This window comes from Canis lupus, chromosome 1 (genome assembly GCF_048164855.1).
Source record: "Canis lupus baileyi chromosome 1, mCanLup2.hap1, whole genome shotgun sequence".
Lineage (NCBI taxonomy): Eukaryota > Metazoa > Chordata > Mammalia > Carnivora > Canidae > Canis > Canis lupus.
In genome coordinates this window covers 114,597,230-114,833,850 of record NC_132838.1, presented here as the reverse complement: position 1 = coordinate 114,833,850, position 236,621 = coordinate 114,597,230, and the positions used below count along the sequence as shown (strand labels likewise).

Below are 236,621 nucleotides of genomic sequence, written 5' to 3'. Positions count from 1 at the left end.
CCACTCCCAGTTATGCATGTACTAGAGAAATGCGCGGGGTCGCCTGGGTGGCTCAGTCAGTTAAACATCTGACTCATGATTTCTGCTTGGGTCCTGAGTTCGTGTGATCGAGCTTTATGTTGGGCTCCTTGCTCAGTGGGGAATCTGCTTGGGATTCTCTCCCCCCCTCCCTCTCACTCACACTCACCCCCCACTCACACTCTCTCTCAAATAAAAAAATCAATCTTTTTTCTAAAATAAACCTTTAGGGCAGCCCCGGTGGCGCAGCGGTTTAGCACCGCCTGCAGCCCGGGGTGTGATCCTGGAGACCCGGGATCGAGTCCCACATCGGGCTCGCTGCATGGAGCCTGCTTCTCCCTCTGCCTGTATCTCTGCCTCTCTCTCTCTGTGTCTCTATGAATAAATAAAATCTTAAAAAAATAAATAAAAATAAAATAAAATAAAATAAATCTTTAAAAAAAAAGAGAGAGGAAGAAATGTGTGTATACATGTCCCAGGAGATGCCTGCAGAGATGTTCATAGCAGCATGGTTTGTAATAGAAGAAAAAAAAAAAAGAACAAAACAAAAATAACTCAAATATCCATTGTCTTGTCAACAAAATAAGAAAATTGTGCTATATTCATACAGGGGAAGACTACACAGAAGCGAAAATTGGATGAATTGCAGTTACAGCACAGGTAAATCTTGGAAACATAGCACTGAATGAAAAAGCAAGCCTCAGAAGAATACCCGCAGTGCAATATTATTCTCTAAAAAGGTACTTTTTGCTCCAGAAAATTGAAAGCATCAACAAAAGTAGACAGGATGGTATGAGGAATCCCACATCCCCATCACCCAGCCTCAAAAATTATTAACTCTGGAAATGCAGCCTCACTTATACCCCACCACTACCACCTCCCTCCCCTCCCACTACCCTTCCCTCATATATTATCTCAGTAAATATTTCTTTTTTTTTTTTCAGTAAATATTTCTTAAAAAAAAAAGATTATTTAGGAGAGACAAAGAATGGGAGGAAGGGGCAGAGGGAGAAGCAGACTTCTCACTGAGCAAGGAGCCTGACATGGGCTCAATCCCAGGACCCTGGAATCATGACCTGAGCTGAAGGCAGACACTTAACCAACTGAGCCACCCAGGCATCCGCCCCTCAGTAAATATTTTAATACATTGCTCTAAAAGGTAAAACTCTTCTTTAAAAAAAAAAGATTTTTATTTATTTATTCATGAGAGACACACAGAGAGAGGCAGAGACACAGGCAGAGGGAGAAGCAGGCTCCTTGCAGGGAGCCTGACACAGGACTCGATCCCGGGACCCCAGGATAACCACCTGAGCTGAAGGCAAATACTCAATCACTGATCCACCCAGGTGCCCCAAAAGGTAAAAACTCTCAAAGAGCACCATAACTAATCCAAATACCATTGCCACAGAAAGAAAATTAACAAAAAATTCCTTAATATCACCAAATACCCAGTCAGTATGCACATTTCTGCCTCTTAATGTCATAAAATTGTTAGCAATTTATTGGAATCAGGACTCAAATAAGATGGATTTACTGCAGTTGATTGACATGTCTCTTAAATCTCTCTTAATCTACAAGTTTCTTCTTTCAGCTCTTTTTTTTTTCTTATAATTTTTGGCTGAACACCTCAATTATCCTGGAGACTTTGCCAAGGTCCGGGTGAGGCTGATGCACCGCCCCCCTAGTGGCATTTCACATGTGCCTCTGTCTCCTGTAATCCCTGTAATTGGGCATGAAATCTAGACACTTATCCATTGCGGGCTCCGTTTTTCAGCAAATGACACCCCAGGAGGTGTTTGGCTTTTCCATCTGGCTGTCTCTGCATTCGTGATGCTAAGCAGCAGGTGCTCACTGCCTACAAGTGCTGATGCCAGATGGGGACTGCAAAATGGTGACATTGTGCTTCTGTCATTTCATCTTCCTGTAGTAGCTGGAATATTATACAAAGGGAAACCTCCTTATTTGCTGTTTATTGGCCCTAAGGTACAGTCATAAAAGAGAGACAGGGGCTGCCTGGATGATTCAGCCTTAATAGACTGCCTTCCGCTCAGGTCAGGGTCCCGGGGTCCTGGGATCAAGTCCCAGATTGATGTCGGGCTCCCTGCAAAGACTGCTTCGCCCTCGCCCTCTACCCTTCCCTGCCCCTCCCACCCCTGCACTCACGCTCACTCTCTCTTGTGCTGTCTCTCTCTCAAATCAACAAATAAAAATCTTTGAGGGATCCCTGGGTTGCTCAGTGGTTTGCGCCTGCTTTTAACCCAGGGCACGATCCTGGAATCCTGGGATCGAGTCCCGCGTCGGGCTCCTGGCATGGAGCCTGCTTCTCCCTCCTCCTGTGTCTCTGCCTCTCTCTCTCACTCTGTCTATCATAAATAATAAATAAATATTTTTAAAAATAAAAATAAAAATCTTTGAAAAAATACATAAAAGAGAGATAGGATACTTCTTTGATTCTTTCCTTTTATTTACCAGTTTTCGGAGCATGGCTTGTGTGTGTGTGTGTTTAAGATTTTATTTATTTATTTATTTATTTATTTATTTATTTATTTATCTATCTATTCATGAATGAGTGAGTGAGTGAGTAACTCAGAAAGAGGGGCAGAGACATAGGCAGAGGGAGAGGCAGGCTTCTCATGGGGAGCCCAATGTGGGACCTGGGGATTAGGCCCTGAGCTGAAGGCAGACGCTCAATGGCTAAGCCACGTCCCTGTTTTTGTTTTGTTTTTTAAGATTTATTTATTTATTTATGATAGACATAGAGAGTGAGAGAGGCAGAGACACAGGAGGAGGGAGAAGCAGGCTCCATGCCGGGAGCCTGACGTGGGACTCGATCCTGGGACTCGATCCTGGGACTCGATCCTGGGACTCGATCCTGGGACTCCAGGATCATGCCCTGGGCCAAAGGCAGGCGCTAAACCGCTGAGCCACCCAGGGATCCCCCTTGTTTTTGTTTTTTAAATGTTCTTACATTTGCTTGAATTCCTTTTGAGAGGTTTTAACAGATTACTGAGTAGTGAGGTTGTGTGAAGGGAAAGCCCTGCCTCCAATTCTTGGCAGCCACTGATACCTCTCCCTAAAGCACTGGTATCGGAGCATGATGCATTGGCTTGAACATGATGCATTGGCTTACGTCAATTCGCATCAAGAGGCGGGTGTGCTGGAGAACCAAGCCCACGCCAAGGGAAGCAGAGCTGAGACTTGCTTAGACTCGCTGAGACTCAGCCTAGACTCGCCAGAGACAAAGCAGTGGCTGATGACAACTCATAGCACCAACAAGAATGGCCTCCCAACCTGTCCTGTAGGTTTGACAAAGTCCCAGGAAGCTGTCTCTTTCGAGGTGCTCTGAACTCACCCTTCATGAAAGGCTCACTTGAGGTGCACCTGACCACATCCTTGAGGACCACATTCAATTAGCCTTGTGAGCTGGTGTCAGGCAACCGCAGCCCTTCTGGAGTCACTGACCCATCAGGGGATCATTGAGAACTCATGCTTTGGGCACCATACCCCCAAGTGAGCAGTGAAGGTTCACTAGATTCTTATCACTGTTCAAACAAGGGTGGGAAGTATCGGAAATCTTTTAGCCAACGCTGCTTGTTACCAATTTCACCAATAGCAGCCCATTTTTAACACACATTATGCTAATTTTTTAAAAAGATCTATTGAGGGAACCCTGGGTGGCACAGCGGTTTGGCGCCTGCCTTTGGCCCAGGGCGCGATCCTGGAGACAAGGGATCGAATCCCATGTCGGGCTCCTGGTGCATGGAGCCTGCTTCTCCCTCTGCCTGTGTCTCTGCCTCTCTCTCTCTCTCTCTCTGTGTGTGACTATCATAAATAAATACAAATTTTTAAAAAATAAATAAATAAATAAATAAAAAGATCTATTGGGACCCCTGGGTGTCTCAGGGCGTGATCCTGGAGTCCCAGGATCGAGTCCCACATCGAGCTTCCTGCATGGAGCCTGCTTCTCCCTCTGCCTGTGTCTCTGCCTCTCTCTGTGTGTCTCTCATGAATAAATAAAATCTTTTTTTTTTTTAATAAATAAAATCTTAAAAAAAAAGATCTATTAATTTTAGAGAGAGAGAGAGCACATGCGCTTTGGCAGGGGGAGTAGAGGGAAAGTAAAAAAGAATCCCCAGAGAGTCCCTGCTGAGCACAGGGCCCCACACAGAGCCAATCTCACAACCCTGAGGTCATGCCCTGAGCCGAAACCAAGACTCAGATGCTTAACTAACTGAGCCACCCAGGCACCCCAATAATTTTTTAAGTAAACTCTATGTCCAACATGAGGCTTGAACTCACAATCCTGAGACCAAGAGTCCTATGCACTATCAACTGAACCAGCCATATTCATTAGCTAAGCTAATTATTAATAAGCCACTCGATATATAAATGAAAACCCATTGCTTTTTTTTTTTTTCCCTAAGTAGTCTCCACACCCAGCATGGAGCCCAACACAGGGCTTGAACTCATGACCCTGAGATCAAGACCTGAGCTGAGATCGAGAGTTGGTTGCTTAACTGTCTGAGCCACCCCCAAAACCCATTTCTGACATTCATTGTGCTAATTTTTTTAAAAAAGATTTTATTTATTTAAGAGAGAGCATAAAGAGGGAGGGGCAGAGAGAGAGGGAGAAGCAGGCTCCCCACTGAGCAGGGGCTCAATCCCAGGACCCCAAGATCATGACCTGAGCTGAAGGCAGGCCCTGAACGGACTGAGCCACCCATGCGCCTGCATCATGCTAATTAATGAAGCTTCTTGTGTTTCTCAAAGGTAAATACTTGAAGCTCTTGTAGTAATTGCCTGTTTGGCTTTTCATCAGGTGCTGGCTGACTATTCTGGAAGTGAGTCTTCCAGCTAAGGCCACCTGAGGGCCCCTGGAGTGTACCTAATGCCACATATATTTATATCATCCTGTGTCTTAGGTTGAGTTCCTTAGAAATGGAACCAGAGGGGATCCCTGGGTGGCTCAGGAGTTTAGAGTCTGCCTTTGACCCAGGGTGTGATCCTGGAGACCCAGGATCGAGTCCCACATCAGGCTCCCTGCATAGAGCCTGCTGCTCCCTCTGCCTGTCTCTGCCTCTCTCTCTCACTGTGTCTCTCATGAATAAATAAATAAAATCTTAAAAAAAAAAAAAGAAAAGAAAAGAAAAGAAAAAGAAATGGAACCAGAGACAAAGGGCTGCATGCAGAAGGGCTATTGTGGGGTGGCCTCAGGTGACACTCTCAAAAGGAAAGGGGGACAGGATTGGACGGAGGGAAGATTTGACACACAACCTGGTTGAGATAAGCCCAGACAATGCTATGAGGAGATCTGGAGCTGGGGTGGCCGCTCAGAGTTGTTCCCAGTGGAAACAAAGGGGCCAGGGCTTTGTAGCCCAGTAACCATCTGGTCACTGGCATGGGCCACTCCCTGGGAAGGACATGACATTTGGTGAGGCTGTTCTCTGTGACAGAGGGCACGTCCTTTGAGGGACACAGTCGTGAGATGCAGCGGCCCAAAGCCCAGCATTTCCCAGCTCTGCCCACCTAGAGTGTCTCTATGAGGGAACTTCTCCATAGGTTTGTGATTATTTCAAAATCAGAACAAATAGTAGCTAATGACTGCATTGGCTATAGATCGGGCTGGCCTTTGTCCTCTCCTTGCTGTTTTGGTGGCCTCATGGAAACCAAACACTGGGAAAAGAGAGGCAAAGAATAATAAGAAAGCCCTAAAGTATATCAACAAAAACCAGAATAAGTTACCGGGAAGAAGGATTAATTATATCATCTCCCTTGTATTACCTGGGGAGAATTAACAGATCACATTTAATTCTTGACATTGTTAATTAAGAAACCACAGGTTCAAGTATAAGCTGAAAAACATTTACATGGAGGGACGCCTTGCTGGCTGAGTTGGTAGACAGAGCGACTCTTGATCTTGGGGTTGTGGGTTTGAGCCCCACGTTGGGTATAGAGATTATTTAAAACTAAAATCTTAAAAAAAAAGAAAAAGAAAAAGAAAATCTGTAACCATTAGTGGAATAAGAATAGGATATATAACTTTCAAATTAGTAGAGCAGTTTATTTTTTATTTTTTTTTAAAGATTTTATTTATTCATGAGAGACACACAGAGAAGCAGAGACACAGGCAGAGGGAGAAGCATGCTCCCTCTGGGAGCCTGATGTAGGACTTGATCCCAGACCCTGGGATCACTCCCTGAACCAAGGCAGACACTCAACCTCTGAGCCACCCAGATGTCCCATAGAACAGTTTAAAACGAAAAAAAGGGGCAGCCCCAGTCGCCTAGTGGTTTAGCACCACCTTCAGCCCAGGGCATGATCCTGGAGACCCCGGATCGAGTCCCAGGTCAGGCTCCCTGCATGGAGCCTGCTTCTCCCTCTGCCTGTGTCTCTGCCTCTCTCTGTGTGTGTCTCTCATGAATAAATTTAAAAATAAAATCATAAAAAAAATACAATCAATTGGCAAAGGTCAAAAAACAGGAAAATGTGGAGATCATACAAAATAAAAACAGAAAAGATGAGACAGTGATCAAAGTAAAGCTAAGTTGTGCAAATGTGTAAAACTTAGGAGAGCAGGTAAACAAACAAAATCAACTGTACTTACATCAAAACACTCTCCAAAAAACCAATCTGATTTAAAACTGGGCAGAGGACCTGAATAGACATTTTCCAAAGAAGAGATACAGATGGCCAACAGACACATGAAGAGATGCTCAACATCACTCATCATCAGAGCGATGCAAATTAAAACCATAATGAAATATCAGCTCCCACCTGTCAGAATGGCTAAAATCAACAACACAAGAAACATCAGGTGTTGGCAAGATGTGGAGGAAAAGAAACCCTCGCGCGCTGTTGGTGGGCACGTAGACTGATGCCGCCGTCGTGGAAAACCGTATGGAGCTTCCTCCAAAAATTAAAAACAGAATTATCATAGGATCTAGCAATTCCATCTCTGGGTATTTTTCCAAAGAAAATGAAAACACTAACTGGAAAAGATATCTGCCCCTCCCCCTTGTTCACTGCAGCTTATTTACAATAGTCAAGATATGGAAATAATCTAAGTGTCCATCAATAGGTGAATGGATAAAGAAAACGTGGTACATATACACAATGGAATATGATTTACCATAAAAAGGAATGAAATCTTGCCATTTGTAACAACACAGAGAAACCCACGGGCGTTATGCTAAGGGAAATAAGTCAAACAGAGAAAGACAAATACCATATGATCTCCCTTTAATGTGGAATATAAAACAAACAAACAAAAAACTCAACCTCATAGAGAACAGATCAGTGGTGGCCTGAGGTCCGGGGGATGAGGGTGGGCAAAATGGGGGAAGGGGGTCACAAGGTACAAACTTCCAGTTGTAAAATAAGTAAGTCCTGGGAGTGTAATGTACAGCGTGGGGACTGCAGTTAATGATTCTTTGTGGCAATTAGTACGTTTTTTTTTTTAAGATTTTATTTATTTATTTGACAGAGCAAGAGAGCACTGGCAGGGGGAGCAGCAGAGGAGAGGGAGAAGCTGGCTCTGCTGAGCAGAGAGCCAGATGCAGGGCTCCATCCCAGGACCCTCAGACCATGACCTAAGCCAAAGGCAGACACTCAACCGACAGCCACCCAGGCTACCCTATAAGTTCTTAGGGCCGCCTGGGTGGCTCAGTCGGGTAAGCAATGACTCTTGCTTTCCCCTCAGGTCACGATCTCATGAGTCGTAGGATCAAGTCCTGCATTGGGCTCTGCACTCAGCGAGGAGTCGACTTGAGATTCTCTATCTCTCTCTTTCTCTTCCACCTCTCTCTGTCTCTCAAATAAATAAATAAGACTTAAAAAAAAAAACAAAAACGAAAGTACATCTTAAAAGTTCTCATTAAAAGAAAAAAAATTCCATGACTCCGTATGGTGATGGCTGTTTAACTAGACTTATTGTGATGATCATTTCACAATGCACACAAATATCAAATCACTGAAACACTTGAAACTAATATATTGTTTTCTGTCAAGTAGACCACAATTTTAAAAAACAGGACCTAAGACCAGTCTTATCTAGTTCTGGTCCCCAAAAGAAATAAAATCTTGAACAATATAATTTTAAAACAATCAATCAGGGGATCCCTGGGTGGCTCAGCGGTTTGGCACCTGCCTTCGATCCAGGCATGATCCTGGAGTCCCAGGATCGAGTCCCACATCAGGCTCCCTGCATGGAGCCTGCTTCTCCCTCTGCCTGTGCCTCTGCCTCTGTCTGTCTCTCTCTCTCTCTCTCTCTCTCTGTCTCTCATGAATAAATAAATAAAATTCTTTAAAAAAATTGTTGAATCATTGTATTTAAAAAAATGACTTAATAGGGGAGCCTGGGTGGCTCAGTTGGTTAGGCCTCCAGCTCTTGGTTTTAGCTCAGGTCATGATCTCAGGGTCCTGGGATTGAACCTGCATGGGGCTCCCTGCTCAGCGTGGAGTCTGCTTCTCCCTCTGCCCCTCCCCTGCTCATGCTCTCTTTCTCTCTCTCCAATAAATAAATAAAATATTTTTAAAAATGACTTTATTAAAAAATGACTTTATTGTTTCATAACTTTATTGACTTTTGCAATGCTGGTATCTAAAGGTAATGTCATAGAGGCACCTGGCTGGCTCAGTTGGTGGAGCTAGAGATTCTTTTTTTTTTTTTTTTTTAATTTCATCTATTTATTCATGAGAGACACACACACACACACAGAGGCAGAGACACAGGCAGAGGGAGAAGCAGGCTCCATGCAGGGAACCCGACGTGGGACTCGATCCCACGTCTCCAGGATCACACCCTGGGATGAAGGCAGGTGCTAAACCACTGAGCCACCCAGGGACCCCCATGGAGCTAGAGATTCTTGGTCTCCATGTCATGACTCTACATGTTGAGTGTAGAGATTACTTAAATAAATAAAATTTTAAAAAAATAAAGATATGACACAATTTTTGAGGTTAAAACACCTATGTGAGATGACTATTTTTTTTCCCCAGTGGACAGAGTAACTCTAAACTTGGTAATCCTGGGTTTGCTTTCTTTTAAATGCGTGTTGTATATTTTATTTGGCAAGTCAGTTCTTTTTTTTTTTTTTTAATTTATGATACAGAGAGAGAGAGGCAGAGATACAGGCAGAGGGAGAGGGAGAAGCAGGCTCCATGCACCGGGAGCCCGACGTGGGATTCGATCCCAGGTCTCCAGGATCTCGCCCTGGGCCAAAGGCAGGCGCCAAACTGCTGTGCCACCCAGGGATCCCATGGCAAGTCAGTTCTTATAAAACCCAAAATCCCTTGCAATTCATCTTTGCAAGCAAAATGTTTTTCTTTTTCTTTGCTGAAAAAAACTTTTGAGTAATATGATTAGTAAGGTTAATTTAATAACTATATATATATGTTTTAAGCATCTATCAAACATTTACAAAAACTCTATTTTTAAAAGATTTTATTTATTTATTCATGAGAGACATAGAGAGAGAGGCAGAGACACAGGCAGAGGGAGAAGCAGGCTTCCTGCAGGGAGCCTGATGCAGGACTCAATCCCAGGACCCTGGGATCACAACCTAGGCCAAAGGCATTCGCTCAACCACTTGAGCCACCCAGGTGCCCCCAAAACTCAATTAAAAATAACAAGCCATGCAGGCGTCCCAAACAATTGTGTTTTAATTATATGCATTATTTTATAGACAGTCTCTTCACCTATGTAAGTTATGTTTTTAAATTTCTGCTTTTTGTCAGATTTTTGCTTTTCTAATTTTTGCTAATTTCCAATTCTATTGTAATCACTATACCTGTTATGTCTTGTTTATATCTTATCACAATATCTAATATTTCCAGAGTATTGAATGGTAGTGATAGCAGTCAAATTGTCTTTTCCTGATTGTAATTGGAATTTATCTATTGTTTTACAAATCCCTATACAATTCTTGTTCTTTTTTTCTTTTTCTCTTTTAAAGTAATCTGGGGATCCCTGGGTGGCGCAGCGGTTTGGTGCCTGCCTTTGGCCCAGGGTGCGATCCTGGAGACCAGGGATCGAATCCCACGTCGGGCTCCCAGTGCATGGAGCCTGCTTCTCCCTCTGCCTGTGTCTCTGCCTCTCTCTCTGTGTGTGTGTGACTATCATAAATAAATAAAAATTAACAAAAATAAAGTAATCTGTACACCAGACTTGGGGCTTGAAGTCGTGACCCCAAGGTCAAGAATCACATGTTCCACTGATTGAGCCAGGCAGGCACCCCTGATTACTATTTTTAAAAATATTTTTATTTATTTGAGAGAGAGAGAATGCATGCACAGGTGACAGGGAGAGGGGCAGAGGGAATGAATCTTGAGCAGACACCCTGCTGAGCACTGAGCCTGGAGCCCTGACATGGGGCTCAATCTAACAACCCTGAGATCTTGACCCAAGTAGAAACCAAGAGTCAGCAGCTTAGTCAACTAAGCCACCCAGGTGCCCCTGCTTGTTATTTTTAAAATTGAGTTTTGGGGGCACCTGGGTGGCTCAAGTGGTTGAGCGGCTGCCTTCGGCTCAGGGTGTGATCCTGGAGTCCCGGGATCAAGTTCTACATTGGGCTCCCTGCACGGAGCCTGCTTCTCCCTCTGCCTATGTCTCTGCCTCTCTCTCTGTGTCTCTCATGAATAAATAAATAAAATCTTTTTTTTTTTAAATAAATAAAATCTTAAAAAAAAATAAAGCACAATTGTTAGAATAAATTATAATCAGGAATATGTTAGTAGACTTAAATTATTTTGTTATTAAATAAGAAAGCATGGTGTTCTGGGTGGCTCAGTCGATTAAGCGTCTGCCTTCAGCTCAGGTCCTGATCCCAGGGTGAGGCTTGTACTGGGCTCACTGCTCAGCAGGCAGTCTGCTTCTACCTCTGTCTATGGCTCCTCCTGCTTGTGCTCTTTCTTACTCTCTGTCAAATAAATAAACAAAATCTTTTTAAAAATAAGTAAGAAATCATGGAGCAGTAAACTAAATATAGGTAAGTTTTTATTTATTTTTTTAAGGTTTTATTTATTTATTCATAGAGACAGAGAGAGAGGCGCAGAGACACAGGCAGAGGGAGAACAGGCTCCATGAAGGGAGCCCGACGTGGGACTCGATCCAGGGTCTCCAGGATCACGCCCTGGGCTGCAGGCAGTGCCAAACGGCTAGCACCACCGGGGCTGCCCTAGGTAAGTTTTTAAATAAAATAAAATAGGTGGAAAAAGTAAACACAAAAGTAAATATAAAGAATTAGATAATCAGAGAAGCAATATAATGGATACAGGCACTGTTGTACACAGTTACAATTTGTTGTTACAAAATATTGTTGGAAGAAATTAGAGAAGATCTCAGTAAATGGGAAGATAGCCCATGTTCATGGATTCAAAGACCTTTTTTTTTTTTTTTTAAGATTTTATTTATTTATTCATGAGACAGAGAGAGAGAGCGAGACAGAGACAGGCAGAAGGAGATGCAGGTCCATGCAGGGAGCCCGACGTGGGACTCAATCCCCGATCTCCAGGATCACGCCCTGGGCTGAAGATGGCGCCAAACCGCTGAGCCACCGGGGTTGCCCTCAAAGACCTTTAATATTATTAAGATGGCAATCCTCCTCAAATTGATCAGCCTGTTTCAGTACAATACCTATCAAAATCACCGCTGATTTTTTTCTTTGAGAAACTGACAAAGTGATTCTAAAGTTTATTTGGAAAAGCTAAGGACTCAAACTAAACAAAGCATTTTGAAAAAAAAGTTGGAGGCGTCAAAGTTTCCAATTTCAAAATCACAGCAATCAAGATGGTGATATTGGGATAAGGATGGACATGTTGTAGATAGTAAACGGAATAGAATTGAAGGTCCAGAAATAAACACAAACATCTATGATTAATTAAATATTGATGAGTGTGTCAAGACAATGCAATGAGGAAAGAACAGTGTTTTCTTTTTTTAAAGATTTTTTAATTTTATTATTTATTCATAGAGAGAGAGAGGCAGAGACACAGGCAGAGGGAGAAGCAGGCTCCATGTCGGGAGCCCGATGCGGGACTCGATCCCGGGACTCCAGGATCGCGCCCTGGGCCAAAGGCAGGCGCTAAACCGCGGATCCACCCAGGGATCCCCAAGAACAGTGTTTTCAATTGGAAATCCATGCACAAAAAAACCAAAGTTGAGCCCTTACTTCACAACATAGGAAAAAATTAACTCAAATGGTCTCCCTCTATATGTATGAAATGACAAAGTTTTAAGTACAGCTCAAACTTTAATAATTTTGATTGAAAAAAAAATTTTTTTGATTGAGCCGCTTAGGAGTAACTTGCCAACTTTCTGCCTCTTACTTTCAAATACCTTCTTAATATGTAGTAATGTTTCGTGTGAACATGAACATTCTCCACTATATATGATCACTTATATATATGATCACTTATATATGATAAGACAGAAATGAAAAATCAGGAAATGAACACAGATGAATCTACCATCCAACCTAGTTTACCAGCTCTGCCAACGGTGTCTTACCTTCCGCTGTTCTTTTCCAAATCTGTAACCTATGGGTAGGTACAACTTTAAAAAAAAAAAAAATTGCTCGGAAACTACATGACACAGATGAATAAAATAAAAATTAAGTCATTTAACGAAGAGCCCTGGTGGACCAACCGATGTGAGATTTCTCAGGTCTCCCACTGGGAGAGGAGGACCCCTCACGACACAGCCCACCCGAAATATACAAAGAAGGGCCCAGAATGAAGAGCGGCTGCACCCTGCAGGAGCTCGGAAGGTGCAGAAAAAGTTGTCCTGGAAGGATTCGAATTCGCCGAGATTTGGAGGTCGTACACATTCTTTTGCATCTTCAGACGAAACCAAGGAATCTGCCCACGCTCCTTCACCGACTGCCGAAGCTGCAGCATCCGCAGGGGCCACGGGGAGGCGACGTGCCCACGCCGGGAACCGGGCACATCCCTCCAGGCGCCTGACTCCCCGACCCGACCCAAACCCAAACCCCAGGCCGTCCCTATATCCATCTCACGGTTAGGACCACGGCCACGGGGGAGGACCCTTCCTGACACCTCCGGCTCAGAGCCGCGACCTGCCTGCATCCAAGCCAAGAAGTCACGAGCAGCCGCCGCCTCCGATCGGAGCCGCCGCCTGCCGGGGGTGACGGCGTCTGCGCGGGGCCCCCACCCGCCCCCGAGGGCGCTCGGGCAGAGCCAGGGCCCGGCCGCCCAGGCGCCCAGAAGGAAGGAGGGTGCGAAGGGGCGGGGACCGCGGCGGGGCCCGGGGCCTGATGCCGTGTCTCCTCGGCTCGGCGGGGAGAGGCGGCTCCGTGCGCGTCTGCCCCGCGGCGCCCCCGCGGCCCCCACCCCGCGCCAGCCGCCGGCCGGCACCCGAGGGGCAGCGGGCGCACAGCTGGCGGGGAGGCAGGCGCCGGGGTCCGTCGGGGCGCAGCACCCGTCTCCGTCCGCTGGGGTCGCGGGGGCCCGGCGAGCGGGCATCGTGCCCCGTTGGGCCGGCCTGAGCGCGCTCCAGCCCCCGGGGCGGCCCCCGCACTCCCGCCCGGGAAGACGCGCCCCACACGCCCGCCCGGATCGCGACTCCCGACGCCTCCCGGCCCCGCCGTCGGCCCAGAGCGGGGCTCGCGTGGCGCCTCGGCCGCGGAGCCAGCGGTGACCCGGCGGCCTTCGCCCCTCGAGCCCGCTGTCCGCGTGGACGCGCAGGGGACACACACGCAGACCAGGCGCACACGCGCGGAGGCTTTATTTGCGCTGCGGGGCGCCCGGCGCCGGCCGCGGGCTCAGAAGACGCTCACGGACTCGAGCTGCAGGTCCCCGCCCACCTCCAGGAGGCGCACGCGCGCCGGCGGGATCCGGTAGCGGAAGTGGTGGTACTCGGAGTCGCCGACCACCGCCTGCGGGGCGAGGGGCCGCGCTGCAGGGCCGCGCCGTGACCCGCCCCCCGCCGGGCTCCTCGGGCTCGTCGCCCCCCGCCCTGCGCCCTGCCCCGCTGGGGGACCCCCGCCCTGGGCACCGGGCCTCGCTCGCGGCTCCGTGCCCTGCCACGCCCCTGCCCTCTGACACCAGTGCGGATGCGCTGGGGGAGGGGAGGGGAGAGGGGAGGGGAGGGGGAAGGGGAGGGGAGAGGGGAGGGGAGAGGGGAGGGGAAGGGAGGGGAGGGGAGCGGAGGGGAGGGGGGCCCACCCCCACCCCCACCCCGCCCTGCTGGCTGCGCTCCCACCTCCGCCGGCAGCCGCCCCGGCTTCCCTGCGGGCGGGGCCTGGGTCTCGGGGTGGGGGGGCCGCCTGGGGGAGCAGGGACCCACCTTGAAGCCTTCGTCCGTGGCGATGAGGAGCACGTCGAAGGGCTGCCCGCGCTGGAAGGGGATGCCCGTGCCTCGCTCCTCGCGGCCCCAGGCGCCCTGCTCCAGGGTGTTGAAGACCACGGTGGACTCATCCAGGCGGGGATTGAAATGCAGCGCAGCCTCGCTCCCCGGGGCCTCGCCGCACAGCAGGTTCACGTAGAACCTGGTGGGTGGTGGGGGGAAGGGGGTGCGGAAGGACCTCAGGGGCCTCGGGCCTGGCTCCCCTTTACCAGAGCACGGACCAATATAGAGACCGGGAACGGCGCACACCACAGGGAGGGCTGTAGACTGCGGCCAGGAACCCAGATTCCGGGGGACCCAGAAACTTCTAGGTGGACACATCCACCACACGAGGGTCACCGTGCAATGGCCTGGGTCCCCCTCGATTTCCAAAGCCTCTGAGAGTTGCCGTGAGTCATGGTGCCAATGGCCAGGGTGCTCCCCATTCCTACACTATCCCCTTTCCTACAAGGCTGGGAACAATACCATGGACCCCATCATTCCTGGTTTCCCCAAACTCCTACTGTAGCCGACCCCGATGTCTCAGGGCTGACTGCGTGGGTTTCCCAGATGCCCCAGGCACCCCCCCCCCCCATCACAGGACATATTTGCAGAGTTCCTGGGGATTCCGGCTGGGAGGCGGAGGACTACAGGCAGGAACCCTGAGATTGCCCTGGAGCCCCAGTTTCCTAGGGACACACGGGCACCCCAGCCTGTACACAGCCATGGGACACAGAGTGAAGACCTGAGATTCCAGAAAGTCAGCCAAGGTCTGGGGATTCCAAGCCCCTGGGGGACAAAGGTGGCCCTGGCATCCTCGGGTCTGGGCTGGAAGTGTTGGGGTGAGCTGAGCCTGGACAACTCCCACCCCGACTGCTGGGCCCCTGCTGGGCCCCGGCTCTCACCTGCCAGCCTTGTTCGGGACCACACCCCGAATCCTCATCACAGTGCCGACTCGGATGCCCTCGGGCAGCGAGGTCTTGTGGGGCACGTTCTGCAGGAGCAGCGGCGGGGAGTCCGAGGGGAGCAGGGGTGCAGGGGAGAGATGCACAGGGGTCACCCCAGGGAGCAAGCGACCAGGACCCCGATCAGCACAATCAGGGAGAAGAAAGGCCCCAGAGAGAAAGGGGAGAGGCAGAGGCAGCGGCAGAGGTGGAGAGAGACACGGATCAGTGGAGACAGGGAGACCCCGAGGGAGCCTCCAGGGGCACTAGGAGCCCTGGGACGGGCTGGGTCAACCCAAGAGCCACAGCCCAGGCTCTTCAAGCACCCCTGGCACCCGCTTTCTCCTTCCCAACAGGCCACCTCAGGCGGGCCCAGCCCCTGCCCTAGTCCGGTGGGCCTTGGGTCCAAGCCCCCCCAGCCCCCCAAGCCCCCGGCCCCGGGGCACTCACAGAGCTCCCTGCCATGGCTGGGCTGCGGGGGCAGGCAGTGGCGCTGCTGGGGATGGCTGCTGGGACCTCATATGAGGCGGGGTGTGGCAGGCCTGGCTGACTCATCCCCCCCCTTTCCACGCCCACCACCCACACCTGGCACAGACCCTGGCCCTGGGGCCACCTGGCCCAGCACCCCATCTCTGGGGACCAGGATTCCCCTCACTCCCTGCTCCTTTGAGCTAATGGTCCTAATGACAGATCCCAGGGAACCACCAGGGCCAGAGGGGACCCGGGGAGCCCCCGTCCAGGCAGCCCCCTTCCTGCAGCTTGGCAGCCAGAAGAGAGTATTTTGCCCATTTTATCTGGGGAGACTTGGCCCGAGGGGCCGCGCCGGGGGCTGGAAGCGCGGGCCCCCTCCCAGGCTGGACCTCCCGCCCAGGGCTGGGCTGCACCCCGACAGGCCGCCTCAGCCCCCCCCAATCCTGACCCCGCACCGACAGCCACAGGACAGGGGCTCCCAGGGGCCGGGGCTTCGCCTGAGGGGCGCCTGGGGCCCGGGGGCCCAGAGCAGAGGCCCGCACCCAGGAAGTGCTCCCGGAACGTGGTCCAAAGAAGGAGTCACTCAGACTTGCCAACTGGGGCCACTGCCCAGCGTCGGGGCGCGCCTGCGCACTCGGGACCCCTGCGCTCAGCCCGGCCTTAGGGGCATCGGCGCCCCCATTCCGCACACAAGGAGCCGGGCTCAGAGGGGGAGGCTGATGCCCAGAGGCCCTGGCCCGGCCTCCGCAGTCCCTGTGGCCCTGCCTTCCCTCGGCCCGGGCAGTGTCTGTCTTGTGCCTCAGTCCCCAAGGGTGCGCTGGGCCCCAGCCCCGGCCGTGCCTCTGGCTCCCACTGCCTCCCCCAGGTGTCCCTGTCTGTCCCTCCCTCCAGACTCCCGAGCTCTGTCCTGTTCCACCTCCCAGGGCTGCCCGCACCCTCCCAGCCAGCCAGCTCCCAGGGGCAGGGACGGCAGGGGACGGCTGTCCTAGGCCGCCCACACCCAGACCCAGGAGGATGACAGCAGCCTGGGACCCTCCACCCCAGCCCACTGCCAGCCCCACAGCCCGGGCCCCACAGGAGCGCTCCAGGATAGGAAGGGTGGGGTCAGAGGGAGGAGCTGGCAGATGGGTCTGGAAGGCAGGGAAGAGGCAGGTGGGGCAGCTGAGCAGAAACCCCTCCTAGCAGCCAGCAGCCCTCCTCCCCACCTGCGCCACCTGCTCCCCGCTCCCACTCCTGCCCCACCCCGCAGAGGCAGGAGGCCTGGGGCAGGGAACACAGTGGAAACTCTGGGTGGTGACAGCAGACCCAGAACCTGATCCACCGCCTCACTGTCCCCCAGGCCTCCCAGACTCTCCATCCTCCCACCACGCGAGGCACCCAGGTGGGGCACAGCTTGGGAGCCAGGGCCTCGGAGAGGGAGGCCGAGTACTTGTGTTTGGGGGGGCCCACAAGCACCCCCAGTTTACAGGGGAGCACACTGAGGCCCAGAGAGGGGCAGCCTCTCAGCCTACGCCACAGGGCAGGGAAGCGCCCAGCGCTGGGTGGGGCCGGCATGGGCCAGGCCAGGCCATGGGGACTCCCAACCCAGGGCCCAGGGGCCCGAGATGTCCCAGGGTGATGGGCCCACCCCCCACATCAGGGTGTCCACTCTCTGGGCCCCGCCTCTGGGGCGGGGATGGCAGCCCCTGGTCCTTCCCTGGGCTCCTCTTCGCGCCTGGAGATTTCTCCCCGCGTGGCCGCCCTGCAAGTCCCAGCTTGACTTGGGTGCTTGGCCCAGCGTTTGCCCGTGATCCCTTATGGCGCTGGTCGCTGGCCCATGTCTCAGCTGGGCTCAGAGCTGCGCGCCCTGCTGCGTCCTTGTTCTCCTCTGTTCATCATCCTCCCATCAGTTCCGGAATGATATTTGCGGGAGCAGTTTTTTCATTTCCAAGGAAGTAGTGAATGTGTTTGTTTCTCAATACTCTCACTCCTCCCCCCCCCCCCCGCCCCCGCCCCACCAGCTGTACTTCCCAGGGGAAACGTGCTCAATGCGCAGGGTGTTGCAGATTGTCGACCAGGGTTCTGGGCTTTGTTTTTCGTTTTTGTTGGTTTGTTTGTTTGTTTGTTTGTTTGAGATTTAATTATTTGAGTGAGTACAGAATGAGAAACACACAGAGAGAGAGCAGGATCGGGTGGGGGTGCACAGCAGGCTCCCCACTGAGCAGGGAGCCCAATGTGGGTTCCATCCCAGGGCCCCGGGATCCTGACTTGAGTTGAGGCCAGACGCCTACTCGCCTGAGCCACCAGGCGCCCCTGATGGGGAGATCTGCCGAGTGTGCAGACGTGAGCCACCGCCACCCCCATGGAGACTCCTGGCCCCCCCAGACGAGCCAGCCCCCTCCGCTGCTTAGGAAGCCACCGCCACCCCTTGGCAGTTCATGGCCACAGGGTTCACTTGCCATGACCCTCAAGAGGAGGGGTGAGCAGACTGAGCGGCCCGCCCCCGGCCTCCTTCGGGAAGCTACTGGGGTCAATGCAAAGGAACTCACTGTACCCCCGTCCCTGTCCCAGTGTCCAGTGTCGTGGGCACTGAAGATCCCAGGCTCTGCCAGCGGCAGCTTGTTGGGGGCTCCGGCTTGTTTGTGGTTCCCGGGGAAGACCATGCAGGGGCTGCGTGGTTTTGTACAGGGCCATTCAAATGCGGGAAGGACACCTCTCTAGCCTATTTCTGTTTTTCTTTTCTTTTTGTTTTTTTTTGTTTTGTTTTGTTTTGTATTGTTTTGTTTTTGTTGTTTTTTCTTTTTGAAAGAAAATTTGTTTATTCCTGAGAGACACAGAGAGAGGCAGAGACACAGGCAGAGGGAGAAGCAGGCTCCATGCAGGGAGCCCGATGCGGGACTCGATCCCAGGACCCCGGGATCACGCCCTGAGCCCAAGGCAGCCGCTCAACCACTGAGCCCCCCGGGGGTCCAGGCTGACTAGGTCTTAGGCCAGAATCCAGTGCAAGCCTCTCAGCTATTTATAGACAGTGCATTTCCCCCGGCGGGTCCCTGCAGATGGGAGGCAGTTTCTGTCGCCTTTGTCCCATTGATAAACTGAGCTCAGGGAACTCTCTTCCATATTCGAAGCTGCACCTGGGAGTTTACCATGGATTCAGGTCTAAGTGTTTCCACTTGTTCCAGCACATTCTTCCAAGTCACAGGAATAACGTATCCGTGCCTGAGCTGGAGATACCCTGACTTCTTCTTTCTCCTCATCTTTCCATCTTTCCTCTTTCCTTCCTTCCTCCCCCCTTGCCTCCCTCCTGACTCCTTCCTGCTTCCCCACCTCCCTCCCTTCCTTCCTTCTCACCACCCCTGAGGGACTGGGTCCTACAGCCATCAGGTGGGCTGCTCACGTGGTGCCCCGGTGGGGGAGGGTTCTGGGGCGACAGTAGTGGGCTGAGGGCTGCTGTCCCACTGTGGCATCAGAGCTGGTGACAAGGGTGCTCAGAAGAGGGTGGTCCTCTGCACCTGGGTGGGAGTGGGTGAGAAATTCAGAACCTGGTGTTGATGTTGGAGTCAGGCCTCTGTTACCTTCAGCGTGGAATGACTCCCTAGTCTTCCTTTGTCTTGAAGACCAGGACACCTGGGAAGATTGGAGGTCGAGGTATCCCCATCACTAGAGTCAGGTTACAAGCTTTGGGCAGAGGACCCACAGAAGGGACACCGTGTGCATCCCATCAAGGTGCCCACCACCTCCTCGTATCCTGTGGTGGGTGGATTAACTTAGATCACGTCACTAGTGGTACTTCCCAGCCTGGCCCACCATGAAATCACCCATTTGTTCTTTGTCATTAGTCAGCGTTTTGTGGGAAGTGCTGGGAAATGATGCAAATGTCACAATCTTCACTAAACTTTATCATTTCATCATTCACATCTGCTATAGACTGTGTCCCCCCAGATTCCTAGGGTGAAGCCTCATCCCCAGTGGGATGGTATATGGAGGTGGGGCCTTCAGAGGTGATGAGGTCATGAAGGCCCAGCCCCCATGAGTGGGGCTGGTGCTCTTATACCAGGACCCCAGGGAGCTCTTTTGCCCCTTTGATGGAGGAACAAAGGACTAGCTGAGGACAAAGCATGAGCCCAGGGTGGCACATTGACAAGTCCTTGAAACAGGCAAAGGAACATTCCTCCGCGGACTCAACTGCCTCTATCTTCATACTTTGCTAAGGGCAAAAAGCAACCTAAGCCCGACCCCCAGGATCCTGTGAGTCTACTTTCACATATACAAATTCCTTTAGAAATTTCCTTTATCTCTAAATCCCCAAGATATATGTTGGCAATCGTCCCCCAAGCACATGGCCCACCAACATACATCTGAAGGGTCTGATGACTCAGGCTTTATTAGACGGTAATAAGTGCCCTTTTCCCAACAATAGCTACCCCCTCAAGGTGCTGGAGACCTTGCTCCCGAAATTCCTGAGAGTGCACTATCCTCAAACCCTTCCCGACTCCCCGGTACATAATCAGCCACCCCTCCCAGGCCCCGGGCAGCAGCTCTTCCTGCCCACGGGTCCTGTCCCCCGGGATTTAATAAAACCACCATTTTGCACCAAAATGTCTCAAGAATTCTTTCTTGGTCGTTGGCTCCGGACCTCACCCCACTAAACCTCACCCATATTCCAAAACTTCATCCCCTTCAGCCATGTGAGGACACAGGACAAGAAGGCCATCTATGGGGGATCCCTGGGTGGCTCAGCAGTTTAGCGCCGCCTTCAGCACAGGGCATGACCCTGGAGTCCCGGGATCGAGTCCCAGGTCGGGCTCCCTGTATGGAGCCTGCTTCTCCCTCTGTCTGTGTCTCTGCCTCTCTCTCTCTCTCTCTCTCTCTCTCTCTCTCTGTCTCTCATGAATAAATAAATAAAAATCTTTTTTTTAAATAAAAATCTTTAAAATAAAAAAAAGGCCATCTATGAACCAGGAATCGGGTTCTCACTGGACACCGCATATGCCGGTGTTGACTGCAGGCTTCCAGAAGCATGAGAAATAAATTTGTGGTTTTTCTAAGCCCTCCGGTTGGTGGTACTTTGGTCATAGCATCCCCGACAGGGTAAGATGACAGATCAGTAGGGACGGAGGGCTTCGGGATTACTCACGGTGTCATTCCGCATGACGCTCCCTGTCCCCCATCAGCCTGTGGGAGTCCGTGCCAGCTGGTGGGGCTGTCCCACCCCAGCACTGTGAACGCTTCCTTCTCCTCTGACACAGGAAGCTCTCCCTGGCACATCTTTTGCCTTGGCACATCCCCTGGGAGCTCGCAAACAGCCATCCCTAGGAGTTTCTGTTGTAGGGAAAGGCACAAGCCTTAGGAACCAAGACTGGGGCAGAGTCCCCTGGGGTGCCTCCTCAGGGGACCCGGGGGGGGGGGGGGGAGGGATGTGGGAATCCTGACATGGGTCTGCACCTGGAGGGGAGCCCGACCCTGTGCCTCTGCCCTCCCAGGGTTTCTCAGCAGCGCCCAAGAAGCGAACTGATGTATCCAGCAGGTCGACAGGAGAAAGGCACCTGCACTTATGTCACCGGCCACCTGAGGCCTCCTCAGGAAACAAAGCCTCTAAGAAATCGCTAAACCCTCATGCTTTTTTATTTTTAAATATTTGATTTATTTATTCATGAGAGACACAGAGAGGGGCAGAGACACAGGCAGAGGGAGAAGCAGGCTCCCTGCGGGGACCCCGATGTGGAACTTGACCACAGGACCCTGGGATCATGACCTGAACTCAATCACTGAGCCACCCAGGTGACCCTAAAGTCTTGTGCTTTTATATTAAGCTAACAACAGGGGTAATTGCGGAGAAGTCCCTAATTTGTGGGGTGGGTAAAGGCAGAGAGGAATTACTTTTACAAGGCCTATTTGTATAGAATTCTCTAGGTCTCAACTGGGGTGGAGAATGTGACTCTCCTACTGGCCCAGGGTTAGTGTCTGGCACAGGGGACATTTTCTCCCCTGTTCTCAGGAAGCAAATAGGACTTTAAGTGGCCTTCTTGCCTCTTTTATTTTGCAAGTGCTATTAGTTCAAAATAATCCTTACACTAACGGGGCATATTTTGGGGTGGCACATGGGGCACCCTTCAACATACACGCATGTATTTACACCTGTATTTCTTTAACTTTTGTGTGTATAATAATACTCGTCTGTCACAGAAAGGCAAACAGTGTGACTGCATTCCTACCTGGTCCCTGGGGTAGTAAATTCATAGAGACAGGGGTGCCCGGGTGGCTCAGCCAGTTAAGCTTCCAAACATCAGCAGGGGTCCTGGCTCAGCGGGGAGCCTGCTTCTCCCTCTGACCCTCCCCCTGCTCATACTCTCCCTCAATCTCTCTCTCTCTCAAATAAATAACTAAATCTTTTTAAAAATTCATGGAGATAGGGAATCCCTGGGTGGCTCAGCGGTTTAGCGCCTGCCTTTGGCCCAGGGCGACATCCTGGAGACCCGGGATCGAGTCCCGCGTTGGGCTCCTGGCGTGGAGCCTGCTTCGCCCTCTGCCTAAGTCTCTCTCTCTATGTCTATCATGAATAAATAAATAAATAAATCTTTTAAAAAAATTGATAGAGACAGAGAGTAAAGGCTGGGGGCCAGGGGCTGTGGGAGTGAGGAATCAGTGGCCGCACAACGACGTGAATGTACTTGTGTCACTCAACTGTACACTTAAAAAACAAGTAACACGGGGCAGCTCAGCCGGTTAAGTGTCTGACTTCAGCTCAGGTCATGATCTCAGGGCCCCGGGATGGAGCCCCGCTCAGCAGGGAGTCACCTTGTCCCCCTCTTTCTCCCTAGCCCTCTCCCTCTACCCCGTCCCCTGCTTCTGCTCTGGCTCCATCTCTCTCAAACAAATACAGTCTTTTTTAAAAAAAGAAACACACAATTAACATGGTAATTTTATATTTGTATGCTTTAACATAATAAAAAAGATTTAAAAAATAAAATAAAAAAGATTTTTAAAAGATTTTACTGAGGCGCCAGGGTGGCTCAGTCGGTGGTGGCCTTTGGCTCAGGTCATGATCCCTGCATCCTGGGATTGATCCCCCATGGGGTTCCCTGCTCAGAAGGGATATTTATTTATTTATTTTAAAAACGTCTTTACAGTTTGAGAGGGAAGAGGCAGAGGGAGGAAGACTCTCAAGCAGTCTGAGGGAAAGGGAGATAGAGAGGGAGAGGGAGGAAAGAAAGGAAAGATGGAAAGAGATGAGGAGAAAGAGAAAGTCAGGGTGTCTCCAGCTCAGGCACGGATACGTTATTCCTGTGACTTGGAAGAATGTGCTGGAACAAGTGGAAACACTTAGACCTGAATCCATGGTAAACTCCCAGGTGCAGCTTCGAATATGGAAGAGAGTTCCCTGAGCTCAGTTTATCAATGGGACAAAGGCGACAGAAACTGCCTCCCATCTGCAGGGACCCGCCGGGGGAAATGCACTGTCTATAAATAGCTGAGAGGCTTGCACTGGATTCTGGCCTAAGACCTAGTCAGCCTGGACCCCCGGGGGGCTCAGTGGTTGAGCGGCTGCCTTGGGCTCAGGGCGTGATCCCGGGGTCCTGGGATCGAGTCCCGCATCGGGCTCCCTGCATGGAGCCTGCTTCTCCCTCTGCCTGTGTCTCTGCCTCTCTCTGTGTCTCTCAGGAATAAACAAATTTTCTTTCAAAAAGAAAAAACAACAAAAACAAAACAATACAAAACAAAACAAAACAAAAAAAAACAAAAAGAAAAGAAAAACAGAAATAGGCTAGAGAGGTGTCCTTCCCGCATTTGAATGGCCCTGTACAAAACCACGCAGCCCCTGCATGGTCTTCCCCGGGAACCACAAACAAGCCGGAGCCCCCAACAAGCTGCCGCTGGCAGAGCCTGGGATCTTCAGTGCCCACGACACTGGACACTGGGACAGGGACGGGGGTACAGTGAGTTCCTTTGCATTGACCCCAGTAGCTTCCCGAAGGAGGCCGGGGGCGGGCCGCTCAGTCTGCTCACCCCTCCTCTTGAGGGTCATGGCAAGTGAACCCTGTGGCCATGAACTGCCAAGGGGTGGCGGTGGCTTCCTAAGCAGCGGAGGGGGCTGGCTCGTCTGGGGGGGCCAGGAGTCTCCATGGGGGTGGCGGTGGCTCACGTCTGCACACTCGGCAGATCGCCCCATCAGGGGCGCCTGGTGGCTCAGGCGAGTAGGCGTCTGGCCTCAACTCAAGTCAGGATCCCGGGGCCCTGGGATGGAACCCACATTGGGCTCCCTGCTCAGTGGGGAGCCTGCTGTGCACCCCCACCCGATCCTGCTCTCTCTCTGTGTGTTTCTCATTCTGTACTCACTCAAATAATTAAATCTCAAACAAACAAACAAACAAACAAACCAACAAAAACGAAAAACAAAGCCCAGAACCCTGGTCGACAATCTGCAACACCCTGCGCATTGAGCACGTTTCCCCTGGGAAGTACAGCTGGTGGGGCGGGGGCGGGGGGGGGGGGAGGAGTGAGAGTATTGAGAAACAAACACATTCACTACTTCCTTGGAAATGAAAAAACTGCTCCCGCAAATATCATTCCGGAACTGATGGGAGGATGATGAACAGAGGAGAACAAGGACGCAGCAGGGCGCGCAGCTCTGAGCCCAGCTGAGACATGGGCCAGCGACCAGCGCCATAAGGGATCACGGGCAAACGCTGGGCCAAGCACCCAAGTCAAGCTGGGACTTGCAGGGCGGCCACGCGGGGAGAAATCTCCAGGCGCGAAGAGGAGCCCAGGGAAGGACCAGGGGCTGCCATCCCCGCCCCAGAGGCGGGGCCCAGAGAGTGGACACCCTGATGTGGGGGGTGGGCCCATCACCCTGGGACATCTCGGGCCCCTGGGCCCTGGGTTGGGAGTCCCCATGGCCTGGCCTGGCCCATGCCGGCCCCACCCAGCGCTGGGCGCTTCCCTGCCCTGTGGCGTAGGCTGAGAGGCTGCCCCTCTCTGGGCCTCAGTGTGCTCCCCTGTAAACTGGGGGTGCTTGTGGGCCCCCCCAAACACAAGTACTCGGCCTCCCTCTCCGAGGCCCTGGCTCCCAAGCTGTGCCCCACCTGGGTGCCTCGCGTGGTGGGAGGATGGAGAGTCTGGGAGGCCTGGGGGACAGTGAGGCGGTGGATCAGGTTCTGGGTCTGCTGTCACCACCCAGAGTTTCCACTGTGTTCCCTGCCCCAGGCCTCCTGCCTCTGCGGGGTGGGGCAGGAGTGGGAGCGGGGAGCAGGTGGCGCAGGTGGGGAGGAGGGCTGCTGGCTGCTAGGAGGGGTTTCTGCTCAGCTGCCCCACCTGCCTCTTCCCTGCCTTCCAGACCCATCTGCCAGCTCCTCCCTCTGACCCCACCCTTCCTATCCTGGAGCGCTCCTGTGGGGCCCGGGCTGTGGGGCTGGCAGTGGGCTGGGGTGGAGGGTCCCAGGCTGCTGTCATCCTCCTGGGTCTGGGTGTGGGCGGCCTAGGACAGCCGTCCCCTGCCGTCCCTGCCCCTGGGAGCTGGCTGGCTGGGAGGGTGCGGGCAGCCCTGGGAGGTGGAACAGGACAGAGCTCGGGAGTCTGGAGGGAGGGACAGACAGGGACACCTGGGGGAGGCAGTGGGAGCCAGAGGCACGGCCGGGGCTGGGGCCCAGCGCACCCTTGGGGACTGAGGCACAAGACAGACACTGCCCGGGCCGAGGGAAGGCAGGGCCACAGGGACTGCGGAGGCCGGGCCAGGGCCTCTGGGCATCAGCCTCCCCCTCTGAGCCCGGCTCCTTGTGTGCGGAATGGGGGCGCCGATGCCCCTAAGGCCGGGCTGAGCGCAGGGGTCCCGAGTGCGCAGGCGCGCCCCGACGCTGGGCAGTGGCCCCAGTTGGCAAGTCTGAGTGACTCCTTCTTTGGACCACGTTCCGGGAGCACTTCCTGGGTGCGGGCCTCTGCTCTGGGCCCCCGGGCCCCAGGCGCCCCTCAGGCGAAGCCCCGGCCCCTGGGAGCCCCTGTCCTGTGGCTGTCGGTGCGGGGTCAGGATTGGGGGGGGCTGAGGCGGCCTGTCGGGGTGCAGCCCAGCCCTGGGCGGGAGGTCCAGCCTGGGAGGGGGCCCGCGCTTCCAGCCCCCGGCGCGGCCCCTCGGGCCAAGTCTCCCCAGATAAAATGGGCAAAATACTCTCTTCTGGCTGCCAAGCTGCAGGAAGGGGGCTGCCTGGACGGGGGCTCCCCGGGTCCCCTCTGGCCCTGGTGGTTCCCTGGGATCTGTCATTAGGACCATTAGCTCAAAGGAGCAGGGAGTGAGGGGAATCCTGGTCCCCAGAGATGGGGTGCTGGGCCAGGTGGCCCCAGGGCCAGGGTCTGTGCCAGGTGTGGGTGGTGGGCGTGGAAAGGGGGGGGATGAGTCAGCCAGGCCTGCCACACCCCGCCTCATATGAGGTCCCAGCAGCCATCCCCAGCAGCGCCACTGCCTGCCCCCGCAGCCCAGCCATGGCAGGGAGCTCTGTGAGTGCCCCGGGGCCGGGGGCTTGGGGGGCTGGGGGGGCTTGGACCCAAGGCCCACCGGACTAGGGCAGGGGCTGGGCCCGCCTGAGGTGGCCTGTTGGGAAGGAGAAAGCGGGTGCCAGGGGTGCTTGAAGAGCCTGGGCTGTGGCTCTTGGGTTGACCCAGCCCGTCCCAGGGCTCCTAGTGCCCCTGGAGGCTCCCTCGGGGTCTCCCTGTCTCCACTGATCCGTGTCTCTCTCCACCTCTGCCGCTGCCTCTGCCTCTCCCCTTTCTCTCTGGGGCCTTTCTTCTCCCTGATTGTGCTGATCGGGGTCCTGGTCGCTTGCTCCCTGGGGTGACCCCTGTGCATCTCTCCCCTGCACCCCTGCTCCCCTCGGACTCCCCGCCGCTGCTCCTGCAGAACGTGCCCCACAAGACCTCGCTGCCCGAGGGCATCCGAGTCGGCACTGTGATGAGGATTCGGGGTGTGGTCCCGAACAAGGCTGGCAGGTGAGAGCCGGGGCCCAGCAGGGGCCCAGCAGTCGGGGTGGGAGTTGTCCAGGCTCAGCTCACCCCAACACTTCCAGCCCAGACCCGAGGATGCCAGGGCCACCTTTGTCCCCCAGGGGCTTGGAATCCCCAGACCTTGGCTGACTTTCTGGAATCTCAGGTCTTCACTCTGTGTCCCATGGCTGTGTACAGGCTGGGGTGCCCGTGTGTCCCTAGGAAACTGGGGCTCCAGGGCAATCTCAGGGTTCCTGCCTGTAGTCCTCCGCCTCCCAGCCGGAATCCCCAGGAACTCTGCAAATATGTCCTGTGATGGGGGGGGGGGGGTGCCTGGGGCATCTGGGAAACCCACGCAGTCAGCCCTGAGACATCGGGGTCGGCTACAGTAGGAGTTTGGGGAAACCAGGAATGATGGGGTCCATGGTATTGTTCCCAGCCTTGTAGGAAAGGGGATAGTGTAGGAATGGGGAGCACCCTGGCCATTGGCACCATGACTCACGGCAACTCTCAGAGGCTTTGGAAATCGAGGGGGACCCAGGCCATTGCACGGTGACCCTCGTGTGGTGGATGTGTCCACCTAGAAGTTTCTGGGTCCCCCGGAATCTGGGTTCCTGGCCGCAGTCTACAGCCCTCCCTGTGGTGTGCGCCGTTCCCGGTCTCTATATTGGTCCGTGCTCTGGTAAAGGGGAGCCAGGCCCGAGGCCCCTGAGGTCCTTCCGCACCCCCTTCCCCCCACCACCCACCAGGTTCTACGTGAACCTGCTGTGCGGCGAGGCCCCGGGGAGCGAGGCTGCGCTGCATTTCAATCCCCGCCTGGATGAGTCCACCGTGGTCTTCAACACCCTGGAGCAGGGCGCCTGGGGCCGCGAGGAGCGAGGCACGGGCATCCCCTTCCAGCGCGGGCAGCCCTTCGACGTGCTCCTCATCGCCACGGACGAAGGCTTCAAGGTGGGTCCCTGCTCCCCCAGGCGGCCCCCCCACCCCGAGACCCAGGCCCCGCCCGCAGGGAAGCCGGGGCGGCTGCCGGCGGAGGTGGGAGCGCAGCCAGCAGGGCGGGGTGGGGGTGGGGGTGGGCCCCCCTCCCCTCCGCTCCCCTCCCCTCCCCTCCCCTCCCTTCCCCTCCCCTCTCCCCTCCCCTTCCCCCTCCCCTCCCCTCTCCCCTCCCCTCCCCCAGCGCATCCGCACTGGTGTCAGAGGGCAGGGGCGTGGCAGGGCACGGAGCCGCGAGCGAGGCCCGGTGCCCAGGGCGGGGGTCCCCCAGCGGGGCAGGGCGCAGGGCGGGGGGCGACGAGCCCGAGGAGCCCGGCGGGGGGCGGGTCACGGCGCGGCCCTGCAGCGCGGCCCCTCGCCCCGCAGGCGGTGGTCGGCGACTCCGAGTACCACCACTTCCGCTACCGGATCCCGCCGGCGCGCGTGCGCCTCCTGGAGGTGGGCGGGGACCTGCAGCTCGAGTCCGTGAGCGTCTTCTGAGCCCGCGGCCGGCGCCGGGCGCCCCGCAGCGCAAATAAAGCCTCCGCGCGTGTGCGCCTGGTCTGCGTGTGTGTCCCCTGCGCGTCCACGCGGACAGCGGGCTCGAGGGGCGAAGGCCGCCGGGTCACCGCTGGCTCCGCGGCCGAGGCGCCACGCGAGCCCCGCTCTGGGCCGACGGCGGGGCCGGGAGGCGTCGGGAGTCGCGATCCGGGCGGGCGTGTGGGGCGCGTCTTCCCGGGCGGGAGTGCGGGGGCCGCCCCGGGGGCTGGAGCGCGCTCAGGCCGGCCCAACGGGGCACGATGCCCGCTCGCCGGGCCCCCGCGACCCCAGCGGACGGAGACGGGTGCTGCGCCCCGACGGGCCCCGGCGCCTGCCTCCCCGCCAGCTGTGCGCCCGCTGCCCCTCGGGTGCCGGCCGGCGGCTGGCGCGGGGTGGGGGCCGCGGGGGCGCCGCGGGGCAGACGCGCACGGAGCCGCCTCTCCCCGCCGAGCCGAGGAGACACGGCATCAGGCCCCGGGCCCCGCCGCGGTCCCCGCCCCTTCGCACCCTCCTTCCTTCTGGGCGCCTGGGCGGCCGGGCCCTGGCTCTGCCCGAGCGCCCTCGGGGGCGGGTGGGGGCCCCGCGCAGACGCCGTCACCCCCGGCAGGCGGCGGCTCCGATCGGAGGCGGCGGCTGGGTCCCCGCCCGCACTGGCCGCGTGCCCCGCTGTGGATGGAGCCAACCCGGGTGCGGGCGGCGCTGGTGCCTTCCCTCTCAGGGCGGTGGCCTGGGGTCCGCGCGGGCCCGTCGGGAGCCACGTCCCGGAAGACGCTCTGGCCCGGAGCCCGCCCGGCAGCCGGACCTCCCATCCCCGGGCCGCCCGGGCGGAGCCGTCTGCAACCACCGGCGCCCTAGGTCCTGACCGCGCCCGACCTCACATGAAGCGGAGCGAGCGTAGGATCGGAGTCTTTTCAGGATCCCGCTTCTGCCCCTGGAGATCCTTTAGGGAAAAGCACCCCTTCCCGGAGCCCTTGAGACAGTGTCTCTGGGTGGGCCCTGTAAGGAAGGGATCCCTCTCGCCGGGTGGACCAGAGAAAGTCTGAATTCCCTCATGGAACTAGGGAGGTCATTGTTGAATGACTTAGTGTTTATTTTTATTTGCCCGTTCAAGTACTTGTAATCAACTACAAATTTTATAGATATGACACATTCCTAGGGAACAAATTTCAGAAGTAATTGATGGAAAGGAAGAGCATTTATTGGCACAACTGGTAAAGGTAGTTGGGGTTTTTAGATTAGACCGTAGTGATCCATCCCAGCTAATTTTATCTATCTATCCTCTATCTATCAAATATTTTATTTATTTATTTATTTATTTATTTATTTATTTATTTATTTGAGAGAGAGAGCAAGCAACCATGAGAGGTGGGGGGAGGGACAGAGGGAGAGGGAGAGGCAGGGTCCTAGCTGAGCGGAGCCGAGCTCACCACTTGATCCCAGGACCCTGAGATCATGACTTGAGCCGAAGGCAGATGCTTAAGGGCCTGAGCCACCCAGGCGCTCCCCTGTTAATTTTTATTATCATTATTTTTTATTTTATGAAACTTCAACATTTTAAGTAGGCTCCACGCCCAGTTTGGAGCCCGATGCTGGGTTGAACTGAGAAACCTGAGGTCAAGGCCTGAAACTCAGATCCAAAATCAGATGCTTAACCAACTGAGCCACCCAGGCACCCCTGTTAATTTCTTGATTTTCTTTTTTTTTTTTTTTAAAGCTTTTATTTATTTTTTCATGAGACACAGAGAGAGAGAGGCAGAGACAGAAGCAGGCTCCCTGCAGGGAGCCCAACGTGGACCTTCCGGGGTCTCCAGGATCAGGCCCCAGCCAAAGGCGGCGCTAAACCGCTGAGCCACCCGGGCTGCCCAGTTTCTTGATTTTCACCTTTGTCTTGCAGCAGACAAGCAGAATGGTTTTTTTTTGGTTTTTTTTTTTTTTTTTTTTTTTTTTTAAGATTTACTTATTTATTTATTTATGACAGACATAGAGAGAGAGAGAGAGGCAGAGGGAGAGGCGGGCTCCATGCCGGGAGCCCGACGCGTGACCCGATCCCAGGACTCCAGGATCATGCCCAGGGCCAAAGGCAGGCGCCAAACCGCTGAGCCACCCAGGGATCCCCAGAATGTTTTTGTTTGTATAAAATACACAATCAGGTATTTGAAGGTGATAAGGAAGCATGTTATCAACTCATTCTCCAATGCGTGTAGGAAGAAAAATTACTTTACAACGGTTCGCATAACAAAAAAAAGTATTTTTATACAAAATTTTAGAGCAGGTGAAACTACGTTGTAATGAGAATAGAGAGCCGATCACTGGCTTCCAGGTGCCAAGGGTGTGCTTGGGAAAGAGGATGAGGGACACATTCTGTGCCTTGACTGTATGACCAAGGGGTCATGCAACTATATGTTTTGCCAAAATTCATGGACTGTACACCTACAGAGGCTGAATTTTATTATTGTGTGTATTATAAAGAAAATTGAGGGATCCCTGGGTGGCGCAGCGGTTTAGAGCCTGCCTTTGGCCCAGGGTGTGATCCTGGAGACCTGGGATCGAATCCCACATCGGGCTCCCGGTGCATGGAGCCTGCTTCTCCCTCTGCCTGTGTCTCTGCCTCTCTCTCTCTCTCTCTCTCTCTGTGTGACATCATAAATAAATAAAAATTTTAAAAAAACATTTAAAAAAAGAAAATTGATATTAAAAACAACCTTAATAAGATTAATTAAAAAAACAGGGGGCACCTGGGTGGCTCCGTGGTTGAGCTCCTGCCTTTGGCTCAGGAAGTGATCCTGGAGTCCTGGGATCAAGTCCCATATCGGGCTCCCCGCTGCGAGGCTGCTTCTCCCTCTGCCTCTCTCTCTGTGTCTCTCATGAATAAGTAAATAAAATATATTTTTTTAAATGGGGTGCCTGGGTGGCTCCATCAGTTAAGTGCCTAACTCTTGGTCTTGGCTCACGTCTGGATCTCAGGGTGATGAGTTCAAGCCCTGAGTTGGGCTCCATGCTGGGTGTGGAGCATACTTGAGAAGACAAAATGAAGCCTGATTTCCCAGTGGTTTATTTTTTTTATTAAAGATTTTAAAAATTTATTCAAGAGAGACACAGAGAGAGAGGGGCAGAGATATAGGCAGAGGGAGAAGCAGGCTCCCTGCAGTGAGCCTGATGTGGGACTTGATCTCAGGACCTGGGGATCACGACCTGAGCCAAAGGCAGATGCGCAACCACTGAGCCACCCAGGTGTCCCTTGGGATCTGTTAGTATACATTTTTACTTGATACATATATTTGATATATTTATTATATGTGTGTATATATGTATTTATTGTCCATTTCATCACTATGAAATGTCCCTCTTTGTCTCTGGTACAATTTCGTTCTTTCTTTTTTTTAAAATAGGCTCCATGCCTGTTATGGAGCTTGAACTCATGACCCTGAGATCAAGAGTCACGTACTCTACTTACTGAGCCTGCCAGACACTGCAATTTATTATTTTTGTTTTTTAAAATATTTTATGTCTATCATAAAAAAAAAAAAAAAGGGATCCCTGGGTGGCGCAGCGGTTTGGCGCCTGCCTTTGGCCCAGGGCGCGATCCTGGAGACCCGGGATCGAATCCCACGTCGGGCTCCCGGTGCATGGAGCCTGCTTCTCCCTCTGCCTGTGTCTCTGCCTCTTTCTCTCTCTCTGTGTGACTATCATAAAAAAATAAAATAAAATATTTTATTTATTTATATATTTGAGAGAGAGAGAGAAAGAGAGAGAGCAAGTCCATGGGAAAGCCAGGATAGAGGCAACGGGGGAGGGAGAGGGAGAGAAAATCTGAAGCAGACTCTGTGCTGAGCATAAGCCTGACTCTGGATGGATCCCTCCACTATGACATCATGACCTGAATCGATGCTCAGAATCGGATGCTCGATCCCAGGACCCCGGCATGATGACCTGAGCCAAACACACACACTCAACCACCAAGCCACCCAGGTGCCCATCCCCATTTTAAAGATTTTATTTATTTATTCGTGAGAGATACATCTTTTAACATCTATTGTGTCTGATAGTAATTTTGTCCTTCTTCCTCTCTTATGGTTATTGTTGGTATGGTATATCTCCTTTTAAGTTTTTTTTTTTTTTTTTTTTAAGTAATGCCTACACCTGACATGGGGCTCAGACTCATGACCCCAAGATCAAGAGTCCCACACCTCTCAGACTAAGCCAGCCAGGTGCCTCCATGATTTATCTTTTCTCATCCTTTTACTTTCAGCTTATTGGTGTCTAAGATCTAAAGTGTGTTTTTATGGACAGCATTCACTTGAATCTTGCTTTCTAATCCAGTCTGATGATATGTTACTAATGGATTGCTTCATAATCAATTACCCAATAACTTAGCACCATAAAATTTTTACGATTTTACACAGTTTCTGAAGTTAGGATCCAGGAGGGGCTCACCAAGGTGGTTGTGGCTCTGATTTTTCCACGGAGTTACATTCAAGCTGTCTGTGGAGTTGCAGTCATCTGAAAGAGGCTTTCAAAAACTCTGGCTGTGGCCAAACCCACTAGTTGCCTGATTGGGTATGGCTCACAGGCTAATAGGTCGTACATTTTTAAATAGCTGAAAACAATAAAAAGAATATTTCATAATACTAAAATTTATATGAAATTCAAATCTCAGTGTCCATAACTCAGGTTTTATGGGAACACAGCCAGGCTCTTGCATTTCCGTACTGCCTAGTGGCGGCTTTTGGGCCTCTTCAGTGGAGTTCAGTGGCTGTGGTGGAGGCTAGATCCCTAGATCACCATGGTGGCCCTTACAGAAAAGGTTTGCAATCTCTGCGCAGAAGGCTTGACTCAGACTAGTGGAGCATCCTCAGGGGAGGCTCACACACATGGCTGTTGGCAGCAGTTTTCAGCTACTTGTCACATAAGCTATTACACACGACTGTTCCAGAAGTGAGACTCCTCCAAGAGGAGCGATCCAGGAGTGAGAGAAGCGGAAGTGTCTCTTACAATCTAACTTTCTGCCGTATTGTTAGTTAAACACATCAAGCCAGGTACAGCTTAGGAGGGGAGTTCTCAGGGGTGTGAGCACCCTTGGAGGCCACCTTGGTTGCTGACTATGGCAAGTCTCTGCCTTTTGATTGGAATGTTTATTTCATTTACATTTGATGTAATCGTTGATATAATTGGCTTCCTGGTTACCTTTTTTGCTATTCGTTTTTACTCTGTTAATCCTTCACTAACAGGAGCCTGAGTGGCTCAGTAGTTGAGCATCAGCCTTTGGCTCAGGACATGATCCTGGGGTCCTGGGATTGAGTTCCGCATCAGGCTTCCTGCAGGGAGCCTGCTTCTCCCTCTGCCTATGTCTCTGACTCTCTCTCTGTGTCTCTCATGAATGGATGCATAAAATCTTAAAAAAAAAAACATCCTTCACTATCTTCTTTGGTGTTAAACAATTTTCAGTGAACAATTCAAATTCCTCTACTGATTTTTTTTAGCAGTATTTTTTTGAAAGCTGGTTTTTAAGTGGTCATCCAGGGGTTACAAAACACATCTGAACTTATCACAGTCAACTGTATTTATTTATTTATTTATTTATTTACTTACTTACTTACTTATTTTTAAATGTTTTCTTTTTAAAAATACAGATTTTATTTAAAAAATAAAGATTTCAAAAAAAATTTTTTAAAATAAAAAATAAAGATTTCATTTTTAAGTAATCTTTGCACCCAGCGTGGGGCTCAAACTCACATCCCCAAGATCAAGTTGCATGTTTTACTGACTGAGCCAGCCAGGCGTCCCACTTACCACAGTCAAATTTAAGTTAATACTGCCTTAATTCCAGTGGAATATAGGACCTTTGCTCCATATATCTCTATTTCCCACCCCACTGTATGCTATTATTTTCAAATATATCACATACAGATATGTGATATACTCTACAACATAGTGTATTATAGTCTTAATTTTATACAATAATTTTTAAAAGAAATCAGAAGAGGAGCACCTGGCTGCCTCAGTCAGAAGAACATGCATGCAACTCTTGATATTGGGGTCATGAGTTGGAGCCCCACATTGGATGTAGAGATTACTAAGAAAAATAAACCAAAAACTATAAAGAAATAAAAAATAAGTAAACAGAAAAATATATTTATTGACTTAAAAAATATTTATCTGCATACTTGTACTTCCTGAGGCTCTTCGTTTCTTCCTGTGGATTTAAGTTTTTGCTTGAGGTCAGTTTCTTTTGGTGTGAACGACTTCCTAGAGAGCAGTTCTACTAGCAATGAATTCGGAGCTTTTGTTCACCTGAGAATGTCTTTATTTTGCTTTCATTTTGAAATACATTTTGTTGAATATAGAATTTTTTGTTAACAGTTTTATTTTTCTTAGCAGCACTTTGTTTTTTTTTTTTTTAAGATTTTATTTATTTATTCATAGAGACACAGATTGAGAGAGAGAGGCAGAGGGAGAAGCAGGCTCCAGGCAGAGAGCCCGACATGGGACCCGATCCAGGGTCTCCAGGATCACGCCCTGGGCTGCAGGCGGCGCTAAACCGCTGCGCCACCGGGGCTGCCCTCTTAGCAGCACTTTGAATCATTCAATTACTTTCTGACCTTCACTGTTTCTACAAAAGTTAGCTGTTAATTGTACTGCTGTTCCCCTCTATGTGATGAGCTGTTTTTCACTTCCTGCTTTCAAGATTTTCTGTGTCTTTTATTTTATTCCAGCAGTTTTGTCTATGATGGATCTAGGTGTGGATCTCTTTGTGTCTATCCTACTTGTAGTTCATTGAGCTTCTTGGATCTATAAATTAATGCCTTTCATGAGTTTTTGGTAAGTTTGCAGCCATTATTTCTTCAAACATGTTGCAGCAGTGATAGAAAACTACACATGACCCCTCCAGCTTTTCTGGGAGGAGCTCCAGGCTGGCCCCTCCAGGCTCTGCTACTGATTTGTCTCTCCACTGCCATCCCAGGGGCAAAAGAGAGTAGTCTCCCCTCCCGTGTGGCCAAGAAGGAGGAAAAGAACATCTCAGACTGGAGGCTGCCCAGGTCAGCCCTCATCCTTTCCCAATCTCCTCAGCATCCATTCCAGGTCTGAGGGCCTACAGTACATCCTTGACCAGTGTTTGCCAAAGAGGCAGAATCATCTGTAGAGTTTAAGAAAAATATTGATCCCTAGGACCCACTACTGAATTACTAGGCTAGAACATATGAAATTAGTGACTTTTAGTCTACAAAAAAATGGCATATTTATATGGCTTAACTTAATAATGGTCTGGGTTGGGGTCAGGTATCAATATTTTTTAAAAGCTCCCCAGATGACATCCAAGTTTGAGAATTAGATTAGAAGAATAAATGAGAAATTAAACTGAATGAATGAAGGAAGGAAGGAATAGACACCGAGAAATGCCTGAATAATGGCTATGTGAATAAGTGAGTGAGTGAGTGAATGAATAAAGAAATGAATGAATGGGTGAATTAAAGTGTAAATAAATCAACACATGATTAAATCAACAAGAATGACTATGGGAGGCCTGGGTCACCCAGTGGTCGAGCGTCTGCCTTTGGCTCAGGGCCTGATCCCGGAGTCTGGGGATCAAGTCCCATATTGGGTTCCCTGCATGGAGCCTGCTTCTCCCTCTGCCTGTGTCTCTGCCTTTCTCTCTCTTTCTGTCTGTATTTCATGAATAAATAAATAAGATCTTAAAAAGAATGACATTGTAAGAAGATAATTGAATGGATGGCAGATGGTTATGGAAGGAGGGAGAGATGAAATGAGAGATAAATGCACAGACAGTTGGAAATGGATGGAAGTGTAGTTCCTAAAGAGATGGATGGATGACAGGATAGAGAATAAGGAAATGGATGGCTGAACAGAGGGATGAATGGGCATATGGAGGAGGGATGGATAGATGTGATGGAAGACAGAGATTTGCATGGACAAACGGAAGAATGAAGAGATGAATACGTGAATGAGAGCTGGATGTAAGGACAGCTGAATGGAAAGACAGATGGATGAGTAAATACATGAATGGTTAGATATTTGTTGTTATTGTTGTTTTTAAGATTTTATTTATTCATTCATGAGAGAGAGAGGCAGAGACACAGGCAGAGGGAGAAGTAGGCTCCCTGCAGGAAGCCCAATGTCCAGGATCCCTGGACTCCAGGATCATGCCCTGAGCCAAAGGCAGATGCTCAACTACTGAGCCACCTAGGCTTCTCATGGTTAGATATTTGAATGGATGGATGGCCAGATGAATGGTTGAAGGGTTGGAGAGCAAACGAATGGACAAATAGCTGGATAGGTGGAGAGCTAGATACACAGGTGAATGGATGGACAGTGGATATTTTAAAAAAGATTTTATTTATTTATTCATGAGGAACACAGAGAGAAGCAGAGACATAGGCAGAGAGAGCAGCAGGCTCCTCACAGAGAGCCCGATGTGGGACTCGATCCCTGGATAGGGATCATGCCCTGAGCCGAGGCAGATGCACAACTGCTGAGCCACCCAGGAGTCCCTTTTATTTTTTTTTATGTTTTAGGTTTAAAAAAATTAATCTCTACACTCAAGGGTTGCACGCTCCACCAACCAAGCTAGCCAGGTGCCCCTGGTTGGATGTTTAGATGGATGGATGAACATATGCTTAGATGGATGTTTGGAGACTTTGATGGGCTTTGAAATGGATGAATGGAGAGCTGGGTGCATGTATGGATGGGAAAATGGGCTGTAGAACAATTAAGTAAGTGTGGAGCCAGACCACCTTGATTTGAATCCTCATTTTGCCACTGGTGGGTGATTTGCCTTATTTTAATTTGCCTGTTTCCTCATCTTTTCCAGAGGGATGATAATAATAGTTCCTTTCTCCTGGTGTTTTTGTGAGGACTGAATGAGCTGATACACATAAAACCCAAGATCTGTGTCTCAGATATTCCTAGATTTATTGTGATGGGAGGATGGATGCACAGATGATTGGATGGCTGAATGGACAGTGTATGACCAAATCAAGGAAGGAAGGAACAGTGAGGGAGGTGAATGGAGTCATGGACATTCATGAGACACCCACAGGCATTTTATTAGGGCCTTAGGAAGGAGTCCTATGGAATCTTTCCCTCTGTGTTCCCAAGGGTTATGGCCCTGGGAATAGGTTAGACTTGGATATAGGACAAGGTGACATCACCGCTAATCTCCAGCATGTCCACGTTCTGGAGGGCCAAAAGGCGATGGGAAAAGTCGAAGAGATGCTGGCCGTTGGCGTAAACCTTGAAACGATCCATGCCACAGCGAATGGACAGCTGCAGGGAGAGGGCAGGCTTGAGGCCAGGGCCGGGACAGAGGCTCTGGAGAGAAGAGGAGTGGGAAGGAGACCCCAGACTCACATCAAAGAATTGCCCAGGAATAAATGGGTTGTAGGAAAGCTTCCTGTCCTCAGATCCCCATGAACCGTTCAGACAGCTGTTCCGAACCACAAGACCCTCGGTCAGACGAGGGTTAATGTGCAGAGCCAGGTCCCCGGAGGATTCCACCATGAAGTTGATGACAAAGCTGAAGGCAGAGAGTAAAGGAGGTGGGAGTCAGATGGGGGGTCAGCACTGGTTCTCCCAGGGAGGTGATGGGGGCCCAGACTCCTGGGTCTGAGGGAGGAAGGGGGCCGAGGACTCCCACCTTGGTCTAGATTGGGTACCTTTTGCTTGTGAAGGGTACGAAGCCCTTGATTATGACTGTTCTTCGGACTGTAAGCCCTCCTTGCAATCTCTTCCTAAATGGCACAGGCTGGGGGAAGAGAACATGAGGTCCTGTCATCCTCAGGTCACCAGAAGCCAGGCAGGGACACATTTTCAGAGATGGGTGCCCACTCCTAAGAAATGTCCCCAATCTCCATCCCCTCCCCGCTCTGGCCACCAACTCCACCCTCTCGCTACCTCCCAACCCCCCCCATTGGTTCCCACTTCCCCACAAACTACCCACCACAGATCCCTAAGCCCCATAGAACACTTTACCGGGTTGAAGACTGGGGGTCCCTCCATGGTCTGTGAAGTGAGGAAGGAGAGAGATTACTCTGTAACATTCGACACATATTTACGCCACACCAACAACATGCAGGCATATCTCTGGGTGCTGGACTGGTACGACTGGGGCCCAACCTCCTTGACTCCGTCCCACTTCTCACCACCCCCTCCCCCACCAGGTGGTCCCACAACCTTCCCACTTACAGGCAGGCTACTTGGCTGCTGCTGGGTGTGTCCAGGACCCTACACAGACGGATGGAAGGCACGAATGATGAGGAAGTCTGGGGGTCCTTCGGCTGCCCCAAGACCTCCTCACACCACCAAACCCCTGCCACAAGGAGAAACCCCTCAGCCATCAGTAGGGACTTCCTGGGTAAGCCAGAATTCCCATGTGTGTCTGTAGACACAAAGGCAATGTATGAAGGCAGGCAGGCAATGAGGGAGACCCCAAAACTAGGCCCTGGAAGGTGTCAAGGATGCCTGCCCAGGGTAGCCCCACCACCACCATCTAAGGGAACTCTGAGGTCAAAGAGCGGCACTAGGTGGCTTATTAATGGAGCTGAACTTGCCATATTTAGAGAACTCCAGTGCACAGTGACACTCACTCCACCCCTTTGGGGCAAGCCTGGCAAATGCTATTCTTGTACTCTCCCTTATCCTGCTTCCTCCTGCCAGGGAGCCCCTCATCGCCCATCTCCCTGCTGCCCCTCCACCTGGAAGCTTCTATAAAGCCTGTGCTCCTAAGAACATCTCCCCAGCCCACACCACAGGCAGCCCTGCTCAGCACCCTGGGTGCTCGCCGCTGGGGCTCTGGGGAGCCCTGTCTCTCCCCCATCAGCCTGAGGCTCTCAGCCTGCGTGGGGCGCTGATCCTGGGCCTCAGGCTCCGTCTCCCTGTCTGTCTCTGGGTCTCTCTTGTCGGTGCCTCCACGCAGGCGCAGCAGGAAGGCCCAGCCCTACATCACTGAGAGCCGCCTTTCTGCCTTGACTTCTATTTTCAGCCTGCTGTTCTGAAGGCCCTTCAAAAATAGCCTTATTGTGGGATCCCTGGGTGGCTCAGCGGTTGAGCATCTGCCTTTGGCTCAGGTCATGATCCTGGAGCCCCGGGATCGATTCCCCCGTCGGGCTCCTGCATGGAGCCTGCTTCTCCCTCTGCCTGTGTCTCTGCCCCTCTCTCTCTCTGTGTCTCTCATAAAAAAAAAAAAAAAAGCCTTATTGTCCTTTCTCTCGTTCAAATGCTGGATGAGGGGGATCCCTGGGTGGCTCAGCGGTTCAGCGCCTGCCTTTGGCCCAGGGCGCGATCCAGGAGTCCCGGGATTGAGTCCCGTGTTGGGTTCCCGGCATGGAGCCTGCTTCTCCCTCTGCCTGTGTCTCTCTCTCTATGTCTATCATGAATAAATAAATAAATCTTAAAACAAAAACAAAAACAAATGCTGGGTGAGGATGAGTGTCGATAGTACAGGTGAGCACTCGTAGGCCTGGGGCCTCCTGTTGGATGAAGACATTCCTGCTGTTCCTTCATCTGGGAGGCAGAGGGGCCCCGCTGAGCGCACACACACACCCTGCTTGTGTGTGATCTGTGGCTCTGCCACCTGCCAGCTCTGTGACCTGTGGCAAGTTATTTAAACTCGGTTCCCAAATCTATAAACCGGGGCGCCTAGGGTCACCAGAGGGCTCCCCTGTCCATGGAGGTGGGGGCCTTACAGGTTGGGGGGTGTAGAGCCCTCAGCTGAAGGACAGGGTGGGAGTCCAGGGTTTGGGCGTCTCTAAGTGCTCCCGGGGCTGTTCTGGTGGCTGGCTGTCCACTGAGGGCCTGGGATTGGGGTTCCTAGGTGGCCGGGTGCATGTCTGCCCAGTGGTCACAGAGGCCGCCCGGTCATTTCCAGGGGCGGGGGGCTGGCCCCCAGCCTCGCCAGCAGTGGGTATCATGTGCCTTTCTGCCCGTGGGTGTGGAGCGGGAGCTCATTGCGAATTGAAGTGGGTTTCTCCGTGATTAGGCGAGGCAACTTCTCGTGAACTCATCTGCTATCCCTGTGGCTTTCGAGCCTTCTGATCTATGCCTCCTGACTCAGCTTCCCGCCTTCCTCCTCCTCCAGGAAGCCCTCCCTTTAGACTCCCCAAACCTGCCCTAACCGCTTGCACCCAACACCATCCAGTGGAATGTCTGCCTTCCGAGTGGACTGTTGGTTGCCTTGGGGTCTGTGGCCCAGCTAGCAAAGGGGCTGCCCCTGAGCAGGTGCCCCGGAAATAGACGAAGGTGGGAATGAATGACGGAGGGGAGAGGGCACACAGGGAGGGAGATACCACACACCTGACCCAGGGGCTGGGTGCCGCCAATGAAATTGATCGATTGAAGCTCCACGTCCCCTTCCACTTGCAGGTGGGTGACCAGCTGTAGGGGCAGCCGGTGCCCGAACTCATAGAAGGGATTTCCATTTACGACCACCTGGAGGGCAGAGGAAAGGGCAGAATCAGCACCCGTGACCTTGGGAAGGCAGAAACAGGAAGTAGGGAGCAGTGATCATTTTAACTTGGGAGTCCAGTCTTGGAGGTGATGGATGGCCACAGTCAGGAATCTTGGAGTCTGGGGCACCTGGGTGGCTCAGTGGTTGAGCCTTTGGCTCAGGTGGTGATCCCAGGGTCCTGAGATCAAGTCCCAGATCGGGCTCCTCACAGGGAGCCTGCTTCTCCCTCTGCCCGTGTCTCTGCCTCTCTCTCTCTGTGTCTCTCATGAATAAATAAATAAAATCTTAAAAAAAAAAAAAAAGCTCACAGATTGGAGGACGGAAGAGAATGGAGATATTACTCAGGATAGCAGTAAGGAAAGAATCAAGTCTGAGTCCTGGTTTGGGCACCAAATAGGTCAGGGCTGAGTCTGGCTCTGACGTGTTGGTTGTCTGACCGACCACACAGAAGATAAGTTACTTCAGCTCCCTGAGCCTCTGTTTCCCCGTCTGTAGAATGGAGGCTGGCTCTGGTCTGGGCTTATTGGGAACATTAAACCCCCCCAGATAGGCATGTCAAAGGCGTTCTGGAAATCCTGTGTAGAGTCTTGCCTTGTTATCATATCTAAGTGTCTTTCGTGTCATTACAGCTCTACTTAGAGTGCTAAGCAGCGGGCATGGGGCTGACAGCAGCTCCGAAGGACTGGGTGCTTCTCACACACTAAACACTGCGTGGTGATAGCAACCTGGTGATTCTCTCTTTAGCCCCATAAGGTGGGACAGGGGATTGTCCCCATTGTTCAAGAAAGCAGAGTCTCAAAAAAAAAAAAAAAAAAAAAGAAAGCAGAGTCTCCAGGTGGTAGAGTGATCAGCCCAAGGTCACACACTGGGAAGTGGCAAAGCCCAGACCTGAGTCCTTGCCAGTCCTTTGCCACTGCAAACAATGACGTTAACCTCTGCTGCTAAGGCCAGGAATCCGGGTGCCTGTATGAGGGCAAATAAAGTCCAGGTAGGTTCTCTAACCCCATGATCCCCCTCCAGGAGACTCCCTGCATCGTCCCGCAGAAGGGAATGTATACAAGGATGTCGCTGGAGTGTCACTGAGGGGAACCAGAGGCAGGGATGCAGGCAACCCAGAGCAGGGATGCAAGGAGGCCCACACTCTTGTGTACACAGGTCACACATTTTTAAAATGCTGGCATGGTAGGAATCAATCACGTGTGGGACTTATCCAGAGCCTGATTCCAAGTGTAGAAAACAACAAACATCAAGGTATTTATGGGATGACAGGACCGCTGACTAGATGCGGGGGCCCTGAAAAGAATGGCCAATGTTTTGGGTGTGGTAATGGCATCGTGACTGTGCTCCTGAAAATAAAAAATGTATGAATAACATGATAGATTTGGGATTTGCTCTTAAATTGGATGGGAGGGGAAATGTGAGAGAAGGATGACAGCAGAGGGACCTGGAGCTCATGACCACCGAAGTTTCCTTCTCTGTGTGTTCAGAGTTCGCCATAAGAAATAGGAAAATTAGGGGCACCTGGGTGGTTCGGGCGATGGTTAAGTGTCTACCTTGGGCTCAGTCCTGGGACCAGCCTCACCTTGGGCTCCCTGCTGGGTTCTCTCTCTCTCTCTCTGCCCTCGCCCCCAAGCTGGTGCGCTCTCTCTCTCTCTCTCTCTCTCTCTTTTTAAGATTTCATTTAATTATTCATGAGAGACAAAGAAAGAAAGAGGCAGAGACACAGGCAGAGGGAGAAGCAAGCTCCATGCAGGAATCCCGATGAGGAACTGGATCCGGGTACTCCAGGACCATGCCCTGAGCCCTGAGCCGAAGGCAGACGTGCCCAACCGCTGAGCCACCAGGCGTCCCCTTCTCTCTCTCAAATAAATAAATAAAATCTTTAAAAAAAAATAGCAAAAATACACATTTTGCAAGAACACAGAGGAACAAGGTGAGACACATGCAATCTTGGCCGTTCATGGTGGAGGAATAGGAATGAGAAACGAGAGGGGAAATTTTTGTTTTTTTGGAGAAAAATGTTTTCACAGGCAGGAAGGGAGGAAAAGAAAAAAGGGAGGTGGGAAGGGTGGCGGGGGAGGGAAGCAGGGCAGGGGCGGGGCGGGGGCGGGACGAACGGAGGCCCCGCCCCTGAGCTCAGACCTCATAGGGCTCCGCGGGGAGGGGGCGGGGCGGGGCGGGACGAACGGAGGCCCCGCCCCGAGCTCAGACCTTGTAGTGCTCCGCCAGGACCATGAACACCAGCTCGAAGTGGGTGCCCTTGCGGAAGGGCATGCTTCTCTTCTTCTCCTCGCTGCCCCACTTGCCGCCCAGATGCGAGTTGAACACCACCTTGTCCCAGCCATCAAAGCGGGGATTGAAGTGGAAGGCAATGTCGGAGCCCGGGTGCGCCCCCGCCACGAAGTTCACGCAGAACCTGGCCAAGAGACAGGAAGGGCCGTCCCCCTGCAGGATCCCGCCTGCCCAAGCAGAGGACCCTCCTCCGGGAAGCCCTCTCTGACCTACCCTGTTCCAAGGTCCCAGAACAGGTCCCTGAACTGGGCGGGAGGGGGGTAGGGCGCCACGACAAAAAGGGGACAACACATTAGGCACTGTTGACCCAAGAGAGGAGGGGTGGGTAGTGGTCCTGAAGTCCAGGGGCAGATTCCCACCGCAGCGCATTCCCTCACTCTCTTTCCCTACCAGGCCGCCGTGCCCCCAGCCTCTCCCAAGTTTGCAACTGAGACTCCTGCATTTCTGCGTTCACCACGGGTCAGACACTGTCCTAGGAACCCTACATGGGTGGGTTCAGGTCTCTCTGCTCCCTCCCTGCCCCACAGGCCACTCCCCACCTGCAGCCGCGGGGGTGCGCAGTGAACACGTGGGTCAGAGCACTACCCTCATGCCCGCATCCCTGAAGTTATTCCAACTGGGCAAACACACACCCCCGTCAGGGCCTTCGCACTAGCTGTACTCTTTCTATCTACTGGCTCCCTCTCTCCCCTCCTTTGGTTCTTCGCTGAAGTGTTCCCTCCCCAAAGAGGCATTCCTCCTCTATTTAAATTTTTATTTATTTATGATAGTCACACAGAGAGAGAGAGAGAGGCAGAGACACAGGCAGAGGGAGAAGCAGGCTCCATGCACCGGGAGCCCGACGTGGGATTCGATCCAGGGTCCCCAGGATCGGGCCCTGGGCCAAAGGCAGGCGCCAAACCGCTGTGCCACCCAGGGATCCCGTTCCTCCTCTATTTAAAGGGACAATGCCACACCCCGCCCTGCCCCACATCCAGTCCCCATCTCCTTTCCCTATTTGTCTCCATTGTGCTTAGAACAACTGGACCCTGCAAATGTAATTTTTATCTTTCCTCCCTCCTCTCTACTAGGATGTTTGCTCCACGTGGGCAAAGGTCTTTGTCCTGCTGACTGCTCTGCCCCCAGTGCCTAGGCACATAGTGGGCACTTAGTGAGCAAAGAAACAATGAATAAAAAAACAACAGTGCCTTGAGTTCAGTTCAATTGTCATCACCAATTTAAGGCCACAAAAAAATGCTAAGACTTATTTTAGTCCTTACTTTCCAGTACTACATGTTTCACACATTGAATCCTCAAAACAATCGCATCTTACAGATGGGAAAGTAAAGCACGGAGAGGGACAGGAGCTTTCCCAGTCGGCGGGAAAGCTGTCAGTGACAGAGCTGGCCCGGCTCTGAGCCTGTGGGCTGAATTCATGCTGTCACACCCGTCCAATCCAACATCCAACTCCTGGGCTGCTCCCTGACCTCTTCCAGGCCCCCATGCACCCTGCTCCTGGTCACCAAGCCCCGGACATCCCAGGCTAGAGCAGGTCTTTGGCCATCGGGTACAGTGGCCCAGAGCCCCTTTCCCGAGCAGGGTGAGGAAGAGAAGGGCTCCTGCATTAGAGTGGAAGCCCCTCTCTGCAGCCCCCTCCTAGCCTGGTGTGGGGGAATGTCTTACCTCCTCATGTGCTCACTGGTAATTCCTTGGATGTACACAGACATCCCCACACTGAGACCTCCGGGGATGGGCTTGTTGTAGGGCAGAGTCTGTGGAAGGGAACTGGTGAGGCTTTACCCCTCATGGAGAAGTCCCCCCACTCTCATTAGCAAGGGAGAGGACATCATGGGTGAGGGATCAGCAGGAAGGTGGAGAGAGCCAAGAGTCAGGGATAGACATAAATAGCCTGAATGTCAGGGTGGGAGTTAAGTCAAGCTTCAGAGTCAGAATTGGCTACATCAGATTTGAGGGTGGGGTGGGTGCCTCCGAGGATCAGGGGGAGAGTAACTGGTGTGTGGGGGTCAGGGTGGAGCTAAGCCAGAACCTGCAGTTAGATCCTGGGTCACTGTCTCACCGGATTGTAGGTGGGCTGGTAGCCGGGTGCAGGGACATAGGCCATCTTGAGAGGCTGGGCTGGTGGCTCGTCCAGCGAGAAGAGATGCAGGAGCAGGGAATGGTGGTAGATGGCAGGTAGTGGGTGGCTCTTATACCTGAGGAAAAGGGAGTGGCTGGCAGGGCAGGATCCACGGGTCCCTCTTCTGGGTATCCCAGGCTCACATCTTTTTCTAGGGTACCCTCTGTGTCCCTTCTCTTGCTAGCCTCACTGGTAACCAGCCAGAACCTGGATTGTCTGGGCCGGGCTGGGGGGACTCAGGTCAGAGACCCCTCCTTTAGGCCTTTCTACAAAGAGGAAGTGCTAGTGAACTTTGGTCCTGCCAGAGCCTTATCAGAGCCCATAAAAGCCTACCCAGACCTTTGTTAGCAGAGGGAGGGTGAGATCAGGATGGTTGGGCAGGGCAAGACTGCAGGAGTGGCCCATGACAGATGGGCAATGTTAGGAAGTGAAAGGAGGGAGGAACTGGGTGCTCTGGACACCCCTAGGAACTACAAAAGCACCTACATTTATTGCACGCCCAACCCATGTACATTAGACTATCTATAGTGGCTTAAAAGATGATTTCTGGAGCCAGATCTTAGGGGTTCAGATCTTTCCTGGGCCACTTCCTGACTGTTTAGTCTTGGGTCAGTGCCTCAACCTCAATTTCCTCATTTGCCCATCTGTAAAATAGGATTTTAATAGTATCAACCTCCTAGAAGCCTTGAAAGGAATAACTAAGCTAATAATTGCTCAGAACAGGACTACTTGAGTATAGAAGGCACTAAAGTGATCATTGGCTTCTTGCACTCATTTCAAACATAAACCCAGGAGGTTGGGATTATATAGGGACATGAAAACCGTAAGTTTTTTTTTTTTTTTGGAAACCTTAAGTTTAAAGAAATGAGGCAGGGACATCTGGCTGACTCCGTTGGTAGAGCATGGGACCCCCTTACTGTCAGGGTGGTGAGTTCAAGCCCCACCTCATGCGTGGGGCCTACTTAAAATAAAAAATAGGGATCCCTGGGTGGCGCAGCGGTTTAGCGCCTGCCTTTGGCCCAGGGCGCGATCCTGGAGATCCTGGATCGAATCCCACGTCGGGCTCCCGGTGCATGGAGCCTGCTTCTCCCTCTGCCTGTGTCTCTGCCTCTCTCTCTCTCACTGTGTGCCTATCATAAATAAATAAAAATTAAAAAAAAAAAATAAAAGAAAAAATAAAAGAAAAATGAGGCAGTTGGCCAAGATTGGGTAGCAATGGAACTCTAGCCAGATGCCAGCGTCAGATCCAGCAGGCTGTGCAGTGAGTGGGTGCCAGGCAGGGCGCACACCGCCCTCGAGTCTGGAGCAGCAGGGAGGCCATCTGGAGCCTTCCAGCCCAGAGGCAGCCATGTGACTTTTGCTTGCTCGTGCCCGCCAGGCGTTCTGCCGGGCCTGGCCTGCCCGCTGCCAGCTCTGAATGGGCATCGCCTTCCCATTCCCATTGGTCAAATCTCCATCTGGAGCTTGGAGCCCGCAGGGCCATCCTGGCTCCTTTCGGCTTCCCCTCTCTTTCCAATACAGACACCAAGTTCATTAAGTTGCTTTATTGTTCGGGTGATGGTAAGTCAGTCCCTGGGCATAAGGATCGGTGTCATAATGTCAGAAACAGGGAGACCAAGGGAGAAGGCACTGGTGACCATCTTCACTAATCCTCCTTCTCTGCCCATGAGGAAATGGGCGGGAGGTAAGAGAAGTCCAGGCCCCAGGCCAGGCCCCGGGCCGCAGCGGCTCTCAGAGCTTAGAGAAGGTGATGCTCTTCAGTTCCTTCTTCTCCATGGCAGCCTGGACCGACTTAATGATGTCCTGGGTTTGCAGCATGCTCATGTTCCAGGTCGCCTGGATGAAGAGGGTAGGGGAAGGCTGGAGTCGGACCAATGAAAAGCAGGGAGGAGGCAGCAGCGCACCAAGCAGAGGACAAGGCCTGCAGAGGGCTGCTGGGACCTGACTGGTTGCTATGGGATCAGAGGAGGGCTGTGATTGGTTGGACGCAGAGCCTTACCATGTAGTTGAGGCCCTCGGTCACCGGATGGTTGCGCGAGTAGATGAGGTTGATCTTGGTGCTCTGCACTGCCACGGGGCTCTTGGTGGAAATCTCGGCCGCCAGGGTGAAGGCTGCATCAAGCATGCCCTCCTTGTCTGGGAACACCCGGCTGCCGATGAGGGGAACCCGTAAGTGGGGCAGAGGGGGAGAAGCGGCCAGCCGCAAAGGGCTGTTTCTCTTAAGATTTTTTCAAAGATTTTTATTTGAGAGAGAGAGGGAGCATGAGCAGGGGGGAGCGGCAGAGAGAGAGGGAGAAGCAGACTGCCTGCTGAGCAGGGAGCCCCACCGGGGACTCGATCCCAGGATCCTAGTAGGATCATGACCCCAGCGGAAGGCAGTCGGTCAGGGACTGAGCCACCCAGGCGCCCGAAGGGCTTTCTCCCATGGATGCATAAGTGGCCAATCACAGTAGAAGGCAGAAAATCCGCCGTGAAATGAAACAATCAGAGCAGCCGCTGGAGCGCAGACTGAAGAACTGACCACGCTGAGAGAGGAAGCCCCGGGAATCTGCGAGGATGCACACCCGCCGGGAAGCGCCCGGCCCCGGTTGCCCCTGAGCTGTCAACCAGCGCAGGCCGTGGCTCCTACCTGACCAGCCCACTGGCCAGGGCCTCATCAGCCATCATTGTGCGGCAAGTGAAGGCCAGCTCGTTGACCAGACTGCAAGAGGACAGGGTGTATCAGGGGGACGGCAGTCATCTTGGGCCCAGGACACGCCCTGCGGTCCCCTCCCTGGCTCCTCCACCCACCTCTGGTTTCCGATGATTTTGGGTAGTCGCTGCAGCGTTCCCACATCTGCCGCCAGACCTATGTCCACTTCCTGGGGGGAGGCGGGGGGGCATCATGTCAGTCCTTGGTCTGTGGCTTTACTGCCCCCCACCATGCAACCTCAGTGGCAGCAAAATTCTGCATATATGGCAGAGGTCCCACTCCACACCCACCTCAGAAACTGCCCCCACAACACCCCATTTCATTGCCATCCACCTGCTTTTGCCCATGTAGTTTCCTTCAGCCTAGAACCCAGCCCACCTCCCAGTTCCTCTGCCCTCCCAGCTCCTCTGGGTCGGCCACATCTATCTCCAGATGGAAGCCCTCAAACCCTGTCCATCTGACCCCCTTCCTGCCTCTATGGGCTCCATCGTGGCTCGGGTCCTCTCCAGCACTGATCCCAGCAGCAACCCCAGCCTCACCCCCACCCCCATACCTTTACTTACTCCAAACCCCATGTGGACAGCATGGCCTACCCTTGACTTCCTTCATGGCCAAAGTGTGACTTTTTTTTTTTTTTTTTTTAAGATTTACTTATTTATTTGAGAGAGAGAGCAGGGGAAAAGGCAAAGGGAGGGGAGACTCCCAAGCACACTCCCCACTGAACATGGAGCCCAATGCATGGGGCTCGATCTCACCACCCTGAAATCATGACCTGAGCTGACATCAAGAGTCAGATGCTTAACCCACTGAGCCACCCAGGCGCCCCCAAGGTGTTACTTCTTAAGGTTCAATTCTGTTTAACTCTTCCACGAAGCCCTCCCTTCTCACCCTCACTCTCACTCCCACCCTCTTAACCTGCTCTGTGGCTGCTTGGCTCCTGCCCTGCCAATCATCGCCCACCTCTGAGCAGGATTCCAGGAACCGGAAGCTCAGGAAGGCTCACCTTCACCTGGAAGAAAGCATCCTGGGCACAGTAGCGGATGTCACAGGCAGTGATGAGGTCCACACCTGCAAGGTGGAGGCCAGGGGGGTTAAACAACCGCAAGCACCGACCCCTCCTCCCAGGTGGTGCGTTGTGCCTCTGGGCATCGTTTAACTAGAGATTGATCTGAGGCTGGAGGTCACTGGCTGAGGCGGAGAGGCAGCAGCCAACAGGCACCCCGCCAGGGCGAGGGCCCGGATGGGTGGTGGGTGGCTGACTCACCCGCACCGATGCAGGCCCCATGGATGGCAGCGATCACTGGCTTCGGACACTGCAAGGGAACAGAAAGGGTGGTGTCAGGGCTGGTCCAGAGGAGATGGACAGGGTTGGGGAGGGGTACCCCGCCAGCCCCCCAGAGAACCTTCTCGATGACACTGAAGGTCTCTTGGTATCTGGTGATGAGGTTACGGAGGTTCCAGCTGGTGCGGGCCACATCATCTCCTTGGGGCTGAAGGATTTCTGAAGCCATGTCCATAAGGTCGATACCTGGTGGGGAGGCGTGAGGAGGACCCTGGAACCTCCCAGGCACCACCCTTCCCACTTGCCCCACCCCAGCATTACCCCCACTAGAGGTCAGAACTTAGCTTTAGCAGATTCGAACCCCCAAACCACCATGGGAGAAAGCCACTTGACACAGGACCTAGCAAGGGACTGCATCTTAGGTGTGAAATAAATAAAAGCTAGCATTTATAGGGTCATGATTCACTTTATTCTCACAACAACCCTATGAAGTGGGTCCTATTACTATCTCCATTTTACTGGGGGGAGGGTAAACTAAGGTACATGGAGTTTAAGCCACTTGCCCAAGGTCACACTGGCTTGTGAGTAGTGGCACGGGGTAAGCCCAGAACCATGCACTGGTTCCAGAGGTCACGCTTTTCACCATCGTGTCAGGTGGCTTAGGAGACAAGGGTTTTTGGCATGAGTCAACGGTGATGACTTTCCTCAGGAAGATTCAAGAGATGGAGCAATTTTTGTGGCTCCAACTGCAAGACGATCCCAAATCTGACCTTTCCTCCACTAATCATTCTCCAGGACCCCTGCTCTGCCGAAAATTGTTTCCCCTGGTCTCCCCACTCCCACCCCTGCCCTGACTTTTCCCCACAGCAGCCAAGCGAACTTGTGAGCACATCAGGGTCTTCTCTTCTTCCCACCCATCGCACTTACTTGGAAGAAAATACAAGGTATGTGCCAAAACCTTACCAGCCCTCATGGACATCGTTTCCAGCCTGTTCCTTTGGGCACAGAGGCCTCCGACAGCTGTTTCAACAACATCACATAGTCCCTTCCCGGGACTTTTGTTTTCCTACCTACAGGTCTCTGCCTAGGATAGTCCCTCCCTCTGTGGTGGTCAGAAGACTGACTCCAGAGGTGTCTGGGTGGCTCAGTAGTTGAGCATCTGCCTTTGGCTCAGGTCCTGATCCGGGGACCTGGGATTGAGTCCTGCATCGGGCTCCCCGCAGGAAGCCTGCTTCTCCTTCTACCTGTGTCTCTGCCCCTCTCTCTGTGTCTCTTGTGAATAAATAAAAAAAATCTTTTTTTAAAAAAGAAGACTGACCGCATCATTCTGTTCAGGCCACAGCTCCTCAGAGAGGCCTACTCCGCTACCCTGTCTAAGTAGCATTCCTATCACCCTTTACATCCCTGTTATCACATAATTGTGGGCTTCTCGCACTTAGGGCCTGTCTCCCTCTCTAGGATGTGAGCTCCAGGAGGGGAGTTTTGTCTTTCTGCCCACTACTGCATTTGCATGCCTAAACAGAGTCTAGTATACAGCAAGTGCTCAATAAGTGAACTACAGACAGCAATGCCCACCCTCATTGAGCAGGGGTGCACGAGAGGGAGTGGGGGTAGCGTGGAGGAGAGGAGGAGCAGAGGGAGAGAGGGAGAGAGAATCTTAACCAGGCTCTATACTCAGGGCAATGCCTGACACGGGCTCGATCTTACAACTCTTGGGATCATGACCTGAGCCAAAATCACGATGAGTCTGATGCTTAACTGACTGAGCCACCTAGGTGCTCCTGACAATGTGACTGTTGAATAGAGATCTGAAGAAGGAGAGGGAGGGAGCTCTAGGGATATCTGGGATTAGAGCTCCAAATGTCAGGAAGAGCCAGTGCAAAGGCCCTGTGGTAGGAATGCTCCTGATCTGTGTGAACAGCATGGAGGAAGTGGGCAACCAGGTGCGTGGGGCCTCACTGGCCAGGCGGTGGACTTTGACTTACTCTGAGTAAGACTTTGCTATGAGATGGTTCTAAGCAAAATCATCCCTTGCTTTCTTCCTCCTGGGGTTAATCATTCTCATCCTTTTGGCTCTGAACAAAGTTATTTGATAAAACTGAAAAACCGCTCCCATATCTGGCCACACCCCTGACACTTGGCGGTGGGGGGGGGGGTGTTTGTGGCCCCCAGGGCTTGTTTAAATAAGAGGGACCTGGAGCACCTAGGTGACTCAGTCCTTAAGCATCTGCCTTCAGCTCAGGTCGTGATCCCAGAGTCCTGGGATTGAGCCCACATGGGCTCCCTGCTCAATGGAAGTCTGCTTGAGATTCTCTCTCCCTCCCCCTCTGCCCCTTGGCCCCATTTAGACGCTCGCACTTCCTCTCTCAAGTATATAAATAAAATCTCTAAAAATAAAGAAATAAGAGAGACTTGAGGATTTTTGGTTCAGGGTATAGCTGAATTTGTGCAAGGTAAATACAGGTAAGACAGGACTCCCGTGTGACCTCGGCCAGGCCACTTCATTCTCAGGGCCTCAGGCTTCTTCTCCACAAAATGAGGGTAAAACCCTCCCCAGAGGTGATAGAGAGGCCAGGCCTGGAGGAGACAGAGCCCCAGAGGCGCTTCGCCCTGGGCCTGCCCTGTCACAGGGCATCACAGTTACCTCATGTGCCCCACTTCAGCGGAGGCCAGAAGTGCCCGCCGGCATCTCCTGGCTTTCACAGCGGGTCTGTGAAGCCTGTGTGACTCAACAGAACCCACGCTGGCTCCCAGAACAAGCCCAGCCTGGAAACTTGCAACACCTCCTATCCCTGGCTTTTCTGGTTTACCCACACCGCCCGGACCTGCACACCTGGGCTTCTGCAAACGCTTGAAATAAAGGACTAGACCATGGTACGAGGTGTCCTCCTCCCACCTAAGAACTGCTCATTGCAGACAAGCCCCCCATCTGGCTCCCCTGGGAACCTCGAAGTGCTCCAGATCTCATTCATAAACCTTACTCTGCTATTTGTTATTCTAAATAATAACGGCTCCATCAATAAAAGGTCTACACGTTTTAGGGGTGACTTGGTGGCGTTTTAGGGGTGCCTTGGTGATCGGTTTAAGGATCTGACTCTTGATTTCGGCTCAGGGCATGATCTCAGGGTCCGGAGATTAAGCCCCACGTTGGGCTCCCTGCCCAGTCTGCTTAAGGTTCTCTCTCTCCCTCTGCCCACCCCCTCCTGCTCTCACACTTACTCTCTCTCTAAAAAAAACCAAAAAACAAAAAACAAAAAAAATCCTAGCTCTGCCATTTTCCACTGTGAGAACCGGGCAAGTTTCTTCCTCTCTCTGGGCCTCAGTTGCTTCACACATAAAATGGGGGACGATAATTGCACTTATCTGGAAGGGTTCTGGGGAGAATTAATTAATATGTGGACAGGTCCAGACACTCTGCAGATGTTAAATACGTGTGGGCTACTTCCCTCCTTTTATTTATTTATTTATTTATTTATTTATTTATTTATTTATTTAATTAGTGGTTCTATTCTATCATAGGAACTACTAATTACATTGAGTTTCTTCTTTCTGGCCTTGCAAGTCTTGCTGTTGAAAATGAGAGCAGATGGCTTCAGCCAGTTAGGAACTGAGATGATGGCCCCAGGCCTGACACAGCCACTGATGAAGCCTAGTCTTTCGTTTCTCTGGCACGAGCTCCGTGAAGAGGAGGGCTGAGAACCAGGGGCTACCTTCCTGTTTCTAGGTCCAGGGCCCCCAGGAAGGGGCTTGCGCTGTGGTGTCTGTCATCCAAACAGATCAACGAGGGATCCCTGGGTGGCGCAGCGGTTTAGCGCCTGCCTTTGGCCCAGGGTGTGATCCTGGAGACCCGGGATCGAATCCCATGTCGGGCTCCCGGTGCATGGAGCCTGTTTCTCCTTCTGCCTGTGTCTCTGCCTCTCTCTCTCTCTCTGTGACTATCATAAATTTAAAAAAAAAAAAAAAAAAAAAAAAAAAAAGATCAACGAGAGGAGAATGAAGAGAGGGGACACGTAAAGATGTTAAGAGGGGAGACAACGAGAAATAGCCTGTTTACTGTCTGTCTTCCCCACTGAGCTGGCCACTCCGTGATGCCAGGGCCCGGGGCTGCCTCGGTCACCACTGTGTCCCCAGCAGCAGGCTGGGCCCTGTGCAGAGAGCAATGTACCCACCTACTGCTTCACTTCTGGAATGGAAGCTGCCCACATAGGACAACTAGCATGTTTTGGGTCGACAAGATATAAACCACCACCTGATGGCACAGGGTAGATTCTGGAGGAATTTGTCACTTAAAAGAAGGGACTAGCACCGTGAGAATTAGTTGGAGTTCTTTAAAAAAAAATTTTTTTTAAAGATTTATTTATTTGTTTGAGAGAGGGAGAGAGAAAGAACATGAGCGAGAGGGGCAGAGGGAGAGAGAATCTCAAGCTGACTCCACACTGGGTTTGGAGTCTGAGCGGGGCTCAAGTTTGCGGTCCTGATATCAGGACCTGAGCTGAAACCAAGAGTCATACCCTTAATCGACTGTGTCACCTAGGCACCCCGAGAGTTAGCTATTTTTAAAGTTTCTAGACTAAGGGGAGGCTGGAAGTTGTGCCTGAAGAACCAGAAAACAGAGTCCAGGGTAACCGTAGCTGCTGGAAAGTGAGGGGGGATATTCCAGAAAAAAGCGAGCCAGAGAAAGGAGCCCCAAATTCTATGGACCATCTCTGCCCAAATCTCTTGCTGACCCATGAACCATGCATGCAGCCCAGCAAGAGATCTAAAAACTGATTCCAACTAAGCTGCTAGAACAGGAAATTCAAGTCTCCAGAGGTAGAGAATAGGACCCAGAGTTTCCACATCGTCTTTCCATATCCCAATATCCAGGATACAACCCAGAATTTATTCCAAATGCAAACAAACAGGAGAATGAGACTCAGTCTTTCAAGAGAAAAGATAATGAACATAGACTGACCCCAATGTGACCCAGATGTTGGAACCAGGAGACAAGAGTTTTAAAGCAGTGGTTAGAACTAGGAGCAACAGTGCAAAGAACATGCTTGTGATCAACAACAAGCTACAGTAGAGAAACAGCAAATATAAAAAAAGAACCCAGTGAAAATTTGTGAACCAAAAACCACAGTATCTAAAATTTTAAAAATCACTGGATAGGCTTCACAGTAGAATTAGGATGACAAAGGATTCAGGGAATTTGGTCAATGGAAATTATCCAGCCTGAAGAACAGATGCGTGGGACAATTAAAAGTCCTAACAGACATGTAACTGGAAATCAGTGCGTGTGTGTTGAAAGCATGTTATTATAATACACTTTAGTGACATTAAAAAACAAACAAAAACAGACTGATAAGTTAAGGGCCTTGGTCAAGGCCACAAATCAGACTTCAAAGCTCATCATTCAGTCATGTTCTATTGGACTCATTTTGGTATTTGAATGTTTTATTTTTATTTTAAAGATTTTATTTGGGATCCCTGGGTGGCGCAGTGGTTTAACGCCTGCCTTTGGCCCAGGGCGCGATCCTGGAGACCTGGGATCGAATCCCACGTCAGGCTCCCGGTGCATGGAGCCTGCTTCTCCCTCTGCCTATGTCTCTGCCCCGCCACCCCCCCCCCCCGGTGACTATCATAAATAAGTAAAAATTAAAAAAAAAAGATTTATTAAAAAAATAAAATAAAGATTTTATTTATTTATTTATCTATTTATTCATTCATTCATTCATGAAAGACAGAGAGAGGCAGAGACATAGGCAGAGGGAGAAGCAGGTTCCCTGCAGGGAGCCCGATGTGGGACTCGATCCCAGGACCCCGGGTCATGACCTGAGCTGAAGGCAGATGCTCAACCACTGAGCCACCCAGGCCCCCCGTGGTATTTGAATGTTTTAAATTAAAGAAAGAAAAAGATACAAGTGGAAGTTAGAAGCTGGAACCCTAGTTAGGAAGCACTGCTCTAATGCCAGGAGCAGGGGAGACTGGCAGGGGTGAGGGTGGAGAGCAGCTGGTACCTGCAGTGAATACTTTTCCTGCACCAGAGATCACCACAGCCCGACAGTCAGGGTCTTGTGCTATCTTGTTGAAGCACTCCACCATCTCTCTGGGCGGGGCAAGGAGAGAAGGGCTGTGTCTTGGAAGGGTATCCCGTGCCCTCCTGAACTCTGTCCCCCACACCCCACTCCTGCCCACTCCCTCAGCCCCTGCCTCCTCCTGCAGGCAGGCCTCCATGATCCGCAGGCCCTACCTCCAGAAGGCCTTGTTCATGGCATTCCTCTTCTCAGGCCGGTTCAGCTGCACGTGCAGGATGTGCTTCTGGGCAGCTGTCACCCGAAGGGACTCATAGCTGTGGCCTGGTGCTTCTCTGGGGGCTGCTGTGGAGGCCTCATCTTGCGCAGCAGAGCTCAAGGGGCGAAGGCAAAGGCTGAGGCCCTGCGGGGTGGGCGCCACCAGTCCTGGGGAGATAAAGGAAAAGAAGAGGCTTTGAGGTGAGGACCCCAGGTTGGGGACACAGTGCCTTCAAGAGCAGAAGGACCCCATTTCCTTTCAGTGATGTTAGACTGGGGAACACGGGTCCCTAAGAAACCTGTTTAGGAGGATACAAACTTTCAGATTAGGAGGGCACTTATCAGTGGCCTCAGTGAGAGGACTTCTTCAGACCCTTGATCGTGGGGCTGACCCTACATGGGGAACGCGAAGCGACCCAATTGTAAGGCACAGGCTTACAGAATTAGGGCGCTCTTTGGTTGGGAGCATATGCACCCCCTGTGTTTAAGGTGCTCAGCCCGGCACCCGCGACAGGCCTCCCCATCCAATGGCGCTTATGACGGCACGACGGAGCAACGGACTCCAGAGGTCGAGGTGACTCACGCCGCATTAGCAGATCTCGGAGACTGCGAGAAGCCGCCATCGCTGCCGCCATCGCAACCCAGGAGCTAGCGGAACTAGCCCGACAGACAGGAAAAAGCCAAGGGGGCGGGTACGACGCCACCATGTTTGGCGAGGGCACCGATGCCGCAGCCTGATGGCGCTGGCGCCCATACCTCCGCCATCTTTATTAAGGGCAACCGGAAACAGGCGTTTAGTAATGCGCCCTTTGCCCCAGTGGGAACCTGGCGTATTGTTGCTGCTGCACGTTTCAGCCCAGCGCTGTTGCATAATGGTGGGAGACACCGGGGACTGTTGAAATGTTCAAGGACATAATGGCAGAGTAACTGCAGCCTTGCAATTTTGTCATCATGCACTGGGAACTTGTTAACTGGGGAAAAAAAAAGTTATCTAGTACTGAGCTTACCCTTGTAAGAGAATGAAAATATAGAGGAGCCAACATTGCGCGCTTTGCAATCTGTTTGAACTCGCACACCACCAAGAGTTCGCATTATTTTTGATTGTGCCCTGAGGAAATTGGAGCTTGGGGGAGGGAAAGTCACTAGTTGAAGGTATCTGGGCTTCAGGAGTGCCAAAGAGGGCATCTATGCGGCTCTGAAGTTCATGTGCTTAAAATAATTTCTTTAAAAAATAAAACTCCTCAGAAAAAGCCAGTTACCCAAGAACCTCAAAAGTGCCATAAAATTGCTTAAGCATGCTCTTTAGGGAATTGTGCACCAAGACAGAAGCCTCCAGGCAAATGGAATTGTAGGAAATACCTTGCCTTCTTAAATGTGTCATAGACGGGTTAAGCTCTTTTGGCAAACTTCCATCAACAGAGAACTGTTTATGGTTATTGGAAAACTTCCATCAACAGAGAACTGTTTATGGTTATCTATATAATGGGAAGCTCTGAAGCCACTGTGCAGACGCCAGGATAGGAAACAATTTTAAATTTCTTTAGAATTTATTTCTTATGATTTTATTTGAGAGCAAGTGTGTGATAGCACAAACAGGAGAGAGGGAGCAGCAGACTCCCCACTGAGCAGGGAGCCAGATGCTGGATCTCAAGACCCCGGGATCATGACCTGAGCTGAAGATGTTTAACAGACTGAGCCACCTGGGTGGCCCCTCTTTAGGATGTTTTAAAGTAATCTCTATACCCAGCATGGGGTTCAAACTCACAACCTGGAGATAGAGTCATATGCTTGACCAATTGAGCCAGCCAGGCACCCGAATAGAATTAGCATGATTGGTTGGTGTAAAAAAGATGGTTATATATGGCTGTTTGTGCATGGAGTACAATACATACACAGAGGATCTTCAAAACTGACAAGGGATAAAACTGGGTGCTGGGGGATCCCTGGGTGGCTCAGCGGCTTAGCGCCTGCCTTTGGCCCAGGGCGCGATCCTGGAGTCCCGGGATCGAGTCCCGCATCGGGCTCCCGGCATGGAGACTGCTTCTCCCTCTGCCTGTATCTCTGCCTCTCTCTCTCATTGAATAAATAAAATCTTAAAACAAAACAAGACTGGGTGCTGGGAGACAAAACGGGAAAACATTCTTACCCCCATGATTTACTTGAAAACAAATCCTAGAGGACTTAGAAGTTTATGGCTGCAAGGCAACTGTAGTTTCTCCTTTGCAAAGGTTGTTTGAAACCCTGGTGAAGCAGTTTGTTCGTTCCATAAATGCCATGTGACTTCAGATGTTAATAATCAGTTTAAATGACTTCACAACAAATTACCAAAGTGGGTTTTCTTTTCTAAGATTGTTTTTAAGAAATCGAACTCACAAGCCTGAGATCAAGAGTAGCATGCTCCACTGACTGAGCTCACCAGGCGCCAAAGTGAGCTTCCAGGTGCATATGCATCAAAAAGGCACAATGAGCTGACCTTTGCACTTGTTCTCTGCAGACGATTTCTTCCTTCCAGCATGAATCAAGGTCTTTAAAGTAGGTTCCTTCCACCTACAGCCCTCCCTCCCCCACGCCCCACTCCAACCATATACACATGTTCCCATTTACCACAATCTCAAGAGTTCTATCACATTGCAATTGTTAGCTTTCTAAAGTAGACTCTGCATCCAGTGTGGAACCCAACGCCAGGCTTGAACTCATGACCCTTGAAACCAAGACCTGAGATCGGGTCTGATGCTCAACCATCAGACTGAGCCTGAGCCACCCAGGAAGTATCTTTTAAGTCAGCAATTCCAGTGTTAAGAACTTACCTCCAGAGGAGTATGGGGAAGTTGGCTTGAGGTATTTGCATGCATATAGCAATGGTTTACAATAGCAAGAAACTAGATTTTCCCTTTAGGACCAGGGAAATTAGGACACATCCCCATGACACACTGCAGGGGTAAAGATAAGGAGAAAGCTCTGTAGGTGATACAAAACACTGTATAGTATAAAGGGTTTTGTTAAAAGTAAAACTTTGTGGTGGGAAGCACATCAAAAATTGTTAAAGGGGCTGGGAAGCAGAATTTCACTTTTTATTATAAGGTTGGAAAATAAAACCTCATAAAAGTATTTACTTGACAGGATTAAGGCTTTTTTCTTTAATCTCTTGAGGTTTTTAGTATTTTCAGCACCATTTACCTTTTAAGTGACTCTCCAACTAGATTCAGCTTGCTTGGGCAGGGTCCATGAAGACCACCAGACCTCCCAAGATTTTCAAGACTGCTTAATTGCCAGCAGCATTCCCAGGGCTGCGACGGCCTGGCCTGGCCTGGCCCGGCCCGCCGGCTGGGCCTGTATCTCCCAAGGGCCTGCAGCTGTGCTGTGTCCTGGCCTGCCTGCTCCTCCTCAAGAGACCAGGTGGGAGGGAAGCAGACACACCCTAGGATCCCAGTAAGCACGATGTTTATTTTCCAAACAATTTTATTGAAATGTGCTAAGAGTACACGGGCAGCACAAATGTATGAACAGGAAAAAAAAATCACATGTACAATAATTCTTTAAAAAGTGAAGGTTAATCTTGGGAGATATCAGGTCCCCTTCCCCTCCCCCTCCAGACTTCCAGCGTTTCCGTTATGGTTAAGCCCACTAACCTAGCATTTAAAAAAAGGAATACAGGAACTTTTGCAAAGGAAAAAAAAAGAAAAAAACAAAAAACAAAAAAACAAAACAAACAGCATAAAGGAAAAATGTTTTCCTGCTCAGATGGGACTCTTCCTGGGCACCTATTAGGAGGCGTGCTGAGCAGTGGAGAAACACAACTTCAGAGTGTAAGGGTATGGACCATCTGCAAAGGAGAACAAAGAGAGGTTTAGCTGGGCTCCCCTCCATTTCTGCAGTTTGACCACAGGGATCTAACCGGTCCCTGGTCACTGCCCACCATGAACCTCGCAAACAAGCCCAATAGTGAAGGCACTTCCCCTCCCCTTCAACTCCATGGACAATCCCATTCCCAGCTCCTCAGCTGGCCCAGGGCCTAAGTAGGCAGGTGTTCCCTGCTGCCAGAACAGCCCCTTCCTGGGTACTATCTGAGCCAGCCTCTGCGACAGACAGTGTTGAGTGTTTACTGGCAGCTTCTGATGCACAGAATGCCAGTCCCTGGAGGAGGAGTCTCAGTAACCCTCAGGCTGGCAGTGGGTGGTGGCAAGCAGCCAGGCTAGCCCTCCCTCCCATGGGGACCATCAGGCTAATCTCCTGGTGACCAGGTACCGCCTGCCCATGTCAGCAACAGTGAAGAGATCTCTGGGGTCCTATGTTGATAGCAGGAGGACAGCTCTGGCTTGAAGCCAGACCACCATTAGGCCACCAGGGGGATGACTACAGGACACACAGATACTCACTTGGGTTTTTCATCTGGTAATGATTCAGGAAGCCCAAAGTCTCCAGGGCATCGCTCTTGGATTCCCACTCCAGCAGCCCAGAGGAGCTGCGTTCACCTGATCAAAATGCAAAAGTTTTAGGCCAACCTGAGCAGGAAGCAGGGGGCCACCGACCTACAGCCAAGGAACAGGGAAAGGTGGGGACACTTTACTCACTTTTGCCTGAGAATACTTTCACAGAAGATGGCCGTTTCACTCCCAGCTCATCGCAGATCTGCAAGACACAGCAAATGGATTCAGAAACAGGAACATCACATGGCAGGACTCAAGCCGCCCATGACAGAGTACTTACATTTTCCTGGACATTTTTTTTTTTTTAAGATTTTACTTATTCATTGGGGTGGGGGGCAGGCTCCACACAGTGAGCCTGTGGGACTCAATCCCAGGACTCCAGGATCATGCCCTGGGTTGAAGGCATGCGCCAAAACACTGAGCCACCAGGGATCCCCCTTCCTGGACAGTTTTTAACCTCTGATCACACAACATACTCTAAGGTATCCCCATGATTAAAAAAAGGCTTAGAAACACCACTCTTAACTATGTTCTCACTACTGCTAACTACCATCATTACAGTAGAAACTGCTTTCTGAAATTCTCACCTGGTGTACTGGCAGTGTTTGCTGAACTCATGTCCAACACCCCGGGCCAGAGCAAGGTCTGAAGTCCAACCCTGCCAGTCAGCCAACCTCCCCCCTCAGTGTTCCAGTTTCCTCCGATGAGGCCTTAACAAGAGCCTCCCTTCTGATGTTATCTAAGCACGGGAGGGCCTGACTACGTAGACGCTCTGAGACTGGACTCTGATCACCCCTCTATCACCCAGACACGGAGAAACCTTTTTCAGCAAAGATGGAGCCATTCTCGCTTGTCAATAATAAAACAGTACAGCAAACTCCACCATTGCTAGAGGTTTGATGCCCTTCTCAGCCACTCCATCCTGGTCCCTGCTGCAGCCCTGGGATCCAACCCAGGGCCTGGCAGGGCCGGGGCTCAATAGGAACTGGTTGAAAGACAAAAAAAAAAAAAAAAAAAAAAAAAGCCCACCCAGATGGCGGTGGTGAGGGACCACCTCTGCCACACCCACCTCGAAGAAGTTCTCCTCGGTCACCTCCAGAGGTGCATTGAAGAAGTGTAGCACGTTGCTAGGGTGCTGGATGCGATTCTTGGCTGCCTGCTCCGGAGTAGAGAACCGATTGTTCCTGGATTCGCTGAAGTCTTTATAACTGCAGGACCCGTCCTCTAGCCCGTAAGACTGCCCGGGCATGATGGCCGGTTGCTTGGAGACACTGTGCCAGGGGAGGGGAGCTCTGTTAGACCCCAAGCCCTCCACACTGGCCCCGTTCCCATCTGAAACACTGTGCGCCTCAGGGGCATTGCGCGCCACAGCTGAGGCGAGGCCAGCTCTCTCCCCCTGCTTCAGCTGAAGGCTGGGGAGCCTGCCCGCCACACCCAACTCCTGTCTGAACAAGCACCCAGTTGCGCTATGCTCCTGCTGGGCCCTTGCTAGAGTTGCCCCATTCCACTTCCCTTCTTTCCTTGGTCCCTCTCCAACGCTCCCAAGCCTGAGGAAACACAGAACCTACCAGACGTTCAGCTTCTGGCCGAACATGAAGTTGTTGTTGAGGTGAGTGATGGCCCGGTCCACAGCATAGCCATCAGCCATCTCCACCATGGCGGCCCCCGGCTTGCTTTTCATGAATTTCACCTTAAGGAGAGCAACCGTGATCAGCACTGCTGCCCAGCTCTGAGAGACCCTTCTCCCACCACATCTGAACTAGTTAAAAGCAAGGAACTCCTGGCTCTGGAGCGAGGCTTCCATTTCCTCACTTGTGAAAGAGGAACCCGGAGCAGAGAGAAGAGCATCTGGCCCACAGTAAGGGCTCAGCGCAACGGGCAGTGTTGTCACCTCAGGACGTAACCCATGCGTGCACTGCTTAACGGAGACCAACAAAAGCCGGGGGCACAGGGAGAAAACAGAGCAGCTACTTCTGTCGTCTGTTCACAGACGCACACGGTCTACGGAGGGCGGGCCACAATGGGACACACTGCCGTGGGTGACAGTACCGACAACCGTGAGAACCCATGCCAGAGGCGCTAAAGCCAGCTTCTGTAGCCTGAAATCCGGCTTCTACGTAAAGGTCTGTGAACCTGGGCAAGTTATTTACCCTCCGTGCCTCCGCTGCCCTGACTTCTCATCAAGGATTCTAGGACGGGCAAGTTGCTACGCTTCAAGCCCTTTCAATGCCACGAACGTTTGACCTGTGCTAGCTGTCACTGCCGTGAGCCCCGGGCTAAGCCAGGGGCCAGGAGCTCTTTAGACGCTTTCAGGACTCAGCTGGGTTCGAGAAAAGCCACCCGGTCAGAGGTGCACAGCCACCTTTCCTACAGGCACAGCAGGAAGGCCAGCGTTGCCAGATCATCATAAGTTTTCTGAAGAAAATCCTCACACGATGATCTTCGGCCACAATAGTTTTTTAAGTCATAAACATTCGTGTAACGTTAATACTTCCACACGAAGAAGTCCTGGTTAACACCCCCGGTTAAAAAACACAACTCCGATGGTGAGGACAAACCAAATGTCTGCAGCTGGCCGCCTGCTTCAGCGAGCCACCCTCTCTGCATCAGCCTGCTCCCAGCCAGGCTCCTTCCCCCACCGGGACGTCTGAGGTTCAGCCAGCTAGGTCTGTAAGGGAAGCAACGGACCTGACAGAGGCTCACCTTCTCCACATTGCCATACAAGCAGAAGACATTGAAGACCCGATCACAGTTCATCTTAGATTGATCCAAGCCATAGACCATGAGCACAGGGCTGTCGGCGTGGGGGCCATACTCGGGTGGTGGGGGAGGGGGTGGGGGGTGCCCATACTGGGGGCCGTAGCGACTTGGGCCCCGACGGTGACCCCCCACTGGTGGGCCCATCCTTCTCCCTTCGTAGTGAGGTGGGGGGGGCCCGTAGCCCTCATCATGGTAATGGCTGTGGTACCCACCGTGGGGCCCTCCTGGGGGGTGGGAAGGAAAGAGAGGGAGGACGGGTGAGAATTTGCGCGGCGGGCGGCGGGCAGGGGCACATGAGCCACGGGAGTCCACGGAGGGGAACCCCCTGCCCTCACCATATTCTGCGGGGTGATCTCCCAGGAGAGGGGGCTGTCTCTGGCGTTTGTTAGGGTTGCTGCCAGGGTCACCTGTGGACAGAGAAAGCAGTCAGAGACTAACTTGGAACAAAGAGGGTCACCCTCCTGACTAGAGGCTAACCTCAAAGCCCTTCAGTTCCTGCAAGCCTTAAGCAAACCCTCCCTTCCTCACTGGAGCTGCTGGGGCCTCCTTCCTGTGGCCTGACCCAGGGTGGGCATGAAGCCCATTCTCAAGGACGGAGCCCGCTTCTCTTCCCCTGCCCATGCCAAACAGCAGATTTCCTTTCTCTGGGAAGGATGAGGCCAGCTTCTGGGCTTTCTCCTGCCCTGGCCCAAATGGGAAGGCCAGCTCTTGGGCCCTCTGGGGAAACTGCAGATGCTACAGAAGCTGTTATATTATGGAGCCAAGAACAGATTTCTAAAATAACTCCCAATAAAGGGAGAGGAGCTTGAGCAAGAAAACCACCAAGATAAAGCAGGACAGAAAGATAAAATCTGGCTCCCAAAGTTCCAAGGTTCTAGGAGCTCTAGGCCCCACTTTCTAGGCCCTTTCTTTTGTCAACCCTGATACCCCCTCCCACTCCATCCCCTCCCCCACCAAGTTACATCCAACCCGAGGAGAGGGGGACTGTAGGAAAGGACAAGCAGGGCAACAACAGAACCAGTTCAATTGAGCAGTCATGTACAAGGCATCAACATTCTCAGACCCCGACAATGGCGCAGATCCACCCCAGACCCCAGCTGCAATTCATAGTCGCTACATGAATTTAGCGCTTGAGTGGCAGACACTGTTGCTAAGCGCTTTACAGACATCACCGCTTCTGAAATTCCTCACAACAACCCTATGAGGTAGGTACTAGTTTACCCCCGTTTTACAGATAAGGAACCTGAGCACTCAACTTTTAACTGAGTAGTTAAAAGACACTTTGGCCCAAGGTTACAAAGCAAGTTAGTGGCCGAGCCAGGATTTGAACCCAGGTCTGGCTGACTCCAAAACCCAGGGCTCGAGACCACTGCCCTTTCCTGCCACCCGGCCTGGGTTTTGTTTTCAACAATCAGTCATTACAAAGATGGAAAAGGGCTACTTACAGCAGAAGTACAGAGTACAATGTCCATTTGTCACAAAAAACAAATCTGTATTTTCTCTTACCATTGGACGCTTCAACAGTGAGTTAGCACAGTTCTGAAAGATGGCGTCCCATCAAACATACACTGCGACCCTGCATCACATGGTTTTACAGTCATAAATACAAGTTACGGTACACATCCGCTACAATTTTTCTTTTAAGAATTGTTTTTTAAAAGTCAATGTTTTGATTAAATCAAAAATGGCTCACAGATGTTCTGTCCTCAGAAGATACCAGAAAGTGGAAAATAAAGGTGTATGAAGTGGGTAGTGTCCCTCCATGTTGTCACCTCCTCACATTGTGTGCTGCAGTGCGGTGGTGCGGTGCTTCTGGCTGTGTAGCGCTCCGTGTGCGTGTCTCCTGGTTATGAAGTGTGCCAGTGGCCCCACTATGCCCGCGCTTTTGGCCTTGGGAGCGCGCCCGGTTACCCACCAGCAGGTAACTGTGTACCTCTGAGCTGTTTGGCTGTCTGGTTTTAGGTCTGTTTGGTTTTTTTGATTTTTTTTTTTTGTTGTGGTTTAAGTTTTTTTTTTTTTTGTTTTCTGATCTCCAGTTGGTGCAGATTATGTTGGCAGCCGATGACTGCGGAAAAAATAAAAATATCGAAACAGAAAAGAACAAAAAAAAGGCCCTCCCCAAACCAAAGGACTTAAAAAAACCAAAAACCAAAAAACAACCCATATGGCGAGGAATGGAGAGAGGATCCTATTGTCTTGGAGGCCCATGGAATCTACTTCGGTCTATGAAACGTTCTCCGAAAAGAGCGCCGCTGGCTGGCTGGGAGAGCTCTGTTCTCTGTGTTTCCTACTTCTGTGTACATTCTCGGGTTCGAGTTTGCTTGGATTTTGACTTTTTTTTAATGTTTAGTAAAAAAGCAGTGTCTGCTGCCATGTTGCGTCTCTTTCTCTCTTTGTCTCTGTCTGCCTCTGTCTCTGTGCTTGTAGCTGTTCCTTGGAGCGCGGTGTGGTGTTCTTGATGTAGTGAGCTCAAGTCTGCGGCTGTTTCTGGGGACGTGGTGGAGGCTGCGTGTTCTGTTCTCTCCAGGAAGAGCTAGTGGTTTCTACCCTGTGTGTTGGTGAGCAATGTGCAGAGGCAGAGCCGCTGAAGTATGGTTCCCGAGGGGTGGCGAAGCACCGCCCTCACTCCAGGCCACCTCATCAGCTCTCGTTTTTGCCCCCCAGCCTCGGGGCGGCCAGAGCTGAGAGGCATCAAAACCAATGCACAGCCAGCCCCTGCCACTAGCCCCTGCCGGTCTGCACATCTTCTATTATGTTCCTTGGAGAAGAAATGGTTGGTTGCCATGTTTCTGTTAGCGGTCATGTAATGCCATTGCCCGCTCTGGTACATTCACTCGGTCACCAATTTGCCTCTGACCTCTGGAGGGGCAGCCAGGCCCACAGTGCCCACTGTGAGGGTCCTGGGGAAGAATCTAGCCCACCCTGCCCACTGCTTCCCAGCTGTGAGGGCGAGCAAGACAGGCCCACCTAGGAATGGGGGCCTTTGGCCTCCCAGGGCCCGTTGAGAGGTCAGCAACCGGCCTCCTCCCTCAGCCCGTGGCCTAGTCCGACGTATCAGACCAAGATAGACAGAGATGGACGGTCTTGCTGAGGGGGTGCCGCTGTTTCAAAGGCAATCCTCCACCTCTCCCTCCTATCCAAGGCAAACCATTCTTGACAGATTCTAGGAAGGGGGTTGTCCGTTTGGGCCCCCTGTAGAGATGTTGAGTCCCCGCTACAAGGGAGGTGAGGCATGTCCGCCCTGCTCCAATCCAGGGTGTCTCACCTCCACAAAGTCAACTTGCTCAAAGGCTCTCCTCCAAGGGCCCGGGAGCCCTCATTGCCTCCCCCACTCTGCCCCCGCCCTTCCCCCAGCAGACCCTCTCGATAGTGGAGAGCAAGAGAACCATTCCTGGCCCAGTGAGGATGGAGAGTCAGTGACCCTAGGCAGGCTCCTAGAAGGGAAGCAGCAGAATCCATCTGGGAGCTGCTGCTGGTTTATGTAAGCCATTGCCTCGCCCTGTGCTCAACGAGGCCCTGCTCCCCCACCCCGTCCAAGCCTCTGCCCTGGCTCTACACCCTCAGGCACATCAAAGGGCCCCCAGCAGCAGCTAGAACCTAGAGGTCCCCTCATTCAGCCTCTCCCACTAGAGCGTCTTTTCCAAGAGCTGACCACCCCACCGCCCCAGGCCCTCCCATGTCCACAGGGAGCCCAATGGCATTACATAACCCTGAGCCCGGGTCTATGGAGTGCACTAGTCGAGTGAAGGCAAGGCGGGTGTGTTTAGAACAAAGTGGCCATCAGGATTACCTTGTCCACTGAGATTGGGATTTGTGTAGTCCCAAGTATCCTGATCGTTCTTGAACACATTCAAGCGTGTGGGCTGCAGGGACAAGACAAAGCTTGAAATTAGCCAGGCCCCAGTTCACCAGGAAGTTGACAAGGGGCAGTCACTTCCCAGACCTACCTTCGCATATTCAATCTTCAGAGTGCAACAACCCGAGTAAATATCAGCCCCATTGAGCGAGGCCTTGGCCCGCTGGGCACTCTGCACAGAGTCAAATGTGCGTAAAGTTAAGGAAAGCCCCGAGATGGGTGTGCTTTGGGAAGGGCTTCACGGGAGGACGACGAGGGAATCCCCAAAAACCATATACTGCATGTGCACTTAGCTCACTGCCTGGTCACTAGCCGCTTGCAGGAGACGCGCTGAAGTGCTGCCCCAGGTGGGCAGTCACTGTCTGGAGTTCCTGTCATCTACACTCACAACCCAAGACCCACAGGTGACAGCACCTCCCTCTGCCACCATCCCAGGCCAAGCCACTTTTCCTTTGCCCACTCCTCTCTCCTGTGCCATGTGCTTTGACTAAACCTGGACAACACCACCCCCCACCCCCATGGCACCCTAGACTCTGAGCTTTCACACTACATGCCCCATTCTTTAACGATCCCTCCCATCAGACCAGGGGCTCTGTGAAGAAACCAGGCACATGGCAGGCATCAGGAGCTCCATGCTGGTTGAAAGGATGGACTCCTGCCGAGCCTTGAGAGCACCCCCAACTCTGAGAACACCCCCTTTCCCATCGAAGGATATTCCACCATGGCCTGGACTCCATTCTTCCGGAAAATAACAATTCTCTGGACAGGACCACAAGGGTTGCAGATAGTGTAAAGAACATCCTGTAGAAAGCATATAGGCAAGATGAAAAGGCACTGGCAGGTCAATCTGGCTCAGGGGAGAGGAAGGGAAGAAGAGAGGCTCACAAAAGCATCTGTAAGGCGGCTCGTTGGCACATACCGTGGTAATGGAATAGATCGGGTTCAAGATGGTAAAGAGAAGCACGCTGTTGACGCTCCGGGAGTCATCTGAGTCCCCGGGCCGGGAGATCTTCTGGCTGGTAGAGTAATTGACAAAAGCCGGGTGGCCAGCAATGTAGATTTGGTTGTCAGCTGCGTAGTTCACAGCGTTGCAAGCCCCCAGCACGTCTTCAAACTCCACCAACGCTTGTCTCTTTTTAGGCATTACTACCACATAGCTGGCAGAAAGAACACATATATTTCAGCTCTTGCAGGAGAATATGGACAAGAAAGTGGCATTCCAGATATTCCCTGAACAGACTCATCCCTCTGGACTCCTCTGTACCCCCACCATGGTTTCCTGACCTGAACATCCTGCACCCTAAGTGGCACAACATGCAAAGAGACGTAGGCATCACCTCCTCTGGGGAGCCTGCCTTCGAGAATCCTCCTCCCCTGGCTGAGTCAGATGCCTCCCGCAGGCTCCTGGGCTTTCCTCTCACAGTGCTAATCACTCTGGATGGGAAGCTATCTGGAAGGGGCCCCCAAACAGTTTCATTTGCTACTCTATTCCCAGTGCCTAACATGTGACAAAAACGCTTGCTACGTGAGTGAGAGAATGTGGACTAGAAGCTACAAATGGGGGGTGGGAAGACATGGAACTTGCCACCTCACCCAAAGTGTAAGGGCTAAACCCAAGAGTGGAGAAGCCCCAGGACCTAGCCAAAGAACCCTGGGTCAAACTGGTCATGTCACTTCCAACCAAAACCCAAGGACACAAAGGACACCAACTTCTATGTCCAACCCGTGGCCTCTGAATGGAGTACCTGATGGGTCCAAATTCCTGCAAGGCCTCCACAAGGTCAGCTTCCACCACGCCGTCAATCAAGCCCCTGATGTGAACAACCGGGGAGGCAGGGGTTTTGTGTGGGTCATCGTAGTTCTCCTATGAAAGGAAGCAAAATCATAACTTCATTTCCTGCTGTACAAGATGCAGGCCCACTGTCCTCTGTGTTGTTGGGAACCCAATCAGATAAGACACTTAAATGTCAAACAGCACGGACAACAAGGGATGGCAATACAAACCAATCACCTCAAAAGGATTTTAGGCCTGCAGAGCACAGGGCCTGAGTGCGTGACCACTTGCCACTGCCTCTTGCTGTAGCTTCTTCTTCTTTTAAAGATAATTTATTCATTCATGAGATACACAGAGAAAGGGAGAGCGAGGTAGAGACACAGGCAGAGAGAGAAGCAGGCTCCATGCAGGGAGCCCGATGTGGGACTCGATCCCGGAACTCCAGGATCACACCCTGGGCGGAAGGCAGGCGCTAAACCGCTGAGCCACCCAGGGATCCCCTCTTGCTGTAGCTTCTGAGGAAGGCAAAATGTAAGATAAGACATGCCCCATATCTTACATTCCTCCTAGAATTTTTCTCTACCCACTGGTCAAGGAAACGGGGAAACAACTGAGATAGGAAGGGCACAGAACTAGCAGGAAGAACTCAAACAGTTTTCTGCTGCAGTCTGAATGAATCACAACATTCTCTTGGAATGCAACTTTGACCTTTCCCTAGTGGAACAAGCCCAATCAAGCATTACGGTTCCCCACCATTCACCCCCAGGACCAGTCACACAGTAAAACACCCATGCCCCAGAAGCTGTGAAAGCCAGGGCCGACTCAACCACTTCTAGCCTTTAATCACCCACCCAAATCTGTGTTGGAAAATACTGCCTAGGCCAGACTAAGGAAAAACAAGATATGAAAAGTCTTTCAGAAAGAAAAAAAACTCCAACCCACACCACTAAAACTCAAGACAGCTCCCTTGCAAGAACTATCTTTCCACCCACACAGAGGGAGACGCCTCTGGGAATCAGGAAGAAAGTAACTTTCTCCATGTCTCCTGGGCTCTGGGCCCAACCTCCCGTCTAAGAGCCACCAAGCAGAAGCCCATGGAACAGGGGCAGAATTGGATTCTATTTCAGGAATGAACCACACAAACCACAGGAGGCACACCCGCCTGATGGTTACCAGCTCAGCAGTTTAGAGTTCCATAGCCCATAAATTCTAATCCCAGCCCCGCCCCCATAGCTATATGATCTGAACAAACTTCCCTCAGCCCTTGGAGTCCCGAATTGTAATACCACCCTGTAACTCACACAGAAGTGTTAAAGATTTAGCTTAAGTACTTCCAAAATGTGTGCAACAAGGCCTGGGAGAAATTGAAACACTAGAAATCACAGCTACAGGTCACCACCAAACCCTGGAAAATCCTGCAAATGGCTGAACGGGAGAGGACTTCGTGAACTTGGGAGGGAGGAGGGAATGGGCTCCAAGCCAGGAGGAACAAACGGTGGTCCTTCCCAACTAGGAGGCCAAAGACGTCGAAAACCTCCCAAAACGCCCACCCTCATGGAACATTCTGGTTCATCAAACCAAACGCACCCACTTAAGCCCCGGTACTTTTAAGCAAACTTGTGATGGTTCCAAAGCTTAGTTCAATTCCCACACGGCTCAAAAGACCTTTCACAAGCCTTTCTTCTGGTTTTCACAGCCCACAAAAACGGGGACACAGTCTGTTCTCGGGGAACATGCTCAAAGTAGATCAACTTCTGTGTCGACACGAACCATGACGCGATAAAGATTTAATAGCAATCGGGCAAAATTCCCCACTCAAGTGCGGAAAAGGCCACCGCCCACCCGTTCCCGCTCACGCGGTGCTCCCCCCACCCGCCCACGAGGCCCAAGCACAAGTAGTGCGCTTGCGCAGGAGGGCAGTGAATTAAACGATAAAGGAAAAGAAACGGCCCGGCCGCGTGCCCGGCCCCCACACTCCAGCCCGCGGCGCCTGCGCATTGCGCCACCCGCAGCGCGAGCTCCTTCCTCCGCCTCCCACACCCCCCCTCCGCTCTGACTAGCGCGCACGCGCAAGCGCCTGTCCTCGCGCAAACCCCGCCGTTTGCCCAATGCCTGCCCCTCCCCCACCCCGTCACGGCGTGAGGGCCTTGGGCGCGTGCGCAGAGGCGCCCCCCCGCAAATGAATACCCTCAAGGTGGAAATTTTTCCCTCCCTTCACGGCCGTCCCCGGCGCCTAGGGCCCTGGCCTCACCCCGCCGCCGCCGCCCGCCGCCCCGGCTCCTCCACCGCCGCCGCCACCGCCTCCGTGCTGGTCGCCAGCGTTGTCCGTCTTGAGCCGCTTAGGGGCTCGGCCGCCCTCACTGCCGCCGCCGTAGTAGCGGCCACCGCCGCCTCCGCCGCCCGCCGCCGCCATCTTCACCATCGCTCCCGACCGCCTCCGCTGCTCGTCCGGCTGCTGCCTCTGCTCCAGCCGCCGACGCCGCTTCTCCGCCCGGGGCAGCAGCCTCCGCGACATGGCGGCGCAGAACCCGCCTCCCCCCGCCTCTCATTGGGGGAGGGACACGCCCGTCACCCGCCGCCCCCACCCGATAGGGGGAGCCACTGGTCCCGCCAAGGGGGGAGGGGAAGCCTCCGCACGCCTCGCGCGCCTATTGGGTACAGCCCACGCCGTTCTGCAGCCGGGCCCGCCCTCGTTTGTCTGGGACACTCCTTATAGGCGAGTGCTTTCTGCCAGTCATTCGCCCGACCCCGCCGCCTTAAAATAAACTCCAATTTGATAGGTCGGATTTCTGGCACGGCCCGGCCTCCCGTGGAGCCCCTGATAGGAAGAACGCTCCCCATTCGCTTGGGGAGCCCCGCCTTCTTCCCACTTTGATTGGCTCCCTCACTGGTCCATCAAACCGAAAAGCCTTAGTGTTCCAGTCACGACTCCCCCCCTTCCCGCGCCACTCCGCAAGGAGAAAAGGAAAGCCCTCCCTCTGGCCTCTCTCCAGTGGTTACTGCAGATGCCCATCTCCTGCGTCTCTACCCGATTAGTCAATGACGAGGGGGAAGGGTCCCCTCGCTTGGACGCTACGACCACCGGTGGTCTCTGATTGGGTGCAGAAAGGAAGCCCTCCCCAGGCCGACGGGCGTTCTTTGGCGCAGTCTAGGACGGGATCGGGGGCGAGGGCGCGAGCGCCCATAGGCTTCCAGGCGTCTCCGGAGGCGGGGCGACCCTATAAACGAGCCAAGGCCTGGGGTACCCCGAGTATTTATTGACATGCTGTGTGTGGCGCCGAGGGCCAGCCCGAGACGGGGGCAGCTGCCAGTGCAGCGTCCCCACCGCTGTACCTTTTCCCTCCCCACCTCGATCCTTCACGAGACCGGAGGAATTTTAATAACCCAAACTTAACCCTTTCGGGAGAAAACCATTTGCAGCTGCCGACTGTCTTCGGACCCTGTCAAGTTGGCCGGCGTCATCTCACGCATCCGCTCCGCCTCTACATTCAGCCAGAATAGCGCCTTTCAGTTTGCACAAAGGGAGGACCCTTCACGCCCCTTTCGACCTTTGCCCGCGTAGGCCCTTCCAGCTACAAACCCCTCCTGCCGGCAATCACTCGCGCTGTCCGTGCGGCAGTCGCTACTCTGAAAGAGGTCCCTGTCCCTACTCGTCCCCGTGATAACTCCCGACCACCCAGGCCAGTGGCTTTCACGCGCCTGCCCCGGTCCTGATCTCTGTGGCTCGTCACAGGCTGGTGACTGTCCCTTTTCCCGCGCGGAAGTCCTGTGTGGGTAAGGGAGCGGCGGTCCCGGCCCAAGCCGTAGTGACGCTGGCCCCCTAGCAAGCACCAGGCACCGTGCACCAAAGGGGAGTCCCGGTGTTCTAGGTGTCCGGGCCCTCCTTCCTTGGGGACAGGGTAGGGCAACCCTGAAGATTCCCCCTCCCTCCGGCTCCGGGGTCCAACGCCGTTCCCAAGAGCCGGGACCTAGGGGCGGGGTGGGGGGTCGAGCCAGGAGCCCGCGTTAGGGGGCTGTCTCTCGGAGGTGGGACGGGAGATCCTGAGCTTAGAGAGGACAGAATCGTGGGAAATAGGGGCGCCCCCCCAAGGACGCTTCGGAATCTTCCCTCCGGTGAAAGGAAAGGGGGTTCCTAAAATAATAGGAGCCCTCGTGGAAACTAAGTTTGAAATGGGGTCAGTGAGCTACGAGAGTGGGACAGGACCGACGGGCCCGCAGATTTGGGGAGATGAGAAAGTTGGGAGCGGGCTGCCGGCGATCTCAATCAGTTCCCGGTCACACCGGGAAAATCCCAAAAGGCCGGCGGAACACCGAAAAGGGGGGGGGGGGGGGCGGCGCCTCCAACACGTGATCGTGGCGACGGAGGGAGGCGGGGCGGGTCCCACCGAAGGGCGGGGTCGCGAGGTCCCGACGTCAGAGGAATGCGGTGGGGGGAGGGGGGAGGGGGGAGAGGGGCCCCTCCCCTCCCCGCCCCCGCGCCCGGCCCGTACGCCCCTCGCGCCGACGCGCGCTGCCGGGACGCGGCGGAACCGTCCTCGGCGCCGCGCGTTCCGGGTCGCCCGCCCGCTCACACCCTCGGCGGGCGGCCGGGCCGTCGCGTTCCCCGCACCGCCAGGCTCCCGGCCTCCGCCCCTCCCCCACCCCCTGCGCTCCGGCGGCGGGCGGCGCCTCCCCCCCGCCCCCCGCCCCCCGCCCCGACCCCTCGCCCCCAGCCCCTACCAGCTCGGCGGCGAGCCTGGCCGGCCGTCCGGGATCGAAAAGAGCAGACACTGGGAAGTTTTGGGGGAGGGAGGGGCGGGCCTTAAAGGGACCACGACCTCTTTTCAGCCTGGGAAAAAAAACGGGGGGGGGAGATCGAGAGTTGCTCTGCGTTTGAATGGAGGAAACAACGCCAGAAGGGAATGGAAAGACTGGTGCGCCGTCGCGTTAGGGCTCCGCGTCCCTTTTCCCCAAACACCCCAACTCCTCACTCCACCTCCCCCCTCGCCATCTCGGGAAGTCACGCAGAGGCTTGGCGGTCACGCCTCATTCCTCCCAGGCAGCCAAGTGCTGTGTTCGTGGAGGTTAATGTTGGGGTGCACGTTGTACGGATGGGGGAATGGGCTCAGGGGACGCAAGCGGCGAATCGAGGATCCCGCAGCTTGTAAGTGGCCGTAGCGGGATCTGTCTGCGCCCCCGCACTGCAGTCCCGGTTTGTGGTTATGGGGGCTGCAATATGCAGTGCAGGTTAAGGGCGCGGGCTCCGGGCCAGACACCCGGTTCAAGTATGGAGCATGCACTTACTAGCTCTGGGGTCTTGGAAAGTGAGTTAGCCGTTTTTCCCTCATCCAATAGGAAGGAGAAGGGAATAGCATCTGCCTTCTAGGGTGGTCTTGAGAGATGCTGAGAATGTCTGGAAGCGGGGGGACCCCAGGCCTACCCCCATTTCTCAGATAAGGTAAAAGTGAGGCCCAGAGAAGGGAAAAACCAGTTGAAATACGCCAAAAGATGACCCGACTAGGTCTTACCCTCCTTAACAACCGCAAGATGCCATCTGACCCCTGTAGATCCATCCCTGTGTACCCGTTTTCCACCTGTCCTTGACCTGGTACAATGACTTCCTTCTGTTCCATTAAATGCCCAGAGCCCATTCCTGACTGCACCGGCTCCTCCTCCTGCCTAAAATACTCTCCTAGGGCTTTGCTCCTCCTCAGACAGACCATGGCTCAAATGCCACTTCCTGGCCTTGTCAGTCTAGTTACTCCCATATGCTGTTATAATCCTGGCTCCTCATTTCTTCTCCCTTTTTGCACTTATTGCCATGTGAAAACATCTACTTGTTTGTTTAATTAGTCCACTAGTCTGGGCTCTTTTGGGGGTGGAAGTAGGTATGTTTCAGTCATTCTAAGGTTCTACCCTAGGGCGGTTCATTCACTCAATGGGTGCTTATTGAGGCAACACTAGTGGGGACACCTGGGATAAAATGGTGAGGAAGATATGGAAACTTCCCTCCTTCCTGGGGGTTACATTCTAGAGAAATGCTTAAGGAAAACATTGTATCAGATGGTGAGAACTGTTATTCAGAAATTAAAACGGGTGCCTGGGTGGCTAGGCAGGTTAAGTGTCAGCCTTTGGCTCAGGTCATGATCCCAGAGTCCTGGGGTCAAGCACCGCATTGAGTTCCCTGTAGGGAGCCCGCTTCTCCCTCTGCCCAGGTCTCTGCCTCTCTCTGTGTGTCTCTTATGAATAAATAAAATCTTAAAAAGAAGAAGGAGAGGTCAGAGTTTATGCAGGCAGTTTGCTTGAAAGCCTATTCAGAGGAAGTATTGCTGAGAAGGTGACATTGTTGCAAAGACCTGAGGAGGGGCGAGGAAATCATGTGGATACTAGAAGACATCCATTCCAAGCAGAGGGAACAGCCAGTGCAAAGGCCCTGAGGTGAAAATGTGCCTGGTGTGTTGCAGGAACTGGCTTTGTGGCTGGCGTAGGATGAGGGGAATGGTAAATGATAAGCGATGCTGCCAGAGATGGGAGAAGGCCAGTCCAGTTGAGAGGGTACTGAGGGGCCTCACAGGCTTGGGGAGGACTTTCACTTTTACTCTGAGGTGGAGCCCCTGGAGGCTTCCCAGCAGAGGAGGACCACCATCTGGCTCAGGTATTCACAGGAGGACTGGGGCTGCCTGCTGTGGGTGTGGGAAACAGACTGTAGGAGGTGGGGTGGGAGCCAGGAAGACAGTGAGGAGGCTGATTCAGGGGGACAGTCTGGAGAAGAAGGTAGATGGGATCAGGGTGGGTGCCATGGAGGGGTGGAAGTGGGTGAGTTGTGAATCTGTTTGGAAAGTAGAGCCCACAGGACAGGCTGAGGGGCGAAAGTTCCCCATGATTCAAAATCCTAACTGCGAGGCTCATAGTGATGGCCAAGGTCACCAGCTCCTTCTGGTGTTCTATCCACTGTGAGATGCTGCTTTTTTTTTTTTGACATTTGTACCATGTTCATGGGTTATCCAATCAATATTTTTTTCAAGATTTTATTTATTCATGAGACACACACAGAGAGGCAGAGACATAGGCAGAGGGAGAAGCAGGCTCCCTGCAGGGGGCCTGATGCAGGACTTGATCCCAGGACCTGAGCCAAAGGCAAACACTCAACCACTGAACCACCCACGTGCCCCTCAATATATTTTTTTAAGATTTTATATTTTAAAAGGTTTTTACTTATTTGAGTGAGAGAAAAAGCGTGCGCTCACATGCATGAGCTGGGGGGAGAGAGAGAAGTTCTCTCTCTCTCCCTTTGAGGCAGACCTGTCCCATGGGCTCCCAGGACCAGTTATGTACATCAGTGATCTTAGGGGACATGCATAACTGCTCTCAAACCCCTACAGCTGGAGGTTGGGGTTCCCTTGGCTGGTATCCTTTTTCTTTTTTAACATTAATTAATTAATTTATTTATTTATTTATTTGGGGGTGGGGGTGGAGTGCAAGCAGGAGCAGAGGGAGAGGGACAAGCAGACTCTGCTGAGAGCGTGACAGAGGGCTTGATCTCATGACCTGAGCCAAGATCAAGAGTTGGAGTCCAGACGTCCCTAAGATTTCTTTTTATTTTATTTTATTTTATTTATTTATTCATGAGAGACACAGAGAGAGAGAGAGGCAAAGACATAGGTAGAGGGAGAAGGAGGCTCCATGCAGGGAGCCCGACACGGGACTCGATCCCAGGACTCCAGGATCAGGCCCAGGGCTGAAGGCGGCGCTAAACCGGTGAGCCACTCAGGCTGCCCCCATCCCTAAAATTTCTTTAATTAAAAAAAATTAAGGGGCAGGGCGGCTGGGTGGCTCAGTCAGTTAAGGTTTGACTTCAGCTTAGGTCATGACCTCGGGGTCCTGGGATCAAGCCTTGCATTGGCTCCCTGCTCAGCTGGGAGCCTGCTTCTCCCTCTGCCCCTCCCCCTGCTCGTGCTCTCTCTCTCTCTCTCTCTCTCTCTCTCTCTAATAAATAAAATCTTTAAAGAAAATATTAAGGGGTTCAGTTGGTAGATCATTTCAGTGGTTGTGAGTTTGAGCCCCATGTTGGGTGTGGAAATCACTTAAAAATAAAATCAGGGATCCCTGGGTGGCGCAGCAGTTTGGCGCCTGCCTTTGGCCCAGGGCGCGATCCTGGAGACCCGGGATCGAATCCCACATCGGGCTCCCGGTGCATGGAGCCTGCTTCTCCCTCTGCCTGTGTCTCTGCCTCTCTCTCTCTCACTGTGTGCCTATCATAAATAAATAAAAAATAAAATAAAATAAAATAAAATCATAAGGGGTGCTTGGGGGCTGTTGGTTGAGCAGTCTTCCTTCAGCTCAGGTCATGATCCCGGGGTCCTGGGATTAAGCCCCACATTGGGCTCCCTGCTCATCTGGGAGCCTGCTTCTCTCTCTCCCCCCAGCTCATGCATGTGAGCGCACTCTTTTTCTCTCACTCAAATAAGTAAAAACCTTTTAAAATATAAAATCTTAAAAAAATATATTGAGGGGCACGTGGGCGGTTCAGCGGTTGAGTGTCTGCCTTTGGCTCAGGTCCTGGGATCAAGTCCTGCATCAGGCCCCCTGCAGGGAGCCTGCTTCTCCCTCTGCCTATGTCTCTGCCTCTCTCTGTGTCTCTCAGGAGTAAATAAAATCTTGAAAAAAATATTGATTGGATAACCCATGAACATGGTACAAATGTCAAACAGTATAAAGTAATTTGTAGTGGACGTCCTCCCTGCTCATCCACATTCCGTTCCAGAGGGGCAGAGGGAGAGGGAGAGAGAGAACTTTAAACAGGCTCTGAGCTCATTAGGAAGACTGATGAAGGATTCTCTCTCTCTCTCTCTCTCTCTCCCTCTCCCTCTCCCTCTGCCCCTCCTCCTGCTCATGGGCACACACTTTCTCTCAAATAAATACATAAATCTTAACAACAGCAGCCAGGGGCTCCTGGGTGACTCAGTTGGTTAAGCATCTGCCTTCAGCTCAGGTCATGATCCCGGAGTCCTGGGATCGAGTCCAGCTTCGGGCTCCTGCTCAGCCAGAAGCCTGCTTCTCCCCCTCCTTCTGCCTGCCACTCCCCCTACTTGTGTTCTCTCTCCGCATCAAATAAAATCTTAAAAAAAAAAAAAGGAGGGATCCCTGGGTGGCGCAGCGGTTTAGCGCCTGCCTTTGGCCCGGGGCGCGATCCTGGAGACCCGGGATCGAGTCCCACGTCGGGCTCCCAGTGCATGGAGCCTGCTTCTCCCTCTTCCTGTATCTCTGCCTCTCTCGCTCTTGCTCTCTCTCTGTGACTATTATGAATAAATAAAAATTAAAAAAAATTTATTAAAAAAAAAAGGGAACAAAACCTAAGTGTACTCTCTGTCCCCACTGGCAATATTGGAGAGGGTCTGGTTCTTTTTTTTTTTTTTAAAGATTTTATTTATTTATTCATGAGAGACACAGAGAGACACACAGGCAGAGGGAGAAGCAGGCTCCATGCAGGAACCGGATGCGAGACTTGATTCCGGGTCTCCAGGATCATGCCCTGGGCCTGAAGGCAGGCACTAAAGGGCTGAGCCACCCAGGGATCCCTCTTTAGTTATCTTTTTGTTGCTGATTGCTAAAGTAGTTACTAATTGATACATTTTACTTTTTGTAAGATTTCACCAAACTATCCTCTATTAACACTGTAATAATTTGAGTTCCCATCATCACCATGTAAAAATGCCTGTTTGCCCACCATCTCAAAAACACTGCAACATTTTTTTTACATTTGCATTTTTTAAAACAACCTAAGCAATAAAAGCTGGTTCTAATTTACATTTGCTTTCTATTTATCATACTGAAAGTGAGTCTAGGGCACCTGGGTGGCTCAGTTGGTTAAGTGTCTGCCTTTGGCTCAGGTCATGATCTCAGGGTCCTGGGATGGAGTCCCTCATTGTGCTCAGCAGGGAGCCTCTTCTCCCTTTCCCTCTGCCTGCCCCTCTCCCTGCTTGTGCTCTCTCTGTCAAATAAATAAAATCGTAAAAAAAAAAAAATTATAGTGAGTCCATCCCGCACACGTGCATGTGTGTGTTCACATGCCATTGGAATTGCAGAGATAAAAACATTCCAGGCAGAGGGAGCAGCAAATGCAAAAGCCTTCAAGTGAGAAAGGAAGTGTGGCTGAGTAGGACAAGTGGTGGCGTGTGTGAGAGAGGCTCAGAGAGGCAATCAGGGCAGGTTTGCAGCACGCAGTGGAAGATGGTGGGGATGAGGACTTTGGCCTGAAAAAGGAACCATGAGTGAGTATAAATCCCAGAGTGACCAGGGGATGGCACTTTGACTCTGATGTGGCTGGTGCCTTTGGTTCACGTTGGAGGTCACTAGCTCAGAGGACACAGCATGAGCAGCTAGAGGCAGTGGAATCGGTCATGCCAGGGATGGTGTGCATATCGAGCTCCCGTACAGTTTCCTCAGCTGACCACATCCCAGGTGATCTGGGCCACGTTCTTCAGTCCATCTATGTGGTTCTGGATTCTCTGGTGCTTTTGGTAGGACTCCGAGGCCATGCTGGAGCCCTTTTGTATCCAGGTCCTTTCCAATGGATAATCTGCAGAATGAGGAATCCTTCCTGATGATGAAGACTCAACTCTTTCCAAGAGCCAGGTGAGAATTTCAAGAAATTACAAACTTCATATTTGCAGTAAAGTTGTAAATGAAGGGTTACCTGGATAACTCAGTCAGTTAGCATCTAACTCTTGATCACAACTCAGGTCTTGATCCCAGGGCTGTAAGTTCAAGCCCGGAGTTGGGCTCCACACTGGGAATGGAGCCTTCTAAAAACAAAACAAAACAAAACAAATAATGTTGTAAATGAAAGTGTTTTGGTCAAAAATGAAAAAAACTGGGACACCTGGGTGGTTCAGTGATTGAGCATCTCCCTTTGGCTCAGGTCGTGATCCCAGAGTCCTAGAATGGAGTTTCCGCATTGGGCTTCCCACAGGGAAGTGTGCTTCTACCTCTGCCTAGGTCTCTGCCTCTCTCTGTGTCCCTCATGAACAAATAAATAAAATCTTTTAAAAAATGAAAAAAAAAACAAAACCAGAATGACTACACAGATTTAATTTAAAAAGTTTTTTTAAGATTTTATTTATTTATTTGAGGGAGAGAGAAAGTGAGTGCTTCTGTGCTCAAGAGAGAGAGAGAGAGAGCAGGAGCATGAGTGAGGAGGAGGGCAGAGGGAGAGGGAGAAGCAGACACCCCACTGAATAGGGAGACCAACATGGGGCTCAATCTCAGAACCCTGGGATCATGATCTGAGCCAAAGGCAAGTGCTTAGCTGACTGAGCCATCCAGGTGTTCCCAGATTTTTTAAAGTAACAACTTTATTGAGATATATTCATTCCTTTAAAGTATACAACTTACTGGTTTTTATTCACAAGGTTGTGCGATGATCGCCACTGTCTAATTCCAGAACTTTCTCATCACCCCCAAAAGAAACTCCACATCCTTTACCAATCACCTGCCTTCAGCCCCCAACCCTTAACATACTTTCTGTTTATAGATTTGCCTATTCTGGATATTTCATATAAATGGAATCACAAAATAGGTGACCAGCTGTGTTCAAGATTCACCCAGGTTATAGGATGTCCTTCATCCCTTCTTGTGGCCAAATAATATTCCACTGCATGGACATAGAGCATTTGCATTCATCGGTTGATGACCACTACAACTCACTCATCCAGGACTTTAGCTCCTGGCTCATTGTCTCTCATGCTGCCTCTCTCATCGTTCTCAGTGATTTCCATACCCAGGTGGGTGACCCTCGGACCATCCTTGGCCTCTTGGGTTCCTAGATCTCTTCTCCAACAATTTGATCTTCCCCTCAGCCTCTCCCCCCAGTGGTTATGCCTAGACCTTGTCTCAGTAAGCACAGCCTCTTGGAATCTCAGCTTCATGCATCTCACTCACTGCCCACTGTATCTTGTCTTTCTATTCATTCCCTCCAAAACCTTAACTCCAACAATTCACTGACCCTACACCTTTCCTCTACCCCTCAGCGCCCTCATGTCTTCACACAGATCAAACTCCTTGACCAACCATTATGATCACCCCCTCACACATTTACTACACACCTTCCCACTTCACCATACTCATCTGGCAACACCACATTCCTTATTAAATTGAACGTCCCACCTATCGCATGCTTTCATGTGTGCAGCTGAATGTGGGCAGAGGAAAGTACACACCCATGCTAACTGGCCTCGCCTTAAATTCATGCCCACTGATTTGGAGTGGACCCCCTGGCGCTGCTCAGCAAATTCGCCGGAGTCCCTGCTCCCTGGATTGTCCCAGGTGACCTATCAGACCATCTCTTCAAACCTCCAAGAGCTCCTTCCTCATCCTCACTCTCAGCAGTGACCTCCTTCTTGCTTCCTGAGAGAACCACAGTCACCTTCCCACCACGTCCACCCCCTCCTCCTGCCTCGTCACCACCCACTCCGCCTTTTCCCTTGTGTCTGGGGTTGGGGGTAGCTAGCTTATGTTCCCATCTGCTGGGCTTCCTTTTGTTCCCCCTGGATATTCTCAATTTTCTCTTCCCCCATTCAAGAATTTGGTCCCCTGTGGTTCAGGGTCTCAGGAGAGAAATGTGACAGGCTTGAGAGCAGAAATAGGTCAGCTTTCTTTTCTTTTTAAAGCCTCTTCAGGGCTCTAAGCGGAAATAGCTTCACGGTCTATTGAGCTTCAGAATGAAAGTTCAGATGCCCTCGGGGGCCAGTGTGCTAAGCAAGTCCAGTAGAGGAAAACTCTCAGTTGCATTCCACAGCTGGGACACCCCTCCCCCCAGCTCTACTGAAGCACAAGTGACATAAAGAAAGCAAACATATGCACATATTTAAAGTACCTCAGTTGAGGAGTTTCGCTTGCGTAAGCCTAGGAGGCCACCGCTGCAATCAAGATCATGAGACTGAGAATGAACCTATCCATCATTCCTGAATTTCTCCATCCCTGGCCTCTTCATCCCTCGTCTCTCTGCACAACCCCTAATCTGCTTGCTTTCTGCCACCATCAGTTAGTCTGCATTTTCCAGAATGAAATAATATAGTATGGATTCTCATGTCTGGCTTTTTTTCCTTCAACATTGTTGTTTTGCAATTTGTCCATGTTGAATAGGGCCATTGCATGGGACGGTTTATCGAGTCGCCATGATTGGTCTATCAAGTCATCTGTTGGTGGACGTTGGCCTTCTTTCCAGTTTTTGGCAATCACAAGCAGAAGTGCTGTGAATGCTGGTGTCCAAGTCTCTGTGTGAACATATGCATTCATTTCTCTAGCACCACTTCTATGCACCTAGGAATGGAAGGCTTGAATCATATACAGTAGGTATATTTTTAACTTAAAAATTTATTTATTTGAGAGAGAGAGAGAGTATATGGGGAGGGGCAGAGGGAGAGGGAGACAAGCAGACTCCCCACTGAGTGGGAAGCCCAATGCGGGGCTCCATCCCATGACCCTGAGATCATGACCTAAGCCGAAAAGAGTCGGAAGCTTAATCGACTGAGCCACCCAAGTCCCCCTATATTCAAATTTTTAAGAGGCTGCCAAGCTCGGAGCGCCTGGCTGGCTCAGCTGGTAGAGCATGTGACTCTTGATCTCGGGGTTGTGAGTTCGAACCCCATGTTGGGTGTAGAGATCACTTAAAGTTAAAGGGACACCTGGATGGTCCAGTCAGTTGGGTGCCTGACTCTTGGCTTCAGTTCGGGTCATGGTCTCATAGGCTGTGAGACCGAACCCCACATAGGGCTCTGAGCTCAGTGCTCAGCGTGGAGTCTGCTTGGGTTTCTCTCTCCCTCCCTCTGCTCCTCCCCCCACCCCCAAGCTTGCTCACTCTCACTCTCTTTCTGTGAAAAAAAAAAAAAATTAAAAAAAAAAATTAAAAAAAAAAAGAAAAAAATTTTAAAAAAGAATCTGACAAGCTATTTTCCAAAGTGGTTGTACCATATGTCACTTATTTCATAATAATAATAATAGACTGGTTGAAAATTGAGTATTTTAATTTGTCTACTTCTTCATTTAACAAGTATTTTTTTTTAAGATTTTATTTATTTCTTCATGAGACACATGCAGAGGGAGAAGCAGGCTCCCCGTGAGGAGCCTGATGTGGGACTTGATTCCGTGACCCTGGGATGACGCCCTGACCCAAAGGCAGATGCTCAAGCATTGAACCACTCGGGCGTCCCTTGACACGCATTTATTAGGCACTACTCTGTGCCAGGCCCCGTTCTAGGCACTGTGAATTAAGCTGTGAACAAGGCACACAAAACTCCTGTCCTCAGGGAGCTGAGGTTTGACTTCATCCTCTCTCAGTGGGGGTTTAGAGATTGGGATCACACAGGCGCTCAGGAGACAGGAGATAGATGGACTGGGATCCAAATCCCGATTGCCCCATTTCCTAACTGTGTGGCCTCAGGCAGGGCCTCTTTTTTTTTTTTTTTTTTTTAAAGATTTTATCTATTTATGAGAGATACAGAGAGAGAGGCAGAGACAGAAGGAGATGGAGAAGCAGGCTCCACGCAGGGAGCCCGACTGGGGACTCGATCCTGGGTCTCCAGGATCCCACCATGGGCTGAACGGTGCGCTAAACCACTGAGCCACCAGGGCTGCCCCCAGGCAGGGCCTCTTATCTCTGAGTCTCACCCTATAAAAAGGGAATGGGGATCATGCAATCTTTACTGCCCGAGGTTGTGGCATTGCTGGTTTGCAAACTGACCCCTGTACACAGAAGACAAGGAGAGATCGAAGAAAGAGCCAGACCGCTCCAGGTCAGTGGGTGGAAGGTTTAATAAGCAAGGGAGCTTACATACAAGGCTTGTCTTGGGCGCTGCAAGGTGAATGGGTCTCCCCACCCACCCACCAGAATCTTAAAGTGTATATGGAGGCCTTAACTGGGCTCGGTTACCAGCCCGATGGTGACATCATCTTCCTCTGGCGGGGCTATGTCCTTGGAGCAGCCCCCCGTGTGGGAACGGTGGGCAGAAGGACATTCCATGGTCAGGGGACGGAGGGAGGAGCCTCTGATGGCCTGAGTCCAGCTCGTGGGTCAACAGGCAGTCACGTCCTCTGGATGATGTCCCCCAGTACTCCTCCCCCCTGGCCAGCTCTTTCAATCTTACACACCCCCTTGCACAATGCGCCCTGAGCGGCCGGCATGGAGTTCCACTGGCGCAGCGGTGGCTCGTTTGGTGGCTCATCGGAGGCGGGTAGTACAGCAGCAATAGGACATGTGGAAGAGAGAACACAGATGAAGACAATGATTCCTAAAATAACTAACAGTTTTTCTACCAAGAGTCCCATGATCAGGGACGCCTGGGTGGCTCAGCGGTTTAGCGCCTGCCTTCAGCTCGGGGCGTGATCTTGGAGACCCGGGATCGAGTCCCACATCAGGCTCCCTGCGTGGAGCCTGCTTCTGTCTCTGCCTCTTTCTCTCTTTCTCTCTGCGTCTCTCATGAATAAATAAATAATATCTAAGAAAAAAAAAAAAAAAGAGTCCCATGATCTGAGACACTGATGTATTAAGTCCCCGGGGGTAGGGGAGATTGCTCAAAATATTCACTTGTATCCCTGTATCATTTAATAAAGATGATGCATTAGCTGCCTCATCAGGTGGGAGTGCACAACATTGTGTTTGGGTAATGACACGGGTGTCCTTGCCAAGTAGTGATAATGCCCAGAGCTGTGCTATTTTGGGGGGACAGCTTTCTTCATTGGAGGGGTTTTGGTGTAGCGTAAAGGTGGGCTCTGTTGACTATCACTCAGGGCTTCCTGGGCTACTTGAGCAAGGGCTTCTATGTGTGCCATAATGTCCTCCAGGCCAACAGGGGGAACAAAGATAGAGCCAAACCATGGTTCCAGTGAAAAGAATGTGCCCACCTGGCCTCAAGGAGAGGGAGATTGGCAGTTTTAGGAACTTGACCTGGCTGGGGTGGGGAGGGCACGGCAGGCCAGTCAGGTGTGAGGAGATGGACTGGGGATTGGGGGCTGCACATGCCTGACCGGGACCCCCACTTCCTCCCCTCTCTCAGTGAATCGTGTGTGTCCCATTCCAGGTATAATGCATTTCAACAAGTCCCGTTTGCAGCAGGACGATGGGACTCAGTGGAGACTGGGTAATTCCCACTCGCTCAGGGGTGCGGAGTAACTCCCCCATCCTGGGGGGCTGGCTTATTGCAAATTCCAGTAGATAATGCCTGTCTCAGGTGTGACGGGGCTTAGTGTTCTCAGTAGCAAAGCATGTTGATCTGCATTGGGAGTTGGGGCAATGGCTGTTTCCCATGACTTCCATGCCCTGTTGGGTATCTCAGCGGGGATGTCCAGTCTGGCATTTGGGGCAAAAAGTCCTCCTGGGTGATCATTCACTCAAATGCAATGGGGCACCTTGGTGGCCCAGTCAGTTAAGCATCTAACTCTTGATTACAGCTCAGGTCATGATCTCAGGGTCCTGGGATCGAGCCCCATGTCGGGCTCTGTGTTGGGTATGGAGTCTGCTTGAAGTTCTCTCTCCTCAGCTCTTCCTCCCCTGCTCGTGTGCTCACTCTCTCTTTCTCTCAAATAAAAATAAATGAATCTATAAAAAACAAAACAGGGCACCTGGGTGGCTCAGTTGGTTAAGCATCTGCCTTTAGCTCAGGTCATGATCCCAGGGTCCTGGGATCGAGCCCTGTGTCAGGCTCCCTGCTCAGCAGAGAACCTGCTTCTCCTTCTCCCTCTGCCTGCCACTCCCCTTGCTTGTGCTCTCTTTCTCTGTAAAATAAAATAAAATAAAATAAAATAAAATAAAATAAAATAAAAAGTATTAAAGCCTGGGAGGGTACTGCAGTCCATCCAGCCCGGGTGGCTTTACCTGTTAGTAACCTAATCTGCTGCTCTAATATTCCACTTTTCCTTTCCACTAACCCTGCTGCTTGTGGGTTATAAGGGAGAGGGGACCTCCATTCAATGTCCTGCTCTTTTGCTCTATCTTGTATATCATGCTCTTCGAAACGTGACTCCTGATCATTGGTTAGCCTACGAGGGTATCTGTACATGCTACCGAGCTTCTCTAATCTCCCTGTTGGTGGCCCCCTGGTTTGCACAGTGATAAGGGAAAGTTTGGGTTAGGCCAGATGCTGTGTCCACACAAAGGACTTTAGAACCCTCACACAGAGGAAGGAGGTCAATATAATCCGTTGGCCAATCCCTCAGTAGTTGGAAACTCTGGTGGATGACCCCAGACTCCTTTGGCCCTTACTTTGGGCATTATTGAGGACACACAGGACATGGTTTTACAGCATTAAGCGAGTCACTGTCTTTCTTTCTTTCATTTTTTCTTTTTTTTTTTTTTAAGATTTATTTATTCATTCATGAGAGACACAGAGAGAGAGAGAGGCAGAGACACAGGCAGAGGGAGAAGCAGGCTCCTCACAGGGAGCCCAATGTGAGACCCGATCCCAGATCCTGGGATCACGCTCTGAGCCGAAGGCAGAAGCCCAACCGCTGAGCCACCCAGGTGTCCCAAGTCACTGTATTTCAAAGGCAGTCTGGCCCCCCTGGCAATAGGCCCTCCACCTGGGCGCTCCGGTGGTCACTCTTTCTATGCTTCTCGCTTGCCAAGGAGTGTCAGTGTCTTATAAGCCACTGAATGGGAAGACGAGGACACCTCAGGCTCTTACAGGTAACCCCAAATGTCTTTCCGCATATCCTGACCCCACATGACTTATTCATGATCATCTATCCACACCTCGGCTCCCTGTTGTCCGAGCCACAGGGCTCATCCCTTTAGAACGGCCCAGCTGTCAGGGCAAAAGGGGAGCAGCCAAGGCTCAGGAGTGATCATCAGCCAAACCGCTCCGAGTTCAGCCCACTGGCTACCGCTGTTTGTTCGCGTTTCCAGGCACCAGCAGGAGTTTCGCCCACCCCCTCTGTGGGGGCCACCGGCGGGAACAGGCGTGGTGCATTTGCAGGATTTACACACTCTGCAGGCCCTAGTAGCACCTGCCCTTCTAGAGACAGTGGGGCGGCGGACAGCGCGCTTCTCTGCTGCAAATAGGCATGCCACTTAGTCAAAGTGGGAGTCTGAGTTATGACAGAAGTGGGTCGATGAGACATATCCTCAACTTTCCCTTTGATAAGACAGGAAGTTCTTATCAAGACGATACTCCATTCCTTCATGAGAGGCTCTCCTCGGAGGAACGCTGTGTACACTGCTGGGAGCTATTGCTCTGTGGGGCTATATCGGGTTTCCGCCCCCTTCCAGAGCTGGGACCCAAATCCTAAGGGTACTGTCTCCTTCTGTTGTCTTTGCCATAGTGCCCAAGCCATACCTTCTGGAGCCCTGGATCATCTAACACAAACGGTAGCCTTTGGGAGATGCCCAAGCTTTACTCTGCCCCACCAGCATTTTTGACTTCTCGAAGGTGGCCTCCTGCTCTGATCCCGAGCCCCCTTGTGCCCTTTCTTTACCAGGTGGTACAAGGAATGGAGGCATTGTGCCAGGGGGGAATAGATCTCTCGAGAAACCCCAACACCCCACAGAGGCTAGCACCTCTTTCATGTTCTTACCGGTCGGATAGCTGGCATCTCAACAATCACAGCTTGTGCGACAATGTGCATCTTAAAATAACTCCCTGAAATGTTTCAGTGGTGCCTGGGCCTTGAATTTTCTGTGGGTTCACCACCCATCCTCTCCCTTGCAGATGTTCCAGCGAAGTCTACACGGAGTCCTGCAGCAGAGGCAAGTCTTCTCGTGTTAACATTATATCAGTGTAATGGGCCCATTTTCCTGGTGTGAAGGAAAACAGGAACAGATCTCTGGCTACCATCTCATGACATATTTGGGGGCTCTGGAGGTAGCTGAGGTCCATTGTCCCTCCCACATAAAGGCAAATTGATCATACTTATCGGAAACCTGCACTTGCCAGGCAGGGCACCTGTGTGACTCAGTTGGTTAAACATCTGACTCTTGATCGCAGGTCAGGTCTTGAACTCAGGGTTGTGAGTTCACACCCTGTGTTGGGCTCCACGTGGAACCTACTTTAAAAAACAAACAACAGGGACACCTGGGTGGCTCAGTGGTTAAGCATCTGCCTTAGGCTCAGGGCATGATCCTAGGGTCCTGGTATCCAGTTTGAGTCTCGCATCAGGCTCCCCTCGGGGAGCCTGCTTCTCCCTCTGCCTATATCTCTGCCTCTCTCTCTGTGTATCTCATGAATAAATAAATAAAATCTTTAAAAAAAAATTAAAAAACAGGGCAGCCCGGGTGGTGCAGCCGTTTAGTGCTGCCTTCAGCCTAGGAGTCCTGGAGACCCGGGATCAAGTCCCATGTCAGGCTCCCTGCATGGAGCCTGCTTCTCCCTCTGCCTGGGTCTCTGCCTCTCTCTTTCTCTGTGTCTCTCATGAATTTTTTTTTATTTTTTTTTAAAGATTTTATTTATTTATGATAGTCACAGAGAGAGAGAGAGAGAGAGGCAGAGACATAGGCAGAGGGAGAAGCAGGCTCCATGCACCGGGAGCCCGACGTGGGATTCGATCCTGGGTCTCCAGGATCACGCCCTGGGCCAAAGGCAGGCGCCAAACTGCTGCGCCACCCAGGGATCCCTTTAAAAAAATTTAAACCAACCAACCAACCAACAACAACAACATCCCCCTGTACTGGTTAGAGTCTTTCCAAAGAATATCCTTGAAAAAAAAAACAAAAAACAAAAAACAAAGAATATCCTTGAAAACAAAGTATTTTTTCAGGAACACTTTCACCAAAGCATCGGAGCAAAACAGTAACTGTAAATGATAAGAAACCTTAAAAGAAGCACTGGTAAAGATCTGATGAGAGTTATAATGCAATTGACAAAGAAATTTGGTTGTTTCTGTGACCTACATTTTATCTATTTATTTTTTTAAAGATTTTATTTAGTTAGTTATGAGAGACACAGAGAGAGGCAGAGACCCAAGCAGAGGGAGAAGCAGGCTCCATGCAGGGAGCCTAACATGGGACTCGATCCCAGGTCCCCAGGATCACACCCTGGACTGAAGGCGGCGCTAAACCACTGAGCCACCCGGGCTGCCCTGTGACCTACATTTTAAAATAAACTGATAACACTATACTAGGACATATCAGATTTTTAGAAATTTCATAAGAATATAAAAAAGGTTTAGCATCACTTCTTATTTGCATTGTTTCTCATGTAATTTATTTTTATTATTTTTTATTTTTTTTTTAAATTTTTTTTTCATTTATTTATGATAGTCACACAGAGAGAGAGAGAGAGGCAGAGACATAGGCAGAGGGAGAAGCAGGCTCCATGCACCAGGAGCCTGACGTGGGATTCGATCCCGGGTCTCCAGGATCGTGCCCTGGGCCAAAGGCAGGCGCTAAACCGCTGCGCCACCCAGGGATCCCTATTTTTATTATTTTTTAATATTAAAAATTTTTTTAAAGATTTTATTTATTTATTTGACAGAGAGAGAAAGAACACAAGTAGGCAAAGAGGCAGGCAGAGGCAGAGGGAGAAGCAGGCTCCTCATCCAGCAGAGAGCTAGATGCGGGGCTCAATCCTAGGACTCTGGGATCATGCCCTGAGCAAAGGCAGATGCTTAACTGACTGAGTCACCCAGGTGTCTCAAGATTTTAAAATTTTTTTGAAAGAGAGAATGCACACCCAAGAGTTGAGGGAGGGGTCCCTGCTGAGTATGGAGCCCTATGCAGGGCTTGATCCCATGACCCCGAGATCATTACCTGAGCCAAAATCAAGAGTCAGACATTTAACTGACTGAGTCACCCAGGTGCCCCGAAAGATTTTATTTTATTTATTTATTTTAAGATTTTATTTATTTATTAGAGACAGAGAGAGAGAGAGAGAGCTAAAGATTTTATTTTTAAGTAATCTCTATACCAGAACCCCAAGATCAAGAGTCACATGCTCTACTGACAGAGCCAGCCGCGTCCCCCTCCCATGTAATTTAAAACATAAAATAAACCTAATTAGTTTAATAGCTCCCTTTTATAAGGAGAGAGAACACGTCCTTTGATATTTTGTCTGGAAAATCCCAGAGTTAGTTTGAGGTTAACAAGCCTTGCTTTAGATATGATTTGGGGGGAAGTTTGTCAAAAATATCAAAAGGTTTTAAAACACTTGATTAAATAGGATCATAGGTCACTGCGAAACAATCCTTAGTTATTCATTTAACCAGAGAGACAATGAAAGACTTCACAGGCCAATACAGTAAGTCCCATAGTTGTAAAAATACTTAGCTCTTTTAATAGAGAAGAATCAGTTTTCTTAAGCAACCAAAGACCTGATAAAGATGACAGGGAGCATGGGAGGTTGTTTTGATAAAACGGAATCTGTTTTCTAGGCAGATTACCTACGTCTGGAAAAGCCTCTCATAATCTCATCAAGAACAGACCAATGGTCCAAGAAAACTGTCCTTTTAGCAGATGAAAGAAAATCACACTTTACTTTTATGTAAGTACACTGCTAATACTAAAGCGTATTTTTCTTTAAGCCAATTAAATAGAGCTCTTTTACAAATTAATTTTGGCAATACCCCTGGAGGTAGAAAAACATCACATATCCATAACATACATCTACAGATGTGCATAAACATACAGGCAGACGCAGAGACCCCACGCTTTCATTCCAAAGCTTTAGCCCTTGACCTGTAATCTTCTGGAAGTTGTGGACTAAATTTTCTGTGAGGGAACTTCTACAGCAGTCTGTATTTTATTTAATTCTACTTTTTAAATGATTTTATTTATTTATTCATGATAGAGAGAGAGAGAGAGAGAGAGGCAGAGACACAGGCAGAGGGAGAAGCAGGCTCCACGCCAGGAGCCGGATGTGGGACTCGATCCTGGGACTCCAGGATCACGCTCTGGGCCAAAGGCAGGCACTAAACCACTGAGCCACCCAGGGATCCCTTCTATTTTATTTTTTTTAAAGATTATTTATTTATTTATTTATTTGAGAGAGAGAGAGAGAGCAGAGCAGAGCAAGCGAGAACATGAATAGAGGGAAAGGGGCAGAGAGAGAGGGAGAAGCAGACTCCCCGCTGAGCAGGGAGCCTGATGCAGGACTCAATCCCAGGATTCTGGGATCATGACCTGAGCCGAAGGCAGACACTTAACCGACTCAGCCACCCAGACACCCCCATCTGTTTATTTTATTTTATTTTATTTTTTTATTTTATTTTAATTTTATTTTTAAGAAATCTTGACACCCAAGGTAGAGCTTGAACCTATAACCCCAAGATCAAGAGTTTAGCTCCACCAACCCAGCCGGCCAGGCGCCCTCAGCAGTCTATATTCTGAAAACCCTCTTCCCCCCCCCCCCCCCGTTTCCCTCCTCAGTTTCAGGCTATCATGGGCAGTGTTTATATTTCAAAGGCATAAGATTGACATCTTCAAGGGACAGAAAAAATGCTAGTTTTCTCCTAGGAGTTTTGGGACATATTTCTTCATTATCAGCGGTCTAGGGTGATCGCTATTTAAATTTTTCCTTTGGGGCTGCCTGGGTAGCTCAGTCGGTTAAGTGTCTGCCTGCCTTGGGCTCAGGTAAGGATCTCAGGGTCCTGGGATCGAGTCCTGCATGGAGCCCTGCATTGGGCTCCTGCTCAGTGGGGAGCCTGCCCCTCTCTCTGCTCCTTCCCCTGCTCATGCTTTCTCTCTTTCTCTCTCAAATATAATTTTTTTAAAATAAATTTTTCCTTTGTATCAAGGCTCCGACAGCATGGGGCCCGCGGTCCATCTCATTGTCAGGCACTAGGGCATCCTCATCGCTTTCGCAGGGACTGTACCTGTTAGCGTCCTAATCAGGCTTCATACAGGCGCTCGGATCTTAATCTGGGGCTATTTGTGCCCTCCTAGCTTTGCAAAAGGGCATGATAAGGTCTGCAACTTATTGTTACGTTCTCCCACTGTGCTGTGAGCCCTGAAGCTAGCAGAGTAATGGAAACCGCATGTCTTTTTCCTGAATTCAGTTCTTCCGATTCCCTAGGTCAAGCTGCAGCCTGGGGTGGCCGGCCAAACTGCCCCCAGTAGGGGACACCCCCTGTCATAGCCATGCGCTTCCCTGCCCTGCAGTGTGTGCCTTGTGTAGTTCCTCAGGTGCATCAAAATGGCCAGCATCTTGGGGGTGTCCCCATACTTGTGTGGGAGTCCCCAAACATCTAACTCCTGGGGCTCCCTTCTGCACCCAGAGGCCTATGGCCAACTGGAGAGTTTCCTTGCAGGTGTGCCTTTCCGAAGGCCCATTTCTTTGGTCTCCTAGCTGATTCCTTAATTGCCAGTTTGCCAACTGGCCCCATACACAGAGGACAAGGAGGGACCAAAGAAAGAGCCAGACTGTTCCAGATTGGTAGGTGGCAGGTTTAATAAGCAAGGGAACTTATTTACAAGGCTTGTCTTGGGCGCCACAAGATGAATGGGTCTCCCACACACCCACCAGAATTTTAAAGTTTATATTGAGCCAGATGGTCTCAACAACACCTTCCTCTGGCGGGGCTATGTCCTTGGAGCAGCCCCGGGTGTGGGAACAGTGGGCAGAAAGACATTCCATGGTCAGGGGAGGGAGGGAGGAGCCTCTGATGGCCTGAGTCCAGCTCATGGGTCAACCGGCGGTCACATCCTCTGGATGATGTCCTAAAACAGGCACGCAAGCCCTGAGGCATTAGGCATTATCACGTTGGGGTGGCCAGAGAATATATAGGCAAAACACACAGTGTTCCTCAATGGGTGTCATGCAGTGCCTCGTTTTTGATGTGGGAAACCAAGTCAAAAGAAAAAAAAATTAAATTTCCTTATTATTTCCTGTCCCCTGACAAGTCCTTGAAACAGGCAGAGTGACATTCTTCTAGGAACTCTGCTGCCTTGATGTGAATCCTCTGCTAAAGGCAAAAGGCAGGGATCCCTGGGTGGCGCAGCGGTTTGGCCCCTGCCTTCGGCCCAGGGCGCCATCCTGGAGACCCGGGATCGAATCCCACGTCGGGCTCCCTGCATGGAGCCTGCTTCTCCCTCTGCCTGTGTCTCTGCCTCTCTCTCTCTGTGTGACTATCATAAATAAATAAAAATTAAAAAAAATAAAATAAAGGCAAAAGGCAACCTTAGCTTCGCATTATCCCAACCCCCCAGGATCCTGTAAGTCTCCTTTAACATATAAAAGTTCTGTTGGACACTTCCTTTATCTCTACCCCTGAAGATACATGTTGGCAACCATCCTCCAAGCATTTGACCCGCTGATAGAGATCTGAAGGGTCTCGCGATTGAGTTTTTACCAAACAGTAATAAATGATCTTTTCCTAACAATAGCCAGCCCCCTCAGGGTCCTGGAAACCTTGCTTCCAAAATACCTTGGAGGTTTGTGCTCTCCCTAACCCCCTCCCAACTTGAAAGTATATAAGGGGCCACTCCTCACGACCCCAGTGCAGCTCTTCCTGCCCACAGGTCCTGTCCCTGTGCTTTTATAAAACCACCTTTTTGCACCAAGGACGTCTCAAGAATTCTTGCCTCCTCACTGTTCCCCCACCTGCCAGGCACGCACCCACTGCAGGGCTTTTGCCTGGCTTTTCTCTGCCTGGAACATCTTCCCCTAATGTGTGCCTCTGACTTGCATGCCCCTGACTCTCATGCCTGTGACTCATGCTTCTGGCAAAGTTTTGTTCAGGTGTCACCCTCTCTGTGACTTCTCAAAAAGTACAGCCTCCCTTCCTGTTTTATTTTTAATCTGCTATATATATATCAATGGTTCTCAGCAGCAACTTGTTAAAAACACAAATTCCAAAAATAAACCTTTGCGTATAAGGTGAAATGATTTTTTTTAAATAAAGGTTTATTCATTTATTTGAGAAAGAGAGAGAGAGCCCGAGTGAGAGGGTGAGAGGTAGAGGGACAGAGAATCCCAAGCCGACTCCATGCTGAGCATGAAGCCCCAAGCAGGGCTTGATCTCAAGACCCTGAAATCATGAGCCCAGTCAAAACCAGGAGCAGCTCACTTAACTGACTGCGCCACCCAGGCACCCCTAAGATTGGATGATTTTTGACAAGCGTGCCCAGCTCATTCAATGGGAGGAAGGCAGTCTTTTAAATGATGGTGCTGGGAAAATTCAATGGATATCCGCATGCAAAAGAGTCAAGACCCTTATCCAACACCACATACAAAAATGAACCTAAAATGAACCAAAGACCTAAATGTCAGAAGTCAAACTATAAGACCCTTAGAAGAAAAAATAGGGGAAAGCTTCATGACATAGGATTTGGCAATGATTTCTTGGATGTGGCACCAAAAGAACAGGCAGCAAAAGAACACTAAATTGGACTCCACCAAAATTAGAACTGCAGGGCACCTGGCTGGCTCAGGAGGTGGAGTGTGAGATTCTTGATCTCGGGGTTGTGAGTCTAAGCCCCATGTTGGGTACAGAGATCACTTAAAAGTAAACTCTTAACATAAAATAAAATAAAATTTCCTTCTGCTGCCATGTGAGTGGGGGATTGGAGGGGATCCCCTGGACTGTGAACCAGGAGGCAGTGGAGGTTGGGTGGGACCAGGATGAGGCCATGGAAGGGGAGAATGGGGGAGCATGAGAATGGGGGAGGCAGGTGTCCAGGGCTCAGGGCTCTAGCCTAGGGACTGGGGAGATCATGAGGGCCCCCTGTAATGGGTACTAGAAGGAGGAGCAGGATTGGGGGAGATGCTCTGGCCAGTTTGGGACACCATGGGAATGGGACCACAAGAGGAGGCATCCAGCACAAAACCCAGAGCTCCAGAGTGAACAAGATGCTGGGTGTGACCCCATAGTCCTCAGCCAGCAATATCCCAAACACCCACCTTTTGCGTTTCACTTTCACATACTTTGCCACATATCCATGCATCACTCGTATACTTAGCTACTGGATACTTTTCTTGAAATCAGCTCAGATTTTTTTTTTTTTTTTTTACACTCAACACGTTTATTTAAATAAGAAATGTCAGGGGGCATCTGGATGGCTCTGTTGGTTAAGCATCTGCCTTCAGCTCGGGTCATGGTCCCAGGGTCCTGGGATCGAGACCCACGTTGGGCTCCCTGCTCAGGAAGGAGTCTGCTTCTCCCTTTCCTTCTGCCCCTCCCCACTTATGCTCACTCTCAAATAAATAAATAAATAAATAATCTTAAAAAGAAAACCCAGGAAATATCACTTCACACTAGGAGGTGGAAAACCACTATCACTTGCCATAAATAGAACACGTAGTATGAATAAACCCAATGACTCAGCAAAAACCAAGAAAAGGTACCAAGAGCACTGGGTGAAAGGCAGTCAGGGACAGGTTCTTCACAGGGTCTCAGGGCACCACCCACAGATGACACCATAATTCAAAAGGAGGAGATCCTGGCAGCACCGGTGGCTCAGTAGTTTAGCACCGCCTTTGGCCTGGGGTGTGATCCTGGAGATCCGGGATCGAGTGCCATGTCGGGCTCCCTGCATGGAGCCTGCTTTCTTCCTCTGCCTGTGTCTGTGCCTCTCATGAGTAAATAAATCAAATCTTAAAAAAAAAAAGGTGGGGGGAATCTGACAGTCACCTCCAGTCATGGACAGAATTGTGACCCTCCCCTCCAAATTCATAGGTTGAAGTCCTAACTAACCCTCAGTTTCTTAGAATATGATTAAGTCTGAAGCAAGGGCCTTTAAAAGGGTGACTAAGTTAGGGGCACCTGGGTGGCACAGTTGGTTAAATATCTGCCTTCAGCTCAGGTCATGATCTCAGGGTTCTGGGATCAAGCCCCATGTGGGGCTCCCCACTCAGCACGCAGTCTCCCTGCCCCTCCTGTCCTCTCCTCAACTTGTTCTGTCTCTCTGGCTCTCCCTCACTCAAATAAACAAAATCTTAGAAAGAAAAAAATAAATAAAGAAGTGATTAAGTTAAAATGAAATCACATGGGTGGCCCTTGTGCACTATGAAGGGTGTCCTTACAGGAAGAGATTGAGAACTAATGTAACACTGGGTGTCAACTGTACTTCAATTTAATAAATAAATAAGTAAATGCTTAAAACTTTTTGAAAGAAGAGATTAGGATGCAGAGAGGCACAAAGGGAAGGCCATGTGAAGACAAAAGGAGAGAACGGCCATTTACAAGCCAAGGAGAGAAGCCTCAGAGGAAACCAAACCTGCCGAGGTCCTGATCTTGGACTTGTGGCCTCCAGAACTGTGAGAAACCAAATTTCTGTTCTTTATCCACTCTGTGGTTTTCTTCTATGGCACCTTAATCAAACTAATACAGCCTTTAACTCCATGGGCGCAGTTCACATCGCTGGTCATAGGGCCCCTAATGGGATGTGCGGAGAAGGACACAGTGTCTACCTTCAGGGTATACTTCCCGTAACTACAGGACTGGAATCTACTGAGGAAATCCAGAAACTGGGACTGCCCACAAGACATACACATCCAGAATATAAATAAAGAACGTCTACAACTCAACAACAAAAGCCCAAAATAACCCAATTTAAAAATAGGCAAAGGGCTTGAATAGATATTTCTCCAAAGAAGATATATGAATGGCCAATGAGTGCATGAAAGGATGTTCATCTCACCAATGCAAATCAAAACTACAATGAGATACCATCTCATGCTCCTTAGGATGGCTACCATTAAAAAAAAAAAAAAAAGTGTTCCCAAGGACGTGGAGAAATCAGAACTCTGTGGTTCATTGGTGGGCATGTAAATGGGACAGGTCCAATGGAAAACAGTCTAAGATTCCTCAAAAAATTAGACACAAAATTACCATATGATCTGGCCATTCTACTTCTGGGTATGTATCTAATAGAAATGAGAGAAGAATCTTGAAAAAATGTTTGCATCGGGTCGTTCATCGGGGTGTTATTCACAATAACCAATGGGTGGAAGCAACCCAACTCTCTATAGAAAGATGATTGGATGAACAAAATGTAGTATATACATACAATAGACTATTATTCGGTCTTTTATTTATTTATTTTAAAATATTTTATTTGTTTATTCATGTGACACACACACACACACAGAGGCAGAGACACAGGCAGAGGGAGAAGCAGGCTCCATGCAGGGAACCCAACGTGGGACTCGATCTCAGGTCTCCAGGATTACACCCTGGGCCAAAGGCGGCTCTAAACCGCTAAGCCACCCAGGCTGCCCATTATTCAGTCTTTAAAAAGACAGAAATCCTATAACATGCTACAACGTGGATGAACCTTGAGGACATAAGGCTTAGTGAAATATGCCAGCTCACCAAGAGACTCTATGATTCCACATAAAACAGAGATCTAGAAAAACAAACAAACAAACAAACAAAAAACCAAAAAAAAAAAAAAAACAGAGATCTAGCTAAAAATAGTTAAGAGGGTAAATTTGGTATTACTTGATTTTTACAATTATAAAAAATGATATATAAATGCATAATAGAAAGACACAAAGAAATTCTTGGTGCCCTGCTTGCCCTGAAGGTTCTTGAAGAAGACGATGGTCTCCTCACGTCTCCTAGGATCCAGCGAGCCCACTCAGTTCTGTCTGAACAGAAGATCAGAGGCCACATCCTGCAGTTCCCCCATCCCTGCTTCCTGCTTTGCTGCCTGGCGCAAAGCTTTTTTGGTTTTGAAAAACAATTGCAAAAAAACTCTCTTCTGGTACCTTTTTTTTTTTTCTGGTACCTTTTTTATTTGATATCTAATATTACAGAATTTCAATCATTATGAAATCAAAATGTGAAATTTTAGTGGTAGGACATCTCTTTGGGAAATGGACTCAAGGGGTTTTCCTAGTTTTCTAGTTCATTCCTGTATCAGTTAGATGCATGTCCCTCGTTGTTAGAGTGAGCCTGGGTTGGATATGAATTCTACTCCATTTTTCTCTTTTTTATATTAAGTAATGAATCACTAATTATTAAGTTTCCTGTGGTTGCTGTGACAAATGACTATAGACTCTGGCTTAAGACAGCAGAAATTTCTCCTACAGCTCTGGAGGCCAGAAGTCTGCAATTGGTATCACTGGGGTGAAGTTAAGGTGTGGACAAGGCTCCACTCCTTCTGGAGGAGCTAGGAGAGTATCGGGCCTGCACTCCCTCTGGCCTTCCTTCTATAAGAACACCTGTGATTGCATTTAGAGCCCTCCCCCAGATAATCTAGAATAGTCTCCCCATTGTAAAATCCTTAAATTAATAATATTTGCAAAGACCCTTTTCCAAATAAGGTAACGGTTCCTGGATTCCAGAAATTAGGACAGGGATATCTTTTGGGCAGCCATCCTCAGCCTGCCGCAGAAACTTTGTCATTGAATCATTCAGCAAGTACTTACTGAACACCTACTGTGTGCCAGGCCTTTGTTTAGACACTGAGAATATAGCCATGCACAAAAGAGAGATCCCTGGGCTCCTGGAGCTGACATTTTAAGGTGGCACCGTCCAGAATGGTAGCTCCAAGCCCTGTGTGGCTCTTGAGCACTTGAAATGTGACTAGTCCCAACTGAGATGGGCTGAAATGTAAAACATGCACTGGATTTTGAATATTTTGCACGGACGCAAAAAGAATATTAAATAGAGCAATAATTTTTGAATTTTGTTAAGGATTTTTTTTTTAATTTTTTTAATTTATTTATGATAGTCACAGAGAGAGAGAGAGAGAGAGGCAGAGACACAGGCAGAGGGAGAAGCAGGCTCCATGCACTGGGAGCCCGATGTGGGATTCGATCCCGGGTCCCCAGGATAGTGCCCTAGGCCGAAGGCAGGCGCCAAACCGCTGCGCCACCTAGGGATCCCAAGGATTTTTTTTTTTAACTTTTACGTAATCTCTACACCCAACATGGGGCTCAAGCTCACAACCCTAAGATCAGGAGTCGCATGCTCCACCGACTGAGCCAGCCAGGCGCCCCTAATTTTTGGATGTTGGTTACATGCTGAAGTGGTAACATCTGGGATAGATTTGGCTCAATCAGATAAGTTATTAAAATTAATTTCTTGTGTTTTTAAAATTTTTTGTTCTGTAGCTACTAAAATAATATATAGAATTACATATACAGCTTGCATTGTATTTCTGTTGGACAGCCTAAGGGGAAGGAGACTATGGACAACTAACACAATAAATAAATACATTTTATGGTCTGTTAGGAAGTGATAATTTCTATGGAAGAAAAAAATAAAGGTCAGGGTAAGAGAGTATATTTGCTTTCCTGTTGCTCCTGTAACAAATTACCACAAATTTAGCAGGTCAACACCCACAAATTTATTAGCTTGCAGTTCTAAAGGTCAGAAGTTCAAAATAGTACTCTTAGGGCCTAAAATCAAAGGCTGAGTCTTCTGGAGATTCCAGGGGAAAATCCGATTCTTGTCTTTTTCAGCTTCTAGAGGGTGCCTACTTTGGCTCCCAACCACATCACTCTGACCTCTCCTTGCAAAATCACATCTCTTTCTCTGACCCTACTGCCTCCCTCTTATATCTTTTTTTTTTTTTTTAAGATTTTATTTATTCATGAGAGACACAGAAACATGGGCAGAGGGAGAAGCAGGCTCCCTGTGGGGAGCCTGATGTGGGACTTGATCCCAGGATCACGACCTGAGCCAGAGGCAGACGTTCAACTGCTGAACCACCCAAGTGTCTCTCCCTCTTATATCCTTATATAAAAACATATATTACTATATAAGGATATATAATAATATAAAATAATATATTTAATACATATATTAAATCCTCCTGTGATTATACGGGGTCACCAGGATGACCCAGAATTATTTCCCCATATCAAGATCCTTAATTTAGCCACATACATAAAGTCCCTTTGTCCATGTAAGGTAACATATTCACAGATTCTGGGGATTAGGAGGTGGATACCCCAGGGAGGGTCAAGTCAGAGGAGCTGGGCCTTTACAGAGGGTGATTGGGAGAGCCTCACTGAGAGGGGACATCTGCCTAAAGACCCAAGGAATGGAGGGAAAGAGCAATACGGATATCAGGAAAGGGGATTCCAGAAAGCTGGAGCAGCCAATGCAGAGGCCCAGGGGTGGGTCTGTTCCTGGGAACCCCGGCTACTCCCCTGCACCTAAACCAACCAGAAGTCGGTGCCGTCCTGGTGCTTCTGGAATCTTGCCTGGAGAGCAGGAGGGTTTGAGACCCCTGATCGTCACTGGTCTCTGGGCACAGGGTCTCTCACCCACGGTTCCTCAAAGGACAGGCTGACCTGTGCGGAGGGGCAGGAGCCTGGGTCAGAAAGGCAACGGGTCCAGCGCCCGCCGCCCCCCGCAGTCCGGAGGGACGGTCACCTGGGCTCCGTCGTGGCTCTGTCTGTCCTGTCTGTGCAGCGTCCGCCGGCTGTGCCACTGGCGCAGGGAGGCGCGAGCCTCGGAGCTGAGCCCCTGGGGGGCGCGGCCCGCGTCGGGCTGGTAGTGCGCAATGTGGTGCAGCGCCCCAAACCACGTGGTCAGGTAGTACCCGGCTGGGGACGGGAAGGGGCGGTCGGCGCGGCCCGGCCCGGCCCCGCAGTGTGTCCGCCTCTCCACCCCCTGCCGCCGGGCGAGGCCGTCGGGCCCGAGGGCGCCCCGGCTGGGTCCCCGCGTCCCGGGGCGGGGGCCCACCTTCTCCCCGTAGCTCGTCGGGATCCAACAGCTCCATGAGAAACTCCACGTCCAGCTGCGTCTCCCCAATGTGCGGACTCCAGATCAGCTCCTCCGTCAGCGCGGGCAGGAAGGCGTCGGCCCCCAGCGGCTCTGGCGGACGGACAGGTGCGTGGGGGCGTGCAGGCGCCCGCAGCCATCCCAGGACCTCGCGGCGCTGGCTACCCTTCCACCTGGTGGGGTGCAAACGCCCCTTACCAGATCCCCGGGGCCCGCGTACACGCCGCCCGCCGGAGCGTGCCACCCTCTCCCCTCGACGTGCACACGGGCGCGCCGCACCCGGCTCCCGCGACCCTCAAGCTACGGCGCATCCAGGGGGACGCAGGGAAGCCCCCTTTACCTTGGTTCTCGCCCCGAGCCAGGCCCGCGTAGACGTCACTGCACACGGCCAGCAGCAGCGCCACCTTGCGGCGTGGGGCGCAGGCGGCGTGGAGGTGCGCCAGGCGCGCGTGGATGCGGCTCCGCAGGGCGGGGGCGGGGCCCTGCCCCGCCAGCCCCGCCCCCTGGGCTCCCGGAGGCCCCGCCCCCGCCCGCAGGGCTACTTGTCGCTGCCGCAGGCGCCGCAGCTCCCCGGCCCGCAGCGTGCGGAGTCGCGTCCACAGGGCGGGCTTCAGCGGCGCCAGCACCGCCCGGCACAAGGCCGCCTCCACCGCGGCGCCTGCGACCGGTTGGGGTGGCTGAGCCAAGGGGCGCCGGCTGCTGCGCGCGCCCCCCTCCCTCCGCCGACCCCCTCCCGGGGCGACCCCACCCTTCCCGGCTTCTGGCCACCCGCACGTGTAGACGTGGGTGAGGACACGTGTGGAAGGGGGAGCCCGGACGTGTGAGATGAGCAGAGTGAGCGGAACAGGAGCTCCTATATGCAGGCAAAGGTGTGCGAGTGGCCAAGCCAGCAGGCGCAGAGACGCAGGGAAAGAAGTTGGCTGCGGACACACACGTAGCACCAAGAGGTGGCAAAGGAGAACCCGAGTGGGTTCAGGGAATGGCCATAAATTCCCTCCCAGTCCTCCTTATTACCAAGACCGTCGTCCTTCTGGGGGGTCCCAGGCCCCAGGCTCCCAAAAACAGCTCTAACGTCGGGGTCCTTTGATAAGTGATCCTGGAGGTCAGTAAGGAGGTGCCGCACATCCTGCAGCAGCTCTGTGGCTGCGTCCCCAGGCCTGTGGGGGCCTCTGGTATTTGAGGTGAGACGCGCCCTCAGGCCCTGGAACTGCCTGCCCACGTAGCTGCCCCGGGCCCTGGCCAGAGCCTGGATGTGATGGGTGAGCACATCCTCCGGTTCGTTCTCTTCATCTCTGAAGTCGGCCTCATTTTCGTCCTCGTTCTCATCCTTGTCCTCCTTCTCTGTCTCCTCCACCAGGCTGGCCAGAGCTGGCCCAGCGTGGTGCACCTCGGGGCTGAGTGGGCCTTCAACCCACGAGACCCTGTGAGGGGCAGGGTTCCTGGGGGCTGGATGTGAGGAGACAGTTGGCCCCACAGAACAGTGGTAGTGGCTCCCTCACCCTCAGGGGCCCAGGGCCCTCTCCCATCCAGCTAACCTGATCTGTGTCTTTCTGCAGTTTCTGGAGGTGTCTCTGGCGGCATCTGCTCCGTCCTCCACCCTCTGTGGGTCTCCACGTAGAGCTTGTTCACCACGGAAAGCACCCTCTCCGACATGTTGAGTTGGACACCACCAATCTGCAGAGGACCTGGGCACCAGCATAACCGAGGCGTCCCAGACGTCCAATGAGCCAGCCCCTGGTTCCTTCAGGGCACCAGGAGACCTAATTCCCAGCCTCATTACTGGCTTGGTCCCCGGCCCTTTGTCACTCAGGCCCAGGGGTCAAGCCTCCCACAGCCCTCTCCCTGAAGTGCCACCCTCCCGGACCAAGCAACCCAGAAAGTGGCTTCCCCCTCCCTTAGGGAGCCACCCCTCACCTGCGTGTTGGTCTCCAGGCCTTCGAGTGGGAGGGGGCAAGAGCAGAGTTCTGGGCAAAACATCCCTGAGAAAAGATAAGGGGAAGCTGCGGTGTGGGTGGGATGTCTTAGGGATGGATCCCCCTTAGCCCTTTTGACGGGTGACCTGTACCTGCTGGCTGAAAGGAAGGCCAGGAGATGGGGCAGGTCCGGCATGCAGAGGTTAGAGTATTTCAGGGACACACCTGGGGGTGGAGGGAAACAAGGGGCGGGGAAGAAAAGGTGAGTCCTCAGTCCTGCAATCCCCCAAAGGATCTTCAACACAGGGAAATTTCTACCCCTTAGAGCCCCCACCTTTTCTGGTGTCTTTATGTCTACATCCCACTTATGGCACCAAATAGCACTTGGGAGATATTTTGGAAGCAAAGCTGACTAAATTTGCTGTGGGCTGGAAACTGGGGGTAGGCTCCTCACCTCCAGGAAGCTTCTGGATCTGGTAGGTGCGGACTTCTCCTCGTGAAGCTCCTGTCCTCAACACCAGGACCTGGCTAGGGTCGTATCCTGTGACCAGGAAACTCTAGGGGGTGGGGTGGCGAGGGTAGCAAAGGTCAGCTTTTTTTTTTTTTTTTTAAGTTTTATTTATTTAAGTAATCTCTACACCCAATATGGGGCCCAAACTCACAACCCCAAGACCAAGAATTCTCCACTCTGAGCCAGCCAGGTGCCCTGAAGCAAAGATCATCTTGAAGAGGATCTGTACAAATCTCTGTTACTTTGGCCTGCCCAGCATCCATTTCCCTTACTTTGGATTCCACACCCCAAACTTCCTTTAAAGAAATCTGCTCCCTCCCTTGGTTCCTGTGTGTGGGACTAACTCCCCTCAAGCCCTAGGGTTGGTCCCATGACCTGACCTTGCCAATAGGGTGACAGTACTTTCTCACTGTGATTGGTTCAGAGATGGGCGTGTGAATCAAACCCAGCCAATGGAAATCTTCCACAAGATTTTTGCTTCCTCTTTCTTTGGAAGGAGGCATCTATTTATACTGGCTTTGCTAAGCTTGAGGGATATGGCCGTGAGCTGGGAACACCCATCTCTGCCACCACAAGGACAGAGCCCCCTGGAGAAGGAAGCTGCGTAGACCTGCTAGTGGCCTTATCCAAGTCCACCCCCTATTCCTTGCAGGACTGTAGCTTTGTCCTGAGCATAAACTGCCCAGTTGGAGAAGACGGATGATGATGTAGGTGGGAGGTGTTTCTCACCTCTGGCTTTTATAATTCCCAGGTGAGCTTTATTATTATTTTTTAAAGATTTTATTTATTTATTCATGAGAGATACAGAGAGAAGAAAGAGAGGCAGAGACACAGGCAGAGGGAGAAGCAGGCTCCATGCCGGGAACCTGACATGGGACTCGATCTGGGGTCTCCAGGATCAGGCCCTGGGCTGAAGGCAGGTGCTAAAACCACTGAGCCACCCAGGGATCCCCATCCCAGGTGAGCTTTAAAAAATATTGCCACCGGGGCCCCATCCATATATATGGAATCGATTGCGAAGGCTTTTGGTTTTCCTGGTGCAACTGGTGCTTCTTTTTCTTCTTCCTGCCTGGAGCACAAACATGTGTTTGGACCTGGGGCAGCCACCGGGCAACGGCGAAGGGAATCCAAGAGAATGGCAGAGAAGCAGGCCTTGACGTCACTAGAGCTACTGAGCCAGAGCCCAGGCTGCCTTTCGGAATGTCTTACAAAGATAAATGCCTGATTGCCTAAGCGGCTGTAGAACGCCTGCCCGTTCCTCGAAGCCCCAAACATTGGGCTTTCCCTACAGCTGAAGCAAAGCCAAGAAATGGGATGGGAGAAATGGACAGGTTCCCTCATGCTCAAGATCCAGGCCCTCCTGAAATTCCCTTTACTTCCGGGTGTTTCAGTTATTTGACTCAGTCGGTGGCCTTTTTGGTTTGCCTGGTCTATGTTGTTGGTCACGGGGAACCGGCAGAGTCCGGGCTGATGCACGGTGGCATGGGGAAGGTCAGAGAAGGTCCCTGGCTGTGAGTACTCACCCCTGGTGGCCACAGCTCAAGAAGGGCTTCTGCATCCTGTGTGTCCAGCTCTGGGACCTGCCACACCCCCGATGTCCTCCACAGGCGAAGCAGTGGCTCTGGGGTCCCCAGGACCCCTACGGGGGTCTCACCCGCTCCATTCACCTGTGACAGAATCGGTCTGGGACATGCAGGGTCCAGGAGACCAGGGGTTAGAGGTGCGCAGTTGGACGGTAAGGCGGGGTCAAAGGCGCAGGAAGGGGTAGCCCAGGGATGAGACGGGATTCAGGGTCTATATGGGGGGTGCGCATTGGGTGGAAGGGGCTTCTGAATCCAGGGGCAGGAGTGGGGAGACCCCAGCCCCAGCAGCCCTCACCTCTCCGCATTGATGGGGCCTGCAGGGGCCTTGTCCTCCAGCTGAGCCATCTTCAGGATACGCGAGGCCAGCAAGCCATGGTCTGGCCCCTGGCAGGGAGGGAGACAAGGCTCAAGGTTGCTCCAACCCAGGGGTAATATTCAACATGTCTACAACCAATATAGCCCAAACCCTGACCGATCAGAACGGACCCAAGGCCCCTGGCGGTGCCAGGTGTTAATTCTTTAGTCACTGGACAGTTGTGTCTAAGGGAGGCCGTTGTGTCTTGGCAGGGAGGGCAGGGGTGTAAGGGAGGCCCCAAACTGACAGCTGTTTACCGAGTGGCACAGAAATATTTCAGATTTTGACAACCAGTGCTGCCATAATACAGATGTGGGCCAGTTGGAAAACCACTTCGCCAAAACCCAGCGCCCGGACAGCGCTCAGCCCACAGCAGGCACTCGGGAAATATGACGTGTCTCATACAGCAGCCCCTCCTCCCCCCTTCCCAGGCCACAGAGGGGCCCTCAAATACTCCCCCATCCAACATCTTATTTATGAACACTTTCAAACATTCAGAAAACCCGCATTTACAGGCTCCCTAGATCTTACTGTCGGCGTTTTATTTTTGCCCTATAACACATCCGTCCCTCTGTCCGTCGGACCTCAACTCTCCTAAGCAGGCACACAGCCCTAGCTAGCCTGAGTGATCGCTCGAGGTGGGCAATGTTGAGTGTTTTCTCTGCAGCAGTCCCAGGAGTGGGACCCCTGGGGCCATTCAGGTGTGCGCCTCACAAATACTTTATAAGCACAGGCCCAGACTGGGTGCCCGGGGGACACGATGACGGCAGAACAGGCCCCTGCCCTCACGGGGCTTCCGTTCTTGCTTGGGCTGGTACAGGAGACGGGTAGGAGCCAGCTGAGCAAATCAATCAGGCTGGGGTTTTAGGAACCCGGGGTTTTAGGAAGGGCAGGTGCCCGTCCAGGGGAGAGCAGGCGGGAAGGGTGGGGCGGGAGGCAGATGCTCTCCTGGGTCCCACCGGAGGTGGTGGAGGGGGCGGCGGGCGGTGCTGGGCAGGGCGGGATGGGTGCAGAAGCCCGACACCAAAGACAGGCTGCGGGGGGTGATGCTGCCGGCGGCTAGGTCCCGGGGGACCCCTACCTGTTCTCCGAGGGGAGGCCTGGAGTAGCAGGAAGTGAAAGTGTTCCTCACCAGAGAGAGAGGAAGCCGGGCGGGCGGGGGAAGAGGCGGGGCTGGGGGGATCTGAAATCAACCTTCCTCTCTTTTTCGGGGCTCCGGCCTTAGGTGAAGGGGCTCTGAGGGAGAGGACTCTGGTAGTCTGGGAGTCCAGGGCTAAGAGCCCCGAGGCTCTCTCGCAGCCCCTGGGGCCCCCTGTCTACCCCCCTGCTGTTCCCCATGAGAGCCTGGAGGTGTTCTGCGTCCCTGGGTGCCCACGGAAAGGAACAGGGACACCAGACAACTGATTGTTAGTTGTTTTCACTTTTATTTTGTATTCAATAAGCAACGTTATCTGCCCCTCCCCACGGAGGAAGTGGGTCCCCAGGGAAGGGGCCCAGCACCCACTTTGGTGGTGGGAGGCACAGACTTGGGAGGCCTTCAGGCTCAGCTGCCCCCAGAGTGTGTTACGTTTGGAGGGTCCACACTCCACCCAGGGTAGACTTGGTCTACTTGGCCACAGGCTGCCCTAGGAGCAGTAGAGAGCCCAGGGGGCTCTGGGGAGCCCTGGGGAGCCCTTGGGGCCCCTGTCCAGAACAGTTAGGTGTTTAGAGGCAGCCCTGGCCTCAGGAGCAGTTAGAGATTAGGGGAGGTTGACCCCGTCCCCGCGGGTGGTTAGAGACCGCGCGGGCTGTTACAGATGGGCTGCCCAGGCCTCGGCCCTTGGGTGATGTTAGAAGTTCACCAGGGTCAGGGGGCTGGGGCCCCAGTTTTGAGCGGGAGTGGTTAAGAGACTGGTGAGATGTTCTGAGCTCCCCAGACAAGAGCTGCAAGTTAGAGGGGGCCAGGGCTGGCTGGGGCTCTGCTGTCCCAAAGGAACTGGGCGTCCTGCCCGGGAGAGGCAGCTGTCATTGGGGTTTCTCTCCCTCCTTGGTCCTGGCCTCCTCCTTGGCAGGAGGTGGAGACTTGCTGGGAGAAGCTGAAGTTGAAGTGCTGGGGTTGGGGGCCCCTGACCCTGCCTGGGCGTCTATGTGGGCATGCTCCTTCCGGACAAGGTCCTCCAGTTCTTTCTGCAGGGGGCAAAGTTCATAGAAGTTAGAGGTCACTGTGCATCATGGGATCACAGGACCTGTGGGGCAGGGGTTTGGGGACAGGCTCCGGGTGGGCCGGGGTAGACTCCTTACCTTCCATCCGAGGAGGTCGGCAAGGGCCAGGCAGCCCTGGTCACAGTCACCCAGCCAGGCCACGTCCCTGTGGGTGGGAGAGTCAGAGCTCTCAGCTTGTCCCAGGCCCCTGCCCACTTTTCCCAGTCCGCGTGCCTTCATGCCCTCCCTCCCACCTCGGCTGTGACCCTCGCAGGCCCAGGACTCACCTGTAGGCCTTCTTGGAGTCGAAGTCCATGCCTCCTCCAAGGCCCATCATCATCCCCAGGAAAGGGTCAGTCTGTGGGGGAGAGGGGAGCTCAGAGCACAGAGCCTGGAGCCAGGTGGCCTGGGGCTGTTCCCTGCTCTGTGACTTCACTCAGTGACCTGGCCTCTCCAAACCTCAGTTTCCTTATCTGTAGAGTGGGGGCCATTACCAGCCACTCCTGGCATTGTCGTGTCAGCGGGTTAATACTTAGAAAGCGCTTACGGGGCGCCTGGCAGGCTCAGTCAGCAGAGCATGTGACTCTTCATCTCAGGGTCGTGAGTTTGAGCCCCATAGTAGGCATAGGGCCTACTTAAAATTAAAAAATACAAAATAAAATAAAACAAATTAAACCAGACAATGCTTAGAACAGTGTCTGGCACATGGAGTGTTTGGCTGTTCGAGGAACCACCCCTCCCCAGGGATGAGGGATGAGGGAGGGAGGCCACCTCAGGAAAAGAGCCGAAAGCGGGAGTGGGCGTCTCCTCACGCTGTGCTGTGGGCCCTGGGGCCTGCTCACCCTGACTCCTCACTTACCCAAAGCCCAGCAGTCCTGTTCTGGCTTAAGCTGCTTTGAGTTACTTCACTTGCTCAGAAGGGGCCGGAGGGACCCCGGGGCCTGTAGAATCAGAGTCTAGGTGGCCTGGAATCTGACCCCTCCGGGTTCTAGAGCACCTAGTTCTGAGCTGAGGGGTCTCAGTTTCTGAGGAAGCCAGTGAAAGGGAATGTGGGACCCCCGAGAGGAGGAGGAGGAGGAAGAGGAAGAGAAGACAGAGGGGGGCTCACATAAAAGCCAACTCACCTGCCCAGTCTTCTCCTTGTTGATGAGCAGGCGCGGGGTAGAGAGGGGCGCCCTGGGGGATGGGGAGCTCAGTGGTAAGGGTCTGTCCTGGCCACCCCCACCCCCGGTCCCAGCAGCACCCCCCAATCCCAACCCCAACCTACTTGCTGATGAGGGAAGCAAAGGGCTGCACTTGCAGGGAGGTACCCATGATGATGAGGAGGTCCACCTTCAGGAAGTCCTGGGGAGGGGGGGGTGGTCAGTGAGGGTCCCAGAGGCTCAGCAGGGGCCAGGCTGCCTCCCCCCACACCCCTGCCCTGCAGCTCGCTACCCCTCCCCTACCTGGGGAGGCACTTACTGACTGCATGCAGGAGAAGAACCTTGCTGGGAGGTTCTCGCCGAAGAACACGATGTCTGAAGCAGACAGATGGACAGACACAGAGACAGAAAGAGAAGGTGAATCGGGAGGCAGAGACAGGGTCAGAGAGAGAGAGAGAGAATGAGAGAGAGAACAGGCGGCAGCAGAAGGCTGACCCGAGGGGCTGAGGTGGGAGCTACAGAGTAGCGGGCGCAGGTGAGGGGCTACAGGACCCATTCTCCCGGGGAAAGATTCGGGGCACCGGTCAGGGGCTCGTGGAGGGCCGGGGGTCCCAGCCCAAGTCCATCCAGGCTGCTCCCTGGCCCCGAGGCTCACCAGGCTTCACCACGCTGTGACATTTCTCACACTTGGGAGTCACCTCGGAGAAGATCTTCTCTGGGCGTGGGGAAGAGGAAGGGAGAGGAGGTAAGCGACTCTGGGCTAGGGTCTGGGGCTGCAGCCAGCCCTCACGGTCCACGCACACACCTCGGTCGCTGGGGGGCCTCCTGGGGGTGTGCCCTGCTCACGAAGGCCCTCCCTCCTTAGAGAGCTGCCCCTTACCTCCCCCCACCCATCGCCCAGGGTTCCGGGGTGGAGGGCATGGGGGGCTCCGAGCACCAGGTCACGTCTATTGAGTTAATGAATAAACACAAGGACAGATGAATGAGCAGATGCTTGCCCTTTACAGGGGTAACTGGATCCCACCCCCCACCCCCCAACGTGGGCAATAAAGCTCCCCCAGGGGTCTTTGGGGGCAGTTCTATTTTATCCTGGGTGAGAGGCCTGGTGAGCCCCAGGCCTGGTGACAGAGAGGGAAGAAATTGCAGACGATCCTGGGATGGGGACACATCCTAGGGCCCAGCTGCCCACCATCCTTGGGTTCTGGGACAGACACCCCCCCCCCCACACCACCATCCTTATGACAATCATGCTCCTGATTGCTTATTAAGGAAGGAAGCTTGAAACATGCTGTCACTTGCACCCCACAGAATCCTAGCTCATTTGTTCAACTGTTCATTCATTCATTCATTCATTCATTCATTCATTCATTCCTTCAACAGGTATTTAAAGAGCCCCGTTTTAATGTCTGCAATTCACTTTAGACTATTTCAGCATGGACAGCATGATATTTTGTGGGGGATGCGCACACTCTTGCTGTAAGTGACACACAATGGGGTCGTGTTCCTCGTCCATTACCCCCAGCTGCGCGCACTTGAGCTATTCTGGAAGCCTCACCCCAGCGGCGGTCAGCTGGCGTTTTGGCAGAAAGGCCCCGCTCCAGAGGCCCCACCACAAATGCTGCAGCTGTCTCTGTCTCACATGAACACCAGAGGCTTTGTGAAACCAGCATAAAGAATGTCAGAAATGGCTTTCCATGGGTGAAATGTGTGGCTTCTCGGCAGCACAATGGATGTCAGACAAAGGCTCTCAATGGCATTCGAGAAATGTGGGCTGGAGGAATAGTTCCCCCCTTTTCTGGACACTCTGCCCTTCCATGGACGGGGACGCTGACTTTGACAAGCCCTGTTGTCTGGACCCCTCGGGACAGTCCCCCCCCCCCGCCCCCCGCCTTTGTCCCTAACCAGGCCTGCGTCCAGCTCCACGCTCCACGGAACATGCTTGCCTGCATCTGACTAACGGGCCATCGGATCCGGGGCCTCCAGCCCCGTCCTGTCCAGTATGGTGCACGTAGCTACATGTGGCTTTTAACTTTTTAATTAATAAAAATGACGGAAAATGAAACATTCAGTCCACTGGTCACGGTAGTGACATCTGTGAGCGCTCCAGAGCCACATGTGGCAGCGGCTGCCATACTGAGCAGGTACGGATTAGAGTGCAGTTGTGTCTCCCTCCGTGGGCCCCTCTTGTAAGGTAAGATCAGAGCCCCTCAAAGGACAAAGGGCCGGGGCCTCAGACCCCACAGAACAGACTGCATGGCGGTCCGGCGACCTCTCTGCCAACACACATCTCTGTGTACGGCTGAATTGGGTCTGGACCTTGCTCCCCTAATAACCCGGCTGTGAGGTGGTGCTGGGAGCCCGCTGCAGACCCCGCTGCTGCCTCAGATCTCGGGGGGCCACAGAGCAAGGACACCGCTGGAGCCCACAGCGTGGAGCCCCTGATCTTGGCGCTGGGGAGCCGACGGGAGGCAGGAGGCCCGCCCTCGTGGATGACCTCCGGGGCCTCACCTTTCATCCAGCTGAGCGGGTACTCCCGTCGGCACAGGGGGCTGATACAGTGCGAGGTGTAGAAGGTGCCGTGGGCCTCCACCAGGTCCTCAGGCTCCAGCCCGGCCACCCGCTCCAGGGTGTCTATGTTCTGCGGGGAGAGGTGGGGGGAAAGGCTCAGCAGCGAGCCGGCCCCTCAGGGGCAGGAGCAGGGCGCTGTGAAGAGAAGCAAATGGGACGGAGGGAGAAGGAAGCGAAGGAGAAACGAGGGGCACGGTGTGCCCGTAAAGCCCTCCGCTCATCTCATGGTGCCACCGAAGCGTAAAAGTCACAGATGCTTAACGGCGGGGCCCACGCTCATACATCTGTGAGCCCAGGCCCACGGCCACCATCAGCCCATATGGAGGTTTTCCGCATTATCGGGCCACTTTGTTTCCATTTTTTCAGAAAATTTGTTTTGTTAGGACCACACGACGTTAGTGCCACCTGCCAGAAATTTGTTGGCCTTCACGAACAAGCCCTACAATGTCTCTGCTGTAGATAGAGCCCCCTCAGGTGTGGCGTCCTTGTGCAGTAGCCAACCCGCGCAGCTGGATATGGCAGGCCTGGCCAAGCATTAACAGAAATAAGTGAATCGGGAGGGTTTATTTGGTTTTAATCACTGTTTTCCTAATTAGCAGTAGGGTTTCTTACTACGGTCTGTTTCAGAGATGGCACAGTCATCGCATTCTTTTCAGACGCAGGTATATCCCTCCTTCAACCAGCCAGGCTGTTCTTCTCTTCCATATAGGCATATGAGCGCTCTCATTTTTCTTAAAGCACGCAGCCCCTCGGGAGCAGCTTTTGCTGGCCCGTGAGGAATGCTGCAGGGGCAGGTGCTGACGGGGCACATGGGCACATGCCACCCAGAGATGGCCGGTCACATGTAGCCCCCAGCTACCCCGGCACGGTTTCCCCGAGACTCCGTGAACAACCGAAAGGGTTGTCTTTCAAGGGCAGACGGCCCCCACTGCTCTCTCTGCTCCCTGCCAGCGATCAGCTTGTTCCCCCAACGGGCAGACAAGAGCCACTGTTCCCACACTCCCTGCAGCTCTCCCCCTGCCTCCTCCCCCTGCTTTAGTTTTGCCTTTGTGACTTGACTCAGTCTACTGACTCCCTCACACATGAGTAAGCAGTGTGCGTGCAAATAATTATATAGCATGTACAAGAACTACTCAGATGCCTCTGTTAGTCTGAGGCCACTTTTGATAAAGAAACCACAAATTGGAAAAGAACGAGGCTGACCTGTGTGTCCTGATGTTGAAATGATCCCTCCAAGAGGTTAAAAGGCTCAGGAGAACAAGGGCTGTGGGAAAACTATATATGAACGTGTGTACTTGTTTCCCTACGTATAGAATATTTTTTGGAAAGATTTTATTTATTTATTTGAGAGAAAGAGAGAGACAGAGAAAGAGAGAGAGTGTGCACAAGCAGGGGGAGCAGCAGGCAGAGGGAGTAGCAGGTTCCCCACTGAGTAGGGAGCCCCATGTGGGACTCAATCCGAGGACCCTGGGACCATGACCTGAACTAAAGGCAGGCGCTTAACAGACAGAGCCACCCAGGCGCCCCTGTGATATGAGAAGCCAGCTAGGGGAGAGAGGCTGGCGGCTGGGGGGTATGGCCCCAGGAAGCCCCCTCCTAAAGGACAAAGAGTCATGAGCACATGATGGTAAACGGCAAGTGACATGTGGCTGGGGTGTGTGGCACGAAGCAGGGCATGGTGACAGTGGGCAGTGGCCCCCCCAGCTCCAGCGCAGCGCTCCCCGACTCTGGAGGACCCCGGGCGGGGCAGGGTGGGGCGTAGCCAGCTCTTCTCAATCTGCAAGAGGAGCCTGAAGTCTGGATTTTCATCTGAAATCTCGTTTTTTAAACCTTGGCTCCCTTTTTTGTTTTAAAACACTGTGTCCCCCTGATGGACACGAAGGCAATGGCAGCTTTGAAAAAGCATGAAGTCGGGGGCGCCTGGCTGGTTCACTGTGCGATTCTTGGATCTTGGAGTTGTGAGTTCAAGTCCCACATTGGGTGGAGAGATTACTTAAAAATAAAATCCTGGGCAGCCCAGGTGGCTCAGCGGTTTAGCGCCACCTTTGGCCTGGGGTGGGATCCTGGGGACTCGATCCCGGGTCCCCAGGCCCCCATTGGGCTCCCTGCATGGAGCCTGCTTCTCCCTCTGTCTGTGACTCTGCCTCTCTCTTTGTGTGTCTCTCATTAATAAATGAATAAAATCTTTTAAAAAAATTCTAAAAAAGGAAGAAAGAAAGAAAAGAAAAGAGCAAGCAGGAAGCTGCTATGTGGGTGTGGATATGGAAGGGTCTTCCACACAGGAAGTTAAGTGAGAGAAAGCCCTATGTGGCGGGTAAAGGCCATGCAGATATTTAAAAGGACGATAAGCTGCTTTGCTGTGGAGATCACAGGGCTTGAACGAACAGGGCAACTGTTCTCATGTTTGAATGGAGACTTGTATCTGGAGATAAAAATAGCTATCGTACATAGCTTCAGAAGTGCCACATCATCACAATTCGGAAAGAAGTGAAGACAGTGTGTTCCAGAAAACTGGGTCAGTGACTCAAAAAGTGGCTGAGGTTGATGGAGAGGGTGACAAGTTTGAAAACAAAACAAAACAAAACAAAACAACAAAATGGTTTCTTGAAACATGAGAGTGGAACTTTTTTTCCACTTTTGCCTCTGTTTTCTGTAATAGGCCTCAAAACATACGTTTTGATGACGTATGTGTAGCTAAATGCATGCATTAATTATTGCCGGGAGGGGACAGACGCCTGCACCTTTCCCACGGCCCCCAGAGTGCACCGATGCTGGATTTCATGAGAAGGTAGCTCGCCGTGGGTGTGCTTCTGTGCTGGGGCGGAGGCTTTGGCCTCACATGGCTTCACCTTTGAAGCAGATTCGTGACCCGCACACTTCTCCCCTCATTGGCCCCTGCCTCCAGCCTCTTCTACTTGGACATCGGAGGACCCCCTTCCTCACCCCGCCCTCCCCATCAGCCCCCTACTTGCAGCCAGAGAGGGATGCCTGGCTCAGGTCACCCCGTCCCACCCCATGTAGAGCCCTCCTGCTCTATCTCACTCAGCCCTTCCTTTGGCCCCAGGATCCCACAAGGTCAGCCCCTGTCCCCCTCCTTGAGCTCGCCTCCTTCATTCTCTCCTGCTCTCCTCTCTGCTCACCCGGATCCAGCTTCTCGAACACACCACATAGTCTCACCTCAGGGCCTTTGCCCTGGCTGTTCCCTTTGCTTGGAACACACTCTCCCGGCCAGATGATCCCATGTCACCCTCCTTCCCTCCTTCCCTTCCTAAATGTCCCCTTCTTGGTGAGGCCTTCTCTGATACCTGTTGACAATGGCACCAACCCCCCCACCCCCAGCACTTCCAGTTCCCCTTTCTCGCTTAATGGTGCTCCACAGACATCGTGGCACACTGGACGTGCTACCATTGTCTTGTCCATTGTCTCTCTCCCCTCATTAGACTATCAGCTCTAGGAGGGCAGGGATGTTGCTGCCAGCAGGGCCTGGCATGGGGTTTGTGCTCAGTAAACACTCATGACGGAAGATGACAACACAGGGCTGTGGGGCTGATGTCATGAAATCGCGCACAGGGGGCCCTCGGCTTGGAGTGAGCTGTTTGTACCATGTCTGAGCCATGGGGATAAAATGGACTCTGGGAAGAACGGTCAGGTTTATCCTGAGTGGGGGTCCTCCTGGAAGGAGAGGCTGTCCCTTCCCAGGCCACCACCACTGCAAGCCCTGGGCAGGAGCTCCTGTTCCGGTTTGAGAAATCTGGGACTTAAAACAAATTCATCCTCCCCCTGGTGGCAGCTTCCCAGGCTGGCAGGCTCCAAATTGCCAGGTGCAGGAAGAAAATATTAGAACGCCCATTTATATCCAAGGATTCCCTGTCTTTTATAATTTTGGGTTCTAAGGTATCATTTTTTTAAAAGATAGATTTATTTATTTATTTATTTATTTATTTATTTATTTATTTGAGAGAGAGAGAGAGAAAATGAGCACAAAGAGGGGAGGCTGACAGAGAGAGAGACTCTTAAGCAGACTCTCTGCTGAGTGTGGAGCCTGATGCGGGTCTCTACCCCACAACCCCGAGACCATGACCTGAGCTGAAATCAAGGGTCGGATGCTCCACCGACTGAGCCACCCGGGCACCCCCGAGGGATCAGTTATGGCATGACACTGCTGTCATCGTCCCCACTACATAATTTCAGTGCTTGTTCACAAAACACATATTCATAAAACAAAGGTAGAGGCGCACTGTTTACAGTTAAGGGGTGCGAGTCCCTGAAAATATCTTGCTGATTAGTCCAGAAGCCAACAATGTGAGCCATTCTTGCCGGAGAGCCCGGGACAAGGCCCTTGGCTCAGCACCTGACACGGATGAGCCATGGCCCATGGCCCATATCAGGCCTTTGTGCAAATTATCAAAAGATGCCCCTTCCTTAAGACCATATCTACCGGTGGGAACACGGTCACAGTGTCCTGATTTCGTTAGACCCACTCACTCTGTGCCCGTCTGCTGCAAACCCTCACCAAACATGAAACCTACCTCGCCAGCGGTGGCCTCTCCGACGTGAGGCCCTTTCTCACTACGCACAGGATGGCCCCGGGAGGAGCTCACTGCCATGTCACCATGTACCAAAGGGCAAAGCTGTTCTGGTCTCTGCTTTCCAGAAGGGGAAATTGAGGCTGAGCTGGGTAAGGGGCTCACTGCGGGTCACACGGTGAGGAATCAGCAGCCCGGGTCCTTGGGCCCCAAGGGGCCAGGACACCTGCGGCCAGCCCTGCTCCTCCCGGGGATGTCCACGGCCGCCTACCTGTGTGTAGCATCGCAGCAGCAGCCCCTTCTCCTTCAGCAGCCGGATGAAGTAGTGACACACAGTTGGCTGGAAGAGAGCAAGCAGGACAATGCTGAGCATGATGGGGCATTTTTGCCACATGTCACCATATTGTCGTGTTATGTCACAGAACCATCCTGTTGGCCTTGGGAGCATCCCTATCCCCATTTCACAGACGGGAACACTGAGGTGCCAGGTCACAAGAATGGGAAAGGAGGGAGCAGGTGGCCTGGAGCCCATGTACTTGGTGACCACGTGACATCTATTAGAAGGGCCCCAGTGGAAGCCTTTCCTGTGCCTGTCACCCCCCAAGCTTTCCCATCACCTGGGCAAAAAAGAGCTCACCTTGAACTGGCCAGGATAGAGTTCCTTGGCGAGAGCAAAGAAAGGTTCTGGGTGTTTCTGTGGGAGAGAGAACCGGAGGGCAGGTGGGCACTCAGAGCCAGGTGAACCTGTGGCCCCCACCATTAGACATCCCTGCCTGGGGGCACGTACCTTGAAGTAGCCAATCTCAAAGATGGCCTCTGGGTAGGGAAGGTGGTACTTCTCTAGGTTGGCGTAGAGGCCCGTGGATGGGGAGCGGAAGTCAGGGATGCCGGCAGCTGGTGGGGGTGGGGGGGGCAGAGGTGGGGAGCGATGGGTTAGGGGCCTTGGCCCCATCGATAGCCCCTCAAACCCCCTGTCAAGGGCCCAGGCACAGCTCCCTCCAGTCCCTGGAAGAGGGCCCCCCAATGTGGGGGCATCTGGTGGGGGGAGGGCTGGCACTTACACGTGGAGATCCCAGCTCCCACCAAACAGATGACCCTGCGACCTGGAGAAGAGGAGGGTAGGCGTCACATGACCGTACGCTCAGGCCCAAGTTAACGCCACCCATCAAAGCCCGACACCCCTCACTCAGTGCCAGGCCCCACGGCTGACGTTTCAGATGCACAAAGGGTCTTCCCCAGCATCTTGAGGCGGGTGGTGTTAACACCCTCATTTTACAGATGAGGAAACCAAGGATCAGGTAGAGGCAGGATCGCACAGTCTGCTGGCGGAAGAGCCAGCGTGGAGATGAGGAATCCCCTGTTTCAAATTATACCAACATGGACAGACTCGAGAAAAGACTTGGAGAAGAAGTTTCTCCTCCTAACTAGATCTAGACAAAAACACATGAGCTCTTGGTGAGAGGGCTGGGGGGAGGGGGTACCCCCAACCCCAGAAGAGCTACAGGTTATTGTAAAAATCTGTGGCCTCAGGATCCCTGGGTGGCGCAGTGGTTTAGCGCCTGCCTTTGGCCCAGGGTGTGATCCTGGAGACCCAGGATCGAATCCCACGTCAGGCTCCCGGTGCATGGAGCCTGCTTCTCCCTCTGCCTGTGTCTCTGCCTCTCTCTCTCTCTGTGTGACTATCATAAAAAAAAAAGAAAAAAAAAAAAGAAAAAAAAATTCTGTGGCTTCACCTCACCTTTCAGACACAATCTTTTTTTTAAATTAATTTATTTATTCATGAGAGACACACAGAGAGAGGCAGAGACACAGGCAGAGGGAGAAGCAGGCTCCCCGTGGGGAGCCCATTGCAGGACTCGATCCCAGGACCCCGGGATCACGCCCTGAGCCAAGGGCAGACGCTTAACCGCTGAGCCACCCAGGTGCCCTTTTGGACACAATCGTGAATGACCATCTATTTCTAGCATGTTCCTTTAGCATATTTCTTTCCTCTATGATCAAACACACAGCAGCCACCAGGAGTCTGAGAATTTCCAGGTGAAGACTAAAGATTTGCCACTCTCGGCCCTCACCCGATGAACAGCAAGCAGGTAGATAAGGGGGCTTTAGATGCTGGCTCTCCTGCTCACCAGTGGGGAGCAATGGGGGAGACTGGGGTCTTAGCTCAGATCTCCCCTCTGGGCTTCTGCTTCCTGCTCTGTAAGATGGGCACAATTATAGACTGCCTTCTCGGGGCTGTCGAGAGAATGAATTCATTCACGTGAAGCTTAGATCAGTACCTGGCACTGAGCACACACTATATGTGTGTCTGCTATTATTCTTAGAGCCAATTGTACTTCTTGACACCCAGGGCTTGTACGCGTAGAAGCATTTCGTTCCCCCATTTTCCCCTGGCTTTCAGAAAAAAAGATGGGAAGGTGTGGTAGGAGTCGAATCATTTCACAAACACATGGGGCTGTGCAGAAATAGCCCTGTTGCCTCGTCAGCTGCTGGCGGGCAGGCCTGCCACGCGGTACCCTGGCATCTGCCCGTCAGCTGATGGACAGGCGCAAGTGTGGGGTCCCTGAACCGGGTGCCTCTGGGGTGTCCTGTGTGAAGAGGACAGCAAGGGTGATGAAGGCCTTGGCTTTGTCTTAAGGATGCCATCGGACCAGGCCCAGCTGGACCTAGCAGGGGCCACGTGGGAGGGAGCATGCTCTGGATTTAGAGGAGCCTGGGGGGGGAGGGGTGTAATCCTGACAGCTGTGTGACCCTGCAGGAACTCACAACCTCTCTGTGCCTCCACTCCTTCCTCTGTCCAGATCATTCCTATAATGACCTCAAAGGTACAATGTGAAGATCAAAGGAGAGGATGCCTATCCAGTGCTTAGCCTGGAGCCTGGCAAATGGTGAGGGTTCAGTTAACTCCTGTTAACCAACTGGCCCCAAACTGCTCCCAAACCCAAGTGCAGGAGGACAGAAGGAACAAAAGCTTTGTGGCCACTGCCTGTGTCCTCTTAGGGGAGGAGATGTCTGCAGATGGCTGCCTGGCCTGGCCCAAGAGAGGGGGGCTCAGGGCAGCAAGCCTGGACGCCTGAGCAGGGAGCCGGCAGCAGCTGGAGGACAGGGAAACGGGAGAAGACGTCCTCAACAAAAGGCCGTTCAGGACCCTCAAAGGGTCGATTGTTCTAGTTAAGGACTGCCGAGGCCCGGTTTCTCAGACTCTGATGACCTCAACTTGCAGCAAGAAATAGAAATGACGTGGTGACCTAGTGGAGAGGCACCTACATCCCACCCCTGAATCACGCTTCCTGTGATAGTCATCGCAGGGCACGTGGCTCTTGCTCTGCTCCGGGCCTTTTTTGGGGCATTTACGTTTATATTCACGGGTGGCACCCCTAAGAGTCCCATGGGGTGATTACTACTGGTATTGGCTTCATTCTGTCCAGCAGGCCTGGCCAGTCAGCAATGGGAGTGTGACCCGGGTCTGGCCAAGCAGAAACCCGGTGATTGGTTTAAGGTAGGAGTGTGATGCAACGTGGCCCAACTGGAACCAATCTTGGCCCTTTTGCTTGAACCACTGGAAGGAGGTGCTCGGCTGGTGGAATTGGCATTCGGTACTGCCAGGAGCCCCCTCCACCTCAACACAGAAAGCAGCACCAGACAAGGTTAAGATTTTCGACAATGTGGAAGCCTCTGAATCCAGCCATAGCTTTTTTTTTTTTTTTTTTTTTCCAGCCATGCTTAATGCTGGATTTCAGTTACAGGATCGATACTCCTTTTTGGGCATAAGCTATTTTTGAGTTGGGTTTGTTACTTGGAAGCAAAAGGTGTGATGGGTCAGGTGGTGGTGGCTGAGAAGCCACTTGGGGCCAGGAGCGGGGAAAGTGGCACGAAGCAGGGCCGTGACTTACAGCGTTCGCTCTGCATGTAGCGGGTCACCCCCTCCAGGGTGAGGTCGTCCAGCAGACGCTCCTTCTGGGTGCCCAGGCCCAGTGTCTGGGAGAAGAAATTCCGCAGGAAGTCCACTGGCCAAAAAGCAGAGAAAGAACATCAGGGTGGGTGTTTAGTCGTGGTGCACAGGGGCCGCGAGTGCCCCCTGCCCCAGCCCTGGGATCCCCCACCCTCCCGCAACCAGGGACCTCTAGGTGCTGGCATTGCACCTAGTATTGCATACTTTGAATGTCAACCGCGGTGGAGGTGACAGGTAACAACTATATCCCTGCCCTAAACCGCTCCCCCAGAACCCCTCTCCCAAAGAGGATACTTACTCTCTGCTTCTCTGCCAGCGGCTCCTCCCTCAGTATCTGAATCTGAGTCCTGGAAGAGGTGGGGGTGGGGTGACCAGGCCCCAGAAGGGGGGTTAGGGAGGGAGGAGAGGGGACGGTGGCACCCAGGTTTGGCGGGGAAAGGCTCTGGCTGGGAGTGGGTCCAAGGAAGTGAGAGGCGGTGGGGGAGCCAGTGTGCCTCGGCTCTGGGTTGGGCTGCCTGGGTTGGAAACCTGGTCCTGCGACTCCCGAGGAGCATAAGTTCTTTGCTGCTCTGAGTCTGATGCTCCTCACATGGGAAATGGAGCTCAGAGGCAAGGGCACAGACTGAGGGGCTATCTGAGATAACCGAGTCAACCCACGGAGGCGCTCAGGGCAGCACCCGGTGGGGTAAGAGCTCAGGAAGTGCGTGCAGACATGGCCCGGTGTCCACGTCCTCGCCTTGCCTCCCTGCTTGTCCCCCGTGGTGTGGGCCCACTGCCCTCCTCACCAAAGTCACTCCTGTGAATGATGCCAGTGGAAAGGCCTCAGTCCTCGCCCTGGGTCCTCAGCCCTCCTGCTGGAAGCCCCGGGCACCACCTTGCCATCTCCTCCATGTCATTATTTAACTTCTCCTGAGTCAGGCTCCCAGATGGCAGGTCTGAGACGGTCCTGGGCCCTCCCTCCGTCCTCACTCCACCTTTCCAGGGCTAGCTGCCTCATCTGTGCCCAAGGTCTTGGCCTAGGCACTGATCATGCCACCTCTTAGTCCCCAGATCCGAGGTTCCCACAGCCCCCTGGATGTCTCCCCCTAAGTGACCCCTGGCCTCTCTCTCCCACCACATCTCAGACTGGCCTTGGCATCTCTCCTAAACCTGCGCCTCCTCCCAGCCCCCAACTCAGTGTGGCTTCTGTCCCCCAGTCTTTGTCTCCCTCTCCTGCCCTCCCACCATCATGGGTCCCCTCCCTAGGGCTCTCCCTGGCCCAGCCTGTTCTCCCTCTGGGGGCCCGGTCTTGGCCTCCTCCCTAAGCTCCCAGCCTAGTCCCTACCTCTGATTGACTCTACTGCCCTCCGGGTGATGGCCTGGCTGTGTCAGCCCACCCCCTCCACCCCAAGCACCCCTCTCGCTGGCTTTTCCAGTCTGACCATCCGATCATCAACATGTATGGAGTCCGCCCTGATGTCAGCTCCAGGATGGCAGGGATTTTTCATGTTCACCAGTGGACGCCCAGCACCGAGAATGGGGTCTGGCCCCTGGCAGGAGCTCCAGAACTATCCACCACTGATCGAATGGATACTTGCTGTGCGCTACACCAGGGCTGGGCCCTGCAACGGACCTCACAAAAACACAATTCTGACCAATGCACTCCCCTGATTAAAACCCTTCCACCGACCCCGTTCCCCATCATTCTCCGCTCCGACTCCAAGCCTTTTTTTAACAGGAACCGCCCTTCCAAATATATTTAAAATTTTCTATAAGCTTTGCAAAAGCTTTGACCATTAGACGATGTACGACTTGAGGCACTCGCATCCCGTTCCCACCGCAGTCACCATAACCACTATTAACAGTACAGTGGTAATTACTCTAGATTTTTTTCTCTGCATATAAAACTCGTTATTTTTCCAGAAATGGGTCATGCCACAGTACAATGCTGCACCTTGCGTCTTCCGCAGAACAATATACCATAGATCCACCTCATTCTTTAAAAAAGCTACATAGTGTTGCATTGTAGGGATGAGCCATAGTTCATTTAACCCGCCTACTGACAGCCACTTGGGCTGTTTCCAGGGTTGCCCCATAGCAGACAATACTGTAATTTATATCCTCGGATCTCTCTTGCTGGGACTGAGGATCCCTTTTTAACATTAAAACTTTCTGTGACAGCGGTTGAGCCCTGGGAGCCAGGCAAGGGAGAAGCCCTGGCCTGACAGGAAGCTTTCAGACCCTCAGTGTGGCCCTCTGTGCATCTGTCAGGTGCCTTCATCACAGCTTCTGTGCTGCCCTACATCTGAACAGCGAGCTCACGTCTGTGGGGGGTTGGCATTCTTTCAGGCTGCAGACAGTGAGCCTCTGTGGAAGGACTCGAGGGCCCTGCCCAGCATGTGGGAGCGACTTGGGCCTAAGGGGGAGCTGGAGGTGCTGGTTGGGGCCTTCAAGTCTTCGTGAGGTGGCCTGGCTACCTCTTCCTGAAGCGTCTGGAAGGCAATGTGCTGGGTGCCGTGGGTTGCAAAGCAGTCCCTGCTCTTCTAGCTGGGGGGCCAGAGGACAAGTTACAGAACAGCTCTGCTGCAGATTCCTCATCTGTGAAATGGCCCCAGTAGGCCTTGAACTGCCCCCCAACTACCACCACCACAGGGATTCTGGGAAGGTGAAATGCTATGATGTACACAGAGCACTGGGTGGAGTACCCGGCTCAATAAATGCTAACCTCAAATATAATTAGCTAACCACCCACAGCTACCAGACCATTGACCACATCACACCCTTCGTGCCCCCCTCCCAGTCCTGGTACAAGCTGTACACTCTGCGTGGAACGCCATTTCTCACTGTGCCTAAGAAAATTCTAAGTCACTCTTCACTTACTGTCAAGTGTCTGTACCTCAATCTGACTCCTGGACCGGCCTGTGGATTTGCCCTGGGAACGGACCGGCTGGAAACTGTTGACCCTCACAAAGTTTACTCTGCCTTGAGCTACTTTCATAATCACTCTGGAGGGTCATTTCTAGTCACTTGTCTGTGGGATCTGGGCGTTCAAGGACCAACTTGGATGCCTGTCTCTTCCATGCCCAGCATAAATGAGGTTCAGAAAGGTTAAGGGTAGGGAGCAAGGAAAGAGAAAAGTCAGGGAGGACAGGTCTGGAGTTGAGGGTGCACAGCTTTTTCTGCCAGTCCCCGGAATCCACCATTCCCAGGGGGCCGAACCAGGAGTGGGGGCAAGGGGCTGGGGTGATGCCCTGAGGGCCCTGGGGTAACTGTCTCCCCTCTGCCACCTCCACCCCCCCCAGAGTGTGGGGTGTGGGAACACGTCCATTTCTCTCCTTCCCTCCACCCTTCCCCAAATCTCACCTGAGCCTCCTGCACCTTCCCTGCCTGGGTCTCCAGAGGGTCAGAGGCTGGGGGAGGAGGGGGAGCAGACGTGGTTACAGTGCGGGGCACAGTTAAGTGGGGATGAAGGGCTTCAAAGCAGAGGGGCAAGGGGCAAGAAGACCCACCAACCTAATTATACTGGGGTGGGAGGTGGTGGTAAAAGCTGAGCAGAGGGAGGGAGGGGATGGGGAAAAGCAGATCTTATTAGGATAGACAGTGCTGTCTGGAGAAGTGGTTAGTGACAGACAGAGGCTGGGGCAGGAAGGTTTGGGAGAGGGAGGAGAAAGTAAAGCATACAGGCATGGAGGAAGACTTAGAAGTGAGGAAGCAAACAGTAGTGAGTGTGTGTGTGAGCACGTGTGTGTGCAGGGAGGGTTAGGGTTTACAAACAGAGGGAAGTTTAAAAAAGGAAGAGAGAAAACAAAATACGCTTAGCAGAGACAGGTTTAGGAAAGGAGGTGCAGTGGAGACAGCACGTTTAGGAGGGGCACAGGAACTAGAGGGACGAGACAGGAGGGGGCGCCAGGGGTCCCCGAGCATCCTACAGTTCCCCCTAACAACCAGGTACCCTTAGCAACCGGGGCCGCGGCAATCTAAGTCCTTAGCAACGAGGGTCCTCAGCAACCGAGGTGCGAGAAACACGCGGTCATTAGTAACTTAGGGGACGTAGCAAAGGACCCTTACAATCTCGCGACCCAGAAACCCACCAGCCTGGCAAGATGGATCACTTAGCAACGACCCCCCACCCCCCGCCCCGATTCCCACTGGCCGCCATGCAGCCCCCGTCTCCAGCCCCACCACGCCGGTCCTCGGGCCCCGGGGCCTGCAGCCCTCAGCCAGGCCCCGGTGCGACCCGACCCTCCCACCGGGGCCCCCGACTCACGGTCCGGCTCGGCCATGGGCGCGGGGCGGGGGCCCTCGGGGCTGTCACCGACTGCTCTGTCCCGTGACGGCACCGGAAACAGGAGGGGCAGAGACAGGGCAGAGAACTACGACTCCCAGCAGTCATCGAGGATGCATACAGGCTTTTCGTCCAGCGGCGCCTGCCGCTCTCGGGCTAGGAAGACACGGACGGCGAGACTACGAGTCCCAGAGGGCTCCGCGCAGGCAGCCATGTTGGTAAAGGGCGGCCGGAAACTGTGGGAATGGGTAGAGAGCCGCAGTCCGTCTGAATACTCTGAATGGTCACTGTGTGGTAAGGGGGCGGGGCGTGTGCTCTTTAGGTCATTCTGATTGGGTGAGCCAAGGGGGAGTGTTGGGGAATTCCCCGCAGGGCGGAAGCGCCGGGGCTTCAGGCAAAGCCAGCTACAGGCGGGCGGCCGCTGGGGCCCCTGAGGCTTCGGGGGCCATGGCCGGGGTCGCGTGCTTGGGGAAAGCTGCGGAGGCCGACGAATGGTGCGACAGCGGCCTGGGCTCTCTGGGTCCCGACGCAGCAGCCCCCGGAGGACCGGGGCTGGGCGCCGAGCTGGGCCCGGGGTTGTCGTGGGCGCCCCTCGTCTTTGGCTACGTCACTGAGGATGGGGACACGTGAGTGAACCTTAGGCTGCCTAACGGGGCCCTAGGATCCCACCTCTGATTCCCTATTAGTCTCCTATCCCGGCTCCCTAACCTTTCACTCTTAAATCTAACTTCTGATGCTCGACTTTCTGATTTGTAACTCCTAACCTTTAGTAAAACCAATTTCCTAGCCAACTTTGACCCTAACTCCTTAATTTCTCCGACTTTCCTTTCTTGAGCTCTGCTTCATATTGCTCCACATCCCTATCCATTGATCCCCAAACTGGTTTTGATCTTCCCGACCCAAGTCCGGAGACCTTTGTTAGAGTTGTGGTCCAGACAGGCTCCTCCTCACCTCCTACCTCCAAATAGGATCCTTGATCCTTAGCCTCCTGATGGATGCGCCTTGAACTTAGATTTCCAAAATTAATACATGACCTTGATTCTTAACATTCTACCTTCTGAGCACCGATCTTCAGATCTTACATCCAAAGGGAAAACGTAAGCTCCATGATAGCAGGGATTGATGCCTGTTAAGTATTTGCTGAACACCACCACGTTCCAGGCACTGGTTTAGGTGCTGCGATAAAGCAGTGAGGAAAACAGACAAAAATTTCCGCTCTTGTGGAGTTTACATTCTAAGGTGCGTATGTAGACAGACAAAAGGACAGACAGGCTGACAGAAAGACAGGAAGGAAGGGAGGGAGGGAAAGAGGAGAGAGAAGGAACAAAAGAAACTAAGACACAGACGCAAAGTGAGAAAGAAGAGAAAGGAAAAGAAGAAACAAAGAAAAACGAAAAACAGTATAAAGGAAAGGCAGAAAAATAGTGTATCTGAAGGTAATAAGTTCTTTGGGGGAAAAATAAAGCAGGAAAACGAGATCCGTAGAGTATCTGGGGGAGAACTCTCCAGGCAGAAGGAACCAGAATTGTAAAGGGCGGTGAGGGATTGTCCTGGGGTTTTTTTGTGTATTTGTGTCTACTCATCCAGTCATGGTGACTAAACAGGGCTTGACCCATAAGAGGCGTGCAGGAAATATTGTTCTTTCCAAAGACCCCTGCTGAGGTTTCATTAGTTTTCTTTATTGGTTTTTTGCTTTCTATTTCATTGATCTCTGTTTTGATTTTCATTATTGCCCTCTTCTGCTTACTTTGGGTCTAATTTTTTTTTTCTTTCTTTCTCTCTTTTTTTAAAGTTTCTTAAGGTGGCAGCTGAGATCATTCATTTGAGACCTTTCTTCTCTAACATTGGTGTTTCATGGTATAAATTTCCAGCAGCAGTACTTTAGCAGTCTCTCACAAATTCTGATATGTTGTGTTTTCATGTTCATTTAATTCAAGATACTTTGTAATTTCTCTTTTGATTTCTTCTTTGGCCAGTGGATTATTTAAAAATATGTTATTTAGGGCGCCTGGGTGGCTCAGTTGGTTGAGCTCAGGTTGTGATCTCAGGGTCCTGGGATGAGCCTCCCATTGGGCTCTGTGCTCAACTGTGGCATCTGCTTGGAATTCTCTCTCTTTCTCCCTCTGCCCTTCCTGCTTATGCTCTCTCTAAAATAAATAAATAAATAAATCTTTTAAAAAGGGGTAGGGGGCAGAGGGAGAGGGAGAGAGAAACCCAAGCAGGCTCTGTTGGGAGCAGGGCGTGATCCCATGACCCTGAGATCAGGGCCTGAGCTGAAGCCAAGAGTTGGTCATCCAACCCACTGTGCCACCCTGATGCCCCTAAATAAATCTTTTTAAAAAAATAAATATGTTATTTAGTTTCCAGATATTTGGAAAGTTTTCCAAATGTCTCTCTTTTATTGATTTTTAATTTAATTCCCTTGTAGACTGAGAACATACTTTGTATGACTTGGATCCTCGTAAATTTATTGAGAATTGTTTTATGGTGCCACACATTATGCGTGCACTTGAAAAGAGTGAATATTCTGCTGTTGTTGGGTGTAGGGTTCTCTAAAAGTCAATTAGTGGTCCTATTGGTTTATCATTTTATATATCCTTACTAATGGTTTCTGTCTCCTTGTTCTATCAATTATTGAGGAGGGGGCATTGAAATCTCCAGCAGTCATTATGGATTTGTCTCTTGTTCTGTCAGGTTTTGCTTTGTGTAATTTGATGCTCTGTTATTAGGGCATGGATATGTAGAATTATTATGTTCTTTTGCTTAGTTGACCTCTTAATCATTACAAAATAACCTTCTCGATACTTGGTAATATTTCTTGCTCTAAAGTCTAGTATGATATTAAAATATTCACTCCTGGGCAGCCCCGGTGGCCCAGCAGTTTAGTGCCGCCTTCAGCCAGGGCATGATCCTGGAGATCCGGGATCGAGTCCCACATCAGGCTCCCTGCATGGAGCCTGCGTCTCCCTCTGCCTGTGTCTCTGCCTCTCTCTCTCTCTCTCTCTCTCTCTCTCTCTCTCTGTGAGTCTGTCATGAATAAATAAAATCTTAAAAAAACACAACTCACTCCTGCTTTCTTTTGACTGACTGGTGTTAGCACAGTATATCTTTTTCCACCCTTTTATTTTAACCTATCTTTTAATACCTATATTTAAAGGGTATTACTTGTAGGAAGCATATATAGTTGGGTTTTGCTTTTTTGTTCAGTCTGACAATTTCTGCCTTTTAATTGGAATGTTTAGACCATTTACATTTAGTTATTGATACAGTTATGTTTATCATCCTTTTGCTAATTTTCTACTTAATACATCTCCTTTGTTTACCTTTTCTTCTTTTTCTGCCTTCTTTTGGAACCTGTAAACCTTGTCCCGTTGTATTCTTTTTTTTTTTTTTTTTTTTTTAAAGATTTTTATTTATTTATTCATGATAGTCACAGAGAGAGAGAGAGAGAGGCTCAGAGACACAGGCAGAGGGAGAAGCAGGCTCCGTGCACCGGGAGCCCGACGTGGGATCCGATCCCGGGTCTCCAGGATCGCGCCCTGGGCCAAAGGCAGGCGCCAAACCGCTGCGCCACCCAGGGATCCCTATTCTTTTTTTTTTTTTAAAGATTTTATTTATTTATTCATGAGAGACACGGAGAGAGAGAGAGAGAGAGAGAGAGAGAGAGAGAGAGGCAGAGACACAGGCAGAGGGAGAAGCAGGCTCCATGCAGGGAGCCCGATGTGGGACTCGATCCGGGGACTCCAGGATCACGCCCTGGGCTGAAGGCAGGCGCTAAACCACTGAACCACCCAGGGATCCCCCATTGTATTCTTTTGTTGGTTCATTAGCTTTATGTATTTATTTAAAGATTTTATTTTTAAATTTTATTTATTTTGTGGGGGAGGGTCAGTGGGAAAGGGAGAGAGAATCTCAAGCCGACTCCCAGTATGGAATCCCATGCAGGGCGTGATCTCACAACCCTAAAGATCATGACCTGATCCAAAATCAAGAGTCAGACACTTAACTAAGCTACCCAGGCGCCCCTTAAGGTGTTTTTAAGTAATCTCTGCACCTAACATGGGGCTCGAACTCATAACCCCAAGATCAAGAGTCGCACGCTCTACTGACTGAGCCAGCCAAAAGTCCCTGGTTTGTTAGCTTTAACACTTCTGTTGATTAAGTGGTTGGCAAACTGGCTTCCAGGAAAAATCTAGCCAGCCATCTGCTTTTGTATGGCTGTAAGCTATGAATGGTATTTACATTTTTAAATGGTCGAAAAAAATCAAAAGACTATTTTGTGGCAAGTGAAAATTATTATGAGAGTCACATTTCAGACCCCACAGATGAAGTTCTGCTGGAATACTGCTTTGCTCATTCATTTACATATAGCTGGTGGCTGCTTTTATATCAACCATAACAGCAGAGCTGAGTAGGTAAAAGAGACACTAGAATCCACAAAGCGTAAAATCTTTATCTGGCCACTTACAGAAAAAGTTTTCTGACCTCTGCTTTATAGCTTATACTGTACAGCTTCAACTTATGATGGGTGAAATTTCGCATAGGGTAAAAGATAAAAGAACCTTAGAATAATATATTTCCATTTGTTCCCTCCTGGCCTTTATGTTCTTGTTGTCATACAGTTTAGTTTCACGTGTGTTATAAACTCCACCATACATTGTTAGTAGTTTTGTTTAAACAAACACTCAACTATTTTTTTTCAAATTACCTTCTAAAGGGACTTGTATTAAAAAAAAAGAGAGAGACATAATGAGAAAAAATCTTCCAGATTTACCCACATAGTTGTTATTTTCAATGTTTGCTATTTATGTGTATAGGCCCATGTTGCTGTGGGATGTCATTTTCATTTTGTTTGCAGGTTTCCTTTAACCTTTCTTTGGAGACAACTTATCGTCTGCTGTCGATAAGTTCCTTCGGCTTTTGTATATCTGAAAACATCATTATTTTGTCTTCATTTTTGAAAGATATTTTTGCTGGGTTAAAGGCTTCTAGGTTGGGGGCACTTGGGTGGCTCACTTGGTTAAGCATCTGCCTCCTGTTCAGGTCTAATCCCAGGGTCCTGGGATCGAGCCCCAGATCAGGCTCCCTGCTCAGCATGGAGGAGTTTGCTTCTCCTCCTTCTAACCCTCTTCCTACTCTCTCACTCACTCACTCACTCTCTCTCTCTCTTTCTCTCAAATAAAATCTTAAAAAAAAATCTAGGTTGAGGGATGTCTGGGTGGCTCAGGCAGTGAAGCATCTGACTCTTGATCTCAGCTCAGGTCTTATCTCAGGGTTGAGTGTAAGCCCTGTGTTGGGCTCCATGCCCAGCATGGAGCCCACTTAAAAAAAAAAAAATCCTAGGTTGAGTGTGTCTTTGAATACTTGAAAGGTGTTGCCCCAGTCTGTTCCCCTGTCTAATTTCCTATATGACATCCACTATCATCCTTATTTTTATTTTTCTATAAAGTGTCTTTTTCTCTCTAGCTGCTTTTGATATTTTTATCTTTTTTTAAAAAAATTATTATTATTATTTTTAAAATTTTATTTATTTATGATAGCCACACACACACACACACACACACAGAGAGAGAGAGAGGCAGAGACATAGGCAGAGGGAGAAGCAGGCTCCATGCACCGGGAGCCCGACGTGGGATTCGATCCCAGGTCTCCAGGATCGCGCCCTGGGCCAAAGGCAGGCGCCAAACCGCTGCACCACCCAGGGATCCCTAAAAAAATTATTTTAAAAAATTTATTTATTTTAGAGAAAGAGAGAGCAAGTGACTACATAAGTGCAAGGGAGGGGCAAAGGGAGAGGCAGAGAATCCCAAGCAGACTCCATGCTGATTGTGGGGCCCAAGTGGGGCTTGATCTCATAACCTAAGGTGAAACCAAGAGTTGGACCCTTAACCAACTGAGCCACCCAGGCACCACTGAGATTTTTATCTTTACCATTGGGGTTTTGAACCAGATTTTTATGTTGGGCTTTGGTATAGTTTTCCTAATATTTCTTGTTCTTGGGAGTCATTGAGCTTCTTGGATCTGTGAGTTTATAGTTTTCATAAGTTTGGAAAATTTTCTAGACATTATTTCTTCAAATATTTCTATCCCCCACATCATTTAGGGACTTAGTTTCAAATATTAGGGACTCCTGCGTGGCTCAGTGGTTGAGTGTCTGCCTTCAGCTCAGGGCGTGATCCTGGAGTCCCGGGATCAAGTTCCGAATCAGGGTCCCTGTAGGGAGCCTGCTTCTCCCTCTGCCTGTGTCTCTGCCTCTCTCTGTTCTCTAAAGAATAAAGAAATAAAATCTTAAAAGAAAAAAAAGTTTCAAATATTGTTAGGCTGCTTGAAGTTGTTCCATAGCTCACTGATGTTCCTTTCATTTTAAAATAGTCTCTTTTGAGGGTGCCCAGCTGGCTCAGTCATTGGAGTGTGAGACTCTTGATCTTGGGGTCATGAGTTCAAGCCCCATGTTGAGTGTAGAGATGACTTAAACATAAAAAAGAAATTAAAAAAATTCTCTTTGTGTTTCATTCTAAATAGTTCCTATCACAAAGTCATTCGGTAGTTTTTTCTTCTATATTATTTATTTTTTTAGATTTTATTTATTTATTCATGAGAGACACAGAGACATAGGCAGAGACAGAAGCAAGCTCCCTGTGGGGAGCCTGTTGCGGGATTCAATCTTGTGACCCCAGTATCATCACCTGAGCCAAAGGCAGCCACTCAACCACAGCGCCACCTAGGCCTTCCCTCTTCTGCATTGTTTAATCTCTGCTAATCCTGTCCAGTGTATTTTTCGTTTCAGATGCTCTAGTTTTTATCTCTAGGAGTTTGATTTGAGTCTTTGGCTCCTATCACCCATGTCTCTACTTAACTTTTGGAATGTATGAGAGTCACTTACAATGAACTCTTTTAATGGTCTTGTTTGCAGATTCAAACACCTGGGTCATTTCTGGGTCAATTTCAACTGATTGATTATTCTCATTGTGGATCATGTTTTTCTGCTTCTTTTCCTACCTTGTAATCTTTGAATAGATGCCAAACATTGTGAACTTTATCTTGTTAGTCTGGCCAGTTGTATATCTTTCTTTCTTTCTTTCTTTGAGATTTTATTTATTCATGAGAGACACAGAGAGAGGCAGAGACATAGGCAGAGGGAGAAGCAGGCTCCCTGCGGGGACTGTGATGCGGGACTCAATCCCAGGACCTGGGATCACAACCTGAGTTGAAGGCAGATGCTGAATCACTGAGCCACCCAGGTGCCCCTATGTTCCTATAAATATTCTTGAATGTTGCTTTGGGATGCAGTTAAACTACTTTTAAGTAGTTTGATCCTTCTGGGTTTTGCTCTTGTGATTTGTTAGGTGGGTCTGAGCAGCGCTCTATCTAGGGTTTATTATTTCCCACTACAGAGGTAAGACCTTCTAGAGCCTTCTACCCAATGTCCTGTATTTTAGGGGTTTTTCCTAGTCTCACCAGTGGCAACAGGCACTATTTCTGAACCCCTGTGAGCAATGGGCACGTTTCCCTAATCTGTTTACATGGTTTCTTCCCCAGACGGGTAGTTTCTCCGTATCGGTGCACTGATCAGTCTTCTCCTAAATCCTCTCGAGGTCCCTCTGCAAATCTCCAGTGTCTTTCCCTGTTCAGGTCTCTCCTCTTAGGTTCTCTGTCCTTTGACTCCCCCTGCCTTGCTGTCCCCCAACCCAGCTCCATCTCACTCATATGCAGATGGCCAGAACCCTGCCTGGGTTTGCCCTCTCTATGCCATGTCTTCTCTCAAGAAATGTGGCAATCTGTCACAGGTCTCACCTCACTTTGTGTCCGGTGTATTAAGGATCACTGTCATTCATTGCATGAGGACCAGTGTCTGGAAAACTGTTGCTTCCTACACGGCAGTTTGTCTGTTTTTTTTTGTTGTTGTTATTGATTCAGAGGGGAGGGAAATCTGGTCCCTGCTATTTCATCTTGGGAGGAAGTAGAAGTCCCACTTAATAAACACCAATTAATCAAATCTGCTGAATTAATTCTGACCTGACTCTCCTAGATTCTTGACAGTTGGTTGCAGGATTGTGGTCATAGGGCTTAGCACACAGGAGGTGCTCCAAGTTTGTTGAATGAAGGAATATAGGAGTACTTGATGACTACTTTTTTTTTCTTTTTAAAAGATTTATTCATTTATTTTAGGGAGAGAGAGCGCGTGCGTGCGCTCCCATGAGTGGGAGGGGCAGAGGAAGAGTGAGAGAGAATCTCAAGCAGACGCTGTGTTGAGCACAGAGCTTGATGTGGGGCTTGATCGCAATGACCCTGAGATCATGACCTGAGCCGAAACCAAGAGTCAGATGCTTAACCCACTGAGCCACCTAGGCATTCCAGGAGTACTTGACCTCTGACCTCTGCTCTTGTCTTTGTCTTCAGGGCACTGCACTTAGCAGTGATTCATCAGCATGAGCCCTTCCTGGATTTCCTCCTAGGCTTCGCGGCTGGCACTGAGTACCTGGACCTGCAGAATGACCTGGGCCAGGTGAGCCACCTGGGGACAGTACAGGGCTTGGGACTAGGTTCTCAGTGCACCCCCTAATCCCTGCCCTCTGCTCCTGCAGACAGCCCTTCACCTGGCAGCCATCCTGGGGGAGGCCTCCGCAGTGGAAAAGTTGTATGCGGCGGGTGCCGGGTTGCACATAGCGGAGCGTGGGGGCCACACGGCGCTGCACCTGGCCTGCCGCATGAGGGCACATGCCTGTGCTCGTGTGCTACTCCAGCCCCGTCCCCGGTGCTCCAGGGGAGCCCCCAATACCTACCTCGCTCAGGGCCCTGACCGCACCTCTGACACCGACCACCCGCCTGTTGCCTCGTACCCCGAACCTGACTTGGAAAAGGAAGATGAAGAGAATGAGGAGGATTGGAAGCTACAGTTAGAGGCTGAAAACTACGAAGGTAAGGGTTTCTGGTCACTGGGCAGGGCTTGGAGGCCTGGGCAGAGAGAGAGCACTGGGCTCTAGGGTCAATTCTCCTGAGTCAAGACCCAGGCCCTTGGGAAATAACACTGAGGCTCCAGGGACCCAGGCACTGGAGAACACATCCCCTCTGAGGCCCCAGATTACTGAGAATAGGTCACTTGGGACTCAGGCCCCAGACCACTTGGGACCCAGTCCTGTCACCTGTAGGCCTAGAACTACTAAGATCTAGTTGTTGGGTTCAGGTTCTCCAGCTGGAAGGCACAGCTCACTCTGGATCTCGCCCCCTCCCACCAACCACAGGTCCTAGCCTACCCAGGATGAGGGATCTTAAGGCTCAGATTCCCCAGAGATTGACACTAGGTTCAGGGACAGCCCTCGGCCCATCTACCTGGGGCCTTGGCATCTGAATCTTAGCTCCCCCACCTCTAGGCCCAACTACCTGCACCAGGCCCCTTCCTGAGATCACCCAGGACCCAGTGTTCAAGGCCTCCTCCTTCCTCTAAAGTCACACACAGGCCCTTGAACTACTCAGGACCCAGGAATTTGGGGTCTAGATCTTTTGTGGGATAAAGACCAGAGACCCAGTCTCCTGGTTCCAAGATCCAGGCTTCCTGTCCAAAGCCCCTAGGTTCTTCACCCATAAGCCCCAGACTTTCCACAAGCCAGGCTTTACACTGCCAGCAGGTTCCAGAACACCAAGACTTAGGCATTGGGGTGCATTTGCCTCTTTGACATACCCAGGAATTCAGCGGCTGGACCCCAGACTCAGTCCCCTCAGGCCATGGTGTTCTCCTTTGGCAGCTTGGCATTTGGGGCCCAGGCCCCTGACCCACATCACATGATACCACTCTGTCCACAGGCCATACCCCACTTCACGTGGCCGTCATCCACAAAGATGCAGAGATGGTGCGGCTGCTCCGGGAGGCTGGAGCGGACCTCAATAAACCGGTGAGCTGCCCTAGGGAGAGGGTATGGCCGGGAGGGTTGTGCCCTGGAGTGGGGCAGGGCCCCCTTGACCTCTCTGCTGCCCCTTGTAGGAGCCCACGTGTGGCCGGAGCCCCCTGCACTTGGCAGTGGAGGCCCAAGCAGCCGATGTGCTGGAGCTTCTCCTGAGGGCCGGTGCTGACCCTGCTGCCCGCATGTACGGTGGCCGCACCCCACTGGGCAGTGCCACGCTCCGGCCCAACCCCATCCTTGCCCGTCTTCTCCGTGCACATGGAGCCCCTGAGCCTGAGGACGAGGACGACAGGCCTGGCCCTTGCAGCAGCAGCAGCAGCAGTAGCGACAGTGACAGCGGGGACGAGGGCGTGAGTCAGGAGGAAAGACCGGGTGGCCCAGCTGGGGGGTCAGGGTAAACAGGCGGGTGGGCAGGGGTGAAAAGAGAAGTTAGGCAGTGTACTGAGACCAACCTTGGGCCGCTGTGATCGGAGAATGCAGGCAGAAGTCCGGGGTGACCTGGACGGGGTGGTGGGGAGAATGTGGGGAGCCATGGCTTGAGCAACGGCGGAGGGAGAACTCAGGTAGGCAGAGTTAGAGAATGAGACCACGGTCCGAGGGACCCGTGATGGCAGTGAGCAGCAGCGGTGGCTGAGAGTGTAGGGAGTGACTTCCCGGAGCAAGAGATGGAGGACTGAGGGTGTGGGAAGGTGACCTCGGGCAGCAGTGGTTCCAACGCTGGCAGCAGTGAGGAAGGACCTTCGCCAGCAGGGAGGAGGCTGTGTGGGGGAAGCCAGGTGGCAGAGATGCTGCGTTGGGCAGGGGACGAGGCTGGGTAGTGAGGGGGGTGAGTAGGGTGAGGAATCTGGGTAGAAGCAGAGGGAGGGGGCAGAGGAAGGAGACCCCAGTGGCTGTGGCTGCTGAAGACGCCACGAAGCAGCAGGGCTGGAGCCCAAGCAGGAGCCCAAGCAGTGGTGGGTGGTGGGAGAAAGCAGATGACCTTGAATGTGGCGGTTGGAAAACCAGGAGTGGGGAATTTGCGTGGGGGAACTTGGGTGTCACCAGAAGACCCAGTTGTCGGGGCGGGTGGAAGAAGCTGGACAGCTGGTACAGTGACAGCCACCTGAGCCCCTGTGCCTGCCCTCCTCTGCCCCCAGGATGAATACGACGACATCGTGGTTCACAGTGGCCGGAGCCAAAGTCGGCTCCCTCCCACCCCAGCCTCAAAACCTCTCCCCGATGACCCCGTCTGACCTAATTGTTAATAGAAACTCCAGTTTAATAAAATCCCAGTTCTGACAACCTGAGACTAGACTGACTGTCGCCGTCGCAGTCCTCCGGTTTATTCCTGGGTCCCCATCCCTCCAAAATCAAGTGCCACACAAGCCTCAGTGGTTTTCTTTGTGCTTTATCCACACAGAAGGGTTGGAATGGGTTACATGGGTGGCCGGGTATGTCCTGAGTCAGCATGAGGCCAGCCCCTCTCCCCAGCTCAGACTCGGCCCCTTGAGCCCACTTGCATGGCACACCCTTCTCCCCATTCCTGCAGTTGGGCATGGAGTGGGCTGGTAGGTGAGCTTTGGGGGTCCATAGTCCTAAGCCGTAGGGTGGGCCGGGAAGGAGGCCATGAAGTCGGGGGTCATCCCTCCCTCCTGATCTCCTCCCCCAGAATCTCAGTTGCCTTCTTGAGCTCATCTCTCACATGCTCCAGCCGCTCCATGTCATGCTCCTGGTGGGATCAGAAATGGATTGATCAGCACCTACCTCCTAGGGCGGGCCACCTCAGTAGTCACCCCTGAATGTGAGCCATGTCAGTTTGCACAACAGTGGTCATCCTGTGGACCACGATGGGGACCTTGGCGGAAGAGTTACGTTGGCCAATGTGCCCAGCAGTGCGGTTCGTGTGCGTGTGGACTGTCTAGCCAACGGCAACGGACAGGACAAGTAAACTTGGATGCCGTGACCCTTCTGTGAGGTGCTGGCCATTTGGGCTACTGCCACCAATCACGGGGACATCCTACTTTCTGTGACCCAGCAATGGTGTCCATCTGTAGTCCAGTGAACCAAGCAGCAGCCCCTTTTCATGTGGCCAGACCGCTAAGTCAGCTACCTCTCTGCAATACTAGTGGCCATCTGGGAAGTGATGTCAGCATGGAAGCCATCTTGGTCAAGCAGAGGCCTTGCTCGGCTCTTGCTGCCTAGTCCTGGTGTCAGTCCTGGTCACTACGATCCATTTGTGGTGAGTAGTGATCATGGCCCAACACTGGTACGGGGTTGGTAGCAATCCACTGGCTGTTGGGTCCGCCCCACTTGCCCATCGCCTCCTCCACTCACCTCCTTTTCCGAAGCCTCTTCCTTCTGCTTGGGCTCAGCTTCCGGCTGGTGGAGGTGGTGGTGGTGCGGCGAGTCGTCGTGCCTCTCTCCACCCGCCTCGGCCCCCTGCCACAGACTGCGGCCCCCGCCTAGCACCTGCAGGCCCTTCTCTTCTGCCTCAAACTGGGCTGTCTCCTCGTCACTGGCCTGCTCTGCCACTCGCTTTTGGGGGCCCCCTCTGCCCTCTAGGCGCCGCTTCCACAGGCCTTCAAAGGATTCCGTGTGCCCCCTCTTCTTCCTTTTCTCCTCCTCCTCCTCCTCCTCTTCCTCTTCCTCGTTGTCCTCTTCCTGGTGGAGCCGGCTCTGAAGCTGCTCATGGATGGTCTGTTCCCGCACCTCGGACTTGTGGGCCCTTTCTGCGGCCTCCTCTTCCTCATCCCTCATCTCCTGGCTGGACCTCGTCTTCCCAGCCTCTTGCTTCTTGAAATCCTCAACCAGTAGGGCTTTCTCTTTGCTGGACACACAGCCATAGGGCTCTGTCTCACACATCTCTGGTGGAAAGAGAGGGTGCTCTCTGTGCAGCAAATTGGGGGAACTGAGACCTGGAGGGATTCTGGGGTCTGCCCAAGGTCCCACAGTGGGGCTGCCCAAAACTGGGAGAGGAGGGTCAGGTCTGGGCCACACTCTCTGCCCCCATCCTGCACCACTGCAGGGAACCCCGAGGGTGGGTCTGGAGGCCAGGCTGGACACTGCGCAGTGCTATGCCAGCCCAGGCAAGGGGACTCTGAGATGAGACACCCCTTCCTCCAGGAAGCCCTGGCACAAACCCTGGGTGGGGTGGGGACTTCCCAAGAGGAATTGGGGCCTAGGCCCCCCTTACCTTTGTGGAGGAGAGCTGTGCAGGGGCTTCTCTGGGCCTGGCCCAGTGTCAGCACTTCTGTGACCACCTCTGCTAGACAGCGGGTCAGCTGGGGGTGAAGGGTCAGAGGGGAGATTGAGGGCAGGGCAGATGGGGGTAATGAGAGCAGCAGGAGGTTTGGAGGGGAGATGATCATGGAAGTTGGTCAGGGTGGGCCAGGGTGTGGGGGAGATGAGGCAGGGCAAGGGGTCTGCACTCACCTCTTCCTTGGAGGGTCTTGGCGCCAATGGAGCAGCGGTGGCTGTGGAGGAAGGAGATGGGTGCTGGGCTGGGACCCCCGGGCGCTGTCCTCGGTGCTGATCTCAGCTCCAAGATGCATCCTGTTACTCCCCTGTCCCCTCCTCAGCCTACCTGCCAGGCGTTCCCTCCCCACCTGGAAGCTCAGCCCATGAAGTCTCTGGTCCGACCCCAATGGGTGCCTCGTTCCCCCCTGGTTCCCTGAGTCCCCGGTCCTTGACAGGTCTCAGAAGTGCCCTCTCCAGTTTCTGGCACTCACCTGCCCCCAGCAGCAGCGCCAGCAGCAGGGGCAGTGGCAGTGGGAGCAGCACGGAGGTGGGCCCGCGGCGTTGCATGGTGGGGCGTCCGGACCTCGGTGCTCGGTGCTCGGTGCTGTGCTGGACGGCAGGGCAGCTGCTTATAACCCAGGCCCGTGGCCCCGCAGGGGAGGAAGTGACGTCACCACTGCCCCTTCCCTGCCTGTGGCAGGGTGACAGCTGCAGGGCGGCCACCTGCCCGACCCTCAATTATTCATGGGGACCCACGTCCTGCACCCGCTCTGCTCCAGATAATGGCCCCTTAGTGCCAGCAGGGAGGGAGGGTGTATCCGCCAGACAGACACGGTCTGATGGGCTTAAGGCTGCACTGGGAGGCTGACCTGGGTTCGAATCCAGCGGCGCCGCTTAACAGGTAAACTCAGGCAACTCCTCTTCTTTGGCCGCTTCCTCGTCTGCAAACCTGGGCCTTGTAAACCTACTTCCTCCGAGGTGGTGGCTGGACTTTGCCTGAATCCCTGCTCCACCACTACCAGCTGCGTGGCCCTGGGAGAACCGCCCAACCTCTCTAGGATTGGTTGCATCCTTTGTGAAATTGGCCTGGTGACCCCCTCCTCCAGGTGAGGCTTGGCAGGAGGTGAGGAGTGCGTAAGGTAATTTAGACAGCGCCCAGCACCTTCACGTCAGTGCTTTTTATTGAACACCTACTATATGCCCAGCCCTCTTCCAAAGCCGGGGGCTCCAGCAGTGAACAAACTGGCCAAGCTCCCTGTGCTTGTGGAGCAGACAATTGAGAGGCGCAGACACAACACTCAAACAGCCTAAGGAAGGAGGAAATGACCGCAGACTCCTGCATCACGAGTGCTAGGGGATTTACTTTGGCCCGTCAGGGAAGTCCTCTTTGAGGAGGATATTTGGGCCAAGGCCTGAGTGATCAAATGGAGGCATTCGCCCAAGATTGAGGGAAAAAGTAGCCAGAGGAGGCACTGCCAAGTGCACGGGTCTGAGTCAGGAACAAGTCTGCAGAGTTAGAAAGGCCGGACCAGAGCACGACAAGAAGTGGGCTGAAGTGGAAGGCAGGGGGCGGATCAGGTGGGGCTTTGTGGATCACAGGGACAAGTGTCCTTTCCCCTGAGTGAGATGGAGCAACATGAGGGCTCTGGGCAGGGGAGGGGTGTGACCCAACACAGGGGTCCCACAGGGTCTGCTCTGGCTTTGTGTGGGGCCCAGGGAGCAGGGCAGACAGTGAAGTGGCTGCTGTGCCTCTGAGTCGCAGCGGACGGGCCCAGGGAGGGCCCAGGGAGGGACCAGGGAGGAGAGAGGAAGGGTGGCTTCTGGAAATATTGTGAAGAAGGAGCTGCCAAGGTCTGCTGAAGGAAGGAGTGACGTCGGCGTGAGAGGAGCTGGTCCCGGGCCAGGGTGAGTTCCAGCTTCACTGAGTCTGTGCTGCCTACTGGACCCTTCCCTGCCACTGGGGATGGAGGGGTGAGGCTGAAACTGGGGTCAGTGCAAGGTGCCTCCTGTCCTAGAGCCAGGGGAGAGGACTTGGCCTCTCAGTTCTGGCGGTGGCCTCTAAGTTGCCCTCCCTGTGCTCTGGGGGTTGCTGGGGGTTCCTGGCCACGGTCCCCGCAGCCACAGACCCTGGGGCGGTCTGGCACCTCAGCCCAGCTGCCCAGCATCCCCAGCTAGTCGGCCAGGGTCCTTTGCCCACAGATCCACAAAGGCCTTTGTTCTGACCATTTATTGGGGACTTTCTGCTACATCCTGAGGGAAGGAAAGAAGGAGGGCTGGGGACTCTTCCTCTCCTTCCCTGTCCTTACAACCGTCAAGTCCCCAGATGTCCTGCTTTCTGGTGCAGGGTTGGGACTGTCAGTGATGACAGGGTCACTGGCTGGTTCTGAGAAAATTGGGGAAGAAGGGAAGGGGCCCAGGCACGGAGCTGACACGAGGAATGCAGATGTCAGGACAGGCTCAGGAAAATAGGTCCCGGGTTTCCAGAGTCCCCTGAGCTCCAGGAAGCAGCGACAGCCCTGCTGACCAATGAGGGTGAGCTCTCAGCTCGGAAGAGGCTGGCTGGGGAGCCTGGACTTCTGGGGCTGGTTGGGTCCGATGTACTGGAGAGGCACGTGAGTGGGGACAGTGATCCGATCGGTGCCAAGGTAGGGCTGGAGGACAGGGGGCACGAGGACGGAGCCATCCTGGGGACAGAGCAGGCCTCAGGATGCTGCCAGCGCCCCAGGCCTCCCCCCTCTGCCTCCCTGAGGGTGATCTTTCCACCCCTCACCTCTTGCTGGTTGCTCTCCAGGAGGGCGATGAGGAGGCGAGGGACAGCACAGGCCGTGGCGTTCACCTGGGAGAGAGGCATGCTCACGTCCATGTGATGACCTCTACCAGCCTGGGAGAGGCTGAGGCCTAAGAAGGGAGGCTGTGGGGACGGTGGGCAGGGCGGTGCGGGCGCTCACCGTGTGGGCGAACTGCAGTTCCCCGGCCTCCTTCTGGAACATGATGTGCAGCCGGCGGCTCTGGAAGTCTGTGCAGTTGGAGGCGCTGGTGACCTGGGTGAGGGGGTGGGCCAAGAGGGTCAGCTGTGGGGGATCCCATTCCCTGTCCCCACTGCGCGTCCTCACCATATTGGAGGCTCACCTCGCCAAAGCGGCCGCGGCCTGGCATCCAGGCCTCGATATCAAACTTGCGGTAGGCGGGGAGGCCCAGTTCCTGGGTGGGCATGTCCAGGACGCTGCAGCCCAAGAGACAGTTGTCGTGAAGGTCAGAGGATAAGGAGGGGAGGCACGAGGTGGAGAAGGTGGTAGGATGCGGCAGGGTATCGGGGGGCAGGAGTGGAGCGGATGGAGCGAAGAGTGCCACTCTCAGCACCCTGGGTTTGTAACAGGTAACCGGGGAGAAAGCCCACATCCCCCAGCCTCTCTGGAAGCCTAACAGATGAGGCAGGAGGGCGTGGGGCTGCCCACCAGGTCCTGCCCAAAAGGGAAGGGGCAGTGAGGAGCCCCTCGGGTGCAGCGCAGATGGGGCGGCACCTAGGGATGGGAGCCACGAGATGGAAGGGGCCCGGGTCTCCACCCCGGAGCGCCCCGCGCTGCCTTGGCTGCCGTCTCCATCCTGTGGCCTACACGGGATTTTAGACCCAGACACACACCCTGTATATATTCCTAATACGGGAAAAGGGGCCGGAGGGTGGGGGTGTGAGGGTGTTCACGGTGAGGGAGCACTAGCCAGCCCATCCCTCCTCCCTCACCCCTGCCCTTCTCCGCACCGGAAGTGCAGGCCCAGCTCTGTCAAGATCTCCATCTGCAGGGACAGGAACTCATCCAGCAGCTGTGAGCTCTGCTCCAGACCAGGGCCTGTCACCCCAAACATCTCCACCTGGGGCAGCGCAGTGGGCACACGGGTCAGGAGGCCCTGGGTCATTGCGGAGGCCCTCCTCTCCGGTTCCGGCTACACCAACCTTGGTGAAGTGGTGTACTCGATACAGTCCCCGTGGCTCTTTCCCTGTGTCTGTCTCGGCCCGGTAGCAGGTACTAGAACAAACCATCCTGGGGGAGCCAGGGAGGTGGAGTCAGGGAGGGGAGAAGGAACGTCACGGGTGGGGACATGTTCTACAGGAACGGGGCATCACCTGATCGGCAGGTCCCTGAAGGCCACGGAGTGGTCCATGAAGTAGCCTAGGGGGAGAGGGGGACAGGATGGGTCAGCCAGGGCACCACCCACTCACAGGAAACCTCTGGGAGAATTAGAAAAGGTGTCCCCTCTGGTATGTGGCTGGATCCTTACTGTGCTGTTGTGCAGTAAACGACCTACACAACGGTACGTGTTGGCCCTGGGGTCACTGAGACATCCTAGGCAGGTGGCCATCACCCCTAGGATGGCCCTGGTTGTTCCCCTGCAATCTCTGGAGGCATCCTCACCCCTGCTGTTGCCTCCAGGCAGGTGCTTACCTGCAAGCCCCACCTCTGCTGTCCCAGCCAGGTTGAGGTCTTCGAAGCGGGAGGGGTCGATGTTGTAAATCTGGGATGGGTTGGCATTTGGCGTCATCCCACAGCCTTCCTGGGGAGGCCAAGCCATTGAGGTCAGGGGACAGATGACCTTGGCCTCCATGTTGCAGTCACAACCCCCGGTCCTTCCCCGGAAGCTTCTAGAATTGCCCTGGCCTCCCTGTTGTGGCCTGGGACCCTCAACCCAGTCCCAGGGTGGTCTCTGCCGGGGAGATAGGCTGTTCTTTATGAGTGGGGTCCCCAGAACAGGGCCTGGCACACAGCTGGGCGTGGGGAGCACTCACAAACACAGCTCCTCGGAGGAGGTCTGGCACCGTCATGGGGGTGAAGCCCTGTGAAGAGGAAGGGGCTGGCTGAGGCGCACGGCCTGGACCCCCGCCAGGCCCCAAGCTCAGACCCGAAGAAGCGACACTGCAGAGCTGGCCCATAGCTCCCACCTGTCCTTCTAAAACCCATCCCGCCTCAGAGGAAACCGAGGAAGGCCCGAGTAGGGGGGCTTGGAGCCGTCCCTAGGGCCCCTCTCTGCTGGCGCCTCATGGTTTCCTTGCTCAGTTCATCCGGCCCAGGGTAGTGAGAGGTGTGGCGAAAGCTTTCTGTGGCTCCCCAGTGCCCTCCGGAAATGCCCGAGTCCCTTGCTGCTGCCTACACCCCACGCCTCCAGCTCCTGTTTCAGCAGCACGTTTCCCGACACCCCCTCTATGCTACAGGCAGGCACTGAGGTCACACAGCTCTGGGGCCAGCTCCAGGCAGCGGCCATCAGATCCTGGACTAGTTGCGCCCCCTGGAGGCCTTAATTTCTCCCTCTCTGAAGTGGGGGTAATAGCACCTACACCTAAGGTTGCTTTAAGAATTAAACGTCTTAATAATACACCTAAAGTGGGATGTCTGGATGGCTCAGCGGCTGAGCATCTGCCTTCGGCTTAGGTTGTGACCCAGGGTCCTGGGATCGAGTCCCGCATCGCGTTCCCTACATGGAGCCTGCTTCTCCCTCTGCCTCTCTGTGTCTCTCATCAATCAATAAATAAAATCTTAAAAAAAAAAAAATACACCTAAAGCTCTGTAACCAGTGACTGGAGCAGAGGTTACCCCCCACCTCCCCACCTTGAGCCTTTGAGTCTGTGTCAGTGTCACCCCCTCCAGGCAGCCTGCCCATCCTGGCCCATACCCGGTGGATGAGCTTGTTGAGTGTGAAGTTGACCAGGCCGTGCTGCAGGAGGGCACCAGCCCCACGCAGGTAATAGGAGCGGTGGCCGGACACATGGGACAGGCGCCTGGGAGACAGATGGGCGGACAGGCGGGTGCGTGTGGGCTGGGGCTGGTGGGGGGCGACGGGGGCTCTTCTGCACCCCAGGGCAGAGGCCAGCTGCCAGGCGGGGGACCGGGCATCAAACATTCATGCGGGGTGAGGCCTTGGTGGCTGCACACCTGGTGCTGAGCCAGCTGCTGGGGCGGGGAGGGCGGGGAGGGCCGCGAGCGGGCGGGCTCACTTCTGCCGCAGGATGTCGAGTTTCTCTGCGATTTCCAGGTGGCCCCGGGGTTGGAAGGAGAAAGCTGGATCGGGATGAAAAGCTGGATTAGAGAGACGGCGGGGAGGAGCGGCAGCGAGAGAAAGAGAGAGAGAGAGAGAGAGAGAGAGAGAGAGAGAGAGAGACACGGGGAGAGAGGAGAGGAAGGGAGGGGAGATGGTGGCAGAGACGGGACTGGCAAGCGGATTGAGGGATAGAGAGAGACGCGAAGCAAGGGAGAAAAGGGGTGAGAGGGTAAGGGGGAGAGAACATTAGGAAGAAGAAAGAGGGAGGTCGAGAGAGAGCCAGAGCCAAAGCCAGAGCCAGAGGGGAGTCAGGCAGGAAAACCCAAGGGAATCCGGGGCCCGAGTGAGACGGGACAGCCTGCTGCGCACACCCAGAGGAGACAGGGCGGAGGAGGGGAGCACCGGGACTCTACAGGCTCCAGCCACATCCGACCCCGGGGCCCCCCACCTGGCTTGTCTCCGACCACGTGGAGCACTCGGGCCTGGCTCTCGTCCCCGGTGGGCTGCAGAGAGACAGCGGGGGGTTGAGGAAGGTGGTCCCAGGCGGGCCCCGGGGCTCCCCCACGGCCCATCTCCGCTCACCACATCCGGGTGGGTCCGGTTGGGCAGCTTCAGCGCCTGTAGGTAGAACTGCTCCTTGAGCTGGGTCTCCTTGGGGTACAGGACCGTGAGCTGCTTGCGGATCTCCCGGCCATGTGCCCGCAGACTCTGATACTGGGGGTCCTGGGGGCGGGGCAGGCGGCGTCAGCCCAGGAAGGGGCAGGGTCCCTCAACCACTCTGACCTCGAGCAGAGCCTCGACCTTGCTGGGAGAGCCTCTGTGGCGGACACCCATTGTCTCTTTGTTTTTTTTTTGTCTCTTTGGCCCAACATCCTGAATTTCCTTCTGGGAAATTCCCTCACCTCGCTTCACCACCACGTGGTATAACCAGTGGGTCATGGACTCAGGCCCGGCCTACCAGAACATTCCACTGCCTTGGCCACAGTGATTGGCTCAAAGACAGGCATGTGACCCAAGCGCCAGGACTACGGGTGCGGCTATGGGGGGAAGTGGTCCCCTTGGCACCCCAGCCAGCCTCCCCTTTCCTCTGAGGGGAGAAAGTTGGTCTGGGAACAAGAGGGAAGTAGAACCAAGTATGGAGCCAGGCCCTGGAGCCAGCCTCTTGTTTCATGAACCAACAGATTCACCTGGATGGACAATCCTGTTGTCTTCTGTTACAATGTAGGAATTGGGACTCACTTGGCACCTGCCCGCTCCCCCCAGGGACGGGACATCAGCCCCCTGTAGTACCTGCTGCACTTGACTGTTGTCCTGGTTTACCTGGTAGAAGAGAGGTGGAGGCGGTGATTAGGTTCGTGGGCCCGGAAGGAGGGGAAAAAAACAAGGGGTGTAAGGTCAAACAGGGGCAAGAGGTCAGGGGTAGGTGTGTGGAAGGGGTTCTGAATATCTTGCTCTGCAGGTGCCTGGCCGGACAGACCTTCCTCCGCTCTGTGCCTCAGTTTCTCTATCAGGAAAGCCAGGAGGAGGCAAGACAACTGACAGTAATCACACCTGCCGCTCTGTTGACTGAGAGCCACGTCACGCCTGTCTCTGCAGAGGCCTCACGCGGTCCTATCTCTCCATAACCTACTCCACGACGTGGGCATCGGTAAATGACAAAACCGAGACTTGGAGATGTAAAGTCTGTGAACGTGTGACTTCCTATGACTCCGAGCAGCAGACGGAATCAGGCAGACCTGGATCTGAACGTGGGGTGTCTCCCGGATGCGTGTCCTCGGGCAAATCTCGTCCCTCCTCCGAGCCTCGGGATTCCCATCTGTGAAATGGGCTAATCGGACGTCCCCAGCAGGGCTGCTGCGTGGGTTCCGTGAGATGAGTTAGCACTCACTGAACATTTAACTGTGGTCACTTTTGTTGTCTGCACTGGCTGCTGGCCTGTGACGCATGTAGTCCGGGGGGCCTGGCGCGCAGGTCCCAGTGTCACAGGGAGATGTAATGAGTCTTGCAATTGGCCTTCGAGGGGAGGGGTGGGTGGAAAGCAGCCCGAATGCCTGGGTGCGAACCCTGCCTCTGCCACTTCTTTCTGGCTGTGACACTGAGGCACATTTTAACATCCTGGGGCCCTGGCTGTGTCAGTTGTAAATTGGGTCCGTGCTGTTCCTGTCTCACAGACTCGTGAGGGTCGCACCCAGAACAGTGCCTGGCACGCAGTGATTGCTATATAAATGTCTGCTGTTAATTTTAGGATTACTTTTCTGCCCCCATGGCAGATGTTATTGGCCATCTAACCCAAGACTATTTGCCTTTCCTCCTCCAATCCCACAGACACCTGACTCAGTTTACCCTCCTTGGGCACTCCCTCCCTGTAGTTCAGGGAACATGGGCTAAGCCAGGGGCTGCCTCTCAAGGAGTCCTAAGGCCACTGTAGTAACTCCATCCCTCCTACTGATGACAGGTGTGGGTGTCGGGTGTCTGGGCCCATGAGGCATGAAGGGACCTTGCTGGATGCTTCAGGAAAGGTCTCCCTGCTCTTGAAAAAGGACATGTGAGCCACCGAAGTCCTGCTTTCTGCCTCTGGCAGAGTCATGCAAAGAGACGCCAGCCATCGTGGACTGCGAGAGGGGAAACTGAGGTCGAATCAGCACAGTGAAGCCCCCCCAACCTAGGACCCCCATGCTCACCAGCAGGGCCCGTACTGCCTCAGCCACAGTCCCCTTCTCTTCCTCCAGACTCCGGATCTGCTCCTGCAGCTGCCTCAGCTCCTGCCATGTTGAGATCTGGGGGTGGACACAGAGGGAAAGGTGTGAAGTGGCCTCTGTCTCCTGCCCCTTCTCGCTGGAGCCTGTCCCTCTGGCCATCTGGACCCCAGTGGCCCGTCTCCCCTCCTGCCCTCTCATGCTAGAGCTCCCTGGTGTAAGGCACGTGGCTGCCCAGAATTTAGATACATTTCCCAGCCTCCCTTGCAGCTGTGTGTGCTCCTGGGTCCAAGACCAACCAATGGACATGAGTGGGAATGTGAGTCTTCGGTCACCTCCTTAAAGATAAGTCCCCATGCTGGACTTTCTGTCTCTCACTCCCTTGGACTGGATGATGGACTCTGAGGAGGGTCAAACCGGGCAGCATCCTAAGGGATGCGGAGCAAGAAGATGAAAGGACCCTCCATGCTGAAGGGCATGAGCTGAGGCCCTGCCAGCACTCACCTCTGAGTCTCACAGATGAGAAGCAGCCTCTGTCCTATGGGGCTGTGTGCTAAACCTGTCCCCTCCACATGCAGGCTCAGCTCTTGTTCATGGGCACCCCTACTGCTGTGAGGTCCTTCTGTGAGAGCCCACATCCCTGGGCAAACCCCACTGACCTCTTTGGCTGCAGCTCTCCCTTTGACAAAATGGGGCAAACAACATAGCCCTACCCTCTGGGGCTGGAAGCCAGAAGGGGAGAGCAGGCCACAAAGTGGTTGGCTACCCACTGGGGGGCTCCCCCTGGATGTCCCCTGAACACTCCACCACTCACTACGTGTAAGAGTGCCTTGAGGAAAAGCATCTCTCCCCCAGATCTGGCCCACAAACTCCCATCCCCTACCCCAGAGCCCTGAGCCTCCTGCTGGATGCCACCCCAGCTCTGTGGCCAGGTACCATGTCCTGACCTTTCTGCCTCAGGAACATCCATCAGGTCTGTCCTCCTCCCATCCCTTGACTCCTGCCCCAATCCAGATCCTGTCCTCTCCCATGAGGACCCCTGTGCCAGCCTCTCACCCTGCAGGCTCACCTCCTCCAGCCAGAGTTCCTACACAATCCATCTCCTGCCTGAAAGCACCCAGCTCCCCAGGTTTCCTAGGAACAATTCACATGCCTTCTTATTGCCCATAAAGCCACAAGCCATATTTTTCTTCAAACTTCATGCCCTAAAGAAGTTTTGCAAGCTTTGGGATGTGATCCATTAGTAGGTTATGAATAATTTAGGATCTCTAAACCAGCACTTTAAAAGGCTATGGTAGGGGTGCCTAGGTGGCTCAGTTGGTCAGGTGTCTGACTTTGGCTCAGATCATGATTGAAGGGTCCTAGGTTCAGCCCTGTGTCAGGCTCTGCACTCAACAGGCAGTTTGCTTCTACCTCTCCCTCTGTTCCCCCACTACCTTCATGCACTCACTCTCTCTCTCTCTCATAAATAAATAAAATCTTAAAAAAAAAATAGGGATGCCAGGATGACTCAGTGGTTGAGCGTCTCCCTTTGGCTCAGGACGTGATCCCCGGGTCCTGGGATTGAGTCCAGCATTGGGCTCTGTGCAGGAAGCCTGCTTCTCCTTCTGCCTATGTCTCTGCCTCTATCTGTGTGTGTCTCTCACGAATAAATTTTTTAAAAAAGATCTTTAAATAAATAAAGAAATGGCTATGGTAAAATATACATAAAATTTGCCATTTTAACCATTTTTAAGTGTATAGTTCAGTGGCATTAACTGCATTTGCAACGCTAAGCAGCCCTCTCCACCATCCACCTCTGGAACTTTATCTTCCCAAGCTGAAACTCTACACCATCTTCCCATTCCCCGCTCTCCCCAGCCCCTGGCAACCACCACTCTATTTTCTGTCTCTGTGAATTTGACTACTCTAGGTACCACGTATGAATGGAATCATACAGTTTTGTCTTTTTGTGATAGCCCTATTTCACTTAGCATAACGTCCTCAAGGTTCATTCATGTTGTAGCACGTGTCACAATGTCCTTCCCTTTTTACTGAATCATATCCCACTGTAACGTATGTACCACATTTTGTGTATCTATTCATCCATCCATGGGCACTTGGGTCGCTTCCATCTTTCGGCTCCTGTAAATAATCTTGCTATGAACGTGGGTACACAAATACCTGTTCAAGTCCCTGCTTTCCCTTCTTTGGGGAATATACCCGGAAGTGGGATTGCTGGATAATATGGTAATTCCATGTTTAATTTCTTGAGGAACAGCCACACTTTTTAAGTAATTTTTCTGGGCCTTAGTTTCTCCTCTAATGAGGGCCATCATGGCACCATAGGGTGGTTGTGAAACTGAAATGAGGCAAAAATGTACAGAGCCCTTAGAACAGGACCCTCCTTAGCACCCCAGCAAGGTCTAGCAACACGGTGGCTCTGCTTCTCGTTCCGTGGCAGGTAGTATTATATATATTATTTACCCCCTTATCCTCAACACCTGGGACATAGTAGATGCTGCTGACATAGCTGCAGGTAGAACGATTCATTCATTAAATATTTAGCTGCCTGCTACCCGTGGGGCAGGGGCAGGACTCTACCTCTTACTCTCCAAAGGCAGATCCCTCCACCCTCTGATTTACACCCCACCCCTCATTTTTTGCCCCTTTCCCCCATTTTTTTGTGGTCTTAAGCCTGGCATGTGGGAAGTTCCTAAGCGCAAAGCAGGTATTCGGCACGCTTTATGAAACAGACGCTTCATGGGTGTGTAGACACGAGGACCCTGGCACTCCGTGCATAACTGGCACATACGTGGGTGCCAAGCACGTGTCGGCTAAACCCGGGAAAGAACTAACATTCCTGCGATAGGTTCGCCCCCTGCCGGAGAGTCTCCTGCAAGCCCCGCGCGGCCCCGCGGCTGACGGCCGGCGCAAGCGCACTCACGATCGCGGGCAGGTCTTCCGGCCGCAGCTCCCCCTTGCGGAGCTGCAGGGCGCGCGCGGCCTCTTCCGGGCATGCGCACAGGCGCTCCATGTCCAGCTCGGGGAGCGCGCTGTAGCCCTCGCGCGCGTGCTCGTACAGGAGGTTCCGGTCTCGTCTCTCCGTGGCGAAAGTTCTCCTCGGGCTGTGGCTGCGGACGCAGCCTCTCCGGGGCCGAAGACCCCGACCAGCCACCAAAAGCCACAAGCGGCGCGCCATGGACGCAGCCATCTTGGACAGGGGACAAGGAGTCGCGCACCCTTCGCCCCGCCCACTCCGCGTTTAGACCAATTGCAAAGCAGCTGCGACCCGGGAAGGCGGTGAGCGCCGCTCGCGTCTGCGACGCAGTTCGGAAGGAAAAACTGACCGAGATTGGCTCTGTCGTTGACCAATCGTGGTCTACGCCCCGCCCCCTCAGCGTACACGACAGGCAGGTCCAGCCAATCCCTGGCAGGGTGGCCTCCGGGCGGGCTAGAGGTCGCTTCAGCGTGCCTGCGGACCTTGCTGGGGTGGGTGGTGGAGCCCCTGCTTCTCAGGACTTCCCGGGTCTCTCCTCAGTTTCCCTTCTGTGTGCGGGGGTTGGGGGGTGGGGAGAGGTCGCTGGGTGCCCGGAGTCTACTCCGAGCGAAAGTAAAATTGACGGAGGGAATTTGTGTCAGCAGCGTGAGGGGTTAGACTGTCAGGAAATTCCTCGGATTTAAATCCGAAGGCTCTGAGGACGGGATGGGAGGATTTGGGCCCTGCCCGGGCTACGGCCAGTCCCCTTTTCCTTCCTGATTCTCTTATCCTCCAACGCAGGGACCCTGCAGACGGCGGGATGTCCTGGTCCGGCCTTCTCCGTGGCCTCCGCGCGTCCCTAAGTTACGGTAAGTTGGGATCTCGAGCTGCAGAGACGCAGCTGGACGAGGGTTTTCCGCGCTGGGACTTGGGTGCCTCTGCCGCAGCCCCCGGGGAATCGCGGTTTAAAACTAGGGATGCGTGGTGGGTGTTAGCAGAGCTCCCGCTGCAGGGGTGACGGGGGAAGTCGTTGCATTGGGGGCGTCGTCGGGTCGGTTGGGTCAATTATCGATTTCTTCAGCAAATACTTATTAAATAACCCCTCCCCGCCCCCCCCCCCCCCCCGTGGGTGAGACATCCAAGCAAAGCGTTTAACTCATTCGTTCAGCTGGTATTTTTCAAGATCCTAGTGTGTGCCAGGTACGGAGGGGGATGCTTAATTTACGTCCTTACTGGCTCTAGGGACATCACGTCCTTCTCCTGGCCATGCCCTTTGCGAGGTATTTCGGTCATTTATTCACTCTTTGCAATATTTATTAAGCACTTTCTGGTTGCCACTCACTAAGGATCACATGACAGGCTTGCACCCTGCCAGGGAACTGGGGTAGATTTTTTTTTTTATTTTAATTTTTTTAAGATTTTATTTACCCATGAGAGACACACAGAGGCGTAGAGACACAGGCAGAGGGAGAAGCAGGCTCCTTGCGGGGAGCCTGATGCAGGATTGGATCTCAGGATCACAAGCTGAGCTAAAGGCAGGTGCTCAACCCCTGAGCCATCCGGGTGTCCCAACTCTGGGCTGGCTTGACATGTGTCTCTAAGGGTAGCCCCTCATACACGTACTGCGGGGGGGTGGCGGGGGGTAGGTGTGATTATGGTGCCTGTGACACAGTGAGGACATGGAGGGGCAGAGTCTTGCTTAAGGCATACCACTTGGAAGAGGCTATCACCAAGAGGAAGAAGGGGAATATCTCATCCCTTTTAAGGATTTTGCTGTAATTTGACACATAAGGAGACATGGAAATAGACATAGGGCCAGGACTGGCCCTGGATATGGAGGGACTGTAAAGTTTGGGTGCAAAAAGGCATCCATGCTAGTGACAGGAAAAGGATAACCTAAAGCCCTGAACTGGGAGCTCCAGGAGGATGTGCCAAGGGCTGTCTCTGTCACCACCGTGCCTCCAGGATTGGGGCCAAGACAGGGTGCTCAATGAATGTTTGCTGAAGAGGATCCAGTTATGGTGGTATCTTCTGACATCCTACATCCTACATCCTACATCCTATCCATAAGCAAGTCCCATCAGTCTGCCTTGGAAATATATAGCTCTGCTCCCCCCCACCCCCAGTCTTCTTAGTAGACTGCAGCCACACTGGTCTTTCTTCCTTTTTTTTTTTTTTTTTTTTAAGATTTTATTTATTTATTCATGAGAGACACAGAGAGAGAGAGAGAGAGAGAGGCAGAGACACAGGCAGAGGGAGAAGCAGGCTCCCTGTGGGGACCCCGATGTGGGACTTGATCCTGGGACCCTGAGATCACACCCTGGACTGAAGGCGGTGCTAAACCGCTGAGCCAACTGGGCTGCCCGACTGGTCTCCTTTCTGTTGGTGTTTCTGGGGACACTGGCTGGAGCAGGATGAGCAAGGGGGCTAGTAGGGGAGATGAAGGTCAGGGAAGTAATGGGGGCAGATCAACTGGGGCCTCATGGGCCATGGGAAGGACTTTGTCTCTTGCCTAAGTCAGAGGGCACCGCAGGGGGGAGGGCTCTGAGCAGGGGAGGGACATGGCCTGACCCAGGTGTCCACAGGGTCCCTCCAGCTGCATGTGGGGACTAGAGTGTAGGAGGAGGGAGGAGTAGGGATCAAGAGATGAGCCTGGACAGGCCCAGAGTTGATGCAGTGGAGAGAGGAAGGGGTCTATATGAAAGTTCAACTGACATCATCTACTTATGGGGGCTGGAAGTGAGTATGACAGGGAGGAGGAGGGACCCCTCCCCAAAATATCCCGTTGGGTTGCTCTGGAGGTGGCGTGAGTTAAGGTGGGTACAGTGCACAGAACAGTCCCTGACATGGTGTTAATCTGTTCGCTTTTATTATTATTTTTAAGCAGCATTAAAGTCAGTATCTTCCTTGCAGCATAAAATGAGTTAATCCACATTAAATGTTTAAAACAGAACCTGACATGTGATGGTTGCCCAGTAAACATTACTACTCCTACTTGTGACCGCCCCTAGACGTAAACACATCCTTGTAGAGTGCTTGGAACAGTGCCCAGAACTCTTACCCCTTCACTGGGATAATAACCATCCCCTGTTGTCCCCGGTTGTGTGTCTCCAGGCCAAGCCCTGGCCTCCCAGCTGTGGACCACCCGCACCATGGCCACCCTGAACCAGATGCATCGCCGGGGGCTTCCGAAGTGGCCGCCTCCACCTCTGGGCCCCACGGCTGGCCGGCCACAGCTGAAGGGAGTGGTTTTGCGCACATTCATCCGAAAGCCCAAGAAACCCAACTCGGCCAACCGCAAGTGCTGCCGTGTGCGGCTCAGCACAGGCCGAGAGGCTGTATGCTTCATCCCCGGAGAGGGTCACAGCCTGCAGGAGCACCACGTCGTGCTCGTGCAGGGTGGCCGCACCCAGGACCTGCCTGGCGTGAAGCTCACTGTCGTGCGTGGCAAGTACGACTGTGGCCATGTGCAGAAGAAGAAGTGACTGTCCGGGCCGCAGCAGGCTGGGGTTCACCCAGAACAGGATCTTTCTCTCTGGAGGCCTGCAGTATTCTTGGGAAGCTATTCCAGTTCTGGAAGCACCTGGTCCTGGGTTTAAGTCCTGGCTTCGCCTCTTCCATCTGGAACACTGCTTGCCCATAGGGGTTCTGGATGTGAGTTAGGAAAAGCACCCCTCTGTCCACACCCTTGCCTTCCTTGTGTAGTGCATTGACTCAAGGGACCTCTTCTGCTGAGATAAGGAAGGCCCTGTACTGCTGTCTCTGGGAAGGGGTTGCAATAAATACAGACACACACACCCCCATGGTTGTAATGTGAACCCTCTTGCACAATATTTGCCTGCTGCGTGGTATTAGCCACTGACATCCCTTATGGGCTTCAGTTTTCTCCAGAAAATAGCTCTACCCATAGTATCCTCCTTGTTGGGTTTGGTGAAGATTAAATTTGTTGCTCTGAGTGTATGACATGCAGGTGGCTACTCTGTTGGGAGTTTTGGAGTCAGGTAGGCAGCACCAAGGTCCATTTCCCTTTCCTGCAGTCCCAGGATCTGGGCAAGGACAGCCGGGTCCTCCAGCTTCCTATCTGTGGAAGGGGTATTGAAAGGATCAGATGGGATGCACTGCTGCCTGCCTGGGAGCTGTTCTGGGTTATTTTCAGACTCACACACACCTGGGTCTGAATCCTGGCTCTCCCTCTTTGTTCTGTGACTTTGGATATGTTTGTTCCTCCCTCAAGAAGTGGCACCAAGAGTAATACTGACCTCACCTGACCACGTGCTTGGCCATGTTAGATTTTACCATTTGGGAGCTGTCCTTCTATCACTGGGCTTGGTGCAGGTCCTGCTTCCCCTGCTTACCTACCGGGTGACCTTGGGCAGGCCATTTAAACTCTGAGCCTGTTTCCTCCTGGACCAAATAACAGCGCCTGCCTTCCATTTACTGCATGGAGCTTTGTACACCTAAAGTTCTCATGGTTGGAAACCTCCCACAAGGCCTTTTAGGATCAGGGCTGGGGGTGGACAGTGCATTGATCATAGATAAAAGTCCCCTGTCATTTCACATTTAGCACCAATTTTATTGAGCTAGTTTGTTGGCTGTGCCCAGCTGGGGAGATAGCAGGAGACACCAGGGAGGCAGGCAGGCGCTCTTTCCCTTGTGGCATGCCTTGCTCCTGGAGTCTGAACACCAGAGAGTAGAGAAAAGCAGTCTGTTGCCCAGCAGGAGGGGAGCTGTCCTGAGGGGGCAGGAGGTAGGGTGGGGGACATGGTTTGGGGATCAGCGGGGATTCCAGAATTCTGAAAGAAACAGCACCAGTCAGGCCCAATGGGCAGGTGCTGATAGGTGGTGCTGGAGGAGGTTGCACAGGCCCCACGTCCGAATCCCAGAGACTCCCCAAGACTGCAGAGAGGGTCCCCTTTGATGCTCCTGTTAGTGACCTCAAGGATAGATCCCCGCCTAACCTCTGCTCCCTGCTAGCTGCTGGGATCCCCTCCAGTCACTGTCCCAGGTTGTCAGCAGCTTTCCCCCACTATTCCAAATCCTGGTTTGGCCTTTGTGTGTTGACTCAGTCTACTGACCGACATCCACGCATGTAAGAAAACAATTTGCAAGCAAAGTAAACATCTCTGAGTCACTTTGAGTGACTTCCCCCACCCCAGGAAGCTGGGGCAGTGTGAGCACCTTGGTTGGATCCCAGTTTCTTGCACAGCATGTGGGCCACCATGCTGAAGCAGTAGCAAGTGGGGTTCACTGGAGGTCTGCCGGGAATGGGCCACATGGGACTCCCACTGTCTACATGCTTCTGGCTCCCGGCTGCAAGGCTGCTCTTGACCAATGATGATGTCCGGCAGATGGCAGTACATTCTGGAAGGCTGGGTCACCCTGGTTGGCTAGGACAGGCGGATCCTGACCCTCACACTGGAGTGGGTCACCAGGGCACCATAGTGCCCGACCCAGGAACGCGTGTCTCTCCCATACTGCTCAAAAGACACGTAGCGGATGCCCTTGCCGAAGTTGGTGAAGACATGAGACACCTGCATGGGGAAGGAGAGCGAGAAAGTGAGGACCTGTGGGGCCTTCTCTTCCTCCACTTCCTCAACAGGCGCTCCCCAAGGACTGGCGAGGTACCAGGCCCTGCTCTAGGTGCTGGGGATACAGCAGTGAAGAAAACAAAAAGGTCCTTCCCTGGTAAAGCTGACAATCAATTTTTTTTTTTAAAGATTATTTATTTATTCATTCATGAGAGACACAGAAGGAGAGAGAGGCAGACACAGGCAGAGGGAGAAGCAGGCTCCATGCTGGGAGCCTGACGTGGGACTCGATCCCGGGTCTCCAGGATCACGCCTCGGGCCAAAGGTGGCTCTAAACTGCTGAGCCACTGGGACTGCCCAAAGCTGACAATCTAGAAGGAGAGTCAGACTCTGAAGACAGCTGCAGGTAAGGGGCAGGGGTGTGAGGTTGTTAAGTGAGTGAGCGGAGGCACCACTAAGGCACTATTTAGCAGAGACCTGAAGCGGGGAAGGAGCCATGTGGGGATCAGGTCAAAGAGTGTTCCAAACAGAGGAACAGTCAGCGCAAAGGCCCTGAGGTAGAATTGTGTCTGGAGCAGAGTGAGAGGAGAACAGGAGGTGGTGTCAGGGGTAAAGGGCTGATCATGAGGGACCTTGTGGACCATCGCAGGACTTTGGCTTCTGGCTTTTCTTATCTTGTGAAGACTTTTTTTGTTGAGATAATATTCACTTAACAAACTGCTCCATTTAAAACTACAATTTCATGGTTTTTAGTATATTCACAATGTTCTGCAACTATGACCACTATCTAATTCTGGAACGTTTCCATCACCCCAGAAAAAAGCCTCATATCCATTAGCTGTCACTTCCAATTCCTCCTCCTAGCCAACCTATCTGCTTTCTCTTTCTATGAGCTTTGCTGCTTCTGGACATTTTGTATAAATGCAATCCTACAATATGTGGCCTTCTGTGCCTGGCCTCTCACTTAGCATCCCACTGTCAGGGTTCATCCATGCTGTAGCATGGATCCACACTTCATCCCCTTTTATAGCTGCATGATAAAACTTGGGCTTTTCCTCTGAGATGCAGCCCTTGGAGGAGAGGCTTGTGATCTGACTCACTTTTAAATGGGCTCTTTCTGGATCTGTGTTGGGTGGGGAGGAGGAGATCAGGAGAGGAAACAAGGCCACCTCAAAAGTTACTTTGATTTTTTTTTTTTTTTTCAGAGAGAGTGTGCCCAAGCTGGGGGTGGGGGCGGAGGTGCAGAGGGAGAGAGAGAATCATAAGCAGGCTCCGACCCAGTGCTCAGTCTCACGACCCTGACATCACAACCCAAGCTGAAATCAAGAGTCAGATGCTTAACCAACTGGGCCCCAGGCGCCCCATAAAAGTTACTTTGGTAACTGATGTGATGACTCCATGCACAAGCTTGGGAGCCTGCCTGGGTGTGCATGGAGCCCAGCATACTTTAGTGTGACTCGGGGCCAGTCACTTAACTTTCCATGCCTCAGTTTCCTCGGCTCTAGAATGGGGATAGAGCAAGGACTTTGATTTGCCCCCCTCCCCCCCGCATCCCAAGCATCTAGAGCAGTGCCCAGCACACACCGCAGGTGGTCTGCTAATAAAATGAATCGGTTGGCAAAACTCATGGAAGAGTGTCCAGGATGAAGTAAGGGCTTGTTGATTGTTAGTGGTTATTGTGAGAGACATCCGGTCGTGGTGAGGGCTGAGAAGGGAAGCTGAGCAGGCAGGCGGTGGGGTGTGTCTTTGCGCAGGCCAGGGGTAGTGTGGAAGGCAGTCTGGACCCACCTGTCGGCAGCCTCTCTCAGTCCACTGAAGAACTGGGTTGGGTGAGGCCGAGAACTTGACCACTTCGTTTTCATACGTGTCCAGGAGGCGGACCCGGAGCCGGTAGATGCAGCCACAGTTCTCTCTTGCACCCCACCTGCCAGGTGGTGGTGAGCCTTGATGCCCCCGCCACCCACCTGGTCTCCAGGATGGGGAGAGGGAGGCTGAAGGTTAAGCCTCCCTGTACCCCAGTGAGGGGCGCACACACCCACACTACATACAGAGAAGTCAGGGCCTGGGAATTTGCTGGGAGGAGCCTGGGTGCTCCTGGGGTGGATTCTAGAGGCTTTGCGTTGGATGTGTGCATGCCCCTGTGTGTGTGTGTGTGTGTGTGTGTGTGTGTGTGTGTGTGTAGGGGGAAGGAGTATGATGTCTGGGGTGGAACCACAACCCCTTGGCTCCCCGACCCCAAGGAGGGGAGGAGGAGCCTGGGTATTTCTGGGGAGGAGCCAGAGCCAGGGGGAAGAAACTAGACTTTGTGTGGAGGAGCAAGAGCTTGAAGGAAGAGCCTGAGTGCTTTGTGAAGGAACCGGGGTGCTCTGGAACCAGTGCCCCCTGCCAACTCTGCCCCTCTAAGTCTCAGTTCTCAGGACACAGTGCTCTGAACCTTTTTGAGGCCTTGGGTATCTACAGGCCCTTAGGGTTCGTGCTGAGTGTGGGCAATGAGGGTGGAGTGGGTGAGATGGGGCGCTTATTTCAGACCAAGCCAGTCAGTGGCTCCCTTGTCAACCTGGGGCCCCCTGAAGAGGGACAGGGAAGCGTGCAGGGGGTGGGGGCTCTGGGCTCCTCAGGACTCCCCCCCCCCCCCCCCCCCCCCGGCTGCCGCCTCTGAAACATGAGAGCATCCTTTCCCCTCTCACCCTCACTATGAAGGGCGCACAGTAGCCGTGGCCAGGCCAGGGGGCTGATAGGTGCACAGGGAACCCTTTCAGCAGAACTGCTGCCAGCCCTGAGGGTGTTCAGAGCAGGTTGCCATATTTTACTCACCAGTCGGCCACACAGATCTCGATCTGGGCACTGTCCAGCAGCTCCTGCCACACTCCCTCCATCACCAAGTCTACCAGCTGCCTCTTGAAGCACCATCTGGGAAGGGGAGATGGTGTAGGGGTGAGGCAGAAAGTCACAGCCCAAAATGACCTCCTCCAAGAAGCCTCCCAACACCCCTGTGTGAAGCAGGCCCATGGGGTTCACTCTACTAGACAAGATGTATGATAGGCTGGGCATTCCCACATCCCCTCCACCATGCTCCACCATGCTCTGGGCTCCAGGAGGCTGACCTGTATGTCCCTGTATGTCCCTAGAACTGTGGGGACTAGAACATGAGGACACATGGAGGCCCACATTGAGCAGGGAATTCTGGAGCCTCCTAAAGTGCAGAGCCCCAGGGTCTGAGATTGCACTGCCTGTATGGATAGGCCTCCCTTACCCTCCCCTTTCTGCTGGGTCAGCCAATGGGAAGCTCTAGCAGGAGAGGGAAGGAGAAGAGTAAAATCAGGTTATTTAGCCTCCTGGCTCCCTCCAAAGGGATCACTGAGGGACTGCTGTGTCTCTCCATGGAAGGGCACAGCTCCACAGGGCCCTCTCCTCACAGCCTTCCCTCTCTTATGGCTCAGGAACTGCTTCCTCCCCTTACCCTTGTCAGGCCTAGGGCTGGTAATGACCCTTTCCCTCACTGTTATCAGCCCGGGGTTCATGTCGTATCCTTTGTGTCTGCCTACACCTTTGTAAACAGTCCATCTCCCCTAATTTGAATATGCCATCGTCATAGAAATAGTGTAGTCCTGGTGGAAGAGCTGATAAGCTGACCAGTGGAAGAGAACAGAGGGCTCAGGGACAGACCTAGGTATATACGGAAACTGTAAGTGATAGACGCAGCACACCACATTCAAAGGTGGATTAAAGATCTAAATGTGAAGGATAGGGGATCCCTGGGTGGCTCGTCAGTTTAGCGCCTGCCTTCCGCCCAGGGTGTGATCCTGGGTACCCGGGATCGAGTCCCACATCGGGCTCCCTGCATGGAGCCTGCTTCTCCCTCTGCCTGTGTCTCTGCCCCTCTCTCTCTGTGTCTATGAATAAATAAATAAAATCTTAAAAAATAAAACCTTTAAAAAAATAAAAAAAATAAATGTGAAGGATAAAACTGAAGTTACTGGAAGAGATTATGAGAGAATACTGTTAGGATCTAGGGGTAGGGAGGGATTTTTTACACAAAATTTCAAAAAGATTCTAAAGCAAAGGAGAGATGAATTTGATCCTATGAAAATAACAGAACACCATGGACAGGTACAGTTAATACCAACGGTAGAGTGAGAGATTCCCACAACGTCCAGGATGGACAAGGGGCTAACACTTAAAAGATGCAAGGAGTTCTTGCTTGTTTGTTTTTTTTTAAAGATTTTTTATTTGTTTATTCATGACCGAGAGAGCTTATAAAACCGTGCCTGGCGGGCCCTCCACAAGTATTTGACCGAATGAGTGAACGAGGGAAGGAGAAGGTGAAGGTGAGTGAGGATGAGGACCGAGGGGTTGGTCCCTCTCCTTCCTCGGGGCCGTGCCCCAGGGATCACCGGCCACTCACTGGAAAGAAGTCACGAAGCAGGTCTGGGAAGGAGCCCCCGGCACCAGCGTTAGGTTCTTTTCCACGGCCCAGCCATTCCCGCCGTGCTCCACCTCCCAGCCTCTGAAGCCCTCTGTGGGACACAGCGGGCTTTTAGACCGGGGACGCCCCGGCCGCGCGCCCCGCCCGCCAGCCCCTCCCTCCCGCGCTCCACCCCGGGTTTCTAGCTCTGGCCCCGCCCCCAGCCGCGTCTCCCTTCAGCCCCCGCGTCTACTGCGCTTCTCCCGGCCCCGCCCCCTCCTACCGCAGGCTCCGGCTCCGCCTACTGGCTCAGCCGCCCCTCCCCACGAGCTGTCAAGGCTTCTTAGTTCTACGCAAGCTCCGCCCCCGCCAGCACCAATCAGCTTTCTCCCGGCTCTGCCCTCCGTGGCTCCTCCCTCGGCCCCGCCCACCGAGTCTACAGTCGCAGCGCGCGCCACCCCCCGCGCTTTCTCGCCCATCCAGTTTGTCTCCCGCCGCGGCCCGCAGCACCCGGCCCCTCCCACCCCGTGCCCCTCCCGGCCCCGCCTGTCCCCGCGGCCACGCCCCCTGGCGCCCCGCCCGCGCCCCGCCCCGCCGGCCCCGCCCCGGCCCCGCCCCCGGCACGCACGCTCGCCGCAGGAGTTGAAGATGAGGTTGCGGCCGAGGGGCGCGCGCAGGCAGTAGCGGGCCAAGGCGCAGAGCGGGAACTCCTCGTCCTCGCCGTGGGGCGGGCAGCGCTGGGCCACCGCGTAGAGCGCGCGGCCCTCGGCGCTGCGGTCGCGGGCCAGCTGCAGCAGCCACACGGTGGGCCCGTCCACCACGTCGCGCCAGGCGCGGCACACTGCGCGGCAGCGGGTCACGAGCGCGCGCGGAGGCACGTGGCTCAGCACCTGCACGAGCAGCTCCGGGGGCAGCGCGTCCAAGGCGAGGGGCGGCTCCGCGGGCAGCTGCCGCCGCGAGGGCCGGGCGCCCATCTCCGGCCGCCGGAGTCCTGCGGGTTGAGAGGGGTCAGCAGATCAGGGACGTTCGGTCTCCCTACATCTCTCCCCCGACACAAAGTCCCTGCGGCTTGACCATGACCCCATCAGCTCCCGTGGGGGACCGGGACTGCAGGGTGGGGGTGACTGCCACGGCCGTGCAAACCGGGCGCCTAGTTACTGCCAAGTGGCTCAGGCGATGGGCTTCTCACCTTGGCCCCCTCGAGCAGAAGACCCCTGGTGTGAGCAGGGCTCCCCCAGGACCGCTAACCACGGCTTCCATATCTGGCCGGTGCACTTGCGTCAGGCTAAGCAGTTTTCATGTATGACCATGAGCAACAGAAAAAACCACCGAGGAGGGAACCGTCTCCACCTCGTACCCCAACCTGCCCCAGCTCTTCCCGCCCTTGGAACTCACGAACTGCCTTCAGCAAAACCTATTTCCTCAGTCTCTTCCCTGAACATTCTTGTCACCTCGCTAACCAAAACCCAGCTCTCCTGTGGCCCTTTCAAGCGGGTAAATCTTGCTCCTTGGTGCTGCCTCCAAACCATTCTCCCATCTTCCCCCAAACTGCCCAGCAAGATTCCCATCAGAGTAGATGGTTCGCTACCCTGCCGTGTGCGTCATCTGCTGATCCAGATCACTGCTCACTTCATGATTTTAGCTCCAGGCTCACTGCCACTCAGGCTGCTCTTCTCAACATTCCTGGTGATTTCCACGTCCAGGTAGATGATCCTTCCTTCGGCCACCGGCCTCTGTTCCCTGACCTGCTCTCCCCTCAGCCTCTCCCATCCATGGTCACACTTAGACCTCGTCTCAGTAACCAGATCTTCAATCTCAGGGAGCTCACTCTCCACCCCTAACCCCTTCACGCTCCAGCTCTTAACCTTCTAGCCCCAGACACCCCCTCCCCGATTCTTCTAGCCCACTGTGATCCCCCATCCTTTGCATTTACCTCCTTTGCACTAACCCTCATCCCCTCGAGGCTTCATTTCTTCCTTATCCAGCTGAAATTGCTTAATCATTAAAAACATTCTTTGCACACATCCTTGTCGCTGGCTCCTCCAACACATGACCCTGGTGCAATCCAGCCCTCTGCCCCCCTATGGCTGTATCCAGTTTAAGGTGGCCGATGAACGCACAACTCCACTGGCTGGTCTCACTCCAAGGTTGTGAACTTGACCCTCAAGCTGGGAGTGCTGCCTGGCAGTCAGAATAACGTTTGTCACCCATGGGCTCCTCCTCTCTATAGAGAACTCTTCACACCTTCTCCCCCAGCCCCTAGCTCATCACACCTCCCTCCACCTCTTCATTTTCCCTTTGCTTCTTACTTTGCAGAAAAAATTACAAGTGATAAGTAAACTTGCCAGGTGCCTGCCACCCTGTCTACCACCTGCCCTGTGGCCTCTGTACTCCCACCAGCCCCCCGCCCGTGACTGCCCTACAAACGTCAGCCCTCTGGGTGGCCTCCTCCCACCCCTCCCGCCCACTTCAGGCCACAGTCTCACAGTTCTTGCTGTCTGCTGCGCCTTGGATACCCCTCTGCACTGGATCATTCTCAGCAGCCCACGCGGTGTCATCCCTATCGTCTGAAAACAAACCCTCTCTTGACTTCACCTCCCCTTCCAGCTATGGCCCCATTTCTTTGCTCCTCTTTATGGTCAAACTTCTCAAAAAAGGTGTCTCCAGTCTCTGCCTCCAAATTTTCTACGTCTATTCTCTCTTAAACCTTCTTTAATCAGGCTTTGCAACCCTCCCCCTGCCCTGAAATGTCAAGGTCATCTTGGTGCTAACTCAAAGTCGAGGTTCAGTCTTCACTTTGCTTGACCTGTTAGCAGCACCTGACACTGAGGTGACTCTCCCTTCACTTGGCTCCAAGCCACCACACCCCCTGGACTCCTCCCCTTGGCCTGGTGGCTCCTAGTGAGGCTCTTGGGCTGTTCATCCTCCTGATCTGGCAATGTCAGAGACCCTCCTGTAGTCTCCATCACGACTCACTGCCTTGGGGATCTCGCCCCTTCACACACCTCCCACCTGGCCCATCACTGTCTCTCTCTGCTTCTTTCCCCAGTCATCTGTTCCTCACTAGTAGCCAGGTCGGCTGTGGTGAGCACCTGAGTCAGGTCCTGTCCCTGCCTTGCTCAGAAACCCCCTGGGGTTCCACCTTATTCAGGATAAAGGCAGCATCCTCACTGTGGCCCAGAGGCCCCACACAGTCTGTCCCATCACCTGCTTACCCTCACCTTCCCCTCACCCAGTCTGCCCAGCCACACCAGCCTGGACACCTCAGGCCTTTTGCACATGCTCTTCCCTCCACCTGGATCCAGAGGATTGCTATGCTCGTCTCCACACATGAGGTCTTTGCCCAAATGTCAGCTTGTCCATGAGACCATCCTTGGCTACCTTATTTCAAGGTATTATGACCACCACTTACTCCCCCTTTCCTTATACTTCTCTAAAGCTCTTGTCACCTCTTAACACACCACACATCTAAATATATATAATTTACTTAATGCTTTTTTTTTTTAAGATTTTATTTTAACTACTCTCCACACCCAACATGGGGCTCGAACTTACGACCCTGAGATCAAGAGGTGAACGCTCTACTGACTGAGCCAGTCAGGCCCCCCTACTTAATACCTTTTTTTTTTTTTTTTTTTTTTACCATGGGGGCAGATCTGTTCCTTCTTTTGCATACTGGATACCATGGTGTCCGTACCAGTGCCTGACACATAGTAAATGTGCAATGAAAAGATGTTAAGTGTACGAACAAATGAATCATCACGTCAGAAACCCATTCCACAGATGAGGAAACTGAGGCACAGGAAGGTGAAACACCTTTATTTAACAAGAACTCAGTGACTAGGGATGCCTGGGTGGCTCAGAGGTTGAGCATCTTCCCTTGGCTCAGGGCGTGATCCTGGGGTCCGGGGATCGAGTCCCACATTGGGCTCCCCACAGGGAGCCTACTTCTCTCTCTGCCTGTGTCTCTGCCTCTCTCTCTGTCTCATGAATAAATAAATAAAATCTTAAAAAAAAAAAAAAAAAAGAACTCAGTGACTAGGCTCAGACCTGGTGAGAAAGTCATTTCATCTTCCCCATCAGGGCAGAGTAGCCTATCAATGAACACCTCCTGCCTGGATCCAGCCAGCCTGGGTTCCAGTTCCGGCCCTGCCTAGAGGGACCATGACCAAGGCCATGTTCCTGAATCTCTTTGTGCTCTGAGAACGAGGATGTGTTAACATCCTGCATAACATACTGCACGGGGTTGTTGTAGGATGAAACGGGTTAATATTTGTAAAGCACTTAAGAAAGATTGCTGGTGTCTCAGAAATAAGAGTGGGATTCAATTAATATTGAACACTAAATTATGTTAGTTGCTATTATTACACATCATGAAAGAATGACAATCATTTAGCTACAATTTCTTCACTGGTGACAGTTATTGGGCCTTTATGAAGCCCCTGTGCTAAGCACTGGAGCTGGGTCATCTCCCAGAATCCCATCATCTTGTTTAATGGGCAAAACGATCATTGGAGCTTGCCCTGGGTTAAGAGGCTTCAATGATCTAATGCTTGTCATGTTGTCTAATGTCTGTAAGTGCTCAACTCATGACAGTTGTTATTATTTTTTAAATAAGCTGATTACGGTTTTGTTAAGGGGTGCCTGGGTGGCACAATCAGTTAAGCGTCTGACTCTTGGTTTCGGCTCAGGTCATGATCTCAGGGTCGTGAGATCGAGCCCCGTGCTGGGCTCTGCACTCAGCATGGAGTCTGCTTGAGATTCTCTCTCTCCCTCTGCCCCTCCCGGCTGTTGTGCATGCGCTCTCTCTCTCTCTCTCTCTCTCTCTCTCTCTCAAATAAATGAACGAATCTTAAAAAAGAAAGGAAGGAAGGAAGAAAGAAAGAAGCTTGTATGCTAGTGATCCATGGACATGGCAAAATGCCAAACACCCCCCTTCACCCTAATACAGAGTGACTGGTTATAAGACAGGTTTTAAGACAGAGGTTGTGATTTTTCCCAAATGGTTCTTGGGAAAAGAATAGCTAATAATCAGCTGGCATTTAGGGACACCTCGGTGGCTCAGTGGTTGAGCATCTGCCTTTGGCTCAGGGTGTGATCCCGGGGTCTGGGGATCGAGTCCCACATTGGGCTCCCCACAGGGAGCCTGCTTCTCCCTCTGCCTATGTCTCTGCCTCTCTCTCTGTGTCTTTCATGAATAAATAAATAAAATCTTAAAAAGAAAAGGAAAGAACTGGAGTCCACACCCCTCTCCTTGACATGAGCAGGCCTTTGTGACCGCTTCAACTTTCAAACGTGACACTGCTAAGTGATTTCCAAGGCTGGGTCATAAAAGAAGATGCAGCCACTGCCTGGCTGTCTCGGGACACGGGCCGTGGGCCGTGGGCAGTCTGGTGTGGAGTGCTCCTAAGTGCTTACCAACGAGCTCTCTAGGAGAAGAAAAGAGTTTGGGTTCGTAGCAGCTGCTGATGTCTGTGAAAACACACCAACCGTGGCGGATCGTGAGCTACCAATGCGAAGTCCCTGGACCTCGCAGTTTGCAAAGCGGCCCACAATCGGCTCTCACAAGCCAGAGCAAGGCGCACACCGCACCCACCACAGCCCGAGTCACCCCTGAAGCCTGGTTGCCCTGAAGAGACCCCGTGAAGGCAGAGAAAGGCCTGGGGAGCCCCAGCTGTCGGAGTCTCATTCCAGATGCTAGGCCTAGGGCTGGACAAGCTTCCGATGACCCAGACCCTGCCACTGTCCCATGGCCCTGCAAGTGAGCCCCTGAGACGCGCGCAGCCGAGCCCAGCCCATCCCCAGAGCCATGAAATAATAGATCAAGGTTTTAGGCCGCTGCGTTGTGAGTAGACTGGTATGCGGCCCTAGCTAAAGGGGACGAGGCTCAGTGACCTGTCCTGCTCCAGATGCCAAAAGAGCCCCCGATGAGAAGCAGTCAGGGCGTGCTGATGGCAGACACAGACCAGGGTTCAAACCCTGACTGCCCACTTCCTGCCTATGAAGCATACGTATCTCCTTTGAGTGTAGTATGTAATTCAGGAAAACCGTTTCTTTTGATTTTTTGTTTTAAAATCATGTTTTGGGGTGCCTGGTCGGGGGGCTAAGTCGGTGAAGCATCTGCCTTAGGCTCAGATCATGATCTCAGGGTCCTGGGATCAAGCCCTCCGTGGGGAGCCTGGTTCTCCTTCTCCCTCTGCCTGCAGCCCCTCCTGCTTGTGCTTTCTCTCCCTCCCTCTGTCAAATGAATAAATAAAATCTTAAAAAAATAAAATCACGCTGTTTTTAAGTCCTGACTGCTGGTCTATTATTATTTTAAAATTCAGAAATCTACTTTATTTTCATTTGTTGCCTGTTCCACGAGGCTAATTCTTTTTCTCCATTTTTTGGCAGTAAAATTCACATCACCTACAATATGCCAATCTTGACCAGTTGTAAGTGGTGACAGTTTGGTGATATTAAACATATTCATGTGCTACCATCACCACCATCCATCTCTAAAACTTTTCACCTAGTAAAACAGTCACTTGCCACCTCTACCCCTCCTGCCCCTGCTAACGACTCTCCTACTGTCTGATTGTGGGATTTGACTATTCTATGTAACTCACATAAGAGGAATGATCATACAGTTTGGCCTCTTCACTTAACATAACGGCCTTAAGTTTCTTCCATGTTGTAGCCTATGTCAGAATTCCCTTCCTTTTTGAGGCTAAATAATATTCCATCTTGCTTATCCATTTATCTGCTGATGGACATGGGTTGCTTCCACGTTTTGGTTGTTCTTTTTTTTTTAATATTTTATTTATTTATTTATGAGAGACACAGAGAGAGAGAGGCAGAGACACAGGCATAGGGAGAAGCAGGCTCCATGCAGGGAACCTGACGTGGGACTCTATCCTGGGTCTCCAGGATCACACCCTGGGATGAAGGCGGCGCTAAACCACTGAGCCACCCAGGTGGCCCCGTTTTAGTTGTTCTGACTACAGGTATTTTTGTTGATGTAATACCTTTATTTTGCTTTATTTAAATCTCTGGAATCTTTCGCATCTTGAGATTGTGGTCAATGACTCGATGACTTGTGTCCTGGTGCCTACATGTGCTGAGCAACAACACATTCTCTGCCAGTTGAGGAGCCTGGCTGGCCCAGTCGGTGGAGCTTGCAACTTTGGATCTCAGGGTTGTGAGTTCAAGCCCCGATTTGGGTGTAGGGATAACTTAAAAATAAAAGCTTAAAAAAAAATTCTCTGCTAAGAGAATTTCAGGCAGCATTAAAAATTCTAACCAGAAAAAAAAAAAAAAAATTCTAACCAGGCCCAGGGTGCCTGGGTGGCTCAGTCGGTTAAGCATTTGCCTTTGACTCAGGTCATGATCCCAGGGTCCCAGTCCCAGGTTGGGCTCCCTGCTCAGCGGGGAGTCTGCTTCTCCCTCTCCCTCTCGTGCTCTCTCCCACTCTCTCAAGTAAATATTCAAAATAAAGGCACCCCTGGAAACGAGTGAGCTAGCTTATCTCTCCTCAGCACTTCCTCAAATTGTGTAGGGCCAGACACCTTTTTACAGTGACTGGAAAGTTTTGCCCCAAAATATCTCTATGACTCAGTGATGATACCATTGACATGGTGTGTTTGCTGGAATACACTCACAATAACCATTATTTTAAGATTCTTTTCTTTTCTGAAGCTGGGAAATGCCCGGGCATGGGTCAGCAGTTCTCAGGGGCTTGAGTGCCCTTGGCGTCAGGCAGTGGTGGGGCCAGGTCATCTCAGGGCATATTGAGTCCCGCTCCCAGCGCCTGGGATGGGGAGACTCAGCTGGGGGGCTGCAGAGCTGGGGGCTCCTGGCCCACAGGCTTTTCCCTCTCTCCATGGGGCCTCTCCAGCTACTGCATACTTCTGACAAAGACCAGATAGTAGAATGTCATCTTCAAGGCTTCTGAATCATTAAATGGTCTTCATTTTATATGCTGTTTTTGACTTTAATGATTTTATTACCCGGTATTTTAAAAAAAGATTTTATGTATTCATTCATGAGAGACAGAGAGAGAGAGAGAAAGAGAGAGGCAGAGACACAGGCAGAGGGAGAAGCAGGCTCCATGCAGGGAGCCCAGTGTGGGACTCGATCCCAGGACTCCAGGATCATGCCCTGAGACAGGCAAATGCTCAACCGCTGAGCTACCCAGGTGTTCCTTAGTACTTAATTTGTATGGATTTCTATCTTTCTTAATTTTAGCAGTTTTTAGTTGATTTAGAAAAGCGATTTTATCAGCTAATAATATACTAAAATAACTTATGGGTAACCCTTATACATTTATCAACACTTTTTCTTGCTGTGATATTTATCCACATTTAAAAAAATTTAGCTCCTTCCTTATTTTTTAAAAGATTATTTATTTATTCATGAGAGACACACAGAGAGAGGCAGAGACATAGACAGAGGGAGAAGCAGGCTCCCGGTGGGGAGCCTGACATGGGACTCGATCTCAGGACTCGGGGATCACGACCTGAGCCAAAGGCAGATGCTCAACCACTGAGCACCCCCAGGTGCCCCTTTATCCATTTTTGTACTTGAGATATCATTTCACTGACTTGTTTTGTTTCATGAATATGGAAGACTGACGAAAGCATTACTAAGAGGAGTGATACTTCAGGATCAGGCTAAACAATATGTGGGTTATCGTCACTCTCTCTCCTTAGGAGTCAGTGTTTATTCCCTATACAATTATTTCAACTTTCCTGTATGCTTGAAATTTTTCATTATACAGTCATGGGGAGAGAAAAGACCCAACTGTCGAAGACTCAGTACCCATAAAGCCTGTTAGGACCCATCTGTGGAGGGCAAGGGGCCTCCAAGGGTTTTCAGGACCTGGGGCAGCTGCCCCCAGCAGGACAGGTGGTGATCAGGAGCTCCCACTGGAAGCAGGTAATTTGGCATCAAATCCCGATTTTGCCTCTTCCTGGGCATCTCAGAGGTAGGTTGCTGACCTCTGAGCCTCAGTTTTCTTGTCTGTGATATGGGGATAACTACTGCTTCTACCTCCAACAGGGCTGCTATGAGCAATAATATCCCGAAGCCAGGCTCGGGACTCAAGGAATAAGACCCAAAGGTAATGAAGCAACTAAGAAGTTTCGTTCTAAGGATGAGGATTTGATAACCTGAAAGAGTTAGGACCGAAGATAAGTGGCACGTGTGAAGCTCACTGCCCCCTCTAAAGCCTGCCAATTCCCCATGCCACCCCCATTGGACGTGAACTCCTCAGAGAGAATAAGTGAGCAAGGCACCAAGCCAATGCCCATGGTGCTACCTCCAATGATTCCTCACGGAGAGATATGCAGCACAGTGTAAGCTGGGCTACCTCGGCGGGGGGACTTGGGGTGCATCTCTGCTCTGCTTTTGCACACGTGTGCGTGTCTATTTATATTTGTGCACCAGCCCTATGTTTCCCAGAAGGGATCTCTTTAAAAAATAATCTTTACTGATGTATAACTTCCATCCAATGCAGTGCACACATTTCCAGTGTACAATTTCAGTTGTGACTGTATATGACCGTGTAGCCGTCCCCGCAAGCGGGATATGGAACGTTTCCATCACACACCCAATCCTCCACCATCGCTTCCACCTCAGGGCCGCCGCTAATCTTTCTGTCAGTGTCACCATTCTTTTCTAGAGTAAATGGAACGGGGGGATCCCTGGGTGGCGCAGCGGTTTAGCGCCTGCCTTTGGCCCAGGGCGCGATCCTGGAGACTCGGGATCGAATCCCACGTCGGGCTCCTGGCGCATGGAGCCTGCTTCTCCCTCTGCCTATGTCTCTGCCTCTCTCTCTCTCTCTGTGTGACTATCATAAATAAATAAAAAAAATTAAAAAAAAATGGAACGTGGAATAAATGGAATCATATAATGTGCTGGTTATCAATTGCCTTCCAACTCCAGGTTGCCAGATTGTGGAATTCGACCAATTTAAATCTTTTTTCCTGGAATCCCTGGGTGGCTTGGTGGTTCAGCACCTGCTGTAGGCCCAGGGCATGATGTGATCCTGGAGACCTGGGATCAAGTCCCACGTTGGGCTCCCTGCATGGAGCCTGCTTCTCCCTCTGCCTGTGTCTCTGCCCCTCTCTCTCTCTGTGTCTCTTATTAATAAATAAATAAAATCTTTTTTAAAAATTAATACATCTTTTTTCCTAAAAAAAAAAAACAACAACAAAAAAACATATCCTGTGCTTCTCTGCCGGCTGACGTGTTGAGTTTCTCCAGTAGAGGGAGCCAGAGGAACATTACAGAAAGAAGCTTTTTTTTTTTTTTTTTTTTTTTTTTTGGTTCCAGCTTCCAGTCTCAGTTCCCCCAGGGCAGGCCTCTTCTCAGGCCCCTCCTACTACAGAGTGCAAGCCGACCTTGCCCTGGCACCCACCTCAGGCAGTTTCCTAATGCCTTCCCCAACATCCAAGGGGGACAGACTTCTGGAAAGTTACAGAGGATGGATTTCCATCACGTTCAAGGTGTAAGCACCACAGGGACTCCTTTGCACTTTGTGAGGCTCCTGCAAGAGTTCTCGAATGAGACCAGGGTCTGGGACTGTCACCTTTCTCAAGCTATCTTGGATCATAGAGGTAGTGGGTGCTCCTTATGTCTCTTATTTCTATATTCTTTATATTTCTATATTCTTTAGCATTCTCTTGATTTCTTAGTAGCTATTTCCCTGCCATAATGAATAATTTTGCATATTAAACATTCTCCCGTCTAATTTGTGGTTTCAGTCTCCCGACTGGACTCTGATACAGACAGTATAGGCTCCTCGTGTCTTCTTTCCTTCAGGGTAACATCTATGTGATCCATGCACATTGTTGCACGTATCAATCAGGAGTTCGAGCCTTTTTATTGCTGAGTACTATTCCACTGAACAGGTAAATCACAATCTGTTTATCCTACTCAGCATGAGGGACATTGGGTTGTTTCCTAGTTTGGGGTTATTCTGAATAAGGCTGCAATGAACACTCACGTACAAGGGTTCGTGTGGACATACGTTTTCATTTCTCGTGGGTAAATACCTAGGAGTGAAATCCTTCGAGCATATAGTAAGTGTTTATTTCACTTTACAAGAAAACACCCAATAATTTCTTTCAGCACAGTTGTGCCATTTGCATTCCCATCAACAACGTAAGACAGCAGCGGTTGCCAGCACCTGGTATTGTCAATTGTCTTTTTAATTTTCGACAGAATGGCTTGTTTATCATGCCTTCGGGAGAGTTTCCTCTACCTGACATTTTCCCTTATTAATTTTAAGCCTTTGCTCTTGAACTGTAGTGCTGACGTTGTTTCTAACTGCAACATATGGGTTACATAAGAATCAGCAGTAAGACAAGATCAAAATTCTTTGCTCTTTAGAATTGTTTGCATGTTCAAAGATTTAGTGTGGCTTCCTCTTGAAGAAGGCAGACTGAGCTATTGATAACCAGGGCCTATACTAGCTTTTATTAGTCTTGGGTAGATTTTTAAAAATTAATTTATTCATTTTAGAGGGAGAGAGTATGCAGGGGGAGTATAAGCAGCGGGAGGGACAGAGGGAGAGGGAGAGTGGTGGCAGACTCCCCACTGAGCATGGAACTGGATGAGGGGTTAGATCCCATAACCCCAAGATCATGACCTGAGCTGAAACCAAGAGTCTGGGGCTCAATCGCACAACCCTGAGCCAAAACTGAGAGTCTGGGGCTCAGTCTCACAACCCTGAGATCATGACCTGAGCTGAAACCGAGAGGCCCTCAACTGATTGACCCACCCAGGTGCCCCCTGGGTAAAAATCTTGGATAGATTTTTTTTTTTTTTTTTTGGATAGATTTTTTTAAAGGGCATCCCTTCTGGGTGAATGCAGCCCTGGGGTTGGTGACCTAGCAATCAGAACAAGGGCTGGATTTGAGCCCCTATTCACACTGTTGCCTCCTGGTCCTGTGCTAGATATCGTGTATCTATGGATATAGTATATCTATGGATATAGTATATCCTGGAAATAGTATTTCAGGAATACCAAGTTCAAATGCCTACAACAGACAGGCAGTATCCTAAATGAGGCCGCTGGGAGAAGCAAACAGGGAGTAGTGGAGACTGGCAAGCCAGAGGGTACAGCTAGCCTGAAGGCTGTGCCAATACTCGCTCTGGCTAATTTACTACCACGTAGGAAGATGAGCCCACTTTGGCCACATCTTCCAGCTTTCCAAAAGAAACTAGAAATCCCAGTTTTTATGTAAAATCACCCAATTTTTAAGTGTTAGCAATGCATTAAACAACAACAACAACAACAACAACAATTAAAGCACAGTATGGGCTAGATCGGACAGACCCACAGTATGGGCTAGATCTATCCAGACCCAGGAGCTGAATGAGTGTGGCCATTCTGTGACTTCTGTACTATCCCAGCTAATTTTCACACCATGAGGAAACTGAGGCCCAGGAAGGCAAAATGATTCATATGAAGTCACAAAGCAGTCAGAAGTGGAGTGGGGATTGGAATCTGGGGAGTCTGATCTTCTCAAAGGGATCCTCTCTAGGGACAGCAAAAGAATGAAAAAGGAAAGTGAACAGAAAGAAGCCCATCACCAAAAAGAAATGTCACTAGATTTCAGAAAGACATAAAGCAGACAAAGTGTAGGGGCCAGGACAGAACTCAAAGTGGGGTAAGGGACCCACAGGCAGGAGTCCAAAGATGGGGGAGCCCAGGCTGGGGCAGGAGTGTGAGTCAGGAGTGAGAGGGCAGAGTGAGGACAGAGGTTGCCCATCTTTGAAAAAACCATGCTATGGGCTCCCTGCTCCCCCTCTACCCCCCTTATGTTTTGCTGCACAGATCTCAGGCTGCCCAACATTCACACACAGGAAAAACAAAACCATACGGGATGACTGTTTTCTAAAGGAACTGCATGAAGCTCAGGGAAGTGCCCAGGCTGCTGGTGTCCCTGAAAGTAGCTCTTCCCATTCTGGCAATTGAGAGTGAGCTCCCAGCAAAGACTGGCTTGCTCCATGGTGACACTAATAAGTGTTGTCTCAAAACACAGAGTTCTCAGTCATCCCTTTGACTGGACAAAGAAGCCAGTGGGAAAGCAGGACTATATTTATAATAGCCCCAAATTTCATACCAGTTACTTTTTAAAAAAAAAAATTATTTTGTTAAGTAATCTCTACACCCAATCCACATTGCTCGAACTTATGACCCCAAGATCAAGAGTCACATGCTTTACTAACTGAGACAGCCAGGCACCCCATCATACCAGTTACTTTAAAAAAGTCACCCAGCCCCTTGTTTGTCTGAAAATGTGATTGGACAAGCAAGGATCACCAGATGCTTGAAGAAAACTAGTAGCCTGAAAGAGGAGTATTAAGGTAAATAGGCAGAATTACAGTGAACTGACCCCAGAGGAAACAGAACTCTTCAGAGGGCCAAGTGAATACATAAGGAAATTAGTACACAATGGGATGCTGGGGTGGCTCAGTGGTTGAGCATCTGCCTTCGGCTCAGGTAGTAGTCCAGGGGTCCCGGGATCAAGTCGCACATTGGGCTCCCTGCATGGAGCCTGCTTCTCCCTCTGCCTATGTCTCTGCCTCTTTCTCTGTGTCCCTCATGAATAAATAAATGAATCTTAAAAAAGTACACAAGGCTAGCTTTAGGCTTCATGGGGATGTGACCTGCAGGGGCTCCATGCTTGTTGTAATGCTGTTATTACAAACCAGAGATTTTCAATAATTTTTTAAAATATATTTTTATAGATTTTATTTATTCATTCATGAGACACACACACACACAGAGGCAGAGACACAGGCAGAGGGAGAAGCAGGCTCCATGCAGGGAGCCTGACGTGGGACTCAATCCCGGGACTCCAGGATCACGCTCCGGGCTGAAGGCAGGCACCAAATCGCCGAACCACCCAGGGATCCCCAGATTTTCTTTTTTCTTTTTTTTTTAATTTTTTATTTATTTATGATAGTCACAGAGAGAGAGAGAGAGAGAGAGAGAGAGAGGCAGAGACACAGGCAGAGGGAGAAGCAGGCTCCATGCACCGGGAGTCCGATGTGGGATTCGATCCCGGGTCTCCAGGATCGTGCCCTGGGCCAAAGGCAGGCGCCAAACCGCTGCGCCACCCAGGGATCCCGATCCCCAGATTTTCAATCATTTTTTTTCAATCATTTTTAAACAAGGGGCCCGCATATGCATTTTGCATTGGGCCCTGAAAATTATGTAGTTGGCCCTGGGTAATGTAGATTAGAGAGGATATCCAAAACACAGTAAGAACAAGATATTATAAAAGGAAGACTGTCTTCTAGAAGAAAAAAAATTCCTCAAAATAGATTGGATAAATTAGAAACAGATAAATAATTTTCTCAAAAGGGAAAAATTAAAGGGGTGCCTGGCTGGCTCAGTCCATAGAGCATGTGACTCTTCATCTTGGAGTTGTAAGTTTGAGCCCCATGTATAGAGATTACTTAAAAAAAAATAAAATCTTAAAAAAAAGGGGGGGGATTAAAGCTATGACAAACTGCAGGAAAAACAAAAAACTGCTTAGGAAAGTCATGGTCCAACTATGATATACTCTAACTGTATCCATGTTATGTCCATTTAACAAAATTCAAGAAAAAGGAATCCATTTGATCTGGAGGCTAGTGGCATTCTCCTTAGATAGATCTGTTTATCAGTTTTCAGAAGAAAAAGGTTATATCTATGTATATACCTGACATATAACTTTGTGTAAATTTAAAGTGAATCTGTTGATTTGATACATTTAAATATTGCAGTATGATTACCACTTTAGCATTAGCTAACACCTCTAATCACGTCACTTAATTATCATTTCTTTTTTGTGATGAGAACATTTAAGATCTGGTCTCTTAGCACAAAGATTGTCTTCTCAACATATGGTAATGGGAAATCTACATGCAAAAAGATGAGTTTAGGCCTTTACCTCATACCATATACAAATATCAACTCAAAATAAGCCACACTCCTAAATGCAAGAGTTAAAACCATAAAATTTTTAGAAGAAAATGGGAAGAAAAAACTCATGATCTTGGGTTAAGTAAAGACTTCTTAGATATAACACCAAAAGTGTGATTCATATAAGGAAAAAAAATTGATTTTTTTTATCATCAACATCATCAAAATCGAGAACTTTTGCACTTCAAAAGATACCACTGAGAAAATGAAAAGAAAAGCTATAGATTGGCAGTATATACCTACAAATCATCTATCTGATAAAAGACTCATATCCAGAATATATAAAGAACACTTAAAATTCAACAGTGAGACAAACAAACCAATTTAAAAATAGACAAAAAACTTGAAGAGACATTTTGCCAAAGAAGATATACATATGACTAACAAGCGCATGAAAAGATGCTCAACATCATTAGTCATTAAGGAAATGCAGATTAAAATCACAAGGACACACCATCTCATGCCCACCAGAATGGCTATTGTTCAAAAAATTGGCAAGTACCTGGAGAAACCTGGAGAAACTGGAACCACCACGTGTTGACTGGTGGGAATGTAAAGTGGTACAGCCACTTTGGAAAATACGCAGTTTCTTCAAAGGGTGAACATTAAAAAAAAAAAAAAAAAAAAAGTTAAACATAAGCATTCCATGAAACCCAGCAATTCTATCACTAGACTGTCTGCCCAGGAGAAATAAAAACACGTGTCCACGCAAAAACGTGTTCACAGCATTATCTATTTGGAAACAACCCAAATGTCCATCAACTGATGATTGGATAAACAAAATGTGGAATATCCATACAATGGACCACTGTTCAGCAATAAGAATGAAGTATGGGTACAAACTACAATATGAATGAACCCCCCAAACAGCATGCTGAGTGAAAAAAGCCCGACACACAAAAAAAGCCACATATTGTATGATGTATATATATACACGAAATGTCCAAAAATGACATATCTAAAGTTACAGAAAGATTAGTAGTCGCCTGGGGCTGGGCTTGGGAACAGGGAAGTGACCACAAATAGGCACAAGGGATATTTTGGAGGTGACAGAAACGCTCTAAAACTGGTGATGGCTGCACAACTCTGTCAATTCACTAAAAATCACTGAATTGTATACTTTAAAGGGCTGACTTTTATGGTATGTAAATTACATCTCACTAAAGCTGTCACAAAAACCCTGGAAACTCTACAGTGAAAGCCTCTAAGACTTAAATATGGTAACAGAACAGACTGTAGACGTTATCAACCTTGACACTGAAAATAAATGTACAAGTAACAAAAGATGGGAAAAGATGGGAAAACGAAGGTCGGGGGGGAGGGGAGACCAGGACGCTTGGCTCAGCTACTTCCCATCATGGGAATCAAAAGTTGCCAGAACGAAAAATAAGAAGTGAAAGTTGCCAGAACGAAAAATAAGAAGTGTTTTAAAACAGAAAAAGAAAATTTGAAGTTACAAAGGTCAATAGCAAATAACCTTTAAAAAGTACAGTTATTAAAAATTGGTGGAGGGGGGAAGCAGGGGAATGCATACAGCAGGCTAAGTACAGTCTCTCATGCACGTGGTAACAGCTAATTCTGGATCCCACTCTCTATTTCTCTGTCATTTCATTATTACCCCCCTCAGTGACCCACGTGCCCTGTGGGCCACGGTGTGGGTGACATGGGAGGCAAAGTTCCTTTGGCTTTTTGCTGTGTTTTTTTTTTTCTTTTTGCTGTATTTTAACTTGAGTGCAATGAACGTGGTGCATAATAAAGAACATGCTTCTTTTTAAACCAACGAACCAACCAACCAAGCAGTGCAAATCATCACCATCATTTACTTAAAATGCTATCACACATATAGTCCTGATGGGAGTATAAATTGGTCTAACCACTTTGGAGAGGAGATGGACATTTTTTCTTAAAATTTCTTAAAAATTATTTAGTTGAGAGAATGGGCGCAGGCGTGAGTTGGGGGGAGAGGGAGAAGCAGGCTTCCCGCTGAGCAGGGAGCCTGATGCGGGGCTCGATCCCAGGACCCCAGGACCTGAGCCAAAGGCAGATGCTTAACCGACTGAGCCACCCAGGCACCCTTAGATGGGCATTTTTCACTGAAGTTGAAAATATGCCTGTCCCCTGACCCAGCAATTTGACCCCAGAGCCAGGAAACACATACTAGAATATTCATGGCATGATTGTTTCTAATAGCTCCAGTCTGGAAATGACCCAGATGCCCATCCACTGTAGGATGTATAAGTAAATTAAGGTAGTCACAGAATGGCACACTGGGTAGCAATAAATAGGAATTAACAAGCATCCACACCGACCTGGATGAACCTCAAAAGCTTAATTTGAGGTTAAAGAGAGCCAGACACACAGGGCACCAAGAGTGTGAGTCCTAGGACAACCAGACAGCCTGAGTTGCCTGGGGCGTCCTGGTCTACAATACCTACAGTCCCAGGGTAACTAGGGTAATTAGCCACCCCCTAGTGCTTCCAAAATTTCCTGGCTTGGATGCTAAATTGTCTACTCACACCAAGGGTGCTGCTCTCAGAAAGTTCACAAACAGGCTAACCTAATCCAATATTGTTTATAGATGAACACATAGGTCTTAAAATCATATAAAGAAGAGCAAACTAGGAAAATGAGTATCATAAAAGTCAGGGTGGTGGTCCCCCCGCGGGAGGGAGAAGGCTGTTAACCTGATGCACACAGGGAAGCTCTCGTGTGTGGATGTTATATTTCATAATTTAAAAACTACTAATGCTATTCGATAAACACTACTGATATTATCGAACCCCAGAAGGAAATGGTCTCATCGCATCTTAGCACAAATTATAATTCACATTTGCTGAGTGCTTTCTTTGTGTAAGGCACTCCGGAAAATTCTTTCTGCACATCATCTCATTCCCAGGAGGCAGCAATGATATTTCTGGGCGAGAAGGCATCACAAGGCAGGCAAAGGACATTGCTTTGGGGAATTGCTGGTGACAGGCCTCAGAGGAGGGGGTTGGGGTGGAGGTGAATGTTGGCAGGTTCTCTGTGGTCAGTCACTCCTGGCTCAGCCCCACCCCGAACTCTTGCTCATGACCTTGGGGAGATCAGACCTTCCCTCTCTGAGTGGAATTTCCTCTCTGTAAAATGAGAAATGCAGGTACACTTAGAATCCTCTCTCCAGTCCCCAAATCCAAAAAGCTCTGAAAACTGGAAGTCTTTCCCAGACCCATTTGGTGGCAAAAATGAGCCAAACTGATGTGAGGTTTGATTATCCCACCGAGTATGAACACGCATTTCACCGAAGCCATACCTGTATGTTTGATTACACGGTGCTCCCCGGCGCCCCCAGGGGTCTTCTGTAATGTTCAGAATGGGTTCCCCATGACTTGCCTCACCTTCAGAAAGTCTGACTTCCCCAACACATCTGGGCCCCAAAGTTTTAGATAAGACACTGTGAACTTCTAATAATTCCCAACTCTTTGTGGTTATGGGAAAATTAAGTGAGATCCAGGCCTGGCCCTGGATGTCACAGAGGTGAGGTGGGATTGGAGCACCCACCTCACCTCCGTGTCAGCATCATGCCGTTGTTGAAACCCCACCACAGGAAGGGGGTGCTCAGGGGACCCGTGCCTAGGAAGTCAGGACCAAACACAGCAGGGCAAAAAAAAAAAAAAAAAAAAAAAAAGACCAATGGCAAGATCAGAACCATTGGGTGAATTTTAAAACAGAAAAAGAAGAAAATGCCAAATTCAAAATCTATCTGAGGGTGCCTGGGTGGCTCAGCTGGTAGCGAGCCAACTCTTGATCTCAAGTCTCGATTTCAGGGTTGTGAGTTCAAGTCCAGAGTTGGGTGTGGAGCCTACTTAAAAAAATCTATCTTGGGGCGCCTGAGTGGCTCCATGGTTGAACGTCTGCCTTTGGCTCAGGGCATGATTCCAGGGTCCTGGGATCAAGTCCCGCACCAGGCTCTCTGCAGGGAGCCTGATTCTCCCTCTGCCTGTGTCTCTGCTTCTCTCTGTGTGTCTCTCATGAATAAATAAATAAAATCTTTAAAAAATCCTATCTCTAGAAAAAAAGAGTAGAAGGAAGGACCCAACTGTGGTTATGATGTTAGCATAGCACACTGTGATAGTTAAGGAAAATCCTTCACAACTAATAGCTACGGTTAACTGCAACAACTGCTCTATACAAGGGGCCAGGGCTTTACACAATTTCACAGATGTCTCACAAACAGGTCCAGTTTTGAGCTGGGGAAACAGGCTGGAGAAGTGGAGCCATGGACCGAGGTCACCTGATACGCAAGGGGCAGAGCTGGGATTTGAACCTGGGTGTGGAGGACTCCAGAGTTTATGCCACCGTACGTAAATATGTCTTGATCTCCTTCTTAGTTTCTACTTTGTCTTACTTTATTTTCCCCCAATTTTATCATAAAAGTTTCATGGAAAAGTTGAATGGAGAGTAAAATGCACATCTCTATCATGTCCCATGTTTTGCCATATTTGCTTTCTACCTTTTGATGAATTCTTAAACACTTTGACGTGCATCTTCTAAGAGAGAGTAAGGGGTAATGAGCCCTGGCTGTTATATGCAACTGGTAAATCACTAAATTCTACCCCTGAAACTAATAATACACTATATGTTACTTAAATTGAATTTTAAAAAAAAGAAAAAGAAAAAAGAGGGATGCCTGGGTGGCTCACTGGTTGAGTGTCTGCCTTTGGCTCAGGGCCTGATCCCGGAGTCCCAGGATCTAGTCCCGCATCAGGCTCCCTGCATGGAGCCTGCTTCTCCCTCTGCCTGTGTCTCTGCCTCTCTCTCTGTGTCTTTCATGAATAAATAAATAAAATCTTTAAAAAAGAAAGAAAGAAAGAAAGAAAGAAAGAAAGAAAGAAAGAAAGAAAGAAAGAAAAGAAAAGAAAGATAAAAAAAATAAAGAATAAGGGGGCACTATAGGTCTACACTACTGCTGAACACCATTTCTTTTTTTTTTTTTTTTAACATTTTATCTATTTATTCATAGAAACACACACACACACAGAGGCAGAGACACAGGCAGAGGGAGAAGCAGGCTCCATGCAGGGAGCCCGATGTGGGACTCGATCCCGGGTCTCCGGGATCACACCCTGGGCTGGAGGTGGCGATAAACCCACTGAGCCACCAGGGCTGCCCTGAACACCATTTCTTAAGAGACATCCATTCTGCTATCTAATATTCATTCCATGAATGATTTTCCCCATTGTTTCTATGGACTTCTGTAGGGATTTCTGACAAAACTGGGGACTCACACAGAGCTGGGGGTGGTCATGTCCCCCTAATCCCTTTGAGTCTAAAACACTACCCCTCCTTCTATTTTCTTAAAGAGACGGTGCTTCTATAATAGGGGAAAAAAAAGGGAGACTCGTTTCTATTTGATTTACAAACCACATAATATGACTTGATTGGATGAAAAAATTACTATTTAAATAAATATAAAAACTTTATTTAAAAAATATTAAGGCAGATTCCTCTGCCAGGCCTCACTAAATGGGGAGTCAACAGATCCTATAAATATTTCATGGAACGAGAAACACGTTAAAAAAAAAACAAAAAAAAAAACAACACCACTTTTTTTTTTCTTTTTTGATGTTACAAAGGCAGCCAATAGACAAGTTACAAGTAATGTGGGATTACACATGGAGGAGAGAGACTCGGAGACCAGGAAAGCTGTCTCCATCTATTTTTAGCAAGGGATTACTGGACATTGTCTAAAAGTTGACAAAATAAGAAATAATCCCAGGGTTTGCTTTAAAGATCTGTAAGTAACTACCAGAGGAACAAAAAGGGGCAAAAGTTTAAACCGAAGCACCACAGATCACGAGTTACTGTTGCCATATCTGAAAAAGTTATTTAATTACATACAATTTTAGCGGACTGCGGGGCTGCTGTTTAAAGGGCTGGGTTCGATGCAGAGCTTTGTGGGCCTTACTGCTCTTTGGTGCTCGTGTCCTACTGGGGGCCTTCAGAAAGCATTTCTTTTACAAGTAGGTTCCTAATATTGCGGTCTTTCCAAAGTGTTAGGTTACTGGATGCTCTCCGAGGCTGGAGGCTCCAGATCGACAGGAACAAGATACGGAGCGTTACAAAATATTACTCAACGCTGCAAAAGTTAACTCAGAAGAACAAATCTTAAATTGGGAAGAGCGGCCGCAGCTAAAAACAAACTTGCTAAATCAAGAACCGGTGCTCGGAGGCTTCTGATTCACCGATTTGGCGAGGGGGCTGCCAGCGAGGAGAGAAATCAGAAAAGTGGTCTGGCCTTTCGCGGGCTGCCGAGTACACGTGTTGATCGGGTACTTTTTTGGGGGGTGGGTGGGGGGTTATCCCAGGGTGGCCTCGGCTGGGGAGCAGCGGAGTGGACGGCGGGGGCGTCAGGAGACCCGTTTTAAAAGCAAAGCCCTTTCCTTTCCGTACGACCTGGGGCCTTTGAAACCTGACTCTGGACTCACTGGGGCGCAGTTGGCTGGCGCGGCCGGGGACCCGGGGGGGCCCGGGCAGGGGGCGCTGGGGAACTGGACTCCCGGGGACCCGCCCCTGCCGGCCGGGTCTGGGGCTGAAGGCCTTCCCCGGGCTCCCCCAGCTGGGAGTGCGGACGGGACACGGGGCCCGACCTGCGTCCCTACCTGTCCCGGCGCTCACCTGGCGGCCAGCTCGGAGGCGGCGGCGGGCTAGGATCCCTTTCCCCACCCCGCTCTGGGAGGCAGTCAGGGGGCTCCCTGGGGTCGGCCCCGCCCAGGGAGCCCCGGGACCCGCGGTCTGGGCTGTCGGCCCTCTGCGGGGGCGGGGGGAGGACGCCGGGCGGCGGGCGCGGGGGCCGGCGGCTGGGAGAGCGGCGGGCGGGCGGGCGGCTGCGGCGGGCGGGCGGGCGGGCGCGAGGCAGGGGCGGGATCCGGGAGGCTGCAGGCGCCGGGGGAGGGCCCAGCTGCCGGAGGCCGGCGGGGAGGGGACGCAGCCCCCGCGCTCGGGGACCCGGGGCCCGCCCCTTGGAGCGCCCGCACGTGGCCCACGTGGGGACCTGCTGCTGACACCCGGTGCCCACCGCAGCCACCTCCGCCGGGCGAGGGCCACCTCCCCGAGAGCCTCCCCGGTGGGCCCGGTTCCAGCTGCCTCCTCCCCCCGGTTCTGGTCTCCTTCTCACGCCGGCCTCCTGCCTGCAGCCGCCTCCGCCGTTCAGACGTCTCCCCCTGTCTGGCCGGCGCCGGGGACGGCTTAGCAGTGCCTGCCACCCCGGGCCGGGTTGGGGCGCGGGGTCAAGTGCCCATCCGCAGGGATTCTCGCGCGTTCACGCCGTGTCCCCAGCGTAGAGTCTCAGGACCCGGGTCTGTTCCTGAGTGGAACCTCCCTGCCGCACACACACTTCTCTGCGGCAGCCACGACCCTTGCGCCCCTACTTTCGAAACCCGCCCGCTCCCCTCAACTGTAGGCCTATGAACTAACCCGAGGTTCAGCCACCAGTAAGGGATGGGGGCCCGTCCCATTTCTCTCTTGCCCCCTTGGGCCGTCCCAGCTCCTTGCGATTGCCCTCGATCGCCCAGGGGACCTCCAGGGACTGACCTGGGGGCATCCCAGAGCCACCCCTCTGAAGGCCAGGCCTCCCCTGCCTGTCCCAGTCCGTGGCAGGCACCGTATATGCGTGACCCCGAGGACGACGCTCACGAGACACTGAGGCCTGGAGTTACGTGGTCTTTGCACGCATTGCAAGTCTCTTGTTTGGGGGGGTCACAGGGCAGGCCAGGCTTGGAGCGTGGGTTCCCCAGGTCCCCTCTGCGGGGAGACCCAGCGAGGCGCCGCAGCGCCATCGTGAGGATGGAGCGAGGTCCTGCGCGTGCGGCGCCGGATGAACGTGACCTCTCGTTGATACCAACCGCCTTAAGAAGCATTTTCTACTGTGGGTTGTAAAACTCTGGTATTATTGGTCGTATTTTTAGTACAGATCCACACACCGTCCTTTACCTGAAAGACTTAGAACTATATGGTTTGGAGTGCGGATTTTTTTTTTTTTTTAATTTTAGAAGGCTGTGGAACGATTATGCCATATACGGGTTCTGCAGTATTCCCAGCAGGGTACAGACAGTACTCCACCACCACGTGGTATTTCTGTTTCAAAGCGCATATAGAGGACTACACACTTAATGGAATAGAAGTTATAAATAACCTGATGTCATTTTAGTCGTGTCTTACTGCTTGGAGAATTTGGGGGCCTAATTAATGAAGCAGGTCGGTTTGTGCGTAACAAATCGCAGCGATGATTTTTAAAACTGATACCATTATTAAGCACCTACTGTGGACCAGGTACAGATTACATAGTTTATGCAAGTTTACAGGCACTAAACAATTTATTTCATCAAATAATGTGGTTTATTACAGATAAATTAGGGGGAAAACTCACAGAGGGTCCCCAGTAAAATAATTGGATCATCAGGGCAGCCCGGGTGGCTCAGTGGTTTAGCGCTGCCTTCAGCCCAGGGCCTGATCCTGGAGATCCAGGATCGAGTCCCACATCCGGCTCCCTGCTTGGAGCCTGCTTCTCCCTCTGGCTGTGTCTCTGCCTCTGTCTGTCTGTCTCTCTCTCTCTGTCTCTCATGGATAAATAAATAAAATCTAAAAAAAAAAAAAAAAGGATCATCAAAGGATGGTAAAACCATTGGTAAAATGTTGGAGAACAGTCCAGAATTATTATCCAGCTGATGACTTATTCATTGCTAACAGGAAAAATGTACCTACCTAGTGAGGAGGGTGACACCCTCTTAACCAAATGATCAAACAATATCCCCAATAGATGGACAGCATGATGTCAAGGATCTCTTGATGTGACACTAGAGAAAGCACATAAAATTACCCATGCAGAATGCAGAATTCTTGTAGGGGGAAAAAAGTTAACATTTAATTACCAGGAAACAATCAGACATTGAAAATACATATATATAACATATATAATATGTATTATATATAGTATATAAAATATATAACAATTACCATATATTTATATATAATATATAATAATTTATAATCATATAATATATAATTGTATATATATAAATAATCAGGGGATATATGCCAGGTAACTGGCCAGTACTTTTCAAAAAAGTCCATGTCAATACAGCGTGCCCACCTCGACTGGGTCCTGTGTGGTGATCCTTGCCTGCTCCTTGCCAAACTCAGATGACGACAAGGCTAGTGTCTGTAGGCGATGGGGCTGTGCTTCCTGTTACAAATGCTGGACTGTTTCCCTCCGGGCCTCTGGCCTGAGCTGGAGCATGAATGGCAGCTTTGTGTCCGGGTGTGGGGCTTGCCTTCAGGCTGGCCTCACATGTGGGTGGGTGAGAGGCCAGGAGCCCCTCTTGGCGCTGCCCTCCCGGCCTCCACCAGTGCCAGACTAGGACTGGCTTTTTTCAGAAGCCAGCACCCACCCTAGTTAGCATCTCAGGCTATTGGAGAGCTGGATCTCTTTAAGGAACTGCCCTCTGGTTCTTATTTTCCTGTATGTGAATGTTGGGTGGCCCGGGGAAGAGGGGAGGCCGAGGTACAGACTAACATCTGAGCCCTCCTTGGCTGTCTTTTCTCACTCTCACGTACTTCCTGCAACTCTGGTCGTACCAGTCTCCCTCTTCCCTGCAGCCCTTTCCTGAATGCAGTGACCTCCTCACTCTGGATCATGTTCCCAAGCCTTTACCTGGTCGGTCTCCCAGAAATGTGTCAGAATCTCTGGTGTGTGGATGGTCTCCGCGGTGGCCGAATAATGACCCCCTAAAGACGTATCCATGCCCTAATCCTTGAAATTTGGGAATATTACCTTCCATGGCAAAAGGGCTTTTGCAGATGTCATTGAGTTAAGGATCTTGACATGGGGGAGATTATCTGGCTGGGAGTAAAGACTCCTAACTCTGGGAAAGGAACAAGGGGTAGTGGAAGGGGAGGTAGGTGGGGAGACAGGGTGACTGGGTGACAGGCACTGAGGGGGGCACTTGATGGGATGAGCACTGGGTGTTACACTATATGTTGGCAAATCAAACTCCAAAAAAAAAAAAAAAAAAAAGCCTAGGAGTAAAGGTGGCCACTAGAAACTCGAGAGATGCGAGGACACTGGGCTCTCCACTCAGTGCCTCCAGAAGGAACCAGCCCTGACAACACCTTGACTTTAACGCAGTGAAAGTCACTTGGGACTCTAACCTCCAGAACTGTGCTAGAAGAAATTCTGTAGTTTTAAGCCACTAAGGCTATGGTAATTTGTTGCAGCAGCAACAGGAAATGAATTCAGCTCCCTTCCCAAGCCCTTGGCCATTGTCGGTTGATTTATCTTTTTCTTCTCTCACTTTATACTAGTGAGCGTGCAGAAGCATCTCCTGATGACAATTCCTGAGTGATCAGAGGAAGTCCCCTAGCGGTCTCACTGTGTTGTCAGTTCCCTTATGAATGAGGGTCGGAATGGACAAGCCAGATGTCATAGGCTGGCAGCCTCTGGGTTACATCAGGTCTACATGCAAGTTTTATCTAGCTGCCAATGTTGTTGTTTTTTTTTTTTTTTTTAAGATTTTATTTACTTATGTGTGTGTGTGTGAGAGAGAGAAAGCATGAGCATGGGGAGGGACAGAGGGAGAGGGAGAAGCAGACTCCCCACCAAGCAGGGAGCCCAATGTGGGGCTGGATCCTGGGACCCTGAGATCATGACCTGAGCCAAAGACAGACACTTAACCGACCGAGCCACCCGGGCGCCCCTAGTTTCCAGTGTTTTAAAGCTTTCTCATTGTATTTATTTTATCAGGATCATATCATGTATTATATAAAATTTGAGAAGTATCAAAAAGGTTTCCAGTGCTGATCTCTCTTCTGCCTCTGCCCTCAGCTGCTCCCAGTTTTGCCCTGGATTGTGACATGTTCTTGCAGAGCTTTTCTATACATATACAAGAATTTTCACATAATACACACTCTAAACAAACAAACCCTCATACACGAATGCTGGTGGAAATGTAAAAATGGTGTAGTCTGCTAGTTCCTCCAAAAGTTGAACATAGAACTACCACATGACCCACAATTCCACTCCGAGGTGTATACTGAAGAGAAATGAAAAAGCGTAAGTCCACACAAAAACATGCACACAAATGTTCCTTTTTTTTTTTTTTTTTAGGATTTTATTTATTTATTCATGAGAGACAGAGAGAGAGAGAGAGAGGCAGAGACACAGGCAGAGGGAGAAGCAGGCTCCATGCAGGGAGCCCGATGTGGGACTCGATCCCGGGTCTCCAGGATCAGGCCCTGGGCTGAAGGCGCCACTAAACCTCTGAGCCACCAGGGCTGCCCACAAATGTTCATAACGAGATTATGCATAATAGCCCAAGGAAGGAAAGACCAAAATGTCCATGAACTAATGAGTAAATATAATACAGTAGAATGATCAGAATGGCTTATTTGGCCGTAAAAAGGAGGTAGTACTGATCCATGCTACAACATGGATGAACCTTGAAAGCGTGTGGCAAGTTAAAGGAGCCAGACACAAAAGACCACGTGTTGTACTGATTCTTTTTATGTGGAATGACCAGAATAGGCCAATTCGTAAAAACAGAAACTAGATTAGTGGTTGCCAGGGGCTGCAGGGATTGCCAGGAATGAGGTGATAGAATGTTCTAGAATTAGTGAATGATAACTACACAACGTTGTCAGTATACTAGAAACCACTGAGTCATACACTTTTAAATGATTAATATTATTGTTCTGTGAATTCTATCTCCATAAAAAAGCGATACTTAAAATAAGGTATGTGCATGAAATTATGTTAGCTACTGCAAAATTGCCCATTATTCACCAAGAATGCATGCAAGCAGCCATCTTGCCATGCTTCTAGATTCTCTACCATCCATGGGCCTTGTGTACAGGCAGGAATACTAACTCATCTCTGTGCTCTGAAAAAAAAAATCATTAAACACTTATTCCTCTCAACCAGATTTCCCTTACCACTTAAACACCCCTGCCAAATGCGATCCCCTTCAACTCTTCGCCGTTCTAGTATCAGCAAGCAGACAAAGCTGGTGTGTGATCTAATAATGATTATAAAACTAATTACTTGTGCTGACACATGTCACAAATGTGCTGACACCGTGGCTTTAAATTTGTTTCTTTTTTAAAAAATTATTTATTTATGTATTAATGAGAGACACACACAGAGAGAGGCAGAGACACAGGCAGAGGGAGAAGCAGGCCCACACAGGGAGCCCGACTGGGGACCCGATCCTGGGTCTCCAGGATCAGGCCCTGGGCTGAAGGTGGCGCTAAACCGCTGAGCCACCCGGGCTGCCCTTTAAATTTGTTCCTTTATTATTGCCATTCCAATTTGTATTCTTCTTTTCCAAGGGAGTTTGCTTGTACTCACCCACCATGAAGAGTCAGGGTTACCGCTTCAGGGCTGCTGAGGTTCTGGTGTAGGTGGATCCGGTTTCAGGATGGCCAGTGATTCAGGATCAGTGATGAGACCAGGGAGCACCCACCCCAGGAGCCCTCCTCTGACGTGATGGTTGCTCAGGGACCGTCTGCGGGTTTGGCTCTGAACAAGCACATGGGTTTGGGTCAGGGCCCGGGTCAGGCTTTCCCCTCAGAGTCTCATGTCTTCTGAGCACCTTCTCCCATAGTTGAGGCTGGCGGGGTGGACTCTGCGGTGTTTTGTCCTGAGCAGGACCTGTTTCTATCCAGGTAAACCCAAGGCCTTTCGTTGTTGCAGCTTAATAAAATCCCAACCATATTTATTGTGATAAAAAAAGTAACACCAGATTTGTCAATTTAGCCCTTTTTAAGTGCATGATGCAGGGGCATTAGCTTGTGTTCTTAATGCTTGGCAACCATTCCTATTCTGTTTCTCCAATTTTCCATCACTTCAAACCATAACTCTGTACCCATTAAGCAATAATTCCTCACTCCCTCCTCCCCATAGCCCCTGGCAACGTCTAAGCTACTTTTTGTGTCTATTGAATTGGCCTATTCTAGATATTTCATGTAAATGGAATCATAGGATATTTGTTCTCTTGTGTCTGGCTTTTGCTTAGCATAACGCTTCCCAGGTTCATCCATCCTTCTTCTTCCTTCCTTCTTACGGAGGGGTAATATTCCATGGTCTGGATGTGCTATATTGTGTTAATTCGTTCATCAGTTGATGGATGTCTGGTGTCTGTCCACCTCTTGGCTACTAGGCATAAAGCTGGTATGGACATTCACCTGCAAGTACCTGCTTCAGCCCTGTATTCAGTTTTTCCAGGAAGATACCTAGACCACATGGCTGGGTCATATGGTAGCTCCATGTTTATCTTCTTGAGGACCAACCAAACTGTGTTCCACAGCGGCTGCACTATTTTATACCTTCGTCAGCGACGAATGAGGGCTCTGATTTCTCCACATCCTCACCGACACTTGTTTCCCCTTTTTATTATTATTATTTTTCTGAGAGAGAGAGCACACATGTGCAAGTGTGAGTGGTGGGAGGGGCAGAAGGAGTGAGAAAATCTTACACAGGTTCCACACCCAGTACGGAGCCCAATGTGGAGCTCGATCCCATGACCCTGAGATCATGACCTGAGCTGAAATCAAGAGTCGGTGTGTCAACTGACTGACTCGGTAGGGCCCCTCCCCGTTTTTGTTCTATGATAGCCCTTCTGTTAGATGTGAAGTGTTGTCAACAACCCCAATTTATTTTCCCACCAACCATTAAGATGTGAGATATCAGTTGTCAAATCACTATGTTGTACGCCTGAAGTGAATGTCAACTGTACTTCAATTAAAAGCATTTTTAAAAATGAAATACTGAACATCATTTACACATAAGGACCTGAGATATCAAGCCCCTACCAGTTTGCCGATTCAGTGTGTTAGCAAACGTTCTAAATTTGGGCCTGAGAAGTGAAAAAATGGGAACTCGTTATGGTCTTACTTTGCATTTCTCCCATGATAAGGAGGCTGATCATCTTTTCTTGTATTTAAGAATGTTTAGCATTTCTTTTCCCATGATTTGTCTGTGAATTAACCTTTGCCCACTTTGCGGTGATTACTGGTCACATGCTATGTTTTAAAACTTGTCTATTAGTGGGACGCCTGGGTGACTCAGCGGTTGAGCGTCTGCCTTTTACTCAGGGCGTGATCCCAGGACCCGGGATCGAGTCCCCACATCGGGCTCCCGCAGAGAGCCTGCTTCTCCCTTTGCCTGTGTCTCTGCCTCTCCCTCTCCGTCTCTCACGAATAAATAAATAAAATCTTTTTAAAAATTAAAAAAAGAAAATAAAACTTGTCTATTAGGGGGCTCCTGGGTGACTCAGTTGGTTAACCGTCTGACTCCTGGTTAGCTCAGGTCATGATCTCAGGGTTGTGGGATCGCCCTAAGTTGGGCTCCATGCTGGGTGTGGGGCCTGCTTGGGATTCTCTCGCTCAATCTCTCTCTCTTTCTGTGCCCTTCCCCTGCACCTCCACCCCCACTTGGGCTCACTCTCTCTCAAAAAAATAAATAAATAAATAAGAAGAGGTCTGTTGGTTGCAAACAGTGAAAAACCACAGGAGTGATGTCACCTAAAAGTCTAATTTTCCAGCACCCCTTCGCAGTGGAAAGGCCCAGCAGCGTGGCCCAGGTTCTCAGATGGTGGGGAGTGGCTGGAGGAGGTACACTCTGTCTATCGGGTACATTCTCTTTCACGTCTCCGCCCCGAGCAGTGGTATGCATGGGCCCATCACCTGACAAAATGCAGGCCTGGCCCTGTGAGTGTGTGTGGTGGTAGCTCCTGGTGATGTAGGAAAGATGTTGGGGTTTGGAGCTGATGGCCAAGAAAGAATTCTTGAGAGGTCTTTGGTGCAAAAAGGTGGGTTTTATGAAAGCACAGGGACAGGATCCGTGGGGAGAAAAGGCTACACTGGGGTCATGAGGAGTGGCCCATTATGTACTTTCATGTTGGGAGGGGGTTAGGGATTATGTAAGTCTCAAAGTAATTTGGAAGCGAGGTTTCCAGGACCTTGAGGGACTAGCTATTGTTGGGAAAAGGTCATTTATTACTGTCCAATAAAAACATAAGTCATGAGACCCTTTAGATGTATATGGGTGGGCCATGTGCTTGGGAGATGATCGTCAACATGTATCTTGGAGGGTAGAGATAAAGGAAGTTTCCAAAGGAATTTTTATATATTAAAGGAGACTTAAAAGATCCTGGGGGTCAGGCTTGGGCTGCCTTTTGCTCTTAGCAAAGTATTAACATCAAGGCAGCTGAGCTCCTAGAGGAAAGTCACTCTGCCTATTTCAAGGGCTTGTCAGTGGGCTGTAGGAAGTAAGGAGATTTAATTTTTCTTTTGCCTTCCCCACATTGCCAGGACAATCCTTTCAAAGCACTTAGGCCTCAACTGGGCCCTGAGCCCTGAGAAGAGAAAAAGACTCTCAGAAGCAGAGCTGGCCGGTCATGTCTTAGTGTTGCTGCTACAACAAAAGGCCCCAGATTTAGTGGTTTAAAATGTTACATATTTATTCTCCTATAGTTCTGGAGGTCAGAAATCCAAATTGGATTTCACTGGGCTGGAGTCAAGGTATCAGGGCAGCATTCCTTCTGGAAGAGGCTCTTGGGCAGAATCTGTTTGCCACCTTTTCCAGATTCTTCCGGGGTGGCAGGCACTCCTGGCTTATGGCCACAGTGCTCCAGCCTGGGCTCCCCTCCTCTCCCTCGGCCCCCTCATAAGGATGCGTGTGATTTCACTGAGGGCCCACTTGGGTGATCGAGGAGCATCTCCCCCTCTCAGACCCTGTCAAATCCCTCGTGCCATATAAGGTGACATTTACAATTTCTGGGGATTAGGACCTAGATGATGGGGGTCATTATTCAGCTTACCACAGAACATAGTTCTTTTATGATCAGAGTAGTGTCCACCTTCCTAGTTATTACATAGCAATTCCTCTATTTGTTGGTTCTGAAATCAGAATGCCAAGTGTGAGGCCAAAGGCCCTAGGTGTGTTGTCCCATGTAAGGCTCCCAGCACCCCTCTGACGCAGGTTCCACTGCTATCCTGAAGGTACAGGCCAAGCCAGCTCCAGAAGGGGAGCAGCCAGGGTTCCGACCCGGGAGCCTGCAACTGCTATCCTGGGCTGACCCATCTACAAGCATAAGAACCACTATTACCCTCAGAGCCCCCTTCCCCCGGCAGAGGCTTTCCTAAGGCTTTGTGTGTGTTGAATCTTGTAAATGGATCCATTGAGGCGTTGGCTGTCTGTGAACTCCCCCTGCCATCACTTTATGAGGTTGGCCACCCCAGCAGGAGAGGCCCCGCTGAATCAGAGAGCTAAGACCTTGGGGTCACCCGTTGGTGCTTGCTCACCACAGGGCCTCTCTGAAAACTGTGGGCTCGGGTCCTGCCCACACAAATCATACTTCCGGGGAAATGCTGTGCAAAGTTTTCTCTAAGGCAGCACTGGCCAAATACCAAGTGTCTGTAACCTGGCTCTCCTTTGAAGACTGAGGCTTAGAAAGAAAGGCAGCCAGTAGCTTTTATCAAGCTGGCCAGCTGAGGTACTGGGAGCCAGTGGGTTGCCAGAGGTTCTGCTGGCCCGTGAGAAGAGGATTTGAAAAGAAATGTATGAATCTAGCCTTGAGAAACAATACTTCCCTGGGGAAAGGAAAGAAGAGCCATGTTTATATGACTGGTGGCCTGTATGCTAGCAGCGGGGTGCCCTATGATTTTTTTTTAAAGATTTTATTTATTCATGAAAGACACAGAGAGAAAGAGAGGCAGAAACACAGGCAGAGGGAGGAGCAGGCTCCATGCAGGGAGCCCAATGCAGGACTCGATCCCGGGACCCCAGGAATACTCCCTGGGCCGAAGGCAGGTGCTAAACCTCTGAGCCACCCAGGGATCCCCGCTCTATGATTTATATGAGAGAATATCTATTTATTAACAATTATAATATGTTTTGGGGGGTGGGGAACCAAAGGCATGTACTAAGTACACCAAACTAGAAGATCTTGGTTATCATTTTATTGTTGATAAGAATGAGGCTAGGGGGGGCCCTGGCCTCCTCGGTCAAAAGAAAAAAAAAAAAAAGAATGAGGCTCATTTACAAAAAAGTGAGGGGGGGTTGTTGATTAAAACATTATACAGAGTATCTTTGGGTTTTGGAAAAGCTGAGATTTAGCTCTTTTTTTTTTTAAGATTTTATTTATTTATTCATGAGAGACGCACACACAGAAAGAGAGGCAGAGACACAGGCAAAAGGAGAAGCAGGCTCCATTCAGGGAGCCCGACGCGGGACTCGATCCCAGGACTCCAGGATCAGGTCCTGGGCCCAAGGCGGCACTAAACCACTGAGCCACCCGGGCTGCCCAGATTTAGCTCTTTTAACAGAGATCCAAGTCAGAAGTTTATTTTGCTCTCCCTATTTCTTTCTAGGCTGATAAAAATGGCTCTGCTCCATGAAATCAGTCAGGGATCTTGGTATCTTCTGGGCATTGGTCTTGTCTACATGGTCAGATGGGCTTGTCAGGACTACCACACTCGACCATGTTGGCTGCAAGGGAGTGTGGGAAATTTAAGTTTTCTTTGGGGGGGGGTCTTATGCCTAATAAGATTCTATTACTTTTTTTTTTTGTAAGATTTCATTTATTTATTCATGAGAGACACAGAGAGAGACACAGGCAGAGATATAGGCAGAGGGAGAAAGGATGCAGGATTCGATCCCAGGATCCCGGGATCACAACCTGAGCCAAAGGCAGACGCTCAACCACTGAGCCACCCAGGTGCCCCAAGATTCTATTACTATTGTGTTAGTTAGCTACTGCTGTGTAACAAACTACCCCCCCGCCCCCCGCACCCAACTTAGTGACTCAAAACAACAGACAAAATTAGTAGTAAGGTGTTGGCCAGGGCTATGGTCATCGCAAACCAACCACGGGAGGGTGCTTTACTGGCATGCTTGTTGGTAGGCCTCAGGCCCTTGCTGGCTGTTGGCCAGAGACATCAATTCCTTGCCATGTGGACCTCTCCACAGGGCAGCGCGCAGCATGGCTTCCCACTGAGCAAGAGAGCAGTGCAAGCAACCTGGGAGCCTCAGTCCACCGGCAACCTAATCTCAGAAGCGACATCCCGTCACTTCCCCATGTTCTATTTGCTAGAAGCGAGGCACTAGGTCCAGCCCATCCTCCAGAGGAGGGGACTGTGCAGGGCAGGGACACCGGAGGTGGGATCACTGGGGCCATCTCACGGGTGCCTCCCACAACAGTGGACTAAGGGGAGGTAGATTTGGGGGTTAATCAGCTGTGTCCAGCCCCATTTCTCTAAAGGAAAGTCAGTAACTCATCCTGGCGAGGGAAATGGCCTCTAGACAGCAACAGAGGACGGAGCATCCATGCGAGCATTCTGGTATCATTAGGGGGGACATTTGTGGACAGAAAAGACTCATTACTGTTTTTTTTTTCTACTTATTTATTTTAGGGGAGGTGGGGTGGGGGCAGAGGGAGAGAGAGAATCTTAAGCAGACACCCCCCACCCCAATAAGCTGAGCATGGAGCCCTACTTGGGGCTTGATCTCACCACCCTAAGATCAAGACCTGAGCCAAAATCAAGAGTTGGATGCTTAACTGACTGAGCTACCCAGGTGCCCCTGATGACTGTTTTAAGTTAATCTTCTATGTATTAAAACTACCAATATACTTTAAAAAAAAGATGGTGGGGGGGATGCCTGGCTGGCTCATGTGATTCTCCATATCAGGGTCATGAGTTCAAGCCCCTTACTGGGCACAGAGCCTACTTAAAAGACACCAAATAAATAAATAAATAAATAAATAAATAAAATAAAATAAATAAAAGAACTACCAGTGAAAAAAACCCATTATTTTCCTTAAGCTTCAAAGTTCTATTTCCAAATATTATTCTATTTTAAATCTAGTAAATTTTACCAGTCACCTTTGGGGGAGGTCTTTGATTAATGTTCAACCCCTGCCAGTTTCAACCGCTTCGTAGCCCATTTAGAATCTTAGTTAATTAATTTCCCTTAAACGTTCTGCTTTCACAATTTTAAACTGTTCGATTTTCTTGGAAGCTCAACAGAATCGCCTAAGAAATAAAAGCTTCCCAGGTGCTTAACTCTTATAATAAATTATAAAAGTATCAAGATCTTTTAAACATTCCAGTACCGTTTACTCACCTAGAAAAATTCTCTTTTACATTTCAGTGAAAAATCACTAGTGTATAATAATGGATTGTTCAATTACGCACTTTCCGTCGGAAGACTCGCATCTACAGGATAAATGGGTCATGTTTTTGCTTATGCCAAATTCTCTTAAGCATTACTTAAGCATTTAAATAACTTTAAATACCGAATATCCCGGATGATTCTTAAACATAACACAGGAGTATTAATTCTGTGGCCTCAATTGACTTTCTTCTTTTATTTATTTTTTTAAGTAGGCTCCACTCCCCATGCGGGCTTGAACTCACAACCTTGAGATCAAGAGTCGTGCTCTACTGATGAGCCAGCCAGGCGCCCAAGATTTCTTTTTCATTTTAAGCCTTGCTTACAATTGGGCATTAAAAGACACTTATAAGGAAAATTTTACTGGCAAGGTGAGGTTAATTCTTGGCCAGAGGTTTGGGACTGGATTGGAGCTACAACTTTCTAGCTATGAAAAAAAAATTAACAACAACAAAAACCCCAGAAAAAGGCCCCGGAATGCTGAGCCCTTTTAAAATAGTTACGATAACAAAGGGGCTCCTGAGCTGTAAAGTGGGGGTCCTCGGGCCTGCATCCCAGGTCAGGGCGTACCATGACCTCATATGTGTGCAATTTCACACTCGGCGAAATCAGAGGAAATCTGCTCTGCTACCGGCTTGCTCACAGCTGGATTGGCGTCAGCTGGTCTGTCTGCTGCCCAGCTCCCTGCTGCATTCTTTCCCAAACCCCGAGGAGGCTTGCTGTCTGGCCCGGCCACAACCCCTGGAGGCTAGTGAAATGACCTCCAGTGTGTCGAAGGCATCACTCATCACCCCTTAGCCTGGCTGTGCCCCGGCCAGGCTGAAGTGAGGGTCGTGACCCCAGAAGTGAACAGAGAGGTCCCGGAGGGTCCCTTGGGGACTGGAGATCTGGGATCTGGAGATTGTCCCTGGGATGAATCAGCTCTCACAGCTCTGTCCATGGAATGCGGGGAGGGTGCCACCAGCCTGGCATTGACCAGCCTTGGAAGGGGGGGAGTTGGCGGCAGGGCGTGGAGCTGCTGGGCTCAACTTCTTAAAAACTCCAGAGGCCCTGTCGCCTGGAGGAGGGGATGCAAGGGGCCCACATGAGGGAGATCAGATAACAGGCTGCCTGGGGTGGGGGGGTGGAGGGGTGTGCTGGAAGAAGACAGTGGAAGGAGGCTGGCCAAGTGACTTCAAAGCCCAGCCCTGCCCCTTCCACCCACACAGAGAGGGGCCTGGGGAGGCAGCGCAGTCAGCCCGGGGATGAGGACCTACTGGGCGCAGCACCTGCTATACGTGGGGTGCTTTGCCTGGGTCCTGCTGTCCCGGAGCTAGCTAGATGAGTCCTGATCAAGGTGAGAGGTGAGCCTGCCCTGTGACCCAGAGCCTTGTGGCCCCACACGTGGGCCAGATTCTGTGTATATCTTGAAGGAAAGAAATGGGAAATTTGCCGTCGGATTGAATGTGGACGTGGCCGTGGGAGAAGGGGAGACAGAGAAGTCCAGCACCAGGCCAGGGGCTTGGATCCGAGCAGCTGGTTGAACACAGGGGTCTTTTCCTGAAGAGGATGTGAGGCAGAGGTGGGGAGGGGGATAGGAGCAGGGGCCCAACACCAGTTTTTTCTGGGCGTGTGCTGGGAACTTCACGGAGCACGTTTCTCTAAGTGTGGTAACCATAATCTCAGTATGAAATCCATTTTATTATTTTTTTTAAGATTTTATTTATTTATTCATGAGAGGGAGAGAGAGCCAGAGACACAGGCAGAGGCAGAAGCAGGCGCCAGGCAGGAGCCCGACGTGGGACTCGATCCCAGGTCTCCAGGATCATCCCTGGGCTGAAGGTGGCGCTAAACCGCTGAGCCACCCGGGCTGCCCAAGAAATACATTTTCCTTAACAATCAGTATCTATATGAGTACACAGAATTTCTTTCTTTTTTTTTTTTTTAAAGATTTTATTTATTCATTCATGAGACACCAACACACACAGAGGCAGAGACACAGGCAGAGGGAGAAGCAGGCTCCCCGTGGGAAGCCCATTGTGGGACTCGATCCCGAAACCCCGGGATCACGACTTGAGCCAAAGGCAGATACTCAACCGTGAGCCACCCAGGCATCTTGACAAATCAGTTTTTTTTTAAAATTGTATTTCGTTTTTAAAAAGTACTGATTGTGATTTTATCAAATGAGTCACCCCCCCATCCCCCCAAAAATTGGCAAACCACTGTTCTGAGGTCTAGAAGCTTTGGCTTATTACTGCCCTGGAGAAGGCCGGGAGCCTAGGCCGGAGTAAGTGAAGGGGGGAGGCCAGGGGGAGCTGGGAGGTGGAAGCAGAGGCTCCCAAGGACCCCTCTAGGCATGATGATGCCCTTAGGGGGGGTTTCAAAGGCAGGGCTGCTGAGCCAGTGTGGGAGGTGGCAGGGACAGGCCCCGCGGGGCAGCAGGCTGTGTGAGTGTTGGGCAGGGCTGAGGAGGAGGCTGCAGGGGGTCCGGGCAGGCATCTCTCCGACCCCACTCCTGCAGCGGCCTGGATCTGTCGCAGGGTAGAAAGGACACATGGTGGAGAGCCGGCCCTGGGGCCCCTGGGATCTGCCCTGTGCCGGGTGTGAGTGAGCACCTGCCTCCTGCCCCGCAGCCCCAGGGGTTCCACAGCTGGATTAGGGTCGTGCAGGAGCCTGGCTGTTTCTCTTTCCCCTCCATCATCTTTAGCTCGTTGGCTTTACCCTCCAGGATGACAGCCTCAGCTGCATGTACCGTAATGACACACGGGCAGGACGGAGCGGAAGGCAAGGCCACTCAGCAGAGCTCCCTTGCCCAGAACTGGCCACGTGGCCACTTTTTCTGCACAGGAGTTTTTGAGAACAAGCATCGGGCAGAGGAGAACAGGTGAGCCACCACGGCTGGCAGACTCTAGTTCCTCTCCTGAGGCTGGTGCATTGCTGCACTGACAAATATCAGGGTCCTGGGGCACCTGGGTGGCTCAAGCCATTAGGCGTCTGCCTTCAGCTCAGGTCATGACCTCAGGGTCCTGGGATCGAGCCCCGCATTGGGCTCCCTGCTCGGTGGGGAGCCTGCTTCTCCCTCTCCCACTGCTGTGGCCTTGCTTGTGCTGTCTCTCTCTCTCTCAAATAAATAAATAATTTTTTGGGGAAAAAATGTAAGAGTGGGACAGACGTATAGTTTTTTTTTTTTTTTTTTCGTTTTTTTTTTCATGTAATGGACAGGGGATCCCTGGGTGGCGCAGCCTGCCTTTGGCCCGGAGTGCGATCTGGAGACCCGGGATCGAATCCCACGATGGGCTCCCGGTGCATGGAGCCTGCTTCTCCCTCTGCCTGTGTCTCTGACTCTCTCTCTCTCTGTGCGACTATCATAAAAAAAAAAAATTCAAAAAAAAATTCATGTAATGGACAGAATTAATCAACACGGGCTATCTTTGTCTAAATGGGTGAATCTTGCATCAACGTTGAATGAAAGAAGCAGGCCACAGAAGGATGCGTGTTGTATTCTTCATTTATGTAAAGTTCAAATGCAGACAAAGCCATAGAGATGAAGTAGATGGATACGTACATGGATGCAAAACACTGGGGGGAAAAAACACAAAAAGTTACCAAAAATCAGGAGAGCAATTTTCTCTCAGTAGGATGGAAGGGGAAGGATAGGGAAGGACCCACAGCCCGCTTCTAAGGGACCAGTAATGTCCTGTTACAGAACTTAGTTGGTGGACACAGAAGCTTTTATATTTTTTTATTTTATTTTATTTTATTTTATTTTATTTTATTTTATTTTAGAGAGAGAGAGAGCAGAGGCAGAGGGAGAGAGAGAAGCAGACTCCCCACTGAGCAGGGAGCCCAATATGGGGCTCGATCCCAGGACCCTGAGATCATGACCTGAGCCGAACGCAGATGCTTAATGACAGAGCCACCCAGGCACCCCTCATTTTTCTTTAGAAGTCAACATACATACATCCACGCAGTCCAGTCGTGGACAGGGAGGGTTTCCTGGGAGACGGATTGTGAGCTGGGATCTGCAGCAGGAGGGGATGGTTGGTGGGGAGCGCTCTCTGGGACTCGCAAGTGAGTTAGAGAGGCGGCAGGCTGGGTGCTGGGAGACTGATACAGTCGCCACAAGGGCCTGGTCCATCCTGTGGGGAACGTGAAGTGGGATGGCCCTTCTGGGTTGTTTCTGAGGCACGGAGCCAGGCTTTTGTCCCTCTTATTGACCAGACGGAGAATGTGGGCTGCCCCTTGGAGAGAAGTGCAAGCTTGATCCAGGGTCTTGCCCAGACAAAGGCTCAGCTGTAAGCCATGAGCCACCAGCACTCCTGGCAGCCCCGAAAGAATGCTTCCATCCTGAAGAAGAGATCTGGGTGGCATGTTAGTGCACCCACTCCACTTTTCTCCCTATGACAATTCCATAAGAAAAATTTTAAAAGAGTTTTTTAAAAAAAAACAAAAAACCATAAATTCTACACCCAACATGGGGCTTGAACTTACAACCCCAAGATCAAGAGTCAGTGCTCTACTGACTGAGCCAGCCAGGTGCTCCTCTACAATAAAAATTTAAAGGAAAATCTAGGGCACCTGGGTGGCCAGTTGGTTAAGCATCTGCCTTCGGCTCAGGTCATGATCCCCGGGTCCCGGGATCGAGCCCCACATCGGCTCCCTGCTCAGTGGGGAGCTTGCTTCTCCCTTTCCCGCTCCCCCCCGCTTGTGCTCTCTCTCTCTGTCAAGTAAATAAATAAAATCTTAAAAAAAAAAAAGGCAACGACAACAAAAAAGAAAATGCATTACTGTAATGCGCCATATTAACAAATTACAGAAGAAAAAACATTGGATGGGATTCAACACTCATTTGTAATAAAACTTTTATATAATAAAACCAACCAGAGATAAAAGGGAATCATCCACCTGATTTAAGGAGCCTGCCTGTAACAAATACCCAAGTTAATTAGAAAAATTCCCTGTAAAGCACCGAGAGGAAATCTTGGCAAGTCTGCTGGGTGTGAGACCAACAGGCAAAAAAATCAATAGCGCTCAGATAATGAAAGCAACCACCAATTAGGAAGTATAATTTGTAAGAAAAGATTCCATTCTCTTATACAACAACAAAAAAGTAAGGTGCAGAGCCTAAATGCCAAGAAAAGATGTCCGAGCTCATTTTGAAATAAATGATGAGACTTAATTAAAGGATGATGGAGGTGACCGGAGCAAGGAGACAGATACTATGTCACAGCGTAGTTAAGGTGAGTGAATTAGAGCAGACGCGAAGGGACAGCTATTGCCAAGATTGCATTTATATGAAGAGTCTGGGGAGGGGAGGGGAGGGGAGTTCTTGTTTAAGGGGTACATTGAAATAATTAATTAAATTGAAATGTTTAGGATGATGAAAAAGTGCTGGAAATGGATAGTGGTGGCGCTGCAACATTGTGAATGTACTTAGTGCCACTGAACTGTGCGCTTCAAAATGGTTAAGGGGCACCTGGGTGGCTCAGTCGGGTCAGTGTCTCTGCCTTCAGCTCGGGTCGTGATCCTGGGGTCCTGGGATTGAGCCCCACGCCGGGCTCCCTGCTCAGCTGGGGGGTCTGCTTCTCCCTCTGCTCCTCCCCCTGCTTATTGTCTGTGCGCTCTCTCTTGCTCAAATAAATAAATTAATTAAAAAAAAACGGTTAAGGGGTGCCTGGCTGGCTCAGTCAGTAGAGCACATGACTCTTGATTTTATGGTTTTAAGTTTGAGCTCCATGTTAGGTGTATAGATTACTAAAGAAAAGAAAAAGTTAAAATGGACATTTTAAGGGGGCGCCTGGGTGGCTCAGGCAGTTAGGTGTCTGATTTCGGCTCAGGTCATGATCCTGGAGTCCAGGGATCGAGCCCAGTCTGGCTCTCTGCTCAGCAGGAAGTCTGTCTCTCTCTCTCCCCCTCTGCCCTTTCCCACTACCTGTGCTCTCCCTACCCCCCACCCCAAATAAGTCTGCTAAGGGATTCTTCTCTGCCTGCGGCCTGTGATCTAAAATAACTAGACTCCAGACACTGGCCACCCGGAAGAGTTAGAAAAAGCGAACACCGCATGCTCCTGCCATTCAGATGGCCTCTCAGAAGCTGTCGCACGTCTCCATGAGATAGTGGAAGGCTGCCCCACTGCGAACCTCATATGGGAGTCGTCGGCCTTGCACCGGATTACTGATTCAGGTGGCATCAAGGTTGCAGCCTTTCAGCGGGGGACAGAGGGTTGGGCTGTTGAGTCAGATCGATAAAAAAAGGAGGTTCTGCATATTTCAGAACAGTAACTAAAAGAGGTTTGGGGATGTGTCTACATTCACAAAGAACTGAGTGGGGCACTCTGAAGAAATGCATCAACAACATAGTCGGCCTGAGGCTTCGGTCTTTATTTATTTATTTTTACAGATTTTATAAATATTGTTTATTTGAGAGAGAGCAAGAGAGTGCAAGCAGGGGCAGAGGGTGGGGCAGAAGGGTAGGGAGAGAGAGGGGAAAGGATCTGGAGCAGACTCTGTGTTGAGCTGAGCGTGGAGCCAGACGCAGGGCTCGATCTCATGACCCTGAGATCATGACCCGAGCTGAAACCAAGAGTCAAACGCTTAACCCACTGAGCCACCCTAGGCGCCCCGAGGTTTCTGTGTTTAGAAGGGCCTGCTTGCAAGGTTGGCCCTTGACTGGCATCTGGAAATTTGGCTTTTGGAGGTGTCCCCAGCACCCCTGATGGATAGGGTGTTTTACTGTGGCCAGAGTGTGGGAACAACGTGGCTCATGCTGAAGTAGCCTGTACCTAATTCCTAGCACGTAGCAAAATTCCAGGAGTAACATAAACCATATTGTTCACACAATCCAGGCCCAGTGAATCACCCTTCTCAGTGCCTTCTCACTCCCCAAATCCAAGATTTCAGATAGCAGCCAAGGGCCAGCCTTGCACACAGGCCTTTTAAAGGTGCTACCCACAACACACTGCTTAGAAAGAGAAAAGAGGGGGTGCCCGGGTGGCTCTGTTGGTTAAGCGTCTGCCTTTGGCTCAGATCCCTCTGCTTCTTCCCGCCTCTGCTGCTCCCTCTGCTTGTGTTCTCTCTCTCTCTTTCTCTCAAATAAATAAAACCTAAAAAAAAAAAAAAAAAAGATAGAGGAAAGAGTAGCTTGGCAGTGAAGGTTGGCAGACACCACCTTCAATCAAGTGCTCAAGGTGAGCCTCATCAATGATAGGGCAAGGTGAAGTCATGCGCCACCCGAGGGGATGCAATGGGGACAAAGTCCCTTCTGTGATATTCTTGCCAAAGACACTTCATCTGAATCTAGAAGGAAACATCAGACAAAACCAAACTGAGGGACATTCTATAAAGCAAAACTGGCTTATAAGGTTCAAAACTGTCAAGCTCGTGAAAGTATAAAAGAGATAGAGGGACAGTTCCAGATGGGAGGAATCTATAGGGCCGTGCAGCTAGGAGCTGTTGCGTGTGACTTTTTTTTTTTTTTTTTTTAATTTTAGAGAGAGAGAGAGAGAGAGGGCAGCCCTGGTGGCGCAGCGGTTTGACGCCGCCTGCAGCCTGGGGTGTGATCCTGGAGACCCGGGATCAAGTCCCACATCGGGCTCCCTGCATGGAGCCTGCTTCTCCCTCTGCCTGTGTCTCTGCCTCTCTCTCTCTGTGTCTATGAATAAATAAATAAAATCTTAAAAAATAAAATAAAACCTTTAAACAATAATTAGAGAGAGAGAGAGAGACAGAGAGACAGAGAGACAGAGAGAGACAGAGGGAGAGGGAGAGAGAGAATCCTCAAGCAGATTCCCCACTACGCACAGAGCTTGTTGCAGGGCTCGATCTGCGACCCTGAGAACATGACCTGAGCCGAAATCAAGAGTCAGACACTCAACCAACTGAGCCCTTCAGGTGCACACCCCTCCCCCCATTGCATATGATCTTGACCTAGATCCTTTTGCTGCAAAAAACTATCGGGGCATTCGGCAAACTTGAATGGAATCTAATAATTCCAAGAATGGTGTTGCGAGTCCCTGAGTCTGGCCACCGTGTTTGGAGATTTTCTAGAAGGGTTCATGGGATTCGGCGTACGGTTGTACTCAGTTAAGACTTACTATAGCAATGTACTAAGGATACCCAGCCAGGTCACATGGGGCAAAGGCGCAGGGGGGCTTCCTTCTGCGCCCTCCCTCCCATGAGGGGTCCCAGAGCACGACAAAAATGTAACAACATACGTGTGATGTTTCTGCCCAAGGACGCACGCTAGAATTTCAGCATCCGAGGTGTTCACTGGGGCCAGTCGCATAGGCAGCCTCTGCTTGGCATGTACCAACATTCCGACCCCCAAGAAGGAAGGCAAGTGCTTGGCATAAACCATGCATTTGCATGGTCCCAGCTCAGGGAACAACCCTCCTCACTCAGGGAATGATGGGAGCACCCTGGGTGCCAAACTCCCAGGTGCCAGCCAACGGCCAACCTTGTGAGCAGGTCTTTCTAAAGATAGCTATCTCGGGCCTGCTGGGCTTACTCTTCTCCGCAGTCTACGCCATCAACCTCTGGCCAAGGCAACCTTGGAGCCAAATTATTAGCAGGAGGACCCTGGTAAGACCAAACTGCAGCACTGGCTTGGTTATGACCCCAGGGTCCTGGACCCTGCCAGTTAGAGCAAACCCCATTAACCACAAGGATCTGTCCTAGAAAGCCAAGTTTCTGGAGGAACCCTTGTGTCTGGCCTGAGACATCAGCTTAGGGCCACCCTAGACTTTTTTTAAAGATTATTTATTTATTTATTTATTTATTTATTTATTTATTTATTTATTTATGAGAGACACACAGAAAGAGGCAGAGACACAGGGAGAGGGAAAAGCAGGCTCCATGCAGGGAGCCCGATGTGGGACTCGATCCTGGGACCCCAGGATCACGCCCTGGGCCGAAGGCAGGTGCTGAACCACTGAGCCACCCAGGCACCCAGCATATTCTGATCACCAGGTTGAAGCTGACTGGAAGGACATCCCGGGCTGAGGTGGTGTCGGGGCATAACACGTATAAGATCAGTCCCAGAGGGCCCAGAAGCAAAGACTTTATAGGAATGAGGACACCCCTGCCCTGGTCAGGCAGGACAGGTTTACAGGGGCCCCTGTGTGGCCTCCGCCACGGGCCTTGCCACTCCAGGCTTGCTGGGCCAGTCCAGATGATTCTATTCTGGCCCTGCTCCCAGAGGGGATCCCCAAAGCAGGCAGTTCCAAACACTTGACTCTTCCGGGCACCAGTTCGTCCACCTCATGGGCACGGATGGCAGGTGGACGATTTCAGGGCCGGGGCCACCTCCTGCTGTCGCCTCCTTGGCTCCGTCAGCTGTGACTAGGGGACACATGGACATCTAAGATCAAAGTTTGAATTCGAAGCAGTCCAACAGCTTAGAAAGGCAGCCGCAGACATTCCTCTGATTTTTCCGCTGGGGAGGACAGCAGTGCTTGGCTTCCGGGAGAAGTTCTGGAAGATTCAGATCACTAAAGTCTCCCCTGATTCTAGGGCCTCCCCAGGTGCCAAGTTTGTGGTTTTCCAGTTTTTGCTCCAAAATCAGTGAGGCTCATTTGGTAATCATAACCTTACACACACACCCCCAAAAAAAAAACTACTTTAAAAAAATTGAGATAGAATCCACACGATATACTTCATTCCACATTAGCCATTTAAAAATAGGCAATTCAAGGGGGCGCCTGGGTGACTTGGTTGAGCATCTACCTTCGGCTCGGGTCATGATCTCAGGGTCCTGGGATCAAGTCCTATGAGCTCCCTGCTCAGCGGGGAATCTGCTTCTCCCTCTCCCTCTGCTCCACACCCCTGTTCGCGTTCGCCCTCTCAAATAAATAAATAAATAAATAAATAAATAAATAAATAATCTTAAAAAAAATGTGCACCTCAGTGGCTTTAAGTACATTCACAGTGCTGTACAACCATCTTCACCATGTAGTTCCAGAACATTTCATCCTTCCATAAAGAAACTGCCGCTAAGTAGCCACCTTCCCTCGCCCCCTCTGCTCATCCCCTGGCAACCACTAGTCTGTTGTCCATCCCTGTGGATTTGCCTATTCTGGGCAGTTCATAGAAATGGAATCATATCATATATTGCTTTCTTTCACTGAGCATAAGCTTTTCAGGGTGCACTCATGTTGTAGTGTGGCTCAGTATCCCATTCCTCCCCACCTCCGATCCTTTTGCTGGCTGAATAATATTCCATTGTACGGATATCTTTCATTTTGTTTATCCATTCATCAGTTGATACACATTTAGGTTACTTCTAGTTGGCTGTTAGGAATAATGCTGCTCTGAACATTCACGTGTAAGTTTTTGTTCCAACACGTTTTCTTTCTCTTGTTTTAAAGATTTTATTTTTATTTTATTTATTTGACAAAGAGCGCACATGCAGGTGGAACGGAAGGCAGAGGCAGAGGGAGAAGCAGGCTTCCCGCTGAGCAGGGACCCTGATGCAGGGCTCGATCCCAGGACCCCGGGATCATGACCTGAGCCGAAGGCAGATGCTTAACCGACTGAGCCACCCAGGCGCCCATATACGTGTTTTCAAGGCTCCTCGGTATATGTGTAGGAATGAAATTGCCAGGTCATCTGGTAATTCTGTGTTTAACTTCTTGAAGAACTGTCAGATTGCCTTCCAAAGCAGCTGTTCCATTTCACATTCCCACGGCCCCACAGTGCCTGAGGGTTCCGATTTTTCACATCACCACCACCATTTGTTATTTTCCATGCTTTTGCTTATAGTCATTTTAGTGGGTGTTAAGTGGTGTCTCATTGTGGGTTTGATTTGCATTTCCCTAATGACTAATGATGTTGAACATATTTCCGTGTATTTATCAACCATTTGTATATCTTCTTTGCAGAAAGGAGTGTCTATCTATTCATGCCCTTTGCCCATTTTAAATGGGGCTATTTTTTTCATGGTTGAGTGGTAAGAGTTCTTTCTATATTCTGCATACTAGGCTTTTATTAGATCATGACTTGCAAATATTCTTTTCCATTCTATAGGTTGTCTTTTCACTCTCTTGATGGTGTCCTTTGATGCACACCAGTTTTTAACTTTAAGGAAGTTCAATTTATCTATCTTTTTGCTTCTGTGACTTGTGCTTTTGGTGCCATATCTAAGAATGGATTGCCAAATCCAAGGCCATGAAGATTTATTCCTATATTTTCTTCTAAGAACTTTACAGTTCTGGCTCTTAGATTTAAGTCTTTGATCCACTGTGAGTTGATTTTTGCAAATGGCATGAGGTAAGGATCTGATTTCAAGGCAGCGTGGTGGCTCAGCGGTTTAGCGCTGCCTTCAGTCCAGGGCCTGATCCTGGAGACCCGGGATCGAGTCCCACGAAGGGCTCCCTGCATGGAGCCTGCTTCTCCCTCTGCCTGTGTCTCTGCCTCTCTCTCTCTCTGTGTGTCTCTCATGAATAAATAAAATCTTAAAAAAAAAGGATCTGATTTCATTCTTTTCCATATGGTCATCCTGTTGTCCCACACCATTTGTTGAAAAAGTGATTCTCTTCCCATTGGATTGTATTGATACCCTTGTAGAAAATCAATTGATTGTAGATATGAGTTCTTTTCCTGAACTCTCAAGTTTATTCCATAGATCTATAGGTCTATCCTTATGCCAGTACCACACTCTTTTGATTACTGTATCTTTGTACTAAGTCTCGAAACTTGAAAGTGTGAATCCTGTAATTTTGTTCTTTTTTAGGATCACTTTAGCAACGGGAGCCCCTTGCAATTCCATATGAATTTTAGGATAGGCTTATCCATTTCTGCAAAAAATGTAGTTGGAATTTTGATAGGGATTATATTGAATCTATAGATCAATTTGGAGAGTATTACCATCTTGACAATATGAAGTCTTCCAATTGATGAACCTGGGGTATCGTTCCATCTATTTATGTCTTCTTTAGTTTCTTTCTGCAATGTTTGGTAGTTTTTAGTGTACAAATCTTTCACTTTCTTGGTTAAATTTATTCCTATGTATTTTATTCATTTTGATGCTATGGTAAATGGAATTGCTTTCTTAGTTTCATTTAAGATAATTATTGGTTGTGTATAAAAATTCAAGTGAGGGCAGCTTGGGTGGCCTAGCGGTTTAGTGCCACCTTCAGCCCAGGGCCTGATCCTGGAGACCTGGGATTGAGTCTCACATCGGGCTCCTTGTGTGGAGCATGCTTCTCCCTCTGCCTGTGTCTCTGCTCCTCTCTCTCCCTGTGTCTCTCATGAATAAATAAATAAAATCTTAAAAAAAATTTAAGTGAAATTTGTGCATTGGTCTTATATTCTGCAACTTTCCTTAATTCAGTTATTAGCTTTAATAGTGTGTGTGTGTGTGTGTGTGTGTGTGTGTTTGTATACTTTAGAATTCTGAATTATTGCCTGGGCGGCTCAGTGGGTTAAGCATCTACCTTTGGCTAAGGTCATGATCCCAGGGTCCTGGCATCTAGCACTGCAGCAGGCTCCCTGCTCAGCAGGCAGCCTGCTTCTCCCTCTCCCTCTGCCTGCAGTGCTCTCTCTCTGTCAAATAAATAAATAAATAAAATCTTTTAAAAAAAGAATTCTGAATTATTTGAAAATTCCCAAACTTTTCATCCAGAAGGGTTGGATGCAATAAGGGACAAAAGCACTTTCACAGAAAAACATTTTTATGGCATCTGTTTGGGTTTGCATCTCGGTTATAGCATTTTTAATTTTGGGCTGACTAGACTTTAGTTCTTTTATCTCTGCAGTAAGGGATTCTCTAGTGTCTTCTATGCTTTTTTTCAAGAGAAAAACATTTTTATAAAACTTAATGAGAAAGACACACTATAGCCAGGAATTAGTCAGGATGAAAACCTGAATATTCAACAGAATAATTTACTACAACCTTTACCCCTTTTGTCCTGATCATTCATCCAGTGAGCAGCTGGAGAAGATCACTCTCATTCTGAGGACAGCTGCATTTAGTAATCAAGCCGCCTTCCTGAGGTGCATGTATCAGGGGAAACATGAGGGAAATAGAGTCAGACTATGAGTTTTCATTGTTGCAAACAGCCACTAATGGGGAAAGCAGAACACAAGTCAACAGCGGTGCCATTCGCCCAGAGGGGTCCAGAGTCCAATCTGTTAGGAGTGCCCAGAGGGGTCAAAGTCCGTGTCATGGACCCTTCTCCAGCTTGCAGCTTTTGGCAGGATTCACAAGATAGAACTACATTAGAAGTTAGTATTTACATCAGAAATACAGAGCTGAGCAGTAGCTTCATTTTAGACAGTCCCATCAAAAAAGAAGCCTTTTCCTGTGGGCATTCTTATGTGACCCAGATGGTCCAGCCAGCATCCACGATGTTTGCACAGTTTAGGGTCCCACAGAGGGGTGTTTTAAATCTGCCAACATCCCAGAGTTAAGCCCTGTTCGTTGAGTGAATACCTGCTTTCCGTTGAGCACAGCTCATGCTGAGAAAAAAAAAAAACAGTCCTCAGCAGACAGTATCAGGTTTTGGCTTAGAGTCAGGTCCAGGCAATTAGGATCTGTGAATGCAGGAATCCAGAAAAGCCAGAGGCTTTTCTTCGGCAGCAGCAAAGCTCTGTGGAAGAACCAGAAGTTCTTGTTCCAAGTCCAAATGATGAGAAAAGCTTTCGCAAGCTCTTTTACCTTGTCAGTCTTAGAGCTCAAATTGACCTACTCAAAAGTATTCACTCCTTCAAGAGAGTGAGAAGACAAGCCACAGTCTTGTGGGAAAAAAAATATTTGCAAAAGACCTATGTGATAAATGACTATTTATCCAAAATACCCTCTTGCACTGTTGGTGGGAATGCAAGCTGGTGCAGCCACTCTGGAAATAGTGTGGAGGTTCCTCAAAAAGTTAAAAATAGAGCTACCCTACGACCCAGCAATTGCACTACTGGGTATTTACCCCAAAGATACAGATGTAGTGAAACACCGGGACACCTGCACCCCAATAGCAGTAATAACAGCAATGTCCACAATAGCCAAACTGTGGAAGGAGCCTCAATGTCCTTCGACAGATGAGTGGATAAAGAAGATGTGGTGTATTTATACAATGGAATATTACTCAGCCATCAGAAAGGACAAATACCCACCATTTGCTTCGATTCTGGATGGAACTGGAGAGTATTATGCTGAGTGAAGTAAGTCAGTCAGAAGAGGACAATCATCATATGGTTTCACTCATACGGGGAATATAAGAAATAGTGAAAGGGATTATAAGGGAAAGGAGGGGAACTGAGTGGGAAAAATTAGAGAGGGAGACAAACCATGAAAGACTCCTAACTCTGGGAAATGAACAAAGGGTTCTGGAAGCGGAGGTGGGTGGGGAGATGGGGTAACTGGGTGATGAGCACTGAGGGGGGCACTTGACAGGATGAGCACTGGGTGTTAAACCCTATGTTGGCAAATCGAACTTCAATAAAAACAAATGAAAAAAAAAAAAAAGAACTCTTAAACTCAAGAAAATAAGCAATCTGATTAAAAATGAAGAAAAGACCTGAGCAGACATCTCACCAAAGAAGACAGACATCCAGAGGGCAAAAAAACATATAAGAAACTTGACGTCACCTGTCATCAGAGAAATGCAAATTAAAACATCAATGAGCTCCTACTACACACCGATTTCTTTTTCTTTTTCTTTTTCTTTTTTTCAGTGCAAGAAAGGTGGTTTTATTAAAGCACGGGGACAGGACCCATCTGCAAAATCAGCTGCCAACGATGCACCAAATCCCGAACACTAACAACATTGAGTGCTGACGAGGGTGTGGAGCAACAGGCCCATTCATTGCTGGTGGGCATGTGCAATGGTCCAGCCACTTTGGAAGACAGTTTTTTACAAAATTAAACCTACTCTTGGAGGCCGGGGTGGCGCAGAGGCTGAGCACCTGCCTTCGGCTCAGGATGTGATCCCAGGATCCAGGATCAAGTCCCGCATCAGGCTCCCTTCGAGGAGCCTCCATCTCCCTCTGCCTGTGTCTCTGCCTCTCTGTCTCTGATGAATAAATAAATCTTAAAAAAAAATTTAATCTACTCTTACCATATGATCCAGGAATCAAGCCTCTTGTATTTACCCCAAAGGGTTGAAAACTTCTATCCATGCAAAAACCTGCACATGGACGTTTATAGCAGCTTTATTCGTAACTACCCAAACTTGGAAGCAACCAAGGTGTCTGTCAGGAGGTGAACTGGTAAGGAAACTGTGGTCCATCTGACAATGGGATATTAGGCAGCGCTAAAAAGAAGTGAGCTATCAAGCCATGAAAAGACGGGAAGAACCTTAAGTGCATGTTACTAAGCGAAAGAAACCAATCTGGAAAAAAGCTCCATACTGTATGATTCGATCTATGACATTCTGGAAGGCAAAACTTGGAGATGGTAAAAGATTGGTGGTTGCCAGAGGTCGGGAGGAGGGAGGGGATGAACAGGCAAAGCAGAGGATTTTTAGGGCAGTGAAACTATTCTGTGTGGTGCTATCACGGTAGATACGTGTCATGAGACATTGGTCTTAACCCGGACAATGTATGACACCAAGAGTGAGCCCTGTCGTGAACAGTGGACTCTGGGTCAGAAATAATGTGTTGGTGTATGCTCATGGATTGTGACAAACGTCCCTCTCTGGTGGGGAATGTTGGTAGTGGGGGAGGCTGTGCCTGCCTGGGTGTGGAGAGGGGAGATATACTGGATCTGCTCAGTGATCCCACTCAGTTTCGCAATAAACCTATAACTGCTCTTAGAAAAAAAAGTCTATCTAAAAAAGCTAATAAGGGGGTGCCTGGATGGCTCAGTGGTTGAGCATCTGCCTTTGGCTCAGGTCCTGGGATGGCGTCCCCTCTCTCTGTGTGTCTCTCATGAGTAAATAAATAAAATCTTAAAAAAAATCAAACCAAATAAAAATGAAAAACTAACAATCAAATGAAGGTAAAATAAAGACTTTTGCTGACACATAGTCTATGCATCTGTGTGTGTGTGTGTGTGTGTGTGTGTATGTGCGTGAGTGCGCACTAGGCTTGAAAATTAACAGCCACAGAGGGTCAGACATTTGATCTTCATAAGGCCTCATTAGCAAACTAAAATTGTTTCAAAACTCCAAAGGGGTATTTGCCTGTAGATTGAAGATGGCCTCCTTTTTCCAGTGCCTCCTTTTCTCCAAAGGCTCCAATAGGCCAAAATAACAGCAAAAATCATCATTTACAGAGCCTTGTACTTGCTTCCAATGCCCCCCACTGGTGGCAAACATAAGAGAGTGTCGCACACACGCACACCCCATTTCTGCAGTAGCTTTCCCAGATCCAGATGATCTCTCTAGTGCATATTACAAGCATACACCATTTTATTGTTTTGTATTCTTTTATGAGATGGTGTGTCTGCTGCAGGCACAAGGGGAGACAGAGGAAAGGCTCAGAAAATCAGTTGATTGTGCTCACGGGTGGCAGAGACAGGAGGTGTGCCACGAAGGGCCGCATGGGAAAGACACAGCGTGGCCAGAAGGCGGGAGGCAGGACCTAGGGGAGGTTTAAACCATTATTCGGGTTCCTCTGGAAAGGCAGGGGAGGGTGAACCATTTAGAACTGAGCAATGTGCATGATTTCTTTCCTTTCTTTTTTTCTTTTTTTTTTTTTTTAGATTTTATTTATTTGAGAGAGAGTAAGAGGGCAGAGGCAGAGCGAGAAGCAGGCTGCCCGCTAAGCAGGGGCTCGATCCCAGGACCCTGGGACCATGACCTGAGCCGAAGGCAGATGCTTAACCGACTGAGCCACCAGATGCCATGATTGGGACTACCGGGGTGGTCCCTAATTGCCTGGCACCTGGCCCTTGGGTGATGAAGCCGAAGAAGAGTGCCTCCTGGGGTGCTGGAGCCAGATGGAGGAGGTCTGGCTTCAGACTGGTTCATTTGCCCATGAAAGGCGTGCTCAGCTCCGTTCTTTGCTACCCCTAAGAATTGGCTAGGAGGCACAGTGTCTCCCCAGCCAGAAAGGTCTTTCAAGCGGTCAAAATGTTGCAATTTACAGAAAACAGGCATATGTGTGTGTGTTTGTGTGTACATGTATACATATACACTGATCACTGTTTTTTTAAAATCCTACAACCAGATGAAATGATCGTCAAATACAAAGCCATTTTTCAAATTTCCCTTTAACTTTGACATATAATTGATGGATAAGATTGTATTATGAATTTCTCCCTCTTTTCTGCACCTTTCATTACGAGTTGACTCAAATCCCTAGAAGTAAATTCAGCACTGGGGCGCCCGGCTGGCTCATTCGGTAGAGCACGGGGCTCTTGATCTCCCGGTTGGTCCCGTTGTGAGTTCAAGCCCCATGTTGGGTATGGGCCCTACTTGAAACAAAAAACAAAACAAAACAAAAAACCCTCCAACATGTAAATTCAGCATTTACAGGGCTAACATCATGGCTGCTAGAATAGTTGGGGCTGCCGTGGCCTCCCAAGCTGAAGAGTTGGAGTGGTTTTTTTTTTTTTTCTCCATCTTTCTCCCTCTGGTTTATCTAAAACTTTGATCCACCCTGAGAATGGATTTAACCAGTTGTCCTGAGAGCCAGGCAAACTTTTAAATGTTTCAGTTCAACTAAATAAGCCCATCTTCTAGGAACGTGGCCCCTTTCTCCTGGCATCTGGAGTAGGGAGCAACCACAAATTCACCGTGATCATCTTTTTTTTTTTTTTTTTTTTTTTTAAGATTTTATGTATTTGGGGCAGCCTGGGTGGCTCAGCGGTTTAGTGCCACCTTCAACCCAGGGCTTGATCCTGGGGACCTGGGATCGAGTCCCGCATCGGGCTCCCTGCTTGGAGCCTGCTTCTCCCTCTGCTTGTGTCTCTGCCTCTCTCTGTGTGTGTCTCTCGTGAATAAATAAATAAAGTCTTTAAAAAAAAAGATTTTATTTATTTATTCACGAGAGACACAGAGAGAGAGGCAGAGACAGGCAGAGGGAGAAGCAGGCTCCCTACGGGGAGCCGGATGTGGGACTCGATCCCAGGACCTGGGGATCATGCACGCCTGGAGCCAAAGACAGATGCTCAACCACTGAGCCACCTAGGCATCCCACCTTTATCATCTTTGACCCCAAACTCATTGGGGGAGTGTTTGGGCCTCTTTTCCTCCTGCCTAGAGGAAAGAGGAAACCAGGCTGAGTTATATCACCGTAGCTGGCACCCGCCCAAGTCAGCCAGGGGATCCTGGAAACCAGCGCCCCACAGGTCGGGCCCATTGGTTTACTTCCATAGGTAACTTCTCCCTCTTATGACAGATGGCACCTGGGCTGTTTCAGACCATGGGTAATTCCATCTCCATGGCCCCCAGGAACCAGGGGCTCATCATCCTTCACCCCTCTCCCTTTTCCCCAAATAATGTTGCAGCCATATTTTAGGCCCCTTCTAGCAGTTCCACTGCCAGCCCCACTCTGTGTGTGTGTGTATGTGTGTGTGTGGGTAGAAGTAAATTCAGCATGAGGGCGCCCGGCTGGCTCAATCAGTAGACTTGAGACTCAATCCCAGGACTACCCCATGCTCAGGTATTTGTCAGAAGGACTCATGGAGCTCAGTACATACTTGTACTCACTGCTGAGATTCACTATAGCTACACAGCTGTTTGCATAGCTGGATCATAAAGGAAAAAGACAGACACTGGAAGTTATGGGTAAGGTTCCTTGTGTCCTCTCCCTTCCCCGAGGGCTCATGCAGAGTGCACTCTTGCCCCAGCAACAAAAATATAGCAGCAGGTGTGTGATATCCAGGGAAGCTCATCGGAGACTCAGCACGCCAGGGTTTCACGGGGGGTTAGTCATCGAGGCGCATCTGCCTGGCTCGTACCAAAATTCCAGACTCCCAGAATGACAGCAAGTGTTCAGCATAAGCCATACTCTGCACAAATAGCCTAAGTGCCACAGCCACCCTTGTCAGTTAGGTGATGGGAAACCTTCCCCAAATTCAATTTCGCAGATGCCAGCCAAGGGCCAACCTTGCAAACAGGCAAAGGAAGAGGGAGAGAGAGAATCTTAAGCAGGTTCCATGCCCAGTGAGGGGCTCGATCTCAGGACCTGAGATCATGACCTGAGTCCAAATCTAGAGCCTGATACTTAATGAACCGAGCCACCCAGGTGCCCCGCCAACAGGCCTTTCTAAGGCGAGGCCATTTGGGGCAGTTACTGAATTGACGTGACCATCATGATTTGGATGGTTGGGTTGCAGTTATGCAGGAGAGACGTAGAAAATACACGCTAAAGAATTTTGCAGTGACGCTAGAGATGTACTAAATGTTTCAGGGGGAAAAAGCTTTGTGCCATACCTACAACTCCCCTGTTAAGTTTGAAATTGTTTCAAAATTAAAAAAAAAAAGAATTTGTTTCAAAATAAAGCATATTAAAAAAAAACAGTATGGAAGAGGGGAGAATGGATGGGGATGTGGATTGAGGACTGGCCATAAGCTGACAAAGCTGTTGCTGGGGAATAGATACATGGTTCTAACACTCTCCTCTCTGCTTCTGTATATATTTCGAATTCTCCGTAACCAAATAAAACCAGCAAAAACCCTGTCAGCAAAGATGCCTTCTAAATGTGGTTATTTCTGGAAGGGGAGGGAAATTACATTGGGGGATACTAAGTATTAGTCTTCTTGTATTTCTTCTATACACAAATACACACTCAGAAAATGAGAAATACAGATAAGCAAAATAAATACAAAATCACCACTACCAGAGATCACCATTGCAGTAACCCTGTAGTTATTATTATTTTTTAAAATTTTAAGTAAGCTCCACGCCCAACATGGGGCTTGAACTCACGACCCCGAGATCAAGAGTCACATGCCCTATGGACTGGAGCCAGCCAGGTGCCCCCCTAATATTCTTACTCTTCTGAATATATGTATGTATATATATATATATATATATATATACACAAACCTATATAAACACGCACATCTAGAAGGTAATCCAGGTTGTAAATAGTACGTGTGTGTGTAAAATGGTATCATTAACTTTGGCATTCACACACACACACACACACACACACACACACATATATACATGATATAACAAATGCCAAAATTAAATCATATGACTGCTTTTTTTTTTTTTTTTTAAGGCAGCGGTCTCCACCTCTCCCTTCCTAGATGTTTCTCTTATTCCTCATATCCAGATTCCCCCAGTTAACCCAAAAATATCCTCTAGCGCTGAATTATCCAAACCAGTATCTACTTGAGGCCTACACACTCCCATCTGGTCATGACTCTTAGGTCTGTTTCAACCTGTCACAACTCCTTTTTTAAGAAACTGGCAAAACATGCCACTTCTGGGCGGGTCTGGCTGCTTCTTTGCCCGCCTTTCCCTTATATGGCGAGAAAGGGGTTGAAGGCCCGAACCCTTCAAAGGATCAGTTCACACTGGAATAAAGTCAATGGCCCACTTCACGTTAGAAGGTCTAGGGGTGTCTGGCTGGCTTCATTGGTAGAGTGACTTTTGATCTCAGGGTGGTGAGTTCAAGCCCCCCACCAGGTGTAGAGATTACTTAAAAAATAAAGTTGTAACAACAAAAAAAGACGACCTAGAACATCTCCCTGACCCAGCACCAGTGAACTAGCCACGGCCCTGGACTGGTGTGAGGTTGGCTTGATCCAGGTTCCATCTGGAAAGTCACAGTGTGGCGTCACTGTGACACTGTACCCACATCCACTGTCTGCCTTGTGCTTTCGACCCTGACCGATGATCTTTGTCTGAATCGATGATTTCCTTAAGGCTTGGGAAAGAACACTGTGCTCACTCTTCCATTCTTTCTACTAAAACACCTTCTATTAGAATTTTTTTCTGTACTGTCCCATCCTCCACTGGGACAGTTTGTTGCTTCAAACCAAGCAGTAATCAAGACAGTAACATCATATTCCTATTTCAAAAAACTAAGGCACTTTTGGGGCACCTGAGTGGCTCAGTCGGTTAAGCACATGGCTTCGGCTTGGGGGCCTGTTCCCAGGGTCCTGAGATGGAGCCCCACGGCTGTCTCCCTGCTCAGCGGGGAGTCTGCTTCTCCTTCTCCCTCTGCTCCTCCCCCTGCTCGTGTGCTCTCTCTCTAAAATAAATAAATAAATAAATAAATAAATAAATAAATAAATAAATAAATAAATAAAATCAAATCTTTTTAAAAAATGATAAAAGATCTGAGGCACTTTTGGCAAAATAATAAATTTATTGTGTATGATTGGCAGATTGTGTTGCTGATATATTATTCTCTCAATGTTTGCGGAAAGTCTCAAAATAAAAAATAATTTTATACACCATACAATCACAGGGGTCCTGGAGGATCTCCAAACACTTTTTGAGCTGTGAGGCCTGGTCCCGGCCTTGAGGCTGCGGGAGGTTGTTTGCCACCCAAGGTGGCTGGAATCTTCCCAGCCATAAGGACAAGATCGTATGTCAGAGGTGAGAGGCCTTCTCTAAAGGGACCGACCAAGCCCCTGAAAGCAGAAAGGACAGGAGACAGGACAGAGGGGATGGGGGCTGAACCAGAGGGCCTGGGCGGGGGTTAGGGTGAAGAGCCCTGTCTAGAACTGGCATTCCTCCATGCTCACCAACGGGGGAAGGGTTGCCCCATGACAGCAGTAGGTAGCTCTGAAGGAAGAACTTTCCTCTAGAAGTTTCCAGAACCCAAAGAGGGGGCCCAGCAGGACCCTGGAAGGAATCCTAGAGTACCTGGGATGCAGAGGAGGTACATGCCCTTGGTTAATGAGAAGTTCTGGCCGATGGTCCCCAGGTCCTGGAAGGCACCAGTCAGGTTGTTCTGCAAGGACGGCCCTCCACTAAGACAGCCGGGCCCGCACAACCACACTGGAATTGGTCACACGGGCTCCATAGTGACCAGCCCAGAACTGAGTGTCCTGGCCCCAGTGTTCGAAAGACACAAAGCGGACGCCCATCTTGAGGTTGGAGAACACGTGGGTGACCTGTAGGTAGAGGAGAGATCGGGCCTGTTGTGCCACAGCCTTCTGGTAGAGGGAATCACATGGTTCCTCATCCTAATTCCTGTCCCCCCCCACGTCTGGGTGGGTTTGTTTGTACCCAGGTGTATGGCGGAAGTGATGCTAAGTGACTTGGCCAAGTGACTCCCAAAGCTTGGTCAGAAAAAGGCAATGCAGCTTCTGTTGGGTTTCTCTAGAACCTTCCCAATGGAATCCTGAGCCACCAGTAAGTCGAGTCTGGCTGCCCTGAGGCAGCTGGGCTGTGAGGACATGCAAATCAGACCTAGCAGAGGGATCCCAGATGGAAGTAAATGAAACTACCAGCTGCTGTACGTACACATGCACACGTATATGTGCACGCACACACACACACACACACACACACACACACACACACACACAACCACCCTGCCCTTTGGTTCCCTCCAGCCACTGTCTGAATGCAACTACCCAAGAGGAGAGGGGCCCAGAAGCACCCCCAGCAGAGCCCTGCTTATTGAAACCACAAGAGGTAAGAACTAAGGTTCACAGGCCCCACCACCCTCTCCCGTGACCCTGCCAGGCACCCACCTGAAAGCAGACGTTGTTGTTCCACTGCTGGATGGGAACAGGCATGGCAGAGAATTTATCCAGGACGGTCTGGTTGGCATCTAGAAGCTGGACAAGGAGTCGGTACATACAGCCACTGTCGTGTCGGGCTCCCCACCTGTGGGAGGAGGGAGGTCGTCAGGGCTGGACAGGCCCACCTCATCTCTTCAGGTGTCTGCCTGCCTCCCTCCACGCCAAGCCCTCCCCACATCTGCAAACCCAAAATGGAGTCCTCCACTTAGCACACCAGTGTCACCTGGGAGCTGGGCCCCACTGCAGACCCAATGACTCAGCCTGCAGTAAACCGGGTCCCCAGCGGGTCCGCAAGCACATGCATTTTCGAAGCAGTGACCCAGAGCAATGCCCCTTCAGGCTCCTCCTCTCGTATTATTAAGGTGGCAATTGAAATCGCCCATTCTATGTTTAAACAGTGGCAAAAGATGGGATTTCCAATGTGCACGTTGAAAATACAACTTTTGGGGCACCTGGGTGGCTCAGTGGTTGAACCTCTGTCTCTGGCTCAGGGCATGATCCTGGGGTCCTGGGATCGAGTCCCGCATCAGGGTCCCTGCATGGAGCCTGCTTCTCCCTCTGCCTGTGTCTCTGCTTCTCGCTCTCCGTGTCTCTTATGAATAAATAAATAAAATCTTGAAAAACAAAAAAGAAAATACGACTTTCATATCAGTCATTTAAAAGGACCATGGGAGGGCAGCCCAGGTGGCTCAGCGGTTTAGCGCCACCTTTGGTCCAGGGTGTGATTCTGGAGACCCGGGATCGAGTCCCACATCAGGTTCCCATCAGGCTCAACTGGCTCAGTCAGTAGAGCGTGTGACTCTTGATCTCAGGGTTCTGAGTTCAAGCCCCACATTGAGTTTAGAGATGACATAAAAATAAAATATTCTTTTTAAAGATTTTATTTATTTATTCATGATAGTCACACAGAGAGAGATAGAGAGGCAGAGACACAGGCAGAGGGAGAAGCAGGCTCCATGGAGGGAGCCTGATGTGGGATTCGATCCTGGGTCTCCAGGATCACATCCCGGGCCAAAGGCAGGCGCCAAACCACTGTGCCACCCAGGGATCCCAAAAATAAAATATTTTAAAAATAAATAAATGGACCACAGGAATCTGAATATATTTAGTCATGATGGGATACCCAGTAATATTAAAAAAAACCCAACAACACAACATCCAATATCCATCAATGGTAAACGGATAAATTACAGTATATTCACATAATAGATTAGTAAACAACAATGAAAGCAAACTCACTGGTTACATGCAATTGGGAATCAATTTACAAACATGTAGTTGGAAGAAGCCAGGAACAAAACATACACTGTGGGACTTTCTCTCTCTTAAGTACAAAAATGGACAGAACTTATCTATGGTAACAGAATTCAGGATGGCAGCTACCCTTGAGTGGTTAGTGGTGGGAAAGGAGCTACACACCTAAAATATGTACACTTTATTATTATTATTTTAAAGATTTTTATTTATTCATGAGGGACACACAAAGAGAGGCAGAGACACAGGCAGAGGGAGAAGCAGGTTCCATGCAGGGAGCCCGATGTGGGACTCGATCCCTGGACCCCGGATCACGACCTGAGCCGAAGGCAGAGATGCTCAACCAGTGAGCCATCCAGGTGCCCCTAAAATATGTACACTTTAAATAAATAAATATGTAAACTTTTAAAACTATGTACACTTTTCATGCTAGAAGTTAAAAGTTTAACTCAAGGGTAATGGGCTGCAAAAATACACAAATAAGTTTTTACTTCAGAGACTTCACATCGTTCTACTTCTAAGAATTAGATGTCTGCTCTACTTCTCCCACACAATTTTGTCCTCATGGAACAGTGACATATTTTAATTTTCTTCTGATCAGTCAAAAGACTGCCTTTCCATACTGTTCTGTGCCAACCACATACCAAAATATATACATATAAATAGAAATTAAAATTTTTTCCTGTGACCATAAAGCTCCAAGTGTTAACATTTTTCCTTTGGGATTGAATTATTACCCAGCAGTGGTTCTCAGACCTTGCTGCAGATTGGAATCATCTGGAATGCTAAGAAGATATTGCATACGAAAGAATTTAGTCTGGTCTGGAGGTATGGATGGCCTTTGCTCTCAGTTTCTGGGACGTTATCTCTGGATCCTTGGAATATCGTGGCTGCCAGAAGTATCTTTGCTTGCTTGATTCCAACGTGATTCCAGTGGGGGCTGACCACAGCCACACAAACAGTCTCACTGTGGGGGCTAGCCACTCCAGAAAGACCCAACAATGTGGCTTAGGATATGTCAGGCAATATCCGTTGACCAGGAGTCTGAGTTTTATCACGTGATGAAGCCCCAACAAAATTCTGGGAAACGAAGCTCAGGTGAGCTTCCCCGTTTGGCAATATTGTGTGTATATTATCAATTGGATGCCAGGACGGTAAATGCATCCTGACTCCATGGCGAGGGAACAACCAAAGTTCTGTTTGGTACTTCTGTGTGTGGACACTGCCCTAGCTCTTCTTTCCTTGGCTGATTTTATTTTTATTTAATTTTTAAAAAAGATTTTATATATTTATTCATGAGAGACACAGAGAGAGAGAGGCAGAGGGAGAAGCAGTGGGGAGCCCGATGTGGGACTCGATCCCAGGACCCTGGGATCACGACCTGAGCTTAAGACAGATGCTCAACCACTGAGCCACCCAGGTGCCCCGCCTGCGGCTGATTTATAAATGTTAGGCTTTCCTTGTAATAATCTGTAATCATGTAATAGTTTAGTCAGTTCTGTGCATCTTTCCAGTGAATTATGGAAGCTGAGGGAGGTTTTGGGAATCCCCCAAACTTGCAGCTGCTGTTGAAGCGAGGATGGTGTGAGGATTGTGCCCTCTAACTCTGCAGCCAGCTCCAAACTTTTCCCAGATACTGAGACCCTGCTCCCACCCACAGGCACTCTGATTTAACTGGTATAGGGTCTGACCTGAGCGTTGGAAGTTTTAAATGATCCTGCGTAACATACAGCAAAACACGGGAACCACTGATTATTATGATCAAATGGTACACTGCCGACCCAAACAACACCGATGTGTTACTCTAGTTTGATAACTAATGATTAAATTAAAAACTATTTTATTGTAAATGTATCTCCTAATGAGATGGATTTGCATGTTGCGGGTGGTGGGGGATAGTTATGATGTCTTTAATTAAGAGTGAATTTGGGGGCACCTGGGTGGCTCAGTTAGGCGTCCGACCCTTGATTTTGGCTCAGGGAATGATCTCAGGGTCCTGGGATCAAGCCTCCCTATTGGGCTCTGTGCTCAGCTGGGAGTCTTCTAGGATTCTCTCTCTCCCTTTCCAATGATCTCTCCCTGCCCCCTTAAATAAATAAATCTTTTTTTAAAAAAGTGAATTTGGGGGTGCCTGTCTGGCTCAGTGGGTAGAGCTTGCAACTCTTAATCTCTGGGTTGTGAGTTCAGGCCCCACATTGGACATGTAGCCTACTTAAAAACAAAACAAAAATGCAAAGTAAGAGCAAATTTGGTAAGGCTGAAATTTCAAGTGGTTACCTTGCCTGAATCTCCAGTAGTCTTTTTTTTTTTTTTTTTTTTAAGATTTTACTGATTCATGAGAGACACAGAGACACAGGGAGAGGGAGAAGCTGGCTCCCTGCAGGGAACCTGATGCAGGACTCGATTCCAGGACCCCAGAATCACCACCTGAGCCAAAGGCAGATGCTCAACCACTGAGCCACCCAGGCACCCTCTCCCATAGTCTTCACATCTGGGGGAGGGGGGCACACACCATAGTGAGGACCTTGCTTTTTCTGTAAAACTGAAGGACTCTGACAAGGGGAGTGGACGAGGACAACCATATGATGCCACCACCAGTGATGTTATGTGTAGCTGGTAATTTTAGAATCAGGGAACACAGCTGTAGAGGATCTGGAATCTCCTCACCAGAAATTATCTGGGTCACATATCCCTTGGAAACTCTTCACGTCCGCATACCCCAGTTTCAAGACCGTCGCTACAGACCATAAGCTCTGGAGTCAAAGGAGTCTGAGCCTAATGTCAGGTCTCACCAAGTCCTAGCTGTGCCACCAGAACAAAGCACCTCCCCTTCAATTCTGAACCCCTCAATTGCTCCCGAAGCTCTGAACAATCTGAGGTCCTGAAACACACATTCTTGGAGGATCAAAGCTCAAAAAACCAAACCAACCCACCGAAACAGTTCACACTTCCAGAGCGCTGGCTATGTGCTTGACATGTAACCCTATCTTGTAAAGATGGGGAAACCGAGGCACAGGGGGACTTGCCCAAAGCCACTAAGCTGCAGAGCCAGGGACTTGGGAAGCCTGGCTCCAGAATGCAAACTTAGCTAAACTACCCTACACCGCCTCCTCCTAAGGCAAGGCGCATGTGATCCACAGACGAGACTGAGCTGCTCAGAGTCCTCTGTAATTGGGGCCAATCTGGCATCTTGCAATCCAGCTCCATCTGGGGGCGAGGGGAGCGGTTCAATGGGTAAACCTGTCACCTCCCGGAGGAACTGGGGAGGGGAGCGGCCTCGGGGAAGTCACTCACGAGAGGGTCACGGCGCATGGGGTCAATGGGGTCAGTGCTGAGCAAGGGGCTGCTACTGTCATCATACTCACCAGTCGGAGACGCAAATCTCGATCTTGCCACTATCCAGCAGCTCCGGCCACAGACCCTCCTCCTCCAGATCCAAGACCTGCTTTTTGCGACACCAGCTAGGAAGGAGGGAGAAAGGGCAATGACAAGAGACAAGTCTAACGGACGACGGCCCGGCCCCTGCGGGGAGGGGGCGACTGGCGGGGTTAGGGGCGTTCACCTGAAGGATGACACGAAGCAGGTCTGCGAGGGGGCCCCAGGCACCGTGGACCTGTTCACCTCCACCACCCAGCCGTCCCCGCCGTGCTGCACCATCCATTTCCGGAGGCCTTCTGTTAAATACAGGAGGCTCAGGCCCCAGCTCGCCGCCCGCGCACCGGCCGGCGGCCACCTGCTCCCCTCCCTCGCCCCCTCCTCCGCGCCGGGCCCCGGGCTGCGGGGAGGCCCCGCCCCGGCTGCGGAGGCCCCGCCCCCGCCCGCGGTGAGGCCCCGCCCCGGCTGCCCGCCGCCGGCCCCCCAGCCCGCGCTCCCCACCCTGGCCGCAGGGGTTGCGGATGAGGTTGCGTCCGATCGGCCGGCGCTCGCAGAAGCGGCCCAGGAGGCAGGGCCCGCCGTCGCGGGCGGGGGGCAGGCAGCTGCGGGCGAGCGGCAGCAGGGCGCCGTGGTCGCGGGCCAGGATGAGCAGCCACAGGGCCTGGCCGTCCACCAGGGCGCGCCAGCCCCGGCACACCCGGCGGCAGCACCCCAGCAGCGTGCGCGGGGGCACGTGGCTCAGCACCACCAGGAGCAGCTCGGGCGGCAGTTGGCTCAGGTCCAGCGCCTCCTCGGGGTCGGGCTCCGGCGCGGGGACCCGGGCTGGCCGGCCCCGGGAAGCCGAGGCGCCCATGGTCCCCGCCCCCCGGCCCGCGCCGGCCCGGCGGTGACTGCGGGAGAGCGAGGTCAAGGAGTCAGGGGCCCGCAGCCTCCGCGGCGCGCGCAGCTTCCGCCGGCCCCGCCCCGGCCTGCGGCACCCAGGGGCCGCCCGCCGCCTCCGTCGGCCCCGCCACGCCCCGGCTCGCGCCCCGGGCCCGGGCCCCGACCCGCAGCCTCCCCGCGCCGCCCTGCCCCGCAGCCGATGCCCCCGCCCCGCGCGCCCCAGCCGGCCCGCCGGCCCCCGAGTCCTATACCTGGGACCAGTCGGGGCTCGTCGCCGGCGGGCCCTCCCCGTCCCCGCGCGCCCCGCTCACCTCCTCCATCCTTTCACTCGCCGGCCCCTCCCTCCGCAGCAGCCCGCGGCCTCCCGCCCGCACCCATCCCCGCTCGGGCGCCCCCCGCCCCCGCCCGGCCAGCCCCCCCGCCCGTCCCGGTACTCGCCAGACCCCCTCCTTCCCGGGATGCCCGCGGTGGGCCGGGGCGGCGGGGCGGGACTCTCGAGCCGGACCTGACGCCGCAGACGCGGGAGGGCGGGGGCCGCGGGGATCCAGGGGCCGCCGCCGGGCCGCCTCCCCGAGCGCCCCTGACCCGCCGCCGGCCGCCTGGCGAGGACCCACTGCCGTTATTTTGGGCAGGCGTCCGGGCGGGAGGCCTCACACCCATTCGCTCCTTTAAAAATCCCCATCACCTTGAGGGGGGGGGGGGCAACGTTATCCGTTATCCCCATCTCACCGCAGAAAACAGGTGGGGTAGGAGCCAGATGCATATGCATTTGACTCCAAAAACGAGGGCTCTAACCAGAAATGACACCGACCAACCTTTACAGAGCGTTTTCCTGCCAATCGGGGGGCAACCCCCTGAGGTAGGTACTGCTGTGTGCCCCCTTCACAGGTGAGAAAACAGAGGCCGGCAGAGGCCAAGTGACTTGGCCCAGGGTCACACAGCTGGTAGGTGACAGAGCTGGGATTTGACTCCAGTCAGGCTGGCTCTAGAGTCCCTGCTATACTAACTCTATACGAACTCTACCCGGTAAAAACAAAATTAAGCCACGCACGTAATTATAAACACCAGCAAATAAAACCAGACATGGATCCTTGGCCACGTGGAACTTACAGGAGGAACAGAAGACATAATATGCAAATTATAGAGTGTTGGGGAAACAATTAAAAGTCAAATCTCTTGCCAACCCCGGAAAACCTCTTGGTAAACAGAAAAGAATGGAGCAGTTGTATTATTAAGCATTAAACCAGATGACAATGCGCATGGGCCGTGATGAACAAGAGACGTGAGATGAAAATTAGTGTGTTAGAAGGTAATTAATACTGTGGAAGAGGGATCCCTGGGTGGCTCAGCGGTTTAGCCCCTGCCTTCCGCCCAGGGCATGATCCTGGAGAGGTGGGATCGAGTCCCACGTCGGGCTCCCTGCATGGAGCCTGCTTCTCCCTCCCTCTGTGTCTCTGCCTCCTCTCTCTCTCTCTCTCTCTCTCTCTGTCTCTCATGAATAAATAAAATCTTTTAAAAAATACTATGGAAAAATAGATTAGGAAGGAGACTAAGGCACAAGCAGTCTGGGTGGGAGACCCTTGATTCTGAAAGATGGATGGAATATTACACTGGCCCATTTCTCTTCAATACATAACATTTTCTGTAAACTTTTGACGTTTTCAAACCTATCCAAAAGTGGAACAGTGTAAGGAGCACCCAGCTTTCCGATTACCTCCTGGTCAGTCCTGGTTTCATCTCCACTCCCACCCACTTTGCTCCCCTGGAAAATTTGAAGCCAATCTTAGACATCACCCTTTTCTGTCCATAATGAAAAGTATTTTTTCATGTGATAGGTAAACTGTGGGAATCTTTTTGATAATGGGGTTATGAAATTGGTTATGATCCAAGTATATAAGTTTGGAAGAGTTTTTTCTTTTTTTTTTTTTACCATATCATTATTTTTAATGTCCAACGTTTATAATAGGAGGGCCAGGGCTTTCTCCCCAACTTAAGTTTATAAATTTTCGATTGGCTTGTGAGGCCAATAGGGACACTTCTTGTCTAATTTGGTTTCTGGGAAGACTTCCTTCAGGTCCTCAGTGGTCAGCTGATCAAATGGGATTATGTTCTTCATCTTCTCCAGCTCTTTTTCATATTCTTCAATCCCGGCCTTTGAGAGAGACAAAAACTCAGCACAGCTTTTCACATCTTCTTTTTCCTCAGCATCCACCTGGACAGTGTATTTATCCTCTGGCACAGGAACCTTCAGGGCATTCAACTTCTTCTCAAAGTCATCTGCCAAGCCAGCCTTTGCCATATTGGCCTTGGAGTAAGCCCAGTCGATAGCAGGTGGTTTGTCAGGAAGAGTAGCTAACCTGGAGGTAAGCATCTCATCCCAGGATTTCAGGGAGTTGGCAATGGCCTTCTGGTTTGGGGGTATGATCTCCCCAAAAGCTACCCAGTCAATGGTTTTTAGAGCAAGTTTTCACCCAGCCATCTGGAGATCCTTCACCGACCCTGGTGGCCCACAGTCCACAGCAGCAAGGGCGGAAGAGTTTTTTTTAAGGTTAAAAAACAGTTCAAGAAAGGGTTTTAAGGTTGAAAAACAGTTCAAGAACTTAAAGTAGGATTAAAGGGCAACACGGGCAAGTCAGATTCCTTCCCATTCCTCAATTCTCAGAGGTAATCCCAAAACTCCTGGAATTAGAGCCCCAGCTGTACTCTGAGTAAAAAGAAAAACAAATAGGGTTGTCCAGCTGGCTCTGGTGATGAAGCGTGCTGACTCTTGATCTTGGGGTTGTGAGTTTGAGCCCCACGCTGGGTGTAGAGATTACTCAAAAATAAAATCTGAGCACCTGGGTGGCTCAGTCGGTAAAGCATCTAGATGCCTTCGGCTCAGGGCATGATCCCAGGGTCCTGGAATCGAGTCCCACATCCACTCCCTGCTCCCTGCTGGAGCTTGCTTCTACCTGCCATCCCTCCTGGTTGTGCTCTCTCTCCCTCTCTAATAAATAAATAAATAAATAAAATCTTTAAAATAAAATGAAATCTTAAATAAACAAATATAAATGGATTCAAGAAGTGCCCACCACCTAGACGGTAATGAACAGAATAATGGCTCCCAGGAGGGGGGTAGTGTGCAAAGCACCCCAGGAGCCCTTTGGGAAAGTTATGGGAGCGTTTTTTGGGCCACAAGAATGGCCCGAAGGGTGTCACTGGGGAGCCGTGCACGGGACAATGCCACTCAGCAGAGAACAGTCCCGGATTCCTTCTCATAATCCAGGTCCTGTGCGTCTTCATGTAGGAGGAGGAAAGCCCGTTAATCTGAACCTAGAACCCAGTTCCATTCTGCATGTCAGTGTAAAGTGTGTTAACACCGAATTGTCCACAATGTGGCTAGTGGGTCAGTTGGAAGATTGTACTGGGGACTTGTCAGGTTCTCCAATTCACAAAACCAGAAAACCTCTTCATCTAGCCAGGGCCAGTTGGGGGGTTCATGGAGCTTCGGGGATCCCAGGGAGAGGGAGGAGTATCCTGGGGCTACAGCAGATTCTCCGGGGGAGATTTTTAAAGACTGGGACTGTGAATCATCAGGTCTGCGGGTGTAACAAGTTCCCAAGGGGTTTTGAAAATTATGCCTCTCCTTTTGTCTCACCTTTATATTATAGTTAGGGTTCTCTTATTAACATTTTAAGAGTTATCTGTGGAGGTCGGTTTCACTGTCTAAGTATTTCGTTTCAAAATAGGAAAGGCGGCTTGAGAAATTATGTTGGCTCTGGTGGGGATGGAGTGGGAAGGGCTCCCCAGTGGGGAGACACCGGTGCTTCTCTCTCCATCAGAGGCGTTTGGGAGGTGGGTGACAGGGGGGTACCTGCCTGGCCAGTTTGCAGAAGTAGAAACTCTGAAACCTTGGGGTGTTGGGAGGTAGGCTGCGAGATTAATTCCAAGGGCATTGAAAGGTCACTAGCTTGGCTTCCTTGCCCCCACCTCTCCTGGCCAGAGGCCACTGGCTGTATTTTGATCCCAGGGAAAGAAACTTGACAGCGAATAGGTCCTTTGTATGGAGGGAAGGTTGGAGGGAGCGGGTCACTAGTCAAACCTTCACTCTCAGGGCCTGGGGAGGTATCTGGACTGAGGCCAGCTCCCAGGGGCTTGACTGGCAGTGAGGACAGCTCAGTGGGGCATAATCCGGCCCCTTTCTTAAGGTGATTCAGGCCTCCCTGGAATGCCCATCTTTCCCTAGGGCAGGGGAGAAGCAGGGTGTCATCGTAAAACCCCCCAGGCTCTCCACCCCACCCAGCTCCTGGGGGGGTAAACAACACCTCCAGTCATAAACAAAAGAGCCACAGAACCCACCAACCTTCTTAGCTCTGGAGAATTCCTCCCAACTGAAACCACACTTAGATAGAATGAAGTCCTTAAGAACAGTTGGACTGGAGCCAGCTTTCAAGGTTAAACACAGCGACCAAATAAGAGGCTTTAAGGAATCAAAATACCAGCCTACCTGGAGGGAGACACATCTAGCAGCCTTTGAAAAGAAATAGGGCCAGGCAACCAAGGGGCGTGTGTATGGGTGTGTGTGTGTGTGTGTGTGTGAGTTGTGGGGGAGGACCCAGAGGAGCCGGAGGGTGAGGGGGGGCTGCCTCTGCCCAAAGGAATCCACCCTTGTCTGCAGCCTGCGGGACTGTCTAGCTGGAATATTCCAAAATAACAGATCAAATGAACGTTCAAGTATGACAGGGTATTGTGGTTTTGCTAAAAAAGGGAGAGAGGGAGAGAGGGAGAGAGAACCTTATCTTTTAGGTATACACCCTGGAAGTATTTTTGGAGGAAATGATATAATGTCTGGGATTGTTTTAAAACAATCCAGTGGGAGGGGTGCCTGGGTGGCTCAGTTGGTTAAGGGTTTGCCTTCCACTCAGGTCAGGATCCCAGGGTCCTGGGATCGAGCCCTGCATCGGGCTCCCTGCTCAGTGCTCGCTCTCTTTCTCGCTCAAATAAATAAATAAATAAATAAAATGAATCTTTAAAAAAGGAAAAGAAAAGAATCCAGTGGGATCACCTGGCTGAGTCAAGTCGGTAGAGCATGTGACTCTTGATCTCCGGGTTGTGCATTTGAGCCTCACGTTGGATATAGAGATTACTGCAAAAAAAAAAAAAAAATCTGAAAAAAAAATACAGTGGGTTCTGGGTGGAAGTACAGATTTTTTTTTTTAAGATTTATTTATTTATTCATGAGAGACTCAAAGAGAGAGAGAGAGAGAGCAGAGACCTAGGCAGAGGGAGAAGCAGGCTCCCCACAGGGAGCCCGATGTGGGACTTGATTCAGGATCCTGAGACCGTGCCCTGAGCTGAAGGCAGATGCTCAACCACTGAGCCACCCAGGGGTCCGGGAAGTACAGATTTTTTTAAAAAGATCGATTGATCACAAATTGCACTAACCTCAGTCATGGGCGGGGGGAAGAAATTAAAACAAGTTACCACCAGTAAAGTGGCTAAAACAAATGAAAACAACAAAAAACTCAAAACAAAACCACTGTGGGAATGTGGCACGACTGCCTGGAGCCCTATGCAGGGCCTGCTGGAGATAGGATGCTCCCATGTGGGAATCTGGGTTTCTAGTACCTATGAGAACTGCACAGGTGCCAGCCACAGGAAGCCAAAAACCATAGGATTCCCCTCTTACGAGGTACCCAGTGCCTGGCAGAAAGGTGGGTGCAGGGGGTCAGGGGCTGGGGGGAATGGGGCGTTAGTGATGGGTACGGAGTTTCGGTCTTACAAGAGGGAAAGAGTTCTGGAGGTTGGTTATGCCACAGCATAAATGCCCCTGACCTCGAGAGCCCTCCTCCGAAAACGGAGTGAAGACGGCAAATTTGACATTTTACTGCGACTCAGAGCTTTTTACATTTAAAAATATTGAAATTCCATTTACAAAGGCGATGAAAACCTTGAAGTGGCTCCGAATAAATCCAACAAGAGATGCGCAATAACCTGATGAAAAGGGTTTATGAAACTTTATTAAAGGGCGTTGGGTAGAAGTTAATTATTGACTCACAGAAGAACAAAGATCTACACAAACCCAAAAGCACGTCCTCCGGGCACACATGCAGTTGCAGGCTGGTGAGCACAATCTGCCATTTATGTAGGACTTAAAAACACAGAAAATGATGCTATATGATAATTGTGGGACAGACATGTGCAGAAGGAGCCTGGGGGGGGCGGAGGGTGGAGAAGGGGGTGGAGATGCGCAGCCGGGCATTTGGGTTGTCAGAGCCGGGACTTGAAACCCGCCGGTCTTGGCTTCGGGAGCCCTCTAGGCCCTATGCCAAGTTCACGGATTCCTGGCACCTGCCTCCACTGGAGCCCAGAGCGCCAGCCTCTCGCTGCGCCTGACTCCTTCAGCCCGCCCCCGCCCGGACCAGGTGCCCCGCGCAGCAGGTGGGATGTTGGCTCAGGATGTTACCTTCATCCAAGGGTAATCCTGGCAGCCTTGACCTCAGCATCCATATGCCAGAGGTAAAATCCCCACAAGAAACCTACCTCTTCTCCAGGGCCGCGTCCACACCAACACCAGTTCCCTCCACCAGGTCTGCAGGCAGACGGACCCAGCACCCCCTCCTCCTGAGCCAGGCGAGTCATCTGTCTCCTGTCAGGAGCTCGGTTTCTTCCTGAATTAAATGTGGGGGCTGTCTTCTTTCCCCCAGTTGGACGATGATTTCCTGACATAACAGTCATCATGCTGCAGCGCCCTGCAGAATTAGTTAAAACGAACCATGACCCTGTAAGGAAATGCCACGGTTAGCTCACAAATCCCACAAGCGTTTATAGAGCGCTGACTGTTTGCCAGGCTGGGGGGCACAGGAGCAGATGCAACAGGCAAAGCGTGTACCCTCCTGGAGCTAAAAGCAAGTCAGTAAAGTTGTAAATAAATGAAGAACATAGGGGGGTGGTAAGTACTATGGGAAAGGGGGAAAAAAGCAGGGGAGGGAGGTGGAAAGTCAAGGGGATGAGGTTGCAGTTTCAGGCACAGCGATCAGGGCCCTCACTGAGAAGTTGACACTTGGAACTGAGATCTGAAGGGAAGAAGGGATTGAATGTTTATCAGCATCTGGGGGAAGGAGTACTCCTGGAAGGAAGGAGAACAGTAAGTGCAAAGGCCCTGTGGCGGAAGCAAGGAATAAGAAGGCCTACGTAGCTGGAGTCCAGGGAGCAAAGGGGAGAGTGGTTGAAAAGGCCCTCAGATTGGTGATGAGGGCAGGCTGTGGGGCCTTTCTCTTTCCCCTGAGTGAGATGGAACCACAGAGGGCTCTAAGCAGGGGAGATGTGACCTGACTGAGGTGTCCACAGGCACCCCCTCCTGCACGGGGGAACAAAGGCTAGAGGTAGCGTAGGAGGCAGGATGCTGCCATGATAAAGGTGTCGGGAGAGGAGGGCCGACTGGACTGGGGCACAGGCATGGGAGCAGGGAAAGGTGGATGCTTCTGGATAGATTTCTAAGGGGAACCGATGGGATTTGCCGGAGCACGGGCATGGGGTGCGAGAGCCACACCGAGGATATGTGGATCCCCAGGCATGCATCGTTTTGAAGAGTCCCTGTCTACAGAAATGACTGGAAACGTGTTAGTAAAATTCATGGACCCAAGTGAGGTAAGGTGAGTTACCATTCAAGAGTTAGAAAAATGGGGGGTCCCTGGGTGGTTCAGCGGTTGAGCACCCGCCTTCGGCCCAGGGTGTGATCCTGGAGACCCGGGATCGAGTCCCGCGTCGGGCTCCCTGCATGGAGCCTGTTTCTCCCTCTGCCTGTGTCTCTGCCTCTCTCTCTCTCTCTCTCTTTCATGAATAAATAAATAAAATCTTAAAAAAAAGATTTAGAAAAGTGGGTACCGAAGAAGTACTTCCGTGTTGGCTTGCTGTTCAACCCGTGTCCGTGAGATTCCCCCGGGTGTCCGAGTTCGTCCCTTGGTGCTCGTATCGCCAGATGTGTCATTTCTGGGTAACCTCATAGCCCTCATCACGCAAGAGAGGGAGCAATCTTCTGTGAGTCACCGTGCTTGTCCCTGCTAATCCCTGCTGCCAGTTATTGAGCCCCGGTTGCGTGGCTCAGGACGTTGCTTCACCCTTTGTGCCACCGGGAGCACCTGCTTCCTGCTTCCGTCTGCTCTCAAAGGTTTTACTGGGCTTCGTTGATGAAGACCACGGAGGCAACGCTGACGCGGCCAATCAACGCAGGGGAACGTGACTGAGAATTTTTCTGGTCCTGTTAAGTGGTCCTGTTTGGAACTAGGTTCCTGTTGGAACATAGTGTAAACCTAGGACACACCTCCCACCCGGTCTTTCTCACGCTCTTCAGGCCACAATCCTTGGCATTCCTGGAGTTGATCAGCCTGTGCCTTCCACAGACCACGCCCAATGAGGATAGGCCAAACACAGAGAGTGGTCTCACGTCCACCCCACGCAGCTTGACACGGCCCTGGGGGCACATCTCATTGCCCAGCTTCTGGAAGGGCCCAGAACATGGGGGACTCAGGGTCTGGATAGTCCTGGGAGGAAGAAGGTCTTCCCGCCTGCTGATTATGGAGAAGACACTGGCCTGGCCTTGGAGGGCCTGGTGTCTTTTTGGGGGGACTGCAGGAGTTACAGGTCATGAATAGTAGCTTCTGTGGTAGAAATAAAAAAAAAGATCTTCACATGGGCAGCTCCTGTGGCTCAGCGGTTTAGCACCGCCTACAGCCTGGGGTGTGATCCTGGAGACCCGGGATCGAGTCCCACGTCGGGCTCCCTGCATGGAGCCTGCTTCTCCCTCTGCCTGTGTCTCTGCCTCTCTCTCTCTCTCTCTCTCATGAATAAATAAATAAAATCTTAAAAAAAAGAAATAAAATCTTAAAAAATAATAAATGAAAGCATCATCAACCCCCTGCCGTAGTAAAGGGGGCAGTGGTAGTACACAGCATGTAGAAGAAGCCAAATGGTTGTTTAAATCATCACACGTGGTCACCTGTTATTTGCAGGCTCAGCTCCATTCCACACTTATCTTCTTATTGACCAAGGATGGTGGCCATCATCGACCTGCTTCCTTGTTCTTATTCCTGTTGTCTCCCTGAAACTCCCCTGAAGTGCGATGGGCCTCTAAAGTATCTAACTAACATTCTTAGTCTCCCATGGGCTAGATGGTGTAAGCCCACCACACATCCACCTCAGCAGGCGTCCAGTGCAACAGACTGTTATGGGCGAAAGCCTGCGGTGATGTCAGATGTTGTTCCTGGGTCTACGTGTGGTGGGCACTGTGGCGACCTCCCCATTCCCATCAGTTCTTGTCTGCTGAGGAGACTCCACAGTGGTGGGAGCCTGGCTCAGTCTGAGGGGCTGGTCCTGATGAGTCTAATTGGTGAACCCTATCACCCTTGGCAATAATTGATTCAGGAATAGGCACTTGACTCAGTGCCAGAGGGATGCAAAGGGGTGTTTGCTAGGGGGTTTCCAGAAAAAATGTTGTAGAAAATAGGATCATAAATCTAAGAAGAGTCTGTGGTTTACTAGAACAACCTGGAAGAAGAACTGAGGGAAGACGCCTATAAGTTGGATGACTACCACATTCCCCTTCCTTGAGAGGTGTGGATTGACAGCTGCAAAAGAAGGAAGTAAAAGATAAGGATTTCCTTTAGGACCATAGGTTATGGGGCAAGCAGCTTGTGGTGAAATCTTACAACGTTGGGAAACAGTGTGGGCTATTGACTCGGCAATCGAGCCATAGATAAGATGCCATTTTGCAAAGCCATCAACAAAGGTACTCATGACACAATCTTGAGGGGACCACAGTATTGGTCTACGTAAAAACAAAACAAAACAAAACCAGAAATCCATCATGTGGATTGAAGTTGTAAGTTTTTCTCTCAATGGCAGACTCACAGATCTGTCTACCAAGGCAGCCGATCTCTTCCTTGACCTCTCTTTGGAGGGGCACCCAAATATGCCACTTTGAAATCCATATGCCTCTTTGGCATGTAGATTATTTTGAGCTAAAGGCCATTGAGAAGCAGAAGATGTAAGAAAAGCTCTAAAGACAGGGCATAAGATTTCCTTTTACAAAGGAAATGTATATTTATAAAGGAAATTTCCACCTGCAGAGAGGTCTCCCACTCCATACCAGGAACAGGAGGACTCTTGACAATTGTCATCAGTGAAGAAGGCAGGATTCAATCAGCAAAACAAACCTTACTAAAGAACTCCTATTTGTGATATTTTCCCTGGTCACCTTCCCTTAATTTGCCTCCCCCTCCCAAAAGCCTCAAACTGCTTTATCTTTATTTTAGCCTCAAATGATAAATAAACCCAAGTGCTAGCTGCTCCTTTGGCTCGCTCACTGCCAGGTGCTCCCACGTATAATGTGATTTGCATGTCGCTAAACTTCCATTCATTTTTTTTCTTGTTACTCTGTCTTTGGCCAGATTAATTTACAGGGTTCAGCTGGATAACCTAAGATGGTGCTTAAAAGGAACAACAGGCTCCAAATGGAGTCACTTGTGCTAAACTCATGTCACCTAACCTAACTGCGGTTTCAAACTTCCCCAGGAATGTAATCTTTAACCAGTCAGCCTGGAATGTCCTGGTTGGCACTAGGGAGATAATCCCCCTGAGAGCCCCTTTCATCCCCCAAAGGAAGGTGACTTGCCCAGAACAAAGCTCCCTCCCGCCCCCCTTTTTTTGAAGATTTTATTTATTCATGAGAGACACACAGAGAGAGGCAGAGACATAGGCAGAGGGAGAAGCAGGCTCCATGCTGGGAGCCTGATGCAGGGCTTGATCCCAGGACTCGGGATCATGTCCTGAGCCGAAGGCAGATGTTCCACCACCGAGCCTCCCAGGTGCCCCAGCAAACCTGTTTTTAAAGTTTATGTCACTTTCTGTCTGCCTTTAAAAACCTTTCCTTTTCTGCAGCCCTTTGGAGCTCTTTTCTCTTTGCTAGATGAGGTGTTGCCCGCTTTATGAACTACTGAATAAAGCCAATTAGATATTTAATTTGACGCAGCTGAATTTTGTCTTTTAACATATCTGGTGGTAGTGGTGGGATCTAAAGTGAACTTCTTCTGATGGCATTTGGGGACAAGAAACACTGGCACGGTACCCTGTGAAGACTTTGAGTTTTCCTTGCAAATCATTGTTCTGTAGGTAAATTCCTCTTGATTCTGAGTGAAACGGTGCCCCATAGGGTTAATGAGATTGAAACTAGCAGAAACTTTAAAGCTTGTTTTTCAGAGAACCGATTCCCCGCTAATTGGCTAAGGTGTCTTTTCCGGAGCCCACTAACAAGTCCACTTGCTGTCTCTGCAGAAACCTGGACTCACGGTCAACTGAGAGGGTTCCAGCCTGTGCACAAGCAAGGTTCTGCATTCCTTCCCCAAGATAACAAGATAACGAGCCCAAGATCCCATCCAGTTTGCACCGGCTCTCCCGGCATTGCCTGTAGGCCCTTCTCCTCGTCCTAAGATAACCTCCTGACGTCAGGGGCTGAAGTTTGCTCTGATGGTAAGTCTCCACCTCGAAGTGAACATGGGACGTACGGTACAGATATGTTTGCTCCACGCGCCTGCTCCAGCTTTCCTCATGAGTAGTCATAATTTCCCCAACCCTTTTCACCAATATGTTTGTAATCTCAACCCCTATGGTTATTAAAAAAAAAATCTTGTTCTCTCTCTTTTAAAAAAAATTTGTGTATTTATGTATGTATGTATGTATTTGAGAGAAAGAGAGAGAGAAAAAATGCAAAGTGGAGGAGGGGCAGAGGGAGAGAGAAAGAGAAGCAGACTCCCCGCTGAGCAGGGATCCTGATCCCAGGACCCTGAGATCATGACCTGAGCCGAAGGCAGATGCTTAACAGACTCAGCCACCCAGGTGACCCTATAAAAAACTCGTTCTCTCCCCCTTTCGGGAAGGGGATTTGAGACTTGCCCTCCCATCACCTCGTCTCTTGGTTTGGCTGCATCTCCAGTTCCTCGCTGCATCCTGGATGTCTCAGTGACTGGCTTTGCTGTGCTTGGGCAGACGGACTTGGGTCTGGTTATGTGAGCTCCACTCTCCTTGTGTCAACCTCCCAATCTAACTGGCTTCCCAGTACAGGACAGGTCGGCTTGCGCTGGCAGAGAGCTCTGCTAGAGCCCAAACCCTTTCCCTTTATTTCAGACCACAATTCTCTATTAATTAGCGATCCTGTCCCAAGATCCACATGGCAGCGGTTGGTGGCAGCTCTGTTATCCATTCCCTGGGGTTTGCGGGTTCAGCCTTTGCCTAGTTCAAGATCCCTTGAACTGCTTAGCGATGCACACAGGCCCTCGTTTGCCAGGACGTAGTAGCACCCCTCGGTTATTACAGGTATATTAAGGTGTGTGTTGTTTGGCTTGTTTTGTGTAAATAAAGGCTAATCGCTAACATGAACCTCAGAAGTCAAAAAGGCACAACAATTGGGCATGGGTCAAGCACTTAAGAGATGTTAGAGCACTCACCACCCAAGACTCTTGTGCTAGGGTAAATGGTCACAGAAGGGGTGAGAACAACACTTGGTCCCCTGCCGGCCTTAAGGAACTTCTGTGCCACCAGGTACACCATAAAACATCACACTCCTCAACCTGGTGGCACATTCCTTTTAGGTACTAGCTTGGCTCTAAGAAACCCTAAGATTGGGACTCCTGGGTGGCTCAGTGGTTGAGCATCTGCCTTTGGCTCAGGACGTGATCCCGGGGTCCTGGGATCGGGCTTCCCATGGGGAGCCTGCTTCTCCTTCCACCTGTGTCCCTGCCTCTCTCTGTGTCTCTCATGAATAAATAAATAAAGTCTTAAAAAAAAAAAAAAGGAAACTCTAAGGTTTAGCTGAAACAAATATAGTAATCAACATGGGATCCTTAAACTCTAAAGAGTTAAGTATACCACCTTGTGGCCCACCTGCTTATTTTATGTCTAAGAACTGTGGTCTCAGAAGCTATAAATATCTACAAAAATGGCACAATCCTACTAAGCTTGTTTTGTGTCCTGAGAACTTGGCTTGGTGACTTAGGGGCCCCAAAATAAGGTGCAACGGAAATGTGGGTTACACCTCACTTGTGGCTGGGGTCCTCCCAACCTGCTGCCAGGCCCTCCCAGGAATTACAACCTAGGATGACAGTGGCCATTAGCAAGTGCTGTGGCCCATGTTTATTTATTTATTTAGTAAAGATTTTATTTATTTATTCATGAGAGACACAAAAAGAGAGAGAGGCAGAGGGAGAAGCAGGCTCCAATGCAGGGAGCCTGATGTGGGACTTGATCCTGGGACTCCAGGATCACGCCCTGGGCCGGAGGCAGGCTCTAAACCACTGAGCCACCCAGGGATCCCCTCTTCTTTTCCTTTGTGAGTCTCCCAGACGTTCGTCTCTATCTGTTCTCTGTCTATCCTCGATAAACTCTGCTCTCAGGTCCTGCTAGCTTGCATTTAATTTCCCACCTGCATGAAGCCAAGGACCCTCCGGGCTGGGCCGGTGGGACCCCACCTGGGGCCTCTGGCTGGCCCTGCCTGCATCGAAAGGAGGGGCCCTCCCAAAGATGACAGGACTCCGAGGAATTTTTCTGATAAGCTGCTATGTTGTTCTCTTATTAAACAGCCAAAGGAAGACTGAAATTACAATGAAAAACCTTGCCAAATGCTGGTAACTAGCAGAGCTGCAGATGGGATCCTGGAAAGTCTGGCAAAAGCCAGTGAAGGGTGAGAATCGGTGCCAGAGTCAGCCCTCCTGGATCTCTGTCTACAGTACGAGGGAGACAGAGGAAAAGAAAATCTCTTCTGCACCCGCTTTGGGAACGCCTCCAGAGCCCAAGGAGTTGTTATATACTGCCAGAAATATTTACAGTTTGACCTAGCTAAGAACTATAAAGTAGCTCTGTTGTCAGAAATGGCCCAAACTTGTGGGGCCTGATGATATATTTTTGAAGGCCTTTCCCTCCAAGCTAAAATAAAATTCTGTACCCAGAAGGAAAGTAAAACCTTGTTTTGTTTTGAAGATTTTATTTATTTATTCATGAGAGACACACAGAGAGAGGCAGAGACACAGGCAGAGGGAGAAGTGGGCTCCGGGACTCGATCCCAGGACCCCGGGATCATGCCCTGAGTCAAAGGCAGATGCTCAGCCACCGGGCCACCCAGGCACCCCGAAAATAAAAATCTTCTAAAGAAGCCCTTGTATAAAGACAACCTATGGCATCACCTTACATTGCAAATCCAACTTGTTGAGTAACGGAGAGCAGCTGTCCTGAGCTTACAAATCTCTGTAAAACTAGAAATTCGGTTCTAGAGGAAGTTCAGAGTTCAGTTGTTCCTTTTTTTAAAAAAAATTCTAATTCCAAAACCTCCCCTATTTATCTTAAAAGGCTTGTAACTTGCACTCTTCCCTGTGCCTTTGAGATATAAATGTCAAAGTGGGACTTCAGGGAAATAATCATGATCAGAAGGAAAGCAAAAGGCAGAAGGTCATTTGGAACCTTCGCTTATGGGAAATCTTCAGTGTGTGGAAGCTCTAAGGTCTCTCTCCGTTTGCGTTTGTGTATTTGTGTCTATATACACATATGTGAAAAAAAGTATATATACACATATGTGTGTGTTGTGGCTGTGTGGTACCTTCCACCTCCGGGTGGTATTGTCAAGGTTAATTCGTAAAAGACCTCTATTTAACTGGCTTGAAGAAAATCAAATATGTGACTTAAGGATTCATAAAAATTCTGAAAAATACAGTAGAAGCTGAGCCAACTACTTTTCAGGTCCATTGATCTGGGATAGCCTTCGTCAAATAAAATCTAGTTAAAGTTTGGTTTCATTAGAATGGTCATATTAGGGTGCCTGGGTGACTCAGTCAAGCATCTGTCACGATCCCAGGGTGCAGGATCGCGTCCCGAATTGGGCTCCTTGCTCTGCCTAGACGCTGCTTCTCCCTCTCTCTCTACCTGCCACTCCCCCTGCTTGTCCTCTCTCTCTCTCTCTCACTCTCTTTCTGTGTCAATTAAATAAATAAAATCTTTTAAAAAATAAATAAAATAAAATGGACATTTTAATTGTCTTCAGAATTACCAGCATTAGATATGGCATCTAACGCCTCATAAAGCTTGTTTTTAGGTTTTCAGTAATCTCTACACCCAGCGTGGGGTTTCACTCTAGAGCCTGAGATCAAGTGTCTCATGCTCCTCTGACTGAGCCAGCCAGGTGCCCCTCTCAAAGTTTTTGTGGGTGGTCTAAACATAATTGTAGTGTCTCTCCTGATCAGATGGGAGCCCCCAAAATGTGGGTTGTCCCAATCAGGTGTAGAGGGGGTCGGTGGTGTGGACAGCAGAACAAAGGAGATAGAGGTTTACTGAATACACCATAAAGGGGTGGCGAGCAGGACAGCAGGGGACAGACCACCCTCAAGGAGGCAGCAGGTGGGGGCTGTATTTAAAGCCAGAAGGTGAAGAGGAATGGGGACCCATGGAATTTCCCCTTCTTGGGTATCTGTGCCTGGTTGTACACAGCTCATTGGTCAGTTAGGGCCTGTGGATATTTTGAGGTGGGCCGCCTGCTGGGCCTGTCTGTATTGAGCCAGGGGGTCGCTGTGGGCCCTTTGGCCTGCATCCAGTTTCCATTGCTCACGCCTGTTGTTTCAAGGCAGCTTCTACAATAATTGTTAAGAACAAGGAAATTAAACAGATGTAAGTAGAATAAAGTTTTTAGGGAAACTGTCTTCAACAGTTTTCCTGACCCTTTTTGGTAATCTGAAGCTTAACATTCTGCTAAGTGATGAGTTAAGTTAAACTCATTGAGTATCTAGATCAATTCAATTCATGAATCATTGAATAGAGCCAATTAAGCCTTCAAATTTACTCAGTTGAATTTTTTTTTTTTTTTTTAAGATTCTATCCATCCATTCATGAGAGACACACAGAGAGAGGCAGAGACACAGGCAGAGGGAGAAGCAGGCTCCCTGCCGGGAACCCAATGCAGGACTCGATCCCAGGACCCCGGGGCCACCACCTGAGCCAAAGGCAGACGCTCAATCACTGAACCACCCAGGTGCCCCTGAATTTTGTTTCTTGACAATGGGTAGAGGAAAAGATTTTTTTCCTTTCCCTGTACTTCGCCAGGTTACTGGGCAAGGAGGATGATTTCCATTCCACTCCCCAGGAGGGAGAGGCGGAGGAAGAAGAGCTCAGGCTTGTCTGGTCCCTTCGTGAGCCCTCCAGAATGAGGGGAAATGGTTCCTTGGAGCCCATCCATGTGCCTCTAATCCTGCCAGAGAGAAGCTTACATTTCAGAGAAGAGGTTCAACCCTGGAGTGTTGGGAAGCCCGCTGTGACCACCTGCCGAAGCCTCACCATCGGCCGACCTCCCGGTCTCTGCCTGTGTCTGCTTCTCAGATAGCTCCGACCTCGGCCAAGGGGGGCAGGGGGGGCCAGTAGATTAGATCTGCTACTCTGTAGCCAGACTGCCTTGGGTTCAAGGTCAGCCTTGCCCTGTGACTAGTGGAATGGCCAACTACTCATGCAACCTCAGTTTCCCTTCATGTGAAATGGGGGTGTGATGAGCATTTCATTGATCTAAGGGATTGGGCTGGGTGTTAAAATGGATGGGGTGTCATGGTTAAATCAGCTGTGTTTTTTTCTGAGATGCCTCTCACAAACAGGGCATCTTAGAGTTGATGAAGCAGCGCATAGAAAGGCTCAGAAGAGTGTCTGTAGCCCAGAAAGTGCCAGGCAAGTGTTAATTGGCATTGTTACTAGTAGCTGCTCCTGAGGGCATCCCTCTCACTCTCCAGGGAGGGTCTCTAGGGAAGACACAGGTTCTCTCTCTGTCTCGAAGCCCGCCTCTGTCTGCCTGCCCCTCTCCCTTCCTCCTGCCAGACTCAGACAAGGAGGCGTGTTGCGCTGGTGTA

General features: G+C 51.1%; 12 protein-coding genes, 4 long non-coding RNA genes and 1 pseudogene across 37 annotated transcripts; 5 read left to right on the top strand and 12 right to left on the bottom strand.

Annotated features, from left to right (window-relative positions):
• Positions 1-13,742: 13,742 nt before the first annotated feature.
• Positions 13,743-15,898, bottom strand: LOC140606060 (galectin-7-like). Its single transcript, XM_072778872.1, has 4 exons — positions 15,754-15,898; positions 15,265-15,353; positions 14,321-14,522; positions 13,743-13,910 (listed from the first exon to the last, which is right to left on the bottom strand). The coding sequence occupies exons 1-4, from the start codon at positions 15,856-15,858 to the stop codon at positions 13,797-13,799; spliced, it is 510 nt and encodes a 169-aa protein (XP_072634973.1). The 5' UTR covers positions 15,859-15,898; the 3' UTR covers positions 13,743-13,796.
• A 10,195-nt stretch (positions 15,899-26,093) lies between these two features.
• On the top strand, positions 26,094-28,248 carry LGALS7B (galectin 7B). Its single transcript, XM_072778859.1, has 4 exons — positions 26,094-26,238; positions 26,639-26,727; positions 27,471-27,672; positions 28,081-28,248. Exons 1-4 carry the CDS (start codon positions 26,134-26,136, stop codon positions 28,192-28,194), a joined length of 510 nt encoding a protein of 169 aa, XP_072634960.1. The 5' UTR covers positions 26,094-26,133; the 3' UTR covers positions 28,195-28,248.
• An 8,894-nt stretch (positions 28,249-37,142) lies between these two features.
• LOC140605946 (delta(3,5)-Delta(2,4)-dienoyl-CoA isomerase, mitochondrial-like) lies at positions 37,143-56,125 on the bottom strand. 4 transcript variants are annotated; one of them, XM_072778588.1, is made up of 17 exons: positions 55,787-56,125; positions 55,308-55,515; positions 55,075-55,163; positions 49,197-49,321; positions 49,058-49,106; positions 48,797-48,861; positions 47,892-47,962; positions 47,731-47,802; positions 45,042-45,177; positions 44,648-44,736; positions 42,905-43,109; positions 40,540-40,674; positions 38,434-38,472; positions 38,221-38,250; positions 37,905-37,993; positions 37,600-37,765; positions 37,143-37,515 (listed from the first exon to the last, which is right to left on the bottom strand). In XM_072778588.1, the coding sequence occupies exons 2-17, from the start codon at positions 55,325-55,327 to the stop codon at positions 37,369-37,371; spliced, it is 1,527 nt and encodes a 508-aa protein (XP_072634689.1). In that variant the 5' UTR covers positions 55,328-55,515; positions 55,787-56,125; the 3' UTR covers positions 37,143-37,368. The 4 variants fall into 4 exon arrangements, with proteins under 4 accessions (XP_072634689.1, XP_072634681.1, XP_072634708.1 ...); XM_072778580.1 differs by having other exon boundaries at positions 55,931-56,120; XM_072778607.1 differs by lacking the exons at positions 47,731-47,802; positions 47,892-47,962; positions 48,797-48,861; ... (3 more) ...; positions 55,308-55,515; positions 55,787-56,125 and adding an exon at positions 46,114-46,132.
• Positions 56,126-58,788: 2,663 nt separating this feature from the next.
• Positions 58,789-73,791, bottom strand: HNRNPL (heterogeneous nuclear ribonucleoprotein L). 6 transcript variants are annotated; one of them, XM_072778554.1, is made up of 13 exons: positions 72,884-72,932; positions 68,136-68,254; positions 67,310-67,547; positions 67,106-67,191; positions 66,482-66,578; positions 66,325-66,397; positions 62,870-62,941; positions 62,478-62,758; positions 61,343-61,464; positions 60,844-61,045; positions 59,919-59,976; positions 59,724-59,819; positions 58,789-59,170 (listed from the first exon to the last, which is right to left on the bottom strand). In XM_072778554.1, exons 3-13 carry the CDS (start codon positions 67,532-67,534, stop codon positions 59,112-59,114), a joined length of 1,371 nt encoding a protein of 456 aa, XP_072634655.1. In that variant the 5' UTR covers positions 67,535-67,547; positions 68,136-68,254; positions 72,884-72,932; the 3' UTR covers positions 58,789-59,111. The 6 variants fall into 6 exon arrangements, with proteins under 6 accessions (XP_072634655.1, XP_072634647.1, XP_072634664.1 ...); XM_072778546.1 differs by lacking the exon at positions 72,884-72,932 and adding an exon at positions 70,416-70,694; XM_072778563.1 differs by lacking the exon at positions 72,884-72,932 and adding an exon at positions 69,752-69,911.
• LOC140606033 (uncharacterized) lies at positions 73,049-112,581 on the top strand. Of its 3 annotated transcripts, none has more exons than XR_012008498.1 (7): positions 73,049-73,307; positions 78,668-78,778; positions 86,845-86,886; positions 89,505-89,610; positions 96,594-99,856; positions 101,305-102,923; positions 108,814-112,581. It is a non-coding gene; the product is annotated as an uncharacterized lncRNA (long non-coding RNA). The 3 variants fall into 3 exon arrangements; XR_012008497.1 differs by having other exon boundaries at positions 101,305-103,907; XR_012008496.1 differs by lacking the exon at positions 108,814-112,581 and having other exon boundaries at positions 73,049-73,355; positions 101,305-102,496.
• On the bottom strand, positions 98,340-105,275 carry RINL (Ras and Rab interactor like). 2 transcript variants are annotated; one of them, XM_072778619.1, is made up of 12 exons: positions 105,192-105,275; positions 104,051-104,139; positions 103,696-103,855; positions 102,116-102,218; positions 101,814-101,886; positions 101,663-101,727; positions 101,284-101,433; positions 100,763-101,194; positions 100,089-100,406; positions 99,710-99,841; positions 99,398-99,570; positions 98,340-99,315 (listed from the first exon to the last, which is right to left on the bottom strand). In XM_072778619.1, exons 2-12 carry the CDS (start codon positions 104,098-104,100, stop codon positions 99,259-99,261), a joined length of 1,713 nt encoding a protein of 570 aa, XP_072634720.1. In that variant the 5' UTR covers positions 104,101-104,139; positions 105,192-105,275; the 3' UTR covers positions 98,340-99,258. The 2 variants fall into 2 exon arrangements, with proteins under 2 accessions (XP_072634720.1, XP_072634729.1); XM_072778628.1 differs by having other exon boundaries at positions 103,696-103,839.
• Positions 105,515-123,212, bottom strand: SIRT2 (sirtuin 2). 2 transcript variants are annotated; one of them, XM_072778675.1, is made up of 16 exons: positions 122,726-123,211; positions 121,822-121,868; positions 118,778-118,826; positions 118,421-118,534; positions 115,589-115,630; positions 115,315-115,421; positions 115,165-115,221; positions 114,799-114,867; positions 109,942-110,071; positions 108,089-108,148; positions 107,753-107,808; positions 107,559-107,635; positions 107,416-107,467; positions 106,579-106,649; positions 106,391-106,457; positions 105,515-106,276 (listed from the first exon to the last, which is right to left on the bottom strand). In XM_072778675.1, the coding sequence occupies exons 1-16, from the start codon at positions 122,739-122,741 to the stop codon at positions 106,115-106,117; spliced, it is 1,176 nt and encodes a 391-aa protein (XP_072634776.1). In that variant the 5' UTR covers positions 122,742-123,211; the 3' UTR covers positions 105,515-106,114. The 2 variants fall into 2 exon arrangements, with proteins under 2 accessions (XP_072634776.1, XP_072634765.1); XM_072778664.1 differs by lacking the exon at positions 121,822-121,868 and having other exon boundaries at positions 122,726-123,212.
• NFKBIB (NFKB inhibitor beta) lies at positions 123,096-133,923 on the top strand. Of its 2 annotated transcripts, none has more exons than XM_072778710.1 (6): positions 123,096-123,369; positions 131,144-131,249; positions 131,329-131,662; positions 132,545-132,633; positions 132,723-132,992; positions 133,779-133,923. In XM_072778710.1, exons 1-6 carry the CDS (start codon positions 123,191-123,193, stop codon positions 133,872-133,874), a joined length of 1,074 nt encoding a protein of 357 aa, XP_072634811.1. In that variant the 5' UTR covers positions 123,096-123,190; the 3' UTR covers positions 133,875-133,923. The 2 variants fall into 2 exon arrangements, with proteins under 2 accessions (XP_072634811.1, XP_072634821.1); XM_072778720.1 differs by having other exon boundaries at positions 123,104-123,369; positions 131,536-131,662.
• A 90-nt stretch (positions 133,924-134,013) lies between these two features.
• CCER2 (coiled-coil glutamate rich protein 2) lies at positions 134,014-137,928 on the bottom strand. 2 transcript variants are annotated; one of them, XM_072778689.1, is made up of 6 exons: positions 136,728-137,928; positions 136,350-136,581; positions 136,054-136,094; positions 135,815-135,902; positions 134,956-135,485; positions 134,014-134,350 (listed from the first exon to the last, which is right to left on the bottom strand). In XM_072778689.1, the coding sequence occupies exons 1-6, from the start codon at positions 136,926-136,928 to the stop codon at positions 134,261-134,263; spliced, it is 1,182 nt and encodes a 393-aa protein (XP_072634790.1). In that variant the 5' UTR covers positions 136,929-137,928; the 3' UTR covers positions 134,014-134,260. The 2 variants fall into 2 exon arrangements, with proteins under 2 accessions (XP_072634790.1, XP_072634800.1); XM_072778699.1 differs by having other exon boundaries at positions 136,350-136,467.
• A 142-nt stretch (positions 137,929-138,070) lies between these two features.
• SARS2 (seryl-tRNA synthetase 2, mitochondrial) lies at positions 138,071-147,826 on the bottom strand. Of its 2 annotated transcripts, XM_072778643.1 has the most exons (16): positions 147,508-147,823; positions 144,567-144,662; positions 143,176-143,205; positions 142,468-142,608; positions 142,334-142,388; positions 141,842-141,905; positions 141,520-141,625; positions 140,639-140,686; positions 140,298-140,406; positions 139,979-140,024; positions 139,808-139,895; positions 139,616-139,725; positions 138,988-139,081; positions 138,807-138,899; positions 138,629-138,694; positions 138,071-138,542 (listed from the first exon to the last, which is right to left on the bottom strand). In XM_072778643.1, the coding sequence occupies exons 1-16, from the start codon at positions 147,772-147,774 to the stop codon at positions 138,399-138,401; spliced, it is 1,557 nt and encodes a 518-aa protein (XP_072634744.1). In that variant the 5' UTR covers positions 147,775-147,823; the 3' UTR covers positions 138,071-138,398. The 2 variants fall into 2 exon arrangements, with proteins under 2 accessions (XP_072634744.1, XP_072634754.1); XM_072778653.1 differs by lacking the exon at positions 141,520-141,625 and having other exon boundaries at positions 143,073-143,205; positions 147,508-147,826.
• MRPS12 (mitochondrial ribosomal protein S12) lies at positions 147,581-151,337 on the top strand. 3 transcript variants are annotated; one of them, XM_072778816.1, is made up of 3 exons: positions 147,581-147,863; positions 148,342-148,409; positions 150,655-151,337. In XM_072778816.1, exons 2-3 carry the CDS (start codon positions 148,361-148,363, stop codon positions 151,023-151,025), a joined length of 420 nt encoding a protein of 139 aa, XP_072634917.1. In that variant the 5' UTR covers positions 147,581-147,863; positions 148,342-148,360; the 3' UTR covers positions 151,026-151,337. The 3 variants fall into 3 exon arrangements, with proteins under 3 accessions (XP_072634917.1, XP_072634900.1, XP_072634908.1); XM_072778799.1 differs by lacking the exon at positions 147,581-147,863 and adding an exon at positions 147,963-148,052; XM_072778807.1 differs by lacking the exon at positions 147,581-147,863 and adding an exon at positions 148,009-148,089.
• FBXO17 (F-box protein 17) lies at positions 150,654-179,247 on the bottom strand. 2 transcript variants are annotated; one of them, XM_072778764.1, is made up of 7 exons: positions 179,090-179,247; positions 172,938-173,024; positions 158,102-158,464; positions 157,474-157,585; positions 155,883-155,978; positions 154,857-154,992; positions 150,654-153,071 (listed from the first exon to the last, which is right to left on the bottom strand). In XM_072778764.1, the coding sequence occupies exons 3-7, from the start codon at positions 158,445-158,447 to the stop codon at positions 152,928-152,930; spliced, it is 834 nt and encodes a 277-aa protein (XP_072634865.1). In that variant the 5' UTR covers positions 158,448-158,464; positions 172,938-173,024; positions 179,090-179,247; the 3' UTR covers positions 150,654-152,927. The 2 variants fall into 2 exon arrangements, with proteins under 2 accessions (XP_072634865.1, XP_072634875.1); XM_072778774.1 differs by lacking the exon at positions 172,938-173,024 and having other exon boundaries at positions 179,090-179,245.
• On the top strand, positions 168,283-207,562 carry LOC140606037 (uncharacterized). Its single transcript, XR_012008499.1, has 4 exons — positions 168,283-168,365; positions 176,649-176,771; positions 178,466-178,743; positions 206,282-207,562. It is a non-coding gene; the product is annotated as an uncharacterized lncRNA (long non-coding RNA).
• LOC140625261 (uncharacterized) lies at positions 180,778-181,994 on the bottom strand. The gene is made up of 3 exons (XR_012024652.1): positions 181,563-181,994; positions 181,175-181,266; positions 180,778-181,051 (listed from the first exon to the last, which is right to left on the bottom strand). It is a non-coding gene; the product is annotated as an uncharacterized lncRNA (long non-coding RNA).
• Positions 195,076-219,768, bottom strand: FBXO27 (F-box protein 27). 4 transcript variants are annotated; one of them, XR_012008487.1, is made up of 6 exons: positions 219,340-219,737; positions 219,026-219,137; positions 218,829-218,924; positions 214,159-214,294; positions 213,323-213,573; positions 195,076-195,197 (listed from the first exon to the last, which is right to left on the bottom strand). XR_012008487.1 is itself a non-coding variant. In XM_072778733.1 (5 exons), exons 1-5 carry the CDS (start codon positions 219,689-219,691, stop codon positions 213,430-213,432), a joined length of 840 nt encoding a protein of 279 aa, XP_072634834.1. In that variant the 5' UTR covers positions 219,692-219,736; the 3' UTR covers positions 212,800-213,429. The 4 variants fall into 4 exon arrangements, 2 of the variants coding, with proteins under 2 accessions (XP_072634834.1, XP_072634849.1); XR_012008486.1 differs by lacking the exon at positions 195,076-195,197 and adding an exon at positions 212,800-213,087; XM_072778733.1 differs by lacking the exon at positions 195,076-195,197 and having other exon boundaries at positions 212,800-213,573; positions 219,340-219,736.
• A 1,763-nt stretch (positions 219,769-221,531) lies between these two features.
• Positions 221,532-222,199, bottom strand: LOC140606014 (ATP synthase subunit d, mitochondrial pseudogene; annotated as a pseudogene).
• A 2,463-nt stretch (positions 222,200-224,662) lies between these two features.
• Positions 224,663-227,942, bottom strand: LOC140606044 (uncharacterized). Its single transcript, XR_012008503.1, has 3 exons — positions 227,587-227,942; positions 226,243-226,451; positions 224,663-224,845 (listed from the first exon to the last, which is right to left on the bottom strand). It is a non-coding gene; the product is annotated as an uncharacterized lncRNA (long non-coding RNA).
• Positions 227,943-236,621: the final 8,679 nt, after the last annotated feature.

Excerpts from the sequence above, each read along its gene's own strand:
- HNRNPL (XM_072778529.1), bottom strand. The coding sequence starts at position 70,679 with ATGTCGCGGAGGCTGCTGCCCCGGGCGGAGAAGCGGCGTCGGCGGCTG. Across the intron at positions 66,579-67,105 it reads GGAGTCCAGGCCATGGTGGA|ATTTGACTCTGTGCAGAGTG; the intron begins ATATCCTTCGAT and ends AACTTTACGCAC. Across the intron at positions 61,465-62,477 it reads TGTATGGCAATGTGGAGAAG|GTGAAATTCATGAAAAGCAA; the intron begins GTGAGCCTCTGT and ends GCTCTCCTTAAG.
- SARS2 (XM_072778643.1), bottom strand. The coding sequence starts at position 147,774 with ATGGCTGCGTCCATGGCGCGCCGCTTGTGGCTTTTGGTGGCTGGTCGG. Across the intron at positions 139,896-139,978 it reads TTCAGGGACCTGCCGATCAG|GATGGTTTGTTCTAGTACCT; the intron begins GTGATGCCCCGT and ends TGGCTCCCCCAG. Across the intron at positions 138,695-138,806 it reads AACTGCAGTTCGCCCACACG|GTGAACGCCACGGCCTGTGC; the intron begins GTGAGCGCCCGC and ends CCTCTCTCCCAG.
- LOC140606060 (XM_072778872.1), bottom strand. The coding sequence starts at position 15,858 with ATGAGTCAGCCAGGCCTGCCACACCCCGCCTCATATGAGGTCCCAGCA. Across the intron at positions 15,354-15,753 it reads CAGCCATGGCAGGGAGCTCT|AACGTGCCCCACAAGACCTC; the intron begins GTGAGTGCCCCG and ends CTGCTCCTGCAG. Across the intron at positions 14,523-15,264 it reads GTCCCGAACAAGGCTGGCAG|GTTCTACGTGAACCTGCTGT; the intron begins GTGAGAGCCGGG and ends ACCACCCACCAG.
- SIRT2 (XM_072778664.1), bottom strand. The coding sequence starts at position 122,851 with ATGACTGCTGGGAGTCGTAGTTCTCTGCCCTGTCTCTGCCCCTCCTGT. Across the intron at positions 118,827-122,725 it reads GCCCATGGCCGAGCCGGACC|GACTCAGATTCAGATACTGA; the intron begins GTGAGTCGGGGG and ends CACCTCTTCCAG. Across the intron at positions 106,650-107,415 it reads ACAAGGAGAAGACTGGGCAG|ACTGACCCTTTCCTGGGGAT; the intron begins GTGAGTTGGCTT and ends TCTCCCCCACAG.
- RINL (XM_072778619.1), bottom strand. The coding sequence starts at position 104,100 with ATGGCTCAGCTGGAGGACAAGGCCCCTGCAGGCCCCATCAATGCGGAG. Across the intron at positions 101,728-101,813 it reads GCCTTCCTTTCAGCCAGCAG|GGATGTTTTGCCCAGAACTC; the intron begins GTACAGGTCACC and ends ATCTTTTCTCAG. Across the intron at positions 99,316-99,397 it reads AGAGCCACGACGGAGCCCAG|GTCAGCCTGTCCTTTGAGGA; the intron begins GTGACCGTCCCT and ends CCCTCCGCACAG.
- MRPS12 (XM_072778816.1), top strand. The coding sequence starts at position 148,361 with ATGTCCTGGTCCGGCCTTCTCCGTGGCCTCCGCGCGTCCCTAAGTTAC. Across the intron at positions 148,410-150,654 it reads CCGCGCGTCCCTAAGTTACG|GCCAAGCCCTGGCCTCCCAG; the intron begins GTAAGTTGGGAT and ends GTGTGTCTCCAG.
- FBXO17 (XM_072778764.1), bottom strand. The coding sequence starts at position 158,447 with ATGGGCGCCCGGCCCTCGCGGCGGCAGCTGCCCGCGGAGCCGCCCCTC. Across the intron at positions 157,586-158,101 it reads CTTCAACTCCTGCGGCGAGC|AGGGCTTCAGAGGCTGGGAG; the intron begins GTGCGTGCCGGG and ends TGTGTCCCACAG. Across the intron at positions 155,979-157,473 it reads TGCTTCGTGACTTCTTTCCA|ATGGTGCTTCAAGAGGCAGC; the intron begins GTGAGTGGCCGG and ends TCCCCTTCCCAG.
- CCER2 (XM_072778689.1), bottom strand. The coding sequence starts at position 136,928 with ATGCAACCAATCCTAGAGAGGTTGGGCGGTTCTCCCAGGGCCACGCAG. Across the intron at positions 136,095-136,349 it reads GGCGCTGCTGCTGGGGGCAG|CCACCGCTGCTCCATTGGCG; the intron begins GTGAGTGCCAGA and ends CTTCCTCCACAG. Across the intron at positions 134,351-134,955 it reads AAGAGGCTTCGGAAAAGGAG|GAGCATGACATGGAGCGGCT; the intron begins GTGAGTGGAGGA and ends TGATCCCACCAG.
- NFKBIB (XM_072778710.1), top strand. The coding sequence starts at position 123,191 with ATGGCCGGGGTCGCGTGCTTGGGGAAAGCTGCGGAGGCCGACGAATGG. Across the intron at positions 123,370-131,143 it reads GTCACTGAGGATGGGGACAC|GGCACTGCACTTAGCAGTGA; the intron begins GTGAGTGAACCT and ends CTTTGTCTTCAG. Across the intron at positions 132,993-133,778 it reads GTGACAGCGGGGACGAGGGC|GATGAATACGACGACATCGT; the intron begins GTGAGTCAGGAG and ends CTCTGCCCCCAG.
- LOC140605946 (XM_072778580.1), bottom strand. The coding sequence starts at position 56,054 with ATGGTGGCGTCGTACCCGCCCCCTTGGCTTTTTCCTGTCTGTCGGGCT. Across the intron at positions 55,164-55,307 it reads ATGAACAAGGCCTTCTGGAG|AGAGATGGTGGAGTGCTTCA; the intron begins GTAGGGCCTGCG and ends TGCCCCGCCCAG. Across the intron at positions 38,473-40,539 it reads GCACCCAGCCCCTGGGTCAG|GGTCCTGGACACACCCAGCA; the intron begins GTGTGTGGTATC and ends CCGTCTGTGTAG.
- LGALS7B (XM_072778859.1), top strand. The coding sequence starts at position 26,134 with ATGAGTCAGCCAGGCCTGCCACACCCCGCCTCATATGAGGTCCCAGCA. Across the intron at positions 26,239-26,638 it reads CAGCCATGGCAGGGAGCTCT|AACGTGCCCCACAAGACCTC; the intron begins GTGAGTGCCCCG and ends CTGCTCCTGCAG. Across the intron at positions 27,673-28,080 it reads CCACGGACGAAGGCTTCAAG|GCGGTGGTCGGCGACTCCGA; the intron begins GTGGGTCCCTGC and ends CTCGCCCCGCAG.
- FBXO27 (XM_072778733.1), bottom strand. The coding sequence starts at position 219,691 with ATGGGCGCCTCGGCTTCCCGGGGCCGGCCAGCCCGGGTCCCCGCGCCG. Across the intron at positions 218,925-219,025 it reads TGCTTCGTGTCATCCTTCAG|CTGGTGTCGCAAAAAGCAGG; the intron begins GTGAACGCCCCT and ends CCTCCTTCCTAG. Across the intron at positions 214,295-218,828 it reads GAGATTTGCGTCTCCGACTG|GTGGGGAGCCCGACACGACA; the intron begins GTGAGTATGATG and ends CTCCTCCCACAG.